Genomic DNA, 288,358 nt, shown 5'->3' on the forward strand with positions numbered 1-288,358 from the left:
ACCTCTGCTTTCAATATGGACAGAATTTCAAAATGCATCTCAAGTGGCTCTAAAGACACTTGAGAACATTTTTCATAGAATCACAGAAATATTAAGGTCAGGAAGGGCCTCTAAGATCATCTAGTCCAACCATCCACCTACCAGAAAAATAGCCCACTAACCATGTCCTAAAGTACCACATCTACCCTTTCCTTAAACACCCTTAGGGACGGTGACTCCACCACCCCCCTGGGGCAGCCCCTTCCAATGCCTCACTGCTCTTTCTGAGAAGAAATCTTTCTTAATATCCAACCTGAACCTCCCTTGGTGCAACTTGAGACCATTCCCTCTTGTCCTATCACTAGTTATCTGTGAGAAGAGGCCGACCCCCAGCTCCCCACACCTTCCTTTCAGGTAGTTGTAGAGAGTAATAAGGTCTCCCCTGAGCCTCCTCTTCTCCAGACTAAACAATCCCACTTCCCTCAGCCGCTCTTCACAGGACTTGTGTTCCACCCCCTTCACCAGCTTCGTAGCCCTTCTCTGGACATGTTCCAGGGCCTTGATGTCCTTCTTGTAGTGGGGGTTCCAAAACTGAACACAGTACTCGAGGTACAGCCTCACCAGAGCAGAGTACAGGGGGACAATCACCTCCCTGGTCCTGCTGGCTACACAATTCCTGATACAAGCCAGGATGCCTTGTAGTGCAGGATAATGCCAAAGTGCAGGAACTGGCACTTGGTCATGTTGTACCTCATCCCATTGGCCTCTTCCCATCAATTCAACCTGTCCAGGTCCCTCTGCAGGGTCTTCCTACCCTCCAGCAAATCAACACTTCCACCCAGCTAGGTGTGACCACTTGCAGACTTACTGAGGGTGTGCTCGATTCCAAATCATCAATAAAGTTATCAAACAAGATGGGCCCCAGCACCAACCCCGTCAGAACAAGGTTTTTACCTCTACAGGTTCCAAACACAATTAGAGAGTAATGTTGTATTTTTCTCTTCTATCCCAAACCAGGTAATAGTTTTGGTAACATGGAAATAGACCTTCTGTTCTAGTAGTGTAGCCCTATAAAACTTTAAGTCTCAGGATGCCAGGGAAGTTAACCAGATTTATACCATTCATATTTTCACTTGGCAGTGGAAATTCTCTCTGTGTTGAGCATGCACCTGAGGTAGGTGACCTCTTTCTGAAAAAGCTCACATTTCTTTGGATAACATTTCCAACTGAAATGCTTAATCTTATCACAACTATCTGTAAGTTCATCAGTTCACTCTGGAAATGGTTAGTGTGCACCAAATTCAAAACCGTCCACATGGTATATCAAGAAATAGCTTCTTCAGTGATGTAGAGCTATTAAGAGAATAATACAAGCTAAACTCAGAACATTCACACTCATAATACTCTTGCCCCTGTATTTTGAATCCACTTCCACCTGCTGAAAGACACTTCTAAGAACGGGTTTGAAAAAATGAAGATGAATCTGCTAGCTGTCAGCTACACAACTGGGTGAAAAAAGTGGGATCTTTAAGATACACTGAATCATTTAACAGCCCAATAGTTCTGGTCTTCAATTTGGGCTTTTTCGTTGAATAACTGGAACTGAGTGAGACCTCAGAACTGGTTGTAAGCATAGTCATGATTTCAGTACCTTGTTTAATACCATAAAAATCTCCTTAAAAATGGTAACCACAAAGATACCTGTATGATTGTGCCTGATCTTTCCTTGCTCCAACAGATAAAACCCACATCCCTGCTGTGTGCGGAGGACAGTTTCCTTTTCCTCTTGTTTTCAAATATTTTTATTGCACTCCATTTGAAAGTCCAGCAATGTTTGAAACCACTCCAATAAAAACTCAGGGTCTACAATCTGTCATTATCCAGTAACGTTTTCCTTGAGCCAACAATTACTGGAATTACACATCTTGCCACCATGGATACGTTCTTTATCTGTTGCTGCTTTAAAAAAAAATAGTTCATGTGACATGAACTAGATTCTGCAACAAGCTCACAGCAAAGATAGCTGCTAGAAGTTCCCTCCACATTTGTTTACTTCTAAGTCATTATTCTGATGCTGTTTTATTCAGCACAGGTCAGAAAAGCTCCTCTTGCAATTAATCTTCAGCAAAGCAGTTGTTCCAGTCAGGATGCATGATTTTGGTATTATCATAATGTTTTTATCAGCAGATGTTACAAAATTACATGCAATGTTTAAGAAAGTTTTGTAACGTATTTAAGCTTTAAGTTACCAATATTTGGCCACAACCCCAGTGGAATTTTAATGTATAGTTTTGTAGTAGTATTGACAATATCAACATCTTATTGCAGTTAGAAAAATTTTTTCCAGTTTATCTTGGAACCACAGTTTTCTTTCCTCACTTGTTCCCACCTTATCTTACTATATCTTTTAGTTACATCATGGAAACAATGTGGTTAAGTTTCAAATCATATTATTCTTCACATGTGAAAAATTAAAGTTGTTTTCTATTTTTAAATTTTTAATTTATTTTTTTTTCAACAACAACAACAAAAGCAACAAAAGAAGCTCTGAAAAAAATGGTTAAAAGACCCTTTCCTGGCTTGGGAATTTGTTTGAGCTTGCTGTGTTAATATCTCACAGTGATTGAGTTATAACAAAACCACTTCATCCCCAAGACAACAGAAATTGTGAGATAAACTCTGGAAACAAATCAAGGATTTTTGTGGGGAAATTCATGTGGCCTGTGGAGCAAAAAGACTTGTACGAAATGTCTTTGAAATCAAAGTTTATGAATCACTAGTGTCTATAAAAATTGCCTGCAGATGTTATAAAGTGCCCCTTCTGTTTTGATTGCCAAGAAGGTAAACTGGAAACACAGTGGATGTAAAATGAAGGCATACATGGATTATCAGTATGTGCTGGAGAAAACCTTTTATTTTATTTTATTTTTATTATCTGTATCTTCTGTTGATGCAACTTCTGCAGCTGATATCAAAATACAGACATAACAAGTTACCTCTTGATTCAGGTTAGTTCTTCTACATATGTGCTCTACCATTTGCTCCTAAATACAATTTAAAAGAGTTCAGATCAGAAGTCAGCATTTCTGATCCTCCCCCAAGCTGTAATCTACTTTTCTAGAGCAGTGTTCAAACCTCTACTCAAATCCTTGCACAGCTTCATGACTTTCCTTGATGCTTTTTTGTTGCTGTTGTTGATTTATTTTTGCCTCCTTATTTTTATTTACTGCCGTATGCTTGGGAAAGGCACAGCCTTTCAACATTCTTTTCCTGGAAACAACAGCCAAATGGTAAAAAATTTCTTTTATGTATTACATAAACCAAGGACTGTGCCTGTTTTCCAGTCATTATCCTACCACTTATACAGAGTTTCATATAGACTGGAAAAGTCCTTATTGAGATGTAGTAATACTTAAAAAAAAAAATGTTAGCTGGTGACACAAGCTTTGCAAGTGCTGAAGCAAGGCAAAGTGTCTGTAACACACACCAGGATTTCCCTCTATGGCTATTTCTTGGCCTAGCTAGCTGTTACTGAGTGCCATGTACACTGATATTGTCCATAACTGTCATGAAATGTCCTCTTCCCATAAAAACTAATTTTGCGGAGCTAGTCTATCATCCCTGCCTGATTACTTTTAGCAAGCCTAAAAATATTTCTTCACTTTACTGTTAGAGATCTTGGCTTTTCTCAGCTTTCTAGGTCACATATTTAGGAGTCAGGAATCATCCTGAGATCTCAACTTCGGTTTCAGTTAAACAAACTTTGTGGGAATATTTTTCAGAGCAAAGGTATTTAAGTTTCACACTTATGAAACTATTTTTTTCCACTGCAGAAAATAGGGTGGGGAAACTACACATTTCCTTTGCTTTCTTTGCCCCTCATATGGATGGTTGGGCACATCTGAAAATAAAATCTGGCTGGGAAATAATTCACTGAGTTTAAGTAAGTGATGAAACAGCATGATGTATAGACTTAAACAAATTGTTCAGGCATGTGTGCATAATGCTTCAGATATGTAACAGGGCATTAAGAAATCTGGATTTTTTACCAAATAAAAAATGCAGTATATATTACTAAACCACTCCCCTGAGCATCTATATCAAAGACGTTGCTTTAGGATTCTCATTTTCACTTATGCCACTGAATGTTGTGCGGTAGAGGGAGGAAGAAGTTAGCTCAGCATTTCCTGTCCTTGGTTATTTTTAGAAAATTGAGGTACTGTATACATCTGTGAAACTGCTGCATTAACGCAAAGCACTTTGTGCCAGGCTGCTCTAATATTGCAACATTCAGAAGGAACAGAAAGAAAGGGTCAAAGCAGGTGATCGTCTCAGAGAGCCCTCCATCTGCTGTTAAGCGTGAGTGAAGAGTGCAAGGGGTGATAGTGGAGATGGCAATGATGCAGAGCCCAGGAGCACAGGCCCTTTTCTTTTTTTTGGCCTCCATTTCCATTGACTGAAGAGACAGCTTAGAACAGCCTGGGAGGTTTTCCAAAACGGTTTTAGTGATTGAAACAATAATAGCTTCAACTTTGCTTGCACTGTCTACTTCAGCTTCCCAATGCTGAACCATCATGCTCAGTTTGAATGTAAGAGAGAGGGTATGGGAAGAAGTACTTGAGAATGAGTCAAACTGGAATGAATCACTTCAGCATTTAAAAAGGTCACCTGCTATCTAAAGTTCATTATTATTTGAGAAAGAAATCAGAGCTGCAAATGATACAAAAACATCTGGAGCAAAGTAGCTTGACATCCAAAGAAAGATGTCTCTTGCAATGAGGGACAGCAGCCCCCCTACAACTGCAGAAATAGAGTGCCATAAAATATACAGGCTGAAGTGCGTATGGGTTTAATTCTCGTCTCACTGAATGTTTTTCCCATGTTCTCAGAGATTGTTATCGAAAACTCCATAGGACCCAAAAGGGCATTTCCATCCCTGTGACTTCAAGACTGAGGTTGGGAGGCCTGTAATTCCTTTCACCTGCACACCACCACCAAGTTATCACAAAGTACCTGAAATGAAGTTATCACCCAGCAGAGCCCAATTGGATCTCATCTATACCCTGAGGCATGAAGCTTTTCCTACTCTCAGATAAAGTCAGCTTTTCCATTTGTCATGGAACGTGATGACTGCTAATCCAGCTAACCTAACAACCCCTACATTAAACACCTACATAAACAACTCCTGTTTTACTCTTCAGTTTACAGGGGTTACCCTTTTCTTTCCAAAAGGGCTGTCAAAATAGTCCAGCAGTCCTACTCATTTTGCATAATTAAGTTTTTCATTTCCTTGTTTCACTCATTATGCTTGATTCTTCTTGTTCAAATCTTGGTATGTTCAAAACATCAGGTTTTTCTGTTCCCTGATTATATAAGTGGTATCTTTATATTTGCATGAGTGTGCATTGAACTTTAGTCTTCTGAAGATATATATTATTCTGCTAATTCTTTTGATTTGTTTGTGTTGTGGCCAGATCCCAAGAACTGATCTCTGCTATCGTTAGGCATGAGCTTCAGCTACAACTTGAATCCAATGAAAGGCTCTATAACACTACAAAATGTAATGCAAAGTGATTTTCCTTCCACAGAGGAAAAAGGTAAGTCATTCCTAAACTCCTACCATTGCTAAATTATCTGATATTGGCAGTGGTTCAGAAACAATCTACAAACAAAATTATAATCACTATGCCTTCAGTTTCCACAGGTCTGGCCAGAAAAGATTTCTCTCCCAGACCATATCCCATTTCATCTTGTTTCCTTTGCCTTCATCCCTTCTCTCTCTTCTTCGTACTTAACTTCTCACACTTGTTTCTGAATCATTTTCTCAGTCTCTGCTTTGGTTTCTCATTCCAATTATCCATCCATCTGTTAATAACAGTAGATGTGAGAAAATTCTAAGTGAATTTGATTTGGCACAAGTTTTTCGATTTTTTTTTTCTCTTCTAAATATGTTGAATTCCCAACTACAAATACTAAAACATGAGTGCATGGATTTGGGCTCCTATAGTCTAGATTTTGATGTCTAAATAAATGTGATCATTGAATGATTTTGAATATCTGCAGCTAATTCTGAAGTGTTAGGTGTTCCGTTTAGACATTTACCTGTGAAATATTTTTAACTGCAGAATTTAAACATTTATGATAGCTACAATTTTTCTGAAGTGACCCCCTATTTCATACCAGTAAAGATTTAAATGCTGCATTCCAGCCTCAGGAAGTCTTTTATTCCACCCATTGAGTGGGTCACAGGAGCAAAAAAGACCAACAGTACATATTCAGTGATTGATATTCTAATCTGATCTTTCTCTCACTTATGCTGATGTAATAAGAAACTTTTAAAATAAATCCATTGATTTTTAGTGAATACCAAAACTAGAGATTAAAATGAGACCATAACTTCAATTAAGAATCAGGTACTGTTTGAACAAACCCCTGTGATGATCTGAGTCAGATTACTGCCAAACTAATCCCTACCCCAGAGCAAGGCTACTGCAGTCTCCTAGGGTGCTGGACCCATGCAGGCCTGGTCGTGGTATGAGAGAGAAGGCAAAGGTCTCCTCGTCTAAGGCCATTACCACCTAAGAAAGAAAGCTGATCCATATCAGGGTGAAGAGAAAGGTGACCAGACTCAAAACATACTTGGGAGTTTGTCTCTTTTCCATACACATTTAGCTCCCTCTTTCTTTTATTGTTTATTTATTTTGTTTAGGAATTCAGGAAGGAGAGAAGAAGACCCAATTCCAGGCATGAACATCTATTAGAGGCCTGAGGCATTTTCACAGATTGACACCACGTGTTGCTAACAGAGAAATATGGATGGAGAACTATTACTGCCTTGTTCTGCTGCAGCACTGATCCTACTCCACATTGATCAACCATACTCTTACCTTTACAACTTCAGCTTGAGAGCATTTGGTCTGCAGTGTCAGTTACATGGCTGTCTCTCTCCCTGTCCCCAGGAAGAGAGGAATTTAACTGGGAAAACTGGAGTTCAAATGGTTTAGTGGAAAGGCTACAATAAATATTCAATTACTTTATGTTTCTTATTTTTCTTAAGGACTTCAGCATAGTTGTACATGTGCAGCCATAGCCTGAATAGTAACTTGAATAATGTCACATTTCTCATAACATGTTTAATTACAGCATTTCTTAGCCAAGTTAATGACATAAAAGTTCAAAAAGGAGCAGCAAGACCCTAATTAATAATAATCCCCTTTCTAAAGAATATACAGAAATTTGGGAAATTAGTATGAAGAGAACTATTGGTCTTTCTAATCCATCTTTTTTCTTTGGACTGCTATTCATTAGCCATGCCCCAAAGTGCTCTCTGCTCACTGCTGTTCAACTCCATGCTATTTGAATCTTCATCTTTTGTTAGACTTTTCAATATCCTAATTATGTTTTTAAGTGAAAAATCTCTCACTAAACCCCAGCATAAACCTCCTTCTCATTTCTAATTTCAAGTCACAGTGGAAACAAGACAATGACCATGACAAAGTCAGACTTCTTTGTATTACATTTGTTACATTTAAGTTGTCCTGTCAGCACCATTTTTCAGACCAAGGACATTCAAACTCTGAAAGACAAGCAATGGCTACAATATAGCCAAAGGCAAAAACAGCAAGGAATTTTCAGTAAGGATCTTTAGGGAAGCTTTTGTATGTGGAGATTTCTTTAGCTTGACATTAATTATTTAATTATTAAAGACTTTATTTTTTTAGACTAAGTAGAGGAATATGGTCAAGAAAAACATGTCTAGTACCAATTGCTATGTGGGTTTTATTGTGCCATTTGTAAATAAAGTTTTGGTTCCTAGATCCAATCTCTCTCTGAAGTAAAGGTCAGATGAGAGTGGGGAAAATGTGGGCAAATTGCTTTTTTTTTCCCCATTAAAAGTAATGAAGAACTTCCTTATCCAATTTAAATGACGTGCCTGTGGTGGTATGTGACAGATTGTCTCCCCACAATGCATTTTTCTTTCTAAACATCTTGTCAGTTTGCTTCAATGAGTTCTGAATTGTCTTATCTATGCCCTTAGGGAAAAAAGTCAGTTGTCTTTATAAACCCATGTTTTAGGATGTTTTGAAAGTCTGGTCTAGTCTATGAGGAAGAGACACTCTGTGGCACGTTCCTTAGTCATGGCCCCAGTGGTGGCTGCATTCAGAGGAGAGCACATGTTGGAAAGTGATAGAGAACCCTTCTGGGCTCAGCAACTGTGAAAAATAGGCCATGGGAAGAAGATTAAAGTCTGCTCACCTCTTCTGAAATGGATTTGCAGCCCAAAACCTTCAGACTATGGAAGTTTACTTTGTGTCCCCTTGGGTGGTCATAATCGAAGCATGGTATTTAAAAGTGTTAATCAGCTGCAAGCAGGAACATTAAACACTTAAAAAAACAACAAACAAACAATCAAACAACAACAGCAAACAAAACAAAACAAAACAAAACCCATCTCTTATGTGTATGACATTAGATGCAAAGTCTACACAAGGTGTTTCACAAGTAGGTGAAAGCTTCCAGAACTTCGCAATGAAGTATGGAGTTTGTAAATTAAATTCCAAAATGCCATGAGATGCCAGTTTAACCAGTTTCCTTAGAACCAACATGAAATGCTAAAACCAATTCAGTTGTTTATCAGTACTATCAGTATTTTGAGAGCTGTAACCCACTTGATTCTCAGGATTTAGTTCTGGGGTCTGGCTGACATGGTCCCTACTCTTAATAAAGTACATGTATTACCACGTGCTGTAAAAACCTCACCATTCTGGATGTTTACATACACCTCTTGTCTATGTAAGTAGTCTGTGTTGGATGTTGTGCATTTACATAGACCCTTGAATAGGATTATGGTTGCTTTGTATTTTTGCTTTTATAGTAACCATGGTTTCTGTAACTGCAGATGTAAGCTGGCAGGCACATTCTCCAGCTGACATATCTCGATGAAGTCCCATCTCACAAGTTCATGTTAGGACCAGCTTTAAAAACTAACAGCACAAAAATCTTAAAACATCACATAAAGATAGATGACAAATGCTTGGCTTTCTTCCACAAGCTGGTAAAGGGAAAGATATAGCTTTCTAAGCAGTCTTTCTCAGATATTTCACCATGCTGGACATTCCGCAGGCATTTGATCCCAGCTAAAAACATTTGTTCTTTGCTTTGTTCTGATCCCTATGACATAAATGTATTGTAAACCTCTTACTAAATCCCAAGAGAGAAACTCCTTCCATTTCCCAAAACCGGGATAGGAACCTCTCTTTAAAGACCAGCCAGAAGAGAACCACATGGGACTTGAGAAGGTTACCTTTTATGTACTTTGGCAAATACAGCCTCACAGCATCCTTTCCTGTACAGGACTAGAAGCTGTTAGGAAAATTAACTATCTTAAATGATATATCTGTGATTTTCTCTGTCTTAACAAGGGTAGACTGATAAAACAGGAGGTTGAGGGAACTAAACACATAGGAAGTTTTAGCAGTTGCCCAAGTAAATGCTGTGCAGGATAAAAATTCCAGCAAGACTAAAGTAATTCAGGCTGACCCAAGATAACTCACTTTGATAAACTGCATCCCTAGTAATTTGCATTCTTTTATCTTGTGGATTGTTATTAAAAAAGAGCAATAAGAAATTAGTCAGTAAGGCAATAAAATAAGATGGAAGATTGGCCATTGCCAAAGGATTATGTGCAATACTGCCCATGACATAATCTACCAGCAAGGAAAATAAAAGAAACAAAATGTAAGGCTAGTCTATAGTTACGTAGCAAGATAGTGCTGCTGACTTACAGCCACTAGATTTACACTTACACAACAGGTGATGCCTACTATACTTTATACAAAATGTATTTAGGAGATGGATGTGACTGTAATATTATTATTAACTTATTTGTTGCTTAATGCTTAAAATATGTTCTTACTTTTTCTTATCTTTGGAGAAAGAAATTGTGAAGGTTCATATGAAACACAGTCCTTTTGAAAAATGCCTAAATGGCTGGGCCCAACATGTCCTCAAGTGTTTGAGCACCACCAGCTCTTTACCTGAAGTATCTCTTTGCCTTCTTGAAAATCGTAAAGAGAAACAAAAAACCTAACCCATTATGTTGAGACACAAACAGCTGAACTCAGCAGTCATTCTCAAAAGTGATCTTGACACCTCTCCTTGGCACCAGAAAATATTTCACATGGGCTCAGTTTGTCACCGGTGAAGATGATGAAACCCTGACATGACCCCCAGCCCAAAGTGACCTGGGAAGGTGACAGGAGGCGGCAGCAGACTGCTGCAATTTTCTCACATGGCACAGGTGCGGTTATTCCCATCGTGCTGGGTCACAAGAAACAGGCACGCTGCCCCAGCTCAGTTGCTGGGCCATGGCCAAAAGGACATACACAGTCCTGGGCTGCAGCCGAGTGCTGCAGCCAGCCTCCTGTGCCTGAAGCCCACACACCAGATGCAGCTGGTGGAAATAAGGGCCAGATATGTGAGCTGGATGCATAAAATGTGTAAGCTGATGTGTCTGCCAGCATCCCACATCCATTCATCCACACTATGTAAATCCCTCAGTAAACCCATCCAAACCTTGGCAGCCTAAACCTGTTTCCATCAGCGCTGATCCCACCTGAGCCTGGCTGCCCTGACCATGTGGACAAGCTTGTGGGCACCAACAGCGCTACACACCTGCATCACCTAACTTGTGTGCAAAGAGGGAAGAACACAGTCCTTCTTCAGCATCAACACACCTCGTGCCATGTCCTCAGACCATTGAGCTACGTCTGTATACAGCCCTGGCTGAATTTGTTCTGTATCTGTGCCTGTAGGTAGCTCAATCCAGTCAAGCAGCAAGATGACCCACACATGGTGCTGGAAAACACAGGTGTTCTGTACATGTCTTGAGGAGAGTGTTGTGTTATGTGTCCTTACACAAAGAACGCGAGCATAACTTCTACCCTTCTACATCTCTTGCTATCCATCTTAAATTAAAACTGTATTCTAACACAGGTTCTGAGTGCTGGCTAAGGAACCAGCAAACTCTGTACTTTAATCCTACTATCTTATTAATTTGCTATGTGACTCTGACACACTCTGCTCATAAAATACAGAAAAAAATAAATCCTAATTAGTAAAATCACAGGGACTATATTTTAAGGTTTATAAATTTATTTGAACATATTAAATACTAGTGATTAAGCACATTTTTGTGCCTCTCTTGGAAGTCAGTTTTGTTGCTAACTCAGATGAAGGACTGGTCACTAACAATTTTTTTTTTCTGTATTTAGATTATCACCAGACATACAGTAGTGTCTACTTGGACTTTGTATATATTTTAATACATTTCTTAATTTAATTATTTTAAAATATTATTGTAAAATTAATTATTTGAAATATATTTTATTTTAATTTAATTACTTTAAAATATTAAAATATCTAGGTAAGAAATGGTCTTACTATTGAAGTCTTCATTATCTCTGCTGCCACTGATCTCTTTTACTATTACATATGTAGCAATAGCTGTACTGCCACATAAAATCACACATATAGAATGAATGATATACATATTTTTCTGTTACTGTATATTATATTCTCTTCATTATAACAAAATGTCTCTTCATCAGATGACTCTCAAGAGAACATGATCTCTGTGTTGAGATCTGAAGGGTTTGCATTATACATTTGCCTGGGGCTTTCATTATTAATAGGCCCTCCTTGAGCACCTCTTAGCTAACTGACATTCATTTGAGACCATTGGATTCCTAAACTTCCCTGACCTTGCAATGTTAATTCAAGATTCATGGTCTCAAGCAGAATGGATAAATCAAATAAAATATTTTTATTATGAGGTCTCAAATGTTGCTAAGCTGACAGCAAAATAGACACAATAAAATTATATTGAAAGATGTTTCTGTAGAACAATATTCTTTTATTCCTCAGTTTATGATATTTTCATATTATTTCAATTAAAGAGAAACAATCATTTATCCACTTCCAGAATGGTGCTAGTATTTTTAAGTAAAAAAATAAAAATAAAAAAATAGTACTAACATAATTATATTGTGTTTGTAGCCAAATTTTCAGTGAAAGATCTTTTAAAAATGATTTTCATGAGTATTTGAACAGTCAAACTAACATCACAGGTTTTTTACGGTAGCATTAGTCTCCACCAGCTATAATATGTCAGTCAGTACAACTGTAATATGAGTCTCTGGTAGGGATAGGTATTGGATTTGTTTTATGTCAAGGCTTCCTTCAGATTTTTCCATAGACTCCCTGATGAATGGTTTTTCTTTTTAACCTGTCTTGAATCTCTCTTGTGTTTTGAGTCACTTACTCTAAGCACTTTGTTCCTTTGTTTCCAGCACTTTTAGAAACAGAGCTTGAGAGAAGAGGAGCCTCACAAAAAAATCCTGGCCCCTATGCAGGCAATGCCAAAAGCCCTTTGTTTTTTGGGGGTCCCAAACATCATGACCTTCAGCAAGGTACAGCAGGCAGCTGGCAGCAATGGTGTAAATCTGCCCTTTGCTATTCTTTCCACCACTGAAGCTGATTTGTTTTACCACAAACCATTCTACTAACCATTTCTTGAACCCTCATAAAATATTTGGGTATTTATAGTGCACAATAAGTACCACAGTCCTCAGGGTTCACTCCTGGTGCAGCTGAATATCCAGGAATCTAAGGGAAGGCTCATCCCCATGGCTTGATTAGGAATTTTTCCCTCACGGAGTTTTTGCTAGTTCAGGAGAGCATGAAGTCCTGCTGAGAGCCCCAGGAGGATTTCACCAGCAAAAGTTCAGTACAGGTGTGGAAAACCAGGACAGATGATTAATAACATAGATGTCTTTGTCATGTAGTTAGGAGGAGATCTGAGGAAATAGGTGGAGAGAATGGAGCCCTTAGACAAAGGTAACTGTCTGCATGGACATGCTGTTTCATAGTAGATCTTTTTAAAATCTATGTTGGCAGGAGACACGTAAACCCTACGCCATGTACCAGTTACATGGCTGATCCTGAAATCCTTGCTGTTGTCACATTGCCCTCTACAGAGTGTGTATGTCTGCCTGAGGAAAAAAATGTGGCATGTTTTCAGAAGTCCATCATTTTAATTTCAATACAACCAGTGGACCCTTTCTAATGGATGGCCAAAGAGCACTCTGCTTATATTTACACCTATCAAGGCACCCTAAAAGATGAGATGATAAACTACGCATAAGGCTGTTTGTGCACATAAGCTTTCTGAATTTTCCTTTGAAAGCAAATCACCCTCCCCAAATGCAAATAAGGGGAAGGTTGCATCTGATATGTCACCTTAGGAATATAAGTAAGGTGATTTGAATATATGCCTGGAAGTATCTTTTTCCACTGGCTACAGAAAAAAATCCAGGCTAATTGTCTGGGATTAATTATTCACTGAAATGAGGTTCCTGAACTTAGTGCAAATGTCTCTTTTGCCTAGCTCTTTTATCTTAGGGTTAGACTTCTAAAGGTGGGCAACCATCAGCTGAGGATGCACAGACATTAGCAACCGCATCTAGCCAGAGTGGGAAAAAAAAAAAAGCCAAAATATTTACAAAAGAACATGTCCTTATTTTTAATAAAAACTCTTTAGTTGTTTTGAAGACTTGCCCTCCTGGGAATACTTCCTTTGTGCTCATAGAGAAGGACATTTCTTCTGGAAGTTTTACCTCTTTTGATTTACTCAAGACAAAATGTTGCTTTCATCCAGAGATTTGAGGCATAGAAGAGCAGTTCTTGTGTCCCACAGTGGAAACCATCCCCTTGGTGAGCCAGGCTGGGCACTTCAAAATATCGCTCCATCCTTTCATATTGTGGTGTCCCCTGGCCACACATGTCTGTGGAGGAACTTGAAAACAATCCAGGTACAACGTGAGTTGTGCTTGGGATTTACCCAATGCAGGACAATGCCTCAGAGAGTTTCATGGGATTTTGAATGTACTGAAAAGGTCACAGCAACTCACAGGGAGTTAGGGCAATACTAAAGCAACACAGAATACTGAGCAAGAACAAGACCAGCTCCTTCTCAGAAGCATCTGTGGTATGGCCAGTAGTGGCCCCTCTCCCCTTGGGGTAAAAATGACATGGTTGGCAGCTGCCAAGGGGGTTGAGGCTAAGGAGTGTGGGTGCAAAGCAAAGGTGAGACAGAAACACCATTCACGATCTTGTGCATAGGAAAGACTGGGAAATATCACAGCTACTGCAAAGTGGTACAGGACAGACCCAAGGATGCTGATGGGCATTCAGCAGTGGAGAATAAAGTGCCAGCCCTGTTTGTCTGACTTTGGAGGGATGCCAAGGATTTTTCTCATGGGGAATAAATTATAAAATATGAGGCATCGAGTAATGTAATTAGCTCAATTTAGATGCACTATTGACATGACACTAGTGCTTATTACTAATGAATATGCTGCAAGTGAATCATTAATGATGTGAGTATCTAGCTACCATGCTTATGAATGCTTTATTGTGGAAAGGTGGAAAGTTCATTTAAACTGCTGGATTTTGTGGGCCAGTTCTTTGTCTCACTGTCAGCCTTTTTGATCTGCTATTCTGTATTAGCTTTGTGAACAGAAGGAAAGAGCATGTGTTGATTTCAGAAGGAAATTGGGTGCCAAGGATAATGTAAATGCCTTGAATGCCTTCACTACATTTTGTTTATATCTGACTTACAGTTAAACGCTGGGGAAAGTAGTTGAAGGGCACAGAAATCTAGAAATATCTAATGGAAGCAAGAATCAAATTAGCAATGGGTAGACCTAGAAAAAAATATGATGGAAGAAGAGCTTTTACATGTTCGGAGGTGAAGGAGACATTTTCAGAAGGGATTTGCAAAGGTACAAAGGCAGCTGCAGAAGTGTGGCAGTGTGAAAAATAATGGTTGCAGGAATCTGCACTGCTGCACGTGCCATGTCCTGAACCTCAGCCCTGATTCAAAAAACTGGTTCTACTCAAGCAGGTGCACTGGTAGGAACAGAGACTTCACCTGTGAGCAGGAACATGCCATCAGTGTGTTGTGAGACCTAAGGTGTAAGGAAGGGAAGGTTTTGGCCAAGCCTTGTGCAAGATTGTTAAACTTCTGCTGTGACTTTTGGCACTAGAGGGTTAATAATAATCCCAAACAGATGGCTTTGGTTCACCTTCCTTTTTTAAGACACAGCTCAGGCATGGTTGGATAGCAAATGGCATTGACTTCCTTGACTTCCTCTTTCTCATTCTTCCCTTCCCCTTTTATTTCCATGTTGAGTGTTTTTCCATTCTGTGCCTCCCACTACTTCAAGAAAATATGAAGTCATGAAGTCCCAGGTCTACTTTAGAAGCTTTGCCATTTATGCCCCTCCTTATTGTTCTCTCTTTCTCTTTCCTTTGCTCTGCCAATCCTTTTCATAACTGATTTTGCTCGGCATGAAACTGCAAAAGCTGCTGCTGCACATTAGGGGCAGCGATGTCATTGAGGCCACCTCTGGAGTGACTCCTGGAGAGGAGGGAGGAAGCCCCGGACCCTTCACATGTGGGACTGGACCCAGCACCCACCACAGCTGCCTTCTCACCATGGCAGTTGGTGCTGAGCGGTCTCCATCCATCACAGACTTCCATTTTGCTGCTCACCAGAGAGCATGTGGACCTACCTACCTACCTCAGGACTTGTTGCTACATTGAAGGATATCTGCTTTTTAATGAGATAAAACAGGATACTCCAGATGCTGCAGGGATATCATGCTTTGTATTAACAACACTAGCTGGAGCCTTGTCAAACCCAAAATATTTTACAACCTGTTTGGAACATAGGCAATAGTATGTGGAGACCTGGGGTCTTGTGTCAAGCTGGGTTAGTTTCAGATGTTGAAGCTGTTCAGCTGATGGGATTCTGTAAGCCCAGAATCAGCCCTTGTTATGTCCTTGTTAACTGACTGATGCTTCTCTATCCACATTTTCCCACGCAAGAAGAGACAACTTTTTGACAAAAAAAAAAAAGTTTGCCTTATGAGAAATAAAGTTTTCAATTAGAAAGAAAAGTATAATTTCACTATGTTTTGAGGTATTCAAAATTATTTATCAGTTCAGAGCCCAGGCTGCTGAACAGGCACCTTCATAGAGAACCTTCTCCCTGTAACCACAGTGTAACTTCCATTAGCTGTTTTGCATTTTCATAGCCATCCCCAAACCCATCCTGAATTTCTCAGTTTCATTCTACTATGTACTGCCATAGTACTCAAGACAAAATTGTGTGTAGGAAGGACACTGTTGGATGTCAGATGAATAGAAATTGTATAAATATTGTCTTAAAAAGAAAGAGTTGTCTCCAACAACTGCTTAATTGATGGAAAATCTCCATTTGACTGTGATGCCCCAGGCACAAACTTAATAGCTTTGAGCAAGATGACTTGTAGAGGGTTTTGTTTTACATAGCCCCACATCTTTTGTTAAACTTCCAGTTGACTAGCAAACAAGTCTGTCATGAAGGCAAAAATTAATCTGATGTTTCAGCTTGTGCATTGTTTTTTTCCTATGAGATTCACTAATTCAAAACCAAACCACAATCGTTTGTGGGTAAACTTTTTATGAGTTTACAGTTCCATTTTGTTCTGAATTCCTAAACAAGTATCTGATCTGTGTGAACATCTCCATGTTCAGATGTTCTCCATGTTCACTCACCAGCCAATGGGACAAACTGGTTTCATGATCTTGATCTCTGAACTCTTTATGAGTCTGAAGGATCAAACCCAAAATAGAAGTAATCAGATTAGTAGCCTTTCTCACTTGGCCTTTCCAGCTCTGAGGAGGGAGGTCTCAACCTACACCCAGCATAGCCTCTTTTGCATGTTTTCCTCCTCTTTCTTAGCTCAGATGAGTCATGTGAACCATAGGAATCCACTAGCCCTCACTGTACCAGATTGCATCAAACTGTTTTGACAAATATCAGGTTTTTCAATACAGTTGACTCAAAAAAGTCACACAGTATTTATGACTGATGAACTGAAACAGTTTCTCCTCTAGAGTTCATATGTCTCCGAGTAAAACAATAACTTGTAGAAAGACCATCTTCTAATAAAAAAATGTAACCATGCATGAACATGTGGTGCACAGTTCTTCATAGATAATGGAGTAGTTTAGCGCAGTATATGGATTTGCAAAGGAAAACAAATAGACTCCATGAACAAATAGACTTAATTGCTTGTAAACTAGATGGTTTCTGTGTGCACCCTCCTGGTTTCTCTTTCCTGAATTACAGTATCTTGGAGGAGACTGTAAGTGATTCCCAGTTCAAAAGACAGCAACAGAAGGTATGATAATTCCCCTGATAGTTTTTCCTGGCGTGCTGTACATCAGGCAGAGTGTTACAATCTGGACAGCAGCTGATAAAAACTCTCAAAAAGGGAGCCTTTCTCTCCATATAAAATATATAACTATTTGCTAGCACTTGTTATGATTTTTTGCAGTAGAATATTTCTGTGTGACCATGTAATAAAAGGCCCCATAACTCTAATCAGATATTTGTGTACGCAGCCTGAAAACCAACAAGGCTCTGCACAAACTGCAACCCTATATCCACAGCAAGATGGCTTAGATTTCAGGATCAACGCTCAAATTATCCCAACCTTGAAGTATGATTAAAAATTTATTTTTATTATTTTTTTTTTTTTTGCTAAATTAAGGAGAAGGAAATGGAAAAGCCATTTCCAGTGTGACATATCTATGCCATAAACACAATCCGTGTTAGTTTCAACAGAGATGTCAACTGTCACTGTCAACCTCAGGAGTGTTTAATCATTCTGGTGGTAATATATCTTTAAGTATGGGAGGTGCTATTAAGGTGTTGTATTGCTTTTTAGAAGCTTTTAACAATCTTTTTGCTTGAAATGACTACCCTGTTGCTAGGTAGCTTCTGGTTGTGAGCAAGCACAGTATTTTCTACCCAGTATTCAGATTTTCAGTGGGTACTTTGTGCCACTTGTGTCACACTTAGTGGTAAAACTTTTGGAAGGGTTTGACACATAAGGAGGACTGTACATCCCTGTTTATCCAAGTTCTGCTCCCCAAATGCCAAATATTTCCACTACATGCACACAGATGAGCTTTACAGCATGTGCACAGTAAATCCAATACTTGTGTCACATTAGACCTACTACACATGTGCATGGACTATATGTATAGTAAATGCGTGGAGGATCTGATACAAATTTAGGACACTATGGTTTTCTACATAGCACTTCACAGTCCATACTTATATATTTCTTGATGTCAAATTCTTAAACATGGTATGCCTACCTCCTTCTCCCATCCTCCTATCCACTGGGGGACCATTTTCAAAAAAGCTGTTTCCATTTTGGATGCCTGGTTGAGGATGGTGTGTTGTGTGCTGAGTTCCTGTTACAGATTAGCTGTAAACAAAATATGGTAGGGCTGTAGGATATTTTGAGGATTTGTAAGAACTTGGTGTCTGAACCTAAATCTGTCCCCAACATCAGATGCTGAAACACTGGAAAACCTGTGTCTCAGTAGGTGTTCTTTCACCTGTTTAGCAACAAATTTAGAGCAAATAATTAAATATCAATACTGGGAAGAAGAAGATTGACTTCAGGCCAGATTTCAGGCCAGCTGAGTGCCTGGCTGCCAGGCCAGCACCTCCCTGCTGGGGGAGGTGACTGTCCCATGCCCCCAGCCCGGCACAGCTGCTGGGGCAGCCCAGGACTGCAGAGCCCCACTGGGGCCGCATTCTCTTGGGCCGACCATGAACAGGTGATGCCGCATAGCTGGAGGTCCTGCAGTGCAACCCACCCCACCTGACGATAAGCCCAATGAGCCTTAAGGCTCATCTTATTAAATTCAGAAGAGAATTCCCTACACCGTGATTTCAGAGTTGCCTTCACCACATTTCTTTTCAGTACAAGCCACATAAATGTTTGGGCTCCTGCATAAAACTCTTTGTTTTTTGTAGTCATGTGCTGAAAGGTGGACCAGGGTACTGACAGCAGAGTTTGGCTGAAGCAGTAAATAGTCCTAAAAAGTTCCATACAGGAGACAGTTTAATACATGCAACACCTGTACAAATCACAGTTGTGTATATTTTTCAGTCATTCCCTGAATATCTCACATACTGCAGAACCAGTGTCTGTATTAAGGATATAGTAAATTATAAATTAGCACTTTGTAATTTAATAAAAGGAGAAACATATCTCCCCTTCCCCACATTTTCCCCACTGGTTATTGTGGTGGTGATTAAATATGATTCTATGGATGCATATGGAAATGTTTATATATTTTGAGAGACAGCTGCAAATATTCAGTAGCTTTCTCATTTAGATTTGCATTGGTGAATATTCTTAATATTAATTTATGTGTGTATGAAAGGTGATTATTAAGGTAAGTCAAGTCTCTCAGAATTTTATATTTGAGATCTTTTATATACTTTATATCTTCAAGAACTGAGAAAGTTTTATGGAACTTCCATCCTTCTGCCACCTCCCAGATTTGTCAGAATCTCATGCTGTTCATTACTCATGGTGACTCACTTCAAGAGAAGAAAGTGGATTTCTGACTAAGAGGAAGCTTACATGATGATTTTCTGATAAAATAACATCCTTCCAGTCTTAGAAACAAAGAAACAAACAAAAAACCACAGGTGAGCTCACACAAACCAGTAAGCACTACATCTATGCTGGCTGTATAATAATGACTGTCTAGATCATTTTTCTTGTGGTAGAGCTTAGCACTGTTGAAAACACAGTTTTCAGTTCACTGAAGCTGACTTACAGCCTAATTTACAGCAAATTTCTGATCAACTGTCTTTACTATCCCTTCTGTTTTTCTTCTCTCTGTCCTTTTATTCACTCCCTGGCAACTGAAGAGTTATAAAAGAGGGATAATTTTTGAGTTTAAGCTGAACTTTCAAACCCATCATGTTCAAGTTGGCTGGAATTTGGGGAAGAAGACTTCACAGGGGCCAGCAAACATGACTGCCCTGCAGAAGTGCCTGAAATTACCCATGATAATTGTTTTCATATTATCTGTACTGTAACTCTACAGTGATATATTTACTGCCTGCTCTGGCAGAGATGCACCAGCGCTATGTGGGCAAGTACATGTCAGACATTCCTGTGTTTGTAATTATGGTTCCTTGCAAATACCAGATGAACTGAAGCATGGCACAAGTGCCTGTGTGTTTCTTCAGCCTAAATCCATACACTTGCTCTAAGCTTTCACCAGTCTGGCAGAGGAATCTCTCGTATTCAGCCTTTTTTCTTCAGCATATAGAATTTTTTATTAAATTACAAGAGTGATGAAATGTTGAGACCATCTTCTGCATATCTGATACAAATCAGAAGGTAAAATTTTTACTCATATGAGCAGTTCAATTAATTTCAATGAGATCATTTTTGTGGGCTTATTATTCATGCCTGTGTGGGTAAATATTAGGAAAAATTGAGACTTTAGGTTTTTGTTACATTTGTTGTGAATGAATGTGACATAGCTGCAAAACTGGGAAGGGAACCTAGGGAAACTGCTATGTACCACAAAGGGTACTGCCAGGGAAATCCTGGTTCCAATGAAGTTAAGGGGAAACCTGATGTATAGGACAAGCTTCAGAAATATGGTGTATAACCACAAGAATTCTCAAGCATCTGATGTTAGTTAAACGGCTTAGAAATTTTACTTCTTACACAAAATCTAATATTAAGAATATTTTTGTTAGTTTAGAACTCAAATCATTTGAAGAGATCTTCATTTCAACATATCACTTTTCACATGTTTTTTATTTTTATTTTATTATTATTATTTGTGGTAGAAGACTAAAATTTGTTTCCACTGTAGAACATAATTGTGTTTTGTGTGAAGTACTGCAGATGAATTGGGAGCATAAATTTTTTTTTTCTAATTAAAGCCAGGACTTTTGCCTAATTAAATCTGAGTAAGGATTTCAAAACTTAGGTCTGACAGTTTTTGTGTGTGTGATAATTTTATTGTGGCAAATAAATTAGATTCAGTCTTATGAAGCTACATTCACTGCAAGATGGAAAAACAGGACCAGGCCAAGAAAACTTCATATCTGCAATTGGTTGAAACCCCTTGTGAAACTGAGTGGTCCCAGGATTATGTTGAAACGAGCTCTGAGTGTCTGTGCCCAGGCTGCGCTGGAGACTGGAATGGTGGGGTCAGGGTTGCTCCCAGATATTCCAGCCATGTCCCTTATCCTCAGCAGGGACTTCTGCAGAAAAGTCCTGGGGGGTGGCATTTACAAAAAAAACAAACAACAAAGCATGCAGTATATATGACATGCTGGAGGCTGTAGAGAAAAAATAAAGGCTGCTATGATTGTTGCATGTCAAAACATTCTGAAAAGTCTTTGAGTCCTCCTTTTAAAAAAACATCCAGATACTATTTACAATTATTTAAGTTCCCTGTAGTGTAAACAAATTTACTCGTTAAAAACAAGTAAGTACTAAAAACAAATGTACCCAAGCATGTAAACCAAATGCAAAAATCTGCCAGTCATTTGTGAAAATGGTTTTGATTTGACTATATCTAAATTGGTGGGGGTATTATTTTCCCTCAGTACTACTGATGTGGTTTTACATAAGGGGTTTAATAAAATAGTGGCATTAGAGAAATGCAAAAAAATGTGTCAGGGATGTTAATGCCTGAAAATACTGAGAGGAAAAAGCAATAAGCACTGTGAATTTCTTTGAGCCAAATGTACCCTGTGTCATCTGTTATGAGAGGGAATCCAAAGCTACAGTGATAAGTGTTCAGTTGTTTATAAAAGTAACATAAATTGTGCTCTCATATTCTGCTTTTTCTATAGCACCCATGCAGCTCTCTCAGTGGTGAGACCAGGGAAGCAAGTCCTATTCAATTCCTATTGTACTCAGTTTGTAAGCATCCTTTTGTGCATTGGTACAGACAGCAGTGCCTGTAGACCCACTTTGTCACATTGCTGAAATGGTACATCTATGGGCCAAAGTCATAACATAAATAAAGAACTTTTTTCTATTTGTAGGTGGGAGCAAAAGCAAAATAGCAAAATGAGGGGATAAAATAGGGGGTCCTAAAATCAGACCCGTGCACAACACAGCTAACCCCACCAAATTCTCTGTTAAGAGATGTCTGAATCTGCATGTACTATGGCCAGGCTGTGAGGGCTTCCAGTGATCTTGATCCTGTAAAGCACACATTATATCAGGCATGGAAAAAACTTCTCCCATAGGAATCTCTCCAGGAGTAAATGCCTTTATATTTCTTGCAGCATTGTTAGTACTTTTATCAGTGTGTAAATTGCAATATGCTTTTCTGATTCACAGCAGAGAGTTTTGTATTTACAACTGGTTCATTAAGTGATATCTCATTATTTGTAACAGGACCAAAAGTAACAATACCTGAAATGTTTAATGATATGAAAAGTGACGGACGGTTTGGGCTGCTGCCTGTTTTGTCCAATAAAAAGTCTTATATTTTTGTAAATACAAACATCATATCTCAAATTTATATCGAACCTCAATATCAATTCAAAAAAACTCAAATGTATTAGAGAGAGTCCAGAGGAGGGCCAAAAGGATGATCAGAGGCTGGCACACCTCTTCTAGAAAGACAGGCTGAGGGAGTTGGGGGTGTTCAGCCTGGAGCAGAGAAGGCTCTGGGGAGACCTTAGAGCGACCTTCCAGTACCTAAAGGGGGCCTATAGGAAAGCTGGGGAGGGACTCTGTGTCATGGGGTGTAGTGATAGGACAAGGGGGAATGGCTTTAAACTAAATGAGGGGAGATTTAGACGAGATGTTAGGAGGAAGTTTTTCACTCAGAGGGTGGTGAGGCACTGGCACAGGTTGCCCAGAGAAGCTGTGGATGGCCCATCCCTGGAGGTGTTCAAGGCCAGACTGGATGGGGCTTTGGGCAACTTGGTCTGGTGGGAGGTGTCCCTGCCCATGGCAGGGGGTTGGAATTACATGATCTTTAAGGTCTCTTCTAACCCAAACCATTTTATGATTCTATGACAAAATGCTGCATTTTTAACCTTCAGTACAAACCAAAACATATTGTCTCCAATTCACAATGAGAGTCAGTATTTCCTAGCCATTTTTTTTTAATCTCCTTAAAATGTATTTTTTGCAGCAAATGTATTGGTAAAAATCTTTGAGCTTAGCACAATTTCCATGAGAAGAAATGATAATATGGTCTTGTTCTATGCATAGTAACTGCATTCCTAAAACTTTGTGGATAGTTTTCATTATACTTTTCCTGCGCAGTATGGTAGTCAAATTAGAGAAATGTTTACTTAAATAGTTAAATACAGTAACATACATACTGGGACAAGCCTGCATAAATTTGGAACAAGACTCACTGACTTCCATGGAGTTTGTAAGGATTTATAGCGTTACTAACAACCTTTGACCCTGCTTCTTTGCTATATCTGAATATATAATGTATAAACCCCAGATTTGGAGTCTCCCAGCCTCTCCTAATATTAACTCCTTTATCTGGTTGCAGAGCAGTGTTTCAGCCTTAGGACCCATTGAGATTTCTGGCACTAAGGGTTCAGGATCTCCCTGGGTTCTACTCACACCTGCACCCTTCAGAGGTCAGGGGCAGTTTTGCAGCAGCAATTCATTGCTGACTGGCCTGAATAACCAGCATAAACTTTCTTTTGCAATGGTTTTAATGTGCCCAAGGCATCTTGCATAACCAGAGCTGTCCTTGGACAAAATCTTCACCTCTCAGCTCCACACCAATGGATTGCAGTGGTTGTGCAAGCAGCCAGCATCCTCCTTGACAGCTCTCCTTCACCTCTGAGACATGCACACAGTAAAGGAGAGGCAGTTGTGTGGATCATAAAGCACTTTGCTGTCCTAATTTGATCATTTGCTAGCCATTTGCAGTGGTAACTTATTAACTGCAGATAAGAGACAGCATTTTTTTTTTTCCCTGCACAGTGCAGTACAGGATGCCCTTGCAAGGAACAGGCTGTGAAAACATAGAAACTTGTAGAAGCAGAGGAGAGTTGCCAGCCAATTAAGAGATTTTTTTCCCTCCCTGGCCAAACACAGGTCCTCTGCATCCAGGGTAGCTTCTTTCCCAGGGACAGAGAAGGAAGAACTCAGGATTTGCCCCAAGTCTACGAACTTGGTCCCAAATAAAATCACAAGCAAGAGATTTGCCTGTGACTGGCCCTTTACAAGCTAAAATGGATTTAGCTGCAATTGTGTTTATTGTGTTTTTGAAGAGATTTACATATGGTTTTCTGCTCTGAAGAACACTGGAAAATGTGTAAAATACCACAGCCCATGAGACGAGCAAACCCTTTCTCCTTCAACGGCATCAGCGACTTCCAGCCAAATTAATTCCTGGCTGCATATGTCTGCAGTAAATCTTCACCTTCTTCAATGCCTCCATGTGATTTGCTGTCTCTAGGCATGCTGACGCCATTTCTCAGTGAGAACTTTACAGCTCAATAGCCATAAAGAGACAGTTGGCCCGCTGGAGTGGTTACTGCTTACTCTCACCTCCTAGTTAGCTGGAATTTAAATATAGAGAAATGTACCTACAATTCTTGCTAGTAACACAATCGACGGGAAGTGCTCCTTTATCTGTTAGCTTATTACTGCATGGATATGTGCCTTAAATCAGCATTGGCTTTAGAAGTCCCTTTTTAATCACACAGCAATTAGCAGTGGGCTCAGTCTGCATGCTACTGATTGCTGAGGGGTCTAATCCTCAACCTGAACCAACAGGTCAGGCCCATTTCCAGCCACAACTGCATCTGTGCGTGCTGTACACAAAAATCAAAGGCATGGATAGGTGTTACTTAGGAAAAAACAAACAAGACAACAACAAAAAAACACGACATGATGATTTAGTAAAAGACAGAAACACCCACTTCTATAGTATCACTTACAATCAAATGTTTAAAATTGAGGGCTACCTTTAATGCCAACAGAATAATTATAACATAAAACCATAACTATGAAATCAGGGACCTGAGCTTGAATCACTTGTGTCAAAAGTAGTTTTGTGTCTGCTTTTATAAATAAGGAAAAACCTCAAGCCTTCTTCTAAAGCATTAAAAGGCTTCTTTTCACCTACCCCATTCCTTCCTTTCTCCATGTTGTGCTGGAGGTATTTTATTTTGGACACGATGTGTTAAACCCCTAGTTTACAAGGCGCTGGGATTCTCTGTGATTTCCCATGCAGGAGCAGCACTGCCTTGTACTTTACAGAGCAGGCAGGGCTGCATGGACAGTGACTGATTACCTTCATTTATCATGCTCCCAGTACCCTTTCAGGTAATCTGATTGAAATCTCCCACTTGCCAGTGGCCCTGGAGCCCTCAATTCACAGGACTTTTTGGTATCAATTACTGTTCTGGTTGCTAAGGCAGTATAACACAGAGAGGATAAATTGCACGTGCCAATTGCTGAGAAAACATAAGCCTTCAATATTACCTTTAGAAATCCTAAATTCAATAATAATTTCAGCTCTGTGGCTCCTGCTGCCTCATCTCAGTCTGATGAGAAAGAATAGATGTTAAGGGAGAACTGTTGTGTTCAGGAGAGAAAGGATAAAGGACCATCAAAAACATCCCTGGGTCTGACTTGGCCAGCCTGTTGCTGTTGAACTGTTCATGTTTAGCTGACAACTAGGTTTAGACACCCTGTGCCTTTCCCGCTGATGGGGATCGGGCACTGGATGCTGCCTCTCCTCCCCTCATGGGGAGGGTGCTTGGCCCCAGGGAAGGTGTTTAGTGGGGCCATAAAACCTGCCCTTCTCTCCTGTGGTGAGGAAGGCACCTGCACAGGAGCAGGCAGCACTGGCATACGTTCCCCACTGCTCCCTCGTACAAGGAAGTCCTTTTGCTGCTGCTACCTCTTGGTTGAACCCTGTCTCGTCCTTTAGGAAAAAAGAGTTGGAGGTGAGGAAACGGGATGGGTCAAAACAGCAGTTGTCTTGTTTCTCTGAAGTCAGAAAACCCACCACATTTCTCAAAGGCTGTAGTGACATCCCAAAATATGATAAGTAGAAGCTGTCTTTGCTTGATTGTTTCTATGACAAAAATTCCTACAGCAGGACCCAACATTATTTTGGGCAGTTTCTTAAAAACTGCCTTTTCTGATGTGTTAATGGTACTTCTTTTTTTAATTTTGTCACTTCAAGATTGGAAAAAAAATATATATATTTTACTTTTTCACTCTGCTGTGTTAAATACTTCTCAATTCATGTGATGTGCCTTAAATTCTGCAATATGAAATCCCCAATTATTTCACCAAAAGTTTAGTCCTTGTGCTCCTCCATTATCCTCTGTAAAAGTCACAATCATCTGCCCTCTTGGACTCCTCATCAATTTTTTTCCCTAACTGAATGAAATGTTACCTTGTAGTTCCATGCACTTCAGAAACATCATCGAGCACTTCATAGGAGACCAGATTCAGAGGAAGACCATGCCTTCCTGTGTTCCAAGATCTTTTGCTACCTTTTTCAAAATTCACCAAAAATAAGAATTAATGTATAGGTAGGGAGAGTTGTATTTTACTGTGCTTATTCTCTGTACTACTAATACAAACTTTTTCCCTGGAAATCCTATAAATCTTATTCATGGAAAGATGTCAGTTTTTAGACATGAAATTGAAACCATAAAAAAAAGGTCAATTTTTTTTTTCAATTGCAGTATTCCACAATAAAATTAATTATTGTTTAGACAGTGGTTTTATTTTCCTATTTGAAACATTCTTGGAATGGAAGATGCTGAATTGATTCACTGGCTTAAGATCCAAAATTTCATTTATTTAATGTTCTAGATCTCTGTTAAATATGTTTTCAGCCAGATCAGTAGCAGCATAAGTCTATGGTTTTGCTAGTCATATGCTGTATGGTATTATGTTACCTCAATAAGATATTTTGAATACCACACACATGCATTACTCTACAATGGCAGGCACTTTGCTTCTGGCTATGCTCTCCTGGATATTTCCTTACACTTATGACTGACATCCACAAATATTTATTCTGTTTGTTAACTATGTATTTATAATTTAATAATGCATTCCAAGAACAATCACTTATGGCTTCAGGTACTTGGAAAGTCTGCAGAGCAAAGCCGACACATACTTGTACACATTTCATGACCATTTGCCAGCACATCCCACATTTTCCTTGACCTATTCCTTACTTTTGCAGCTTATTAAAGTAGAGCTTTCCTGAAATAAATATTTCTTTTTAAGGTTACCTCATCATTTGGACTACAATCACTTTAGCTGCAGATTAATTTCTGTCCTATTCAATATACAATAAGAAAAAGCCCAGTCAAATATCAGAGTTCATGACCATCTCCCAAACACTTTTGGTCTTGTACCTTGCTGATTTTCTATTCATAAAGCAGGTAGGAAGTGTTTGTATCAATGCTGTGCTATATTCCCTAGCAATTATTCTAATGAAGTTCAATTGATATTAAGGCTCTATATTTCCTAAGCTTTTATACAGGAAAGAAAACTTGAAACAAAAATCATACAGCTGACACGCCTAAAAATGGTGACAGGAATACAAGATCAACAAAAGCCATTGAAAAAAGTCCCCTTCCTGGGCAGAGGGAATTAAAAAAAGCTTATGGTAATGTAATTATGTTTACAATTAATTTAGGAAGATATTTTACTATGATCTGACTTTTCTCTTTGATACAGGTAGGACTCCTAAACGAAGATTACCAGTGACAAGAGAAAAAATTGATGTGCAATGTGAGACTGTAGTATCATTTCCAAGCCTGTGGTTTTTTTACTTGACTTAATGATTTTTCTTGAATGTGAGAGTCACTGGACTGTGTCTTCACAAAAATTTGAAGTAAGAAACAGATGACAGAAGGCATTTTGTGTGATTTTATGAACAAACCAAAATTTCACTGGTTTGGGAAAGTCCTTACATCCTGCTCCCTCCCTCTCATTGCAGAATCTGCCCCGTATAAGTGCATGAAGTCCTGTGTGCAGCATTACATCAGAGGTTCAGTGGGGCAAGAGGGCATTTGCCTGTTCTGCTGCTGTGTGGGAGCCTTGGAATGTGTTGCCCAGAGAGGTGGAGGAGTCACCATCCCTGGGGGTGTTTAAGGAAAGGTTGGACGTGGTGCTTAGGGGCACGGTTTAGTGGGTGATATTGGCAGTAAGGGGATGGTTGGACCAGATGATCTTGGAGGTCTTTTCCAACCTTAATGATTCTATGATACTTTCGGCCACCTAATAATTCTTGTACATGAAAACATTTGTTTGAGATTGCTCAGAGCGGTTCCAGCCCTTAGAATGAGTTTTAGGAAAGATGGATTAGTGGCTATAACCCAGGTAATAACTGATCCAAACTTCACTTTAACCGTGAGGTAGGCCTATGACTTATCAAAACCAGCCTATATTTATAACACCTTAAAACAGAATCACTGCTTCTGCAGGTAGACTTTATTTGTAAAGCAAACACATTCATCCTTACTCCAGAGACCTGGCAGACAGTGAGGGAGTGCAAATTCTTGGCCTCCACATAAGCAAGTGCCTGCAGGAGTGATGGCTGGCACACCTACTGCCTGGGTAGCCCAAGGAAGGGAAGAAGAGGTGGGGAGGAAGGTGGGAAGGTGGGAGGCCACACCTGCCCAGACTGTGGCACAGTCTGGGATGCAGCTGATGGCACAGCTCCAGCCAGCAGCAAGGTCAAGGATCCTGGACACAAGGAAAAAAAAAAAAAAGACAGCTACCTGTTAACATTCTTAATTTGTAGGTGAGCTATCCCAAAAGCACTTGTGGGATGAAAATAATCACAACTACCAGAGGGCTGTGTTCTAATTACAGTGTAAAAAATAAGCAAAGAGACTTTGCGACTGACTGCACCATTTTAACATTGCCAAACAGACCCAGAAAATTAAATTGGTTTGACCTGACTCTATGGCTTGTGTTATTTTTCAAACATATCTTTTTCTTGCCAAGGACATTCCTTCAGGAGTTTGTTAATCAAATTGTAATTATTTTAACATCACGAGCCACGAGCTGACACTAGGTTAATCACAGATTTATTGCTGCTATAGGCAAATAAAGAAAACCAACCAAATTTCAGTGGGTGAGGGGCTGTGCCATCACTGAAACCAGCTTGCAGCTGGGGTGCTCCCTTCACTGTGATGGAGTAACACCAGGCACTTGTGGCCTTTTCAAGTCCACAGATCCCCACCGATGCAGTGAGGTGCCATGTCTGATGACAGCAAGCTACTTCTGCAGGAAGGAGACATCCTAGCAGAGTAAACAAAATGAGAGCAATTCCTCAAACAGAAGAATTTTTAGCATTGCTTTAGCTTCTCGTCAATTTTCTTTGAAGGGTCACAGGAAATTTCTTCCTCTCATAGAGGAAGGCCACTGAGGCCTGAGGCAGACGTACATCAGAGCTTGGGCAGGACATCAAGCACATGAGCATTGCCATTGCCTCCAGTGGGACTATTCTTGAGCTGAGGGTTAAATGAACAGTTAAATGCTCTCCTGGCTTTCTGCTTTACCTTGCACAGATTTTTAAGGCATGATTTCAAAGATATGGTTAATTTTCCTTAAGTATTAAACAATACTTCATACTATTGCAGGCTGATATAACACGACAGATTCACTTTTTATGCCAAATTAAAAAATAAATCTGTCCTCAGTTTTCACCTGAACTTGACATGTCCCTTACTCTCTTTGTGTATAGATTGCAAAGTGGTAGCCTAGGGGAAGGCATTTGAAGAACTTGGTGTTTATAAATGGTCTATATTATATTTTATATATGTAGGCAGCAGCTATAGTCTCCACTTTTAGGCCTGAGGGGAAGGCAATGGTTTCCTGCATCATGGACTCACAGCTCCTGTCTGTAAGCAGGTACACAAAGCTCCCTTTAACTTTCTCGAAATGAGCGGTGAGATGAAACATGCCCACTGATGGTTAACAGATCTGTCCCCAAAGACTGCTTTCCTCAGAACATGGCATTTGTTTACACTCAGCTAAAGCTTTTAGCATTTTCGGGCCTATAAGAGGATTTGGCTGGTAGCCCTGCTGTTGATTGTCCTATTCCCTAGCTAGAAATGTCAGTTACCACTTTCCTTTCTTCTTCCGTTCATTAAACTTTTTGTATATTTTCTCTCTCATTCCCAGGAATTAGTGATGACATGTGCCATTTGCATATTACTGTAGTCCTTCCAAGGGATGTGAGCATACACACAGCTTGCAGCTCTCAAGCCACCAGGGATTCAAGGGACGAGGGGCTACATAATGTCACCTGAATAATATTTGTAGCATCATGTGTATAGAGAAACCTATTGAAAAAACAAGAACCGTTCAGCTGGAACTGAATATGCCCAAATATTTCTTTTCTTTCTAACCTACCACTGAGCATTTTCTCTGAGGATGATATGAAGGCATTTCTGGAAATCCATCACAGTATAACTAACTGGAAGGGTCTCGCTGCTGAGACGGTTTAACCCACCCCTTTATTACCGATGGCACTGAGTCACCAGAATGGCCACACCGCTGGTTTCTCAGGTTTCCCGCTGAGGAGCCCTGGCTGGGTTGTTGCTGCACTGTGTCTGCCTGAGAAACCACCACGTGCTTTCTCTGCTCCTCTCCTGTGCTAACGCATAACGTACAGGGGAGAGACACTCTTAGAGAAGAAGACCTTCATAACATAGAGAATACTGGGTAGTGCAGGGCTGGGGCTCAAGCCCCCAAAACAGAAGCTTCAGTTGTGTTTGACTGATGCAGTCCAGCTGCTGCTGACTCATTTTTGGGGGTTTCCACCCCAACTCCAGCAGCTCATTCCAAGACCCTAGCTGGGCAAAACCTCCATTATCCATTAAGGTTTCTCCCCAGGGTTCTTTCACAAACCCAAAGTGCACTGACAACTAATTCAGCCAGCAGAACTGAGGAGGTGATGGCCTGGGGGAGGTGGGTAGGAGCAAGCAGCTGGGCATTGCTGGCTGTTGATTTCATTTGCCTACCATAGCTGTCTTCAGCTAATGGCAACACTGACCTGGAAGGCTTCAACTACACTGGAGTTGTTTCACTTAACATTGATTTAGCCAGAAGTTAGGAGCTTGTCCTAACTCATGAGCTAATATCCCTTTGGTGTCTAGGAAGGAGGCAGGAACCACCAGAAGGAATTTCACATCTTAAGTATGTGTCTTATGTGCTTTCAGAACAACTCATCTGACCCTGTCAGATCACCCTGGATGATGGTAAAAGCACAGGTTAGGGTAACCAGGCTATATGGATTTGCCTTGGACATCCAGGGACCCAATAAATCTTTCAAGACAATATCTTGTCCAGATTTCAGTAACACTGCCAGACCAGTGAATACCCAGCAAGGGATTCATCTAGGATGTGTCTTCCTCATTGATATGGGTCTTAGAAATCCTTATTCATTTCAGACCTGCAGTGGGACAGGAGACTTTCTGTCCCTCCCATGTCACTGAACACACTTTTCATTGCTATTACTACCATTATTTCTGTTTAGAGTAAAGTTGCCCTATCCCAAATGGCCAGAATTGACTATCTTTCTGATCTCAGATGGTTAAAATATAGGGAAATTAGTTGCATTTTAAAAGGTTAAAAATGGTATAGGCATGGCCACACTGGTTATAAACTAGCGTATACTTGTTTTTGCCAACCAGTTAGATCAGAGAACAATAGTAAGTAGCTACAGCAGCAGAGAGCTCAGCCCAGGCTGCCAAATCTGCCCTTACCCAAACTGTATCAAATACCAATGCCAGCACTCCTTCTAAGCAGGGCTGCATCCATGGCTAAATCCAGCAGCTACACAAAAACTAAGGCTGCAATACACAAGTAACCTATGTGGTAATGAAATGTGCATGATCCTCCTCCCTGTCAGCCCCCAAATGAGGCTCCAGATTCTCTTTAACGATTCTGACCTAGAAAGGGTGTCATTTATTAAAAGACCCACAGTAACCCCAGCTCAATTTGTGGCTTGGCACTTGGCTTTTATCTGTGATGAATTAGAAAATGGTGTGGTTCCTCCCCACACTGCAGGTTTCATTTTACTCTTCTTTGTGAGAAATTCTTCCCTTTCAACCTACAGGCCTGGAAAGCATTTCAAAGCCTGTCCTGTTCATGTGATAGTTTGGTAATTCTTCAAAAACTGGTGAATTTAAAAAGTGACACTGTTCCCCACTTTCAATTCTTGAAGCATATCTCAGGGCCATTCAGGTTGTTTCCATCTTGTACCACAGCTGGAATTTCAGAGATAACTTACTTGATTTTAGCTGGTAAAACAATGTAATTTATTTTCTAATAATTCATCTGGACCAGCTGAACATCCATATCAGTATGAATACTGCAAAGGGCAAGTCATCCTGACAAAATTTTTACTGAAATTGCCCAGGAAGTTGCACAAATTGCATATACAGACGTCTACTTTTTTCAAAAATGTTTGTTTGACTTAAAGTTCCTATGTCTAGTCATTGAAGCATAATGGCCTTCCCATTCAGATAAGACATACAGAGATTTCAGTGGACACTTGTGCCTTCTGAAAATGCACCACCATAACTCAGATAGAAACAGGGTATGTATACATTGCACAATGGAGACTTCTGATGTAGCACCAACCTGAGCTAAAGCCAGAGGCATCATGTGAAGGACTGTGCACAGGCTTACTAGTGCTGCTGAACTGACAAATGCCACATGCTTTTGGAGGAAAAATTATGAAGCGGGAAATATTATTCTCTCTGCTTTAAATAAATTGCCATGATATAAGTATATATATTAGTATAAAAAACTCTATAATTGTTTTTCAGTTGTAAACTGCAATTTGCATGTGAGGCTGCACATCCCCCTGTTATCCTCTGGACAGTCCAGTGAAATCTCTGCTATATGCAACACAGCCCAGCTGCTGTCGGATTCAGTTTCATTAGTCACTTCCTGCCTGTTCTGTGCTATTGCTGGGTCTCTCAGTTATCCTCTGTCCCTCTTTTCAGTTCACTCCCCCCTCATTTATTCTCAGTAGAGTCATATACTGTAAGGTACATTAGCTCCGGTGTCTTTTCTGAACAGTTTTCAAAAGAACTGATATTTTTAAAGTATGTGCAGATGAGTGTATCTAGTTTCACAAAAGTGTACATAAATTAATAGGAAAGAAGGAAAATTTAGGCAGCGACTTCAGTGCCAGCAGTAGCAGGGCTGCATTTGAAGCTTGCACATCAGCATGTACTTTACACTGAAAGTGCAATGAAAGCATTGATGGAGAAGGGGAGGGACTGCCACAGTTTTGGAGAATGGATGCCTAACAAGCTCTTAAGGCTGCCTAGGAATTTTCTCCTTTTGCATTACTATTATTTCCCTTAAAGTGTCACCTTTCAAACTGGATTAGACATCTAAAGGACTGTTTTCTTTTGCAATTTTTTTTTAGTTTACAAAACATGTTAGTTTACAAAACATGGTCTAGTCATTTTTAAGTGCACCATTTTAAGTGCAATTTTTATTTTTATAAAAAATATTTTTATTATTATTATTTTTTAGGCTATATGTAACTTCTAAGTACTTATTGGATAGATTTTAATTTGGCACACAAATAGTGCCATGGTCTGAAATGTTCCTGCATTTCAACAGAGTGGTGAAAGTCCATTTTCTTTTGTCCAGATTATCACAGTTAAGTATATGCAGCTTTGTAGAAAGCACAAAGTGATTGTTTTCCTAACTATCTGCCTCTCAATTTTCTCCTGCCTCTGTGCATGCCTGTGTAAGTAACCTGAGATGAATGTTCAGTCTCCGAGGTTACAACTATTCTAGTAAATTAAAAAGTGGCAAGGAATGTTCCCAGGCACTGGGCTTCAATTGCCTGTGCTGATAAATTTTTAAAGGAGGTCCCAGGGATGGCTTTGGCTCATGTCAAACAGCACTCACCCAGACAATACCCAGGCATGGTCTGAAGGCTAGCAAGGGGCAGAAACTCTTCCGAGTGGGCAACCTGAATGCGGAGACCCTGCTTTGGAGGGCAAAAGTGTGAAAGTGTGAGTGCAAGTACCAGTTGCCGGAGAGTGGTTCTAAGGACATTTAATTTAGTCTATGGCTTTGATACATGAAGCACCTATAAAATATCCCTCTCATTTCAAAGGACCTGCTAATGGACTCACAGGAACTTTGATGTACCATGATACTTAACCTAGTAAGTAGTTCTGTGATAGTCAGCAGTGTAACTCATACACTTGAGGTTAGCTCCATCCTTGTGACATCTCTGGGCTGGAACCTAAAGTATGTAATTTTGAGCTGTCTGGCCTCACTGAACTTGCATCTTCCCAGGGCAGTCTTTTGTTACATCATGAAAGGTATCTGAGGAGAAACAAACTCAGCACAAATTCAAAAATGAGGCTTTTTGTAGTGCATCCACTCTCTTTATCTGTTCTGACATACACAGCTTGTGGCCACTGATACTGTTACTCTAGATCTAACTTGCATAGTATAGAAACAGGAAAGGCATCAGTGATACCTCATATCTCTTGTCTCAGCAGACTGATTACAGGACGTGTTGTCATACAAATTTGCATCTTCATAACTGCACAGCTTTGGACAAGGCCCGTACAGATGGAGGCCAACACGGCTGACTCAAAACTGTCAGGTGTCATTCATGTTTTAGATTGTCAAACAGAAAAGTTGGTGCATTTGTCACTTTGGTGGAAAGAGAGAATGCTTCATTTTAACCGTCTGAAAGCTAGATCTCTGATCTAACCTGACTTATGTTTCTTTTGAGGGAGAAACTGCTCCAAAGGGAAATTTTGGTACCTCAAATGGTGGTCTTAAACTGTGTGGCTTCTGAAAGAGGTTGTTGAACACTTGGCACCTTTTACATAGCTAGAAGTGAATCATACTCTAAATCTTTACATGAGTATTTGTATATCTTTTTAAAAATATATTTTGTTTCAAATAGAAATAATGGGCCTGGAGTTGTTCAGTTAAATTGTGTGGGCTGTGTTCATATTAGAGGAATTTCACAGTACCTCTGGGTTTCAAAGCTACTGGTCAACAAAATTTTGCAAAGAGATGGCATGCATTGAATGAAACAAGCAAGATATATAAGTAAGAATAGTATAAACATAGATGGCTTTGCAGTTTTGGGTTAACCAGAATCCAAAGACATATACTTGGCATCAGTCTTGACATGGCATCATTTGATATTGGACAATTTTTGTGCCAAGCAGCCAAAATAAAAACATTGGTTTTAATGTGGGGCTTGTTTGCCCTTGTTGTCTGCAAGAAGTATCAGCAGAAACATTGTCATAACACAAAAGAATTCCTATGGAGATAACTGAGCTTTGGTGATCACTTATTTATATGAAACTCTGGCTATGGTGACAACTCTGGCAGACACAGTGTAGCCAAACACTCAAAGCAGTAACCAAGCTATGCAATCCTGACTAAGAAATAAGAATATTCTGTTAGAATGGATCAGAAGGGCATCTGCTAAAGTTGATGGAGGATTAGAAAACATAAACATTTACTTACCACCTTTACCATCATTTATCAACAATGACAACCCCTTCTCCCCCCAGAAGTGAACTGTAGCCAAGAAGGGAAAGTAGCTAAGAAAAGAAGAGATTAACTATTTATTCAGATCAGAGATAGCCCAGAATGATGTGAGCTAACATGGCATCCTGGTGAGGATGAGCTTGTCTGTAGCTTGTCTGGTGGTGTTCTGCCACGGTGTTTTTGCAAGGGTTCCCATAGCACCAGTTACAAGAGGAACGGAGCGAGCAGGATGCACAGAGGTTTCAGGCAGCGCCTATCAGAGTAACAGGATAATCAGTCCAGCCTGATATAGTAACAAGTAGACATCAAACAGTCTGGGTGCGAAAGAACAACCCTGACAGAGCTGTATATCTTGATTATAAATAGATGGGCACATGGACTTCTAGTACTTATTAAAGACATTTTATCTCTCCTTCTACTGTGGACTAAAATACAGCAACTTTTTAGAAAGAAGTCCAGCAGCTTAGTCAGATAAAATGATTTTCCAGGTCCAGAGTGCACAACAGTCTCATAGTGGGAAACATGAAAGTTAATTGCTGCTTCTCTTCTCCCACCCCTTCCCCTTGACCAATTTGTCGCATCTGATTGAGGCTGGCTGATTTTGTACTGCAGATGACAGGTCTAGGCAGGCAGTGCTGCTTGTACAGTAGAACCAGGAGGGAAGCCCAGGCAAATCTGTGCCAGCTCATGAAGTTAAAACAATTTTGCATATAAAAAGGAAACCATAACTAATTAACACCAGGCAGGTGGTCTAGCTGGAAATCTAAAATCCAAACTAGGTCACAAGGGAATATGGGACTTGGCAGATGAAACTGTAACTGAAATAATCTCCCAAGACCAGTCAAGCGAGAGCAGAGCCAACTACCCTTATGAAAAAATATTTCTGTGCCAGTCATTTCTGGGAAAAACAAGCCAAGGACAAATGACTGCAGCTCTCCGAATGAGCATGATTACATTTAGTCTTCAGAGCTTTGTTTCTAAAAGATTTTTTTTTTGTTAATGCCAATCTTATTTGGTCAGATTCACAGTGAGATCAAAATCAGCTTTCATGGTGCTTTAAGGAAATCAACAAGGAAGAAGACTGGGGGGGGGTGTCAAACATGAAAACAAAGAAGAGGGCGTGAAAATCTATGTTAAATTTAGGTGGGGCTTGCAGGAAGCAAAAGACCCTGCTGAGCTACAAAAGTAAAAGCAGATACCAGCAAAGTACAGAGCTGGCTGTATATCAACCATAGTATCAGGGATTGTGGTTGTTACCAGAAGTGGGGAGGAGTTTTTGTTTGGAGGAAAGAAATGGAGAAAGTGAGATTTGTGAGGTGAAAGGCTCTGCTGTTATGCTGAAAATAAGGACCGATCAAATACAGGAACAGTGTCTTAAAACTTACCATGAGAAGCGTATGCACTCTGGGAAACTGAACACCCAGATCACATTTTCAATTGGTGGCCCTTAGGGATACAGAAATTATTCCCTTCCCTCAAGCTCCTGAAATGCAATCTCATGACATACCAAAATGAAAGAGAAGACGGACTTACCCGCAAGTTAGAGAAAGAGCTGATAGATTTGGACTTTTAAAAGCTTATGAGAGCTTGCAAATATGTAATGTAACAGTATGTAAAAAGCCCCAGCTTTTCCTTCTGTTGAAGGTACATTTTTCCATTCACCTTAATATACCCATGGCAGAGTTCTCCGTGTGAAAAAAATTTAACTGTTCCTATAATGCATACCAAAAATACAGCATGTAAGGTCAATTGACTAGTTTAATGGAGTCCTTTGGCAAGCAATTCAGTGAAGAGCTAATTGCAATCAGTGAGCAGGAAAGTAGCTCTTTAGCTTTAATCAGCCTCATGGTACCATTTATACTTACTAATATAAACATTATTATGGTAATTGTATAACAATTCATGCTTATACTTTACTAAGATTATAATTGTTCTTTGCACTGCAGTGCTCACACGCAGTCACTCATGGCATTATACATTATACACACATCTAAAACACCAAGGGCCAAGCTCTTAGCTGCTCAATACTAGTATAAGCTACAGATACCAGGTGGAGCACATGTACTTTCATGAAGTCCTTCCCTTGCAAATATTACTCATCCCTAGTTAAGCATCTAGGAGGCAAGACATAAAATATTAAGGGATCAGGGTATGTTGGTGAGATCCCACTGGAGTACTCGAAGACCTACTGTCCCCATTTACACACTGCTGTTACTCTGGACCTTCTCCAGCCCTCAGCTCCACATTATGCAGGCTGCTTAGGGTCAACACAGCCAGATAAACTTCAAAACTCATCAAAATGGATTGAGCCAATCCACTAACCCTGTGCTGAAGAAGACTAGGAAACACACACCATTCCTAAAGCAGAGGCTGTGTTGGCATAGCAAACATCTGTCAGAGTGAGTAACATCTTCTGGCACCGCCAGGTTTGCAAGGTAAATGTGTCATGCATATGAGAAATGAGCCCAATGACAACAACTAGCTCTTACCCTAGGGACACAGAAGTGAGAAGTGATTTCTCACAAAAGGCACAGAAAGCTATTTCCTCTAGAAAACAATATGAAGGAGGAGAAAAAAGGCAAACATTAGGAGGACAAGAAAAGGGTAAAGTCACTGCTGGTAGTTGGAGTAGCAGCTTAAGAACACATTTTATAGCACTGAATGTATTAGAAGAACTGTCAAGCTTCTCTACCAAGCTAGGAATGGACCATGCGGGAGTTAGTATCCATTTTGCCAAGGGAGAGTTTAGTCCCCCTTTTCATATCATATTCTCACTAATTGACTGCTCCGGAGACATTGCTCTGCCAACTGCTTTTCTTGTGTGCCCCCAAAAGTCCTCAGTCATAGAAAATAACTTTTTTTTTTTTTTTAATAAGAGCATTCTTACAGTTGTGCAGGGGCTGTATGTTCTTTATTTACATGTTCAACTTTAAGCAAAATACTGTCATTCCTATAGGCCTATAGGCACAAATCCTCTCTGAATGGCAGCTAAACCAGCTGAGTACCATCATTTTACAGCTCCATGCCATCACTGACCTGCTGCAGGAAATTATCTACTCAAATCATTTGGGATTCTGGTGTAGTTTGTGCACAGAGGAATGGAGGACTAATTATGCAGTCATCATAATCTCTACAGAAACACTTTTCATTTTCTTGAGGGAAATATATTTGAACCTTTAAGAACCTTTGCTGCTTATATTAAAATTATTCTCTTGGACAATTATCATACCTGTTGACTTGGGCATTCAGCTGAAACTGAGCTATTATAAATGCCCCCTTTGGTGATCTTTGTAAAACTTTTAATTATTTAGTTAAATAAAACATCAGTTGTCTTTTAATGACTAAAATACATCACTGCACTCAGTCTTTCCCCTGAGTTTACCAGGTGCATCCAAATAAACACTAAGAGACAGCTCTGTTATCATTATTATGTTTATTGTGCCAGATAAGCGCCTGTTTTATTCCAGAGAAAGATAAATAGTAGTCTAAGTATGCTTAGACGTCTTAGCAGTGTAAATGAAAATGACAGGAAAAGAGGTTCTAGGAGAATGAAATAGAAGAAGGTCAGAGTTTGGCTCCCGTGGAACAGAACTGAGAGTGCAAACTAACATTGCATGGCTATAGTGCTTCAAGAAGAATGTTAACTAATGTGTTCAGCACAGGTGACACAGCCAAATACCATTCTCTGACCAATTACATAGAGGTGCCAGACCTGAGATACGACCAAAGCACAGGAAAGCAATGCCCGGTGCTGGACTGTTCCTCTGCCAGGATACAGCTGCTATTTGTATGGCACTGAGCCCAAGCACATTGTGAATCCCATTTTGGCTTTGTTGTGCATGAAGTCTACAGGAAGAGAGTGTCCAAAGTGGCCTGGGAATCATATTATGGAACTTCTTGAGTTTTGCCCGGAGGCCTTAGATGCTCTTATCCCCGTCAGAACACGCACCAGCTGCATTCATGCATGGCCCTGACCCCTGGCAGGGGCAGACGCAGCACTGGAGCTATCCATATTGTGTGAAGCAGGAGTGGTCTTCAGCAGGATGAAAGGCTTCATTGAAGCAATGTCTCTTCTCCGTGTTTAATTAGCAGCAGAGTGACAGGGCTAACATCTTTGCTATCAGTCTTGCTGTTTTGTAACCATTTAAAGTTAAAACAACAGTTACCCTGCAATATATATTTAGGTGATAAAAATGCTACTGCTATTTTCACCCCAAATACCCTTTTGGGTGAAATCAGAATCATTCCATTGGCCTCCCTGGGATTTGGATGATGCCAGTTTGGCTCCCTGACAGTGTATGTAGGCACAGTTCATGCAGATGATAGTGTTACCCTTTTCAACTTGATCAGCCTTGCCAGAAAACTGGAGGCTTGAAGGCTGTTCTCCTTAAGAAGAGAAATTAATGATGGAGTCAGGTAGCTTGTAGGCAGTTCTCCCTGGCTATGAGCCCTGCGTTCTTGAATACAGGTAGTACTGAGGGAGGGATCCCACAAAAGATCTTTTTCCTCATGGTCACTACTGAATCGGGCCATTCTTCAGCTTCCTCTCTACTTTTGAGCTTTTCTGTCACTACATTTGCACAGCCTTTTGTACAAGAAGCACACACAAACGCTCACAGACATATATACACATGTCCAAATACATACTAGTTAATGTACTTAATATAGGGCTGAAAACCCACTGCCCAAATTATTTATTTAAGTTTCTGAGAAGGATCTTACATTCCTTTGAGTGGAACCATTGGTCTGTGCTTTGGGTTGAGAGGCTGTTATTATTTGAGCTATACACTTCTACAATGGTGCTTAATGGTTTTTCCCAGGGTTTTTAAGTGCAGGGGGCAGCTTAGTCCACTTCTCTTGGGGAACTCATGGGCAGCCTATTTCAGACTGCTTGCTTCATTCAGTGTAGCCCTTGCTTGGCCTGCATGATTCCCTCTATACGTTGCTCTTTCATTTGGTATTGGATTTTCTGCACGTTTTGTATATTTTATGCACTATGAAAATCAATAAAACAGATTTAACAATGAAATGTTAATGAATAACAACTGAGATTGCAGCTGTTTCATTTTAAGATGCTTTTAATCTCCACTAGCAAAGCCAACAGCATGCTCTTGAATGACAATGGTTACCAAGACAGACACGCTGCCACCATTGCTAACAATAAATTGCCGAACAATCTACATGGCTACAACATTGCTGTGAGTGATGTGAGTTCATTCAGTGAAGCTCCTGCACCAAAATCAAGGAGTCTCTGTGCAGTATCGATTTCAAACACCCAGATCCATGGAATCAGTCCATGAAGTGACTAAACCAGCACAGCCCAGACTCTTTCCATGTCTGCTTATCTGCCTAGGGACACGTGGGAAAGTTCAGGCAAACCAGTTTGAGGAGGGAAGTCACTGCACATAAATTACAGCATGCTAATCCCTTCCACAGATGCTCTCATTTAGGTGTAAAATGGTTTAAAGTTATTGAAGTTCCATGCCACCCTTGGCAGGATTTATTTACATTTCCTGTGTGAGGCTGTGGTTTGATGTTTCTAAATGGTTACTAGCGATAGCAGCTTAAGAGAAACTTTCTCACTTAAAAACAAAACAGAACAACACAACACAACACAACACTACACTACATAACACCACACAGCAACAAACAGAACAAAACATAAAACAGAACTTTTTTTTTTTTTTTTTGCTAACTGATTTTTTGGCCAGATCAGTCCTCCAATTTTATTCACAGTGAAGCTGCACAAATAATTGGTAACATGCTAGAACCTCTCTCTCTCTCTCTCTTTCCAAATGATGTTTATTCTGAATATACTGAGGTTTTATGCCCATATTTAACTTTAAGTGGTTAAGGGTGGTCATGCGATTAATCAGGTTCAACTCTGCCATACTTACTAGCCTACTAATTGCAAAAATAATTTCTAATGAATGTCCTAATTAGTGCCATATACACATGAATTATTAAGACAAACAAAACAATGTTAATTCACAAGCTTTCTTCCTCAACCTATGCTTCTGCAAACCTTTTAAGTACTTACACAGTTGCAGTGAATCTTAAAGCAAAATCAACGAAAAACTTGAAGCCTGTGCTATCACTCTGGGAAGTGAGGCATAATTCAAGAAGTACAAAGCTCACTTCACTAAGATTGATATATTAGGCCAGTAGGTACCTTGGACTCGAAGCACCTCAGAAAGGCAGGTTGCCTAAACCACACATACCTTTGCTGAAAATGTTGGCTGGGGAAGTCAGGATGGCAGAAAATGGGACTGGAAGCAATAGCAAGTCTGGGGAGGTCATACTGACAGCAATGCACAGGATTGCAAATTTCCGTAATCAGTCTTCTAGCTCAGAGACCGTTGTGGAGATAAGAGAGACTTAGGGGAAGGAAGAGAGGAGTTGGAACTAGAGTGCGAATGATTGTGTATAAAGTGGAAGGAAACTATATGGTGATACCAGTTTGGAGTGGTAGCTCTTGAAACCCTTCCAAGAACCCCAGGAAAGGGGCCAGGACTTGATGACCTCAGGAATTAGACCTGGAAGTGATATATTCCCTGACATGGAGATGGACTGGACATTCTTCCTGTAGCGGGGAAAACCTCATTAACTCTACAACAGCATAGCAGGAACTACTGAGCAGGTACTGCCTAACTAAAGAAGAGGCAAGGACCTTTATTCTGTACTTTGCTGTGGTTGGACACACTGGATAAATACTGGTAGAAATATCACTATGGTACCTGGACCTGAGTATTAAATTCCATTGCTAAAGAATGTGCTCCATTCAGGTGCACTAGAAAATGTTTGAAACTCCTATTTAACAATTCTCTTTCACTAAACCTATTATCTATTCAGGATTATTTCAACATTAGTCAGTAACATTCTTTGAATAATAGACTAGTGTCCAGCTCCCTGGCAAAACTCATCTTGCTCTGTATTATCATTCAGACTCCATCTGAAAACATCATTAATTTAAATAAGCAATAGAGACTGAAATAAAATTCCATTCATGCTTCACTCTCCAGTGTGGTTTTGAAAAACCTTTCTTCTTTAGCCAGTCTTATGTTACATGCTGGATGGTCTTTGCTTTGACCACCTCATAAAAAAAGGCTCATAAATACTTTTCATGTGTTATTTAAACTAGCGGTACTCCCTGAGGCACCATGCTTTTATTTTTAAAAAAATCCTTTGTGTATTCCTAAAACATTTCTAAACCAGTAGCAGAGGTAAATGTATATTTTAACCCAGGAAGGCCATATTCTGTCAATATCAGGCCACAAATTTTCCTACTCCATGCTGATAAGAATAAAACATTTCCAGTAACTTCCACGTGATTTATATCCTTTCCTTCTAAAAATCATCAATTTTTTGAATATGAGAGAAAATAACTGATATGATTTTGCTTGACTCAATGCTTTCCAAGCCCAAAAGTGCATTCCTGATATCCCGCCTCAGGCGCGAGGAGCAGACCAAGAACCTTCCCCCCGCAGCTGCCTGGGAGTGCTCTGGAGGAAGGCGTGAAAGCAACCCCTGGGCTGGCCGATGGCTTGCCTGGAGAGGAGTGGGATGGGTATGGTGCAGTGGGCAGTGACCGTAGAGCAGGTGGGCAGATGGGAATGCAAAATCGCACCTGGCATAAGAGCCGTTTTGTGTCCCTCAGCTGAGAAGCGTAGATATCAGTAGAATTAAGATCTACTGTAAGCAGAAGAGCCTGGACTGATGGTAAGTGTAGGAAACCAAAAATACACAGCAATACTGATAGGACATTACATTTAACCAAATCAAATGTAAAGAGGGACTTAAACCAAAAAGGTTAGAAACCAGATAACCCATGGCAAGTGTTTAGACTAGATGATCTTTGAAGATTCCTTCCAGCCCCAACCATTCTATGATTTTATGAACAGCCATTAGACAACTACATAAACCCAGAAATCTCAGAAAATCTAGAGTGGTTCTTCCACGTTCCAGTTCTGCTCCTCATTTACTTCTCAGCAAGGGAAAAAAAATAAATCACTGTTTTTGGATTACAGCCTAAGAATATTCTTCTTGGCTCATGACACGTGGGCTTCTTTGTATTGTCTTGAATTCGAGCGGAAATTACATCATCCTGGGTGAGACAGGTGCTCTCATCCCAACCTCCTTCAAAGACCCAGCCTGTGGTGCCTACAAAAAGAGCCAACAATAAAACCAAGAGAGACAAGGCAGGATTTCTGAGCTAAATCTTTTCCTTAGACGCTGCTTCTGCAGCGGCATCTCCTTCGACACATGGAGATCAGTTGGCAGAATGGGTAACGTCTTCCTGACTGCTCATGGGTCTTGCAACCTCTGCCAGGACCTGACAGGCCTTTAGAGGTTCACATTTCTTTAATGGATAAATCCCTATGAAACAATTTTGCATCCTTCAGCAGAACCTGCAAAAGCACTAGCTGTCACTGAGATAAATCACTATGATCCACTTACATCTTTCAATGTAGCTGACTTGCTAGATATGGTATTTTAATACAAATTTTGCTGAAAACTGTTTACATATTATCATTAACACTTTCTCAATCAAATGCTCTTATTGTCAAAGCTTCATTTACATTTTCCTCACAGTTTTTTTTCAATAAATACCGAGGGGAAAAAAAAAGCAAATCCCCCACTCCTTCCTTATCTATCCTAATTATTTGGTAGTGAATCACACATGAAAATATGAGGAAGAACAAGAGATTATTGAGGAGTTTAGCATTATATTTGGTAAGGGAGTGACAAAAGTGACCTCAAAGCAGCTTTAATAACACTGGAAATGAAGCAGTCTTTTCTGTATAATGATTTCTTCCTCCCTCTCTCACACCCAGATTGTACCCTTTAGACAAAAGAAAACCTTTCACAACACCATTACCATTCAGCTGGCACAGTAGCTCTAGGATTCAATTCCAGTTCAAATTTCATGACCCATGAAAGGCTGCTGGGCTGTAATTATCTGGCACACACCTTGAGGGTAGCCAACGTGGGAGCCATGTCCAGGGGCAGAGGTGGAGGTACAAGCATTGCTTGTAGAAGCATTTCTCCTCTGAATACCTTACCAAATTTCACAGGAGATGAGGTTCCTACCTGCAGAGCCACCAACCTTGAATTTAGAGGGGTGGGAAATGAGTAGTGCTATCTCAGTATGCTTTTGCTATGCAGTCACAAAGGATGACGGTTTTCTCTACTATGTATCACAACCTGTGCATGACAAGGAGTCAGAGCTGGGACACAAGGAGACCCTCTCAAGGGACAAGGATATTCAGCAGGAGAAGAAGGAGGAGAAGGACTGTCTCCCAAGAAAAATAAAATAAAATAAAACTAAACCAACAGAGCATCTGGCTGACCTAATGGGAAGTGTGGGGAGTAAAGAAAATAAAACAATTTAAATATAAATAACACTGAATTTAAAATGGAAATGCATGTACAATAAAATACTGACACCATTGAAAACATTTGACCTTTTATTATAGGTTCAAGAAGCTCATAGTGCCTCACAACTGCAATCATGCCAATGTCCCAACAGCCATTTTGTGTATGATGTTTTCTTTACTATGAGGTAACAGACTTCAGATAGAGCTGTTAGGTCATTTAGTATGACATGGGATGAGAGGACGCAACCCAGCCTTCTCAGCCATCCTGGATCCCAGAGCTCCAACAGCCACCATTTGCCTTCCAATACACTACTGCTGACTTGCACAAGATATCAGCTCTACCCGGAAATCGTTTTTTTCATGACATGCATTGGCTTGAGGAAGAGCAGGCAATAAGCACAGAGGCTTGTGGCTGCTGGCCATGTTCATGCTTTGCCTCCCTATGGGCCCTAGGACAGCGTCCAGGGCATGTGCATGCTGTTCAAGTCTGCACAGTGTTTAGTATATTTAGCTCTAGCTCTGATGGTGTTCAGGTGTCCCTGCAAGTACAGCAGAAGTGGAGTGAAGATCCTGGTTTCAGGAGAGGGCCATGCATAGCCACGCTGCAGCCTGATAGCTGGTCTGGCCATGGAGAACTGCCTGCTCTCCTTCCAACTCTGGAGACAGATGGGTTAAGCCCCAGCCAAACTGTTACAAGATATTTCAGCTAATATGGACTTTAAAATTAACCACAGGTGCTGGCATGGCAAGCAAGATGCTCTTTAAGCCAAGTCATTTCTCCTAGCCTGGCCTATCCTTTCTCCCAGGCTACTGCCCACCATTTAGTTTCTGGGAGATAAGTAATGATTGCTGTCTTTCCAAAAGTTGTGTTATTCAACCAAAACCATTTATTTATTTTGCTGCTTTTAATCCTTTCCCTTCCTATCCTTTTATTTTATTTTTAAAGGTCCAGAATGGTTATCATCTACCCAGAAACCTCGACAACTCTTAAAAGAAGGAATAGTAGAATATTTGCAGACTGATGCAGTCAGCATCTGGCAAGCTGAAGTGCCGTGGCAAAGTCGCAGAGACCACAAGCTAGGTTTGTGGGCAGAGGCTTTTACCATTATCCTATTTGTTTTTTTTAGGTCTTTGGTCTTTTTCAACAGCTCTGCCAATTAGTGTTACTAAAACATGGTTCCTTAGGATTTACTGTCTGCACTACAGAACTGAGGATTTGGGGAATTCTGGCAGAACAAAATATCTCTGCTGATGGATAAATAAGACGACAGTTGTATGGGTTCAACTTTTGGCTGAGTAATTTCAAATCATAGCAGTGCCTTTCAATTTATATTTGTTTGCCTTCTTCCAAGCAGCAAAGAAAACAACAAACCACTGCAGGTTTACAGGAAAATATAGGGATGTCAGAGTTGGTTATAGTCTGACCGCTAGGACTGCATAGTTTATTTTTCATGGGCTATATCACTAACAGCATGCTTAATATATGTTTTGGAGAACCAATGATTAATTTTATTTATATACTTAATGCAATTGTTTCCTCCTGTCATTGTTTAGACAGGCTTAAATTTTGTACACTGTTGTTAACAAGTGTTATAATGAGTTCGAAACATAGCCTTTCTTCTAGCCATAGATCTAAATACATGATATTTTGTTTATTTTACCTCAGGCCACCTTTGGCATACACTGAGCAGGAAGAAGAAACTGAAAATTCTCCTTCAAGCAAAGATATAAAATGGATGAGACATGAGGACCTGACAAGTGACTGAGTGACTTGACTTGAATTTAATAAACAGGAACCAACCTGCACAGAAGAGTCAGTGTGCCATGACCACAAGACGTAGATTTGTAATTCCACTTTTCACATTCTTGCAGCATTGCTACAGTGAGTGTAAGCGTATGCAATTAGTACTGTGTAATACCAAAAGGTCGGAGCCAACGGAGCTGAGGAATATGTTCTGCAGATATATGAAATAGGGCAGTACATGGAATAGCTTGAACCTAGCTGTGGCAGAGCACTCCCTGCATATAAGGTGTTGAGAGTTTTAATGAGTAACATGGGCATGGTTCTATACACTGCTGCCTTTGCTTCCTGAATCATCATAGCACACAACTGACAAAACAGAAGAAGGTGATTGGTGGCTTCACAATCTTGGTAGGTTCACAACTGAGTTTATCTGAGGATGGGTGGGAAAGACGCATTGTGGCCTCAGGTCCATTTGGGAACTCCTCATGCCCACACTGATGCTACCTGTGCAACTGATGGTGAAAGTGAAATCCAAGTGACCAGGAACAGAAACATTGTTTAGAGACCTAAAGCATGATTGCTAGATATGTTTAAACATGTTTGTATACCAGTTCAGCCATTTTGTCACTTAGTTTTCCCCTTGTAGATTAAAAGCAATGTCATTTGGTTATTTAGGTTGATTAGTAAATCAAAGGGTCAAAATCCAAATCTCAGTTTTCTGCTCAACTGTGGGAATAATTGGACTGATCAGACTGCAGCTGTCCATTTTTGATTCTAAATATGACTGAAGGGGCTCTACTTTCCATTTCCAGTCAGAAGGGAGTGGGTTAAAATATTTTTATCTTTTTTCCATCTATGAGAGCCAAAATCTCCCTACGTTTTATGCCACTGAATTAGAACACAAACCTCTGAATCTCACCTCTGAGTCTAATAAAATCTAATTAACAGGCTGATTTGAAAGCAGCATTCATAGTTCACCTTCAGATTTATGTTACTTAATGAAGCATTTACAATAGTCTATTCTTCTTTTACAAAACAATTAGGTCATTTCAAATAAGATTTTTATTTCTATAAAATTATTGGCAATTATTTTGTCATCTGGATAGTAAAACCATCTGTCCAGAACTATTCCCACCAGGAAGCTGAGGGTTTAGAAATCCCATGTACTTCCATGCTTTAGAACAATACCACAAATATTCAGCAGAAAGCCACTGTCTAAGAATTAAACCGGTGTCTTGTGGAACAGACTCCTTTTGCCAGCATGTTTTCAAAATTACTAGAATGGTTTTAGAAACCTGACCAGAGACAACATAAGTGTTCAAAGTCCTGCCAGAGACCTACACAAGGTTTGAACATCAGTCTATATTTGGTACAGATGAAAGAGTAATTAGAAGCCTGTGGAAAATATTAGTATCTGAGCTGTAACTTCTTCTGCACATTTCAGGTACGGTATTCTCCATCTCATAGCAGAAGGAAATGTATTATACACTATTTTGGAAGTATTAAATAGCTTCTGTCTCAGATGTCAATGTTTAAAACATTGGGGTATCATAGAATATGGAGAAGGACATTGCACCCAGTAGGAAGACGTTCAAATGGCAAGAACAGTATCAGAGAAGTCAGTTCTTCAAACCAAAAAAGTGTAGGAGAAAAGATGGTCAAAAAAAAAAAAAAAAAGCAGCCTGAAGTCAGTATCTTCTCTCATCACCCAGTGGCCCAGCTCAGGACTTGGACTGCTCAGCAGGAAGGAGGAAATAATATAAAACCACGTTGTCAAGCAAAATAAGGTTCAAGAACCAAGTAAAAGTCTTCAGAAAAGCTCTGATTCAGGGATGCTATAGCAATGGTCAGGCTTATATAGATTTTACTTGTAGTGGAAAAACAAAAAGGCAATTATTTAGGAAAATGTCAATCAAATGACAACGTACTGTTACAGATCTGCACAAATGTCCGTAACTTTAGCAGACACTAATGAGTGTCCTGGTGTCTAGTATTTGTCATAGTCAGTTTAAGTTTAAGTTTTGATGGAAATTTAGTCTTTGGATTCAGTGGAAGTAAATTTTAGGCACCATAAATGAATTCCAGTTCTGTTTACCTGTAAGAAAAAAGTAATACCAAAAATAGTTCAAGAACTATCAAGACCATCAAAACTTCTCAGCTGTCATTTTGCAAGCAACTACATTAGCCTGTTTCCTATGTTAAGCAAGAACAGACTACGGCAATGAGCACCTTTGCTCCTAAGAAGATACCGACATTGGCTCCGTCAACTGTCCTGGGCATCCACCTCCTGACTTGGGTCTACTGCAAAGAAATATCCAAAGATCCTCAGCAGTATCCTCAGACCCGCTACTTCACACAGCAACTGGTGTAATGGGGAGAGAAATCAGGCTGCAGAGGACGAAATATCTTAGATATATCAGATAAAAAAGAAAGAAATCGGATAAAGAGCTAGACCAAGGAGTTATAGAAGGTTGGATTTCAGCTGGATCATAAGAGCACAAAAAAAGCATTGCAGACATTCAGAAGATCTTATCTCTTTCCCATACAATTGATATTTAAAAGAAATATTGCAACCTTAAGTACTTGTTTCCATTTTAATTTGCAAATTCATTTATATTTGCTTTATTCTTCATGTTATTTTTCCTTGTCTTCTAGAGAATTAAGCATATAAGAGGACTTTTTTTCAATTTCTTTTCACATTCTTCTCTATTATTGGGGGTGAATCTGGGCCTTTTTAGTAGAATTTTAAATTCCTGTTTCATAAGAAGATAGCAGAAGCAGTCCTAGAAGATTTACCTGCCATGTAGCAGAGATACGACTGGACTAACCTCTTGTGACCCTGAAGTAATGACAAGTACAAAGTGGTATGTAAGTATATTTCTGAAACTGTGACACAGATGCTCTACTGACTGATTAGTGAGTAACATATAGATAATGACTGCATAGTTAGATTTAAGAGCTTGAACATGAATTTAGTGCAAGGTTAATAATCCCCTCTGTAATTACAACATTTATTGAGGTAAAAGGGAATGACATGATTTTTTTTTTTTTTTCAATTCAGTTGCTCATCTTTGTACAGAAATTTGCATTTATGTACTCTGGAGAGGAGGGAAAATATGTATTGTTACTGCTGCATCTGTTTCAGTTTGTTCAGCGGATTTTTCTGAGGAAAGCAATGGGCACAATTATAATTCAGTGGCGTGAGCACATATTGCAGAGGCAGAAGCCCTGAGTCAAGTACCAGCTGCCATTCTGTATTGGGCTTACATGGCAAGGTTTTGGTAGCAGGCGGGCTGCAGGGGTGGCCTCTGTGAGCAGAGCCCAGCAGCTGACCCATGTCAGATCAGAGCCAGCTCCAGCCGGCTCCAAAGGGACCTACCGCTGGCCAAAGCCGAGCCAGAGAGTGAGGCTGGTTGGGCCTCTGGGAGAGCAGATTTAGGGAAGGGGCAAACAAACAAACAAACAAACAAACAACAACAACAACAAAAGCATCTGCTATGCAACAGCAGCTGAGAGAGGGGGGAGAGAAGCAGCCCTGCAGCCCCCAGGTCAGTGCAGCAGGAGGGCAGGAGGTGCTCCAGGCACACAGCAGCAGTTCCCCTGCGGCCTGTGGAGAGGCCCCTGGTGGAGCAGGCTGTCCCCCTGCAGCCCATGGGTCCCACATGGAGCAGATCTCCACGCTGCAGCCCCTGGAGGAGCCCCCGGTGGAGCAGGTGGATGTGGCCTGGAGGAGGCTGCGGCCCATGGAGAGCCCCCGCAGGAGCAGGCCCCGGGCCGGAGCTGCAGCCCGTGGAGAGGAGCCCACGCAGGAGCAGGGGGTCTGGGGGGAGCTGCCGCCCACCCGTGGGGGACCCGTGCTGGAGCAGTTTGCTCCTGGGGGATGGACCCCGCGGTACAGAGCCATGTGGGAGCAGTTGTTGAAGAGCTGCTGCCAGTGGGCAGCCCCCGCAGGCTCAGTTCGGGAAGGACGGCATCCCGTGGGAGGGACCCCACGTGAAGCAGGGGCAGAGAATGGGGATAAAGTGTTATTGACTGACCTCAACACCCATTACCCATTGCCCTGCGCTGCTCTGTGGGAGGAGGTAGAAGAGGGTGTGTGGGAGGAAGGTTTTTTATTCCTAGTTCTCACTGTTCCATTCTGTTAATAATAGGCAACAAAAACAAAGTACGTTAATCTGAGTCTGTTTTGCCTGTGATAGTGTATGGTGAGCAACCTCCATGTCCTTGTCAGAGCCCTCGAGCTTTTTTTTTTTTTTTTTTTTTTTTTTTTTGCATCGTATTTTCTCCCCCTGTTCTGTTGAGGAGGGGGAGAAAGAGAGTGGTGTGGTGGTACTCATTGGTATTAAACCACTTCCACAAAAATTCTCTGATTCTCTAATATTGACAGTCTCCCAAGAGCTGGATAGAAAGGGTAGAAAGTCAGAAAACAAGTGGGCAGCTGCCTTTGGGAAAGGGCTGTCAGGACATTGAGACGAGATACCTGGACTATAATATGTGGTACCTGGGAAGGAGCCCGGTGGTTCTTCACTGAGGCTTCCAGATCTCTCCATGGAGAATACACCTGCCCAGGTGAAACTGGGGGTGCCCCTTGGGTGGCCACCCACAGCGACACTTAGCTTTGCTGAGCATGAGGCATTTTCTGGTCCAGAGCCCTAATGATGTGCCTGGGTTGTTCTGTGGTAGAGCCAGGAAATGAAACTTGCTTTCCTTAACCAAAAACTAATTCACTCCATGTTGGACAACTCTTCATTCTTCCTGTTCCTTGCTTTGGATTGTTTTTCCCCAGATTTATTATTTCACATTTTTAAATCAAATTACATGTTCTCTTTCTAACTGCTCTCCACCTCCTCTGCATTTTATCTCCTGTCTCTGCAGTCTCAGCCACTCAGCTCAGTGCGATTTCTAGCTCTCATTTCACTTCCATGTCAGATTTGACTTGAGTTGGTAATGAAAAAATGAAGCAGTTGGGGGCTTCCTTTGCATATGCTTCAATCCCCACTTCGGAAAATTAATGCTGCATCTATGCATAAGACTGGAAAAAGCAGAGTGTCAAAAGTCAGTCCTCCAGGGAGTAGTTGTCAGGATCCCATGCAGAAGATTTCAAAGCGTGGGTGAGAAACAATGACCAAGCCACAAATACCTCTTCCTAGCATAGTAGCTGCCAGCAGTGGTGAAGCAAATGAAAAGACAGGTCACAAATAAAATATTCACTCATGCACCGGGCTGACTTCTGCAAGGTGTTAGCTGGCAACATCAGGTGGCTTCCATGGGAGCTGACAGACAAATACTTTCCCTTTGGATAAATCCAGTACTTTTATGTTCCTTCTGTTGTTATTCTACCACCATTAACAAGAACTAATAGCCACTTAAAAACTAGAGATGGCAATGTAGAATATGAGTATAAAATGAAAAATATATTTTTCCCTAGTGTATCAGAATGTGAAAGTTTATTTGCAGTAACACAGAATGAAATGATGATAAACAGTTGTAAAGATGGACGAGTTGGCTAGGCAAATATAAGAGTTTTATTTATATCCCATAGCTCTGCTGGAGAATGAGAGTAAAGGGCTTTTTATTTTGCAAACCATTTACTGTAACGTTGGTGGGACAGCAGGCTCAGTGACACACCATTCTAGTTCCACTGGCATAACCAAACTTGGCAACATCTAAATATGTTATGGAGAGGTTCATACAATTTATATATATTTCACAATGGTTCACACAGTTTACTTATATATATTAAGGAAAGGTTCACACAGCTGATAGGCTGTGGAGGGGCTCCAGGACACATACCCCCCAGATTTCCATATCCCGCTGGGGCCCTCCTGGCGAGGCTGTGCAGTAGCTGTGCAGCAGTGATGGGGACAGTGCAAGAGGTTCAGGAGAAGCCAGGAGAGGAACTGCAACCAGCCTGCCCTTGATTTACACACCTTGATTTGAGGACCATTTGAGTGACAGCACGGTCCCTGTTCTCCTTGCTGTGGCCAAGCTGGCCATATGCAAAGCGACACAGCTGCGACAGGGTAGCAGGGAGGCTGTGGAGCCTCTCACTGCTCCCTGGTCCCTGAGCAGAGCAGTGGGCAGCTCCTGGGAGGCCACTTGGGACTTCTGGGTGCTTTGCTCAGTAATCCTCCCTGTTTCCCTGCAGACCCTCTTTGGAGCTCTGCAACCTTCACATCTCTCCCCTCTTTTCAGCCTGGAAGCTGAGTGCTTCCCTCTGCACGTTCTCTGTTCTTTCTAGCCCATTGCCTGCATGAGGGAGCTGGAAGGTCTTAGCCAGTCCCTGGCTAAAAGGAGAAGACCGTAAGTGGCAGTTGTGCAGCCTTGTCATTGACAAAAAACAGGGGAAGGTTGGGGCAGGACTGGGCCTCTCGTGTGACACAAAGCAACATGTCTCTTGACACTTGTCCTCTGCTCACATTGCAGGGCAGAATTCAAGAACCACGTAATGGAGAGAAGCAGGAATTTGAAGGAAAATGCTAAGGAGAATTTCTAACAATTTATTGGCTTGCATTTTTGGGGCAAAGGTACTGATTGCTAAGCGTGATTTTCAGACATGAGAGACACACAATAATTGCTATTACTAATTTCACTTTCTTGGCGCTACCTCGAAGTTACAAAGCTCTAATGATTTTGATGCATTCCGTTCTTAGAGCTAAAGCTATTGCAGCTGAACATTGCTGTCAGTGAAGAACTAAGAAATGGAAAATTCAAGCAGTACTGGCATGTTCTGGAAAGCAGATGAGCTTATATGTTAACTACATAACATGATGCCCTTCCACTCTACATAAATCCCTTTATTATTATTATTATTTTTAAAGATTTAAATAGTGTCTTCATGTGATATTCCTTAAAAAATAATTAATTTTGGGACTGCTGACTAGCTCAGAAAAGAAAGCCACCAACTCCAGAGGGGATTTAGCTGCCTTTTTGGGTAGACTAATTCCAAGAACCATTGATGCTGCATTGAAAAGTTGTAGACAGAATTTAAGCATCCAGCTTCCATGGTGGTGCGAAATATATAGAAGCAGTTCCTCAGTTGGTCTTGGCTTTGGTTTTGCTTTCATTTTTTGGGCTGTCAGTTTTAAAGGAAAAGGATGGAAATATAAACAAAAAGTTCAATTTCATCTTCAAAGTTTTGTAAGCAAAGGTTTGTAAAGCTGTAATTGTGACTTGCCACTGTAAACTTAATGTTTTAATGGATTACAGCAGAATAATATATTGCATCTGGCTTCTTTTGCTTCAAAAACATCGAGTCCTGCACATGTAATCATTTTAAGATGCAAAAGTTTCAAATAAATGAGAGACCCGAGGCAACATTTTTTAATATGAGTATGTTTATTCATGTATCAAAGGAGCTGATTCACAATGTAGAATATTTAGGCTACGCAGGCTCCATCAGTATTGTCAAATAGTGTTCAGCTACAGGCCTGACAGTTTTGGAAGCAAATGGTTGGAGCTAAGCAACACTTGGAATTTTATGTTCTTGGTTTAAGATTAATCTGAGATCAGAAGTAATGATGAAAGAGGACGTCTTTAAAACATTGCGATCATCCACCAGCCTAAGCACCAAACACAACACAACCTCAACAGAACAGGCAGTGCATTTTCACGATCAGTGTAGAAGCATGCCTGAGCAGTGGATTTGGTCCATTGTAGAGAGGAGATTGTTTTAGAGGTGACTTCCTAAAGCATGGCTAACTGGCAAGGAGATTTCAGTCTCCAAAATGCCTCTAACCCGGTAATCACATGAGATGGTAAATACCAGAAGGTCTGCAAAAGTGAGTTGCAAAAACTCGTGAAATTACGGCCAGTATTCTTGTTCCAGAATGTGCCAAATCCTACTGTTCAGAAGAATTGATTCAACTTCTATGTAACAGAGAAAACTCCTTCTTGAGCCTTCTAAGGGTAAGCAGCTTCCTACGTATAAAATTCTGGCACCTGGTGGCATAGTGGAACTAACTGAATCCTTCACACATAGTGGAACTGTAGATATTGCAATAAGCAAAAGAACAAGCTACACTGCAGCAAAACACGAGTAAACATTTGTTGTAGGAAAGGAAAAAGTGTGGAAGATACAAGAAAGTAAAGGTGTTTGGAACATGGAGACTGATAACACCACAGCATAGTTTGTTGCCCATAACCCCCTTTTTTTTTTTTTTTTTTTTTTTTTTTCCCAGGCTGTTTTTCTCTTCTGTGGGACCAAGGGAGCTGCTAAAGGCCAGATACAGAAAGAATTCAAGTTACCTAACGTGGGACTTAGACACTGCAATGCAGCTGTCATCCTGTTCCTTACCCAAAATTATCAGATACTACAGTTTTCAGAGTTGAAGTTCCCTGTATTTAGCTGTCTGATCTCTTTAGATATATCCAGTCTCGGTTCCCAGCTTATTCACAGGGCCAGAAGGGAGCCGGAAAGTAGACATTTCTTCTCATAAATCTTCTAATGCCCTCACTTGGCAGGCAATTCCAGCACCTCAGACACCAGTAGGATCAAGTGTCCCAGATAACCTGTCAGACATCAGTTAATTCTACAACATGCTGGGAATGGCTGCAATGCACTCCTTTTGGTCACTGCTGTTTTAATCAGGCAATTAGTTCAAAAAGGAAGTTTTGCAGACTTAATTCCCTTTTACCCTGAGAAGACACAAACTCACTTTTAACTAAGCCTCACACTTCCCACCTTGTAGCACTGTCCCTCTCTCCTTTGAAGCCATGCCATAATACAGCAACAAAACTCGGATCTCACTAGTCCAGAAAGCTTCTTTTCAAGGCTTGTGGTTGGAGGAGCAGAGAGGGTACTACATCAGCCATTGCAAAAAATCATACATGGTTGACAGCACAGTATCTCCTCCAGCTGATCCTGCTTTTCCATTCAATGCAGCCATACTCACCTTCTGGCTCGCTTACTTTTCTGCAGTCTTCAGCTTGACTAATCTCTGTGCAGGTGGCATGGCAGTACCAGGAGGAATACCGTATTTCTTGGGCAGATTAGTCTAAAAGCCATTAATTCACATGAACTTGTGGAAGGCTAGATGTGAGTATGGGCATACCCCTCGCCATCACTAAGAGAGAGAATCAAACCCACTCTTGAGTCAACGCTTCATTGGTCTATGGTAAACCAACATGGGTCTGCTTTAAAAAGGTGGCATTGCCACTTCTTCCCTGATTTAAAGGGTGACCCTGCTCCATGCTTGTAAAAGACAAATGCAAATCTTTAACTCCCAGAGATGCTTGGGCCTGTAGATCCTCAGAGGTTTGGAGACTTGCCGTAGCCCAGAGTGAGATGTCTGAACGATGGGGTTAATCCATTCAGGGCATGTTTGCACTGGGGTAACCAGCAGAGGCACCACAGTACCTAACATTTAGGCACTTTTTATAAGTCACTTAGACACAGGTTTCTGGGACACTGTGCACCAACTCCTATTTGTAGGGCCATTTCTGCACTGATCTTCTCTAGCTCCCCCTGATAAGCAAAACAACCCATCTAACTGAGACTTTTGTAAACTAGGCACAAATATTGTTATCCTATTTAACACCTCAGCAGGGCATAACCAGGTAAACAACTTTTGCCTTGGGACAGAAAAGAGAGATGTCTCCCCATTCCAAACCTAGAGGGCAAAAATATCATAGACTTGCATACCAGAGGATTGTTTAATATGTTCACAAATCAATTTTATTAATTTAAAACAAAATTAATGAAGAAAAATTCTGTACACAATTGTGGACACAACACACTTTTTGTACAATAAGGCCCAGATAAACTTTTATTTTTCAGTCCGCAAGTGACTAAAAATTGAAAAGAGACCAAAAAAAAAAATACAACCAACTTCCCATCACTGTCTAATTTGCTTGAAGAAAAAAAAAATAGGCTAATTATAGTCTCAATTCTAAAAACTACCCACAACGTGCTTTATGTATGTATGTGAGTACTGTGTGAATTCTAGTACTCATACCGGGTAAAGTAAAGCACATGTGCAAGTCTTGGTAGGATAAAAACCTCTTTGTTGGTAATAAAGCAATCCACAAACATTGAATTCTAGCAGCAATATGATTCCTCCAATAGAGAAGGGTGTTACTTTGCAGCTACATTGATGCTTTGTAGCTTTGCAGGTAGCTGTTTCAAGGCTGGTGTTTTTAGCAAAAGAAAACAAGAAGAAAAGCTGGAGAATGAACCAACAAAGCTGATGCTTTTTTTTTTTTTTTTTTTTTTTTTTTAGATGAAGAGATTCAGATCAGGCAAAGGGAATTGGTACAATTCAAGCCAAAAAGTCAGACTGACAGTTTATCTGACCAAGTAGCTCATCGCCTTCAAGATTAGAAAAGTCACAAGTCACAGACAGACACAGTTTAGGTTTGTCCTATAAGTGGATATAGAGAAAAGCAAATTTTAACTCCTTGGCAATAAGTATTTCAGTATTTCCATTGCCGGCAATGGATGTTATATCTTAGGAAAATCTGACTCCTGGTGGAAGAGGATTAAAAAACTTAAATGTATATGAGTATCCTTGTTCAATTTCTCCAAAATATTCCCATTTCTAATTTCTAAAAATAATGATGATGATAATTTCCTTTATTTTTGGACAAGACAAAAACTATTTGGTACCTAGATGCCAGTTTAAGTCATGTCTTAAAATATATTTGTGTTCTCTCTATATTTCTTTATGGAATGAATCTGTTAATTCATTTTTCAATACTCTAAAAAAGGGTTAATATGTTGACATTAAAAGAGGAAACAGAAGACAGCAATGCATTCCTCTTTGGTTGTGTATTATGTATATTTCCTTAGTGGGGGAAACGAAATTGATCTTTTCATAATCAGAGTAGGTGAGCGAGGAAAAAGGTAGAGAAGTAGCTGAAAAGAACAAAACCCACTTCCTATTGACACTTGACATCCATGCTTTTGGTCTTGACAAATTTATCTAAAAAAATCCATTATCTACATATTTATAACCAACGCATTGATAAGGCACTGCACAACAGTTTGTGTACATGTGGCCTCATTCTTTACCAACAAGGCATTACTATCTTTCAATAGCATTTACCTTAACAATATGTAAAAGAATCATTCATTATTACAAATTTACACAAAAAATTCTTCCTGTACATGATTGTCTCAGTGATGTACCTATTTGTTTAAATTAGACATATTTTAAACTACTCTGTAATGTGCTAAAATCAAAAGTAGTTGCTGTACCATACGGCAAAGGCTTATAATAGCCTTTATTCCTATTATACATATCCTCAGTTATATGATGTCAAAATATAGTCTGTTCATAAATAAGTAAAGATGTACAGAGTACCCTGGGTATGAGAAACCAAAAAGTAAACCTTCTTTACAAGAAAATTACTCCACTGGTATTTTGAAAAATCTCAGTCTTCATTGTGCAATCAAGTTCGCTGTGTTGAAGAAACGGTGTGTGTCACATTGAAGAGTCTAAAAACAACAAAGCACTTGCAGGTCCTTTTTTTCTTCACAGGTACGAACCTTTTATTTCCTTTTTTTTTCTTTTTTTTTTTCCTTTTCCATTTCTTTTTGGTAGCAAATATGGTAAAGATGAGTTGTTAAAACATTCGCATGGCTTATTTTCGTTGGACTTGCAGTACCAGAGTCAACAGCTGTTCTGAAGAAAGAGACATGCTCCTCCATTTACTGAAAGGGCAAGGGTTAAGACCAATTGCAGCTGTACGTCAACATGTTGAAATCACAAAGTTCTGTAGTCCAATGCTGACACAAGACACAGGCATACTGTCCATGGGCAGAAGGAGGCTCTGGGGTTTCAAAGTGCTGCTGAGCTGCTACAAGTACTCCAGTTCCAAGGCATGGTGAAGGGCCATAAGGTCAGAGTGGCTCGAGATCCTCCAAAATGGCATAGCATGCTGTGAACAGCACAGACAACATGTAAAAATAACCCAAAGCATTCTGGTATTTAGACCCACCCATTGTCTTTTGCAAGAATAAGGTAACGCAGCAAAGAAAAAGCAAGAGTCAGAGTTCTTAAACCCCCAAGCCTTTCACATTTATCTCTGGTTTCTCTGATCCCCCAGCATAAATTATCAATAATAGGACATCTATTTGCCAACACGAATAACAATGTCATGAGATCTTAAGGAAGGGAGGGATTTCTCATTTCTTTTTAAGAAAATCAAATTATGATATATTGCAGAAGAAAATGCTGTTTCTAGGAAAAAAAAATAGGCAAACTATTCTATACATGAAGCAGGTGGGTAATTCGAGGAAGGGAACAGGACTTCATCAAAAAAAAAAAAAAAGAAAGAAAGGAAGTGATAGTAATATTTACTATCAAAACATATTTATTTTTTGGGAAACTATCCCTGGCAGGTGAGTTATGAACCTAGCAGAGATGATTCAGGATAGTTCATATGTTGCTCACATCACTTTGAAGGGAATTTTATCCTGGTGGTTTGTACAACATCAGTCTTTGTTAGCACTGATCTTAAAACATATTTTCCATATGGGACAATTTAAAAATAAATACATATTTTTTTCCTATTAACTGTAATAAGATCTCAGTCTGGAGCACAACTATGTTCACAAAGAACCTGAAGAAAGCAAAAACAAATGCCAGAAAAAAGCACACATTACCTCATCCATGAAGGGTAAAAATCTGATTAAGAATACTTATTATCTTTAAACTGTAAAACAAGGATTATACTGTCAGCAAGAACTTTTGCATAAATAAATAATAATAATAAAAATAAAAGATAACCATCAGCTTTCTTCAGGAAAATTTCTATCAATCCCACAGGAAAATAGTTTCAATGCAACAATATTCTTAAGGTTGCACATGGCCATATTCACCATTTCATTGGGTCAGCTTGTGTCCAGCATCTTTAGGAGGCAAACCACAAGCAATTTACTATCACAATAGCTTCTGAGATCCCCAGGCACTTTATTGACAGTTTCTCAGAAAAGTTTTCTTCATCCTCCCTCAGCAGTTCCTGAGGAAATTCCAAATTCTATTTAAATCAGCAGCAAAACTCCATCTCTTCTGATCATCACTTCTATGCTGACCTCCCCCTTTAATTCAGGTCTTCATCCTCAAATTTTGAATAGAGAACAACTTTGAAAACAACATAAAAGCACGATGTAAAACCCTCTGTTTCCAGAGGGTTTTTGCATGTTTTTGCGTGTTTAATGTGAACCCTGCACATTTGCTCTAAACCTGCCCCATCAATCAAACACCTTAGCACACAGCTTATGATAAATTTGTCTTCAGAGCTCAGGTAAACATCTGTCACTATATAAACAAGAATTATTTTTAGGAGGATAATGCTTCAATCCAGATATCAATGTGATGATGAATTGGGTTCAACTTATGGAATAAAGCAGAGATTCTTAAAAGAAACCTAATTAAGTGAGTATTGGCAAGTCTCTCTGAAATCAAATGGCAACTGCTAGGGAGTAATCATCGGTTGCTTTTGTGAAAGACAGAGGAGATAATGCTGGATTAATTAATATTAATCAGCAAGACTTTGCTAAAGAATGGTGCATGACCAGCAAAGGAGCACTCTAAGGAATCTGGAAAGCATGCACCAAATTAAGGACAAGTATTAGCAAGTAGAATTGCACAATAAGAGGGACTGCAGAGTGATGGATGTGGGGCTGAGCACCCAGTGTCCATGTTTCAAGGTTTTTATTTCAGAATAACTCTAGTTTTCTACCATGGAAAAAATGCCCACTAACAGCTGGAGAGCATTTGGTGAGCACCTCTTGTTTAGTTCTGCCCAAAAGAAACCAATTTTTTTTCCCCAAAAAAACCTCCAGACTTAAGAAAGAACTGACTAAGTCTTAGCCTGAAGATAAATAAGTGAGCCACAGCTGTTTGGGGGGGGGGGGGGGGGGCGGGGGGATAATAATTCAGAGACAAGTGAGATGTTGGAACAAATGTTTAGATTATTTTCAAAATACTTCTACACATTACTCCTCTCCTTAAGAAGGAAGCATTAAACATGACATCTACTATTTCAGCATCTTCAATCTAGACTTCTATTGAGTCGGTTCTATGCTCCACCAGTGACAGAAACTAGATGCAATTAGCTCATTGAGTTACAGCTCCCAGTGTCTTTCCTGTTAGACCACACAGACAGTCTGTCCTCTTCACTGTCAGGTCAGGCACCACTGCTTTCCAACTCAAATCTTTCCTAAAGATTCATTTATTGCATCATGCTCAGGAAATGAATGAACAATAGCAAAGAGAAATAAAAATTCCTCATCATGCTGTTCTCCAGGATCTCCAAAAGCTTCTGTCTATCTATCACTTACTGAGGCTGCAAGAACCTCCTGGCAGAACTTGTAACATCTGATAGGGGCATTACATCAAGGACAAACAGGTACAGGTTTGTGTTTGCAGATGATGAGTCGTGTTTGCTGACTGAGGGCACTCAGCAGTGCTGCCTCCCTTTCTTGCATGGCTGCAGTTTCCCTCTCCTCTCACGAGCTGCGAGGCAGCATGTACCTGGTCTCCCAGCTCTCGCTGTCGGCTTGGCACCAGTTCTGCCTCAGCCACTGGGTCAGAGGAGTGCAAATTGCATACCAAAGCTGTCGTGTGGTGAGGGGTTTGGTGGACATCTGCCTTTGAACACTGTCTATGCAGAAGCCAAGAGTCAATGACATGGAAGCCCTCCAAGGTCATACAGCAAACTAATGAATAGGGAGAATTGTAGTAATAAATTCTTGGCTTCCAGCTCCCACCTCATGCAGCTCCAGCATTATACTGCTTCCCTAGTAACAACCTCAGCATCACAGAGTGTACACACACCAGGCTTCTAGGGCAGTTAAAGATCCTGATTGTTTTAACAGAAGGTTTAGTTTCTGCTAAATCAAATCACAGTGATTCTTGCTATGATGCCCATATGCAATATTGAGTTTTCGATTACCCTCAGCTGTTTATGGTCAGATTTTAAACCAAAACTTTAAGTGGTCATTATTTTGGCTATATCGTTGCAAATTTGAAATTCACTTTAGCGTCCTCTGCTTTATTTATGTCTGTCTGTGAAAGGAGTATACCTCCATTTATACCATTCAGTTATAAGAGTGAGGTGTGGAATGAGAGCCTGGAGAGTCCCGTGAAAACAAAGAGGTTGTGTAAATCTCAGGATTACAATTATTTTCAGTTCTCCTGCATATAGGTCAAAGGACCGGCAGTACACTCCCAAGAAATGAAACATGCTAGGAACGCAGCGGCTGCATGGGGACTGGAATCTGCATGGGCGCTCCGTGCATGGGTCGAATGTGGCTGATTCAGATCTCTATCAGTTTGACCCTACAGCACAGACTTCTAAGACTTCTAGCTAAGAGGAGGGGAAACAAACCTGATACAGATCTATATATAGCCATATGCATGTGCCTGTGTGTGTATACGCAGTCTCGTACACATATGTGTCCATATGTATGCATGAGTGTTTACTACGTATATACAATAATTTTCACCTTATCTAAGAAAACAAATGACTGTACAAAAGAAAAATGCTTGAAGTAACAGAATGGTCATACAAAACCTTGCACATTATTCCTGTATTACCATGCCCCACATATCCACAACTATTGTCAACAGTGGCAACACAGCCATGAGGCAGAGGCCCATTTTTTCTTACTAAATGAGCAAACAAGAGTTTCTTTGGATATATATTTACTACATATTGCCTTCAGAAAGCCCTCTCTGCCAACACTTACCACACATGTCATGCACAACACGTGTCTTCTATTCTGGGCACATGAAAAAATGCTAATATCTCATTTACTACTGTGCGAGAATGGATGACAAATGCTAACCACTAATAAACAAGCAGTGTAACTGGATGCTAATGAAACTATGAGAAAGCTTTTCTTATTGCTTATTGGAGGAACATATGACTAGACTGGTAGTAAAGCAAGGATTTTGTTTGCTATTTCAGTATCTTCCAAGTAAATATGAAGCTTTTTTCTACTAAAAGGCATGGATCATTTTGAAGATAATTAATAATATATGATACTTGATAATAAATTTATTTATGACTGTTTTAATGATATTTTGAAATGAAATGTGGTGGTGAAAGTTTGACTTTGTGTTAATTTGGTAAAGGCATGAAAAATTAAATTATTAATTTAGTAAATCTAATATTTATAAAATTATTCAATAACCTAAACATATTAAGGTAATTCATTTCTGAAATAGAAACAGTATTATTTTTCAGCATATATTTACTAAAAGAACCAATCTTCAACTATTTTATTAAACCAAATAAATGAAAGTGTTTCTATTCAACACATGCACAAAACAAAGACATTTTTTGATGGCAATACTGAAAAGTGCAGACTATCCTCCTTCCCTGAAATGAATACATATTTCTAAAAAAACCTTACTCCTGAGATTTATGACACATTTGAATAGAAAACTCATAAGTTTCTGTCATCTTTAACAGTATTTTTATTGTGTTTCTGCCAGATTTTGCTAAGCAGTCGTCTTTGCTTCCTACCCCAAACCTGAGCAGCACAGTGTGACTGCAAGCTTTAAAGCAGTGGCAGATTGGATACCCATTTATATTCTATTTATTGCTCCATGAAGATTTATGATTTTTCCTCTCAATTTCCCTCCAAAGCAGTGCAACCATTTCAGAGACAAAGGGAGAAACTGATTTGCCTAGGCTCTCCCAAATCACCTGATTTAAAATCCAGCTCCTCCATGGAGAGATCCTCCTCCTTTGTCTCATCTGGCAAATGAGAAACCCTTTGGAGGATTCTCCTAAGTAGGAAAATGCAGGACTTTTTTTCTGCCTTATGGATACTTCCCAACTGTGTCTCTAAATGCAAATGCAAAAGAAGAGCTCAAGAAAAAGGGAAAAGGAAACAAACAAACAAACAAACAAACAAGACATCAGAGTCTCTGGCAGAGAAACCTAGAAACTTATGTCACTGCAGTGGCATGCAGATGTACACAGGGCAAGAAGGCAGCCCCACGCCTGGGCTTGCTGCAGGCACATGTCCCCACACTGTACCCATCCCCGTGCACCCCTTGCCTCTCCCCCCTCTTCTCTCTTCCCTCCTCTCCCTCTTCTCCTGGGGAAGCAGATCCAAAGGTAGCAACCTCCACGTGAACCCTGGAGTTACAGCTGCCCTGGCTGCTTGCTGAACTGACCCAGAAGGGTACGATTTCTCCTGAGCCTGTAATGCAAACGTCCTGAGGATTTTAATTGTCTTATAAAATATTTTGCAGGAAGTGACAGCTCAGCCAAGGTGTTGATACCATGGCTTGTCCCATGCTGCATGAAATGTAAGAGTATGCGGTTTCCTCAGTGTGTTGTATTTATTTTCATCGATCAAAGGAGGCAATTTACTGAAAATGTCTGTCCCAAATTTTTTTTTCAAAACAGCAATGACCTTTTCACCTGTATTAAAAAGTATGTATTATTGAATTTTTACAATAAAAGCTAAAAAATAGAAAAAAGATTTTTTTTTCTTTCTTTTATTGTATTGACTCAAGATTTAGATTAAATAAAGGACTAAACTGAAAAACCTTGTTTCATGATTAAGCAATTGACTAAATTATTGGTAAATTATTTTTAATAAAAAACCTTATCTTTATCACCTCCTAAGCTTGAAGTTCAGCTCTTTTCACTAAAGAATCAGAATAAAAATCTTTCATATGAAATAGATTTGAATTTATATGCTCACTTAAAAATACTCACTAGAGTAATCAGTGAAGGACTATTCAAACATTAAAGAAGGACGTACTGTCTGTGTCCTACGTAAAGAAATGCACATACACTAAGGGCTTCCTCACAGGCCAAAGCCCTTCAGCAAAGCACAGTACAAAGGAATAACATAAAATCTGTCCCTGCCTTGAGAATATCTCAAAATCCAATATGCTGATGGAAAGGAAGCAGCTACAGTGTGAGGGGGATAAGAAAGGTAATGGAGACAGTCACGTCAGTTTGGGTTGATAGGCTTCACACTTTCTGTAGGGGTAGTTCCTGGTTTCTTTCCACACTCACTGGAGAAGATCTAGGCTTTTACAATTTTCTAATACAGCAATACCATTTATTCATTAGGCAGGGCATATGTCTTAACCTTAAGCATACTCTAGGGTGCATTCCCATGCCTACTCCTCCTTATAATGCTAAAAAAAATCTGAGGAGCAGATAATCAATAAGGCATCATCTGAGTTGAGAGCAGCTTCCAGTACAGCAAGGCACTGTGTGGCTCTTTCTTTTGAAGCATCTGAGGGCAAACCCTGCTGTCACAACTTGCAATGGTGAATTGTTTTTAGGTGGAGCAGGACAAAAATCAAAGAAGCATTTCCCTTAATCAAATTAATAGTTTCTGCAGAAAGGCTGGGCTGCTGGTACATTTATTGACTTCCCTGGCATTGCTGTAGGAGATAATTTAATCCAGAGCATCTAACATACTTTAAATCTGAAAATTCCTTCCACCAAGAAAGAATATACAGAAGCAAAGGCACAAAGGAACTTTCTATGCTGCTACACCTCTTAGCAACTGGAAAGGCTTTTTCTTATGCTTTTCTGAATCATGTTTCCTGTTGAAAAAAGCAGTGAATTAGATAATGTTACCAAAAGGACTACTCCTGCCATTATCATATACAACACTATTTCACCGAGCAACAGAAAAGGAACAAAGAAGATTTTTTTTTCTACTGATCTTAAATGCAGCTTTTAAAATGTAATCATTTACAGCGGGAAAACATTTCTCTGCAAAGATGAAAGGCATTTCTGAAGGAGAAAGGAGCAAACTGTTCCCGTCCGTCCGCCAAAGGGATATATGAAACTGATGCTCTGCAAAGTGCCGGGACAAGCCGGGAACCTGCCTGAAATGCTCCAGGGGCACAAAAACCAGATTTCATGAAGCAAAACCAGTCATTGGTACATCTGGTAAAATGCCATCTAGGCTAATTTGTTTTACTCTGCCAATTTAGAAAGTTACAGTGGAAACAGATATAAAAGTATCACAGAGATTTTTTGTGGTAAAAGAGAAGTTGTGTAAAACCAATTTACCTGTAAAAGGAAGCAATAATCAAAATGCCCATTTTCACATTCTTTCTCCTATTGTTCCAATAGTCAAAATTATGCCTCATTCCTTCAAGCGAAGACTCCGTATCTGCTTCTCTTTGATAAAAGAGTGAGACTAGGAATACTGCTGATTATTTGCCAGCAGGAAGTATTGCTCTTTAAGAAGCTTACTCCACACTGGGGAAAAAAAATATGATTTTTTCCCTTTCTCCCAGAGGAAAGGAAAAAATAATAAATACACATGCAAATAGTATCCTCTGCTCAGTTAACTGAGGTTATGAATGCAGGACAAGCCACGAGTATTTACCTGAATACTGAGTTGAAATTATGGACCCACAAGAAAACTGAAATTTACGTGTAAGTACTCCAGCCCTACATACCTATTCAAGGTGTGACATATATGTATTTCATACGGTCAAATAGCACACTGCTTTTGATCAGTAAGAATTTTTTGCTTATATTCATAACATCTGATGTAGTATTTTGGGATGCCAATGAAAACAGAACTATTAGTTCTTGGCACAGAAGCCAGGACCCATTTTCTGGCTCCTTTTTGAAGTACACCAAACATACACAGCTAGCATAATGTGTCTTTTGGAGAACAGCAGGACACATCATTATCTACAGTTTTATGCAGCTATCTACTAGATATGATCAAAACGTTGTAATTCATAAAGCAAAGATACAAAAATCAAATGCCAGTACACACTGTTCCATATCTAACAAAAGGATGATTTTACTTTCAGACCCCTGAAATCTTGAAAAAGAGCCATTACCTTCTTTGCGCCTTGTTCTTCTTCAACACCATCCCCTATAACCACATACACTACTTTCCTTCCAAATCTCTGAATTATTCGCTCAAAACAACTTTCCTTTCCTGGAAGAAAAAAAAAAACAAAACAAAACCAAAAAACAAAACAGACTATTCAGGATAGGTGGTCATGGGATATCATGAAATCACCTGCTACTACTTTAGCTTGGACCCCCCAAAACTTTGACTACATAATTACAACTACTGCGAGAGAAGAGAGAAGAGCCTCTCCTGCAGGATGGCACCTCTCCTGGTGCTCCAAAGCCCACTGAAGCTTTGCTTCTGCCAGAGCAGCTGACAGGCAGCATTCAAATCTGCCCTGAAAGGTCCTTAAATGCACACGACATGGTAGATGTAGCATACCAGAGGTCTGCAATATCACCTTTCTTGTCTCCTGCACTAATCTGAGACAGGTTTCAGAGGGGATTTCCCCACCAGGAGAACTCTCTTACCAGCTGTGTACAGCCAGATCCCTCAACAGAGTAAATTGATTGAATCTGAGTAGAAATTCTAGCTTTTTCTCTGCAACCTGTGACAAGATTAATCACAGCTCCTGGAACAGTAGTATCCTGATGTAGGAGGTCGCCAAAAAGATTTGGATTTAAATGCCTGTAATCCAATACATGGGTAAGGTCCTTGATCCTACAGCGGGATCCATTAACTTGGCTCAGTAGTTCACTGCATAGACCTAGGGAAATGATCCCAATTCTGTACATACAAGGTACTGATACTGGGAAGCCAGAACGTAAGTGAATGCTTACAGTCAAGTTTTCTTAAATGCTCCCATTCTGAAAGATCCCTTCAGTCTGGTCATAATGCATGCTTACCTGTGTGTCTACTGGGTGTCTAGAGCAACTGACAGGAAGAATTGTAAATTTCAAAATAGTTATTTCAGCTACAGGACAATAGAAACCAAACCACTCACTGACACCCTTTAACAGTAGCACTAGGCATAAAAAACCTGCAACACTAACTAATTAAAACATTCTTGAAAATTATGAGTTGTGTCATGTTACAAAAATCTCATGATTTTCTGTGACAGTCAGTGACTGGATGCAGTATTCCAAAAGTACCCGCCATCCTGTGTACTTAAAGTTATAAGTGAATATTTACTACTAAGTTGCAATTAAAATGTGTATTTAAAGTATTATAATTCAATGTTCTAATTCACCTTAAAGATTCTACAGACAGGTACAGTTACAATTCTATCCAGTAATTGGTTTTAAATCTTTTACGGCACTGCTACCTAATTTCTATACAGAATTCTCAACCAAGTTTCTTAAAAAAACAAAACCAAACAAAAATAACCCACCATTTTTTTCTTGGCCATTTGAGCTTCCTGTATTATAGATACTTAAGAACACATTAAAAATGTTTTCATGTAGCCCACAATTTTGAGGGAATCTGAGACAGAACAGATACGTCATAATCATGTTAAAAACTACAAGCACCATTGCCATCTGGTACCATGTACCTCTACATGCTCATAATAACATCTTTTATATTGAACCAGAAAACAGAAATAAACATTTGCCCGGCTGAAGCTTATTACAGTCAGTATGAATGAACTTAAATAATTACATTCTGCAACAAAACATTCTTGCTTCTGGTAAATTGTTTACCAAAATTTGCTCCAGAGCACATGAAAATCAATGCAGCCAAGGCTTACCTTCACAGAATTTATTCTGTTAATCTGAGATGACTGCAGTGGTCTCTACCGACAACCTACCAATAAGCCATCTAAGCAGCAATATGCATTCACAATTTTGAGAAAACACATAACAAATATCATTATATTTCCTCCTAACAGAGGCTGCATCACTGTTTATAGAGATTAATGAAGTTTTCTGTGCTGGATCATGACATACATAAATAAGCACTTTTAAGGTGCCTTAGCATGAAACGTATTTCATGAGATCAGTTATTAATCTGTATACTTCTAAATACGTATTAAGAAAAAATACATAGAGACTCCAGTAACTTTTTATTTAGAATTACAGCTACACATATAGCACAACATTATAAAAATAGCTCACCTATTTTAGTTGCGCTGTAAATATTCTCTATGGGAAATACGACCCCTAATCCATACAACAAGACTTTTGCCAGAGCTGGAATTAGTTGAGTAGTTGTTACAAGAATATTCACACAATTTGTCCTGTGGAACAGACAACACAAGCATTTTTTTTTTAACAAAATGAAACAAAAAATCAAATCAAATCAAAACAACGAAAACCTTATCCCTCCCATCAGAACCCTTTATCATTACTATTGTCACTTACTTTGTGAAGAAACTTATTTTTCTCCACCTTATGGGAGATCAAAGTATAGAACATCAGGGTCAGACCAGAACGAAGAATGAGAAGAAGGTCCCCCAGGCCAGTGTTTTGTCCACCAGACCAGGCAGCCTCTTCTAAATCACCAGCAGACATCCTAATGTTTTGTAACTACTCCATGCTCTTCATACTCACCTTGAATGAATAAGGGTGAGTGCTTTCAGTGCAAGTGTTAACCAAGAATCTGTCAAAGCTTCAATTTCTGCTCTTAGTTGTAACCATGCCTCTCTTTTTGCTGGACCAAGAAGACCTGCGGAGTAGATAAGGGCATGTCTGCACCGAAATTAAGTGACATTCTGTCATTTTCCTTTGCTTTCATTAGTTCAGATACAAGTTTCCACAAAGTGCCAACTAAACAGCTTGTTAAATATTACGATGTTAAAAAAGCAACAGAAAACAAAAATCCTTCCTTTTTGCTGCTTCTCATTCATATTTGATGCTTCATAGTCACTTGCCTCCAACATTGTTTTTGTAGGTATTGTATATTTCTTTTACTCGTCTGTAGCGGAAAGCCAATTTTCTCATCCAGTCGACTCCTCCACGCACCCCCGTTGCGAGGCACAAATTAGCACTGGTGGCGGCTGCGGGAAAGCCATCCGTTCCAAAGTTATAGGTGCTATTTAGAGATAAGAAAACCCCAAAATTAACTGAATGCAATAGGCTACATTCAACTACCAGCTACTCACTGCTGGGTTGCAAATGCTAAAACAGCTAAAAAGACAATGGGCTACTGTAAGCGTTACAGCAGTTTATCACTTTCCCAGGGAGGAACTTGCAAAGCAACATTTTATCTCTGTCAGTTCTCTTGTACCTTAAATCTTGACCGTTGTCATCTGAAGACACGTCATCAATGTGAACCTGGTCGCATTCCTAAGGTGAAAGAAAGACTTTAGGATTTTCTTGATCTTGCAAATCTTAAAAATAAAGCTATAAAAAACACGAGCAATCTACTCATCAGGGATATTTTTAATTGTGGAAATCAGTAGATGGCAGTCTTGTTAAAACAACTATTTTACCTATTCCTTGTGCTCATTTCTTAGAATAAACACACACCATGATTAGCTACTACTGTTAAATGGCTTTCCAAAAACACATTTTTGTGTTTAGAAAGGAAAGTGGTTAAAAACAATTAGCATATGTGTTCCATAAACGTTCTTGTAGCCTTTCAGGTACCTTAAAACATCATGCTGCTCAAAGCTGATTCAGTCAGTGCATAAGTGTAACTGAAACCAGACATTTTGGTAAATGTAACATATTAGAAAAATTAAACCTGATGCTAACCGCCAATGAAATTATGACCTCTGATTGCTGTTGAGCCACACACCAACACAGCCTGAGGCCAACGTTTCAGAGGACTGCAGACGAAAAATCTGTTCCTAGTTTGCCATTCATTTGAGAGTTGTGAGTTTCCTTCTCTCTCTTTGGTCTTAGTGCATGAAAGCAGCATGCAACGATGAAGAAAATCTGAACAGAAATAGCCAGATGAAACCATCTTTCTTCAGCAACTTGCATGCAAACTAACACGGCATATTTATAATTAGCTTTGTCCATCGCTAAATTTAAAATCATAATGTATACTGTTTATCCACTAAAAACTTTAAAACATTACTATTAAAGATTTAACATTTGGCAGGAAAACAAATAGACCTCTGGCACTGTAGATCAATCCCAATTCAGTGCCTGAAACATAATGGATTTGAGTTATTTTAATAATTTCCTCTTTTCTCACTTAATGTGAAATCCTATAACAAACATGATCTATTTTAAATATGAAAATATTGCAGTCCTTTATTTTTGTGTTACTGCTTTCCTCTGAACAAATTTTTCTCTCTCCATGGATTTGTGAGGAAGGGAGGGAAGATAGAAGTGGAAAGAAACTCAAACCAGCTGTTCCCTAACAGAATTAAAATCATGACCCTCAACCCTTTTTCTAAAACATCTATTTTCCAGCCAACCCTCTCCCAGCAAGCAGCAAGCTCCAAGGAGGAAAAGACTTTGACCCTGTAACCTTCTCCTCCTCTCCTGAGGTCAACAACCTCAGATAAGAAAAGAGCTGAAGAAATCTATTTGGCCTCACATGATGGCTGTGAATTTTAGATTTTTAAAAACATGGGTCTATGAAAAATACCTCAGAAACTTTTCAAATGATTTAGAAGAGTAATTTGTGGTCTTTTGCACTTCTACAACATGAACTTCTTCTAATACACACTCTTGTATATTTTATATACAATAGTAATAGTAATAGAGGCAAAATGACAACCAGCACAGGAAAGACGACAGTGCATTTGATCATATTTAACCACTACACAGTAAATTTCCTCCAAAGGCAGACCAAATGTATTAGATGTACAGACACAGCTGAAACTACAAGTGTGAACATGTGTTGCAAAGCTTTGAAAAGCAACTTGGCTAAAAAAATCCAGAAGCTTCTTCAGCAAGTTATTGAATTCAAATAAAATAAGTTGTGGTGTTGTTTTTTTAAAACCAAAAAGTAACTTTCCATCCAAATGCCTGTGAAGTTAACAATTGAATGTGCACTGATTATAAGCTGTTGAAAGGACACCCTCCAAAGTTACCCATTTTAGTTTTTCTTCCATTGCGCTCAGTGTGTTCTATCTGGGTCTCCATGGATAGAAAACTTAAGCTTGAATTGCCAATGTAGTAGTGAAAATTATCAAGTCAATAGCCTCCTCTGCCAGCTTGGAAATGATGAATGACAACTGGAAAAAGTTGCTGGAGAAAAAGATTCAAAACAAAAATTTTGGAGAAAGAGACTTTTTTTTTTTTTTTGTAGCAAGCATAAAACTAAAAGAAGGAGTACAAGATCATCTTAAAGGAGAGGCTGAAAAAATGAATAACTTTACAAACTTCTTAATTTCACTCTCTCAGGTGAAAAACAGAACCATGACGGATGAGACCATTACACCTTAGATCCCACAGTTAGAGAGGACCTGAGGACTTGGAACTTTATATTACAGTGCAAGGTCTTAGGACCATCACAAGCCCTGGGATATGTCAGATCTTCTTCTCTTTCTTCTAACTATCTGTTTGGTAGGTAGAAAGTGAGAACTGAAATTAAGCAAATGATATAAATCACAGTTTTGAAAGAGAGATTTTGGAGAGAATACAAAATAAAACAAAACAAACAACAACAAGAAAAAATAAAGACCAAAACTGGTGAAGTAAAGGCTGAGAAACTGTGTCAAGAAAGCAAGCAAAGTGAAGAAAAGGTCATAAACCTCACAAATTTCATGTGAAATACTGTACATAATGGAGAGCGTCCTCTTTTGTGAGAAGAAAAAAGTCAAGTCCGCAAAATTTAAAGCACAAGTGATACATGTTATAATTTGGAAAGGACTGAAGACAAATGTGATTGACACTACGTTACAACTAAAGGAAGGTCACAAACAGTGCACGACTGTTTTGTTCCTCTTGAGTGGCAGGGCACTGCTTTCAGGCTAAATGTGAGATCTGAGTGCCAGGTATTTTTTCACGCTGTCTAGCTGACTTGACTTTGTGTTAATGACTGATGGGGTGCATTTTTCAACCCCTGAACATAGGAAGGAAAAACACTCATTTAGCAATTGCTCTTTTAGCAGTGAAGTTATTTAGCAATAACTCTTGAAATAAGCCAATTACTTGCCCACTGTTAATTGATCTGGTCCAACTTTCTTTTTGAACACCTGGTGTTTGTTTTCATCTGATTTCTTTTTGTGGAGCATTTTGCTCTTGAGCAAAGACAATCACCTGAGACACTGTCCAGTTCCTTGACTAGGTATAAGCAAGTACCCACATGTTCAATACTTTAAAATAGCAGTTCACTCAATATTCATCATAACCAGGGGTATAATAAAATGAAGTTTTACATTGATCAACAGATAAAGTATGCATTTCCAATTAGTACTTTTTTGAAAAGATATAACATTTTACATATAAGATAATGAAAATATAAAGACTCATAAATTCCTCAATTACTTCCCAAAATAGCTTTTGTGATGGGAACCAGCTTAGGGCTAAGCAACAATTCAGAAAACAAAACAAAACAAAACAAAAATGGATTGTTTGTAGGCTTATCATTTTAAAACTTTTCAGAATATATTTAAAACTTTTGTAAGACTTTTGTAGGAAATACAGTACTAGTGTTGTCCCTCTAATTTCTCTGGCAAAGTGATATTTGAAATTAATATTGAAAGTCCCTGTAGAAACACTGCAAATACATGTTATTATGCAGATGTATTTTATTATGATAGAATCAGTTTAGTAGTCAGCTCCAAAGCAGAACATTAAAATTGTTGGATTCTCTTAAAATAGCCTGAATTGGCAAGTGAGGAGCAAAGTATCCCGTGGCTTATGTACAAAGATTATGCAGCAAGCTGTGTTTTGCTCCTAAAGGTGTTGACCTTGCAACTTCCGTGTATCCAGTTTGAAATCTTCATGAGGGACTACAAGTGATGACATGTTTGCACTGAAGGTTTAGATTTCAGGCAGGCAGGCTGAGATGCAGCTCTGTGCTTTGGGAGCTCTCTCTGGAAAGCTAAATGCACTTGGTATAGTTCAGGGATAATATGTTCAGAAGTGCAAAGCATCTTAAGACACCTAAATCCTGTTCTTGCATAGGTCCACCTAAATTGCACTGATTTTAATAAAGCCATTGCCAAAGCACTTAACTTACCTTTGAAAATGGGATTTGGGTGAATAAAACATACAGAAATCATAAAAGACACTATGCATGGTGCCATATGCAACTTCACTGCGTGAGGAGCAGGTACAGGACAGGACAGGTATTCCCAAAAAGCAATTTAGGCTAGGTAAGTGACTCTGCTCTGACTCTCCCCCAGTCAGGGGAGACAGAATTATTCAGAGTGACTCAGACAGCTCAAGTGGGAACCCTGATCTCAAGTCTCCCACCCACAGGAGTTTACTCCCCTGCAGCTATGGTAGTACAAGCCAAAGGAACCAGCAACATTTGCTGAAAATGTGGCATTAGTTAATAACTTCCTAGACAGTCAAGAAGGCTGTTGCCATAACATTTGCTCAGTGTTGAAAACACACTCCACAAGGAGGAGGTATGCTGCCCTTTAGAGAGATAAGCATGAGATGGTGCGCAGGGAGCAGAGCCAAGCTGCACAGGCTGGGAACAGCAAGCTGCTGTCCTGCAGATGCATTTCCCCCTTCCCTACAGCCAAGGCCAGCAATCAGAGGGTAGACACCCAGGTTGGTGCTTTTCCTTGGTCAGTTTTCTGAGAGGTCAGCACACTGACTTGATGGCTGCTGCAGGGACGGGCAGGAGTGTGGCAGGATGGCAGGAGCAGGACTGGTGCTCGGGATAGCAGCCAGACTGCGCTCAGCACAGCAGCCCGGAGCTGCCTCGAGGAAGCACTGCCTGGGAGCTGGGGAGATTTGTTCAAAAGGCCTCATGGAAGAATTGTATTTTATTGCATTTGCATTTAATTCATCTTCTGCAAAGAGAGAGAGCAGGGCTTTTTGTTACAGAAATGGCACCATGAAAGAGAGCAAGCTGTGAAATGCAGGACGATTTAAAAGCCTTTAAGAGGGAGAACCCCAAATAAGCAATTGTGGAGAGAAAGGAGGTATTTTCCACATACTTTTAAAGTACAAATGTGGGTGAGGGAGGACTCTATTAACATGCTTAAAGCATGCTGAAAGCATGCACATAGATACATCATTGGTGATGGTACTAGGATTTATCATATAGCCTAGGGGAAAACAAGCCTTGTATCCCTCAGACCTTCCAATGCCACAACTGGTAGCTTAGCTTGAAACACGTCTCCTGCAGCAGCTAAGTTAAACCAACAGATGTTGCACAGAATAATCAAGGCTTGTTCCTGCATTCCCTTCCATCAGCTCTGATTTGGGGCTGGGACCAACGGCAGATATATGCTTGCAGGAGCTCCTTAAAATTGCTGCAGTTGTTTGCTAAGTCAAAAAATGTCTCCAGTGAAATGCACTAAGCCAAAGAAAAACAATTGAAAATGAATGACTAGATGAGTCTACCCTAAGCCTTGTACATGGAAAGCTTCTGTCTTCTCCCTCCTCCATTCCCAGAGCATTTGCTAACTCCTTCCTGCTAACTTTTCTTCCTTCTCTTTTCTGTTTTTGTATGATGAGCCAAAAACTCCCAGAGATGCTCCAGTCATCATTCACAGCTCTTAAAATGCCTGAACCTATGTAGCCTTCTGGAATTGTTCCTTTAAACTAACTTCGGATTTTTATAAAGATTCATATGCAAAGCATTAAGTTATGGCAGAAATGTTCTGCAAATATTTATATTACTTTGTTCCTTCACTACCACCCGTCAAGTTGTGCACTTCTGCCACAATTATGTAAAATATGCCTTACTACTCAATTTACTGTAGGAAAATTAATAATAATAATAATAAAAAAAAGAGATTAAGGCTGCTACAGGAGTTCCTCTTATCTGTGCCAATACCGCATGCCAAGTGGAGTGATGTAATGGCTAGCATGTTGATCTTCTACATTTCTGTGTTACAAAACTAACAAAATAAATCTAATAAGTTTTCTGCCTTTGAATAAACATTGAGTGTAAGATAACTGGACAACTTTGCACACTATGAAAAGGAATAATGTGAATAATGTTATGAACGTAGCCTCAGAGGATGCCACAGTATTACCATCCCAAATCTGCTGACTATAGCTAAAATACATTTCCACATTTGCTTAATCTTCCTAATTTACCGTGAGAAAACTAACACCATGCTGTCAACTAACTGTTTCAATACCTTAGTCTGCAAAGTAAAATGACAGGAAAAGAAAAAAAAAAAAAAGGGAAAAAAAATATCCCAAAACTTCAGAACAAGCTATTTTCATTTTGCCTTTACATCAGCGTGTCCATTGAGACAACCTGGAAGCTGGCCAACTCACAGGAAATGATTGCTGGGATTCTCTGTTCCTCTCATATCTGTCATTAGGCAATTATATCCACTGCTTCATTTTCCCTACTGAACGGTAGAGAAATGTGGTCATGTACATGTGAGAACAGATCTGGCATAACAAGTTAAAGCTGCAATCCTTTATAAATGTGGTGTATCTGAAAACCCTTAATTAAAAAAAAAAAATCCTCATGTAGGCTGCTATGTGTTATGTACTTTTTTACAACAGGAATATCTCTGTGTATGTCTCGTCTAGAAATCAGAAATATCCCCTTTTAGGTTAGTATCTGCTCCACAAATATTTGGAACTTCTATAAACCATCACAATGTGTGTCTTTGGGAAACAAAGGTGCATACAAATTCCAAAGCTAGTTTGCTAGGTTGTGACTGACTTTTTTTTTTTTAATTATTATTACATACCAATTGTTTTCTCCATCTTTTTACTTATAGCTGATTACTCCAACTAATCTCTATTCTAATTTTAGAAAAATAGCATGCAAGGATCCCAATGTTATTTAATTACAGTAATTAAACTCAACAAGTAAATCTCCATTTTTTTTCTTGACTGGAAGGACAGCAAAATCTCTAGTATTTGTGCAGTTTAGAAAATCAACATAAAGTGAAACAACACCACACCTGTAACCTGTATATATGCACAGCCTGTGGCAAATGAGCCTCTACTGTACTTGCTAAACATACAAAAGAACTCCACACTTCCTTTCAAGCCGAGGCAATAAAGGCTTAAGTGCTGAACTTCCTAACCCATCATCCTGGAATGCCTGCTAACATACAACATAAATCCATGTGAAAAAGCAGAGACTACGGTTCGCAGGTTCTCAATACTGGCACTCAATTGGCAGGACCTGTCATCTCTGTCTAGCCTGCACTTTGTGACCCTAACATTTTCTCTTCTTTCCCACCGCAATTATTCGTCGCTGAAGAAAAAAGGTGCAGATTACCTGTGGGTCAGGCACAGGATATGAAGAACAAAGAAAGTTCTTGAAATCCACTTCATTCTGTCTGACAATTTGTGGATGAACAGTCAAGGAATTAAATCAGGCAGTGAAGACTAAAAACACTCCCATATTAAACTTAAGACTAAAAAGAGAAACTTATAGTGTAAAAAAACAAACAAGCAAAAAGAAAAAAGAAAACAAAAACAAACAAAAGCAAAACAAAACAAAAAACATGTTTCATGGTTAAAATGTCAAATCAAAACAAAGAAAGAAAATTAAGGTTATTAGCTATAAAAAGATGGAAAACTAATATTATAAGCATGGAGGACTAAGAACTGAAATTATTTAACAAACTCATTGTTGGAGCTGATGACTCAGAAGTTCTCTAATGCACTGGACATTTAACTGCTGTAAAATATACAACAGAGCCCGTTATTTTCTAATAGAAAAACTGATTTAAATCTTATTCTGCTTGCTCGCATGAACAAGTGCATTTGGATTAAATACAGTACTCCCAAAGTAAACAGTATTTGTTCCAAAATAAATACAGATCTCATTCTGCAATTTGTGTTTATTGCAGTAGCTACGCTAAAATCAAGGTTTACATTTTCTTTTCAGCTGCACCTTGTAACTGGGAGAATCCAACTTAAAATAAACTATGATCTAAGAAATATCTATATAGCAACTATTATGTGCCAACTATGTTCCCACAGCAAAAGAAAGCACTATTTTCCTAGTTTGCTTTACCTTACAAGTGTAATGAAGCATGTATTTCAAGAACTGACAGCAATACATTAGGATCTTTCCATTTTCTGTTGAAAAGGTAGATCAAAATGTAAAATCATACTTGGTCAAAGGGTCAGCAGAGCTCAGGACAATCACAGTAAGTGTAGTCCTCTAAACTCCAGAGCTTTCTCACTTCCACTAGGGTGCAGAGTGCCAGGCCAACAACAAACTCTTGCTAGAACTCCAATAGAAAAATTTGCCATTCTATTTCCACACATTTTGCAGGTAAGACAAAGCAAGAGGACGGTATCAGAGAAAAAAAATTACCAATTGACAGAAAAGGCTAAATACTACTCAAGTTTATCTTTTTAAAGAGCCTGTGTAACTCCTGGAAAGGGCAATGCTAAGTTCAAAATGTCAAATCCACTTTAAAAGTTCAGCACTTCACATTGTAAATACCTTCTTTACGACATGATTCATGTTATCTACAGATATATACTTTTGAAAACAAAACAAAACAAAACCTATGACTAAAACCACCTATGACTAATGAAAGCTAGTGAAAAAAAAATAAAAATGTGTTTAAAGAACTAACAAAAGTCATGAACCTGGTCAGCATGTCCTGAATTATTCCCAAATGTATTAACTTGAAAGTATACTTTATACTTTACACTTTACATACATTTTATTGAAACTATATACTAAGGTTTTTCAAAAACATTTAAATTTCAAACAATTTCAAAATTAAACTTATGAAATGACTGAACTTTCCACAGAAGCCTTAAAACAATGTCTCGTATCTCAGGAAATGAGAGTGCTCTTGCAGTTTACGTGGAAACTTTTCACAAGAAGATGTGACCTCTCTCATTTCTGTGTGACCAATTCATTTAAAAAAGCTAGTGGGACAAAGACTGGGATTAAAATTCTCTCCAATATTTTCTTTTTTCAGTACAGGCAGCTAGAAGTTTTGCTCTATAGGCAGCCTAAAGAGCTTTGCACAAAACTTTGCATTTTTCTCCCTTCCTTTCTTCTCCCTCCCCAGATGTTGTTGGGCAGATGTTCTGTGACAGAAGCAGGCAGTCAGCTGAGGCAACACTGCCTTGTCCATCTGGAGCAGAGGATGACTATCTGCTTTGCCAAAGCTCTGGAAATGTTAGTTGGCAGGGCAGGATCTTTAGTGTCACCTTACAGCCTTACATTTATAAAAAGGGGGAAGGAATAGGAATGTAAATTAAGTAATAAAGTGATGTTATGAGCTTGGTAGGCTTGCTAATTCAGCTGAGTTGTATGCATGTAAAGACCACTCCATCTGATTTTCTTGAGAAAGGAAATCATACAAGGCTTATCTTCAGTGGCACCTAGTTTGAAGGTACTCATCACTGGTCACATGAAATAATTTATGTGATTAATAATTGCATAAGCCTATAGGTATGATTTTCTCAAGTGAACTATGGAGGTATTTGTTATTCTTTGTAACTCATACTCATGAATCACAGCAACACATTCCACAACAGCCAGGCATCATACATTTCAGATGGGTCAAAACTTTTAGCTGGGTTTTGCACATACCAGCAAAGCCACAGTTCTGCCTACAAATAAATTCTTTGTTTTGTTTTTCTGTTCATTTACCTACAGCTACATACACAGTCTAATTTAGTTCCACATTCATGAAGAGGAACTTCATGAGCTTTCTGCAAGTCACCCATGGTTGTAATATCACGTAGATGACAAACTGTTTCCAGTCACTCCTTCATACACCTATCAGGGAAAACTCCTTACCCTGATTTGTATCTCCTTTCTTTTCTTTCCTTCCTTCCTGCAGTGAAACTGAGCTGTTCTTGGATTGCTACTGTGAAAAAACAAATGCAAATAGATGGGCATTCTGCTAAGATAACTCTACTGCAGTGCCTGCTGGAATAGAGTTCACAATCATTGGTTCATTAGAAAGTGAAATCTCCTGACCTTTGTAGGATTTAAAGTACCTTAAAAATTAGGTTTACATCTAAAAATAAACATAGTGCTGTAAAACAAACAAACAAAAACACCTTTACTGAAGTTTTTGAAATAATCACATTCTGTTTTCTTAGAATTCTCTATTACTGAATGCACAACCATCAAAAGTTAAATCATGGGATCCTCATGAAACATACCTAGCCACAGCCTGGTCAGGAAGTTGGAAGTTCCCATTACAGACAGTACAGACATCAGGAGGAGGTGCACTCTTATTTCAGCCCAAGTTTCAGCCCCTTTCTGAACAGATGTTCCTTTGGAGGCCCTGAGTGACTCAGACTACTCTGGATGACCAGAGAAGTTCAGCTGCCGTCCTTACAGTATTTGGGGATTGGAAGGAGATAATTCAGCCAGTTCGATCTGAAGTTATCCTCTCTCTGCAACCTTCCATTACATTTCACTGGCAAAAAAAGCTTTTTCATCAACCTGTCCTGTATTTGTCTATTTCTGAGTTTGATGGCCCAGAAATCTAGTTTAACCATGCCCTACATACCTTCCTACCTGTTTTTGTAATACCTGACTAAAGCTGTTTCTTATTCATCATCCAAGTAACCACTTAAGAAGTAAAAGGCCCAATGTCCACCAACACTTGCTAGGTCCATCTTCCAATACCAGCCAAATCAGGCTAACTTTGCCAAAATCAGACAGATGCCTCATAGCTGTAGAACCAGACCTAGTAGCCTGAATATGAACTTCTGTCCTTTTCTTCATCGCTAAATGAAGCTCATTCAGCAAAACCCATCACCTTCTTACATGCTGGACTATTATATTCTCAACTTTTGTATTCTTAGCAATCAATATTCACATGATCAACATGAATGATTACATTCAATAATCATAAAGAGCCGATTCTGTTTTTAGCTGCATCTCAGGCTCTATGAAATCTACTTTCATACAAAATATATTTCTTTTATAGACTGGTATCTAAATATTTTTAAGGAAGACATTCCTTAAATAGCACATGCTATTTTTTCTAGTGGGAGAGAGTATGAGAACATATAATGTCCTTAAGAAATACATTTACTTTGGCATCATCTTTGTCAATATTTACTTTTGGGTCAGTCTCCTGTTTACCTCAAGAGGAGATAATGTCTAGTCATCAACAGCACTGTTCCTCTGTACTGAATAAATATATATTTTTTTCTGACATCAACACAGCTAGGTTGATTTTCTTTGCTGGTACATCGTTGGTGATCTCAGCACAACAAAGAAAATTCATACCATAATGCTACACTGAGTTCTTGTAATGTTCAGAGACTAGTTTGCAAATGAAATGTTTTAAATAGAACTGGGGTAATTGTGCATAAGAGAAACAAAGAGCAGGAAGCACTCCAAGTCGTGTTTACCCCTTAAGCAGCTGCTACCCGTTGCTGAAAAAAAAACATCCTAACCAAAATAGTAACATCCCCTGCTATCTTTCAACAGCTTTCTTTATGAATGATTGAACGATTAAAACTCATAGAGTTGCTACATGGTTTTGAGAGAATCATTAGTTCTATACAACTTTACAACTCATCTCGAATGAATGATAATACCAGTTCTAATAGAGGTGCTGCAGACCAAATCAATGGTTTAATCTTTGGAGCATTCTGAAAGCTTATCAAAAACAGTACCTAAATGAATTAATTGTTAATGCCAACTAAGTTCATTAATATATTAATGCATCATCCATTACACTTTCCTCCTAAAAATATTATTTCAAAAAACAAGTTAAAGTGATACTGAGAAATAATAATAATAATAATATATTTATAAATATTATAACTAAGAATTATAAAATAATATTAAACATCTAATCAAAGGAAAATATCTCATTTCTCCTAATTATTTTAAATCATACATACAAATATTGTATGTTATCTCAAAGACAGTGGTATAAATTTGCAGTAATTTTACTGATTTTGGAAGAATTATTTTATACCCCTGCAACTGAAAAGCTAGAAGTCTCACTTGCTTTATGGACAAGAGAAATAGGAGCTATTAAACAATACACACATACTATCACAAGTAACTTGCTTTGGAACAGAAGTACTTAGAGGAGCAAAGCTCTGATTTACTGTTGTTCTAATTTCTTCTTTTTTAATGGGTTACCCCACCATTTTATAAACATAATTTGTCACCAGCACCAGCCAGAGTTCTCTGTAACTACTTTTTGCCTTTCTTTCAGATCTGTTATCCCTGCTGAGAGAATCTACTAAAGAAGAATTTTTCATACTGACACCAACTGTAGTCTTGCTGTGAATAACCACATTCCCATAAAAATCATTCCATTTATTGCAAAGTTGTTGGCAGACCATAGGAATAATAGTCAACTCAGGAAACCTTTTATCCTGAAATCACATAGCTTAACCCTTCACATGACTATATGAAGTTTATATATAAAAACTATATTAGCACACTACTGATTTAATGCTTTAGGCCAGGCATTTTTGCTGTTGGCAAGTTTTTAAAATAACGCTTTCATGGTACTTCTTTTTTTAATTAAAAAAAGACAACAACAACAACAAAAGACTAATTTGGAATCAACCAAGCAGTATTCAGGACTTTTCTCTTAATTTACTAAGTTGTATTTAAAATTATAGATTCTTTCTCAGTACCTGAAATAATACATTAGCATAGACGCTTGGGTGCATTTCTGATGATAATCTAAAGATTTATGTTCATACAAACCTTTTTCTATTTTTCTATTTTTCTACCTTCATGTGGTAAGAGAACAGATGCATTTATTTACAATATAATGGAACAATTAAAATAAAATGACTTTTTGTGTGTGTGTGTGTGTGTGATTTCTCTGTTAGGCATTATATTTGCTTTGTTAAAAGCAAATCTATACCAAACTAGTCTAGATTAGACTCAGGAAAGAGACATTACTTTTGTTATTCCTCTTGATACTTTGGGAGTCAGAGGTTGTTTCTATTCAAATTTATGTCTGAATTTATTAAAGTGAAGGAGCAAAAAAGTTGGTGTACATTTTCATTGCCTTTCTTGTTCTGTTTGTCAACCCTCATTTGTAGCTAATTAGGGCTTAATTTATGCTTTATTCATTTGAAGAAGTCCATAATGGGAGTTTTGGATTTATATACATACTTCTAAGAAATATATACACTTTTTTTTTTTTTTCCCCCAAATAAGCGAGTATCAGAATATTTGACTGGTATTGTTAAACTTCAGTCAGAAAAAAATTCTTAGAAAATCTCTTGAGTTATAATTGCTGTTACAATTGGCTCTCTTCCATTCCTATCAGTGTTAGGGAGCAAGTTATTCCCTTGTGTATCCATACTTCACATTCACAATGTGGATATATAAAATATGTAGAAGAAAAAGAGGAGAGCCTTCAACTGATTGCAATGTTTTTCTACGGTTCAGAAAGGATCATTTGCTTAGATACATCTGATCTTTCTTTTGGCAATAATATATCAGCTGAGCTTAGTATTCATGCCATCAGTCTGTATTCTGCTGTCACTGAACATTTAGGAACTATAATCTCATAGCTGCATAGGACTTCACGTTTTTCAGAAAGGGCGCAGTGTCTCTGCCTGGACTGCCCTGGTCTGACTGAACAAGGATCTTGGAAAAAATAAAGCAAATACTTTGTTACTTCAACAACTCATTGTTTCCTTTATAAGCTTCCCACTTACATTTTTAAAATCCTCTTTAAATACTCACACTTTAACAACACACATTAAGATTGCGTTAGTTCACTAGTTAGAATCACCCAGCTTCCTGATCACATTCAAAGACAAACTTTTGAAATGCAATTAACAACAGTCAAATTTTTCTTTAAAACACAGAAAAATAAAAGTAATACTGCAATGAGTAACGGGAATAATCCCCTCCCCCCTTTCTTTAAAGTTTCATTAGACCATTGAACTGGATGAAATTCAGATAGAGGCCTTATTGTAACCACACTGAAACAGTAGAAATCTCCTGAGACCATGAAATTCAAACATTTTGGGAACCAACTTCAAGCACTCCTTTTGCGTTTTTAACTTTTAAACATTAACTTCTTTTTAAAGAGAATGAATGAAAGACATTTCTTAATTTTTATTCCTGTAGCAATATTTTAATATGACCCTCCTCCCCCTAGCCCCCCCCCCCAGAAAAAGCACAAACAAATCTACTTAAAATACAAGTGTGTGCATATTTTCTTACAATTTAAACTACAGTCCTAGCAGTCAGAAAACTGCCACACCAACACAAACTGCATGATAGCTCTTGAGATACTAGAAAACTGCACTGGTTACATTGCAAATTCATGCTAGAACTACACTGTGGTTGATTGAAACTACCTACCATGCACACTGCTGAGATGCTTATTTTGTGGTTTCAAATATTTGTACTTATATGAGGATTGGCTAATATGCTCTCAGCCTGCAAAATGGTATGTAAGGATAGCTTTCCTAAAATAAAAGGTACGAAATTGTCAGAGACTAAGAAACTTAAAGCACCAACCTGAATAATGCAAACTTGAGGTTTGCTCTTGCAAATGGTCTCAAACAAGCAGAGAATTTTTTGAAAGGAGCTATTATGTTCTTTCTTCAATTTATCTTCTTGCATCAGAAAAGTCCAATTACTGGGGGGTCGGGGGGGAAGGTTTGTTTGCAAGTGGTGGAATAAACCCAAATTAACTGTGTTACATGAACAGAAGGGGGGGGGAGCTGGCAAAGACATCTGAGTGTAAATTAATGTTGATATTAGCTGGAATAACTTGCACTCTTCAGTATTTGCAGCTTCACGAGGGAGAAGACTGGCTGTATGAGATTTTACAAATCTGTCAGCTAGATCAGAAACCCGAACACAAGATCTATTGGTCATGAATGTTACTTGAACTTGTGAAACATTTTTAGATTTTTAGATTATAAATCAATAATGCAGTACTTCAGAAACTTATGAATGCGTTATATGGAATTAGTCATAACTAGTGCATTTACATCTATAGTAGCAGACAGGCTTTTGTTCTAATGATACTCATAATATTTGGGGAAATGTAGAAAACATTTTGTTTGAATCAGGTCCCTGAAATATTAAAAGCCAAAGAGAAGCCTCTCTATGCAACAATAAATGAAAAGCAAATTAATTAATATCAATATTAACTGCTTTCATCATTAGTAACAACTATTTATTCATTCATTTGGCATCACCGTTCTATTACTTCAGACTTCTGGGATGAGTTAAACAATAAAAAGAGCCTGTTCAAATCTGAAATGCCAATTCTGGCACTAAGAGGCCTTCTAGATGAATCCCTGAAGGATTATTACCTGGTTTTGGAACTAACGTGCTGAATCATCAAGCAGCATTTGCTCCTATCACATTTGTACTTATGCCATGATCTGCACTAGCCGAAGAGCTCTGTGGCATGTTATATGGGATGCTGCAATCCCTCAAGTGTAAGAATTCATTATGGGCAGAAGTTTATATAGATCAACAATTTAGCAAGTCAGTGTTTTGAAATCTGCTAACGGATTGACAACAAAAGCATGGAAATTTCCACCAAGCCTTAAATAAGTTTTTTTTTAGAACAATTACTTTGTTTCATTATTCATTACAGGAGAATTTTTAAAGCATTGTCTGGCATCATTCATACATACAAATTTTAATTTGTGTATAGAAAAGGGAAACTTTTCTAATGTTTCTCTTGCAATGAAAGCTGTCAAACCTGGGGTAGGTCTGTGATTCCAGTAACAGATGCTGCCTATATGCTGTTTTGATGCTGATATTACAGTGACTTCCAGGTACCTTACATACAGGCATCCCAAACAGAAGCTGCACTACCAGACAATAGACTGCATGGACTTCATACTGGTTACCAGCTCACAAACACAGACACCTAAAACACTGCAGCGATTAGTGATGACAGATGGCCTTCTGCTCTGAATGTTTTTTTGTTTTTGTTTTTCCCTGTTGTTTTTAGAAATGTATACTTTACTTGAAAAGTTTAAACAACTCAGACATGAACAACTACAACTAACCAAAAATCACCAAAAATAATTAAAAAAACAATAGAAAACAGATAAACAAATATAACGGAAAACTGGAAAGTTGTCTTGGATGCCTATTTGCAATGCTTTTTGTCTTTTTTGTTTTGTTTTGTTTTAAGTAGTTTGAATACATGCATTTTCCAACTGTGTCAGCAGAGAGAGAATTTTTGCTAGGGTGTTCCTGAGGAGTAAGACATTAAAGAGACCAAGTTGAAGCATTGTTAGAGAGCCTACAACTGTATACAGTAACAACCACTAACAACCACTACATCCACCAGTCTGATGCCCCCTTTTCCTGTCTCCTTTCCCTCTTGAGTACTTTCTGATGGAATTATCATCCTTTTATCTGTAGATACCATCCTCCACATCATCATCCTTATCTACAGATAAGGGGATTAAGGCATGAAGGAGAAAACACTGATGAGGCATTACAAAGTAGTGGCGACCACAAAAAGGGACCTCATATTGCTACATTCCACTCACATATGTGTGCAAAATACGTGCACCAGACAACTGCTTAGTAAATAATGTCAGCAGAGGCTTACCCTGTAAATGTGCAGAGTCTGGAGCATAGCCTCAGACACAAAATAGTCTTGAATTGTTTTTTTTTCTATGCAGGGAAACTGAGAAAGCTTTTCCCTCTGGTGATCATGTTTTCACACTCCTCCACTTCCTCAGCCTGCCTGGCTACGTCTGTGCAGCTCTGCCAATTCCCATTACTGACTGTGCACCTCTGCCCAACTTAGTTATGCTTAAATCTAGGCATCATCAGACCTGACACACCTGCCTGAAGCTGGCTCTATGACATTGCCACAAGGTGTGAGAGAAAAAATGACGGACTTCCAAACTGCTAATAGCGGGCAACCTGATTTCCCAGCTTGCTCTGGAGCTTGCTCAAAGTCTGCACTTAAGGGCTGGCTTGCATCCAAGCAGTTCAATTGTTAGATTACTCGATTCTAGGACCAGATGTGCTAAAATGCCTTAAGAAAAAAACAGGGTTTTACCCTACAGTGGTCATGGTTCTTTAAGATGTGCAGTAACCTGCACACAATAAGTCTGCTGAATGTTATTATTCAATAATGTGTATTATCATAATGCCTACAATCCCAAATCATGCTTCAGAGTGCTACTGTGCTAAGTTACCAGCCTGAGTCTGTGGTATATTAAAGTATCAGGTCTGAGAGGAAGTAGTTTCCCTTTCTCCTTCAGATTAAAGAACCAGAACATATGGCATTATTGCTTCAAAGGCATTCCTGCAGGGCACTCCATGGTACACGGGGGACATATCTGTGTGTATGGTCACTGAAGGACCTGGGAGGAAAGTCACTTAGTCTCCTGTGGTGTTACTGAGAGACCTACAAAGGAGAAAATTCTCAGACTGAAGAAAAGAAGAATATATGTCCCTGTCACTAAAAAAGGTCTCCTTGATGCCTAGAAGTGATTTATATGGTGCATATGCTTTCAACAGCAGGGAGTCAGCCTAGTTTCACCTGTAAGAATTGAAGGCAAAGGACAAAGAGGGACTAATTTTGTAGAAGTTTTGCTCTGGGATCAGACTTCATGGTTGCCGTGCTCAGTTTTAGCTGCTCTCTTTCTTAAGCCTGAGCTCTGTCTACACATCTCCCTAGAGCATCTCTTCTTGGGGCAATCCTTCAGTGCCCGGTGTCACCACAAATGGTATCACCTCCTGCTTCAGTGCCCCAAGACTCTGCTTTTGAGTCCAGCTACTGCAATGTGGGCCTTAGAGGTCCTTTACATTTCCTAAGTGAACAGAAGGGCTCGGAGTACTGCTGGGTGTCAGATATCCTTTTTTTTTTTTTTTTTTTTTTTTCCAAGCAGTAAAAAACTGACCTCCTAACTGCCTTCAGCTTGTAAAGGAATAAGAGGGAGTGGTAGTGCTGATAATAATGATAGCCCGGTGACGGGGAGCTACAAACAAAGACAGCAGACACAACCACATAGTAAATTATGCAGGAAACAACCCACAAAGTGCAGTTTTCATAAAAAATACCTGACGATTATTTTCTCCCTATCAATTTCTAGATCTGAGTAAATCCGAGCTAGCAGTTAGAGAGATGCAGGAGTTCTGGAAGGATTTATTGCCACATGAGTGGAGAGAGGAGATTTAAGACCAAACACTGACTGTGAGAGTGCAAGGATGCAAACAATGTTTATTCTTTGCTTCAAACTGTGAAACGTAGCATTGATGTAAGTCAGCGTCTCAGTGCTTCATGAGATAAGGGTACATTATCATGCATATAAAGTGTAGGATTTGTAAAACGTTCCCATATGAATCAAACTTTATTAAGCCTCCCAGGGACTGAAGAGACAGAAGAACCTCTTCAGGGTGGGGGGGGGAGTGCTCTCTGAGGAGGAGAGGCTGCAGCAGAGGAGAGGCTGGTGGGCAGCACAGAGGAGCAAAGCAGCCGGGAGTGGGAAGCCAGCACTTTGGCCCCTGCCTGCCCCGTCTGAGGATCCAGCCTGCCTTGGCTCCACATGCAGCAGAGGGATGCACATCATGGGAACTGCATGTAAAACTAAGGTAGGCAACTTTCTGGAGGAGTCACCACACAGTAATATGCTCATGTAATGCCTTAAAGGTTCAGTAATCTGAAGTAGTGAAAAACTTAACCATAAAGAAGTTTATGTAGCTCTTTTCATCACACATAAAGGACTATGATCTAAACATCCATCAGGAAGACAACAAAGAGCATCCAGATGAATTTTAAGTAAGAACTTTAAAAGAAATTAACATAGATCCCTGTTGTAACGCCTGCCCCTTGGTCCTTATTCCTTCTTTCTTTTTATTGTTAAAGTGGCAAATGTAAAATGAAAGAAAAGAAAAAAGCCAACAGCAGTAACCCCAACTGTTAGAACTTTAACATTAATTTTTTTTCTTTTATTTTCCTGAAGAACTAAAATCATTGTATTACAGTATTGCCTGCTAGCGTTTTTTTTTTGCCATTAAGAGAAATACCTCAAGTAGCTTGAATCTCATACCATACTGCCATTCATCACAAATGACTCCCATACACATATAACCATTTTGCATATAGAGCCTTCACAAATAAAAGTGAATTCTGAAGCCGTGAGCATGCATTACGTGTCCTTCACTGATGGAAGAAAACGAGTGCCAATCATCATTACTGTGCCCTTATGAAGGGTTTCATTTCTTAGAGGTGGTGAAATTAATTTTTAATAGTTTTGTAATACATAAAATCTTACTTTGAGCCCTTCCACAAAACCTGAAATGAAAAAAACAGAAATAAAAATCCTAAAAGAGAAAAACAAATAAGCCTGACAAAAACCTACAGACTAATTGGAGTTTAATTACTTTAATAAAATTAAACCCTTAAAAAATATATCTCATTCATAAGAAGTGTTAGGTAAGGTTAAAAAAAAAAAAAGGCTTCGTGTGCCTGGAGAATGAATAAATTGACATTTCCAGCTGCAGTAAATAAAATTATAAGTCTCTAAAGGTACAGATCTAGTAAGATGGTATCATCTTGGAATGAAGTTTGCAAAGCACTGAACTCACTTTTTAAAATAAGGTGTTCATAATCAGTCACAAGCAGCAATTCTTCCTTCAGCATACCTAGTTATAATGGGCACCTGGTATGCCAAAGAAATGAAAAAGCTAATCTTTTAAGAGGATCAGTATACATACATAAATATATACAATCTTTAAAGATGCAATAGGTAGATGTCACATTTAAGTCCTATCATTGGCTTGCTAATTTCCCTAAAACACTTGAGCATACATTCTAAAATACCTAATATGCGTAATTGCTCCATACATGCCATTAAAATATTATACCCTATTATCCCTATCACAACATAATCAGCATGTAAAACTCAGACATTCTTCCCTGATGAGATAATTCTGGTTCTCTCGAGAGCTCTACATCAATGTATTTATTCACTCCTGTGCACAATTAAAATTCTACTACAGAACAGAGTATGACATTTAAATAATGATTTTCAATACAGAAAACCTAAACTTCTTATCTTGCAGCCCAAAAGCACACTTCAGAATCTAATTTTTGGAAATACAGCACTTATTTTCTAATGCTTGGCCTAGTGTAGTGTTATAATTCCATTGTGAAATTACTATTAACTTAATAAATCATTGCTTATGATGGCACTTAAATCATACTGTATGCTAGTAAACAATATTTTCTTTTCAGTATGTTAAAATACTTGTCATATATCTTTAACACTCTGTATAAGAATTTATAATTGCTCCTTCAAGATTTCAAATTGTCTAATATTATATCAATTTGGAATCAATTATACAAATAAATTTGTGCAAAGTGAAGCAAATAGGTCATCTCTTTTACTTTTTTTTTTTCAATCTATGAACAACTACAACATGGTAAATCTAAGTGCAACTCACATAAGCAGAATACTGACTTAGAGCTAGACAGTGAAATCAGACTGAACTTTTTCAATGAGTTTTAAAAATGCCAGTAACATCATCATTATTATTGCTGTTATTACATAAAGAACAACATATAGGAAATTAGCTGATTCATTTACTTGTCTGTATCTTGTATTAAGTTAGGATGGGTAAACTGAAGTTCTAAATGCTACTGGTATGTGTTGGCATTTGTTCACTTTATACAAACTAAAAAAATGACTGCTGAAGTTTAGAGTTTAACCTAAAAAAAATAAGTATGTCTCTAGGTTGAGATCTGAAAACCCAATTAGGTAATACACAAAGCAAGTGATCCTTTGGAGATCACAACTGTAACTTTGTCCTTTGTATTCAAAATGTAAATCAAGCCTTCAGCAGTTTATAAGAAGACAAAATACTTTCCCTCTAACTTGGATGACAAGAGAACTGTTCTGATTAGAGCTTTCTGGAAAGCATTGGATAAAAAGAAGATTAAAAAACATTAACTTGTGGTATCTGGAAAAATGTGTGTCATAGGCCAAAGTTATGATAGATGATTGCCTGCCTGTAAACCCAGCCTCTCTATATGTCAGGAAGGGTTCCCTCTGAGCCTGGGTGAGGAGAGCATCAGCTTTCAGGTTCCCGCTTTCGATTATGCCTAAACCCAAAGACATGTCTCTACACACAGGTCAGATGTGTTCCAGATCCATATTTGCCTGTCTTCATACTATTTCTGGGCAAGAATGTCCAAGCTCTGCAGCTCACTGGAACAGTTGCCTACTAACCTCTCGATCCATAACAGCCTGATCCAGACTGTCATGTACATGACACTCCTTAGGCCCGACCAGGGTCACCAGGAGATCTTCCAGACTCAGTACTTTGTCAGCAAGAGCAGATGTTTTGAGCCTGAGGCATAGCCAAGCCAAATTACCCACAGTTTTGGTGGAAGCCTGTCAAGATGCTGGGCAGCCTGAACTTCGAAACCACCAAACCAGAACTTTGAGTTTCTGGGATGGATGGGCGGAACCTGCTCTGAAGCCACAGACCTTGGGAGCCAGGCAGGCCCTGCTAATAATCGTGATGCCCAAAAGAATGACAAACTGCAGATCCAGGAGGCCATGTTCTTTCAAAAACAAAGTGTCTGTGGCATATTAAAAATAAAAATAAATAAATAAATAAAGTTCTGCTGAACTGAAAGCCTTAATTTTTGGCCAGGTCTAGTCCTTACATGAAATGCAGGCTCTCTTCTTTCCCCTCCCTGCATATTTCTCTGAAGAGTTATGGTGATCCACAATCACAGAGCCACTGCTCACAGAACATGCCCTCTCCTCCCTTGGACAGGACACAATCTTTCAGTTTAGAGCTCCTTAGAAATAAGGACAGGAACTATGTTCTCTGTGTCTTAGCAGCACTGAAACATTGCTGGAGTTGTGTGGCAAACCAGGAAGAAACACCAGCATTTCCTTTCTCAGCTTTCCCCTACTCAGTGCTCATGATCTGTTGTCTAGTTATACTGTGTGGAAATCCCACTTCAGATCTGAACACTCCTGTGGTAAAGGCTGTAAGAGTAGGAGGAGCAGGGGAAGCCTGTTGCTACAATGCCCTGCAGACCAGCACAGGAAGGATCCTTTTCTGGGGCCCCTCTGCAGCACACCCAGCGCAGTCTCCAGCACTTTGCCTTGATGTACCACCCATTATAAGCACAACTGCTCTCTCATGTATGAAGATAGACTACCGTATAGATATGGACACTTATACTTGTGTTGGGAGACATGAGATAAAGTGGCTTGCTATGGGGCAAAGAACCAAGTTTATCCTCTGAGCTTCTTGCTTCTATGAACTACTTGCATCAGTAGTTTTTTCCATACTTCAAAGTTCTGCAGTGAATAACCTGCTAAGGTTACTCACTTACTGCTAAGACCGTAACATATCAATAATCTACCATCCCCAAGCTGTGGTTGATTAACTTCCATTAAAGTCACTGACATTAACATTCACGTGTCAAGAAGTAGCTATCAGTCTACTATGCATCTGGTCATGCACATCAAATGAAAATACATTGAACTTTATTAAATATGCTGGTAAGGTATATTAGTACTTTCTCTTTCTGTGCTGGATAAAATGAAATATAACCAGAAATCAGAAACAGATTTGGAAAATAACTAGCATTGTTATATTCTTCAACAGATCTGAAAAATCAGTCCTTTATATGTAACTCACTAATGGCATTTCTTATATCCAAAAAGTATCGTTACATATAGCTACCTTAATGAAAAATTAAAAAAAATACTACTATAAAATTTAAAGAAATCATCTATTTTACTGTAAGTATATATATAAAAAATACTCCGCTAAGGAATGGAATAAAAAATAAAGCACATTTAAATAATTTCATTACAGTGAAAGATGCCAAATCATCTGTGAGTGGTTTCTTTTTAGATGAAAAGAAATCAAAATATAGGACAGATGTTGGACAAACCACATTTGAGGTCTATCACACACTGGCATTTTTCAAATGATTTTGGCTCATCTATTAAATAAGGTGTATTTTGCTTGATTTTGAAAAGGGAAACATCAGGAAATATTTAAAGGCCAATTGCTGCCAATTAACTTTGATCAGCAAAAGTTGCATTTGAATCTTTTAGATTCTTTTGCCTGTCTGGAATAACACACTATTCTAAAATCTAGCAAAACAACAACTTGATGATTAATGTGTGTTGGCAGCCCCACCACAAGCTTGCTTAACAGCTGGATTTTAAATAAACAGCTGTCTTCATTATGATGGGAAAGAAATCTGTTTTCATGTTTTCTTGTTATTAAAATATGATCAGAAATTGCTTTTTCCCTTTTAAGATGAAACAGCCAGGCATTATGGTGACAGTCTCTTTCAGCAGTTCGGATAGTTTTAGAACAATCTCACAAGAACCGCCAAACCATAGTCTATGTAGGCTGAAAAAGCCCTTGGCATGCCGACACCGACTCCTCACAGCATGCCGCAAGCGAGAGGCATGAGCAGCAGAGAAACCTTACTACATAACAAATTGTACCTGCCACTGGGGAAGGCAGAAGACCCAGGGTAATAGGCCACGGAGAAGGACAGTATATACGACGTTAATGATTTCCCTTGGGTTTAAGGTAATACTTCCCCACAGTGGGATGTAAGTGAGAAATCTGTACCCAGACATTGGCTGTTTATAGAAGCCAAAGTTTAATATTTAATGGTCTGTGCAGACTATTGCATTCCAGTATTTATAGAAGCTTTTGGTGTATCCACTTCTAACACTTGTCTACTGTGGTCATAAACACAAAGACCCGTGAGAAAAAAAAACACTACCGCTTCAACTATTGTAACCTTTGAATGCCAACACATTTAGCGTAGGTGTTATTGTATATTTAAATGACTAAATTATACAGATATTTTCTAAACATTTTCATATTAAAACTGTGAAACCAAAAATAATTGTCAAACCATCTAATAATACATAAAAAGAAACAAATGTTAATTAAACTCTATTTTGAAATAACGAACACTTACTTCTAAATCATTAAAGAATAGATGAGTGTCTGCCAAATTGAAAATCATCTCTTCCATTCGGAGTCCAAGAGACACTGAGGTTGGTGGATCCTTAAGAAATTAAGAAAGTATACCATCAATACTGTATGTAAACATACATACTAGAATACAAATGACAGGAACTGTTTTTCAAGAGAAATTATCTGATGTATGAAAAGTAACATCCACATGTTCATTACCATTTCAGCTACTCTTTAGTCTTGTAATCATGTTAAGATTAACCTAAAAAATATGACCAACTCAACTGGTACCATGATTCCACAGAGGAACCTCTGTGGTCACACTTGTGTTGACACAACCTTGTGTGGTCACGCTTGTGAGTTCATGTAAAGGATCACTGCCCTCTGTACAGAAAGGGAAGGATTCTACTAGAAGCAAATTCATTTCACCCAAAACGTATCCATATTTTTCAACTGTTTACAAGTTTTATGATAACTGGGTGCATGATAATGCATCAGTACTGAAAATAAACTCTCACTGGCCACAAGTGATTTGTCCCTGTGAACACCTAGGGACTTTAAAGAAAATCACCATTAATATTTTATTTGCAAATAGCAATTATATTTAAAACCACTCCTTGATTCTACACAAAACCATACTTCAATTATGCTTTCAGTTGGGCCCACCCATGCAGAGTGAACAAATCTATTGTTATTAATACATAACACACTTTAACTTCTCTACAAAAATTACCATAACAACTTATTCCTTACTGAGCTAATAAACTCAAAAAGCATGTTCAGCATTGTGGTTACCAAATGCATTGCAGATGTTTGTCTTGTTTTGATATTTTTTGTATGTGTTTTATGTATTTTCAATCTGAAAAAAAAATTGAAAAGAAAACCTAATATATACATTTGATATACAGTTTCTCATTTATAATGCCAAGTATATCCAACCACACAGAAGCATGAGTTTGAAAGAACATGCTGTATTATCTCATGACACCCTCTATTACCAATATTAGTTTGTTAGGAGTTATATTTTAAATACAACTGCAGAAGTGACAACCCATACTTTACTTAAAATAAGTTAATATTCTAAAACTGATGACAACTCAGAGTTAAAACCAAAAGACGTGGTCCGAACTTTCCTTTTCCACCTCTCAATCAAATTAATAGGTGTTTCAACATGATCTCTGAACTTTCAAACATTTTTCTATAACTGCTGGTCAAAAGGTAAAATGTGTCAGTAGCAAACAGCTGGAAAAGAATGGTGATCTGGCAGCCTGTTTACCTTCTAGAAATGCCAAAATCCAAGTAAAACTAACCAGAGAAAAGAATTTTGGAAAGAAGCATTTAGCAACAAACCTATATGGAACAGACAAAACAACTATGTTTGCACTCACACACACTAAGAGCAAGTAAGTTTTCTAGTATCAAAAAAATAGCCCTCATAAATGCGACAGAAAAAATGCATCATGTCCTTTTGTTCACTATAATGACACAGCTCCTAAAAATAAGACTTCTATTTAAGTTCTCCCACCCCCCCCAAAAAAAAAAAAAGAAAAAAGATTATTTGGCTTCCTAATTCAAATAGAAATACTTTAAAATATGAGCAAAATTATTCTGCCCCTCTATTTTCATATCCCCCTGTTTGTCTTCCTTTATGTTACTTTTGTAGGCATGTAAGGTGGAAACCAGGTGATGTTTTCTCCCTGGACAGGCCTGAGGTTACTTCCCTGTCACATTCCTGCCTATCTTTGAGCCTGGCTACAACCCTGCCATTCTTCATAGCTCTTTAGGCATTTTTTTTTAAACCAAACAAGGATTTCTATTTTCCCTAAGCACTAATGGAATTCACACCACAGAATGCTCTGCTCTAGGTAACAAGAGTTAGATCCAGGACTAAGTGTCTAACATGCAAATGACGATCTTGATCTACATCTTGATCATCAAGTGATAACACAACATTGTACAATGAAACCCATTTTTAGCTTACATTCGTAAATAGGAACATCATTTTGAAAAGCAGGATAAATCAGCAGACACAGCAGGACATTGGCTATGAATCCATACAGTTAATTTTAAATGAGTAGCTGTGAATATATATGCTAATTTCAACTTATGCCTGACTTACAGTAAAAAGTTCTGTTAAGCTTTTTATCACATATTTGAGTCTGAAAAAGATTTATTTATTTTTTGTAAAAAATTCTGTAGACCATGTCACTCAAAGGTGTTTTTAAATGGTTGACAAAAAAGAATGTGGATTTCTCTAAAGTAATATTAAAAGAATGTCATTTACTAGGCTAATTTAATTAGGAGAAAAACAAATAAGAAAATCATTGGCACCTACTGAAAATGTCAGATTAAATACCATAAAAATGAAGAGAAGAAACAAAACAGGTTTCTCTTCAAAGAAGTCCTAATTCTTTGATTAAACTCAATCTTGTTCTATAGAAAGTTCCAATTAGCATAAAAACTGAGTTCAGCTGCAGCTCTGGATACCCACACATTTAACAGATGCAAAAGCTTTATCTGTGTTAGTGTTTTAGTTATCTGTGTAGTTACAGTCTTGCAACTGCTCTTGTAAAAAGCACAGGAGCCTTGGTTTATGGCACTGCAGTAGATTATACTCTGCTGCCAGTCATTACAGTGATGGCTGAAAACTAATAAAGACAAGGCTAGAATAAAGTTTTTTTTTTTTTTTTTTTTTAAATCCTATACCAAGCCTTCTTTTGCAATTTTAAGCCACTAATTGCTAACTAATTATTGTGAGGTGTCACACAATGAGGAGGAAAGCCATCAATCTGTTCTTGTTTATCGGGATTTGCAGGTTCAATCTGAGTGTCTTTTCAGGTATGGTCAAAATCAGGTACAAATCTCTGGGGGAGGTACAGTTTAGCCAAAGAAAAGAAATACCAATGTCAAACTGCTTAAGCAGGCCTCTTGTTTTGAATACTGGTATTGGAGCCAAAACATTGTCTATATGTCATTTCTAAATTCTACCCACTCGATTTCTTTGTTTTGCAGAGAAACAAGAAGCTGAAAAACAGGAAAGTTCACTTTGGGTACAAGGCTTATTTTCCACTTAAGCCTACAGGTCACAAATGAAGGGTTAAGTGAAACCAGGCTTTGTGTTTCTCAATCTCTAAAATATAATAAACCACATTAACATAGCTTAAAAATTAAAGAAGAATTCCTTTAAAGCATCTGAATATATATGCTTTCACAGAGAACGGAAATGTGAAGACCACAGCATTCTAGTGCCAATGCATAGCAGTATTTCCACCTGCTTCAAGATGCTAAAGAAGGGTTCCAACTTTTTCCCAAATTCCAAAACTTCTTAAGTTGACATCTGGCTCAAAACTAAGTTTGTAGGTGTTAAAAGCCCTAATGTCAAGTAAAGTAACGATAACATGACATTCGATCAACAGATCTCTCTATACATACAGAAATGTCCAAAAGCAAACTGATTTTTTTTCGTCTCTTCTGGACTTCCAAATCATTTTCCTCTGCTAGCTTCATACATATCTGTGAAATCCACAAAATTCTAAACAACTTTAAATAAAAACGTAGCAGTTTATACTGCTGCGCAACACCAAAAAAGAAGCGCGTTATTTTGTTCCAATGCTGAAGGACAAAGGCAGGGAGAAAGCAGAGCACAATAGCAGCAGAAGGAGAGCAGGTAATAAATAGGAAAGAAAAAGGAAGAATATAGAGAAAAGGGTGGCATAACCAAGACGTTATGAGGAATGAGGAAGAGAATAAGGAAAAGAAAACCTATCCCTTCAGCAACAGGGCTGCTCATCATTCATAGTCATTCACCATGAAACTCACTCAGGCATTATGAGAAGAGCTGAGTGCCAAGCTGCCAAATCCCCTATTTAATTAGGATATTTTTGTTTGTTTGAACTTTCAGCTTTTGTATTTTAATGATTATGTGAGCAGCTTAGATTTAATTTTTAAAAGAGCATTTCTAGCCCTCACCACAGTGTAGAAACACATAAGGGGTGAGGTTAAATTGCTAAAAAAGCAGGTGAAAACTTTAATTTTTTCCCTAGAGTTCTGATTTTAAAGGCCAGAAATCAATAGGAAACACTCTAAAAATGTGCACCTTACGCTGCTGCAAATAAACTTGAACTCTTATATGACAGCCAGTAAGCCAAAAGAAGCCACAATATGAGTGAAACTTTAAGAAAATAAAGCAACAATGGCATGCTTGCACAACTATCTCTAGAAGCCAAGGACATGCACATTGCTGCCCTTCACCAAAAAGTTATATTTATCTACAGTGCATAATGCATTAATTCTTAGCATAAACACTAATGCCATAATCCTTCTTAACATCAAACTTTCTGTTGTTAGCAGAGATGATATCCTGTAGTTCTTTGTTATGTGTATATATGTGCTGTAGTATAGCAACAAGTACAGCAAAAAGACAGTTGTCTTTTAGCGATGTGTAACTATTATTCTGCCATATGCCATGCAATAAGAGGTGGCCACGTAAAGGCTACATCTCAAGAAAACAGTGTCAACAGCAACACTACTGCCATCAGAAGGCACCCCTCTCTTGCAGCATGCGTATCTATGTGTCTTTGCAGCTGAATACCAGACACTTTCCTCAGCCTCAAGCATCCAGCAAAAAAGGTGTTTATATTCAGGACCCAATTAATGAACCAAATGGGAAAAATATGCTCACACAAGTACTTCTCAGCCAAGGAGTAATTAGCCTTTTTCAGCATTTATTTATTTATTTATTTTGAGAACACTGGGATTTGTTCTCCTCTTTTTGAACTGTCACAGATTTGGTGATTTTGCAGTGCCACACAAAAGCTGGTTTTCGAAGGAGTTTGACATATACTCATAGAAAGGCTGAGAAATGGAAAACAACTTTTTGTAAATGTTTATTAGTCTATAATACTTCTGTTTATATGTATTGACAGAATAATTTTCAAAAGATCTAAAGTTCTAGTGTCTTTTTAACTATGTAAATATAATCTAATAAAACCTAAGAAACCAAGACTGCTTTTAATGCATATAATGAAAAAAAACACTAATTATTTTCCTCAAGCAGGCAGGCTGCTATTACAGAAAACACTTCTGAAAATACACCACACCACCTGAACAAGCAAGAAGGGTTACAAAGAAATACTGCTTTAGATTTTCATAATGCAAAAAGCTATTAGAAGGAATTAAGAACCTAAACCAGACAGAGACTGGACTGAATCAGAAGTAGCTTTGCCCTTCACTCAGCTCTCTATAGAGTAAAACCTTTTACGACAAATACAAGTTTTACAAGAAGACAATGTGATTACACAAAGCCAGACAGAACTACCCAGTTATTCTTCATATGATAATTTTTGAAGATTAACAAAAAAAACAAACAAACAAAAAACCCCACCACATTCTTGTTATACCTCACTTGAGGTGAGCATGAAAGGGCATAAAACAGATTTTAGCACAAGCTGAGACATTAGCTTTCAATACAATCCTGGAAAAACAAAGTCTGATCTCACTGGGGCATTCCAATCATAAATTGTTCTTATTCACCTAAGACCATGTTTCTCTTCTGAGAATTACCTAGGAAACCCACAGTCTGCGGGCATATTCATAAGTTCAGTTACGATTTATAGACTGTGCATAATAGAAAGATTTGACTCATAAGCAGACTTTCAAAAACATCAGTCAATGCATAGATTAAAATTAAAAAAAAAAAAAGCTGAGGTAAAATATTTTAGACTAATCCATCTGTATCCAGAAGTATTCTTCCTCTTGCCTTCTCAGTACAGAGTATAGTCCAGTACTGATTTCTCAGGACTAAAACGTTATTTTAGTGCTCACTTGTGGAAGTTCTTCACTACCTCAGAGGAGTTAACTCTGCAGATTTGGAAGATATCAACAGGTTTCTCACACTCCATACCTACAAACAAAACCTAAAGTGGTCAAGTGTTACTCCCAAAGCTGTTTAATTATTTAATGAAGATAGGACCTGAGTAAATGCAAAGAATGGGCACACGAAACAGCTTTACTCCTTGAATTTTTACGTCTTCAAACACCACTAGTGGTTTGTCCCTGAAAAGTAAACAAATGTTCTTGTCTTTTCTGCGTACCACCCATAAAACAGTAAATATTACTGAAAATTTCCATTAGTTTCTTGACACTTACCCTTCCATATCTGTTAGCATAGGACCCTGTAAGCAAGGAATGGAAAATGATGATTGTCTCATCCAAATCCCAAATGAATACTCTCTGTAAAAAGAGAATCAAATCAACGTGTTCCTCTGTGAAGCTGATACTTGAAATGGAAAGTTAAAATTTGAATCAGTAAGTGCACAAATGAGAAAATTGTATTGAAATGGTTATATATTAAAACCATAGTTTCCTTGCCATTTATTTTCAGAACTAACATCTTTTTTCCAGAAAAGGGTAATACAATCTGTTAGCTTTTTACTACAATTGCTATTATATCAAATTATTCCATTAGAATAAAATTATAGTCATTGTCAAATACACACAGAAAATGAGATTGTACAATATATTGTTTTAAAGCCAGATGTGAGATAGAAACCGAAATAAGTGAAGAGAAGCCTCTGAAAATTAAATCTTTTGCATTTGAATTCTATATTTCTGTAAGTCTTAAAAAGCAAAGTTCATATAACTACTCTTGAAAATGATGTCTAACATGAAAATAAACCAGTAAATTGTTGCTAAGCAGTTACATCCCCTTAATCTACTTTCATTTTTAATGGAATTTATGCACCTGAAGAATAAAAATTGTGAATTCAGATGTTGCATGCGTAAGAATTTATGGCATCAGTAAATAATTATTTTGCTTACAGCCAGTGGAAAATATGTGCTTTAAATTTGTCCTCTGACCACACACAAAATGATGTTTTAATGAAGAATAAAGTGTTCAAATACAAGTATTTAAACTCTTGGTAAGATTGTATTTCCCATGATGACAAATGGGCTAAGCTTTTGGAAAGGATAAGTAATGCAGTGTGGACACTCATAGCTGTGGTGTGTCATTGGAGATGTGTTCTCAACATAAAGCATGGCCACTGAAGGGAATGTGAACTTAGCATGAAAGAATAAAAACCGCTATTGTGCTAGAAGTGTCTCCTGTCCAAAGAGAAACACTGACATGGGAGAAGCTTTTTTTTTTTTTTTTTTTTATCAAAAGGAAAAAGAAAAGCCCAAATGTTTTTCAGAGAAAGTAGATGCTCTTCATGAAGAAATTTCTTTAGAATAAAAACTCCAAAAGTCTTCCAAAAAAAAAAAAAAGGAAAGAAAATAAGGGCTCCAATGCCACTTTATTTTTCATTTGTAAATGGTATTTCTCTCTGCAAACTCTGCAAAATAAAGATAAAAAAGAGAGTCTATAACAGGTCAAAGACATCTAATACAATATACCTCTAGGTCAGAATCTGGTGGTGGTGAAGGATTATTGTTTCTTCTGCCACGTCCACGTGATTTTCCATCTGAACTACGACGCAATCTATCTGAATCCGAATCTTTAATAGGTGTTGATGGACTATGGATTGTACTGTATTCTGCTGTATTAAAGAAACAAAATGTTTACTTTTTCGTTTAAACTTCAAAATGTTCAACTTGCTTTTTAGATGTGACACTAAAAACAGGATGTTCACAAAAGAGTTCTAACTAAAATAATTACAATGGCAAATGGCACTACTACATAAATTAATTTAATCAGGTACAGGTTATATATAATAATAAAGAGAGAATAATTTATTTCAGTAAACAAATAAAGAATGAGTAAGTCCAAAAAATTTTCATTCCTTCAAATCATAAAAGAAGATCATATGACTTCATAAAGAAGATCATGCTCTAAAATAATAATAATTTTAAGGGATACTAGCTTCATATTAATTCAATTCTAAGTTTTCAAACATGCTTTAAGATGATCATCATGATGACTGGTAGAAAAAAGAAAAGTCCATGTCTAAAAGAATTAACATGTAAAAAGTGAAATGTAAATGTTTAAAAATATTTTAAATTGCTTGCCACTTTAGCTTTAGATGACTATATTTGAGCCTTTTGAATAGAATTATTTCTAAATATAGCATGCAATTTTATTATTTTCTTAGGGCAAGTTCAATGAAAACATGCATAAACTGTGGAGATAAAATTTAAAGTAGTCTTCAAAGGCTTATCAATACTGTACTTTTTCAATGAGTATATTCAAGAACTGTATTGTACACTAATTTCCATGCTTCAGAAAATATTTACTGTCATTTAACAGGTAAGAAAATAATGATGATTTGCTTATGCAAGAAGAAAAATATTTTCCTGAAAACATGCCAATTGTAAGATGTTTTGCTATTCGTAACATCCACACACTCAGTAACAGTGAAGTGCTTGAACGTTAAGAAAGCAGACAACCTAAATTATCCTTCCTTTCTCATATAATGCCTCTCAGAAAAGCAACAACACATTTTAAAATCTCTTTTCAAGACTTTGTTTTGCATCCTTAAATTCAGAAAGTAAAGACTATTTTATTTTGATGGCTTTTTTTTTTTTTCCAAAAATAAAAATATATTTCTGTGAAGGTAGTTAGAATTTTCAACATATGATATATTTAACAATTTCATTTCTCAGTTAGCATTAACTACTATTCAGAGTTCAGTAGATGTGTATATTTGTTTGTCAATATTAATTTACTTTTCAATCAACCTAGCCCATGGCATTCTACTTTGAACAGACAGGTATAATTCTCACACAAGTGATCCTTTTTCCTAAAAAAACATCCTGTTGAGGTCAAAGGTTAGATTAAGGAGGAGACTCTGGACATCTGTGTAAAACCACATACTCACAATTACTCAAAATAATAATGTTTGCTTGTGCTCAATTACAGAAAGAGGTCTCAAAGTTCTCATGTTCAGCCTTCAAAACTACACTTAACTAAAATTCATATATATTATCTATTTTGTATTGTACTTTCAGTTAAGTCTCTCAGGCTATGTTAAACAAAGTTGAGTAACAACTTAGTATTCAACACAAGGTAAAAGTCTTCAAAAGACACTCGACCTGTACTGAAAAGAGTGATTCTATGTATGTGCTTAACAACAAAAAAGTTGACACAGCTGTGTCAGTCTACATAACTAAAGGCAGAAACTGAATCTTAGAATATCATGTACATTCCAATAATTATTTTTTTCATGAAAATGAACACTTCAAAATTATTCAGATTAATATATTGAGTGCTGATTGCTCTCACCTACTGTACTAAAACTTAAATAAGAAAACAAAATAATTCAACTAGAAGAAAATTTCCCAACATTTTAAACTTAAATGAGTTTCTTGTCTGCTTTACATTATTTTACTGGGTTATAACTTATTTCAAAGCTTTTTTGCATTGTTTATTTTGCTTTTCTTTTTTCTTAAGGCTTTTGATAATTTAAAAACAAACAGACAAAAAGATCAGAATTTGTTCAGGAGGTATATTGTCCAATAATACTTTAAATATGTGGTCTAAAATTCAGATGTAATGAGAAATTGCATTTCCTATTGACTAATTAAAATTAGGGATGCTCTTGGCCTCTGACAATATTTTTAGGAGTGAAACTTTAGATCCCAGTTTATTAAATTCTTCTCACATACATGATGTGCCTAAAACTTAATTATTAAACTTGGGGTAGTGATAATAACAACAGATAAAAAAAAAAGAATGGGTAGCATGGAAAAATTATAAGCAAAACTTCACAACAAATAAAAACTAGTGAAAAAATGAGTGTGCAGAGCAGAGCGTGGTGAGTGCAGGGGAGGTAGTCTATCCATAGGAGCATTACAGCTTTCCACTTTCACAGAAACACATTCATGTATGTATACTGCATTCAAGATTTCAAACACTTGGATGCAATTTTTGGTGAAGATTCATTTCCATGCTCCCTTTACAGATGCGAGGCATTTGTCTGAAAGGGCCAGATCCTAACCTGACAGAAAGGCTCCCAACCCCACCTGGGGATCCTAAGGTTGGTAGGGCACACAGTAGCCTGCCTTTTTTGGACCTACCGTACCTGCACTGTTCCCAACAGAGATGTGCTTCTCTTGTTCTTACAGATCTCTCTGGGCAATCTGCTCTGCTGCTTTGATAGCTATGCCATGACAAATAATACAACTTTAGCATTCCTTTACAGCAATTGAACCTCCGGGAAAACAGAGAAAAACTCTTCCTTTTATTGAATCTGTGTGTATTTGAACGTTTTTCCCATATCCCCTTTCTTGTAAGGGTAATCCTTCCCTGATGGTCCTCTTTTCTAGGCTCTGATTATTGTTCTATTATCTCTCCAGAGTGGACACAGCAATCCAAAGCAAAGTAGAGCAAAGCTGTGCTTCTGTGTCTCACAGGCTACTCTTCCCTGGACTCCACTTAACAGGGGACAATTTACATTTGCTGTGATATTTTTAATAAATGTTAATTTCACCATCCCCAGATCAACTTCTGAGGAAAAAGCAACACTTAACTGGTTGTTTCTCAAGGATTTGGCCAAATACTACACATGAACTGAACACACAACACTGCTAATAATCAGAGCTTCTGCACCTACTTAGGAGATAGCCGCTGAGACCATTCTGCTACAGCAGTGCGACAGATGGCAGTAACCAATGGGTGAAAACGTGACATAGCGTGTGAGAAACTTGCCCATGTATGTAAAGGGAAACCATAGCATGTATTCTTTGGATTAAGGCTGCTCGACTGTGCAGCCTCAGTGTGCGCGGCTGGGTTACCAGCTCACCGACCAATGGTCACTCGCAGGTCCTCATAAGGAAAGCCAATTAAAGAATTCAGTATCCAGCTGAGCTCTGAGCCTTGACGAGCCCAAGCCCTGACAAATTCTGGAGCAAGAAAAACAACAGCGGCTGAGGGTACTCGGTGTGCCACTAGTATTTGGAGTACTGAGAGTGGTCTGTGGGGAAAGGTAGGGCCTGGAAGGAGCTGCCAACATTCCCCATCCCACATTTGTGCAGTTCATCATTCCTGCCTAAATGTATACCTCACACCTGCTCCTATTCAGATCACATCTCCATTTTTTGAGTTCTCCTCCTGTCTCCAAAGAACTCACAGCCCCTCTCAGCATGGTGTCATCTACATATTTAATAGGCAAACACATTCTGTTCCGTCATCTAAATGATTAATGAAAATGCGGTCTGGTACTGGGCCCAAGACAGACACTGAGGAATGCTGCTGTAGCCATCCTTCTATTTTAATAGCGAGCTCTTACTGGCTTCTCTCTTGACATGGTTTCCTAAACAGCTTTATATCATTCTGCTGTAGTTTTGGCTAGACTGCTTTGTCCTAGTTTGCTTTTAAGATTGTTAAGTGAAAAGGTCTAGTTGTTAGGGCAGTGAAAGCCTTGCTGAAATCAAGCTGTATAGCCACAGTACATATTACTGTTATGCCTATTATTCTACATTCCCTGATATGAGTATTTAATTTGTTCAGCCTCAGCTGACTACATAGTAACATATTGTAATATTAGCTAAGGGAAATTACTATGTTTTTAAAGCACTTGATTTAATTTTATCCTGTTCTTGGGCACCACAAACACAGGGAGGTGCAGGACAAAACCCAGAGCCCTACAGAACCGTGAGTGGAAGAGTGGGAGAGGATCAGCTCTTCACTGCCTGCCCCAAAACTCAAAGTACAAGGTCACCAAAGGGAGCTTGTAGAAGTCAGGTTAAACAAAAGAAGGAGGAGTTCAGACCACAGCTAGGAGATTTGTGGCACCTTTTCCCAGAAAATGCCTTGCTCTCAAAAGATTACAAGGGTTCAGGAGGAGCCTGGAGATATCCTTGGAAGAGACACATTGAGGGGTGCTACAGCCATGCCTGCATTAGCGGGTAGTACAGTTGGGTCTGTGGGACCAAATGGGTGGTGACAGCAAACCCGAGGCCACACAGCCTGTTTCTGGGACATCATTCCAGGCTAGGCCCAGCCTGGTGCCCTGACCACCCTCGTTAGGGGCTGGAGAAATTAAGTGATGCAGGACACCTTTCAGGTCAGTTTTGTCTGGTGGGGCGCAAGGACTGCTCTACTGAGCCAAAGCTCTTCTCTTCAAAAAAGACTCCTGCTCCAAATTAAAATGCTAATGTAGTCACATCCTAAACATACAAACAATGGCAGCTTTGAAATCCCCTGAGATGAAAAATATCTAGAAGCTAGAAAAACGCTCAGGGCGAAACCTATACAAACTTTGCCTGTCCTCATGGCTCTCAGGCTGTCTGCTTACAGGCACTGTGGCAGGTAGGGTACAAGGACGGTTGATTCGTCTCAACGACTACATTCATTTCTGTGTGCTACATACACCTTCAAAACATTATTTTAATGTTGTAGTAACAGTTTTTCTGCATCCATTAATTGATACATATAATTTTAGATCTCTCTGCACTCTGTTCTAGGCTTTCTGTACCGAAGTGTTACAGCTTGTTCCTGCTTCACACACTGAATTTTCTCTCCAAACTTTGACTTGGACCAAGTGTAAAAGACTCAATCTTGATTTCTCTATACAGTAAAAAACAACCAAATAAACAAACAAAACACAACAAAATGAAAACAACTAACATCTTAAACCCAGATTCTATAAGTGTCTATCTCCTTTCCCAAGCCAGACAAAAACGACGCATAACTCTGAAAAATAAAATATATTTTCATTCTGCTCTACCTGAAATACATGAATCATACTACAGTAGACTTTAAACTATGTCACAAGGAACCGTATAATTGCAACTTGACATGCAGTGTCACAAGCATATACGTCCATGCCACACAGCACTGTATGCAGTTTTGATGGTTTTATGTCACACAGGAATATTTCCCATCACCTCATAAATTAGAATACTTCCATTACTTATGAATAGACAATAGAGTCACAGAGAACATTTGCAATACAGTATTTTGTGCTTCCTTTCATTTGTTACAGAAATTCCCCATAAGTAATTGCTGTATTTTCTTACTATTGATTTCACTAAACAGGAATAATATCAAATGACAAATCTGGGGAAAACTATCCATCCCCAAAATCTCAAAATCTCAAAATTACTCTAAAGTACATATTTAGGTATTTCTCACTGGTGAGTCTGTAGGTAGATTTATTGACAAAAACATTGCAAATTTCATCAGACTTTCCCTACTACACTGCAAGAGTATGCAAAAATGAGTAAATCCACATTATCAAAGTAATCCTATCTCATGTCACAATGTAAATTATACAAACAAGATGGGTCTAGGATAGCTAGTATAGCCAAATGTTTCTGCAAGTAGGTACATGTAAATATTTTCCATTTATATTACATCCAGATTTCCCTCAAATTTTATATTTCATTTTGAATAAATATCTTAAATTCTCAGGCAAGCATTATTTCAGCTCCTGCATACTAAAATAAAAATATAAGATACAGATAGTTTCAGTGTCAGTCTCATGCTATGATTTTCTGACTTTTGTATAAAGCTAAAAAAGATTTCATAAGCACTATATCAAGTTCTTCCTTTATGCTCGTACATAAAACTGGACCAAAACTGAACAATGCATTTGCTTTTTTTTTTTTTTTACTTTCTGTATAAATATGACTACTACATTAGTTGTAAGTAAAAGTACTAAGAAAGTATTGCAAGAAATACAACAATGTCTGCTAATGAGATTATAGAAAGAATCTCTAATGTTATTTTGACCAAAAGCCAAAATCTTCTCCATGTGAAAAATGCATCTAAAGTTTGTCTATTGAAGACTATTAGCATACTATTATAAGTTTGACAGAAATCCTAAATAGTCTGTTGATAAAAAAAGCTATTAGATCTATAGGCGAAAAGGACTATTTATTTTGAGGCTCGGGTGACCTTTTCATTATTCAAAATAATGTATTTAGTATAAATAGCAGTAGACATTATGTATGACTATGTGCAACAACAACTCTCTTAACAGCGCCTGCAGTAGTCTGAAGCTTTCTCTCCAATTTACAGTGCTGAAGGAAAGAAAAGATGAAGCACTCCTATAATGGACAGGTAGTACCTCCCTCAATTTCTTCCTTACTCATTATTTATGGTTTTAAATGATTTGAAATAATTATTACTTTTAATCCTACAAAAAAAAAATCCTATTTATCTATTAGAAATATATACTGAAAGGTGCATTAAGTTTTTATCTTGTGATGATGAGTCAGGCTATATACTGTTGAATGCAATGCAAGAGTTAAAAGTTATACATTGTCAATGTAAAAAACAGAAGAACAACCAATATCAGAAAAGTAAAACCAGTGTTGTATTTTACCATTCATTACTGTATCCAATCTCATTTCAGTTTTTACAGAAGTTTCATTGTTTCCTTCCTATATAAATATATACTCCAGATTTACTCTGCACTTTTATTTATGAAAAAGAGCAAATAATAGAACACCAGTAATATACTGTGAATACGCACTATATATTTCTGCACAGGTAGTAGTGAAAAGTTGCCTGTCAAGTATCTTTGCTCTGTTTCATTTTCTTATCTTTAATTTATTGTTATGAAACTTAGTAAGGAGAAACTGTAAAGGTACTTCCCTTTCACAATACTATATACACTATATCCTTTTGGGATATAGTGTTCAAGGAAAAAGAAGTTTAGCCCTTAACAGCAAAATCGTGACCCATGGCTGAGAACAATGTTTGTTGATTAGCAAAGAAATTGTGGGGTTTTCAATCTGCATTGGGAAGTACATGAATAATTTGGATCCCTCTCCCCCCCCTCCCCCCCCAAAAAAGAAAAAACACACACCAAAAAAACAAAACAAAACAAAAAAACAGCACAAAACCCTCCACCTACCAGTAATATTTTAAACAGACTTATTGCAGATATTGCAGAAACCAAGAAAACTGAGATCAGATCTAAAGAACAGTGCAGCCCTCTCTTAGTGAGAAATAAGAAATATTATGTAATAAATCATAAATACAGCTTCTTATGAAATAAAAGGATAAATTCAGATTTGTTGTCTGCATTTCTAAACCAAAATTTGCACAAATCAAGAAATTTCTGTTACCAGCTATGATGATGGAGTTGAAATACTGCAAGAGAAAATTATTAGAGCTTTAGAAAAAGTAGTCATTTTCTATATTAACTCTTACAAATACATGTTCTGGCCATTCCTCTTTGAGAGGAAACAAATTTGAGAACATTGGGTCGGGCATCATGGATTGATGCAAAATGCCTGCTAGTCCAGGATAAATTTCAATATCAAGTAGCCAATTAAGAGAATGCAAAAAGGCCAGACACATGCCTTCATCCACTGTCTCCATGCATTTTTTCTGTCAAGAATTTCTTGAAACAAAGTTGGTATCTGTGTCTAATCTTTGAGTTTTTCTAAGATTGACAATGCTTGAAGCAGCATAAATTTTCACATCAAGAACATCCTGCAGGAAGGCGCTGCACAGCTTACCTATATGCAAGACAAAGAAATACCTCCTTTTGTTTGCTCTGAACCTGCTTTAATGAATTTGAGTACTGGAAGGAATAGTGGATTATTGCTCACGTGTACGTTTATTATTTTTATAACTTTAGTTATTATTACTTCTCTTATGTACTAGAGCTCAAATGAAAAATCAGCAATTTGCTGTTCATACCTGGGATAATTTATTCACGAAGGGATTTAAAGCTTCTCCCAGAACGAACCTAATATTCTACTGTTACTCTGATGAAAAGCATTTTCTACTGTAAAGTGAAAGTTAGAATTTTACAAGTGAAAAGCCACAAACCTTTAAAGATTCTTACTTTTGAATTAAAACAAAATTTCCAATGAAATCTGAAGTAAAGCATATGTTAAAAATGTTAAATGGCATACTAAGCTTTATTATTTTGTTTAATAATTTTCTGATTATTTCACTAGCAAAATTACAGCCTTCCCAGGTTCCCAAGAAAATAGCATTAATTCATATGTCTTATTTACGGAGACAGGAACTATCAACCTTTGTGTAATCAAGAGGTTTAGTGACCAATGTACAAGAAATTTTTCAGATCCACAAAGGGAAGAGAAAGAAGAAATATCGAGCATGACAAATTTCTTATTCTTTTGCAAGCATCCCTGGATGTCCTGGATCGAATGAGAAAAACGTGCATATTTAACTAAGGACTATGGGAAACCATAAAAGGATTATTTTATATTTGAACAAAGAATTAAATACATTTTAAGTGAAAATATCTGTGCTTTCTGAGTTTGCAAAACTCTCTTAAAAATGTCTAGAGCTCATAATTTCTCTCTTTTCACATTGTTTGTTACCAAACTACCGTGTTTCACTTACTGGCAGAAATTCATGGGAACCCCCTATGTCTGTCAAATGATTCTGGTGCCTCTGTGAAGTCTGAAGGCTGTTCTGTGCTTGTCCTGGCATATTTCAGAACTGCACAGATTACATATATATTTTTTTAATACACAAGATGTCTAGGGCTGTCAACATCCACAAAGAACAGCTGCAATTCAGCAGCTGCTGCCCACCCTAATAAGGGGTATAGCAGCCTAACACGATGGCTCTGCACTGCTCCCCACTATCCCTTACATACGGTACTCCAATCACAGCAGAGACAGCAGTCCAACTTGACCAGATGTAAAATATTCTACAGAAAACTGACTAATTGTAATATATTTGCCCATTTTATTTTTATTTTTAATTTGGTTAGTTTGCTCATTTGTTCTGTGGATTTTTTTTCTCTCTAATATGCCTTTCACTCATACCACTCAACCAGAATTCCCTTCTCCCATGCTGTTCCCTCTTCACTTCCACTCGCTTGCTTTATCTCCCAGACATACTGTGTAGGAGCTCAGCAGAGGCTGTGTGATAAGCCTAAGCAAGAAGAAAGTAAAAATTAGTATTATCCAAGGGAAGATGTCAGACACAGCACTGGATTCACTGATTGGTCGCTGCTTCTACCAGGGTTCAGGGTTTGTGAGGCAAAGAAATGATCCTACTTAACTTTAATATAGGAACCCAGCATGGTAGTCAGCCACCTTAAACTGCTCTCATACCAGTGGAGAGACTTTGGTGCCTCTGGATGAAGATTATAGTTAAACTAATCTCTAAATATTTCTCTAGAGGTGCTGATCTTTCTCCCCGGACTAACTTAAATGCCTCAGCAAAATGCATAAAGAGAAATGGAGAAATCAGTTACTTTAAGACTTGTTACTTGCAAACCATTTGAAAGAACTTTGTTTTGGGAATTATTGCATCAGTAACATAAAAGGAAAGAGAAGGCATTCCCAGCAATGTCAGAGTAGATGCGCACATGACTAAGGAATGGCTATGTCTAAGCAGAGCAGTGACAGGATACCCCATGAATGTATGTGGAAGCATAAACTTGATACATCCACAGTAAAGCCCATCACCTTCTTCCAAATTTTTAGACAAAACCTCCTCAAAAAGAATGTAGCAGATCTGAGCCAGAAAAGAAAGCCTTTTGAAAATGAAAGTGATAGAAAAGTCCTGTCTAGGACTATGGAGCACAGAAAACTAATCGAAAGACTTTGACTAAACCACTAAATTTGAGCTTTGGAATAATACACCTCCTCTCTCCATGCATGTCTTTACTGTTGCTTTTAGGAAATATCAAATAGTTTTTTGTTTGTTTGTTTTTTGTTTGTTTTTTAAAGGTGAAGATCTTGCAAGAACCCCAACCCAGATGATGCAATGATTCAATGTAAGTATCTTGATACAAGCTAAAACTTAATCATGTTTGTTTTTCAGGGTAAGAAAAATTTATTGCTTCCAAGTTAAAAAGAAAAAAATAAATCCAAAAACTTAAAAACAAAGTGAAAACCAGAATCATTATGCAGACTCCACTATACATCCGTATATTTGAAAGCTGCAGACACCAAAATGCATTCATATATTTAAAAAGATTCCCTTCTCAAATACGTTGATGCACTCACATGGGATCTTGTGTATATAAACACACGCCCCAACTGCATTTTCTTCCCTACTTATTTTCAGAAAATGTGAGAAAAAGCACAATGCTGCATACATTTTCTTCACATACACGCTTATACAGAAAAACAACAGTGCACAAGCAAATTATATCAAAGCTGACATTGCACATGGAAGATTGGTCTCATAAAGTAGCTGAAGAAAACTGAAAACAATATTCCCCACAAAACCTCCAAAATAAAGCCTCTTGGTAGCATTGCCAAATCATAGCTGCTTTTCCACAGCTGAGAAACACACCACATTACTGAGAAATACATCTGCAAACTTGGACCTTCTCTCTGACAGATTTCAAACTTCTGCCATCTACTAACTACTGACATGCTTGAACTGTTAATTTTTTTTTATTTTTTTTTTTACTTTTAATAATGGGAAAAGTATTTTTCACCCCTCATTTCCAAAAACAGCTGGAGCAGTTTGGCATACATGTTCAAAAAATACCTCAACTAGTAAAGGACTGCCAAATTCCGACAAGAAAGGTAAAATGACTGGGAAAAAGGACAAGCCACTGAAAATCTTTACTTAAAATGGAAACACTTGTGCAATTTCAACTACCTATTACAAGCATTATTATGTCCTCTGAAAGTGAAAAATACAAAAGCTCTCTTTCAAGTGGACACTCAGGCTGTGGTCTGAAGGCCTCTCAATTTCAGTCTTACTTAGGGAAAATCAAAGGATTTTATCTTAATGAAGACAGAGCTCAAAAGCAGCAGGTTCTGGTTTAGTGTAAAGACTTTCCTATATCCTGCAATTTTTTAACACAAACATTTTACAAATAGATATAAAAACTTGTGTTTTGTAAAAGCCTTAAACTTTTACTGATCCCCGTTTCTCTTTAGTCTCTGTTCTGTTAGAATCTGTGCAAGACGTGTCACAGGCTGAGGATTAAGAAATAATAACAACAACAAAAAAAAAGCCGACGACGACTACACAGAAAAAAAAATCCAATTCAACCCCCTTTCAACTTACAAAAATGTGCCTCATAGGGACCATAAAATCCATGTAATTACCTGCTGCAGGATCTGTAACCGCTTGACTGGTGATGCCAGATGGTGGTTCTTGAAGCTGGTATGTTGCATTTGTGGAGGGTGTCGTCGGGCTGGTGTTGCTGTTTGTCATGTAATGCGAGGGATACGGTGAGCTATTATAATACTGTGCATATTGGCCCTGGCCAAAACTGGGATAAGAGGGATATTCCTGCAAGACAAAAATATGCAACTGAATAGTCTATCAAAGTTTTGCTACTTTTTAGTATAAATTCCAAAATATAAGTACAAACATATGTCAGGCTTTCAGCATGTATGCTTCCTGGACTGGATGCTATAGGACCTAAAACTGCAAAGCAGTAAAACTAAATCTATATTACAAATAATTTAGTATGTCTTCTCATACAAATAGCTTATTAGACAAACTACTGAAGATGTGTGAATAAGAACGTCAAACCCAGATAATTAGTTCTATTACTGTAAGTTGACAATTTGAAGAAAAACATTTATAAACATTAATTTAACTCGAGAAAATAGCTTTCCAGAAAGCTATTTAAGAGCTACATTTTTTCAGTGGATGAGAATTCTAAGTTTGTCAAAGTTTCCTCCAGTCATATATACAAATTTACCTGCTGTGAACTATTAAATCCAGTAGAATTTGTGAGTGAATTATTTCCTGCATATATTCCTGATGATGTTGTAAAACTGCTGCCTGAAATGAAATGAAAAATTATGTGAATTACTAAAACACAGTATCGGAAAATAACTTCCATCATGCGATTATATCATAAGGATATGGCATATTTGTAATATTTCCCATATGCTGACCGATCTGGTTGTCATCAGCTCTGTAACATGTTAATACAGGGAAAGTGATAATTCATTGTTCCTATACCCTGTGTTTCATTATTGAATTAAAACAAACAAACAAACAACAAAAAAAAAACACACCACCACCCTGCTTTGACAGAAACTTGAAGTTTAGACAGGAGTCTGCAGACACCTAGGATCAGATAGCAATCAGGGTTTCTTCCCTTTCATTTTTTGTCAAACAATAACTTTGAGCCTTGTCCTGAGAGATGCTGTCTCCCCTCACTGAGCCCATGGACTCCATTTCTCCTGCTGCCTTCAAGCATTGTGTCTCCTCTTATCCCTGAACCTCAGTGCCTCGACGAAACAATAAAAAAAAAAAAAAAAGCCATAACACCCTTTTCAAAAATGCTTACCCTGCCTGTGAAGCCATTAGGATTCACTAATCGATCATAGACAGCCTTGGGCCGTAAAACTACTTTTTTGATAGAGTCTATCAGGCATGACACAAGGGAAAAAAGTACCTCTCTTAGAAGAGAGACTGAAGATTGAATTTAGCCCAGAGACTGAATTACTGCCTTCACCTCCCTCTCCTCTCACATCCCCCTCACGAGCCACCAAAAATAGACAGATGGGTCTCTTGTTTAATATCTAACCTGAGAAGCCGTTCCACTAAAAGGGCAGCAACCCCCTTTCAGCTGTTTTGCCCTTGCTGGTTATAACCCAGGATTGACACAGCCACCAGCTGAGACATATGGATGCACAGGGTGAAGCTCTGTAAGCCACCAGAAAGTCTGTAATGAGGCAACCTATTGAACTCGTACAGCAGGAGAGCACCAGTGAGCAAGGAACTCACACCAAAGCACACGAGTTGTTTGCAGCCTCTCTCGCCACTGAAACCTGCTTAGCATAGAGGTACACTGAGATCTTGGAAGGAAAAGATGCAGATGAGCAAAAGAGGCAAGGAGGGATGAAAGCCAACAGGGGGCCAGGTGTTAACGATACACCAATATTCTGGTGTGCCCAACACAACTCAACAACCACATCTTACACAATTCATTGGGAAAAGTGACAGTTCTTGCAAATTCAAACAGCAAGGAATGCAGGCAGGGCTGCATGCTTAGCACAGCCCCTATAGGGCATTTGTGAGCTATATATGTTTTTTAAACAAACCAAAAAAAAAAAAGTTTCTTAGCTATGACAAGTCAGAAGGAAAAATATTTAAATGCTTCAATTGCAAAAGTTACTAAAAAAGCACACCACTTAAGCCTCAGAGTAAGAGATGTGAAGTATGTCCGACAGCAGTGGGAGTAAAAAAATGAAGTTTAAACTTAACGTGTGATAATGACTGTAAACATTTTTCTTGTATTTGCTATTAGCACTAAAGCTCTGTGGTTGTTGATAGACGCTACTAATCCTGTGAACTAAAATCAGATTACTTCAGCAGAAGAGTTGACATCCAAGTTTAGCAGATAGTACAGATAAACAGTACTAATGAGAAAAACATGTTGTTTTAAATTTAATTTAAAATTGGAAAACAGATGTTATTTTTTTATTATAACAAACCCCAGAGCCAAAATACAGCTGAAAAATGTTTTAAATTGCAAAACTTTGAAATGCTATTTTATTTCTAAGAGTGCTTTGGCTGGAAGAATGTAAGTTACTGTGTCTCTTTTATTTCTGCAGTTATTTCGGAGTGATGCAGTAATACATTCAAACACCAGTTTTATAGGTGCGTGGTTTGAACCATTCTGAAAAGATATGAATTGCCTCTCACAGTCATAAGGAAAAAAAAAAAACACACACAACTACAACCCACAAACCTTTTCTTGAATGAATACATTTTCTTTCCACAGAACGTTTGGCAAATAATTTGAAAGAGCAAATGAGAAAAGTAATTACATGGCAGTCAGCATCTCTGCCCTCAGACAAAGACACACACATACTAACACACAGATCTCTCCCTTTCATCTTATGGTCAGCACTGGCTCCTATGGAGGAGGGGTGGGGGTCTCCTAGACCGTAACAAACACGAAGCAGGTTTTGCAGAAACAGCTCTGTGGGCCACCCAGAACTACTGGCCTAAAGTTGCCTTTAAAATACTTCGATTTTGCCATTTGTTTTTTTGAATAACCAGATGCAGCGTGGCATAGAGCTGCTGTCTCTGCATTAGCTGAACAAACACAAAAATAAGAACCTCCACGAAATGCGCAAGATTTACTGCGGCAAGTTGGCCAACTACGCAGCTTTAAAACGTGATAAAAGCTGTCAACTGCAGGTCAAAGGTCTATTTGGCAAAGAGCAAGAGCCCACATGAAAGCTGGAAAGCCCAGCCAGCATCGGAAGGCCGCCGGGCCCTGCTGGGCCCAGCGCAGCAGCTCCCGGCACAGGCTTCGCCCCCGCACTGCTGCCATGGGCAGGATGCAGTCCTCCCCTGTGTATTTTCCACAGAAGACCATTTGCTTTCCTAGCTCAGTCTCCTTGCCATGGGCTACGTCTATCATCAGGGCACAATATATGTGGCAGAAGTTTAGCGCAGCTCTCTTGGGAAAGCCGAGGACGGCCAGATGGGCCATTTAAGCTCAAGGTTTCTTCCGTTTGCTTACAGTGTTTAAAAATCTTTGGCAAACTCCCCCGTGTTGTCCTAGTAACTGCTTGGCCATCTAGCACGATATTTTTATACTGTATAATAAGAACCGAATACCTTAACATTTACTTTTTAAGGATGAATTCCCAAGCCAATTGGTTAGTATATTCTGAAACATCACAGTCATTGTAACTAAAACAATGTTGGTGTTCACCACAGGTTTAGCACCCTTCCAGCAGCAGGCTACCCTAGTGCACAGTAAAAGCTATGTTTTTATCACAGCAAAGGGGATACTCAAGAAGACAGTTGCAAATGGAGCCCTCTCCTTGGCCTTTCCCCCAGCCCTTCCCCGCTTCATTTATCCTCACTGAGCAATCCTTGTAACCATGCCAATATAGGAACAACGGCCCATTCCCACAGTCATTAGTCATGTAAGTGGTCTTTCAACATCTATGAAGCAACTTATATGAAAAACAGCTTAAGGAACAAACTCATTAAAGCAAGGGCAGGAGCAGAGACAGGCAAGCAAAATTGTGTAGGTGCTCTTCCTCTCCTCTCCTCTCCTCTCCTCTCCTCTCCTCTCCTCTCCTCTCCTCTCCTCACTCCCCATTACAGGGATAATAAATTCTCAACAAACAAAAATCCAATTACCAGAATAACTTCAGCAAGGAGTTGCACACAGTGATTTTCCTCATCATTTTCAAAAGTTGGCAGCCTCTCCCCCTGCTATTGTTCAATGACTAATCATGCTGTAATTTTAGCAGGGTCAGGAAAAGCACTGGGTTTAATTGACTGCACACGTACCGCGATGCCATGTTGTGGTGTTTCAGGGAGACATTCACCTCAGGGAGAAGAACCAGAATACCTCCAAAGCTTTTCAGCACAAGGTAACCCCAATCAGGGAGCATAAACAGAGCAACTGCTAGGCCGCTAGGAAATCCCATTTACTGCAGGCAAGGATGCCAGCAGGGCCCCAAGTGCACTGTCATGTAACGCTTGTTTATGAAGGAGGTTGTGGGATCCATTATCTTCATTTAGCAGCTCAGCAGCCACACGCAGGAGATGAAGAACGGCTATGGCAGACTATGACAAGGCTGAGGCTGCTGCCTGCCCATACACTGCTTGAGGGAAAGGGAGAATAAACTCATTTCCCTCTCTGGAGGTTTCTGTACAAACAACCAAACAGCAGTAGCACTACCCCAGTCTTCTGTCAAGAGAATCAATCCTATCCCTAAATAATAGTCAAAACTATGAATGGTTTCTCATTCCAAAATTAAACCAGGAAAGGGAAACAAAAGTTCCTGTTTACTTTTAACATCTGGTCAATCAAAAGGAAGAATTAAGTCAATTTAAAGTCATTTGAAATACAAAAGTCAGACTAATGAAACCATTAAAAATATGAAACCATTCAAAGCATATATTCAAATATATAGTATAAATATTATACTGTCAACATTTAGCAGCAAGAAAAACCTGGTTAGCAATGAGATTGTTTTCTTCCTTAGCTTCTAATAACTCTACAAATATTTCATTTGAAACATTCTCCTTATTTCCATTCTTACACTCTGCAAGGTTTCTGCAGGAGACTAGTTTTTTCCTGTCCATACACTGTGGTTACCATTCATGAGCATGACAGAACTGATACATGCACCACAAGGACTCCCAGGCTCTCCCACTGCTACCTGTGTCTCTTCTGCCCAAATCAAACAGCTGGCTATCTGTTGCCTCCTAAGTACGTGCAGTTCTCAGCCCAAGAACAGCCTAGCTGGAGAAGGACCCAGACTCAGACCACCTCCTCCCTCAGCCCTGGGAACAATACTATCATGAAATCAATGCCTGTGTCCCTCCTTCCTTTACAGCTTCAAAAACAGGTCATCTTTAATACATTTCTTTTGCAGAATATTTTTAGATCCTGGCGTTTCAATGTGTATAGCTGAAATGCTTTTCAAGATCTTACTGTTCAACCTCTTGACAACTGCCACCCTTTCATGGCCTTGACAGTTATGTTCTTAAACACATTTTGCATGCTGCATAAAGCAAAGCAACACCTATGACAGATCTCTTATGTAGTCAATTGACTAAATCCTAGCTTTGCTTTACTAATGCCAGAGTTCACTGCTTACTCTTAAGATTTTCCAACAAGCACTCCCTCACATTATTCTATGCTGCTCCCCCTTTCCTTCCTCCAGCAAATGAGCTTCCCGTAGACATCTGCAAGACCACTTCATTATCCTCCCTAAAATCCCTTTTTATTGACATCCCTCTGCTCTGTATTTTACAAAATAAACATTTAGAGTTGTTAGATAACCAATATGTAGTGACGAATATTTATTTTGCCTAAGCAATGTCAGCTTTATTGTTACATTATGCCCTGCTAGCCTGTGTGTTTTACATTAGCCTCTGACTTATATGGGGACTATTTTTTCATTTTTCTATATAAGGTTAGCATAACAGGATCCCAATACATAACTGTGGCAGGGAGGCATTACTGCAACAAAAATTATAGGGAACACAGACATGATTATTCAATATCTGTATTGCCATGAATTATCAGTTCCTTAAAAGCTTGAATGTCTATCCAGGAGCTCCTCATAGCTGCTGTCAAGTACCTTGAGATCTCTTACAGACCGGTGTTTTGTTTTGTTTTAAAATGCTGTGGCTATCTGCAGGAAGCAAAACTAGTGACCTGGTTATGGATATATTTACTCAAATGAGTAGAAGTTCACCCCTAACTGGTGTGTAGAGAAAAGTTAGCATGCTAATCTTACACCATCTTCCTTTTCCTTGCCAGAGCACACTACAAGTAAGAGATACTTCAGATGTCAGATGGTCACTGCTGCCCCACTGAGCTACTCAACACACAGTTCAAAAGAGGACTTAAAACCAAAACCAAAACAAAACAAAACAAAACAAAACCCTCTCTTGTGTCCAAGCGAAGGACTAGATCAGTATACGCTTAAAACCATGGTACAAAAGCAAAACCTCATTCACTTTGTCTTTGAATGCACTTCTATGTCATTTCAGAGAGTGCTAATGTGACAGCAAGCAGTTTGAATGGTGCACAACAATAAAGAGAGTTGCTGAACTTAAAAAATGTGCTCCAACTCTGTGAGTGCTCTACAAATTGCTTATTTTGGCAATGCTAAAATCTGCAATGCAGCTAATTTCAACCATCAAATTTAGGGGAGAAAAGTCCTGACACAAACCTCCAAAAATAGCTACTAGTATTTAAAAAAAGATTTCTCAAATATCTCTCAGCATGGTGAAAATCCAGAACCAGGCACACCCAGGGGCTTCCCAGTACAGAAGGGGGAAAATGAATCAGGGGAACAGGTTGGAGAGATATTAAGTAGACTAAACAGGCAAGTAGAGCTACAAAATATAATTGATAATAATAGCTCACACATACAAAGACTTACAGCTTTTAAATAGACTTCAAAGAAACAGACTTCAATCATTACTTAGCTACCTCCACAGCTGCAGTAGGTATTTTTATCTTCTTTTCCCTCCCCGAATACACTCAGGTGTCAAATTATATTTGGCACTTCCTAAATTCATAATCCTGACACGTTTTCCAGGACTCACTTCGTCACATTCACTATTTCTTCAACTATTGCTATTCAGAGATAACATTTTTACTGTAGTAACACTACAACACTTCACTATGTAAGAATTAATGAAGTCACTAAGTGAGGGATCTTCCAAACTGCTGAGAGCTGGCCCATCGCTGCTCTCAGCAAAGGCAATCATCATTTCAGCTCCAACTGAAATAACATCAGAGGTAAGTGCTCAAGCAAACTTTCATTTTTATCCCAGGAATGCAAAGAAACAAGAGAAAAAAAAAAGAAAAAACAAAACAAAACAAAACACAGCATTAACTGCATCTAATTAATGGTAACATCTGTATATACAGACCTTGCATCTGGTAGCTATAGGGAGCCTGTCCAGGTTGAGGTGTGCTAAAGCTGGCACCGTAGCTTAGAAATCCTGTCTGTCCAGGTGACTGTGACTGTGCCAATCCACCTTCTGTCTTGATGCCTGCCCACAATGCACCTAAATCAGTTAGTGACAGCAAATCTATTTGTTCATATTCAAACAGGGATGGAAAATAAAATCGCTTAATTAATAGCACTTTTAACACATACCTACTATTGCATGCATGAGAAAAAGAATACCGAGAGTATGCACAAATGAATGGGATAAGGGCAGTCTAAAAGAACACATAAAACTGAAGTTCACCAGGGAGAGGTTAAATTCAAAACTGTTTCCAATAACTGCAAAAGAAATTTATACATGAACAGGAAGTCGCATTATTCCTTTTTTCCTTTCCTGCCAGAGGCTAACTTTTCCATATATTCATGACATTTCACAGAGGTAGATTAGCAACTTTATATGATTTTAATGAAGCGTAGCATAGCCAAGCTCTCCTGCCATCCGCCCTTTAATGACATAACTGAGATTTGCATTGTATAATATTCTTACAAGAAAACTACATGGCTCCAAGTGCGATGGCATTCTAAGGAATTAAGCACCTCTTTAAAAGTGGATAGAGAGCTAGCAGCATAAAGTACAACGTGGATTTTCAAAGCTAATTAAGCACTACAGAATGCATTTAGTCTTTTAACAAATAAACACCTAATAGACGGGAAATATTGCTGAAGCAATCGCCCAAACCAGGAAAAACACAGCAGAGAGTCATTAATCTGTACTGACAGGGAAATCCATTACACATCACCTTCTCATTTCCAAATTTAGTAATAGAAGAATGAAAAGTCCAATTAAATGAATGACTTGCCTCCCTACTTTAGTGATTCTTACACCAATTTGTAAGGCAATAAGCAAGGAAATATCAGCAAATGAAATACTTAGGAAATGCACACAATTCAGCTTCTGTCTCTTAGTTTTAATTATAAGGTTGTCCTGACATGAACTACCATTTAAAAATAATTATAGCCAAAGCAATGGAAAAGTAATACAACACTCTTACATTTCACTATGGCATTCAGTGATACCTCATTGTTCAATAGCCACAGTTATTTGAACTGAATTAACTAAGTGTGAATTAGTAACATTCTTTTGAAAACGTCTGTTAATCTAAGCCCATTGCCTGGTTAGAACTTCTTTTTTTCTTTTAAATAATATTCAGTGATGTTTGAAGGTGGGAGAGGGCTGAGAAGCTACTGTGTTTGCAAAACTTCAGTATCTCCCTACATACAAATGGTGGCATATTTTCTCAATTTTTATTTTCTTTAATTTGTCATTTAAATCATTATTTTTTAGCTGGTGTCATTAATTATCCCTAATTCCATCTGCCACACTCGCTAGCTGCCAGTCTAACCCTGTTTGCTTGTTTTCCCCTGACGCTTGCTTCTTCTGTTTCACGTTACAAATAAACAATCACAATGATGAATCTGACACCTCGTTTCAAGGGGAAATTCCTGCTATGGATACTTTGGCATCAACAATCTGTGTGCTTAAGGACTTCTGGAATGCTGATTAAATATTGTGTAGAGAAAGTTTAACTAAATCAAGCATTATATTTGTATACTTCCTGCTCTAGCAGCCCGATTCAACTCCCAATCTCAGATGAAGCAGGATCAAAGGCAGTGGCTGGAGGATGCCACTTGAGCGAAGACAAGTTGGCACTGACGTGTCCTTTTGCAAACCTCCACACCGTGAAGAGCCTTTCATCTTCTGGGACCTACTCTTCCCACCTGCTCTCATCCATAAGGCTTTCACTCACCAAACCTGGTGCTCCCTTCTCCTCCCAAGTCTGATATATGCAAGGGAGTGTGAAGGGACAGTGAGGAAACAGAAGGGAACTTAGGGTAAGTGAATCGTTTGCTAGATGCTGGTACCAGGGCAGGCAGAAGGAGGGAGCTTCAGGAAATTCTCCAGCCTCCTCAGTGGCTTTGCAGATGAACCAGAGCCAGGAGCGGCAGGAGGCAGCTGACGCTGGCATTCCCCTCCACCCCCCTTCCTGCTGTCAGGGCTGCACCACGGTGGAGGTGTGGGAGTGCAAAAATGCCCAGATAAAGGTGCATTCAAGGCAGCACTTTCACAAATTCTGCACTAAAGAGAAAAGTTAAGGGGGATTGATATGTGTATTTATGCACACTTTTTTTAAATTTTTTTCCCCAGTAACAAAAACAAAGAATTCCCCGCACTGCAACCCCCATTTTTTGCATATGTCATAAGTCTCCTCTCTTTATACCTGTTGCAAGCTCTCTGCCTGAAAGAGAGAAAGGCAAAGTATATGATACATGAGATCTTATGCTGCAGAGCCAAGAGAATTTGGGTTCTAAACAAGGTTTCAGTTGCAAATCAGCCTGTTGCAAATCAGCATCCCAGGGGTCCCCATGTAATTTATTTTGGGAACTAGGATTATATGATGAGCCTTAAATATGCAAAGCTATGGTCTTAGCTCCCAAAACCTTGTGCAAGTTATTTGCTTTCAAATATTACTGCTAGATGATAAAGTACATCAGCAAAAAGCAGCTTCACCCCAATCAGGGGGCGCTGGCTGAAAAGAACAACGTAAAACGTTGAGAACAAAACACTTTTCCTGCAACGTAAAACGTTAAGAAAAAAAAATATCTGATGTCCTAGGTGCAGGGGATGGAGTGGGAAAACAAAACAGAAGAGCAGGCAGGCACGTTAACCCCTAGCAAGCAGCTGCCAAGAAAAGCAACTCTCAATTATAGCTCCGACAACAGCGAGACAGCTCAGCTCAAGTCGTGAAATCAGGGTCTTGCTGAAGTTGGTGAGAGTTTTATAGCTGACTTTAGTGGGGTCAGGATTTCATCCAGAGGAATGATGCAAAAACAAAAAAGTCAGTGTTTGGGCTGCCCACACCACCACAGACAGACAAGTAACATGAAGTGTGGCAGGAGAAATGGAAAAATGTGTCAACGAAAGCACAGTGGGAAAAGGGGTCATCTGTTATCATACCACCTGATCCAGCTGGAAATAGCAGGCAAGCTCGCATCAGGAATACAAGCTTTTATTTTATTTTTTTTTCTTTGTGAGGGGAAGATTCCCCACCTCCTTAGACTTGAAAACTTTTATATATATATATATATTTTATTTGTGTAAGTTTAAAATATGTGTAACTGAAAACAAACATCCAGCTCATGTTTATAAACATTTTTGGCAGTAAGTAATCAAGATTGTAGCCACAGGAAGAATATTTCCTTGGATCATAATCATTAATGACATATTAATGAAACCTTTTTTTTTTTTTTTTAAGGGAAATAATAATATATTTACTCCTATTGTCTACAGCAATCTTCTGGAGGATTTACTTGAGATCCAATGGATTTCAGCTTGCAGATTTCATGATGAAAGATTCACCAGCATTGCACTTAAAAGTTTTAATAATTTTAAGGGACACTACTTATACTATGAGTTCTCTTTTCTTGGTATGAAAACCTGTATTACTTGAATATATTGTTACAGAACATACTAAAAACATGCTAAAAGCATGTAGAACATACATTTTCAATATATTCCCCTAGAGGAATATAAAACCTATTTTCTAATAATGTATCTTTGCTGCTGAACTGCTGTGTGCACTGCTAGCAGGCAGCCTGGCAGCAAAATCGTCTCACCCACAACAGATTGTTTTTAAATTATTTTTTTTTTTGGGGGGGGGGGGGGTAATATTTGCTACTTAGTACTATCTTCTTCATCAGGCAGACAGAGCTGTAGTGGCAATTCACCTCAATTTTGACCTATGTGGAGTTCTGAAACACCGAAAGAGAGATTTGCAGTGGGGGTCTTTTTGAATTGATCCTTTACCTGATGGAAATCACTGCAGCTTCACTGACACACTCAGGTTCCAGTAATGTGTATCAGCCTTTATTTGCCGACTTCCCCTATTGCGTTGCTAGAAAGCACAACTCCTCGGCGAGTTACCAGGAGCTGTGCCTGTTTAATGGAAGTCCCTAAATCTCTTTCCCTGTTTCAGTGCTCTTTTTTTAAATCACCACTAAAAGCCTAATGAATCTTTCTCCTTGATCCCAGAACAAAGACATCCTCTTGAATAGCTTCTTAGCTCTTTAATTCATAAATTAAACTGCACTCACTCCAACAGGGAAATTACCACTTTTTCACAAGAAATGCTCAAGAGCATGGCAGTCCCACTAAGCACTGATACAAGGTCATGTAATCTTGTTCAAAAAAAAATCATTTGCCTTGTTCAAAAAAATATCATTTGCCACATAGGGATGTGGTTTCTTACCATACGAAGGGATTCCATAGGGCTGTCCGGGCTGTGGGTAGGTGGCGTAAGCTGTAGCTTGTTGCATCCCTGTTGTAAACTGTGTCTGCCCATATGCAGCCATCGTTTGTGAAGAGGGGGTAGGAAGAATATGTGGGTATGGTCTGCTATTGATTACAAATGACAGAAAATAGGACAGACACTGCATTAGACAGACAAGTGTGTATTTATTTTTAGCCTTATTATAAGCGTACTACTTCATTAACAAATAATCATAGATGTGCTAGACAACAGAAATTGTAAGATAGAGACAAAACAACCATAATAAATCAATAATAAAAGAATAAGTAAAATAACAACTTTTCAAATATTTTTCAAATACATTCTTAGCATTAAAAAAGAATTTTTTTTTTTTCCTAGAAACTGCTGTGGTTTAAATTATGACTTAACAGATGGACCCAATTATTATTTTAAATGAGGTTAAAATCTGCCTATTTCAGTTATTATTATTACTACTACTAGTATTATTTTTAAAAGATATCATACTTCGAAGGGTAAATCTGTGGTGGGGAGAACTGGTGTGTTTGTCTTGGGCTGAAACCACTGCTTCCAATTGCTGCACCAAGGAGAAAAGAAAGCAGACAGAAGTGTAAATATACACACCTAAGATAAATATTATTTTTCCTAATAGAATTTCAGAGTATTAACAAGATTTTAATTAAATTCAAATATCATTGGTATTTCAGGTAGAAAATAATATTTTATTAGCAACTATACATGAATGCTTAACATTAAAATCTTGATTACAGCTTTCAAGTACTAAATTGCCCTTTTGTACAACTCCTGAGCAATAGTTTATTCTTTGCTTGCACACAGACAACTTTTTTAATGCAAACAATCTATTTCCTATTGGAAACATTTTCCTTCATATTTTTAAAGGATTATTGCTATCTCAAGTGCAACATTTTATTAACTTTTAGAATTTTTAAGACCTACGTTTTATGAAGGAGCTTTATACACGCCTGTATTGAAAACACATGGTCAGCTTCAGAACACGTGCCTTTTAAAAATAATTTCATAATGCATAAGGATGTGTTACCATATTACACCTCCTTCTCTTTTTCCCTGTGTTACCTCCTTTTAAAATGCTCTCACACCTTTAAAACACTCAGTATTCCATAAAGATGTCATGATCAATGTGCAAATTTTCTTAGGGAAACACTTAAACCTAACTGAGCTTCTCCTCCCGCAGCTTAAGGGTTCCCCAGACCAGTCACTGCTAATACAGACATTTTTGCAAACATGAATTTCTTTCAGTATTTTTGGGTGCTGCCGAGGTCATCTTGGATGCACCCATGCGCTCTGCTCTCAGCATTCTTTGCAAGAGCGCCGTACAGATAGTGCTTCCCTCTCTGGTTACCATTTGGGTGCCATTTCTTCTCTACGTCCCAAGGTCGATTTTGAAGCCTTTGCCAGGAAGAGGTCAGCTGCAGGTTATGAGACTACTGTAAAATCAGACAGCCAGAGAAACAACAGGCCCTATTGCTAAGTACTTGGAAATAAACAAGGCATGGATAATTACCCTTTGCCAGCTACCCCTTTCCTGGCCAACTACAGGGAAAATCCATCATCTTTACACTCTCAGAGCGCTCGTGAAGTGTGGAGCAGATAATCTCTTTCTGTTCCTTCCACACCTTGTATTTTCCTTTTCTGTGGCCAGGGAGACTGCAGATACGTCAAATATTACAGTTCCACCTTTAGTCAGATCACCACAGATGCATGTAGCTATGATTAAACACACTACCTTTCCTATCTTCAGAGAGTTAACTTATTCTAGAAAACTTTTCTTTTGCCTTTAAAGTTTGATACTTTCATACTCTGCAGCATGCACAGAAAATTGAGGCTGTCACGAGATCAGAAAAGGGTTGGCTACTTAGAGACTAACTGGTGGCGAGATTTCAGATTTTCCTACTCTGACAATGAAACCCCATGATATATTATACTTTTTCATTTGATTTGTACCATAAAAATGATGTGCTAGAAATACCACAGTTAATCCACAGCTATGCAAAACCGTGCAAACATTTTAGGATTTTCTCACAGTATTTGTCTCCTGTGTGTTAACAGCTAAGATGTGTTTGACTTCCAGAAAGACAAAAAGACTGACAAAAGAATACCTCACTAATAATAAATTTCAAAACATGAGGAAGACCTACTCCTCAGTTACAACACAAGGCACAGAGGCAGGTAATATTTACACAGAGAAAACTAGAAAGAGTAAATCCTTTGGGCCAGAATGCTCCCCAGCTCCCTAGTGAAGACACCAGTGGACATCAATAAGCCAGATGCTCTAATGCCTGTTACTCAGGGAATGCTCCTATTGTCTTACACTGTCTGAGTAAGATGAACAGAAATAGGCATAAGCTGCAAAATGCACAAAACTTTTCAGCAGCTGTGCACAGGTTTAGACCGCATGGGAAAAGAAAATAGTAAATGGAAAATTGCTGAGCTTAAAACCTTTGTTTAGTCCTTACCTGATCCTGAGAAATTGTCTAAAGACCCGTCTGTGGTAGTAGTAGTAGCAATCTCACTGCTGCTCATTGGTTCTGTTTTAACTATAGAAATATAAATAAAATATATTCTATATGCACCTAATATTCTTGCACACGCATGCACACACACTCACTACAGTCACAAATTCAATAAAATAAAAATCTGCCAAAAATATTTTAAATCATGGTTATCAATATTTTGCATTTTGTGAATTTGTGTATACAAACAATGCAAAGTACTGGTAGCTATGATTTGCACATACATATAAAATGATCACAAGGGTTATTTCTGTCCCCAAGGAATAAGAGCCACTAAGTCCCCATGCAACTCTCTGCACCTGTCCTGACTACTCTTAATCCTGCAGACCCAACAATAAGGGTCCACATTTAGATCAGGTCACATAGTCATTTTATAGGCTTGAAAGACAGCAATTTGAATAAGACAAAAAAGGAGATATAATTTTTAAATGGGGTTCTCTGAGAAATGCTCTTTTTTTTTTTTCTTTTTTTTCTTTTTTTTTCTTTTTTTTTTCCCCCATCCAAGTAATTTTTCAGAGGAAAAATGAAAATTTCTAATAAAGTAAAACACTTTCCTCAGGGTGGATTTTTCCTCTCACAATGAAAATTAACATAACAATCAGCAACCCTGAATACGCAGAGGGCACACAGTCCTCAACCAGGTACTTAAAAGAATGCTTTTACATTTTATTTCCTTTGCACCTGTGAACCTACACATCTGTCAGAGAATAAGAAAAAATGAGAAGAGAGATTCTCTCCTGGCTCGTGCTACTTCATAATTAATTATAGATTAACATCTTTCAACAAAGCCTCAGGTAAATAAGCAATTTTCACTCTGTGCTGCTTCAGTGCCATCTCAGTAACAACAGCATTCCGATCCACGGACCAAAGACAGGGCTGACCTGGCGCGGACGTAGACAGGCACCATCCCCACTCCCAGGAAGCTATCAGATCAGCACCACAATCTCTCAAATCCATTTTTACATATCTAGCCTTTGGAGTTACAGCACACCAAAAGCAACTGAGGATGGTGTTTCACGAAACAACAGAGCTGATCTTACTATCAACATCTCACTGCTTTTGCTCCCGTTGACGCACAGTCACTGCTTCCCACGCACCAGAGCTGGTGTGTATCTGACCTTTCAGGGAGGCAGTTCAATAACACTGCAGAAAATGAATCCAAGAAAAGTGAGGTAAACTGTGCCCTGTTTGGCACATAAAGCCCTGTCTGTGTGCACATCTCTCTCTCTCTCAGAATCGCAGCCATCATTAGCAGATGCCCTTTTGGTGCCAGGTTTGCAAAGGCTGAGGGAAGTGGAACTCTCCCCTCTGACAAGGGACCTTTCCTTTCCTTGCCAATACAAATTCTTATTTCCGCATGCCTGTTTCATCCACCTGATCTCAGCCAAGGGCTTTACATGCAATGATCAATATGAGCTCCACACAAAACCCTGCTGTATCTACATTAGTAAGCAATGAAGCCCAGTGAGAAAAGTTTCATGGACTAAAACAGTTGGAGCAGAGGGGCCAGTATCCATAAGTTAGGTGTTTTAGGGGGGGCATTGCTTTATGCTAGGTCTAGGCTTTGTTCTAGGTGTAGATATATACAGCAGGTTCTGTATGTTTTGTTATTTAGATATCAAGAATTGCATCTACATTATCTCCTGCTTTTTCGTATAAATTTATCACAACTACATTATACAGTCTGACTAATACTTTGCTCATATATTACTCCAGCTTTCCCAAAACCTTGCAAGTGTTCCTAGTCTAATTTCTATAATGCAATTATGCATTTGGAAATAATAAAAGATGCTTTTCTCTATTGCTGATAGCTGTGGTGGAGGAAAAGAAAGGATGATGAGACAGATCAACCTAACTTGGGTTACAGGATGGAAGACTTCAGTATCTCCTTTCTCCAAACTCTCTCCCTCTTCTCTACTGGAGAAACAATTCTTCTATTCCTTATAAAATAAAATATAATTATTTAGAGTAAGTTTGGCTCACTGCGAACTACCACCCCAAGAACTATGCTGAACCACATATTTAGCACCATTTGTTCTAGATGATTTTTTTTTTTAGGATAATTTCTAAGTGGATGTAAATGCCTCTCTTGCCATTGGTTTATAAACCAACTTCATGTGCACTGTTGGCCACTTTTCTGGATCTCAGAAATACCATTTTTGGAAAAAAATAATCAAAATGGGATCCCTGTCTCTGACTCATGAGAGATACTTCAGTGTGGCAAAGATTGAAACTGAACACCATTTATAAAACATATTACTTTTGAAGATACAGGAAAAAATATGAAATTCTCTGCAGTGCCTTCTTCACGGTGGCCTATTCTGTCTTCTGACTGAGGTGTTATCAATTTTTACATAACTGTTCCACGTGTCTCTTCTCTTGAATGTATGAAAAAGGAGATAAGAAAGGCTGTTCACACTGCTCCTGATCTGGATACCCATTTGTAGGGTCACAGTAAATAAGCTCTATCATGCCTTTTTAAGAACAACCATGACCTTAACAGACCTTTGTGCTAGTTGGAGCTAGTTGGGAATTTAATAAAGATGGATAGCAACTTGAAAAACCCTCCATTCTACAAGCATTTTAATCAAAATGCCAGTAAATATCTGTGTATTTCTTTCTGTCTGAACAAAAAACCTTTTCAAGAGATTGAACGCTTTTCTATACAAAGAAATACATGGAGAAAAAAAACAGCCATGGTTTTACCAGTAAGAAATTTTTACTGCATGGATTCTCACTGCAAAGGAAGGTTGCTCATTCGCTGAAGACAAAATTTGACATGCAATAGAACACAGTTTCCCCAAAATCATAGGCAAAGAGAGATGCAAAAGGATTTTACAAGTCTGCCACTCTGTCCTGGCAGCACTTCAGTGACCCATGTCTGTCAGGAGGGATGAATGGAGCTGTCCAAGGAAGCACGGCTCTGGAAAGGCACAGGTTTGGACTTCAGCTGTCCCATGTTTTCCATGACCATAACATTTCTACAATATGTCCTATGCTTTTGAAGGATGACACTGGGGGCGGGGGGGGGGGGGGAATCAGCGAGAATATTGCCTCATTTACCTGGAACACTTAGCAAGTTTTCCAGGAGTTTCCAACAACATGCTCAATCATGGCAGAGACTGTTGAGAAAGAAACAGAAGAGTTCCCTTCTCTGCTGCTCCATTATCAAAACAGAACTTTTCAGTGGTGCAGAATAATCAGGCTTGCATTATAGAGACAGATTTTCATTTAGAAATATGTCACTAAGTTTTAATGCCAGTAGAATCACTCATCTAACAGATTATCAACAAGAAGTTCAAGGATAAATCTAATATATTCCTAATCTGCTTTAAAAAAAGAATCAATGGTTATTTAGAATCACTGATATAGACTTGGTTTTATACCAAGGAGCTTAAGAATCTATGTCAATGGAGAGACATTTTTCCTCCTTATTTTCCTTTTCTAGTCATTTATGAGGTTCTAAAACCAAGATTTAAGAAGAAACCATTTAAGAAAACAACACATCAAAATAATAGGAAAAAAAAAAGACTAGCAGATAATGAATAACACACATGCTAGCCCTGAGAAAAAAGCATAAAAATATGAGATATGCTATCTGAGATAGCATAACTGCTGATCCAACATTGTATTGATTGTCAAGATATTTTATCCTAAGTCATTCACACATTGCAAGTGCAAATGTGTCCTGTTTTGTCAGCACTATTACAAAAGGTGGTTGGTGATGACTTACATAGCAGTTTCTGAACTGCACTGAGAAAGAGAACTTCAGACCATCACCCTCAAGTTCACCCAGCTCATTTTTGAAGTAACAACTTTCTGAGCCAACAAGTTGTCATGCAGTCACTGGCATATACAGCAGTAAAGACTGCTGCCAGGAATGAGATGCTGGCTGTTTCAAATATGGATTTAGAGACCTAAAATTTGGCCATTTCTAACACAAAATTCATATGAATATATCATAAAGATTGCACCTTCAAGCATGCAAAAAGTAAGATTTTAAAATATTTCTTAAAAATATGTTGATTATCTAAAATACATACAGTCATGGCTTTACACATAAATCATGCTTTACTAAATTAGGCTTAGTTTGTTAACTGCTATGCTATATACATTATACCCGAATAAAAATACAGTAAACATGGCTGAATTATTAAATCAGTGTTAATGTTGTAGTCTTAGGACTGCATTAATACTATAATGTTATATTCTTTGTATTATATGAATAAGTGGGCAAAATGAAATCATTCCTGGCTGACAGCTCTCAATGCTCATGAGGTACAAGTCTTATCAAAGTGAGTCTGTCAGTTTACTTACAGACATATATATAAATGCAATATCTGGCTCTATTTGGTTTTCTCTCAAGGTGGGATCTTCAAATAATGTTAGTAGCTAAACACTATGTTGATATGCGTTTTCACTACAGATACTGCCCTGCTATATCTTAAGTATTTCATTTAGCCATTAGTATTCATATATTATTTTGTTTGGTGCCATCCTCTTTCTGTACCCAATACACGCATAAAGCTCAAAGATAATTATTAGTCACTAACAACAGTACAAAAATTCTACCTTGAATATCTAAGCTGATAATATTTTCCATTACTTTATTCAAAGTCTAAACTGTGTATACTTAAGAATATTGTGATTATAAAGAGGTTACTAAAGACTACGGGTTACTTATAAAAGAGTCCACTAAATTATACTAATTCCTATCTGGGACATTATTCTCTGTCACAGAGTATCAAGTCATCAGCTTTTGACCATGAAGACTAATAAACCTACTTTGCTGCTGCTTCTCGAACTAGAAGACTCTTCCTGAAACTCATTTGTCTGGAAATTACCAGAAGATAATTACTACAAGGTAATTTCCAGCTTAAATTTATGTTCAGTTTTCAAAGAAAGTCCCTGCTCAAAGAAGCACATTCTGTTTCAAGCCCCGACTGTTTCCTGCTCTACCCTCTTCTGATGTCAGAAGTCTTAAAAACTTGTGTGGTATTCTGGCTACGGCTAACACCCAGCTTTCACTGCATGAATGGCTCCCCATGAGCCTTGTCCCCCTCTCTTTTGGTTGTGATTTGCAACCAAAATAAATTGAGTTTCATTGTACCTGCTCATCTAGCAGTAAAAATGCTGGATTTGTAAAGAAATGGCAGCACAATCATAATACTAGAAAGAAAACTCAAAATCAAAACCATCTGGGTGGAAACAGGTCTTCGTCATAGAAGGACAGAATATGGTGAGTCAGAAGGTACCCACAAGGATCATGAAGTCCAACTCCTGGCTCCACACAGGTCCACCCAAAAAACAGACCATATGTCTGAGAGCATTGTCGAAAGGCTTCCTGAACTCCAGCAGGGTCAATGCCATGACCACTGCCCTGGGGAGCTTGTTCCAGTGCCTGATCACCCTGTTGGTGAAGAACCTCTTCCTGACACCCAGCCTGACCCTCCCCTGTCCCAGCTCCATGCCGTTCCCTCGGGTCCTGTCGCTGTCCCCAGAGAGCAGAGCTCAGTGCCTGCCCCTCCACCCCCCTTGTGAGGAAGCTCCCCTCAGCCTCCTCTGCTCTGGGCTGAGCAAACCCAGGGACCTCAGCAGCTCCTCATATGTCTTGCCCTCTAGACCCTTCACCATCTTCGTAGCCCTCCTTTGGATGTTTTCTAACAGTTTTATGTCCTTGTTATACTGTGGCACCCAAAACAGCACACAGTGCTTGAGGTGAGGCTGCACCAGTGCAGAGCAGAGCAGGACAATCCCTTCCCTCAACCGGCTAGCAATGACGTGCTTGATGCACCCCAGGGAATGGTTGGCCCTTTTGGCTGCCTGGGCACACTGCTGGCTCATACCCAACTTGCCATTAACCAAACCCCATAGATCCCTTTCCATGAGGCTGCTCTCCAACCTCTTATTACCCAGTCTATATGTGTATGCAGGATTACCTCATTCCAGGTGCAAAATCCAGCACTTGCTCTTGTTAACTTTCATACAGTGACAGTATTTGTAGCTGCTAATCAAGATTTAACCTCAATATTCATCTGAGGAGCACACCCACGGGTTAACATGGTTCCATTCATTACAGTTAGGAGATGAGACTATCTAGATCTAATATTCATACCCCTTGACACTCACATGTCAGTTTATACCAAACGATTGTATCACCTGTCCTTTCCAAACAGAGGTGGCATATACCCAGAAACAACCCTTTTAGAGTTACGGACTGTTTTTTTTTTTTTAATTTTATTTTTATTTTTCTCCTTCCTAAATTCCTGGCCATTGAAACTCCCCTACACGTGTAATAATGTGTGCTGTGTGCGTAAAATATCTGGACTCTTTAACCAAAGACAGATGTAATGACCACACAACATTATAGTTACAGTCATTAATGGCAAAGAAGGCTGTCTTCAGCTACCTTCTGAAAACATAGAGGGCCTCCAGAGAAGACAGAACATCAAGAGAAGTCAAGGCTGCTCCGTCATTTAGGTGTACAAGACATATGAGTGAGACACAAAGGCAGAAGCCGAATGACAAATTACATAGGGCCTTTCATAAGTAGGAAATAATATCCATTACATTTGGCCAGGGTCTGAACTCCAGGACCGCCAGACTTAAAGCCAAATTCATCCAGACAAAGAAGGATAACACCAGACTGTGTTCCCCTCTACTCAGCAGTAGCAGGAAACTCCCTAGCTTGTCTAATCAAACCAGGTGGCACAGGAACCTCTCTCCAAGTTTCTGCACTCACTGGCCAGGGGCCAGATGATGGCTAACGCTGAAGTGTGACCAAGTTTCATGCTTATTTTTCCCCTATGATAAGCAAAACCCCTCAGAAGACTACAAGATACAAATGTAAGTGCTAGATCATCTTAAGTGTCACAAGTCCCTGAAGTTGCTAAGGCCTTTCAGATATCACCCTATTAAGGTGTGATCTTAGTCTAGACTTAAATGCCTTAGTCCTGTTCCCTGGAATGCACACCAAAAGAATGGGCTGGATTTCCTTTTCTTCTGCATTACTGCCCATATGTATGATATTTCTATCTTACACTGTGCAATTGTGGATGTGTTACAGTTTTTAGTGAAGCAGCAAACATCTTGATGGGTTCTTATCATCCTGCAGCTCCTGATATCCTGTGGCCTGAGCAAAGTCACTGTGCCAGTAGGGCTCTGGGATCCCCAGGCACACTCAAAGGGTGTTCTCACACAATCATGCTCCATCCACAGTCAGGAATGGCAGGTGTTGCAGATGTCTTTATGAGCAGCTTGCATAAATAAATGGTGTTAAAGATTCTTTTTTTTTTTTTTTTTTTTTGGGGGGGGGGGGGAGGGGGGCAGGACCGAGGGGAGTGGGGGTATTTTTCCCCTTAAATGGATCTGGGAACCAGTCTTGTGACTGACTTTTCATTTAAAAGAAGTTCTTTCTTTCAGGGAAATGTTATGGGGGAAAATGGTGAAACCTCCAAAACCAGATGCACATACATGATGAAAAAACAATAAATGCATGAATATTTATTTATGCTAGTCTCCTCCTCACTCAAGACCTTGCAATGGGAATTGCTGGCCTGAGCCAACAAGTGAGTAGAAAAGTTGTTTCCCTGGCCAGAAAACTAGGAAAGAGGAATAATAGAGCATTATTCTACAAGTGCTCAGAAGAGACAGGAGGACTCTTGGCGAAGCTGGAGAACAAAAGCACAGATAAGACAAAGAGTCTGGAAGGAAGCCAATGTAATACAGCAGGAAAAAAAAAAAAAGTAAAGAGCAGGGAAGAAAAAGGTAGTCCAAGTTATCCTATTGCCTTCATATAAACAGTCAGAGTGATGTGTATCTTGTTTTTATGCTCCGTAAGTGGCAGCAGGTTGAAGAATAATTACCAGTCCCTACGGACATCCAGATTACTTTTACCAGTCTGGTTGGCCTGGGACTACTGCAGTGTTTCCTCCAGACATACAACTGTCTTCTTGTGCTCTTCCAGTGAGAAGTAAAGAAGTTAGCATCCATTGTTCATGATACTAACACTCTAAAGAAATGCGAGTATTAGATTCACCCTTATAGGTCTATATTATTCTATGGTGTCCAAATGTGGAGGTACCACTGCATCAATTACAATTTTTATACCATCAAGATCTTTATCACAAACACATGTATAGAAATGTCAGCATATATGATTGGCAGAAACTCCAGAAATGAGCAACTAAAAGATATCAGAAGCCAAGCACCTCCTAAAGGAGGAACATTTTGTCTGATTGTCATCACCTACTAAAACTTTGCACCCTACAGCATAAAATAAATAACTATTACTTACTAAAAAATAAAAATAAGAAAATCACTGCCAATGCGAAAGCTTGACTGCAATACTGAAAGGCTATTTTGAGTGCTACAAAGTATCATTAAAATTACATTGAATATTCAACATATTGTTTACTTTCAGAAAGCTACGTCAGTGTGTTCCATAACAACTACCAGGACATACCCACTCTTGATTTTAATCTTTTGATTTTACGATTTTAATCTTTTACTACACCATAACTTCAGAAAATGGTGAAATAATTTTTCTGAATTCTATAATATACCAACTAGCCAGCAAACATACAATCCAGTGCTTCTGAAACCCTGAAGATGGATTTCTATTCATTAGACTTAAGACAACCTTTCTAATGGCCAGCCCTCTTCACATAGTGGGGAACTTTGAATGCCTTTGTGTGGGATCCGATTCTCATGTTGCAGCAGGTACTTAAGAGCAAGAGCCCTTTTTTTTCCAAAAGAATTTTGATGTCCAACTCTCTTTGAAGCCTTCCTTCCTATGTATCTTTGAAAATCTGATCTTCAATTTGTTATCCATTTTCCCTTCCTACTTGATCTGAAAATGCCTTCTCTTCATCCTTCTGAACACTAAGAAACAAGGGTAGATGCAGCTCTATACTCTTAATGTAAATGACTGGTAGTTGCTTGGAATCATGTCTCCTTCTCCCAATCTTCATTTATTCTTTTCCATTCCAGTTGAACAAAACATCTTCATGATATTTCTTCCTATACGTAATCCATCAGAACTGATTTACGTTCTTAAGATAAAAGTAAAGATCACTGTAGGTACAAAGTGAATATGGCTGTCCACTGTAGAAAACAGCTTTTCAGCTGAAAACAGCTTTTTTTTTTTTTTTTTTTTTTTTTTTTTTTTTACATTACTCTCAGCCTTTCTCCTCTTAGTACATTTCTACCCAAATGGGCACCATTGTTGGAGTAGCCACTAGCCGTCTGATAAAAAAAAAATAAATTAAAAATGTCAATTTTTAGCTTCTGTTGTTATTGTTTCTTGGAGTCCTTTAGTATCAACCCACCAGAGCAATTTACTGACAAAGGAAGTTTAGAGGTAAGACACGACTGTGAATGTTTTAAGCCTTACTTTAATTCTCTACTCTGTTACAGATTTTCTTAGACAAGTCATACAGGGCCAAATTTTTAATAGCGTTGAGCATCTGCTGTTGCCTACAACAGAGGGTATTCTGTGGAACAACACTTAAAGAGATCGTGGAAAACTCAAACAGTACATTACTTATATCATCAACCTCCATGGTGGCATGCCAGGACTGCTTTTGCTGAGTGTCTTTAGTCAAACATTTTAGTGTTACTCTCCTGCATTTGTTCCTGAGAAATTTCTGACTGATCAAGATCTGTAATTTCCCTGTTACTTCCCCATTACTGGTTTGAAGACCATGCTGCCTGAACTGGCCCAGAGAAAAGGAGTTAACCACCCAAGCACCAGCAATGTAATTACTTATTATTGGTTATGACTTTTCTACTCAAGATATTAAGGAGATTTATTTTCCCCTCACCATGCATGTATCCAGAGCTATGAAGACCATCTCATGGTTTGCAACAAACTTAAATGAATGGTGTTTGATTTACAGAAATCACTATGTTCTAAAAGAAACCTGATGAGAAATTGCTACCTGAAAAGCAAAGTTGCAAATCCACCTTGTTTAAAAATCTATAGAGAGAAGGAACTACATAACAGTTACCTAAAAAAAAAAATAAAAAAAATCTTCAGCTGTGTTCCTTGGCCAACACTACCTGGTCAGTTCTACACCACAGCAATTTTGTTCTACCAAGAGGAAATTAAGCACACAAAGAGTTATTCTATCAAAGCTGCACACAGAGATTAAACTCAGACTCAATCACATACGTAGATCCCCATTCAGTGCTTTGAAAATTTACCACTAAGTGTGAAGCTAAAAATATTAGCTAATGATAGTGAGCTATCTTCCAACCACATCCTCTTGTAGAACAACATCAATAAGAGACAAGTCTGAAAATGTGCCTTAGAGGAATTAATGTACATTTGTTTGAAACAGGGCCATTTCACTCTTTGGGACAGTTTTTTTTTTTTTTCCCCTCCTTTTTTTCTTTTTCCTAATCTAGTGAACATATCCTGTACTTTGGGGTATGGAAACCTGCCTAAATCACACCCATAGTCAAATCAAATTTAACATATCTTTACAACACATTTATAACATGCAAATAGCTGGAGGCCCTGTTTCACACTCACACGGAGGTCCTTTATGCCAGAAAAGGAGGGCTCTTTCATGCTAGTGAGCATGAGTGTGTAGTAGATCAGAAATTGGTTTCACGTATTATATTTAACATGTGAATGTTCAGCAACCCGCATCTCCACTCCACGTGCAACAAACAAGCAAACCAAGGCGCAGCGGTGTAAGAAAAGTGCTTGGCAAGCCATACGGCTGCATCCTTTCAGTCTGTCATTTGTGTTTCAGCAGGGTTCTGCTTAAAGAATCTCAAAAATAAAAATAAAAATTGCATCCTTCATTAAAAAAAAAAAAAGAGTAGAAACTCTTGCTGCCGACACTTGATTTTTTCTTAAGCCTGTGTAGCAGCTCAAGGAACCCAAAAGAAACATTTTGTCAACATCAAACAGATTAACAGCCAAATTCCACCTTTAGATTCTTAGGCTCACAAATTTTGTTTCTTGGAACACATCTAATTCAGAAATAAATGATTCAATTATGTTTTTTTCAAAACTTTTCATTATGTGCCATGTAAGAACAATCAGAGACAGGAATTTGAAATTTTGAATGTTTTGACTGGAATCACCGAGCACAAACTATTTCTCGGGACACTTTCTGGACAACATCTTACAACGCATGCTGACTGCACACTTCTGGTGTGTCCACCACAGCTCCACAAACCTGCAGCGGTCTGTGTGCTAGCACTTAGTAACCAGTCTGCAGTGCTGAGGAGAGTCATGTCACCTGAGGGAAAATTGCAAACAAAAGAAAACCATTTGGCTTCATCTCAGAAGTTAAACATGTATTTCACACTTTATCTTTCTTGGTAGAATTCATCCAAAATCAATAAGCCTGCACTTTAAAATTCTAACAACAGGAAAAATAAGTTACTCTGTTTTAATTTACTTTTTTTTTTTTTTTTAAATAAACTCCAATACATACTGAGAAGTTGGGATATAATTTCCAGAATTATTTGCTACATGAGGTTAGTGCATGAATAGATACAGTATCTAACTAATTTCCTGACAAAGTAATATTAAGCACCCAATTTTTCAGAATGTAAGCCTACACACAACAGCTATTAAGAAGTCTGTCCAGATGGTGGGTGTCTTTCTGTGTTTCAAGAAACACGTCATATTTTTGTGCTAGAGAACATTCAAGCTACATATAAGGTACAAAAGCTAGTGAGGTTTACTGCAAAGGCTTTAGCAAGTAAGAGAGATTTTAATTCAAAAATGTTGACCAATTTTATCCTGTATCAAAACTGGTATATACCTGATAATATGATACAAAAATATAATTGGCATTAAAAACAAAGATGACTCATCTGTGGACATGAAATATTTTTCTTCTTAAACTACATTAACACATTTAGTACTTTATTTATTCTTTAAAAAAATACTTTTTTTTTTAATGGCTTAAATTTTGATTACAGCAATAGTTTTACAGCAATAACAAAAAGTAAATTATACACAACTCTGGCACAAAAGCCTGTTAATCTGATAACCCATAAACCCTCCCCACTACAGAGGACTCCAATTAGAATGAATAACAGAGATGTTTGGGGAATTGAGGGGGGATGACATCTGTTTGATTGACATGTGCCTTTCCTGGAAGAATGCAATGCATGTCCACAATCCTCAACAGTCTGACAGCACTAACATGACACAGTTTTTAAAGGGGAAAAAAAGGCATTTCTTTGCTACAACAATATTTTAACTCTAAATTTATATTGAAAAGTTTTATTTAAAAATGCATGCCTAATTTCAAGTAATGCATTAAAAACACTGTCCACAAAGCTAGCCAAACATCATGTATGATCACTCCTACTATAGCCATAGAAATGTCACAGGAAAGAGTATTTTCACTGCTTATTATATAAATCCTTCTGTATTTCATTATATGTCATTACTGACAAAGCAGTTCAGTTGTTCTGCTGTTAGTATTCTACTGAGAACAAACATAACTTATCAACTGGCTGACTGCTGCTTGAAAAATAGGTATCAGTTTACCCCATTGAATTACTACACCTGTTTGAATTTTGGCTACTCCATCAGAGCAGCAAGCTAGCCCTAGGAAATTTCAACACTCAGTTTTATTAGCCTATTTGACAAAACTTTCATAGCCTTAGGAGCTTGCTAAAAGTGTGAACATGAAAAAAATACTGAAATAGGGAAAAAGACTGAAAGATTGCATTTTGCAGTACGACAACTGTAAACACTTCCTTTCTCCTCATCACTAAACTAGCCTTTCAGGTTTTATGGATTTTTTTTAAGCTCTGCACATATTACCTGCTCAGTCCATTCAAACTAGGTGAAAGGAATATATAACAGGAATGAAAGCTATTGCTGAAACTTGATAATAGTAACTGCTGATAAACACTGAACATCAGATTTATACACTGCATTACATAAACACATACTACCTTAAATAGTAAAACATTTTTCTCTACATAGTTTACTGACTGCAAGAGCAGTGATGCAGCAAGGAGAAAGCACAAACTACAAAACACTAAAAAAATAGTAGCTCACCTTCTGCGCCATTGGGTGTCATGGAATTATTATTTATATGAGAGTTATCAAGTTTTGGACCACTGGGGGATTCACTACTACCACTTAGTCGGCTATGTGGGCTGGCTAGATCCTGCATTTCCATAGACCTGAAAACAAGATGTGTCTAGTTTTAGTGACATGTTCAATCTGGATTACAGAGGAATTACCAGTATGACATGCAGCCCTCTCTTAATTGACATCCTCAACACATTTAGTAAAAAATGAACAGCTTCTCCCAATGTGATTTTTTCTAATGTTAAACTCATTTTGTCGTGCCACACACAACTGACCATCTAGGGCAATTACTACTGCAGCTTCTAACAGAATAAAACGTAGATACAAAGTACCGTACTTTAAACATTCATGTCGCCTTCTATTTTTAAGATATGCACTAAGATGGAATCACCACTATATGAATCCATATATTCTCTTAACAACAAATTAACACTGTGCTTTCAAGATTTACCATTCAGTGGCAATATAATGGGCCTCCAAACCAAATAAAACACTTGAAGCAATTGTTGAAACCTATCATCTACTGACAGGGAATGAGATATTCCTGATGTATGTGTTTACTCTGGCAAACTACTTAATTGTTCCTCTGTTTCCGTTGAAACAAATGCAGCATTAAAACATTATTATGTCTGCTCACTTGTTTGCTTTGTGGATTACATAAACCGTGCCCAATTGAAAAGGGATATGACCAACATACAGCGAATCCATATAGGCGTTAGTATGCCTTAGCACTCTGCAGTATCTCAGCAGCTGTCGTTTAGTCAAAATAATAGGAGAGCAATTCAGATTCAATGCAAAAATTAAACATTTACACAGCACACAAGCAGCTGAGTATGTCCGATTTGTGTTGTTAATAGCCTTGTATAAAAAGAATGATAGACCTCACCACCATGACATATCCCCTCATTTATGTTGGGGAAACTTATAAATGAAGTGCCCCATATTCATTTGTTTATAGCTAAAACTTTTCATAATGTTTTTGATGTACTTATTTTAATTGCTCCAAGTAGAAATTTCACAGGTTACAGTGCCTCCAAGGCATATGAATCCACACATTTTCTGTTTAAAAGAAATGCTTAGGCTCTTTTAGAGACTTATTAAAATTATATATAAAAAAAATCCTTCCACCATAGTGGTATAAATATCCTTAAACGTAAGTGTAATTTCGCCTATGAAGTTTTCATATTTTGACTGAGATTTTATTGCAAGTTCTAAACACAAACCCTTCATTTTGTATTCTGTTGCTTAAACTAATGTGCAGATTAAAAAACAAAAACAAAAAAAAAGATGGTTCCACAATGAGTTAAAAAAGACAGTACCTAGTACAAAGTAAAACAATTTAGTGAAAAACAGTACGTGCTCACAGCTGACAGACTTTGTTGCACACATAAAAGAGAAGCTACTGCGCTTATTTGTTCTGCTCCATTTGGAAAACAAGAATAAACATTTACTTATCACCTGAAGGTAAAGAAAAAAAAAAAGTTGCAGAAAAATAGCAATTTTCAATCATATCCTTACCTGCAACTGGAGGAAACAGCAACATCTGAACCAGTTTGGGACTTCTGCACCTGTAAACCAGGGAGACAAACAGAAGCCTCTATTACTCCGCTCTCATACGAGGCCTTAATTTAAACAAAGACCATCACCGCGGATGACAATTCTGTCCTTTAAACCAAAAAGGAGAGGAGGAGGGCACGGCGCCGGTGAAAGGCATATTGTCTTTAAATTGAAGGCTCGCCTGTTGTTTCCTCGGCAGGTCCCTCTCCCTCCTCCCCGCGCTGGGGACGGCGGCCAAGTGCCGGGACAGTGATTCATCAGGGGCCGTGACAGCTGCAGAGGGGCTCACTCCTCCCCCAGCACCGCCGCTGCGCACCCCAGCGAGGGCAAGCCCCCCAAGGGCGGCGGGAGGGAGCCGCTCTGCGCCAAGCCCCCCAGCATCCTCCGCAGCTCTAAAGCTCCCCTTTTGTTCCCGCTGCCCGAATTCTCTCTCGCTCCCATCCCCTTAGCTCTTGACAGCTTCTTGCCCTCATCACCTTGGCCGTCCTCTTCCTCCGCTCTTCGCCATTGAGCCCTCCTTCCTCTGGGGACCCCACAAGTCACCACACTCCAGAAATGAGGGGCAAAGCAAGGCTGATGCTATTTTTTTTTATTTTTTTATTTTTTTGAGGGGGCAAGGGGGAGTAAGAGGGAGGTCTGTCTACTGTAAAGATCTCCAATATACGAGCTACATTGTTACACAACCATCTCCAAAATGAGCCCATCACCAAGCGCAGAGAATTAAAGTAAAGCACATGTTATTGCACAAGGTCTTACTCGTAAAAATTCCAGTCACTAATGAGATTTCTGATAAAATGACTTAAAAGAACACTTCTGGCTAAATAAATGTTAGGAAACTGCAGCATTTACCTCTTGAGCTCACTCATCGAAAAAGGAATCTGGTTCCACTGGGAAGCCCAGCAATAATTTTCCAGTTTAATAAAATGACTCCTTTTATAACTCAGGTGAGTAATAGATTTTCATATCCTATTAGGAAAACGTTGCTGCTCTGCTAACAGACTCTTCTCTGCAGCCAGTAAGGATTGTCAGCAGGTGATAAAGTTCAGGTGAAGATATGCTGCTAGATACTGGTAGCCTAAAAGCACACAAAAGCTTATCCGGGAAAGGTATGTATCATCCTAATGTCTGCACTGCGAATCTTTCATGTGTGTTTCCATTCAACCTGAACTGACATCTCTTAAGTGATCACAGAGCAAAAGCAAGAGAGATGAGGCATTTTAAGTGCCATAAAAATCATCCAAGCAAATCCTACTTATGTGTCTGTAGTTTTTTTGTTATTTTTAATCACAGACAGAATTACTACTAGCAAGAGTAAACAACTGCTAGGGGCAGCCAGGCAATGCATAACGTTACAAATGATGTCAAGAAGCATGTAATAATGCACACTAAAAAACATCAATCTTTTTATAACCGGGTACTTAAAGTACTGCATAACGTGCTTTTCAATACATCAGAGCATGCCAAATCAAACGAGATGAGCAGCTACATTCAAAACTGTGCATTTTGTTTTAATGTTTTTTTCAATCCTTTACCCTCAAAACTGCAGCAGATTGCCTTAGGATATGTTTCTGCTGTTACTTCTAAACACCTGGAAAAAATTATAGGTGAGAACTAAGTTTGCTTACAGAGCTATCTTCACTCCCTCTTGCACAGGATACTTTAAAATGTATCTTTTATGGTAGAAAAAAACTTCCCTTTAAAAATAGATGTTTCAATTAACTGATATTTTCAGACGTGCCCTACAGTATTATTCATACTTCACTGAACTCTAATATACATTTAATCCTCACTATTTTATTTACCCAAATTAAAAAAATATATTAACTTCCGTACACTTACAAATATATACATCAATGTGCACGTGTGTTTACAGTGAGACATTTCATTTAAGGTTTCATGGGAGAAGTTAGAAAAAACCCAACTCATTCACAGAGAATTAAATATATACCTTATATGTCCTCTTACACTCTATGATTTGTGAAAGTTCATATCCACAATCTTCATTTTCATTAGACATACTTTAGATATATTCCTTTGTGTCTCAAGGATTATTTAAACCATGTGTTGCACGTTACCATATTTAAAAATGACTCTTTAATCAAAATAACTTTAAAACAACTAATCCTCACTTAGGCTGGTCAGCTGAATCCACATAGTGGTCCAGGAAAAATAAATCTACTCTCAAGAATGCGAATGCAGACAACAATTAGACACAGATGTCAGTGAAATTAGTTACAGTTTACAAAATGCTACACTTCACATGCTTTCAGTTTTTTATGTGTAGTACAAAATTACAATGTAGTAAGGAACCACACTTATGATGACTAGTTCATAGAATAAAAACATTTCTGGGTGGCGTGTGCTTGCTCTTGTACATTCTCCCATTTTGCCAACAGATTTCGGGATAATTTAAGTTCTGCAACATAACTCACATATCAAACAAAAACTGGAAAAAAAAATGCAATGGCCTTACCCGTCCAAAGGGGCACATTAAAAAAAATCAGAAAGAGAAAAAGGAGCTGTCACTCACCCTTTATGCTCTGCACTCTGCTTAAACTAAAAATGCCGTATATGATAAATGACATGCACATTCTCCTTAATACATGAAAAATATTACCGCGTATAATTTGATTGTGGTGAGTAACATTCATATCTTTCTGTTTAGCATGGATTGCACTACATGGGCACATGATGTGAAAAAAAAAAAGGACAATGATAGCAAGGCTACTTAAAATTCATCCATTTAAGAATCTTAAATCAGTAACATCAAATTCTGATTAGTTAATGAGGTCTTTTAAGTTTGCCTTTTTTCTAATTAAATTTATAATTCTTCACAGATGTAGGTTTTGTTGATGTTCAATTTGTCTCTCTCATTTTGTTAAACCTCACATAGTACTCCACCAATCCATTGAATAGCCACATTAAATCTGTTAATACCATGCTCTTCAACCCCAGAAATTATTTCCAGAAGGCAAACTTGCTTTGAGAGATCATCAAACAAGACTCAAGGTACACATTTTATCACATTTTCCCTACCACAGAGCTCAGGATGCGGAGGAAAATTCATGACTTTTGCACTGTTTATTATACTTTGCTAAATTACAAATCAAAAGCATCTGACAGAAGATCATGTATGAAGCCAAAAAGTTAATAATGTTCTGTGAAAAGTAAACTGTAAATGGGAAGGGATTCTAAATTTCAGCAGCACAGAGCAAATAAAATGTAGGTACTTGTCTAAATTACAGGTTTTCCACAGTATTTTTGCTTGCTAGAAGCAATTTTTTTAAATAGCCATAATTTAAAACATTTTTCCAGCTGAAAAGAAATTTTCTAAGTGAAAATAAGAAGTTAGCCCAGAAAACTATAGCCAGCACATGAGCTTTCTCTTAAAATGCATTTCTACTTAAAGAAACAAATTTCATAGACAATAGCAATTTTCAAATCAGTATTCCTCCTTAGGGGAAAAAAAATCTGTCATTTTTAACAGGGGGTGAAGGGAGAGAGACTTTTTCCTCAAGCAGCCTTCCTTTCTTCCTTACAAGTGCTACACAATCAGTATCTACAGACATAATGGTTTCAGCAGCCCAAACGTTCCAAAACCAAAATAGAAATTGGCTACAAAAACGCACCTTGCTGACAACACATGCAACTTCATCATACTTTCACTCTTTAAATAATCGTATTGCTAGACTATAAGTGAGGAGGCAAAACTCTTTTGCTAGATACTTCAAAGACAAATTGCACTTCTTAAAACAGAAGCAGATAATTACAGCTATTTAATTTTTAATTACTAGTTTAAATTCTTCTGAGAGTGCTATCCTGCATACTGAGTTCACACACTTATGAATGAAACGTTTGGAAACACAAGCAACGTCTCCCTTTTAAGAAAGAAGTGCTCAGTGTGACAATGCTCCCATTATGACCAGACATTTAAGAATGCCTCTCTGCTTCTCCAAGATTTTTTTGGCTACCAAGAAATATTTCATACTTATTGAAATTCAAACAAAATGATTACTCATTCTTTTTTTTTCTTTCTTTTTTTTTTTTTCTGCTCACTCCAAAGGCGAACCGTGACTCAAGCAGCCTGTCATTGCGCTGGGCTCCTCCGAGGGGATGGCTGCTCATTTACCAGGCCTTGGGAAAACTCCTGCAGCTTGGAGGTGCTTGGCTGAACACCGCGCTGCATGCGCTTGTGAGCAACGTTTAAAATGGGGCGTGCATATGTGTATTTATGTTATGTGTATTTAAAAAGTATATGTGTTATATCCACACATTACACACAACACACACACACATATGCAGACATATAGGCATTATTTATTTTACATGTCAAACCAGTAGCCTGCGTCCTGGCAGATGCTTTGCAAACTGTCTCAGTGTGGGATGGAAAATAAGATTCCTTATCTGTGGTATCTAATGTTCAAAACTTCCAGGGATGCACTGAACGTTTCCATTTCCATTTCTTTCCCCAATTTTCGCTTGTGATCAGTTTAAATTTAAACAAACTACAAGAAATGTGCTATTTTTTTATTTTTTTTTTACTCTGAAAGATATTAACTCTTCTGCTTGCACATTATTCTTAAATGCTTGCTTAAAAATAAACAAATAAAAATAACACCAAAAAAAACCCTCCAGCCTTCTGAGAAACACTTGAAAATGCACTAACACCTTTACTTTTCCAGAATAAACATTTCACTGCAAAAGGAAGTCATCCCTCTTATTGGTGTTTGTCCAAAACACCTACAGAAAGGCAGACTCAGGGATGTTTTGGGGCTCTCGATCTCTCAAGAGCGAGAAGTAAGTTTCGTGAAACTTCAAAAGCCACATAACTTCCTCGTTCTGAGCCCGTAGTTCTAAATAAGCCACCTAAAATGTCAATAAACGTCAAATATTCCACTTGTGTAGATGTTTATTCTGTCATCTTGAAAAGTTCTCCTGTGGGGATCTGTGTGTTTTCCTTGGTGTTTGGAAAATTTAAACACATTAAGCAAAAGGATTTCCTGCTTCAGAAAGCGCTGTCAAAATCTCTGTCATGCATTCTTCCTTCCAATTTTTTTATTATTTTTCTCACGCTCTCGTGTCTCTTTTAGAAAGATCTGCAGATTCCCTCCCTGTGTTACTTGCCTTCACCGGCATGTAACGTCTCGCCATCACGGGCTTTACATTTAACGAACCATTAGCACTCGAGGAAATCAAACAGGAGAATCCCCAAACCTGGCTGAACACAATAAATAGACCCATGTTAACATCTGCTTTGTGGCAAGCCTGCAAACCCCAGCCTGAAACACGGCCAAAATTAAGTGCCATACCTAGTGATTTATAAGCGAGGATTGCTCTCACCGGCAGCTAGAAAGCAACCCTGCACCTTCACGCCAGGTTAATCCCGTTGAAGGACTGGGGGCTGTTTTGCAATTAGGCTATTTTCTTTATTTTTTTTTCATTTTTATTTTTTTTCCTTTTTTCCACCTTTTTTTTTTTAATTTCTCCCCTTTTTTCTCTTTTTTTTTTTTCTTCTTTTTTCCCTTTTTTTCTTCCTCTTTTTTTTTTTTCCTTTTTTTTTTTTTTTTTCCTGTCTTTTCCTCCCCCTCCTGCCGTTTCCGCGCCTCCCGCCTGGTACTCACGGTGCTGCCGGGGGGGGCGCGCAGTCTCAGCGGCGGGGCGCGCTGCTTCCGCGCCGGCGGGCTCAGAGCGCGGCTCCCGCCATGGCGCAGCGGGGCGCGCAAAGCAGCGCAAAAAGCAGCGCAAAGCAGCCAGACAAAGCCTCGGCGGCCCGCCGCCTGTTTGCTCAGCCGCGTAGGTCTGCCCAGGCAGTGCCTGGGGGCACGCTGCCGCTCCCGCTAAGCCTCCTCACTCCCCTTTTTCTTCTCTCTCTTTTTTTTTTTTTTTTTCCCCTCTTTGGGTTTTGTTTTTGTTTTTGTAATGCAAACCGCAGCTATTCTCTTGTCCCGGCCTTATCGGTTTAAAAAGCGGCGAGGCTTACGCGGCCCTGAAGGTGAAGGCAGCCTTCCCGGCCCGGGAGAGGTGCAGCGGAGGCTGCCGCTCCGCGGAGGCTGCGCGCCCCTGGCCGCCACCCGCACCTCGCCCCGAGCAAGTAATGGGACCCCCCCCCAACCCCCCCCCGCTCCCTCCTCATTTAAATAGCTTAATTGTGTGTCGCTGCGTCCCCTCTAGTAAGCCGGCTTTAAACAAAAGCCGTCCTAATAGAATAACTGGAATTAAACCAACATTATATCAATGAGAGAAGCTAAATAAGGATACTCACAGAGGCTCTTAAGCACACAAGCAGCATGCACGTCCGGACATGCCGTTTTGATTGGATATGTAACAGATTTGTTCTCAAATATCTGAGATTCTTGCAACCTTGTAAAGAAAGGGTCTGCTAAAACTATTTAAGCCAGACTTCTCCAATTTGAAGGTATTTATTAAATAAAGTGTCTGGAACTTTTTAAACAGTTTAAGCCACGCAGATACGTGAAATATCTGTACTTCTAAAGATGATCGTAAATACAGTCAAATTTGTATTTTAAATTATTACTACTCACCTACTAAAGTTTTAATATTTAGAACTGTGCAAAGGCCCTTTCCGTAGACCTTAGACATATTTCCATAGAAGAGAGAGATGGTTGCATAGAGTTAAATTTGAGCATTAAGTAACAGTAACTCTTTAAAGCTTAGCTTTTACCAATCAATAAGTAATTAAATAACTTAATTAGTAAGCCATTAAACTGGAATGGGTTTATGATACATTTCTATTACAGCACTTTTAGTTGCTCCTAATTCAAAAGGAACTGTTTTAAAAATACATACGTTATGTTAAAAAACATTATAACGTACACAATAACTACATTTGTCCAGGGCTCTCTGGAGCATTTCCACTTTGTAGAGAGTATCTTGCAATTCATGTAACTTATTTTTCTACAGTTTTTCAGTACACATAGTCCAAATATGATGAGGAAAACAGCCTAATGATTTGCAGTACCAAAAAAAAAAAAAAGAAGTCTTCATGCTATGCCAGGTCTAAAGTACTAAATAAAATGAAATAAAAAAAATAAAGAAAAAAACAAACCAACAATGTTATTTTGTATAAATAGATTCAAACAACTTTTTTCTTTAAAAAAAAAAAAAATCTGTGGTTATTCACTGCTAGTATATCCTTACCTTCAATTAACTAATCTGTGAACGAAAGCAATACTTCTAGAGGAGAAATGTCTTCTGGCTACTACATCCAAGTAAGCGATACATTATTTTGTAGAAAGTACATTGGGAATACTTCAGGAAAGAAGATCGTTTTGCAAAGCTACAAGTCAACCTCTAGCTGAAAACGCACCTAAGATTTCATTTTGTTTAGTGCAGAAAAGGGATCTCGGGATAGTCCCATACCATATATGGGAACTCATGTCAAAATAAGCAGATTTCTATTGGGCCCATCCGGGTAGCCAGCACAAACAGAATCCGTTTACTTCTTTATATTCACAAAACAGATCTCATGCCAAGAAAACTATCCATGATGTTCTATATTAAACTGTGAAAGAACTACAAATTACTCGTTATGGAGACAGGCAGTTTTGTCAGGTAAAATTCACTGAAATAATCAAATTCAAGGAAATGCAGTCATTCTGAACTATCGTTTTGAATCCTCTGGAAAATACTTGCTGCTGAAGCGTTTACAAGTCTAAATAAGACCATTTAAAATAAAAATCTACCCCATCCTGTATAGAGTTAAAGACATATGTCTTGCTTCCCTGCTTCTAACCACTTAAATGAAGGTCAGGGACATGTTGTCAGGAAGCAGAAGCTTAGGTTTTTCTGAAAAAATCTCAAAAAATATGGTATTGTTGCTGCGAGGTACTATCTGACACTGGAAAATGTAACCCAAAACCCTCTCTCCAAAATAGCGATATTTAAATGATGCCATGGAAATCCAGAAATTATTAAAAATAAATAAATGAATGCAACTTCTGCTGTTGCATGAGAACGTTTGCATAAATATACCTTAACAACAACAAACAAATATCACAAATATATGAATAAATTTTACTATTGTGAAAGTAAAGCTTACTGAAAAAGGTTTACTGATGGAAACTGCAGTCCCTAATGGGAATTTTGTCTAAGTAATAACTTTAGGAGTGTGCCCAGCTTCTGTATTTAATTAAACTAGGAGACATCCCCCCCACACACATACAGAGCTTGATGATGTGATGATAAACTTGGGATAAATTACACAGGGGCTAAGATGATCCGAAAAAGGGTGTTGACAATGCATTGCAAGCAAAGAATCGACTTTGAATTTTTTAATCTCTTCTGTAGTATCGCACATAGATGGTATGGGAACTGAAGCCATATAAATGAGACTTACAGAGAAGGGATATAAGATAAAGTGAGGTCCTCTGTGTTTATACAACCATCAAACAGTACCTTAAAGGTCTTTATCTGATGTCTGAAGATCAGACTTCAGATTGGTGTATATCATTACCCCATGGCATGGTCTAACCTATGAACTTACCATACAGCTGATACTATGGAACAGATCCTCATTTGTTTTAAGTCAGTGTTTATTATTGCTTATTATTATTATTATCATTATCATTATTATTTCAACTTCACCTATTTGAAACCAGGTTATATGCTTGTCACATATAAAGCAAACGTTTGTTTACCTGGCTTTTTTTTTTTTTGCTTTGTTCTTCCAACTAACTGCATACCAAATCAGTACAGACTGGGTTGTTGATCACTGGCACCCAACATAAATTTTAAATCACAATTACACTAACACTGGGTTTGGAATAGAGATTTCAGTGGGATTTGTATCTGTTTACATCAAGCATGAATTTGCCCTGATTCTGCATTCCTGTTGACTCAGCTGGCATCTCAAGAGTAATAAGAAGGACTGGGCCTATTACATAATATCAAGTGTACAATGAGCTGTTGGGTATATTTTTACAACTATTACTCACACAATATGGTTTTAACTCCATACGCATTGTCACACACTCACTTTAGCACAAGTAAAATGGGTACATTCTGAGCGCAATATTGACTGCTGCTTAGATGCCAGAATTACAGATGTACTAATAATTAAGAAAAAATAGATATAAGATGGATATGGAACAGTGTTTGAAGGTTTGTCTCTAAGTAGGAGATGCTGCTGAAATATTTAACATTATAAATACATACAGAAAGGTCATTGTAAAGCAAAAGGTGCATCCTGTCGCTCCTGGAAGGCTCCGTGCAGCTCTTCCCGTAACAACTGCAATGCAATGTCAGAAGCCTCTGACACAGGCAATATCTGTCCTATGTCTGCATAGAAGTTTTATCTTACACATAGCAGCTGTTGCCTAGAGACGTCCCTGGCTGGAGCAGAAGTTTGCAGCATTTGACAGGAGCCCTTATTGTCTCACGCTACTCATGTGGTCAAAAAGTAAGAAGACCTTGGTAATTACAAACAAAACAAACAAAAAAAAAGTGACAGAATTGAACCATTTTAGCTGTTCTGTCCAAAAACCAACAGTGTGATTGAGAAGGACAATTTAATTAGATTCTTTCTAGATACACAAAATAAAATTAATAATGAATTAAGGTCTAAGAGTAATTCATTGCTGATAACAACTGTTCTTACTCGAAGTGTGCATGAGCGGCTAGCCCAAATGACACCTTTGCTAGTTTGCATGGAATTAGACTTATTTTAAGTCAGCAAAGTCAGTATGAATGGCAAGATCATTTTGTATAATTTAAAATAGGAAACAGTAGTCTTTATTAATGTGAAGTAGATATTGCTTTAGCTTTTTTTTAATGAATTCATGACTTAATATGATTCTGAAATTATTCTTGACAACTATGATATAAAAAAAAGTGGAGATTTTCCTCACAAGTGGTCAAACTCAAGGTTGAGAGCAAATACACTAATCTTCCTCAATTTTTCACTTTCCAAAATCTTAGTATGGATGTATTTTGTTGTTGGTGGTGGTGGTTTTGATTTTTGCTTTTTGTTTTTTCTAATTGTTTGCATCTTAAAACCATTATGTAACAGGGAAAAATGTATAGCACATATATGTTTATAGACAAAACCAGTGTAAACTATAAATATACACAATAAAAAAATACTGAAAAATAAATAAGTATTTTAGCAGGGGGAGGGGAAGGTTTTCTATGTGAAGGTAAGATTTAAATGTTTCCAATACATACGTCTCCCACACCACTTTTTCTTTTAGAAATCTCGTCAACGTAATTATACGTATGGGTACCACACAAAGATACTGATCACTTTTGGTCCCCAGATCATCTGAAGTAGACACTCTACCCAAAAGTGATGGCATTGCTTTTCCCCAAAGATGAGGGAAACCAGAGTCCACAACACTCGGGGGGCAGAGTTTTGAGATCTGCTCCTGATTTAAAAGTAATGTTGTAGCTCTAACTACAACAGTCTTAATTTAGGCAGTGTCTTATCTATTAAATTGAACTACTGAAAATTAGTTTCTGTTTTCCAATAAAGTTCAATAGCTTTACAGGCAGATTTTTAACACTGAGGTACCTAAGAGTCGGTGAGAATGTCACTTCTTTGCACAAAAACCTCAGCTTGAAAGATACATAAATCTGTTAGTAACTCTTTATGAAAGTAGTCCTGCTGAAGGCTATGTAATTGTTTTTATATGGCGAATAAGCTGTTTTGCAAGAGAGTGTATGAAATGAAAGGAGTAAATTGCAACCTGTGAGCACCCTAGGGAGCGAGCTAATTTTTCTCATTTACATAAGCATTTTACGCCAGCTCAGCATGGAAACAGAATTGCCTAAAAATTGAAAATAATCATTCTTCATTGTGATGTGTGAATAATAATTTGCTTACAAAAATGAACAAGCAAAATCAAATGCACCGGTGATGATGCAAAGCAGCTTGCTATCACTCTAAATGGCAATAAAAGCCATACTCTGTAGTTCCTCAGAAGACTATTGTATGAAGAATGCAGTACAAATGAGAGATTACCAGTGAGCTGACAAAATAATCAAGCACCGTTGTTCTGTAAAGACTATAAAACATATCATTTCACACACATGCAATTTTTCCATAGTTCAAACTCCCACAACTATTTAAGCCTTCCTCATCTTTCATTTAGTGCTTCTAGAAAAAAGTTAGAATTCACAAATCATTGCAAGTTTTTTTTTTTTTTACAGCAATAACTTATATTTTGCCAGTGATATAAATACAGCTCACTGTATAACATGAGTCAGCTCAGTAATGCTAGACTGTCTTTTCTCCAACTATTTTCCATTAACATGAACAAAACCAGTTTTGTCAGCACCTCCTGTAAGGTGAAAAGGGAAATGGAAAGTTCCTCTGTTTTTCAGATCTGATTTAAAGTAGTATTCAGAATTCTTAATTCTGCAAGAAAAATATGTTTGTTCACTAACCATGGAAACAATAGGTTTATTTGTTGCAAATTTTATTTTGTTATTATTTCCTAAATGCATTCCGTATTTTTTTCCTGAAGCATTATGCATGTCACTGTTCAACAGTAGATGGAGCAGTAGATCGTTACTGTATTTTACTTATCTGTGTCAATTATTGCGTAATTTTTCAGCTGCTGACATATAAGACTGGACAAGCAAATACAAAAAGAGATAAAGAAATATAATTGTTAATTAAAGAATTTAGAACTATGAAGAAAACAGAACAAGAATCCAAGCTCACTCTGGCAAATGGCTAAGAAAAGCCTGCATTTATGGCTTAATAGACAAGATTCATAAACACACATTCATAAAATTACAAACCTTGTGTTAGCTGAATACAGTAAATATGAACGTCCTTAACCTTGAAACACTCAGTCACAAATATTTTTCTTATGATGATCGGGAATGATGAAGTCTCTTCTAAAAGTGAAGTTCATAAATATTCCACATTTTAGGCCTTGTAATGAAAAGGAAAAAGTGGAAGTCTAAGTTAAAATAATCATTACAAGGGCAATTTATTTTACACTCTCATCAATTGCTTTTCCATTAAACTGTTTATATGAAATTTACCATAATAAATTGTTTTGAACTTGACAGTAATTATGCCATGACCCTCATTTGTTCAGCAGGGGTTAGATTCCTCTTGCCTGACTGTAACCACATGAAATGAAGCATTTAACTTAAGATAGTCATCCCAACCCTTATCTTTGGTGGAGACAGACAGACAGTTCCAGTTGATGTGTTTAGGGAGGCTCCCAATTTTGAGGTTTCTTCTCTCCATAGACATAGATGATCACCTGAAGCTAGATTTCAGGTTTAGATGGCTATGGCTCCCCTAAGAATCCAGACTTTGTATAGTTTCCCTTAAAATCAAATGGATCTCAATAGTGATTGTATTAACAGAAATTTCAATAGCTGCATACTCTATTTTGAAACTTCATATAATTACTTAGCATCAGACTGCCAGTATTTGTTGTTACAAATCAAGGCCAGGGGAAAACTTCTCGGATGGCTTCAAAGTTCCAGTTCTCATTGACAAGCCCACTGCCCTCCCCCGCTTCCTTCCAGCAGCATTAACTTTTTCTCTGCAATCTCACAAATCGGAAAAAGAGTAACCTCTAAAGCTGTTTTAGACTGAAGGTCAGAATTCAAAGGATTGGTAACTTTATCCACAGAGCCCTGCAATGACATTGCTATTGGAAACACACCCAGAAGCACCAGCACTCGAGATGTTTTTATTAAGCAATGTCAATAGGTACGAAATTTGAAGGTGCTTTTTTTTTTTTTTTTTTTTCCCCATACTGTAAGGTTTATCAAGATTTGTATTTGCAAGAGATCAAATTGCTTTCTGCCACTGAATTTTAGTTTAATGTTCTCTGAGGTAAGGAAACTGGGCTCTGTGTTACATGCTAATGAAAACAGCAGCTTTGGTTTGTTTACCTAAATACTTAAAGAGAGGCACCTCCTGCAGCCAAAATGTAAACAAAGCTTAAACTCCTTTTACTGCATGGTTACTTCCAGGCTGCTAATGCAGTTTTTTTTCTTTTTTTTTTTTTTTTAAGTAAATGCATTATACAGATTTTCTACATATATTTCCTACTTGACAATCTACCTTTCCAAAGAAATATTTGATTCCTAAACCAATTATTCATAATTAAATCTGTTTTAAGTCCATGAACATGAGATGACAGATCCCTTTCAGAATTAGGCTTAGAAAAAAAGAACATAAAGGGCAGTCAGTACGTTTGTCTCTGCAGACCCAACATTAATTTAGAGGAAATAGGTTAAAATAAGGATTTCAAGATGGTTTCACAAGAATTAAGAACAAGAGGCAGTTTGATTTCAGTATCTTTAAAAAAAAAATAAAATCATGTACCTTGCACCTCTGTCTTGTACGACAATTGCACGCACAAAAGGCTAAAGCAGTCTTATCTGCCTTGGAGATTCACCTGGTGAAGTTCTGAGAACCTGTCTTCAAGGATGTCTTGCTTTTTATAGTACAGGAATTTCTGTACACAAGGCACTCCACTAGATAGTATTGCTAAACTGCTATTTCAGACAGACACAGACAAATGAAAAAACACCTTACTCCGGATGCCAATTTATATGTTGAAAGACACAATGCAGAACACTTTTCCAACAGTAATGCCAGAATAATGCAATAACAAAATCAAGAAGACACAATGATACTCACAACAGAACAAAACTGTATGAACTTGAAGCGAAGTTGGATAAGCAGAGATAAATAATTTTTACCTGTCACAACTTGATTTTAAAACATATTAATTAGCATTTAGCAGTATATGGAATGTGTTGAGTACAACTGAAAAATGCTTATTTATCTTAGTGCATCTGATAGCGTTTTCTTCATATTTGTAAGCAGGGTACCTTTGTATATATGGGTTGATTTTTAATAGCTCTTCTGGAAAGCAGCAAAACCTAAAGTTAGATACACCCAGGAAAATTTAGTAGATTTAACAGCCTAAAATTCAGGAGCTTGAAGTGTTCTCCACCAATGTATTCCACTTCAGATGACTACTTCCTGAAATAATGTCACAATTATCCTGCTAGAGACTGAATGGTTCAAGTGATGCTTCCTGGTGCCTGGGACACAAACAATGGCTCCATTGCCCCGGGTGAGGACACCGCTGGTGCTGCTCTTGTGTCAGCCCCAGATGCCTGCTCCACCAAGCCCCAGCGGGCTGCAGCCATGTGGGAGAGCATCACCATCCCCAGCAGCCACTGATGAATTGCTTCCCTGCCCCACACTAAGAAGAAAAACAAGTGTACAGAAAGAAAGCTCCCCCTCCAGAACTTTAATCCACATCAGAAAGCGTTTTGAATTCAGTAAGTGTCTCAGGAACCACGTGGTGACTACAGTTTGGAAGGGGGAAATCAAAGGGACCCAGCCCTGCAGCTGGGTACAGCTCAGGCACCATAAGGCTCTTGTCCCTCTTTAAGACCTGAAAGAGCTGCTGCAAACCAGCACTGATACCCTTACAATGCATTTATTTTCCTGCAAGTTTCTTCCCTCTCATAAAATTCTCATTATTATTTATAGTTGTAAACTTTCATTAAATAAGAAACACCATCAATATTTTCACCTCCATAATACTATAAAATATCATGTATGCATCTTAAAGCCTGAATTAAAATAGGATTGATGTTATGCTGAGTCTTTTTATGGGATTGGCCTCAAGCATATGTGGTATACCAAGCACAGCAGGAGCTTTATACAAATCTTTCTCTATTAGATGATGAGTTCCAGGACTTGGCTTTTGTTTTTCTCTGGTCAGTAAGTAAATAAAAAACTAGTTATACAGTATGCATCATAAAGTAACAACTGGCAGATCAAATATTTTTTACTGTAATCTAAGATGGGGATGCCTAAAATTCTTTTTAACATCTGCTGAATGTTCAGGATGAAACACATTTCAGCAGGCCCTACATTGGGAAGTTCCTGTCAGCCAGTGCTGGGGTCTTTAACAGTCCTTCAGCTTAGACCACCCCTAGTCAGATCCAAAATGTTGACTCTGGTACCCATTAATATCCTTTTGATTTCAAAAGGGTTGTGTACTGGTGTCAGAGCCTACCCTCACAGCTCAGGTTGCAGGATTCATGTCCAGTTATCTCTTCCTGTCCACCAAACACTGGTTTCTCAAAATTTGAATGGGTACCATAAAATGCCTTGACATGAACTTCAATGAAAAAATAGCTGGAAGTTAATATGCAATAAAAATATCTCCCATTAATTTAGTAAGAGAACTGGACTTCAGAGACACTGAATAAGAGGTTTGAAGACTGCTGTTTACTTTTGGTTTAGAAATTCATGACTATGTATAAAAAAGGCATAAATCACAGTGATTTAGGAGATTGGTTTAAGACACTGATTTGCTAAATCTTTATGCTCACCTAAGCTTGCTTTTAACTTTGTAAGACATAAGTGTCTTTGTTTTAATAAAACTTTATTGTATGGTTTAAAGATACATGCCAAATTTCAAACTTTAGCTCTGTTTAAGCACACACATGGCTTTTCTCTTGCTAGAAAGATCCATGTATAATACCAATAACCTTCCATCAAATACCAGAGAACTAAATGTATGAGAGCTATTAACAATTAGAAAGCAGTGATATCATTTAACTGTCAACAAACATGAAAGTACATGTGCAGACATCAATGGGAACATGATAACCTAATAAATAATAAAAATGGCAACATGTAGACTTTGCAAGATTTCTACACATCAACATGACGTAAGCACATAGGTGTCATTTGCTCAAGGAAATTCATTTAATATCTCTTCTAGCATATGAAAAAATGTTTCTTTCTTCCCAGCCCAGAATAAGCCAAAGCATCCTTCCATAACACCAAATGTGACAATGTCCAAATTAACATCTCCGTAGGGTGTAGTGTACTAAAAACAGAAGTAAACCCCAAAATTTTGTTCTCTTGAATGGATTGTGGATTAGCTCCATGATTTGAAAAACCCAAGGAACGGATTTACCTCTTACTCTGCTTGCTTTCTGAGATGTGCAAATGGATTTACAAAATTCAAAACAACAAAAACAACACAACCTAAGAAATTTTAAACCATCCTTTTCTAAAGGCTTGATAGAAAAAAAAAAAAAGTATGCTTTGAACTGTTCAAATTGAAGTTCAGCCTTTAAAACTGAACATGAACTAAAACATTTATCATACCTGAATACCAAGTGAAGGTTTACATCTTATTAATGAAGGTTTACATCTTATTAATGTTTGTTGATTAACAATTGCAATAAATAAATTATGATATGCTATTAAAATTTTGAGTGATTATACTGGATAGTTACAAATTGAGTCAATACAGTTAAAGGAATATTTTTTTCTTGTCTTCCAGGAAAAAATAAATGCCTCCAAACTGCTCTCGACTCCATAAATTGGCCAAGGTTTCAATCTAATTTACAACACAACCCAAATAATGGTATTGGACATAACCTAAGAAAAATGAAAGAATTAATGATATCAGATAGGAACTCCTTCTGGTGCTTATCTTGTACTATTGTATATACTGAGTGCCTTTTCTCCCCTTGCGGAGGTATGCACTGTACTTAGGCTACCATTTGCTGCTTTATGAGGCCTAATGAGATTCAGAAGACATCACGGCATCCAGATCTTCAAAGAATACCATCTGCTAGGACAAGGACTGGTGGAGAAGACTCTGCAATGGAATGTGGGGCAGAGTGTTGGTTAGTGGTCCCTCCTGTGTCTCAGGACCTACCTGCAGGTAGCTGAGCAGCCCTCAAACCCCAGCTCTTGCTACCTAGCTCATGTCTCTCACTTAGAATCATAGAATCGTATAATGGTTTGGGGTGGAAGGGACATTAAAGACCATCTAGTCCCAACTCCCTGCCATGGGCAAGAACATCTCCCACTAGATCAGGTTGCCCAAAGCCCCACCTAACCTTTCACTTCCTAACTGTGAGGGTGACAGAGCAATGGGACAGGTTGTCCAGAGAGGTCGTGGAGTCTCCTTCTCTGGAGATACTCAGAACCCACCTGAATGCATCCTGCGCAATGAGCTCTAGGTGATCCTGATTGGCGGGGGGGTTGGAGTAGGTGATCTTCAGAGGTCCCTTCCAACCACAGCCATTCTGTGATTCTGTGACTTCCAGGCATGGGGCATCCACAGCTTCTCTGGGCAACCTGTACTAGTGCCTCACCGCTCTCTGAGTGAAGATTTTCTTCCTGATATCTAATATAAATCTACCTTTTTTTTTTTTAAGCTTAAAGCCATTCCCCCTTGTCCTATCACTATACTCCCTGACAAAGAGTCCCTCCCCAGCTTTCCTATAGCCCCCTTGGAAGGCCACTAAAAGGTCTCCCTGGAGCCTTCTCTTCTCCAGGCTAAACAATCCCAACTCCTTCAGCCTGCCTTCATAGGAGAGCCCCTTGATCATCTTTGTGGCCCTCCTCTGGACTCATTCTAATAGGTCCATATCCTTGTTCTGGGGACCCCAGAGCTGAACGCAGTACTCTAGGCGAGGTCACACAAGAGCAGAGTGGAGGGGAAGAATCACCTCCCTTGGTCTGCTGGCCACACTTCTTTTGATGCAGCCCAGGATACGGTTGGCTTTCTGGGCTGCAAGCACACAGTGCTGGCTCACGTTGAGCTTCTCGTCAACCAACACACCCAGGTTCTTCTTCTCAAGGCTGCTCTCAATCCATTCCCCACACAGCCTGTACTTGTGCTTTGGATTGTCCCAGCCCAGATGCAGGACCTTACACTTGGCCTAGTTGAACCTCATGAAGTTTGCACAGGCCCATCTCTCAAGGCCGTCCAGAGCCCTCTGAATGGCAAACCTTCCCTCCAGCATGTCTACTGCACCACACAGCTTGGTGTCACCGGAAAACTTGCTGAGGGTGCACTTGATCCCACTGTCCACGTCACCAAAAAAGATGTTAAACAGTGCCGGTCCCAATACTGGCCCCTGAGGAACACCATTCGTTACTGATCTGTACCTGGACATTGAGCCATCAACCGCAACTCTTTGAGAGTGACCATCCTGCCAATTCCCTACCCACTGAGTGGTCCATTCATCAAATTTATGTCTCCAACTTGGAGACAAGGATATCATGTGAGACAGTGTCAAAAGCTTTGCACAAGTCCAGGTAGATGAAGTCAATTGCTCTTCCCCTGTCCACCAATGTTGTAAGCCCATCACAGAAGGCCACCAGATTTGTCAGGCACAGTCTGCCCTTACTAAAGCCAAGTTGGCTGTCACATATCACCTCCTTATTTCCCATGCACCTCACTTCCTAGATGACACTCTCACTTCCTAGATGACACTTTAATGATTCAGTTGTAAGAGAAGCAGCAGCAGCAGCATGCAGGCACCTGCAGGAAGGGTTTGGGTTCAAATCTGAAGCTCACTTCATGGAGAGGTGCAACTGCAGCTCTCAGATTCGCAGATGGCAGCAGAAACCTGCAACTGCACATTATCTCCTTAGTGCTGGTGCACTTCTGGGATTGGGTGGGCGAGAGGAGGAGTGCAGAATCAGTCCCAGGTAGAGTTTCTGCATTTTCCCTTTGACTGGTAGAACCTGCCTTTAGTCTAGCTTTTAATAAACTTGGCTAATCTATTGCTACAGAGGAAGCATTTTATGAAATAAAAACACGATTCTGATCAAATCAATGTTTTTCTCACCTGCCATTTTCACAAATGTGTCTATAAGACTTTATCAATAGGAATGTTAGCAGTGTGTTTACTAGAATGTTTTGCATGTTTGTCAGAATGTTTATCAGTCATTGGGTGAGATGATGGTGAAAGTAAGAAAGTATCTTTTTAGTTAAAAACACACACACACAAACAAAAGAGCTATTCATGAAAGTTTATTTTCAGTTTTTCCTGTAATATTTTTAAAACCATTTGGACTGAAATATATGAAACACTGTCTTCATTAAAGTCTAGAAAAAATAGAAAACATAAATATTGATTTACTGTTTAAATTTCTTCATTTTCCTCACCTGCCTACAGTCACAGCTCTGACCTCATTACTGAAGCCTGCTAAAAGCATCCCCACCATCTTCTCATAATTGCAACCTGAAAGAGTTCTTAATCTCTTCAGTCTTGATCACCTTCTCTGATTACTTCTCTGTTTACATAATTCCTTGTTAGCTCCAGAAATTACTTTTCAGTAAGTGTTGATCAGAAAGGTCAATGCGTCATTCAATATGAAGGTGCCTAGCCCCTAACCAAATTATAAATAGTTTCTGAGGTGTCAGTCCTTCCACGCAGGGGTGACTGTCTTACTGTGTGTTGGAAGCTTATTTCCCTCCTCTTAACTTTGAAGATGAGAGAAGGGAGTGGAAAAGACCATTAGATCTCTTTTGTGATTATGCTCTCAGCTGTCTTGGTCTGGATCACCAAAGTACGAATTGCAGATATGCTGAATTATATTCACAGTGGACACAATCCTTTGACAGTAGTTGATCAAGGATGTTTTTCCATACCAACTTCTATTATCCAGCTGTTTATGAGCCACTGTGAACGGCTAATGACACCCATATTTATCTGGCATGATTTTTCAGCCTTCCTTCAATTTATCCTTTGATTAATTAATTTTCACAATTTGTCTTTCTTTATATAAACTGGTTAATCTCTCCTCCATTGAAGAACCAAGCATATTTCCCAAGGCAATGTATTCTCTTAGATTTTCCACAGAATAAAGAGGGAGCTAACATTTTGCTTGTGATACATAAGGAATCACTCTCTATCGTTTTTATGTTTAGTACTGCTATACTTATTATATATAGTACTGCTATACTAAATATGATGTTTATTATATATAGAAAATATAAATATAACAATATATTATATATGGAGAATATATATTATTATATTTATTATATGTTTCTCCTCTGCCTTTTAATCACTCCTACGCTAAGTCTCACTAGGGTTTGAGCAGCTTGGTCCTATTGGAGATGTGACTGTTTCCTTTTTCAGTTTGAGGTCTTTGGGAGGAATTTCACTGCTTCACAACTTCAGGGGAGGAGGATGTTTGGGTTAAGGCTGTGTTTTCCAGAGAGAAAGCATAACATTTCTTTTCTCTTGATCTTTGTTTGGTACCTAGTATTCAGTCCATACTGCAGAGAAGTTAAGATAAAGTGACAAAGTCTATGACAGACTAATTGGTGATGGAATTATTTTGCAGAAAAGTGCTACTTGGTTTGACAGAACTTCTAAATGTAGAAACCATTTGGAAATGGAAGCACAGAGAAAGCTGCAGAATATCTATTTTCCTTACAGTTTTTTTAAAGATTATATTGATTTAGAAATATTCTCATTTTGCAGGCATTACTATTCTTTTACCCAGCTACACCCATCCTGGGAAAGCAGCAGTACAATCAGGATAACAGCTGAAATTTGTTCTGGGGGTTTTGAGTTTTGTCTGGAGCGCAGACAGCACACTATATATATACATCTATATTATTATTATTTTTTTTTTTCAAACATAACTGCTTCATCTTTTGTTCTTTCCCTGAATTGACCTGGTAATCAGGAACCAGGCACCTTGGTAGTTACCTTCCTTTGGATTTATGATGCTGAATGAAAGCATAATCAAATTAACACCATTCATGACTCAAATAAATATCACCCCCCTATTTATTTTAGTAAGCCAGTAGCAGCTGTTCAGAGAACACTGTAAATGTGCAGGTTCTTAAACAAGTGCGTACCCCTTTCCTTTCACCTCTTGCACCTTTCTAATATAGGCCTTCAGTGCAGGTACAGTCTTCTGAATACAAAGAACTAGTTTAACACAACCTTGACATCAGTACACTACCAAAAGGCTGTTTGATATCTGGTGATCGAACTGACATCATCACCTCCATCATCTGTCTTTTTTTTTTTTTTTTTAAACTTACTTAAGTTAAAATACTTACTTAACTTAAAAATACATTTGCTAAAAGTGCAAGCAGGTTCAGTGACTTGTTTATAAACTAAACCAGAGAAGTATTTCCTTTTTTCAATAACTGTTTTTTTTTATTATTATTATTGTGTGTGTGTTTAAGTACTTTGTCACATGCATTTTTTATTACTGGACAAAAGTGGAGTTTATGTCAATAATTAAAAACATGTAAATTATGTGATCACTTAGTATTTACACTGGCATTTGCTTCATAGTCTGCATTTTATTTCTGATTGCATAAATATTCATAGAGAAACACCTAGGGAAATTTTCAAAGTGGTGAGGAGAGACTGAACTATGCAGTTCCTATTAATTTTAATAACAGTCACATGGTTATGTTCTCACACTCTGATTTGAAAATTTCTCCCCTGCTTTCCACTATCTAAAATAATGGGATAATTCTAAGTATGCACTATCTGTATCTCCCCATCTACTATCTATAAATACACAAGGGACATGCAGTCTTTTCATATAGATTCTTCAGGATGCCCTGGTGCTGTTTTATACCCAGAGGAAAAGTCCCAAGCCTAATCAGAGTTACAAAACTCCTGCTGCTCCTAATCCTCATCTCTACAGACATTTCCATTAATTTCTTTGCTGAAATGCTTATTTAGATACATTGAAAATTAATATCCTGGGAACCTCTGACATAATTAAAAGTACAAATGCCAAAAAAGTATGATCAAAAGCATCGCTAAAACCAGAATAAGACATAATCAACCTGGTAACCCATCATACAGTCCCAGAAACCATGCTTTAACATTCCTCCCTAAAAAGCTAATGACAGAGAGTTATAAATGAAAGATTTTTGTCATTTGACTATATTTGATCTTTCCTCACAATGTGCCAGGAAGGTCAGCCAGGGTATTTTAGAGCAAGGCTGTGAGTAGACAGAATTACAGCCTTAGAGTTACTGACAGTGTCTTGCCAGAGATTACCATATTTTTACAGTTTGTAGGCTTCAGTTTTCACAGCTATTGCTTCTAAGCAACTTTTATACATCTCCTGGAAACCAAGAGTAGGTGAAAGGAGGACGTCTTTTTTCCCTGCACAGAGAATCTTGAGAGGTTTGGCAGCAAGGGAGACAGTGGTGGTCACTACAGGCAGCCAGCAGGAGCCCAGAGAGCTCAAAAGAGAACCTTAAAACAGGCTGAAGGGAGGTGGTAAAGCAGCTGCAATAGGTTTGAAGGGTCCATAGTGGGAAACTTGGAGAGAAGATCATGGACGGAATGAGGGGAATCAGGAGAGAGAGAAGATGAGGAGGTTTGTTGATGAGGATGCTGTAACCCCTAAGAGGAAAGGGTTAGTATTCTGGGATGCAAGTTGCTTAGAAGTGCAATATCTGGGCTGAAAAGCACTGAGGGCATATGGGTTAGGGTTGACAGAGATGAATTCTGCCACACATCTCTTAACAAAACCCCAGCTAACCTCAACTGAAGACCCGTATGCCTCCAACCTTTCTGTGGTCAGTATGGGGTTGCCTTTTCCTATGGATTTACAGATGGCTACTGAAAGATACATTTGTCTTTAGCCTACCACCAGCCAAGGACATCTATTCACATCCTCCACAACCCATCTGCCTGTTTTTAAAAAACTTGAAGGAGTGTGGTATTTTTGAGACTGCTAGATCTCCATCAGACTGGGTTGAGATTTCCCAATGAATCAAGACGTTATCATTAGAGGATGTACAGCTAGGCAGACACATACAAAGAATGTGGTTGCAAAAGCCTTTTTTTCCTTAGGAAACCAAGTTGTAACAAGAAACTGCCTGACCTCCATTTACAGTTCTGTTCAGTTATTTTAATGAACTTTTTCAGTTTGCTGACAGAGCAACTTTGTTTTACATAGAAAGACAGTTCCCCAGAGGGTAAGATCTGTCAGTTGTCACAGGAAATCCTTTCAGACCCTACCCATATAAGCAGAGTGTTACCTCAAGAAATCAGGTTCATTCTGTAGACCTGCTGAAGGAAGGAAAACAAAATCCTTCCTCAATTTGGTTGGGTTCTTGCAGTTATGGCTGCAATCAAGAAGTCACTTCTTCACATTATGCTATCATTTGAGCTTTCTTTTTCAGTCAGCATCTCAGCCTTGAAGCTGTACACAGCTGGAGTGTCCTGCCTTATATGTTGGCCAGCCTGACCTTCTCTTCCTCACCACCTAGCAGCCAGTCATGAGTAAGAGTGACATCAGTTAAGTTCTTCCCTTTTTACTCATTGTTTCAGCCTACTTTGATGAATACTAGAAAATAAAACAAAAGGCAGCATAGGGGTAATAGTGAGGGATGAGATCACTGGAAAAGAAGTAAAAGCCACAAGAACTGACACCATGTATGAGCTCATTATGAATCTGATTTTATATCAAATAGGTCTTGAAAGGGCTTCATTACACAACCTGCTGGGAAGTCGTACGCTATCAGATTGTTTCAAGGAAAACGGAAAGATTGTTGTCAACCTGAGAGCCTAAAAAGGGGGAAAAGAAGCTCAGCATCAGGGATAGTGGGAGGAAGAGTCTTTCTTTCTGTCTTAATAACCTGATGTCTTCATGATTTTGCATTATGGTTATTTGTACTGGGAAAATTATCTATGTTCTGCTGAAAAGGAATCTTTAACTGAAACAAATGAATTCCAAATTTCCAAAGTTTTTCCACCCAAGCTAAACAAAGGCTCTCTTGTCTAAAAATATCTTAAATGCTCTAACATTTAAAATAATAAAAATAATAATAATAATAATAAAAAAGCTGTAGGCTCTTTTCATTTAAACTGTCCTACAATTTTTATTTTTATTTTGCATTCTGTAATTTTCTGAAAATCTGTGTTCCCCTCCACTTTACTTTTTTTCTTTTTTAACATAATTTCCATGGTACAGTACTATTTTTACTGATGTCTTAACTCCTCTGCAGAAACCAATTTCTAGTTAAACAGCTACAGAAGGAGAAAGTGATCAACAAGCAACAAATATGGAAACTCCATGTCTCCAAGTAATATTATCATTAAACTTTATATCCAAATTAATAGTTAGCTTTGTTTATCTTCACAAAATACAGTGCTTTAATTTAAGTGTTAACAATACAAATACTCATGCCATATAAATGCTGCCTACACAAGCTACAGAAGAAAGCCACCAGCCATTACTGGCCTCTACTACCACTTGCACTTTCTTGCTATGCTCTAGGCTCTTTAGCAAACTAGATTTTTATTCTACTCTATCCTTAGCTTATAAATATTTTAAATGATGTCTGCGGCAATGATTCCCTTCAACCACTCTTTTTCTCTTATTCCAATCAGTCTTTCATTCTCAGACTGGCTTACTATTAACTTCCTGAAAAATATATTAACATACTGCTTTGAAGCTGAGAAGATGTCAAATGTAACTCATCTTTTCACCATCCAGGTGCTTGCAGTTGGTAATCTCATTGCAGTGTAATGTTGCAAAGGTTTTGCTCTAGTTCCTCTTTTTTTTAGTTTCACGCAGAGGTTTGGTTCTGTGGAGAAATAGTCAGAGACCAAAATTGCTAGTTATGGCACCACCACTCACTACATGCATGATCTTGGGACTTTGACAGAAGAAAGATACTTGTGTAAGAGTACTTACCAATCTGTTTGTACGTGCAAAATCTGGTCTTACAAATGAGCATATCAATTCAAATGCAAGGTGGGGTATATTCTGGCAAGTCGGAGCTAGATCCTCAGCAGGCACAAGCAACACACCAAAAAGTAAACTTCAGTTCTGAGTATCATCTGGAGACCTATCCTGATGAATGTAATCTCTCTCGCAGGAGTAAAACTATTCTACCAAGCACGCTGGGGTACACTGAAATTTAATTAACAGTCTTGACTCTCAGGCAGAAAGTGCCAAATAATAAGAAATAGTGATGCTGATAAATTCACAATTACAAGAAATGACTGTTTTGCCAAATACAGGCACTACACATTTTTATTTTTTATTTTTATTTTTATTAACAGACACGTTGTGTCTCATTCCTTCAAGATGAGGACTGAAATGCTCTGTAGGAATTTGTCTGAACTTTGGGGTACATTTACTTAAATCCTCTGAAATATGCTGTCTATTTGGCCAGCAAATTTCAAAGTTAATGAAGCAAACATCCTCTTACATACATAAGTGAGGAAAAAAAGGACATAAATCTTTCAGTTTGACCCTTTTTCACATCTGAACATGGAACATGAGCACTCTCAAAGCAAGGTAGAATTTTGTAATATATTAAAAGCATCTGTTAAAGCCTGCTGCTCCTAAAAAAACCTCCTGCCCCTAACTTTATCACTTCACTGCGTATCTCACCTAGCAGGTGTCTGTGAGCTTTTATACATGCGCTATTTCAAAATGTGAAGAAAAAAAAGGGAAAGGAAAAAAGGTAGAAACAATCTTATGATGACTTTGCAGTTTGCGAGAGAAAGGTCTTTGAAATCCTGCCTTGAGCCACACAGAACTGCAGCTGAATAATTAATTACATATTGACAAGGTCTTATAAAAGAAAAGCTCAGAGCTATATTGGCATTTACATCTTCTTAACATTCATCAGAAAATGTCATTCTGCTTAAAACAATTACTGGTAGCTTTAATGTTTTTGAATTCATATCCAAATTCTTAGCAAGAACATATGAAACTGATGATGTTTTATGGCTACGTACGGTTGAAATATTCATAAATTTTAATCTTTATTAAAATTACTAATGTACATTAAAAAAATATTAGAATCTTCTATAACTTCATAAGAACTTCTTGTATGTACAAGCTACGTAGCTTGTACGTAGCTACAAGCTACGTTGTGCTACAAATATTTCTTTGAACTATTCTAATTAGGCATTACATCCAAATTTTTGTGTAATTGGAAGCTATTAACACAAAAAATACAAAAAAAATGTGAATTAAAAAAAAAAGTCCATAAACTTTATAAGGTAGGATGTAAAATGCAAGTTGCACCAAATAATTGCAAAATGTGCAATTCTGCCAGTGTACTGTATTTCAAAGGAGATAGAATAAATGTTCATATCTCTGTTTTCTTATCATATTTGTAATTAATTGAAGTAGGATGGCATATATATTTCTACTAGATCTCCTCTGTTACAGTACTTCAGATGCACTTAATAAATTGCACCTTCCATGAAAAGAAAAGGTGATGGATTGAAAAATGTTTAGCACAACCATGCATAATTGATAGGTTCCCTAGTGCAAATAAGTGTCTAATAAATAATTAAATTTAATCTCATTATAAGAGTTTTCATAATGGGATAATTTAATTAAATGAAAGCCAAAGGGTTTCTAGGGGTTGAAAGATGCTGCTGTTGCTATATTTGGCTAATGGTCTAGGGATAGTAGAGTAAAGAAGGGTAATTCACATGGGTGCATGCATTATTTAATGAATCCCTCTGAGATGGAGGAAAGGACAGATCAATGATAACTTGTCATTTTATCATTGCTTACAATGCACATTTAAACAACCTGGGAAATGTTAAAAACACAGGCAGAATTTTGCAACTCTTTGAAACTTTCTGCCATCAAGCACCTCTCTGGCAGACAAATAGCGATCGTTTTCTTTTGTACTACACATTTTCACTTTCATCTAACATTGTTAATTTTTTCCTTCCTTCATATCAAAAATAACAGCAAACCTTACCAGCTACTATACAGTTAGGGCAAGTCTGCCCCTAAGTGAAAGTTATAATGGATACAGCATGTATATCTGATACTAAAAAATTGATAGCTGTGTCATGTGGGACCCATTAACAAGCTTTTTGAGTGGGCTGAGTTTTGAGCTTTAAGTCTCCAGAAGCACTTAGCTAGGCTAGGATACTAAAACCATACAAGTCTAAGTAGTTAGCTCATTTGCAGGTGATCAGTTATGAATTAATATGAATGGTGAAGGTTATATCTTTTCAGATAAGACAAGTGTCATCTTGCACACAGTAAAAGTGCAAGACCCAAAAGCTAAATGGAGTGGGTTTGCAATCTGAACTTCCGTTTACTAATGACCTGCACATGCACAAGCATTTTCTCATTTAGAAACTTTTATCTTAGTGAACTCTGAACACACACAATGCCTGCAGTCTTGTGGTCTGTCCATTCTAGAGGGTCTCACTCATCTGACAGTACTGGCCACTTTTACCAGAGAGATGAAAATCACTCTTCTGGAAGAACAACAGGGATACAACTGCTCATAGTTTTGTCATCTGCAACATGAGAGTTAAGTAACATCAACAAAAAATCATATTTTGTTCATATGATCAGTATTATTTTGTCAATATCCTTTTAAATCCTTCTGAATTTTTCTTCTATGGGAAACACAGGCTTATTATTTGAAAGAACACAATTGCTAGTATCAATGCAACCATTTTAATTTTTGACTGATGCCGTGCTCTGAGTAGGAGTGACAATAAGCTACAAAAAAAGATGCCTGAATCCCTCTAGGAGCTCTGACTGCTGTAGCTCACACGATTCACCCAAATAGTTTACATTATATTTGCCAGTTATATCAGGTCCCATAGGAGTTCTTCAGTCTTTCCTAATCTTCTTCACTTAACTAATCCTGTCTTAAATTTTCCTCCTCTTTTCTCAATTTATTTTTAGCTGATTAATATACATATTTATCAAAGTATTTATAGTATAGATGCTGAGGGGTCTGCATGATGAATATCAATCTCCTGTTTCTATTTGTCCTCTATTCTCTCTACCACTTTTCAGTCCACACAGAAGTTTATCATTAATGTGCTTCTTGAATTACTTCCTGTGAGAATGTAAAGCCTTTTCGCAAATCCAAATATACTATATCTGTTTTTTGTTCACCTTCTCAGTGACACACATGAAGAATGCAGAAGTCATATTGTATCTCTTATATGTTCTTCAAGAGATTTACACTCCTATAGTCTCTGTTTACCTCAAACAAAAGCATAGCTCAGTGCTTTCCAGTATTGTTGCTCATTTTTTAACCAACCCCTTCTTAAGCTGAACAAATACAAGTTGTACAAGTAATATAGTTTTTTGTTTTGTTAGTTTGTTTGTTAGTTTAGCACCTCCTTTACCATTGTAAATGCAGCGGTTCCTCAACTTTGTAGAAAAAATAGGTGTTCAATTTTACACAAACAAAAATGAATCATTCTTGAATCACTATAGAGGTATAATGCCTCTTTCCTTCTCAACTACTAATTTAGTCTCTTCCAGTTTAATAGCCTCACTGAATAATATTTCGGCTTTTATGAAATGAGTAGTTGGATTTTTTGTTTTATTTTATTTTAGTGGGAATTAGCAAAAGGTTCATAAGAAAAATTATCAAATTATTTTTTGTTATTTATAAGATAACCTCATCCATCTATTTCTCTACATGTAAAAAAAAAAAATTACATGTGTCTTGGGAAAATATTAGGGGACTACTTTTGCTGACTTGGGTGCCCAGAATTCAGTAGCTTGATTTGTATAAGTTCAGTATTCTCAGTAACTATGAAATGAGTTTCAGAGGCAGTGGATTGAAATTAAGATGTTCTTTTATATAATACAACTTCCTCAGGCACAGTCTACGTAAAGCTCTGGGAGGATTTGTGTACATTTACAGCTTATTTAATTCAAAGAGCTGGGAGTAAAATCTCAGCTGATTATTCAATAATCTGTCTCATCCTCCAAGAATTAATGAACTTTTCCATCTACTTCTCTGCTTTTCTAAGATGACCTCCAGTAAGCCAAGCTGAAAATACATGAAGCATTATAAAATGAATATGTTTTCCTTGCTTTATATAAAATACAATACCAATAAAAAAGATGCTTATTTCTTCCTTTTATAGGTTGCAATCCACAATTACCTCTTGGAGTATAACCTTAATTCTGAATCGCTCTGAATGATATTCAAACTTTAAAGGGTTAGGGCTGCAGGGATTTTGTTTGTTTGTTTAAGAGTGGCACCTTCTTTTTATTTTTGCCATTAAGTAAAAAATTCTTTGCCCCCTTCCCTCACCCCACCCCTCCCAGGTACTAGTATTCTTATACTGAAACCTAAGCAGACAGCTATGTCCAATGTTTCAACAGCTATCATAAAATAGATTCAAATTATAATCTGTGATTTTTACTCCACTACAATGCTTCCCAGACAGTACGACAAAATTCCAGTGAGTCATAAAAGGGAAAATGAGAAATAAGAAAATAATATGGAGAAATTTTAGTGGGAAATCAAACTCTATCTACTCAGTATAATTCCCTTTTTCATGGTTTCTGCTCCTTATTAAAATTCCCATCAGCCACATTAAACTCCAAACTTTGGCGGTCAGAGGTTTCATGCAACACTCCTATATATTCGAGATTTAACATTGTTATGTGGCTGAATAGCGGCTCCATCTATTCTAAAACAGTAAAATAACCACAGCACAGTATGGAAATATCGTAACTTCAGCTTGCAAATCCACTTTGTTCTAACTAGTGACTCTATACGTCACTGTCTTCTAGTAAAGAGTTGGTGTCTGGCACTAATGAATATGCCAATAAATGCTTTCATAAAGCTCTGCTTTTTACATACATGCACTACTGAAGCTCAACACACAGGCGCTAGGAGGAAACAGAAGAAACACATGCAATATTCTTCCTGTTAAATGTATTCCAAAACAATCTGAAAACTGCATTTGCATCTAAGTTATTGTGCATTTGGGACATATTTGGTTTATCTAATTTTTCTTTTCATTTCTTTTAAAAGCTACCTCTGTAAACATAATTATTGCACTACTATCACTTAAAGCAGGATTGAGTCTATTTTATGATGACATTGGGATATACTTTGGGTGACCTAGTCAAAATATAAAAATTAAACTTGAGAATGACTTCCCAGATGAGCAGATATTTTATTATTTCCAAAAATTACATGAATCAGTATCCCAGACTGGCTTTTATATAAAACAACAAGCAACAGCACAGGAATTTACACATCTAATTGCTAAAGCTTGAAATACAGGAAGGACCCCAAAATAATTTTCTTTTTCTCAGTGTACCAATTCATATCTTGTAAGTATTCTCACCTAAACATAACTTTAATAGATCTCAATAACCAATGAAAGAAACACAGTTTTACTGTCCATTTCTGGACTCCTTCCTGCTGATGTGAAATCCTTCCCCAGCCGATTTCCATGACCTCAGTTCTCTATGAGACATACTAGCTGGCATAATGAACAACAGAACTTCAGTTACACTGGAGACAAAGTCTACTTAAAATAGAAAGAAACCAAAACACTAATATTTTTCCTTCTTACAGCCTGGGAGGGATGTTCTGAATAGAATTGGTCAAAAACCTATAGAACTTGGAGTGGGTGCATCCCGCTAACTAAAACCTTCCCAATGCACTACTAGGGTGCTGTCAAACAGAAGTCAGCAAATATGCTCAGAGCTAACTCTCCATCCATGTTTATGTGGATACTGTTTATCAGTATCTATCACTAAATCTAAATGTTTCTGATTTCTGCTATTCGGAAGGACCTGATGATCTGCTTGCTCTCCTACCTTCCCATGTTTTTCTATTGGTCCACCTAGTACAATTCTCTGAAGACTCACAAAGCACTGAATGTCCTGTGAGTTTTCTGAGGGTGAGTATGAAACACTAAACTGCCACACATTCCCATAAATGCAGAAAGCAAAGAGAAAAGCTTTCTACCTCTACTTTTATCCCAAGTAAATTATGTCTTTACAGGAGGAATAATACATATTGTGGTGAAAACAAAAAAAAAATAAAAAAAATCTCTAAATACCACAAATGAAACTGTCAGAGAATCTCAAGGAATTCATGTTTCTTGCCAACAGCTTATACTATAAATGAGCTGTTGGATATACTTCACTAGGGCTTTATGAAAGCTTCAGTTTCATGAAACCCAGCTACAAGTCCACAGTTCCCCTGCATGGATAAAAACACTGACATGGAAGGATAAAGTCATGATAAATGAGCAAGGGTCTGAAAATATCTATAAATCTGGTCTTTCTAACATTTTGCACACATTCATTTTTGGTGTGCTGTAACTGCTTTATGCAAGCTCATTAACAATGCTGAGCAAATTGGTTCAGTGTTTTTGAACTGCTGGCCAGTAAATAGCAGATCTTCACTTTTACCTCTAAGCATGCTCAGGAACTCTTCTTTCAGATGGAAAATTTAAAAAATAATATTGATACAATGTTTATTTTTGGTCAGTTTTAACATTGTACTTTGAAACAAATTGTAAGACACCCTTGAGTAGGTATACTCCATGCACTCTCCCCAGTCCAGTCTCAATCCAGACAGGGGAACAAAACAATTTTGGATGAAAAATAATGAAGACAACTAATAGCAACTTTGAAACACACTTTCAGGAAGCTGAGACGCATTTGTTCCTCCCTACTCCCCCCCACTCAAAAAAAAAATAATCATAACAACAGATGAATCACTTTTCATAGTATGAACATTTTCAGACACCTCATTGTAAAAATTAAATGGCAGAGCAAACCAGGTAAGAATATAAGAGAAGAAGAGCAGAACTAAGTGTTCCATAAAAACTACTTACTAAGCAAATGGTAAAATCTGGTGAAGATGAACTAAAGAGAAGTTCTCTGAAGATGAACTTTATTCCCAGTACCTTTGTGGATCTTTGTGGATTCAGCTTTTCACCCTCAATCTCTAAACTTAAAGCCTATTTGAGAGTTTAAAATCACCACAAAAGGGCAGAAAGCAAAAAGGATGTAAAGAAGAGAGGATGTCCTCCTGAACAGATTAAGTGGAAACAACACAAGAAAGGAGCAATCCACTGACCTTTGGAGGAACCTTGCGTGACTAATGTAAATAGCAGATTACTCCTATTATGTGAAGAGGCACTTGAAACCAAAACCCTTCTGGCAGCAAACAGAGAACACTGAGTGTCCACAACCTAAAAAAAAAAAAAAAAAAAAAAGGAGAGAGAGAGAGAGAGAGAGAAAACCCTACCATTTTAGTTCACTACACATTGAACGTCTGGGCACAATGCTCACAACCTCTCACTGATTTCAAATCAACACTCAAACAGTGCAGAGGCACTGCATTAACAAGCAATGAGGGCAAAAAGTCTGAAGGACCTAAACATGTGCTAAAAGTGAACTGCTGGGAGCTATTTAAAGGGAAGAAAATGGTCTTTAATCCTCAAAACAACATGAGGCTTGGCCAGTCCATTAAATCAGGTAAACTCTACCAAGTTTAGGTAGAAGTTAGCAGGCTTCAGGTGCACTAAAAGCAGCTTTCCAATACTTATAAGGACATCATCAAGAAGACAAGAGCCAGGCTCTTTACAGTGAAGCATGGTGGGGTGATGAGGGACAACAGGTATAAGCTGAAACTGAAGAGTCTCAGAGTGGGTAACAGGAAACCCTTTTTCACCCAGAAGTGAAAACCTTGGAGATTTTCAAGACCTGACTAGATACAGCCCTGAGCAACCTGGTCTGATTCTGCTCTGAGCAGGAGGTCAGAGTAGAGACCTCCTGGGGTGCCTTCTAAACTGAATTTTCCTATAAACTTAACATCCTAAGTTATTAACAATCTGAACAGATAATGGTTCAATAATTGAATATTAGTTAGAGAATTCATACACAAGCAAGAACTTGTACTATATTGCTTAGTATTAGGCACTGCATGCTAGTCTTTCAGATCTGGTACTTCACTTATAACAAACAAGAGCCTTCATCAGCCCTAACACAGCATATATTAAAAGCTCAGAAGAAAACCAGCACAAATTTTTAGTTGATAATCCATAAATTAAATTGTCTTTATGTAGATCTTGACATGATACATTACATACTCTTTCAGTGGGCCTTGATACGGCACGTTATAATGATTCATATGACATTAGCGTTTCATGAAATAAAATGATATATGTAATCCAAAATTTATGTTTAGACATAGTGGAGAGGGATGGCTACAAGAAGTTGGCTTTTACTCCAAATTCTTGACCTCCAGCTAAAAAAAACAGGAGCTCACTTTTACTCCCAACAGTACACATAGTCCATCAAATGATAAAATATAGAAAAGTTAGCTCTACCATGTCTCTACCTTAAGTTCCACTTCTTCTAATCAGAATGATATAGGAAAACTATTTGTATTCTTTACAAGGCAGTACAGGGATTCTCACTATCTATCAAGGTTTTAGCAGGCCGTACACTATGTACTGCAGAACTGCCTGAAGAGCTGGAGAAATCAGTGCTAAAGCAAAATGTTACAGCTCTCCAGAATAATTTCTGAACATTTTTGATTGAACCTTTTCCCTAAGTTCTGAATATACAATTCACTGTTGTTACACTCCAACAATGTGTGTGAAGTTATACTTGCAGTAGGACTGCAAGGGTAACTGGATCATCTAGTACCTGACTTAGCTGCTGTAGGTCTTCTACAAGCCATAATGTTTTTAAGGTCTATATTTTATATCCAATGCTATGTATCTCTGTATGTCTGGGTATGTATTCATACAGATACACATATGCATATAAATACCACAACTAATTCTTCTAGGAATTTTTAGTTTCCTGTCAGTGGTTGTTTTGCCAGACCTAGGTAGCCCATTACAACTTGGAGAATGGATAGCTAAAAAAGGTATTTACGATCTATTAAATCAAAAGTATGCTGAAAATCAAATTCTATTTACAGTATCACTTTATTTGCAGTATTCCTTCTGGTGCAGTGAAAAGTAAGGAAATAACTTTTTTTTTTTTCTTTTGTAGTTCTTCAGTAGTTATTTTGCAGAAGTATTTTCCATTTACCAAGCAAATTGTGTTGCAGAGCTTTCTTAAATAAAGAACTGTACTATTCAAACAATAAAATTATGGTGCCATAGGTTATTTGTATCACTGATATTAAACATGCCATAAAGGTTCAGAAAGGTACAAAAACATACCTGCACAGTATTATCTATTAAACATACAGAAAATACTCATTGTTTTGGGGAAGAACTATCCTTGTTCTCTTGTCCTTGATGAAGGTACAGTTTCTTCAATCTGAACAGAAGACTTACTACTGAATTTAACACAGAACATCTGTTTTTCATTTGAGGTGCATTCAAGTGTTCATTAAAGTGTCCTTACCGGTCATTTTCAGCGTTTTTTTTTCCCTGCTTCACAATGGTTTGTCTCCTAACATTGTGGCAATTTCAGCATGTTACTAAAAATGGTCATTGTCATTGTACCATTTCCTTTGAAAACAGCAAGAGAAACATGAAACAGAACCAAATGTGGACCTCATGTCATTTCTGCATAAAGTGTAAGAGCAGCTTCTATAGTTCACCTTTTCATACTTCCTAGGGGTGTTTATTTTCTGCAATTATTCATCTGGGCTTCACTGAACTTGAATACTAATAAATTTTAAGAAGTGAAACAAGAAGCCTTCATATTGTCTTCAGGGAGGCCTTGAAAACTCTGAGTTAGGTTGTGAGTTATCTACTTTTTTACTTCCCACAGCAAGCCAGATCAGGTAAAAAATACCTGGAAAAAAAAAAGAATAAAAAACTTTACATTTTTTTTTTCTGAATACATGTTTATCTCTGAATACATGCCCAATTTAAAACAGAGGGTTTCATTAAAAATTGTAAATATTTTCTTCAGATTTGTGTTGTGGCACTCTACAAAATTATTAGATGTATTTCATAGAAACATGTAATTTAAAAATATATATAATTAAATATTAACTTTTTTAGCAGTTTATAACTAAATTTTGGGAAAATAGTCATTTAATTATACAAATGTTAGTACATTATATTCACAGTTCTAATTTAAGAAGACAGCTGTGCTTTAAATTTCCATCTCAATGCTTTACTAGTTTAGGTAAAAAAAAAAAAAAAAAAAAAAGTCAGCAGTGTGCAGTAACTGCAACCTAAGTAAATTACTGTTGGTCTGGATAACAAAACTATAATCATCCATAACACTTGACTGGCAAGTAAAAACACAAGATTACCTTTAAGAACTCATGCATCTGGAGTTAGACTGAAACCACTCTCAAATGTTCAAGAAAAAAGAGCAAAAATTAATAGGGTGATAAAGGGGGTCTTAAACACAGATAGGATGCACATCCTCATAATTGTTTTTTTTTTTTTTCTGTTTGTTTCCTTGCTTGCTTTTTGTTGTTTTTGTTGTTTTTTTGTTTGTTTGTTGTTTTCCTGAAACTAAGAGAAGTATTTTTTGAAACTAAAAGAAGGACCCACAGGAATGGTGTCAAGCTGAGGCAGGGAAGGTTTAGGCTAGACATCAGGAAGAGGTTCTTCACTGAGAGGGTGGTCGCACACTGGAACAGGCTCCCCAGGGAATTAGTCACTGCACCAAGCCTGTCTGAATTTAAGAAGTGTTTGGACTGTGCACTTAGTCACATGGTCTAAAATTTTGGGTAGACTTATGTGGTGTCAGGAGTTGGACTAGATGATCCTTACGGGTCCCTTCCAACTCGGTATATTCTATGATTTTAATAATTGCGTAGGTTATACAGAGGTGGTTCTGATATCCAGTAAGTGTAACCCAAGCACTATCTGACTGCCCTGGACTATAAAAATACAAGCCCTGAAGCCTGCCAGCAGAAGGGTAACAAGGTAGCTGAAGAAGAAATGGCTTTTCAACTTACTTTTTAGCTTGGCTGGCAGAGGCCTATAAAACTTAAATGTGTATGCATGTGCTTTAACTACTAGGGAAGCAAGTTCTATAGTAAATACCAAATAAAGAGCTGAAAAAATAAAGCTATAATGAATGAACCACACGCTATTACCTACTGCAGAAGAAATGTATACTATCACATGCTGTTTTGTACAAGTTTTATTATATTTTTTTTAATTTTTTATTAGTAAGTAAACAAAATTAGCTTCCAGGTGGATATAACAGCATTCCTATCAACCCTACCCATTTATGAGTAGTTATGGAGAAGATTGTCCTGGGTGTTATTGAAAGGCACTTAAAGAACAAAGCTATTAGTAGGCATAGTTAGCATGAGCTCATCAAGGGAAAGTACTGCCTTAGTAATTTAATCTTCTATGGAAAGGTCGGTCACCTGCTTGGTGGATGAAGGGAACGCAGTGGACATAATCCTTGTGGATTTCAGTAAGGCCTTTGATACTGTCCTTCATGGCATCCTGCTGGACATGTCCAACTGTGAGATACAGGTTCACACTGCATTGGGTGTTGAACTGGCTTGATGTTAGAGCTCAAAGTGTTGTAGCAAATGGAGACACATTTGGCTAGTGGATGGTCACCAGTGGTGTTCCTCAGGACTCAGTTCTAGGGTTGGTCCCTTTCAACATTTTTATCATTGATCTGGATGCAGGACTGGAGTGCATCCTCAGCAAGTTTGCTGATGATACTAAACTGGGAGGTGCTGTTGACTCCCTGGAAGGATAAGAGGCCTTGCACAGGGATGGAAATAGAATGGAGCACTGGGCAATCAGCAATGGCATGAAGTTCAACAAGGGATGGATTCTGAACCAGGACTGGAGCAATGCTGGACACAAGTACAGACTGGGAAATGAGTTCCTGGAGAGCAGCTCAGCATAAAGGGACCTGTGGATGCTGGTTGATAGCAGGCTCAACACAAGCCAGCAGCGTGCCCTGGAAACCAAGAGATTGAACTGCATTTTGGGGTGCATTAAACACAGCATGGTCAGCTTGTCACAAGAGGACAGTGCTGAGACCACTGGTGTACAAAATACTGGGGATGCCAAGGGGAACACCTTGGGAGATGACCATGGCTGTCCCCAACAACAGATGCAAGCAAATGACAGATATGCATTCACATTCAAGTGTTCTGGCCAGCCCAGTGACACAGCTATATACACTAAGGCTGGGCAGGGAGCAACTCTTTGATAAGCTGCTACTAAAGCAGATAAACAGTCAAGGAAGCAAAACAAACACATAGGATAGGATAGGAAATGATACAGGCATGCTTCTGAAGAGAAGATTAATGATCAGAAGCCTTATTTACAGATTCTGCATGTGGTTACTAAAGTCAAGATAACTGAGATACTTATTTAAGGTAGGACTATTTCTTGAAGATAAAAGGCTTCTGTATCAACATAAGAAAATGTTATCAATAATTTTTCTAAGTATAGAAGGTGGCTTATTCTAAGCATACTTGTTCATAAGAGTTTACATTCACACCGCCTACAGTCTTTTTTTCTTCAGTCTTCCTTTCTTTTCCTGCTGTTTACTTGAACTGACATATCCTTAATATCCAAAAAGTATTACTAAAGAGGGACAATCCAGAAATCTCCATTCTTCTCAAGTCTTTGACTTGAGAATGACTACTACTACTTTGTTGTAGCCCCTTGCCTACAACAATATCCCTATGTTTGTTGAATGCACCACTTAAGATCTCCTTACATAGCAAAAAATAGCATATATTAATTTAGTATTTTTCACTGCGATTACCTTAACTAAGTCGAGTAACCAAGAAAATGTCATTGTCAAAGAAGACCCTGAACAGGCTGAGTTTTCTATTCCCATAACAAAAGCCATGGCATCTGTGGACACTAAGCACATCACAGAACCAAGCTCGTGATTAAACAAATATCCACAAATCCCAGCACTCACTTTTCCATGGTATTTTTAAAATAAACCAAACTTAAATACGTACTTTAAATGAGCTTTTAGTTCTTACAAATTCTACACAATCCAAATATTTCTTTTCTATCCTACATGTGAACCATGTAATATGCCACATTGCTGTCTGACTAAACACTCCCATTTACTACAAACAGAAGAATAATTTGTTTAGCTATATAATCAGCAGAGAGGCAGCACACAATAAAAGAAAGCATTCTAGCTTTAAAATGAATAAAAATTGATTGTGTCCCTATAAAAACTAAATTGGCAGAGTGTTAATTGCATTTCACATAAACATCTGTAGCAGTCGGTGACTCGTTACTGTGCTGTAATGCAATACAGGACACTTAGGAATAAATGCATCCTCTAGATGAGTTCATAGAGATTTTCTAAAAGCGCCTGATGAGATTGTAAAAATCTGATTAGTCAGAACTGCTAATGACACTTAAAACAAAGGCAAATCTTTAAATAAAATTATTTTGCTTTCCTTTTCTCTTGATAAATTATATGCAAATTACTGTTGATTGAAAAATGCCTGCCTTGAAGGGAAATTCATACTAATGAGGGAAAGGTCATCAGACAACAAAAGTATTTGCTAAAGAAGTCTGCAGGCACTTGAAAATTTGGAAGAACCTAGTTTTCTCTGTGTACAGCAGTATGCTGGAATAAGCAAATATACCTATTCTACTTATTATTTATTATTATAGTGCACGAGACACTCTCCAGGGAGGAAAGCAGACTGAGTTGCTTCCCTGAAGGCCTAAAAATAAAGACTTAATACTCAAAAGATATAAACACGTTTAAATGTATGTGCTGCAATCAGTTACCTTGACTTTAACCATAATAGTTACCTGCAAATGTATGTCTGCAAGAACGTGGTCTAGGAAAGCAGTGCTATGGGACATCACCAAAGCCAGCAGTTCATGTCTGAGCATCTGACATAAAAATACTAATTAAAATACAGAATTTATTAGTAAAAATTAATGTCTTTCCAAGACTTCCACTAAAAATACAATAAAAAAGAATTGATAATATTTTAGTTACAGGACTCTGGCATCAAAAAAGATATGTAGGTGTTTTAACCATTTAAAATGTAGACTGACCACTCTAGTTGAGGTATTGCTCTAAATTTAATGTGTACTGACAGGTATGATAAATCCCTACCAGTTTCTAAAAGTCTATCACAAAGAGGGCAGAGAATTGCCATGTGCAATGGGAATGGAGAAAACTCCAGCATCACAGGTTTCAAAGATGATTTCAAAGATGATGTTAGATGAGCATCCACTGGTACAAAGGTAATTAAGGTATTCAGTCCTTCTTCAGAGATGGTGATAGCCGAAACGATCCACTGAAGTGAGTTCTTTCACATTTGTGTTTCTATTAACATTGTTCAATTTACAGTCAGCATATTTAAAATATTATGTCAATATTCAATGTAGTAAAAACATCATTAGGAAAGAAAAAGTCCATTAAAAGTTTTAAAAGGCTGATTTCATTCCCATTCATATATCATTGAAAATTATTCTCAAGTGGGTCTCTACATTTATTTAAAAAATGTCCTTTTTAGATAAATGGTAAAACAACTATTGATAACAAGATTAGGAATTGTCTTGTATCATTATTAGTATTACCACTTAGACTACAGTATCAGCTGAAAATAGACTTTATCTTCCTCGTATTTCTACAAAAAGGGGTCCCACTCCTGACAAAAGTCTCTGAAAAACACTCTATAGCTCTAAAAATAGCAACTCCCAGCTTCAAGCACTAGTTTTAATAGCATAAACTCTCAGAAATTTAGGGAAAGAATTAAACAGCAGTCCTTGAAGGGAGGATGTAAGAGTTTCAAATAAATGTTTTCACTTCAGCGTTACATGGAGCATATCATTCTAAAAGAACAAAGCTTTGTGTCTTACTTCGCTGCATACTGTATATTCTTACCTCTGACAGATTATAATAATATCTTGTAAAGCAGCTTGGTCTGAACTGTGGCTAGTGCAGCACCTCCCAATAAATGAAAGAAGGGTGGACATATGGAACCACTAGAATCCGTTCTATTCGTCTGTTAATGGAGGGCCCTAAATCATGAACGGTAAGTTTAGCATGTTGGTAGCTGCACTGATTATAATGAGACCATTTACTCCTGAGGTTAATGCTTAAACTGATTCAGATTCTTTAAGCAATCAGATAAGGCTGGCAAAAATCTGGTGTTAGACAGAACTGGGTATTCAGAGTAGTTCAAAGGGATTTCCCTATTGTGAAGCTAAATAGAAAGGCCAGCTGCAAGGTTTTAATCGGGCTGCCAGGTAATCTGTATTGCTAGCAAGGTTCAGCTTGCACAAGCTGACATTTCTCAACTGCTTTGTGACTCTTGTTTGGAAATCGCAGTCCTTCTAGCCTTGATTTTTCTAAGTATGCCATGAACATCATGCAGCTTTTTATTTGGAAGGATTTTCGGATGGGGCTCCTACAATGGAAAGATTTGTCCACCTCTGGTCTAAAATCTGCAGTCCTGCAGAATGAAATGCACCAGTAAAGTTCTTCCCCTGAGATCTCAGCACAAGACCTTTGCTTTTATTTAGATCACTGAATAGAAAGCACAACAGAAAATATAATGGAATCCTATCAATTAATATTACTTTTTCTTTTTTTTTTTTCTGTAGTTATTTTGTATTTATTATTTTTTTTTGGTAGCAAAAATTTTATCATTACACAATGACATCTGGCATGCATCTTGATGAGGCAGTTCACTCTTTCTTCAGAATGCACAAGTGAACAATACCTTGAACTGGTAAGTTCTAGGTGCAAGAATGAAATGATAATGCTTTTAGCCTATGAGTATAGGAGAATGTCTGTATGTTTATACTTCTACATCTACCAGAGGAAAACCTGATATTTTCACAACAGTTACAACAGGAAGATCACTAGAAGACGGCTCTTGTCAAGTCATCTTTTTGAAAAACAAATATAAGAAAATGAAATAACTGTTTTTCAGCACACTAAGTACAATACTTTGATCTGATATATAGCAAAGTATTTTTCAAATTCAGTTATTTAAAAAATGGAAAAGGTACCCTGCTGAAAGACCAAAAATATTTCTAGATTTACTGATAACAAATAACTTCTGTTCTTTAAAATCTTTAAAATACATACAACCTATAAAATACCCTTCTAAGATTGTGTGTTGTAGCAGTCTGGTATGAATACTTACTGAAATATTTCCAGTTCATCATAAAATTAAATTGTTTTCCAACCATTGGCTCCTAATTTAGATAACAGAGCAAGATCTGGATTCAAATTGTCTGTTGGTCTACAAGGCCCCCCTTATAAAGGATTGCATATTCAGCTATTAAGCATTTAATTTTAGGTGGCCTGTATTTATGTCATATACTTGAAGTGAAAACAGGAAGAACATATTGAGAGAAAAATGATCAATGAGGTGCTTATGTGAGCATTTATGGGGAAAACATTTAGACCTGATGTTCACACAGACTGTAAACAATTTGTAATAGCATCCACATCTTCACTATGAATAGCTCATACTTTCTTCCTTTTATAGATGAGCATTCAGATAAGAGGAACCGAGTTGGTTCTGGGTTAAACATCATTGCAAATAAGCATCAGTTTTAAACTGAAAGATGTAGTTAATTGCTTCTCTCTAGCATGTAACTGAATCATCATCTTCTCCTCTGTAAGGAATAACTGAATGTATCTCTTCCATGGCAGCAATTTTCCATTTTGTCAAACCCTTCACTCCTCACTGTTACACTTTAAATAAGTTCAGTGAGTGAAGAGCCTACCACAGAGAGTTCATTTTTACAGAGTGTTAGTTCAGCTGCAACTTCTCCTGAATGATTTAATACATATAACTATTATGTAACTCAGATTGTCTCCCAATGTTTTAATTTATTCAGTCATTTCCTTTTTAAAACATGTGCTATAGGGTACAACATACTTCCTGGTTGTGATTTTGAAAGCTCTCAATCCATTCGTGACATTTCTGACACTAAAATATTTAGATTTATAAATGTAAAGAGTTAGAAAATTTGGAAACCATTGTTTTCACATTTTACCCCTGTCTTGCATTAAGGGCTTTTGTCCCAAGTTGAATGTGGTAATGAAGTAGATGGGATTTGGATAAGCCCTAGATAAGGTATTTTGTTCCAGAAACACACAGTAAGAATTTTATTGGGAGAAAAAGTTATAAGAATCAGAGCAACCCACCAAGGATTAAAGGAAGGAAACTTGGAGCTACCTCTCTTCTGGTGTTCAAGTATGAGGTAGTCCAACTCATTAGTTATCTTATTCAACCTTGACATTCATTTATATGGAGGACAAGGCTACAAATGACTTTAGCAGGCATGCAGTGTCTCTTCCTGAAAGGAATGTAGTTAGGAAGAAAACACAGTAGTCATTTTACTGTAACTTTCAGGAGGAATGTGGTCAATGTTAGGAGTTTATCTCAAGACATGAATTATTTGTTTCCCCTAATAAACATCTTATTACACTGGCTACTATGTTTAGGCTCAGGATTGACAAGGAGGCCTTGCATAGCAAAGATTTAGCTACCGTCTCATGGTGCTGCAGACCAGATGCTGAAAAAACTTGTCTCACACAGAGTTGTTTTAATATTTGTGTAGCAGCCAGGCAGGCGAGTTTCCTGTATAAAAAGAACATTTGAACTTTAGGCATCAACACTAGAAGAATTCTTGTTCTTTAATTAGGTCACTGATCCCTCTAAATTTCCATGTCTTGACTAGTGCAACTACTTTTTCTGGTCCTCAAGACAGTCAGCCTGTCCCCTCTGATTCATTTGAAATAGGATGGTTATAACTATCTTTCTGGAAGACTCGTCCAAACGTTCTGCACTTTGCATTGTCATTTACATATGCATCAACTGTTTCTAAAGGAACAGAAATAAAATCAGTCATGTTGTATACTCCTTTACAGAGATGTATGTATTGAAACATGGAAACCTGCAAACAAGAATATGGCCCACAAATCTCTGGATGTGGTGTGATCACTTTTGATTTTCTGAGAGTTATAGATAGTTGAAGATGACTTTTAAAAGTCTGTTGGTCTATTAATGTTTTTTAATATAAAAAATAGAGATAAATATTAAAAGACATATCCAAAGTTTTATGGACCTGTATCATTTTTGTGTTGGCTAGGAACTGTTATTTTTGTTTTGCTTTGTTTTTTGTTTTTTAATTATGAATCATCCTGCTCTTAGTCTCTGTTCAGTCATTAAACACCAAGAAATTTCATCTACTATTAAGACTAGATATTACATAATTAATTCAATTCAGAGGGATGACATGGTACCCATAAGACAACTACTTGTGTTCTTACTAATCCATATAGGACACAGAAGTCAAACAGTTGAGGTTACACTTCCTTGTTAAGCTCCTCCACACTTCCCATCTCACTTCTTCCAGCATCTTAAATAACTACCTTTTGCTTCCTTGAAACATGTTATCTAGGTTATCAATTTTATAACCAAACTCTGTGAAAGATCTGAACTCTTATTTTAGCATGTGATCTGAATTTTAAAAGGATCCTATGGACTGCTACATGACATCTAATTTCTTTCACTAAAAAGTATATTTCAGCACAGGATGAAGCTGAAGGATTTACCTTGCACAATGACTTAGCTGTTAGTTATATTTTCTATATACATTTGATAATGGTGAAGATATGTTTAAATCTGATTTTTTTTTATTATTTTTTAATTACATGGTAAACGAAAATCCAATCTCACATGAAAAGAAAAATACCAAGCATTTCACTTTTGCACAGGCCATGCATCTCATTCTTTGCTTGGTAACACCTCAACCTTGCAAACAGAGTGCTGCTTCTATGGTGGCAAGGGAAAGAGGACCCGAACTAGAAGACTGGTTCTGATTAGCTCTTCCCCACAGAGGGAAAGGCTACCTCATAACCTCAGTCAGATTTTAGATACCAGAAAATTCTCACAGGAGACAGCTACTGAAAACTGAGCATAAATTTCACCATTCAAAGGTCTACTTTTGATCTGATGTAATTCAAAATAATAGTCTTTGAAATGCACAATAGACTAATAAACTAATCCACTCTAGACTAATGGTAGAAACTGGCATGCCCTACAGTGACACTCTGACAGTTTTTTTAAAAAAAAAAAAAAAAGTATTTGGGTCGTGGAATTATTTCAACTAAGAAAAAATGATGATTGCAAAAAATTTTGGAGCTTGGTCCCTCTGAATTCACTGGTGATCCTCTTTCTGACTTCAATGTAGTCACAATTTCTCTCATGATCTTTGTATTAGGTTCAATCATTAAAAATAACTACATATTTCATCATTCACCTAGGAATACATTGTCTGTGATGAGGCTTCTAGACATTACAGTGGACGGTTTATATATTGCTAGTGTTACAACAAACTAATAATAGTTCATAAATACAGAAACATAAGGTTTGCAAAAGCACTATTAGGTGGTAAGACTAATTATAGTACCACTGAGATGTTCCACTTACACTCGCTTTATACTGAAGATCTTCCCTGTAAACTTTAAAGTTCATGATGACAAATCATCCAACTATGGAAAACAGTATGATGAATGACCTGCCTAATCATCACCTTGTCCATGTTTCAAACATGTCAATCACCTTAAAAAGGAGTCTTGGCACTCGCAGAGTTTTCTCAGTAATTTTCTTTCAATTAGATACATAGAAAAGTTAAGTATAAATTCCCTCTTACAAGTATCCTTCTGGGATATGTGATCCACCAAATCAAGACTTTTGAGATTTTTAGTGATTGTAATACTTTGCTCCTGCAAAGATAAATACAGCAGGAACAAAAACAAGGGATTCGGTATAAATATTTCTAAAATTTAATTAGCATTTAGAATAAAATTTACTTTAATAGTTCTATTTTCATGTATGTAAATTTGAGATCCATTCACAACAGATGATAGTTATAGTTTCAGTACAACTGAAATGTGTTCTACACATCCTCCCAATTCACTTAACCCATATGTAACATATTTATATGTGTATTTACAAAATACCCATGTTTTTACTCAGGTATGTTGTACAGAAAAAGAAAATTTGCTAGCATGAAAAGTTTAAAATCAATCACATCATCCCAGATGCTACTCACAGCTCAAAACTGCACTAATATTCAACTATGCCTCACTTTCCCCTTTTTGAATACTTGTATAAATCTTATTAATAAAAAATTCATAGCTGTATGGGATGTAGAAATGCTTTTAGCATAGAAATATTTATTTCAAAAAGCAGCCTCAGTAACATCCCCCTGTGGCTTCAAAACCTGCCCTTTTATTAAGGTCTTTGAGTTGCTCAACAGAGTTTCAACTACTGTGACTATTCCACAGACTGGGAAAGTCTACCTCCTACTGCTAAAGGATCAAGAAGAGATGAAACTTCAGGTCCTTTTCGTATTTTTTTTCTACCTTTGTGCACATTTTAGAAAATAAGGAAAAGTTATTTTGATATTTAACATCTTGACTTCTAGGTTCAACAAATATAGGACTTTAGGAGAAGCAACTGTGATGGTCTTAGTTTAGTTCCTAGATGCAAGCTACATTATAAAACTAAGTTTTCATAATTTAGTACAAATAACATTTTGTGTTAAGGATATCCCCAGGCTTAAGGGCAGCAGGGCAGCAGTTTACTTGCTGGAAACCTGACAGCAAATAGGGCGGGACTACAGAATTTAAACTAGATTTTGGTAATTGTTCTTGAAGTTTCCTTAGCAATTTCTAAATTAAGCATGTTGCCTCTAGCATTCAGTAACATAGACTGGCTAAGGTGCAAGAGACAAAGCAACTGCTAACATTTTAGCATACATATTTATATAACTCAATTTCTTCAACAATTCAGCCTCTTCCCATCAGAATTCAGCACTGTATTCCTGATCATACCTTATCTCACAATGTGCGCACAAAAAGGTCTACTGACAGTAACTGAAGAGTTACTACTTTCTGTCAACTTATCAGCAAATTTACTCATTTATTATTGTCTTTCTCTGAAGACAATAAAAGGAGCAGTTATAAAAATCTTCAAAATAAGAGGCACAGAGCTGTAAACACCCCAGGAAGAACAGATTTATTTTTTTATTTTTTTTTAATGTTGTGGCTATTGAATTTGTTTTCTGCATTGCATAATGGAAAAATATTTGGGCCCTGGAGTTTAGCTGCATTAAATAGCTTTTGTGGTTATCAAATTTTGTAACCTAGCTTCAGCTTTTAAAGGTTTCCACAGGAGTGGTTTACTCTTTTGTACACTGTATGAGCATAAATACTAACAAGTAGATGAAATGATGTAGAAATTACTGGTCATTCAAAAGCAAGGACTTCCCCCAGGAATTGATAAAATTCTATCAGGCTCTCAGAAGTTGAGGGCTCTGTTTATGCCATAAACATCACACAGAAACAATAGTATTCAAAATATAATAATTACTTTGCATTCTTCTGTAAAGGGTAAACAAAAACAAAAACAACCCACACAAAACAATTTCCTCTTTCAAGCTATTAAGCCATGGTTTACATCTGCAATCTGCACTCACGTTTTACTATTTTATTTCTTTTTTCATTTAAACAGGCATTCCGCCAGCTTTAAGTTTTGCCAATTTCTAGGCAAATGCTCACTTATTTAAAGCAATTTCCTTTGAAGCTTTTGGATAAAAATGGACATGAAAAAATTCTTCCTTCAACTTGAGATAAAAGAGTTTGTCTCAAAGCCATTAGCATGGCAGGGATAAAGCTGTCATAGGGAGCATCCTTCCAGTTCAAATGCAGCATGGCCTTGGATGAGTTATTAATGGGTACGACACGGTTATGGAAGATACAGCAAAGCCACAGCACTTCTCCTGTGACTGTTCAGGTGTTCTGCATCTCACTGCTCTGCCATTGGCTCCTCAGGGTCCCCCAAACCCTCCAAATCACAGTGCCACCCACCTGCTCCAGTCATACATCCCTGGCAGATCAGTGCATTCTGCTCTCTGGAGTGGCTCCAGTTTGCTATATCACTTCAAAGAGCACCTGAATGACTATTTTCTAATAAAATCTTCCTGGTGCCAGTAAATCTACATTTATCCTAACACTGAGAAGGTTTGATCACTTATTACAAATACAGCCTGTAGACTGCCTTTTTTTTTTCCTCAGCTAGGAACAAAAGACCTCAGCAAGGACATCAGTCCACTGAATGAAAAGCTGCTTATCTAGCTGCACATTTACAAGTGCTATCAGAATCAAGCCTTATGCATGCCCTAAACCTGCAGATTAAAAAGTGAATATGGACTTTTTTTTTTTTGTACTTCGTAATATTATAGTCAAACATAAATAGTGCTTGTAAATATTTTTTTCCTTTTTTCCTTTTTGATATATTAATTCAACAGCAATAATTAAAACACAAACTCAGTGTTTTTAGTTTTCTTGTCATCAGGTTTCTTCTGTGATATGTTTTTCTAGTCAGTTTACACTAAATAAACTGATTTTCCCGAAAAACTGAGAGAAACAAATCAATTACTTTCTAAGGTTTAAAATATCTCCTGACTCAAGCAATAAATTAAAAACTATGTGAGGTCCTGTTTCTTTGTAAGACTTAGAGTTTTCCATCCTATCTTAAGTCTGTGAAAAAGAGGTGCATGCATTTGGATTCAGCATCACATTTAATGAGCAAAAATTGCCCATGTATTGTTCCAGAAACACTGATAGAACAAGCGTAATAATATCTAGCTGCTCTTCTGGTTTGATTTTCAGTGGGCTTTGTAATGTCTGCAGTTTATTGGTATACTAGAAATATTAACTGATGGTGGCTGGTATGCCATCAATGTGTAAGGAAATTAACATAGTGATAGAAAAATAGGTATTATTATATAACATGCAATTACCTCTTAGCTGTACAGAGTTTAGTAACAACCCTATACATTCACACATTTACAGTGCATTATAAAATCACCTTTCTTCTGAGGAAAAAGGGGAAACACTTTTGGCAGATCTTTCATTCCTACCTTTCTTAGATATGAGGATTCCTTGATCTAAACAATATTTTGATATTATTTCCAAAACATAACAAATCCTATATGCTCTTTGTAGCAACCATCTTCTCCATTTTTGGATTGTCTGAATCACAGCTTGAAAATTAAACTTGCTAATGCCATCAGCTAGTGCCATCAGCAGCTCCAATGTCACCAGTAGTAGTCCTCAATGGAAGTTGCATACCTCCATTTCTTCCTCTCCACATTCCCTCACAGTGATGCCAGCTTGAAAACCAGACCTATCATTTTCCCCTTCTCATCTGACCTAAGCCATGGAGGTAACACCACAGAGCCAACCCTACATTACGTCCTACAGATTGTGGCTCAGACCCAGTCTCCCATATATTTGATATTATTATTCAGAGGAGTAGATGTTAACTTATCCAGGGACATGCTTGGCAGGACACCATGGGGCCCAGAAAAGCTCGTTGACCCTCAGTCATAACCCTACCATTGTCCTTTCCAATGAGCATGAAGCTGAGCGGGCAGGACAGAAGGCCTGAATGGCTGAACAGGACACTCCTGATTGATCTCAAACACAAAAATTAAGTACATGACAGATGGAGGCAGTGGCAGGCTATTCGTAACGAGTATAGAGACATGGCCTGAGAGCAAAGAGGTGGAGTTAGAAAAGCAACACCACTGATCATCTTTGAGAGGTCATAATGATCAGAGGAGATTCCTAAAGACTGGACAAGGGCAAATGTCACACCATCTTCAAGAATAAGAGACGTCAGGAAAGTAAAGTCCAGTCAGCCTAACTTCAGTCTCCAGGAAGATTATGGAACAAATTATCCCAGAAAACAATTCCAGGCACATAATGGACACAAAGATAATTGGGAATAGCCAGCATGGATTTACCAAAGGTGACCTGTGCTTAACCAGCCTGACTGCCTTCACAATGAAATGACTGGTTCTGGGGACAAGAATCTAAAAGTCTCACATAGTATATTTTCAGGTAAATAAGCAGAGGATAAGATGGGTGGAAAATTGGCTGAACCTTAGGATGTTTTGATCAGCAATATAAAGGGCAGCTGGCAGCTAGCTGTCAGTGGCATCTCCTGGATATTCATAATATGTCCAGTACTGTTTAGTGTCTACTAATAACCAAGAAGACAGGACAGAGTACACTATCAACAAGTTCGCAGATTGTCAAGTTCTCAGGTTTGCAACCCTGCGCTCCCAGATCGGTAGGGAAGAATTGCTATTCACCATGGGGACCTTGATAGGCTGGAGAAATAGGCCTCGAGGAACCTCGTGGAGTTCAACACAAGGAAAAGCCAAGTTTCATGTGACAATCAAAGCCAGGGGCCAACTGGGTAGAAAGTAGATTTACAGAAAAGGATGGGAGAACCTGATAGAGAACTAGAATATGAGCCAGCAGTAGCAAAGAAGGCCAAAAGTATATGTGGCTGCATTAACAAAAGTGCAGGCAACAGATCAGAGGACATGATCCCCTCTATTTTTCCCCTCTATTTTGACCGGACAGGCTGTATGAACTCCATCCTCAGAGATATTCCAACTTCAAGCAGAAAAGGCCTTGAGCAACTTGGTGTAGCTGGACTCACTCTGGGCAGACCAGATTAGCTCCAGGGGTCCCTTCCAGCCTAAATTATCCTATGATTCAGCAGTTGACTGGTGGAAGTGTCCATGCAACAGTGAGTGTTCTTGTCCCTGCTTTGAGAGGTAACAACATAAATCCACTTGCTTTCACTCTTCCCCCACATGAGAGACTGCTTCAGTTCAGTCACTCTCAGAGGATGTCCACATTTTCCTCCTTGTTTATAAAGAGCCAGTGCAGCACCAATTTTCAGTACACTAATTCTATCACAGAATGAAGAAAGCAACTCCATAAAATCTGTTGTTTAAGCTGTTCATGCCAGTAGTAACCTGCAGTTAGTTGAAAGCACTGAAAATTTTGAAAAAGGCTGAAAAACATCAAAAATCAGAGCATCAGTATAAGATATTTCTATGGACTGACACTGATCTTTCAACAAACTGAATACAATTTGTCAGTGATACAGATTAATGTCAATACCAATTTCTTTATGGCAAATTGGCAATTCTTTATTGTTTCACATTAGAATTCACTGTGTCTAAATAGCAACTGGTCTCAGGAGTACCTACAATACATCTAGCAAGACTGGCATAGCAAATGTTGGTCTCATCCTATAAATGTTTTCATGTGCATGAAGATCACTGTCCCAACAAAATGTCTCTTTCTTCTCAGCTTAATTACAGAACATAAATCATATAGTAAAAGAAATAACTTTCAATGGGAACATCAAAATATGACAACTGGCTATGCAGCCAGACATGTTTCTATTTAACACATCTGATGTAAGGAAGCTATTAATTTTCTAAATGCATGGCCAAACTTCTTTGTAACACCTGACACAGCATTTTGCTAGGGTAATAAAAGAAAGCCTGACAGCTGCAATTTTCTAGAAATATGGATTAAGCTTTGCACTATGCTCTTGGGAAAGTTTTCCCTTCCATAAGCTTCTATAATTTGTTTTCAGATGGCTTGCTTCTGATCATTCAGACCCAGAGTCCTCCTACATCTGCTCAAGCTACAACTTATTTTTTTTTAACATGCATAAAGACTACACATATCAAAGCATTAGAAAAACAAACATATATTATTCTAAATATCCTCTCTGACATGGCTTTAAAATTTTTTTTTTTTGTTTAAAATATTTCTTTCAGGTACTCATAACTACCAAGATTGCAGTAAAAATCATGCTGATAGTCTTGACTAATACTTCCTCTAAAAAAAAATTTAAAAATATATATTATATGAAGGGGATCATTGCAGTGAAAGTAGCTGGCATCCCCCTCTGAGAATGAGACGCACTGGTGCCTAGTGCTGTCTGGTGACAGGAACTAAATATATTATCTGCATTCTCCATGACATTCCACTTTGAATTTAACATGCCAGTAGTTATAGTACAACTGAATAGACAGCTGCCACGAGGAAGGCATTTAATGTTTGAAACATAGATTAATAGAGGAACAACAGCCATATGTAAGACAAAGACAAGATAAATACAAGAAATACGTGGCAAACAGTTTTATATTTATCACTTTAAAAGTATTTGTTCTAAAATTTGCATTGTTTAAAAAGCCATCGAGTTACAAGATAATAGATTCTTGTCACTATTAAAATTGTATCGCGTAGACTTTTGGTCATGTAGCATTATTGCACATAGAAGCAACAACAGATGACTAAAGTAAAACAAAGTAAACTGCGTCTTATTTTAGAAAGAGCTAAAGAACAAGTTTAAATTTTGCTTTATTTATCCTGACATTTCCTTCATTCATCTCTCAGCACCACTTTGTATTAATTAAGCAAAATACTCAATAGACTAAAAAACTACTAAACACATTCTACAATGTTGGGTTATCAGAAAATATTCCCATATAATATTCTGACCAGATAGGAACAAAGACGTGTAAGAATTGAACAGTGTGTATTAAATATGTGCTCAGTTTTTAAAATTGTCAAAGTCTGCTAGAGAAAATAATTGTTCTAAAAATCAAATAGTTCACAAGTATACAAGTCTGGAGACTATAAAGCAGTCTTAAGGGAAAACGTGTATGTACTTACAAAGTGGAAGAAATAATACATAAGAATATGTTTTAAGGGAAAATTAGTGAGTTTCCAGAGTATAGGAGAAAAATCTGGATCAAATTCACAGCTTTAACTGTGTACACATAACTCCCACTCCCCCCACAGGGACAGATTATACAGTGTCCAAATCTAGACTTCAGATATTTATCACTGCAAAGCATAAGGTCACTCCTTGTGTATTTTGGATTTGTGCACTGCAATATAGCTGCTATGAGCATCTACACAGAGATGTCCACAAGAATAATATTTTGAGTTTCTTCATCTTTATTATTGAAAGCAAAAGCATAGAGTAGTTCGGCACTGGTGTCTGGCACTCCCTCACTCAGCTTTCAAAAGGGAACACAATTTCAATACTTAGGATTGGAAGACAGTGCTTAGCACAACTTGTATACATAACAACATCACTACAACTAACTTAAATGAGTTAGACTAATCTGACAGGAGAGAAAGCATCACTACCCCATTTTTCAGACAAAGAATAGGCAGAGACAGGTAGCATGGTGTCACTATTGGAAGGAGTTTGCAGGACAGACATGGATTCATGTATCCCAAATCTCCCAAATAAGTTAGTGTCTTAACCACTAAACCCTCCTTGTACCTAAACATTACATTCAGTTAGACAAGGATATCTCAAAGCAGAAAAAGTTAATTTCTTCCTCACTGAAGTCTCAAATCTTTAAAAAGCATCAGCAGAATAATCATGATATCTCTAGTGAAAGCTTGGGCACAGTAGGATAACACAAAGATTTTGTATGAAACACATCGGATGTAACAGCCAGTTAACCCAGTCCTTCAGTTTTGACAGATTCAGGGCTGTTAAAAATAATAAAGTTTTAAAACTCCTTTGTGAACATTAAACTGAATGTCTGTGCTGAAAGAAGATAATCCCTGGTTCAGAAGCCCAGCGCCTGCACTCCGCATGGTTAGCTTGTTTGTGATCCTGACAGTTCTTGTTCTGCATGCCCCTAAGAGCATCACACACTTCATCACAGACATGTTTATTTTTGTTGGCAGACCCACACATGTCCTGTGCAACACTTCTTAGCACTTAGTTCTCTTACTTTTATACCAACAAATGGCTTACAGAAAACAAATGTTAAATTATAAAATACAGCAGGTTTGTCAGTGCCACTTGTTTCTGATGATTCTCTTTGCCTTACAAAGGTAACTCACAATTCCTCACTGGGGCACAAGGCTTGCAGACAAAATAATAAAACCTGCTAAGCAAGTTATCTCTCTAGGATTTGTGCCTAAAGGTATTTAAGTATGGAACATTTGCCAAATAACCCCATATTAAGAACTAATTAGAAATAATACTAAGAAAAGAACTCTGCAACAGTACATCCCGTCTGTAATAGAGACCACGGCAAGAGTTTGTCATCTTTTCTAGGTAACAGCAGTAACAACTACATAAAGTCTTGCACTTAGGAGTCAGTTTGACACAATCAACAACTGCTCAGCAAAACCAAGGACACAAGTTCTATTTCTAGCAGTTGCCTCTAATGCCATGTGCCCCCTGCAGAGTTTGGAGCAAATAATGTTTATCTACTTAGCCACTGACAAAGAGAAACTAGAGTGGCAGAAAATATCAGTGGCTGAAGATGATGAACGCTGGAAAAAAAAATATCTCAAGAAGAGCATTGGCCTTTTTTCAAAACCAGCTGAAATCCACAGATTATTATTAGCATGGTGAATGGGAGGAAAGCCAAATGTGTACCAGCACTGAAGGAAAGGACTCAGGATGACCTAAAAACCATCAGTGTAAATCTGACATTAGTATGAAGTAAGCAAACAGTCAAAAAGCTTATCGGCAGAAGATAGGTATATAATGAATACCTCTCAAATTTATTCTGGGAAAATGTTTAACAAGTATTTTTCATTTTATGACAAGTCATATAAGACCTGAGAGCTCAGAGGCACAAATCATTTTTCAGGCATGACTTCTTATGTTCCTTGGTCATGTGTTAACGTCAACTAATAAAATGACTGCACTGTGCTGTGAAATGTGAAAACAAAGAAGAGAAGGCAAAGGCTAGGAAGGGGAGGTGGATGGAGGAACACTTTCATCTGGAAGTAAAAGGAGGGATCAAATGACTTGTCCTTTTATTCCAAACTTACTTGCCTTCCTTACATTTTCCACAGCATTTCACTACCTACTCATGTACACAGGCTGGTTCCCACCTTTACCGTGCTCAGCACAGCCTCCCCCTGCACAAGACATTGGACATGCAGACAACAGCTGTAAAACACAGAAGAATGGGTGTGCTCCGTATAGGAGGTTTCTTGAAATCACATCATTTATTAAAAATGATGGTGGACAAAGAGGACCAGGGAGTCAAATGCATTAGCCTGATCCTTCTCAATTACACAGTGACAAGCAGTCAATACAGCTTGGCACTGTAAGTACAGACAAACCATCATACCACCATGGAAACGATCCCCATGCAGACTGTCTTTAACTGTTAATAAAATAAAAATAAATTAAAATTTAAATTTAAATTTAAAAAAAAGAAGAAGAGTTAATGTTTTCAAAATATTAAGGTATTACATACTGTCTTCCTTGTGATAACGCTTCTTATTTTCTTTCTACTTACATGATGAACTATTTATCGGGGAAGGTCCTGAGTGGGACAAAACCTTTATGTGGTGTCATTGTCATCCAGATGTCACTGGATTAACTCTTCCTCAGATGACGACTAAGGAAGAGGTAGAAATAAAAAGAGGATTTGGAGCTGCTGCATAGCTGGTGTCCAATCTTCCATTCTTGAAGACAAAACAAAGCAAATACAGAAGGGGAGGGAAGCACAATTAAGATAAAAACATAACTCCTGTGTCTCCTGCATACTTTTAATTCTGGTTTGTTGACCGAGGGGTGTTGAGCTCATAACCTTACCAGCTGTTCTCAGACTGACCAAACTGTGCTGGTAACAGGCAATGAAAGGATTGTTTTTTAGCAGCTTTGCCACTCAAGAACTTACAACTGATTTGCTAAAGAAATCATGTTGGTTACTTAGGCCAGATTCTTCTTGAAAAGAAGGTAAGAGAGAGGGAAGATAAGGAATAAAGGCAAGGAAGGAAAAGCAGTTGCTAGGTTAAGAGTAGGACCCCACACCTTGAACTCCAAGAGACTTGCTTGGGATTTGGCCACAGCGAATAGGGGTGGTGATGCAGGTTCTATTTTCTGCCCCAGAAAGACTGTCCCGAGCTCTAAGATTTAGCCAGTGACATTGCAGCAGGCACCATCTCCAAAGACACACAGTGCACTGATGCCAAGGTGGCTGAACTACTTGAGGCCTGAGGGTCAATAGATGTCACTGACTAGTGATGCTCAACAACTGGAACAAAGCCCTGTATTAGAGCCAATCTTCAATTAGTGTATCGGTTCAGTGAAAAGAAAAGCAAAAATAGTCACTGACTTACTTCTTAATATTGATTATATTTATTTTTCATAAAAACAGTAACAGAATATTTTTTCAAAAGATTAAGTAATTCAGCTCTCAGTAGCTTCTTCTTGAATAGATGGGCTCACGTTGGTAATATTTACTCTTTCATCATATCTTTGACAAAAAGATGGTATCACAGAAGAAAGGAGGGACAGGTGGTTAGAGATGGTGTTTCTTACCACCCTGGCTATTCTATAATCCAAAGAATGCAAAACAGAGCCTAAACCCTACTTCTGCCTGACTAGAGCTGGAATTTAAACTTGTACCCCAGAGAAACATTTTCCCTCTTGTTTTTCTGGAACGGGCTGCTCTCAGAACTCTCCCTTGGAATATATCCATACAGATGGGTAGGACACTCTTTAGCAAGCATGAGGTTCATCTCCTTGCTCTGACCCAAGCCATCAGTCATGACCATGCATCCCACTGCACCATTGCCAGGGAACAGAGTGAAAAGCCAGGGGAATGACATCTTCACAACTTGCTACTGATGCCAGCACCCCAGGATCCTGGCTTTTAGTTAAAACTGCTAATGCCATTGCAACACAAATTCAGAAAGCTTCCATTTCAAAGTTATTTTTTAAACTGAATACATTCAGTGAGAAAGGTTGTGAATGTGTTTGCACCTAAAATCAAATTTATTTTTCCTCCCTCTTATTCCATCATTTTAGAAAATTACATGACTTTTTCCTGCAAATCTTGACTCTTTTACCTCTTTAGTTCATCACAGCTATAACAACACTTACATTATCCACTATAATGAGCTGTACTGTTCAGTTCATGTATCAAATATGTTTTGTACCATTTGAAAAAAAAAAAAAAGTCACCTCAGTTGTCAGCTGCAGAAGAGACCTCTTTTGGTGACAGCTTAATGGTGATTCAGGTTAAATGTTTGGTGATGTAGCTTATATGTTCAAACGCTTTCTAACAACAACAAAAAGATTTACACAGATCTGACACTACTGCTGTACCATCACATCTGCAAGGATTATAAAACCTCCCACTGTAGAAGTTGCTGTGGGATAGTAAGTTCTGTTCTAAGTCATTGGCACATAATACAAAAGCTTTACACATCGTCACAGGGCACTCTTGTCTCATGCAGAACACTTCTGAGAAACAACAACAAAAAAATCTGGAAATTCTCACACAGATACAGGAGGTTCATAAAGAGAACCAGTCGCCTCAAATAATAACAAAAAGTATACTTTGCTTGCTTTGCAGCTTCATTTCAATGGTTACTTATGCTGTAAGGAAATGGTCTCAAAAATGCTGTCTACTTATGAAAGTTTTGTGATCTAATTCTCCCTGATGTAGTTTGGAGAGTCAGCCTTCAAAAAAAAAAAAAAAGAAAAAAAAGGCAGGAGGATGAAATTCAAAAACTATTCACGCTGGGATTTTAAAAATGCTTCAGGGATGTCAAAATATCTTGTTGTTTTTCTTGTTGTTTTAGCTTTGAGAGAAAGAGAAGTGCCATTGCCTGCATGACCCAATTTTCTGTTGTTAGTTTAGAAAAGCTTGCTGACCCTGAGAACACCTTGGCAAAGTGCAAGAAACTGCCACCCCCTTCTACCTCAGACATGGGCAAGACTATGGCTGCCCACCTATAGGAAGCAAATTACTAAAATCTTTCAAAGAGTGTATTAGACCAACTAAAGAGACTCGTAGATTTCTAGTTAAAAGTTTGGCTAGACTGTAGGGGAGATGGCTTTCTGAAACACATAATTAAACAACAAACAAAGAATCAGACCAATAGTTCCAATAGCAGGGCTTTGAATACCAGGACTCCCATAGCGTATAAACCAGCAAAAGCTAATAACCAAGCATTATATTTCATTGCCTGGAATATTTTTTCATCTCCTAAGAAATAAGAAGAGACTCCAAAGGTGTAAGCATGCATTTGGCTGTGCTATGAGACATACTCAAAGTACTGGCAATTGACATGGTAGGAACACTTTAGATATATAATTTCAGGAGAGTGGCCTGTAAGTCACAACTGTATATCCTGGAAGTCAAGATGCAATTAATCCACCCATTTTCTGGTTTTGCATTTTTATACAAAGTGCATGTGATCCATAGATTTGCTACCCCAAGGATTTATTTATACAAAATAGTGAACAACATTTGTAAGAGGTGAATGATCAGCATTACAACAGTACATTCTCTCTATACTCTCCAAAGATAACAAGACTACAAGAAGACTGAATAGTGGGATAAAAGACTAATAAAATAAAAATACACTGGAAACAATTCTGATGCCCAAACAAGGCTTCTAGTGCTATTTTAGACAACCTAAACACCTGCACAGGGTTGGCTGACCCACACAGACACTTAGGCTTTCCTGGAGAAGATTCTGAGGGTTATATAGGCTGAGTGCTATACATTTCAGCTAAATATCTGAAACTGGAAAAGGACTGAAACTTTGTAGATTTAAATGAAAAGCCAGGACAAAACAGGTCAAAGCAAACAACAACAAAACCATCACTGAATAACCACTCACTATGGGCACAGATAAATGTAAAAAAAATAATAAAAAATGTGTTAAAAACCAACATTTGCATGTAGTAATAAAGAAATTTTCAGTCAAGACACAGTCACTGCAGGAAAGCTAAATGAATTATTTGCATGGTACTCACTATGTAAGAAGAGAAGACCTTAACAGCTCTAAACCAAGGTATTAGCAGAAGAAGCTTCGAGGCAGATTGATAAAATGAAGAGGCACAAAACACCCAGACCTAAGAGTTCACCCAAGAGGTCTAAAACAATGGAAGCATGATCAAATCAGCTGGTATAATAAACAAGAGAATTGGTTGGCACATGGGAACATGATGTAATAGGGAAGAGAAAACATTGCTTTGTAAAGGGAAGTCATAGCTTCAAGATTACTAACATTTCTGTAAGGAGTTAATGATTATTTGGATAAGGATGATTTGGTTAATGTAGTATATTTAGATTTCTGAAAAGCTCCCACAAGCCAAAAGTTCTTAAACAATTTGTCAAAAGGTAAAATAAAAGGTCTGTCTTGAATTACTATTTAAAAGATGTGATAGAATAAGTGGGTAGTTTTCACAAAGTTACCAGTGGAATTCCAAAATGACCTGCTCTGTTAAACATATCCATAAATGCCCTGGAAAAATGGCAAACAGAAAGGTTATAATACATATATTTATGGAAGCAAGGAAACAGAGTAAAACAGAAAACATCATAAGGTCAGAGTGCTGACATACAAAGCTCATCACCAGCCTCAGGAAAATCCTAGGCTCTTCAGCCTGGGAGAGACAGCTCAGCATTGCTGGTACAACAGAAGTCTATAGAATAAGGACTGGTTCTGTAGGAAGTGAGCGGAAGTTGAAAATTCAATATTTCTCATCTCATAGGCACTTAACACCCCCATATCTTTTCTGCAGTTATTAGGCAGCAAGCTTTAAACAACAAAAATACTTTCTTAGAAAATGTGTAACTAACTTGTGGAACCCATTGCTACAGAAGCTTGAAGTATAAGCATGTTCAGATAAAAACAATTTCATGAAGGACTGCATTAGATGCAATGGTTTGGATGTAACTCCCATCCACCAACTCCCCTAAATGCCTATTCCCAGGAAGCATGTGATATCAAAAGCAGGATTTCTTTTATTTCTCTTACTCTCATTAAACTTCTGCTGATGGTTCCTGTTAGATACAGAAGAGCAAACTGATTTATCTTGTCTAACTCAACATAGCGGCACTTACATACCTCTTGGTCTTCTCTGCCAGTCCAAAACTGAGTGTTCTTCAAGCTACAAGGCTCCTCTTTTCTTGTCCAGCCCCAGAAGAGTTTGCTTCTGAGTAGCTACTTAACTGTCTATAGTTAGACCAAAATACTGTCAAATTAATCAGATGCAATCAGTTTATTCATAATTGCAGATCGAGAAGAGATTGAGAAGATGGAGAGCCCAGCTATCAAAACTGCAAGACACTCGTTATTCCTCATGATCAAAAATGGATGCAATACTGGCAGATAGAAGATAGCCTTTGAGCAACAATAAACAAGACAAGGTAAGAACAGAATGAGCTCGTGTCCAGTGCTGCAAAGATTTGGCAGTGTGCTTGTCTTCTGTTTATAGAAAGCATAATGGCAGTACACAGCCATTCCAGGGACTGCGCAGAGGATTTATGCAGTGTCTGCACTAAATAAACCAGCCTGATGTGCCACTTAGCTTTTACAATGCCTTGCTAAAAACAGAGAAAAATAAAACATAAATCTTACACTTTCTCCTTTTCCAAAATATTGTTGCAAATCACACAAATCTGACACACCTATCAGCCTGCCACTAAATATTCCTTGTTCAAATAAAAATTATGCTTCAGACTAGAGCAGAAAAATAGAAGTGAGACAGGCCTTAAATTTAGATTCTTTTTCCATGTACAAATAACGGAAGGTGAAAGCAAGGCATATAAGCATTTAACTAGTTGATTCTGAATACAGAGATACTTTTAGATCTTTTAAATTATTTACGGGCCTAAAAGGGTGGTCAAACATGAAAAATACATCCAATTATTAAGAATAAAAATAAAATAAAATATAGATCATGCTTACTTTCCTAAAAATATCTAAAGTACTAAACTCACTTTCAGCAAAAGCAAATGCCTGAATCTACAAGTACGAAAGTAGTGCTTATCTGAAAGTTCTCTCTTTTTTCATCCCCATTCATTTTGCCCAAATATAACAGATTATATTTAAAAATAATTCTGCAGCATGAAGGTAGCATGAAAGCATGCCTGAAATTACTTACTTTCCTACTAACTCCTTTTAAAACAGATTGAGAAAAAATAAGCAATTTTTATCGTCAAACAATTTCATTCATTGACTCATGACTATTAACGACATTTATAGCTCTGTAAATTATAATCACGATAATCAAATCCTGTGCTTCAGGGTATGAGCTGATCATCACAGAACCTGGAAAGAAATCTTTTCCCATCTGCTGTGCTGCATGGTTGTATAGGTGCATTGTTGGTACGATGGAAAGTTCACCCTGTGTGAATGCTGGTGGCAAAATATAAGGCTTTGAATACCAAAATGTCACAGTGACAAATTCTACGTGATTAATGAGAAATCCCTGAGAAGCCTCCCTGCTCGCTGCCAGACTCTGCTGTTGTGCCATGCGCACAGACCGCAAAACCGGTGAGCCTAAAACTTCCAGGACAGTCTAGACAACGCAGTTAAAGCAAAGCGGAAAGAAATAGAGAAGCATCTCTTTCCTACAACCTCTGTATTTTTAATTTCTCCTGTTGTAAACAGGTCCTTGACTGAATAATCTTACCCCCAGCAAATATAATTTGATTTTACTTTAGCCACATATGTAAACATAATATGAGAAAATCTTGGCATTAACATTATTAACTACTAACAAAATTATATTCCTCAAGTAAAAGCTGGAACATAACCTAATTTAATCTAATACATTCCATGCACACAGACACACATATATACACTCACACCAAATAACATTAATTTAAACATCATGTTTCTGAAATCCACTAATCTGAGGACAGTATATATAAGATGGAAAACTACATTTAAACAGGATTTCTCTGTCATTCTGCCACATTTGTCTGTTACCCTAGCACAACACTAAGCACAAACATTTTAGAGAAATCTGGAATCGGGGGACTTATATCTGAATACACCATGTAAAATAACTCATAAACTAAAACTAGTAGCTTGTTGTGCATGTAGGAGAGATACCAGCTATATTTCAACCAAGCACCATAGAGTCCCAACTGTAAACTGCCAGATTAAAATTGCTACCTGTAAAGTTATCAGGACATACACAAGTGCCCCACAGTGATGTTTTGCAGACCCCTAAGGCTGCAGTATCAGTGTGATTACATAGGGAATGGTGTTCAGCATCTGCCTTACCCATGAGTGTTATGTTCTGTACGGCTCCCAAGAGCCACAAAAGATATCTGAAGGAAAAGGGTGAACTGGTGACCAGTATTCTTGTCAAAATACTGTTTTAAGGAAACATATTTCTATTAAGCATGAGTAGAGAAACCTCACTAATGGCTTAATGACTCCTTTGTATAGACAACACTCTTTCCACCAGGAAGCCCTGTCTTATCTATGAATCAATGTCATGGGGACAAAGCTCAAAGCTGTAGCTGGTCTGAGTCATTAGTGTTGTTAAATACAGAATTGGATCTATCACTTAAATCTCCATGGCAAATTTAATAACAAATTTCTAGGAGTGTGCCTCTAAAGAAGCTGCTGAAATCTGTGAAGTTGCTGAAATTGCCCCACGCCTTCTTCAACATATACATTTAAACAGACGGACATGAAGTACCTGATCTGTAATGTTTTAATTTTGTTTTTTAATATTCATATTATCTTTCTCACCCTAGAAGTGTCCATAAAGAATTGTGTTTTTACATACACATCAAAATGCTTCCCCTTTCTGTCTGTGAGACTACTTCAGACTAGGAATCTTACTTAAAAATTAACATAATTTCTGTGCTTATTTGAATGGCACCAGGAGAGGGTGTATGAGAAAACAGGTATGACACAGAAGTCTTTGCAGCTGAGTGAAGATTCCAGCCTTGTAAGAAGCAACAACATGCCCTTCTGATTAAAAGTGATCGTTTCAAGAAAAACATTACATAGGCATAGGTAGTTCGTTCATTACTACAGACATACTCCTTACAAATTTTTATTATAAAAATGAAATTCAAAAATTAGTTTACCTATGTGTATGTGTAAACAAAGCCATGTGTGTGTGCATGTGCTTTAATGTGTAAATACTATACAGCCAGACACAAGCCCTTGATGCACCGAGTAAACTTCATCCAGATACCTCAGTACTCCATTCTGAGTCTGGTTACCTTCCGGATTGCTAAGTCTTTCTAAATTAGAACAAGCAATTTCTCTTTGTTTTACCTAATATTTGAAAATGGCAAAAAAGTCCCATGGGTCACTGAAAATTATCCCTTCATTCCTGCCGCCTGTTTCAAGTCAGTCAAAACATTCCAGACTTCAAAAGGGGGCTTTGCCTGCTTAGGCCATTTTGGTGTCCTTCTATGGTTGGCCTATGAGGGATTGGTTATTTGGATAAATTAGTTTGTGGAGCCTGCTGGCCTTCTAGAAGACCTCAGTGTCTGACTGCAAATTAGTTCTACTGAACATGTAGAAATCCCTGGGCAGACGAGAAGAAATAAATGGTGATAAAATCTAATACTACAATGTTTGTAATGCGATTTTATTCTGCTCTGTAGCTTGTAAGCAAAGCTAATGTTGAATTAAAAATTTTAAAATATAAAAATGTCCATGAAAGCACAAAATCAGATCAGTATCCGAGTCACAGCAGAGAAGGCTGAATGCCAACTTTAAAGTTAAGCTTCCAGCAGGAATCTTTTACAAGAACAAACACAAAACGTCCTGGTTTTCCACAAAATCAAGCAGGTATTTACATTACAGATGCACCCCCGCTCAAGCCAGGAAGTCACACAGTTGAATTCTGCTGGAGCTTAGGCTGTGAATAAACTGCTATGCAGTCTTTTAATGCATAGTTGTACAACTGCCTAAGGAGAGTTTACCCTTAAGGAAGAAAAGTCAGAGAGCCAAAACTAACAAACATGGCTCCTCGAGCGGAACAATGGTCCAGAAAACTTAGTAAAAAAGAAAATAAACTTCACTGGCAGTTTGCTTGTTACTGGTAAGGGCTAAGCTACAGCTTCATCAAGATTTTCAAGGGGAGACTTCACACAGAACAGTATGTATATAGTGCATACATAGCAGCTGGAAAGAATCAGATGAGCTGTATACTTTTAATTATATATACCATTATATACCTATACATATATATATATATCCACTTTTAATAAGGCAATCTAAAAAATGCCTCACACCATAAAAAAGACAAAGATCCACCTCTCTGAGTCGGTACATCTAAAACCAGCAGTGATATGTGTTTACTGACCCCAACCAAACCCCTGCAAGGCCTCTGTCTCGCTCCTAAAGCTGTGACTGTAAAGTCAGCACTGATGTGCATGCACTAAGAATTAACTAGAATTATTATTAAGAATTATTATTGGCAGAAAATCACAAGAATAAGAGGTATGATGAATGCCATAAGAGGTATGATGAATGCCGTGTTTCTGCTCTGCTCCCGCAATGACTTATGAGTATGAATGACACTACGACCTGTAAGTAGAACTACACTTTTCAGTGATACAAGCATTTCTGCTTACAGCACTGCAGGATTTGTGCCACAGATTAGGGAAAGCATGCCTTAAGTAACAAGAATTCCTCCGTGGTATTATCCCAAACCCCAGAATAGTTTGCAGTGAATAAGGTATATTCCTCTGTCTACAAACTGTCCACAAAGAATTACAATTTTCATAAGCATTTTCACTAAAATATTTCTGAAGAAAAAACTCTTCTGATTGTTCCTGATTGAACAGCTACCACAGGCTGCCTAACAGCTGCTCGTTTCAATTTCTAAAAATTCTATACATCAGCTAGTTCTGGCTGTTCTTTATTTTTGACACTTACTGAGTGTTAGAAGTTGGTTTTGTGGCTTATGTCTTCAATATCCAACCAATTTCAGATAGCGAGGGGAAGGGGAGTAGGAAGGGTGCAGGCAGTTACATTTTTATAGTCTCAGTTACAGATTGCACTTGTACGGTGCTTGTTGGTTACTGCCTTGAAGAGCTTTCCAAAAAGGAAGTGTGTTATATTTCTTCAGAATAGCAAGGAAAGGCAGAAGAGAACACAGTGTTGTGTCATACCTGGGGATAAACCCAGGTAGGATGAACATACACAATCTTTGCTGGAGACAATGCTATAAGTTTTCAACTGAAGTTAAAATACTTGTATTTTCACCTGTTTTCCTAGTAGACATTGTCCCCCAAGGTGACAACCAGGTAACAGGAGTGTGTGTGCTGTCAAAGGAATTGTTCAAAGCTGGGCCGTGTCTGGCTGTCACCCACCACTGTGACAGCGGCCTCTGCAACCGCTCCTGGCCTAGAGAGCCTCCCTTCCCAACCTCAGCTCACCTCCAAACAAAATGAACTTTCTAGCCCTCTTAGTAGCGAAGATAACCTTGAAAATGTGAAGGGAGTGTAATCTGATGCCTCTGAAAGACTGCAAAGAGCTTGAAACAAAGACGGAGAGATGTGAACTGCCCCAGCCATCTCTCTCTGGGCCCCATAGACTCAGCATTTCTGTGGTCGTGGAGTCTGGCGTTGTTCCAAGATTCCACAGAATCTCGCATGTTTGCTGCAAAATTCATTATTTTGCTGCAGCCAGGTGCTGGATGTTGGTTTTGTTTTGTTTTTCTCTTCTCCTTTTTCTTGCTGAAACCAGTTACTTGCTCTGCATCTTTCCATTAGCAAAGCAATGAAGTGAATTTGCCATGCAAGCGCCATTCCTCGATACATGGCACCACTGTGCAGCCTAGGGCAACCAGGAGAGCAGTGTCCAGGAGGAGCCAGAAGTTGGAAGTATGCAGTCAGGCTGCCCAGAGTGACGACTGAAAGCTGAGGTTTGGGGGCTGCAGGGGGAATTGGAGAAGACTAAATGCTGAAGCAGACCACGAGCACCTCCTTTCTTGGCTCATTGGGTGCACGCTGTTTGGATCTAACCTGACTGCTGAGGGCCTCAGAGTCTTCGCTCTGTTTTACAGATGGGCAAAATTCTTCATCAAAAATGCTCAACACTGAAAATACTTCTTGAAGTATGATTTTGCAATGAGTATATTCAACTCTGAGCCTGGACAGGGTAGGTAGGAATGAAAGGTATTCTATGCCACATATAATAACCTAGCATTGCTACCAAAGACACACTGACAGGGAAGGAGTAACCTCTAAAATATCCCCACAGGGTCTAGCAATTTCTGAAAACATGCTAATATTTACGTGTGAAAGCTTCCTTGTGTTGAATCTTACAAATGAGTGAAAAATAAGCATTAAAAAATTATAAATAAAAAATCATTAGACAAATCAAATGAATTAAAATGCCTCCTTACTTCCACAATGCCCTTTTGCAAGTTTTTAAAAGGCTGTTAACAGGGTACCTCTAATACAGGTATATGTCTATCTCAAGCATATCAATACAGAATCTTAGGATTGTCAGTGTTTGTCACATGTCTGAGGCTTCTAGGGTTTCTAGGGCAAAGTATTCATGTCAATGCCAAATTTGGGATTGGTAGAGATTTAGTCTACCACAAATGTAAGCCACAACAAATTTTAAATCAATTTTTTGAAATCAATTTAGTATGCAATGACCCATTCTCAGTTTCCTTACAATCGGAATTTGTCTAACATCAAAACTAACATTTTCATCACAAAAACATTTAAACAGGATGTGTTTTTTTTTCTTCTCAGATATGTATGAGCAACGGGTCTTAATGCAAGTAACTGGCAGGATTAGGGATGAGCCACCGTGAAGAACAAAGTTTACAAACTCAGAGACTGAAGCACTAGCACAGCAAATCTGTCATGGGATACAACCCTATGCATGGAACTTCAAGGTTTAACCATGTTGGCTATGTATAATACTTGCAGATTTCAGTAGCAAGCCAAATTATATTATTTTGTTCATGCTTGCTGCAGATTCAATCAACTGGAGAGATGGATCCACAGGAAGATCAGCAACGTGAACAGCAAAGCATTTTGAATTTTTTTGAGATCAAACAGCCCAGTCATTGGAGCAGCCCCACTGTAGTAACTTTTAAGACATTAGTTATCACTGAGATCTCTGCTTCACTGACAAAATGGGTTGAAATTAATGACCAGTTTATTAATGTAAGAGATGCAAATAAAAAATAACCCATAGAAAACTTAAAAGATTCAAGAGTTCTTGAATAAAGATTCGAGAGTTCTTGCTTGATAAAACATGAATGGAACATCCTTAATAGATGCATATATCATCAGCAAACAACCTTCCCTCCATTAACAAAGCCCTCAGAGAACCTCCCCTTCATATATCAGAGACAGGCAACAAGACCATCTAGCCAAAAAATAAACCTGATCCCGCTTGCAAGTTCCAGTAGCAGTGTTTCTCCAGAGGAGCTCTCAGGAAGAACAGGTACAGCTAAAGCATGAGCTGTAGAGCTTCTACATTCATATCCAATTCCAGTCAATAAGATGTAGACTTAAGACTATCCTCTTTGTGTACCTCTTTTATTACTAATCAATCATTTGGGTATAAACTACTTATATTGACAGAAATGTTTCAGAACTTCTTGTTTTGCTGTTACCTTTTGCCTTACACAGTAACAGCATGGACCAAGGGCAAAAACATGAAGAGAGCACTCTTTCCTTCCATGAGAGTAACTAAAGGTTTTGTTTCAAAGCCTTTTCTTTCTTGGAAAGAAAGCAACTGAACATCGGTGACCTTTTCAGGCAGGATAATACACTGATATCCTCTGTCTAGGCAACATCAAATCTGCATTGTGTTTCCTTCTCAGGCACCTAGTAAGAGAAAGGCAGGAGCAGATGCAGCACTCAAGTTTACAAGCACATTATGAAGCACTAGCCAGGCACTTCCTACAGAACATGAACCAAATGCATTACAGTACCATTAGGACCACTTCTCCAGGTGATGAGAGTGTTGCTTAGATACTAAAATCCCCTCTCAGCTGTATGAATATAACAGGGAGCAGAATCTAGCCTACTGGGCTTACTGCGGTATCCTCTTGTGCGCATTAATACTAACAGGCTGCATTCCCAGGTGAAACACCATTCTGTCTTGCACCTAACAGAGAGATCTTGGTCAAAGAAAGTGGCATAGTATCTACTCATCTATTCTTTCACAGTGTTGTCAGATAAACTTTTTTCCTTTTCCTTTTCTTTTTCTGTCTTCTGCTACTTCCCCCATTGTCCATCTAGCTCTGGTTTCCTAAAACATTACATATTTTCAGTTCTCAATTGCTGAATAAAGCTCCTCCCTTACCTATGTGTACTTGAAATTGCTTCCACGGCGAAATTTGCATTGGAAGTTTACATTTGCAAGTTCCATAATCAAAGTATCTTTCAACTGGCACTTGCAGAAAAGTTTTCCTCTTTTCCTGTAGACTACCAAGAAGCTTTAGGAGTGGCTATATGTGTTAGGGATCTAAAGCCACAAACAGCTTTTGGTTTGTGTGTTGTAACTGCAGTGTTTATCTCTCCCCCTCCCTTTCTCGTATACACACACAAAGAGCAGAATAAACAAAAACAGTGTTCACACCATTATCTTCATTTTCACAGAGACTGTTCTAACTTCTGACGACCTATTTTAAGAAATCTCCACATTTACCTACTGACTGTTGCAAAAGTAGCAACCTGTCCAACTAGGAATGAATTAAAGAGAGACCTAATTGCAGGATTTGATCCACCAGTGTACTACCACAATTTTAAGCCTATCTAATGACTTGGCAGTCAGAAAAGTCACAGTGGCCCATAGGTAAAATACCACAGTGGTAATCCTGCCTTGGGTCGTATACCTTGGGGCTGTCCAGTTCTCGCAGTTACAGAAGCCTAAGTGCTTTTCAATGCAGCAAGTCTATCCAGCAGTTATTGTTTTAGATTTTGATAATCCTGATAGCATTCATGACTACCACCCACTTGGGTAATGCAAGGGGAAATTCTGAGCAGATGAAGTGTTTTACAGTCTCTCTGGACTAAGTGGTGAAAAGAAGGAATGGAATGAATAACCCCAACAGGAGTGCTGGTAGTGCCAAACCATGAACAAATATTTCCCTTAATACTCCCGTTATGTTAAGTGACAGAGTGACAGTTACATTTGTCATTACATATGGCTCCAGCCGACAATTACTAGACCCAAGCCCACTGCAGCACCAGAAGCACAGGCTCTGCTGGCCATCCAGAGGGACAGAACTGCAGTGGGAGCCGCAGTAAACCCTGTTGGCTTCGGGAAAAGGCTTCTCATGCACAGAGAAAACCCTGATCTGGGATACAACAAGGACTGGGCTTGGGTGGTGCTGAAAGCTCCATGCCTGCAACTGCAACAAGGACCATCCCTGTTTAGCACTACTCAGTAACCATGGCCACTCCTTTCTCTAGGGCTGAATTGGTCCCTTTCACACATTGCTGTAGCAGCGATGGATAAATACCCAAATGTACACATAGAGACAGACTGTGGAATAAATGAACATTGGAAAATAATCAAAACCATATTGCTTCAGACAGTAAAAATGACACTAGACGAGAAGTGCAACAAAAACACAACACAGCAGGCTTGTTATTAGGTGGCTGATTTCTTTCTACTCTGTTGCTATGTGAAAAACTAACACAAGCGTCGGGGAAACTGGTTATACAAGGGAAACAGTGAGAGATGATAGAGAGTACTGTCAAATGCAGAAAATAAGCCAGAAAAAAATGCAAGAAATAAGTCTAATCAAATTTACCAAATACTAGTTGTTGGAATTATTTTACAACTCATAAAAATAGGGCAGTTTTAATGTGTACTGTTTCTGTTAAAACATTCCAGAATAAAACCATCTATATGGCATTATAGTGTTCACTGAGTGCCAAGAATGATATCACAAACTAAACAAATCCATAACATACACTAATCATTTGACCGTGCATGAAGTATTATTTTAAAATGGTATTAACCATGTCTGATAGTTTTCAAAAATTATTACCATTGTGACTTTCTAAACAGGCATTGACATGAAACAAGAAAGATGCTAAAATTTTTTTTTTTAAGAAAAAAAAATTGCCATGGTACACAAGACTGCAGCTAGGAGTTCACATAGGCAAAATGAAATAACTTCAGACAGTGGAATGAAAACTCTAACTGATCAAAATGTTAACAATAATATAAATGCAGCAACCTGAATATTTCTTAGAGAAAGCAACAATCATCACCTTGCAATGTGAACTATTGAAGAAAAATGTTTTTAAATCTATACATATTTTCTAAAGCAATGTAGCTTTCACATAGGCCTTCACCACTGAAATAATTTCATCATCCACTGCTTCCAATCATTAAAAGTGCATGCGGCTTTCTAAAGCTTTCCAGCGACTTGGTTGCAACAAAAATAATTACTACTTTAAAAGCAATCACTTTTTTCTTAGGACTGACATGCTGTTTACTTACAGACTTCCCATTTATTCCCTGGGGGTCTTCCATTGAAGATTTCTTCTTCCAAATTACATACGGACTATTAGTTACAGTGAGGTTCAAACAGTCCTAGTACACACACACACCTGTGGAAAAGACAGTACCACGTAGATGAATTAATTAATTGGCATGAAATTAAAAGCTGATCTTTCCATCTGAAAGTTTCCATTAACTAACACATATTCGTAAGTTAGGAGCAAATTTCTTCAACAAATTGGATTAATCTATAGAATAAATATATATGCTTGAGCTGTTTATTACAGATCTACAGGAGCCAAAGGCAGTCAGCAAGAGCCCTGTTGCGCTTGCTGTCAGCAGACAAATAAAAGTCAGCCAGAAACTCCTCCACGGCCGTTATTTCTGTGCCAACAATACATGAAGGCTTTTTTTTTTTTCCTCTTTTTGTGAAGTTCAGCTTCTCCCTGTTATCTATCAATGTCAATTGTACTATAATGCTAAGAGGAAATAATAACAAAGAAATATGATTGTAGATTGAGCCAGGATAAAAGAAAAAATCCATGAAGTTTTCAAAACGTTACCCTCAAGCAAAGGATATTATTATACTAAATCTCTTCAAGTTTACATTAGGTTATAGTCCTAACCCCATAAATTATAAATACGGGATGCTTTGTGTTCTCTCACCTTTGGAAACCATGTTCTTTGACGCTAAAAATAACAGTGAAGCACTGAGGTAAATTAACAAATGCTTATCCCCCTCAACAGATATCAGCTCAGAATATGGTTTCCTTACAGAGATAATTTTCTTTAGAATAATACAGGGTGACCTTCCTAAAATTTAGAACTAATCATTCAAATAAATCAAACAAAGCTAACAAAAATATTAGACAAAATGTCACTTTTTTAATAGACAGGGGTAAATGCAGTCTGCTAAAGGATAATAAAAATATAAAACTGTTTTTTTTTTTTTAAAGTACTCAGAGATGTGACTATAGCAGTTTGCTCATCTATGACAAGGGACGATCTGATAGCCTGCAGATATTCAATTTGTCCTTATATATCAAAGATACATGTATGTTTCAGGATCAGGATACATAATGTTATTCTGCATCTTTCTACCTGAATGGGATTTTTGCAAGAAAGAAAAAAGCCCTTCAAGATGAGTTGTTCTGTGCACTATAAATTTATACCAGACACTATTCATTGCACAAATTCAGCTACTTTTATAAAATTTAAACATTAAGAAAGTGTTAACAGGTCCAATCCACACCCTAAGGAAGATACTAATATGAAACATGTTTCTGTAACACGTCCACTCCCTTGTTTCTGGTTTACAATTGAGAGACTAATCCAGTCCTGCTCCTGCTGAGAACAATGGCTAATCTGAAATATTTCTGTGAGATCAGGGTTTGGTGCTCATATTTGTTCTGACAACAGATTATAGGTTAGAAAATGATTCAGGGCTTTGAAAAGTGACAATTAAAATTATGGGGGGAGAAGAGAAGAATTTCTTTTGACTTAAAAAATAAATAAATAGCAAAGAGCAGAAGAAAACAGATCTCTAACAATGCCTCACTCCTAAGCAATGACTGACATCTGTTTCAAAAACTCTTTTATTGCAAAATTCAATAAATGGAAAAACCGCACTAGCTGAAAGTCTGCCACTTCAGCGAGGGAATAAAATGGAGCCTTTTCTAATGGAAAAATATTCAAAAGTCAATTGATGTAATGCTGGTATGTGGATGACCTGACAGATTTTCAGATCAGCAATGCTCTCTTTACTAATGGAAAGAAAACTTTACCAAGACTGGTGATCGTCTGCATTTAAAATGCATTTTCTATTAAAGCCCATAAGGAAAAAGCATATATTCTTTAGTGTATACTGTAGTTCAATTGTAATTAGACAAAGTAACTTGCAGAAGCTGCTGAGGGAACAGTATCTCTCTCTGGGAGAGGTTCCTATAACACATCAGCATCAAAAGAGCCCACTATTGCTCTGGCATATTTTGCCCCTCCAAGCCATTACAAAGGAGATTTAAGAAATGGTCCTATATATACCCTCCCCTTTTTAGGGGCAAAGACTTGTCTTCCTCGGCAGATACTAGAGACCTCTGGCAGCAGAATCAAGCTAGCAGTAACATGAGGGCTTAGACGTTAATGCAGAACAGCTGATTTACAAGGTAATTAAGTAATTTTGATTTTTAAAAAAATCAACTTTTAAACCTAAACAAGAGCAACTTTGTTATCCCTATTATAATTGTCATTTTAGGTTATTTTTAACTTTTAGTAAAGCTTTATGAAAACTAATTAAATTCCCTTGAGTTTTTAATGTATCAAAAATTACATCTAAATTACATAGAGTATCTATTACAGAGAAGTTGTTATATGTAAAATATGCCATCGAATATGAGGGGAAATACCTCAAATTATTGAGACAGACAAGATCTAAATTGAAGGGAAGTCATGAGCATACATATCCCTTTTTATTTTTCTCTACTACTTTTGAAATCATTTGCTTGGTTAAATATTATTATTAAATACACGATGGTAGCAGTTGGAGTCCAACCAGATAAAGGAGCACTCATGCACCAGGCTTGATAACCAGCATCCCCCTTTTCCAAGCAGCTATTACCATTTTAAAGGGAATAAAAACACAAAGAGCAAAGAAGCACACAAAGTGGCTCACTGTGGGTTTTATTCCCTTCTTTCCAAAATGCTATCCAACACCGCACGATTGTCTCTGCACGCACAGATCGTAATGCCTGCCTTTGCAGCCAGACACGGTAAGGTTGCCCAAGGCTCCCTGGCCAGGCTGCCGAGGTGGGCCAGCAGCTTCACCGAGCTCTTTGTCCCATAAGGGCTGTCCCTGTCCCCCTCCTCTGCTGTGTGCTGAGCACCTACCTGGAAATCTGACCAAACCAAGCAGCCAGTTACAGGGGAGGCAGACGTTAAGCACATTAGGGACACACTGAAATAATCTCTGAGGACTGGGCGATGATGGTGGAGATGATGTCTTGCACAGATGTCACTGATCGTAAGGGTTTTACCAAAAAGTGTCTGGCCACGGCTGACTCCCAGCACTTACCAATGCTGACGTTTAAGGACACTTAACGCGATTTCTTACACTTGCCGAGCTGTTCTCCATAAAAGCTTTGCATTTCCCATGCAAGCCCTACTCTCCCACTAACATATGCATCTCAGAGCTGTCCCAGGGCTGCCGTAACACACATTCAGCTGCAGTGAGCCTCTACGGAAACTAACTGCAATCAGAAACAGCAGGAACACAATGATACTTTGGGCCACCTTCCGATTCTCATCTCCGAGGATGCCTGAAGGAGATGGGATTAAACATTCTTCCCTTTTCCTGTGACAGCGGTAGAGCTGCCCTGATGCAGAACCTCCTGGCTAGTCATGCCATTTCAAAACTCTCCAAGATGAGGTCACTTTTAGTATTAGCTGTGCTCTTTTTTTCTTTTTGCTTCCTTTTTTTTTTTTTTTATAAATTGCCAGACTGATCATGCTTTCTCATGAACTGACTAGATAAAGATTGTATGTTCCCAAACCCCATACCCATTTGCTAAAATAGAATAATAGATAAAAGCCACATGTGCTTTATCATTGGGTATAGAAAGAAAGAAGGAAGTTATGAGGCTGGGTGAAATGTGAACTTTTTTTTTTTTTTTTTTTTTTTTTTTTTACTGCTTAGGTGATAGCCTGTGATATTTTATGGTTAATGTTGGGAACTTGATGGTTTTGATTTTAGGTACTATATTTGGGAAGTTTCCTTTTTAGCACTTGGAAAAGGATCACTACATTTACTACATTCCCAGGTAGGTCTCTTGCCCCCTCTTCCTTTTAAGGTGTTAAATTTGGCAGATATACTGTGTAGTATTTAGAAAACAATTATTTCCAAATGGTAGGAAAGAAACTTGCCAAGTGTAACAGCTAAAAACCAAACAGAAAAAAAAAAGAAAAGAAAGGAAATAAAGAGGAAGAGGGAAAGATATTAAAAAAAAAAAAAGTAGAGACCTTTCAGCAGCTTTATAAACAATTAAATCCAGTGCTTGGACTGAAGACCACCTTTGATTCAGCCTGGAACTCCTGCAGATGCAATACAGCATCCTCCCTTCCAGTGAGCCTCAGGGACTGCAGTAAAACAGAGAGGTGCCCAGATGCGCAGGACCTAACACGCACATCTGCTGGAAGACATCCCGCAGCATCTACAATGCTGATGTTGACCTAAGCGCAGACTCTGGGCCAGTTTCAAAGCTCTATGTGGACATGCAGCCTGCAGGTAGCACCCTACAACAGCACATTAGGTAGGTCACTGCTTTTGCATGCCCATAAACATCCACGTCCATCTCAATTCACCTTTGTTCCAGTAACCCTGACCAGAAATGCGTGAAGTGTCAGGATTCATGGCTGGTGTAAACTTCCACAGAAGAGTGCTGAAAAATTTGAATGTTATTGGTTTATTGGTAAGCTTTCCTTTCTAAACAAAGAATAAGCACTCCCAGTGTCCCGGCCAGGCATGTGTAAATCCCATGGCACTAACATTCACTATGATATCTAGGTCAGTACCAAAATAATCTCATTCTTTGTGAGTCAGTGCTATAAATTAGACATCTAGATATTTTGTCTATCTGGGTGAATCCCTTTTAACTTTAAAATAAAGAGATTTTTTTTTTCAATTAAAATCAAAAATTATGGTGTTTCCTTAATGTTTTTAATCTCAACAAAAACAAACATTTCTTCTGAAGACACATGAGGTTTCATCAACCTATACAAAAAGCTTGTGTTACTGGATCAAAATAACAGATGGAGGACCAGGAAGAAAGAAAATGGGAAAGGAGCGCTATGAAAACAAGGAATGCAGCCCAGGCAAACTATATCAGTGACAGACTGGGAAATATAACTGTACTACATTACAAATCCAGATTATATTTATAAAATTGTTACGATACAGTAGCCTTGAAGACATTTGACAATAGACTTAGTGTTACATTTCTCCCATATGCAATTATGCCTAACAAGCTTGCTTTGAGAACACAAGGACCATGATACTGGTTCAGACCAACAATCTTTCTGGTCCCCTCTCTGGCAATGGCCATAAATGAGCACAGAAGAGCAAGAACAGAACAAGCATATGTCATTTCCTCTATATTTTCCCAGCTTCTTGCTATTTCAGCTCAGAGAACTTACTGAGCCTGATGTAGTTATCTGTCCTGACACCCTTGACAGAGCTCTCTCATCTGTCTTCCTCTTGAACCCATGTAAACTTTTTGGATTCCTAACAAATCTGAACATTCATTCTTGGGGAACAGGACCATTTCTGAACACCAATCTTATTTTCTTGTAACTATCTTTGGTGCTTAGATCTCATTTCTGAATGGTGAGGGTCAACTCAGTACTCATCACTTTTCATGTACAGCTGCCACTGTTGGCCCAAGGTCTAGCAGCTTACATTTCTCTACACATAATTTCATTTGTCTTTGTATTTTCTAGTGACTTGTCTCATAAGGTCCTTGCATAGTTCTTCACAGTCTGCTCTCACTGCTATTCACTTCAGTTGTTTAGGAATAATTTGCTAATTTAAATTGATAACCTGAAATATCTTCCATTCAAGTGGAAAACACCCAGAAAAAATGATTGTGCCTGATTAGCACAATTATTCAAACTAAGCTATTTGAAGAAAGTGGAATTAGAATAGCGTAAAATTTCTAGAAGAAATTTCTTCTATTCCAGAAGAAATAAGCAGACGAGATGCTGGCATGTTTATCAAAGAATGTGATTCTGACTGCTAATTTCAGCAAGCTCATGAAAGCTCTCTGGTCTCCTAAAGCTGGAAAAGACATGGTCAAACACAAAGAAACTGCTCCTGATGAAGAGAAAGAAACCCCCCAAAATAGTGACAAAAACTTCCAGAACATCAGAGAGGGACAAAATGTGGGGCAAAATTCCAGATGTGAGGTTATTATTTTACCACTCTTTACAAGTTCTACAACTGAAATACAACTGGCATCAAATGTCTTGATAAAGTTTTAGTGCTGATTGCTTCATCTACAATGGCCAGGAATGGTTTAAATATCCAAGAGGAATGAAGCCCTGGTGAATATGTGCATCAGGTATCAAAACGTGTGCCGACGATGGCAGGACTGCCTCATGCATCTCCCTGGAAGAGGCACCAAACAGGCAGTCTGTGTTAGGAAGCTCCACAAAGAGCCAAAGTGGGAGAGACACATACATATATAATTTTAAAGCAAAAATGTTATTCTAAAAGTAGAGCTCTCCAAACATAGCAAAAGATCATATTTTTCATTGAATACTGAATACACATGAAAGTCTAACTGTAAAACAATGTTAAAATTATACTGGCAACTTGCTTGCCAGATTTCTTTTTAATGACTTACAAAATTAATATGATGTTTAAACTACCCAGTCGGATCGACTTTATTCGTATCTGAAATGTAGTTTGAAACTGTTCAGCAAAGAAAAACACTAATAGTTTAGAGCGAGAAATAAAGAATATTCTTTTTAGGTGAAAACATAAGGGACACCTATGCTTTTAAAAATTGTTAAAATCACCATTTACAACCCAAATTCTGACTAGGATTAAATAACTTTGCTCTAAGCATCCATGGGATCTTACCAAGAATGACAGGAGCCCCTGCTTGATTTTTCAATGGATTTTTCAATGTATTACTACTAAAGAGAACAAAAAGAGAATGCAACAGCCAATTCCTTAGCTTGTGAGTTTTTTGAGCAGTTGAACCTTTTTCTGCATTTTATGTGTCAAATACACTAAAAAAAAAGCCAGTAGATCCACAGATTATCACTAACTATTAGACTAAGTATCATGGTTAATTAAGAATATGAAATACACACATGCTAAATGTTGAGCTACGAACCACAATATGCCACTGGAATACTTGCTTAACTAAGGAAAGAAGTGCAAGATGCTTCACATACAAAGCTTACTTTCAACTTGTGTGGTTCTGTGCAGTGTTTCTAATGAGCAATAATTATATATGTACTTTAGGAAGCCTTTCTACACCTATTACAAATTTAGATTAAAGGTAGGGCATTACTTATTTTACACATGCTTTTAAAGTAGTTTGTAAAATATATGCAAGTCTGTAAAAGTTTGTGTCCTAACAACAAACAACTGTACCACTACTGCACATCACAGTACAAACAAGTAAGGGTTTGCTAATTATAATTAACACAAGTCACATGTAAAAGTTGTAAGGCTTACACAGAGCAATTAAATGTAATTTTCCTCTAGTTGAAATTATGTTTTGTTTTGTTTTGTTTTTTTTAACTTCTATTCATTTTTTTAAATAAATCAGATGAATTTGGGTTTGAAATCACAATAACCTACATTAAAGCCCAAGCTTCCACCATTCTAGTAAAAGCATTTAAGCAAGAAAACACTATCAGCATTATTTTCAGCAGTGAAAGCCACAGCAGAAAAAATATACCCAGAAAGCAGAAAAATATACCCAAATAGGATGGGTTAGAGAAAGCATGCCTTAGTGAGTCATGCTGGTTATGGAAAGCCAACACTCAACGAGAAAACTCACAGGCGAGGTAGCCGTGCCCCAGTCACTGCATGTCTCTGCACAGGGGACCCAAGCACTGGGCTGGAGCCAGATGGCTTCAGGGCTCACTCTGGCCTTGGGAGCAGCATAGATGCATGCGCGTGGCACGGAGCCTGGGCTACCCAGCCCGCCCAAACCCCAGCTGCCTCCCCATGGGACCAACAGCAGTGTCTCCCCATGCATGCCACTTCCAGCATCCACCCTGGACCAACCAACAACTGAGATTCAGGTGAACGTAAGCATCAGTGGCCTTCCTTACGCCTTCATGAGTAAGGCTGAAGATACTGCTGGTTTTTTACCTTCCTACATGCTCTGTATGATGAGAAATGTTCGCTGTCTCTCAAGGTCAAGACAAATGTTAATGGCTAAGTCACAACTTTCACGTACCGCAACAGATCAAATGCTAGAATTTGTTTTCCAACTACAAATATTTCTACTTTATATCATGCAGTAAAGTTCTAGCTTTATTTGCAGTGGGTGTGATTTTCACTAGTAGGTGGAAGAAGCCTATTTTCTCCATTTGGACTCACCTATGAAAATGGAAAATGGGAGACATTTTTCTATTTAATTTTTTTCTCTTTCAATCTCTGTGAAAGTCCAATTGAAAGTGAATGAACAGCCCTAAGCCTGTGAAAACCAGAAGGCTGTATCACTGAACTATCAAAGTTGTCAACATGAGGTCCAGTAGGATATTTAAAGGCACCTTGGGAGGTTAAACATCCATAGCCATTTATCCCTATTTATTTATTTGCACTGCAAGCACCCTTATGAATGACATTAAGCACCCAGCTGTGCCTTTACTTACCTAAACACCTTTGGAAGCCTGACCCAAGGTGACCAGAAATACCAACAATCCACTAACTAAAAAGTTATCTTTAAAACATTGGTGATGTTATATTTACCTAACAGGGATGCAAGCTGTCCTTCAGATTCTTCTGCTACGCCTTTCGCGCCTCTCAGCAGGCAATCCCAGGGCCCTGCTCCATCCCCATCACATCTCTGCAGTCCCATCTGGGCTGCCCAGGCAGTGGCAGTGCCCGTTGTCCCTTGTCCAGAGCCATGAAGGAGCTGCCTGTGGGTCTGCCCTGCTCTGAGTGGGTACAGGGTGGAGGCACCGTCTGGGAGCTCTCTTCCCTGGCCAGCAGTCACTTCTTATGAAACTAAAACCTCACAAATAAATCTTTGCCAAATTTGGACAATTGGTGTGAATATTAGAGGGGAGGAGAAGGAAGTGATTGTGAGAGCATTTGTAGGACTCCCAGTTCCTTGGGAAACAATGCTTAAAAATATTTATAAATGATGGTTTGTACAACTTAGTCATATTTCTTGCTTGACAGATGACGTTCTGTTCCTCTGATTTCTGCCAAACTCTGTTTTCATGCAAATGAATTCAATAGATCATCGTTTTTAACATAACAAAAACTGAAAACTTAAGGGTTAGGAACCTTGATAAATAGGTTCTGCTTACATAACTACACAACGATGCATTATGTGTTCTTGGTTATCACAAAATATACCAGGTTAGTCAAACGTCAGTATTTAGTTCCCACTCTCCACATTTCAAAACTGTTTTGGCCAACAAGAATTACTTTTATGTACACACGTGAAAAAATAAGAAAGTGAGAAACACAACTGAAGTTCTTCAAGACATTAAAATCAACCTGTCCTCTAGGAACAGCCACACTTATAACAAGTTTGCTTATCCTAATACTCTTGTAATCTTTTCTACCATCATAGTTCATGATAAAACTGCAGTTATTGTTATATATCACTGGCTAAAGTAACACACTAAAAATGAAAAACATAGCAGGCGATAGATAGTTTTAATCCATATGACATTAGATGTACAATTTGTTATAAAATATGAATTAGTTTTATTTATCAAATAATGTTACAAATAAATTATTATAAATAGTATCTTGTAATAAAGGAGAAAGTAAAGAATGTATTGCATTAAAATCCTGAGCATAATGTTTCTCTTTCCTTTGAGAACTATAACCTAGAAGCTAAAAATAATAAATTTATCAACACGATACCATGCAATCCTCCTTAATATTTAGATGATAAAGAACTCAAGCCTGAGTAATTGCAAGTCAGAAACTTCAGGAATTAGGCCAACTGCCCTAAGTGTCAGTAGGTGTGACTTGCTATGGAAACAACATAGGAAGGACAGAGAAACAACTTAGAGTTGGAAAAGCTTTAAAAAGCATATGAAGTACCCTGCTGTGGCTTGCTTGATTTTAAGGACTTTACACACAATTTCCATTCATGAGAATAAAAAGAATTTTCTCACAGCTCACTTCATTATAAGGGTAGCTGCAAAAATGCAGACCCACCTCCCAGGCTGGGAGCTCACCCCAGTGATTCTTCTGGAATGACCGGCACGGCGGGGCCCCACTGCCCATAGACCCCCTGGGCTCCGACAGGAATCGTCCCACATGCCACAGGACAGCTCAAGAGCTTGCTGTCACACCTCCAAATCTGGTCAAACATTGGTCTAAAGCCTTCTTCTTTATGAGATGGTACTATCTTGGCTTGATTCATAGAAATTAATGGTAAACTCATTGCTACTGTTTCCATGGTTGTGTGGTATGATTAGCACTTGGAGACAGAGTGAGAAGGGATGCTGTGTCACAAAGAGGTTAAAAAATGTAAAACGGCATTAAAAGCGTCTGGACATTTGAGAAATCATTATCAAGTGATGTTTGATATATTAGATTAAACATTGAAAGATAAAAAGAGTAGAGATGAAAGGAAGGAAAAACTCTAGCCTCTTACTCCAATTTAATCCCTTAATTTTATATCACTTTCCCTCCCTCTAAATCTAGAAGGAAAGGTTATTTTGAGCAATAATATTTATGGATTCTGTAATTAAGTAATTGAATGAAAGAAACAGAGAAAATAGCCTCAAATTCTCTAAATGCACAGGATGCAGGAGGCCCCAATTTCCGTCTGACTTGAAGAACTTTTCAAATGACCTTCAAAGATTTAAAAATTCTCCTGCCAGAGGAGCCCACCCCTCACCCAGCACCAAGCAACAGGAGTTGCAGCACAAGCAGGGTAGACCCATCAACAAGAAAGAGTGGCCTGCTTCCTCCTTTTTCTTTCTACTTTTTTATGACACAGTTTACATGCAGATGCTGAAGGAAATTAGAAATGAAATGTCAGGCCTGGAAGAAATAACAGAGCTGTCAGGAACCAGTGACTTAGTTTTTGCTTAGAGGGCTTGTAAACATTTTTAGTGATTCTATTACAAATTCTGCAAAAGGGTACTGCCTGAGAGCTGAAGATGCTGAACCATTCATTAAGACTAATCTATACGTTTTGAAAGTTTGCTCAAGGGCACAGATACCCACAGTTTACCTTACACTGAAATCCATAGCAGAATGTTTCCAGGCTAGCACAAAGGTCTGGGGGTGTCCGGACTAGCCTTAAATAGGCCAGCTCCCTCTATGAGCTGTAGTCCTCAGTTAGGGACATTTCCTTCTGTCTCCTATTTTCTGGTGCAGACAACCTGCTCCATGGCTGCTCTGTGATCCTACAACTGCACTCATTGTGGTTCATGCTTACACAGCTCTTGGCAGAGAATGAACAGCTCTAATCTGGAAATTGTTTTGTAGGGACTTTCCACACACCACATTCTCTGTTTAAAAAAAAGAGGGGAATCATAGTTCTCGCAGCACTGAATGACCAATTTCTCTCCTTATAGCCTTTTTTATTTATTTAAAAACACTATGGAAAGTGTGAGTATTCAAAGGTAGAGACTGCAATGCTACCATTTGTAATGTCAGTGCTAGGTTAAAGGTTGGACCAGATGATCTTGGAGGTCTTTTCCAACCTGAATGATTCTATGGTTAAGTGATTCTAATGCATTTTATTAGAGCATGTGAGGCCATGAAAGTGTTTTGCTGCTAGAAGCCAATGTGTACTACTCTTCCCTTTGCAATTTAAATGCAACACTATGTTCCTCAGAGCCTTAATAAATAAATAAATAAATAAAAATAAAACCCACCAAACTAATGTTAACCAAAACAATGTTATATTTTAATAATTGAAGAAAACGCTGGTACTTGACTTGGTGATAGAAGCACAGCCTTTTCAATTCTAAAGTATTTCCAGCAAAAGTAATCCTCGACTCCTGAAACTAAAAACAGCCAAAAATCACCTCGCAGCCAGCCGCATCCAAGCACCCTTCCGCAGGGGAGCAGAGGAGGGGGATGCCCGCGGTGCAGCCCCCGTCCCTGCAGCCTCTGCTCCTGAACGAGCCGCTGGGCGATGCGGGGAGGGCAGCGAACTGAGGGAGCCCCCTCGCCCCTCCTCGCCCCCTTCCTCCCCCGGCCCACCTGGGCGCGGGCAGCGGCCGCCTAAGACCCCCGGGGACCCTGCCGAGCGCTCGGCCGTCGTGGCCCGGCACCGGCCGCCTCTCCCGGTCTGCCGGAGGAGGAGGAGGAGGAAGAGGAGGAGGAGGAGCCGTGGACACCTCCCCTGGCACTCGCCGCGCTCCGAGCCGGCAGGCCGGGGGACAGCGCGCAAGGCGGCCGTGCGAACCGCACCGAAGCCCCCGCAGATTTCTTTGCCCGCAAACCCGCCTTCAGAGCAGCTGAGCCCCCCGGACCCCCAGGACCCTCCAACCCGTCCTCCCCTTCCCACCGGGGCTCCCGCAGCTGCGCCCCTCCCCGCCTGCAGCCCTGCAGCGCTGCGAACCCGCGGAGTCCCCCGCGGCCCCCAGCACGGCTCGGCACGGCCCGGCACGGCCCGGCACGGCTTGGCACGGCTCAGCACAGCTCGGCACGGCTCGGCACGCACTTACTCCGCGGGGCCTCCCGGGTGGAGGCTCGGGCCCGGCGGCTCCCCAGGCGCGGTAAGTGGCGAGGAGCCGCGCTGGGCGGGGAGGGGTTTCGCCGAGAAAACTTCCCCGGAGCCGAGCGGAGCGGTGCAGCTCGACTGCCCGCCTCCTCTTCTTCCTCCTCCTTCTCTTCCTCCTCCTCCTCCTCCTCCTCCTCCTCCTCCTCCCGCCGCTGCCGCCTCGCCCGGCGGCAGCACCGCGCCTGCCCGGCCGCGCCGCGCTGCCGCCGCTTTCCGTTCCCGGGGCTGCAAAAAACCAGCCGCTTTTTTTTTTTATTGTTATGAGTAGTGTTTTGAAAGGGAAGGTAGAGCGGAGGAAGGGAAGGAGGGGCGCCGGAGGATCCCGGCTTCCTGCAGTGCCGTGGGTGCAGCCCCGCCGCGGTACCCGCAGCATCCCCGGCCGGTGGGGATGCACCGCTCTTGGGAAAGCCATCCCTGCCCCTGAAGGAGAAGGCGAAGAGTGAGTCCGGAGAGCAAGGACAGCATGGGAAGAGTGGAGGAAGCCGTGCTGTGATGAAAGTGGCACCTGACCCCTCGGACCTCGGGTTATCCCCAAATTCAGAGCTGGTGCGCAGCACCCCCTCCTCAGTACCTGCGAAGAGAGAAAGTATGGGGCTGATCCTCCTGGTCTTGTACTTCAGGTACGACGTCAGTGCAAAGCAGTGGTGAAACATTATTTTTGCTTGTCCGTGCAGGGGGTATGAACTTAAACTCAGCATGAAGCACTGGCATCCAAGTCTAAAGTTAATGAGTGCCCTCTTCCATTCGGCAGGTTGGTCCCTGAGGAAGGAGCTCAGCTGGTGATTTTTTAAAGTGTACTATTAAAGACCAGCACTGCAGTCCAGGCCTCATTCTCCCTTTCTTCTTTCTTGAACTGGAAGGTGTGCTTCCCTAAACAAACAAAATAACAATAACAATAACAATAACAATAACAATAAAGTTGCCATTGCTTCAAGCTCTTCCAAATATTTCAAACATTTCCTTGTCTTCAGTACATACTCCTCAGCTATTTTCTTTTTCCAGATCTTCACAATCCATTTCTATGACAATTTCAGAAAGTACAAAACATCTCTCTGACTTTAGAGAAAGTGAGATCTCGTCCCCACAAGCATTTATAATCTTCCTTAACCATTGGTACACAAGCAATATCATTCAAATCAATAGAGTATCTAGCTGTTTGTCTTAAAGGATCCCAATCAATTGGAATCTATTCTTCCTTCTTAATGATTTGATGGGATTTCCCCCACTTGTTTCTTCTCCAGTATAGCCATCCTGTAAACTAAAGGCTAAGGGTGAATTAAAATGACAAGTATGGGGCCATATACAAACACACTGACAAGCTGAGACAAAGTGCAGTTATTTTTTAAAAAAATAAATGAATACATTAGGCCATACTTTTGACTTATTAGATACTGGATATTTTTATGTGTATATATATTTATTTTTCATTAAACGATATCCAGGTCAACACAATTTTAAGATATTAAACTGAGCTTACTGTAATTCACGTTAAATTCGGTAGTTGCTCTCACATTGATCCATGACAATGGGATCACACTAAGAAATAACAGATCACACTACCTTTGGTGAGCATTTTTATACTGCAGGGAAGCAGATCAAATTGTCTTAACATACCTGAGGGGAGAATGTGATCTACAGGTTGTAAAAATGGTGGTCTGTAGACACACTTAAGAGGTGATGTCATATGTCCACCTCCTCCCTTCTAGTGGAACATGAAATGGAAAAGAGCACATATACATCCATAAAAATCTCTGGAAGCAAGAAGGACAACAGGACATCTGTAACATCCTGTCTCCTGGACTCATGGAATAGATGTCTGCAGCCTAAATTCTACATTGTATGGAGAAATTTCTTCAGAAATTCACAACCTTTGACTAAGCAGATGGTTGAATATCCACTCAGTGATATAGCCTTTCCTCACAGTCAGGTGTAGGGCATCTATCCAAATTCTCTCCTTTTTCACCTAGAAGTCTTAGCTGCTATAAACTCAGAGATTCAGATTTCTTTTACTAATTTTGATGAAGTAGTAGAGTATGCAACAACCCTACACGTGTCCAAAATACATAAGAAAGTCTTTGCCAGAGCACATCTAAGACCCCAAGGGATGCACTTACTTTAGTGTGGGAAACCTAAGAATAAAAAATGAACATGAGCTCCAGAGTGAGTATAAGTGTTACATAGACCTGTGAGGATGCTGGAAACACAGCCCCAGAGAGGACTATGCTCTCATGAGAGGTGTGAGCCTACTTATCAAAGTGAAAGTGTCGACCTCCTTCCTGTTGCCCTGGACAATATGGTGGCGAGTGTTTTGGATCTCCTTAGATTTGACTTCACAGTATTTCTGTTGGCCTTCCCTTTCTGCAGGTTTGTCAGTTGTTCATGCTGTAAGAAGAATCAAGTGAAACCTATATAATTTTTAAGCACTGAGTGAAAAATCAGCATAAATATCATTCACACTGGGTGATTGATAAACATGTCTTATAGATCAAAATATTTAAATTCTGTTTAAAATAGCACTCATATTGCCCTCCTACTTCCTAGAGTCCAGTCTCAGGAGTTGTCAAGCATCTGCTGTGCCCACTGGAATAAGAACAAGTTATGCTCCCTCCCTTCCCAGGAGCTGTCATGTCATCTGCTGCAATTGGCCCCCTTATCTGTAGTAGAAACCTTTGAAATGTTAAGTGGCTCCTACAACCTATAGTTTATCTAAAAACAATTTGGGGCTTTCTTGTACAGCTAAAGAATTTAAGTAGGAATAGTGAGAAAATTTATTCAGACTGACAACTCAGAGTCTTGCAATTCTGAATACCAGTGCCTTTGAGAGCTGACGGGAGCTCCAAGGTAAACGGTTCTTTTTCTGTTATTCTTTCACTCCTCAAAACAAGCACCTCTCCAGATCTGAGAGCTCCTGGCAGGTATGATGAACGGCAAATCCTAATGAAGGATCTGGTTTGGCTAGAAGTGTTAGGACTTAGCACACTGTACAAATTCTCATCTGAAATAAGAGTATCAGGAGCCAATTTCTTGAACATAATTTATTCCAGACACCAGCTGGAATAAACAGCATTCTGTAACCTCCTCAGATACTTTGCCAGTAGGGAGCTGTCTTTACACTTCTTTCAACTAAGTTAGTGATCCAAATACAAAATTCATCACTCAAGAACACAATGTGGTTTTACAGACTTGAGGATTTGAGTTCATTACCATAGACATGATTGTGCCCTATCTGTATGTTTTTCCTTCTGTGTCAGATCTACTGTAGCACGCTGCTCGCCTTGCCCTGAACAGTAAAAACAACAACACTCAGCCCATCATGCGGTTTAACTTTCTAGAAGCAACTTGAGTGTACGCTCAGTTTCTAAAATATTCATTGTTTTACTTAAGTGAACTTTCATGCTGGAAAGGGAGTATAAAAATGGAACCTCCTTAGTAAGTGTTTTATTGTCTGCCTCAGAGTCCTTTTGGTTTCTTTCAGAAATAGAAAGGAAATTTTAATTCTTTTGCCCCTCGGCCCCTGCACAATGTATGGGAATGAGCTAGATGTTGTCCCAGCATGGGCATTATGAACAGAACTATTGCCATGAATGTAAACCTGATGACCAATGCAAGCAAGGACTAGTAAAACTGAGCCTTTCATTTCCAGAGTCAGATGTCATCTTCAGCTACACCTAGATGCAACTAAAAGCAAAGTCCAACACATGGAATTTTTATTAATAGAAGAAATACAGGATTCAAAGAGAGAGTTTCTAATGAAACATGGGAACCTTTCTGAGGCAGATGCTACTTTCTCTGAGTTCTGGTGAATTTCGAGCACTTTTTTTCAGTGTCTGTAAATTCATCTGCTTTTTAAGACCCAACAGTGTAACACTCGTGTTTGTAATTTTATTGAAACCGCTTACGGACCTAGTTCTGAGTAAATAGATTTACAGAAGTTCCTTCCATGAAATAACTGTCTAAAACCATATTATAGAGTAGATTATCAATGAAATCCTATTCTATTGCCTTTTATATTTTAAACTTTCTGCTGATTTTTATTGTGTCTTTGCTCTTCCCGATGTTCATTACGATTTTCAAGCTGACTACTGCATGTGAAATGGAATAATACCCTTAGCTTTCCTCCCTTTAAGAATGCGATCACAAAGTTCTTCAGCAGTAAAGGCCTGAAATTAGAAGCCTGTGTACAAAACAAAGATACTGATGGGAGGCTGAACCGTTCAGAGTGACAAGCCACTTGTTTAAGGTCATATTCTGCAAACCTGGACTTGTGCATCAGTTTTGTGTGAGACTACTCGTGGAAGCAGTCTAGCACAGTGACTAAGGCAAATTTGGAACAGCAGTTTACCAAACACAGGAGTTCAATCAAAGGTGCCTTATCTGGAATCTTGGAAAACTTCTTTGTGCTTAATGTGCCTCATTTTCCTCAGAACGTTATGGCTCCATTTAACTCCTCACAGTCCGAGAGGCTGGGCTGTGTAATTTAATCATCTTGTTTACGATTTAAATCTTGCTTATCTGTCATTACTGTATCCTCAGAAAGATTATATATACCCTCAGGAAGAAAATTGCGTGGTATATTCGAGAAAATTGTGTTTATAAAAGTATGTTCAAATGGTTTTATCATTTTGCCTGCGAAACTCCTTGAAAAGCTTAATTTACAGTTGAAGTATTTCTAGTAATGACCAGAAAATAAAAGAATAGTGTTATTTTAATGAATGAAAGGATATGAAGGCATTGCAGCACATTTCTGACAGATTAATAGAAAAAAAAAAAAGGAAAACAACACAGTTCTTCAGGTGTCTGGGGGAAAACGTTTGAATTTAAGATTACCTTTTCAGAATTTGTTCAGGCCTCTTCTGGGCGCACTTCTGGAGTTATTCCAGAAAGCGAATTAATAGTGAAGAAATTTAACGAAACGGTGAATTTTTAAAAGTTAATATTATCCCATGATCCAACTGGAACCTGCAAGTGCACTAGGAACAAACCAGGGAAGAGAGAAAAAAAAATCTGTGCTGGGCAAAAGAGCTCCCGGCAGAGTTCTTTTGTGTTTTTCGTTTTTTTGTTTGTTTGGGGGTGGAGGTAGGGGGTGTTTTTCTTTTCTTTTCTTTCCTTTTTTTTTTTTTTTTTTTTTTTTCTTTTTTTTTGGCACTCCGGACACGGGGTCGGGGCGGGACCCGGAGGGATGCGCTGGGGACGGCCGCCACCTCCCTGCCTCTTGCCCCAGGGCTCCTACGCCTCAACCCGGCCGCGGAGCCGGGCTGGGGGGCAGAGCTGGGGGTGACAACCAGGCACTCCGGGAAATTATCCCTTTTCACACAACGCGGGCCGATCCCGTGGTCTGGCAGAGGTGATGTCCGGTAACACCTTGGGGGGGCTGCTCCTGGAGCACTACAATCAGTGGCTTCTTACGCCACAGAGAAAACTAGGATATCAAATAGGGTAAATAAACAAACAAACAAACAAACAAAAACAACTAAAAAAACTAAAACAAAAAAAAAACTCTTCGACTGGAAACTGAGTCACTTCTTCTCAGTAATGTCGCAGACACGAATATCTAATGTGCCCCTGATCCCTTTCGCTGTTTGCAGTGCGTGAGCGCAGCGATTGCCAATGGGCGCATTCGGGCTTTGAAGTTACGGAAATTGTCTTCGCTAGCATTAGTCGGTATTTTGATAGCTCTCATTCTGGCTCGCTTGCTGCAGGATTTACAAAAGCCAAAAATTCAGCGCTCTTCCGGGGCATCTAAAACGTTAGGTCCGTCCTCGGAGAGGCAATTCAACGTAAGGCCAGGCGCGGAGAGACGAAATGAGTGCATATGTTCAAAATTACATTTTCGGCAGAAATTGAGATGCACCGGTCCGCGTTTAAATGCGAAGTGGGACAGCGGCGGGGGAGGGGGGGCTCGGTGTGCAGGAAACATCACTGGGAAACCTGGAATGTAACAGCGAGGATCAAAAGTTAATGGCCTATTTGATGTGAAAAGTGAGCCGGGGATGGCGGAGAGCGGGAGCGAAAAGAGCCGCTGGGACGCACGCAGGGCGCCCGCAACCGCCGGACGATCCGCGCCCCGCGCAAGTAGCTAAACCAAAAATACAGCGCAGGTAGGAGCGCATCTGGGGCGGGTTAGCCTTTCTTCTGGTGAATTGAGCCCTCCCGGAGGGGCGGCAGGGCGGACAGCCGGCTCCGCGCATCTCCGCGCATCTCTTCGCGCCTTGTTCGGCCGCCCCCCGGCGTACCGCAGGGCGCTGCGCGGGCGCTGCGCGGGGAGGCGCAGCCAGCGCAAGGCGCGCAAGAGGCTGCGCGGCCCCGGGCGGGCAGCGGGTGCTGGAAGCATCCCCCCTGCATGCGCACCGCCTGTGCCAGCCCCTGCCAGCGCCTGCTGAAAACCCAGGGCTGTGTTTACGCGTAATTTAAGACAAGCGGGGAAACGCCGAGGAGGAGACCGTTTGCTGCGCCGCATCGCCAGGCCACGGCCGCAACTCGCCAAAACTGGGGGCACTGGATCGAGCCGTCTGCTTGCTGATTAAGCTAGGAAATTTATATATATATATATATATATATATATATATTCGTCGCTGATACAATCAACGTATTTCGGCCACGCCAGTGTGCTTAATCGCATTTTTCTAAAAATAACGCTCTCCCTTGTACCGTTTAATTTCTCCTGCGTTAGCATACGCTTTGAATTAAAACCGTTGACAAGATTGTAACGAAAATACTGATTGATGTAAACATGGCCTGAAACAAATCCACACCTGATTCTGTTTCTCTGACGATGATGATTAAAGCCAACCCCCGCCTTCCCCCGAGCCCGGCCAAGGTCTCCAGCTTCCAGAAAAACTCTTTGCCGAGGCGCAACGGTGGCAGGGAGCGAGCGCCCGGGGAGATGTGCAGAAGTGCAGCATTTGATGCGCCTGGGGGTCCCCGGGTAGATTTGGAGAGACATTAAGTACAGTGAGGGCAGTCGTTTTCTCCCTCGTTGGTCTCATCCCATTCGGCTCCTGAGAGAAGTCTGCAGGCAGCCCATTGCCAGCGCTAGAATGAAAAGGCGAAGGAAAGCCAAAAATGCCTGTGGTCTCCCTAAACTACATTAAATCGCGCGGGTTTTATATTTAGGTGGATAATGAAGCGCGTAAAACGGTAGATAAAAATCAGTTGCAATGGACCGTCTAGGATTTCGTATGTTTTTATTAATTTTCATAGGAGATTTGAAGGTTTACGGGATTTCGGCGCTACAAGCGGGCGCTGTGGCTGAGCTCACCCGCGGAGGGAGCAGCGGGGCCGGCGGGGAGCGCTCGGGACGACCTTTTTGCAGCCTCCCCGCCACCAGCACGGTTCGGCCCGGGCCCTGGAGCACAGCTCCCTCCGGCTGCCCCCAAGCCCCAGCCCCTGCCGAGCGCGCAGCCACCGCGGGGCGCGGAGGTCGTGGGGAACATCCGCGGTGCGGAGCCCAGCGGCCCTTTCCCTCCTCGGAGGGGAGTCTGGCAACATGGGGCTTCCCCCTGGGGGTTGTGTTCTGTCTTTTTGTTAACGACACTGTGCGGTTTTTAAACTTGTTTTCTGAAAAAAAATCTCTATCATTGGAAATACACTAATTTTGGGGGGCTGAAATGCCGCGTTCACAAGGGCTGGCTTTGCAGCTGAACACATTCTCGCAAGGGCGTCCGCCTAAGTCCCGAAGCAAAACCTAAAATCCCCGAGCGACCTCATCACAGGGGTATGGCGGGCCCCCCTGCCCTGTGTAGGGCTCCTCCCAGCACTGTGCGGGCACAGACAGTGCGTGGCTGCACCCGGGGGCTTCTCTGCAAGCGGCGCTCCGGGCTGCGCGGGGTTGCACGGGGTTGCGCGGGACTGGCTCGCCCGAGGGGGCACGCAGGGGGCCGGCGGGGCGAGCAGGTGTTCCCGGCTCGCAGGAGCTACCGTGCCGGTGTGGCTGCGCGGGCTTCACCGGCCGTGTTTTTTTTTTTTTTTTTAATATATATATTTTTTTCCGGGCATTTAGGGATGATTTAACTGATTTCCATGCGCCACAGAGAGTGGTTCAGCGCCTTACACTTTGCCCCGCGCGTTGCCTTCAGCTGCTCACCGCTCGCAGCCTGAATTCCTCTGCGCTGCTCTCCGGGCTGGTTCCCTCTCGTATCCCATTTTCCACGGGGAATTTATACACCCAGCCGCACACGCTTCTTTCCAGGTGGCCAATGGACGGGGTTTCGAAGCGGGTAGCCTCCTTTGTTTAACGAAGCGGCATCATTAGCTCCCCATTAGCTGGGGCAGCGTCACGGCTCACGTCATCAGCCCAAATCACTGCGTTCTCACTCTCGCTGCGCTGCTCCCCTAAGGATGCTGCCGGCTTTCTTAGCCCGCCAGCGAGAGAATCCAAGCCGCACCGGAGTGTTTAATCCGGTGTAGATATTTAATGTCACACCGCAGGCTGGCTGCGGAGAGACCTGCCGGATGAGCAAAGAGGGGTTTGGATCCAAAGCCGCCCTAAGGTGGCGGTTCGCAAGCAGCCCGGGTGGCTCCTAGGCTGCTATTCAGCTTTATCGCTTTATAGTAAATAATAGGAAGAATTTTAAGAGCAGACCCCATTCTACCGCGCGTACGTTGTTTTCTATTGCATTCTGCTTCGTACAAAGGAAGAATAGAAAAGGCAGTTACTGTGTTAGGGTGTTAGAATGGTCTCAAGTTATCATTTGCGGCAAGGACAATGTAGAAGTTCAGGGAAGGGGGTTTTGCTTGCCAGACACTCAGAAGCGCGCAAAGAAAAACAAACCCAGCAACAATCAAAGCAACAACAAAAAACCCTAACCAAACAAGCCCCAAACCCCAACAAACCAAACCAAACCAAAAACAAAGCAAAAAAGCAACAGCAACAATAAACCGCAGATACCAATAAACCTTAAAAAAAATAAGTAGTTTAAGATCTATCTTAGAACACAGAAGCACTGTTACTGTACATAGGAAGTTGAACTATCCTCGTCTTTCAGGCACCAACAAACGGTCTGAATAAAATACGAGAGCCGGGAGAGAGAAGTGTGCTGAGACTGTGCTCGTCTGATATGCTTGTTCGCTTCTGTGGCTAACTCTTCACGTGCGGGGTAACAAATATCCATCTCAAAATTGCCAAACAACACTCTCTCAGCTATGCAAGTAAAAGTACAGAACATATTACTGCTGTAGTTTATGCCTAGTTTAGTATCAAGGATCAGGGGGTGTTTTCTGACGGCCAGAATATGCAAAGCGGTGGATTTCTCCTTTCCCGACTCTGGTGACACCCACGTGTGACTTGAGTGTGTGCATGCCTGTGCACCATAGAATATGACGATGTGGAAAATGCATTATTTCCTGAAAGAGTAAACAATCATCTTGTTCAAATAATCAGGCTTTTGCTGTGTTTTGTGGGTGGAGGAGCGCTTACCTCAGGTCTACTCAGGTTTCCCAAGCATAACAAGTCTGTAAACATTGCAAATCATCTTCGAAAAGTATTGGGTTGAATTCTGCAAATCTAGAAATAGACACGTACTTGTTTTTTTTTTTTTTTTAAATAAAAAAAAGATTAGAAGAACACGCCGTTAAAAAAAATACAGTGAAGGGGAAAGTAAAGGAAGAGAAATTGAAATGGTGTTGGAAAAGTCTTGGCTCTGGTAGGCAAGGAAACACTCTATCTTCTTCCAGCATCACTTGATGAGACCATAAAGAGACCGATATTGTGCATTTTCTCAGAGTTTTCCAATATGCCATACACATATAACACTAGCAAGTTTCGACAGCTATTGCCAGTACTCGAGTTGGTTTCCCTCAAGTGAAGAAATGCATCTTTAAGTGGGAAATCTGCCATCGGCTAACCACAGTCAGAGATGTCTGCTGGGATAAACAATATTGTTAATTCATTCAAGCTCCATCTGTGGAAATGATAAAGTACAGCCATTATGGAAGACTGCAAGGTTAAATTAATTAGGTTCCTCCATTATGCTGCAGTCTTCTGAAGATGATTGCTATTTCCCTCTTAAATGCCATTATTCCTAGGTCTATCTAGCAGCTGATGCAATTAAAGTGAACATAATGTAAATTTAACAACACAAATAACACTTTCCTCCACGTATGCTTGAATGGCTCACGCAAGGGCTATATCGCAAGCTTCAGCTTCACTCAGTAAACATCTGATGTAACCTTAAAAAAAAAATCAAACAAACCAGTGTGTATTTGGGTACTTTTCTTCTGCGAATTCTTGGATCAATACTTTTGTTTCATGTTTTCATGTTCTCAGTAATGTTAAGGGATCCAGTTACAAACTCTTGCCAGTAAGAAAGAAAATATGCCCCGCTGTGCACCCTCCTAAACACTTCTAAGAAATAGTGTTTTCTTTTCATTTGGAATGACAATTTTGTTTGCCCGATCTGCCCCGGCGAGGGAGACTATAGATTATGAGCAGACACATTTAATTCCGCACCGCATCGCCGGCGGCTGCGCCCAGGCGTGCCCGGGGCTGACACGCGTCCTGCCGGCGCAGTGATGTGCGGGGCGGTGCGCAGTGGTGCGGGGCGGCCAGGGGGCAGCCGAGGGCATCCAGCGGGGTCGGGGCCGTGGGGCTGCTTCCCCCGCTCCTTCTCTCCCTCCTCCGGGGATCCCCGGCAACCTCGTCCTCGTGCTGTGCTCCCACTTTATTATTATTATTATTATTATTATTATTATTATTATTTACTATTATTTTAAGAAAGAAGCGTGTTTTTCTCTAAATCTTTGCAACCCTTCACGGGTCATTATGGCTTAATGCAATTAACGTCACCTTTTGTAACCCAATAGCAAGTACTTCCAGGACAAATCTTTAAACAGATCGCTAATCGTAAAACAGGTTATGGTGTCTGGGACTCAAAAGGGAGCTATTTGCTAGTTGCGCGGATACTTTCAAGCTTCTCCTCCTCCCTTCCCCTCCCCCTTTTCTCTAGCTCTTGCATCTCGGGCTTATGGGGTTTGCTGAAGCGCTGCCTCATGTTACTCTTACACCCCCCAACCTCCACTTTTTTTTTTTTTTTATTATTATTATTATTTTTTCCAGTTGCTAGAAAAAAACAGCGATAGGGGTTTATACTTTTCATGATGCAGGCCGACGGGACCACGTTCAAAAGTACGGGAGGAAAAAAAAAAAAGGCGGCGAGGATGCTGGAGGTGGTGAGGGTGAGTACCCCGGGCGGGCACCGCGGGCGCGGAGGATGCGGCCGCGGCCCCCCAGCTCTGGGGCCCGAGGTGTGGCCGGGGCAGGGGCTGGGGGCGACCTCCAGGGGCCATCCATCAGCAGCAGCAGCGACTCCCGCCCCCTCGCTAATTGCTTTGGCTTTTCTCCCAGTTAGTGCCCGCGCACTTCCCCGCGCCCCCTGCGCGCACCCGGGGTGAAAACGGGGCGGGGAAGCCCTGTGCTGCGAGGGGTAAAAGGGTAACAGTACAACGGGTCCCCACATCTACAGACTTTTTTTTTTTTTTTTTCCCTTCCCCCTTGCAAAGCTTTCTGCACAGTGAAGCAGGTTTGGCTGAGAAGTTTAAGTTTTATTGAACGCCGAAAGCCGTTTTCTGGCCTGCTGTTTGGTTCCTGCTGTGCAGTTTGGGAGGAAATCCAGGTGGGATATTTAAATCTGGTTCAAGTGTCACACAGATAATTTATAGGTTGGTCAAGGTAGAAGCAGATCCTTTCCCCCAAATTTAGGCTTATGCATATATTTCTGTAGGTCATCTCCACGCAACTGACACCAAAAGAGGCCCGGCTCAATGCTGTGGTACACAATACGCAAAAAACGGAATGAAAAATTTGGAAATAAATCATACAGGAATTCGTCGTTCAGGGTAATGACATACCAGTACTTAAATTATTAGATTATGTTTGAATAGAATATTTAATCTACCCCATACCATCTCTGTACTTTAATTTTCCTGATTCTGTGAATAAAATTTTGAATAAAATGTAAAATTTCAGTTTTACAGCTGAGTTTCAGTTTATGTTCTCAGTTAGTCCTGAGGAATGACTGTCCCTTCATGAACCTGAGAATGAAGGTAAATAAGTTGCACTGTCACCACGTGGTTGTGCATTTTTGTTGTGCACGTGGTTGTGCATTTTTGGAAGAAACCCTTAAAATCTGTCATCTCTTACTGTTTTGTGTTGGTCTTTTGTAGGTCGGGAACAAGAGGAAGCTGTAGGTAATTGTTATAAAGATGTATTTTCCAAAGAGGTTGTAACAAAGATCATATTTAAAAGGTCCTAATTCTATGGTATTGAGGGAAAAATAAAAGAATCACTGTACCTCATCTGTCTTTGGAGACATTCAAAGCAATCCTGCAGAATGCACAATGCATTCACCTTGTCTGGTTTAATAGAGGCAGAAAATGATTAGAGTGTGTTTTAATACTTGCTGTACAAGTGACGTAAGAAGCTAAGCCTCAGAACAGTTTAAATGTTGATATACCCAGTTTGAAAAAGCTTGTCAAATAAATCAAACCATTCTGGGGGCAAACCCATGTTGTTTTTAAACCACAGAGTGGGGCAGTGGGCGTGGTTACTCACATGGTTGAATGGTGAATGTATAGATTTAAAATATATTTTGCCACACTGTTTTCCAGAGGATTGTTTTGGCCTCGTATTCCAAGACCATGAGCCAAAACTCTGGTCAATGTTTTGACAACAGAGCCAGGAAAAACAAAAAAGGCTTAGCCTGTGAAAAAGAAATGAAGATGTAGTGAAGGAAAACAGTAGTCTCTCTGCCACTGCCTTACTCAATCCATATGTGGACTTAAACACAGGAAATACCCACCATTCACCGCAATCAAGCCAGAGGCTTGTGCATCAGAAAGTGCCTTGTGGAACTAATTGGACTCTATTAAGATTGTCATTGACATAGGAAAGCATTTTGAAATTTTAAATCAGAACATTTAAAGAATATAGGAAAACGATAACCGCTGTAAGAGTGTTAATTTTTAAAAAATATGTTCACCACAGCACTAAAATTTTATGATGTGCTTCTAGTGTGACTTTTTGCATAGATTAATTATCATTTTGTGATGTTTGTGTTCTTAAGCTCTTTATGCTTGCTTTTCATCTAAAATCTTTCTGTCACAGACAAAAATCATTGAGTGTGTTCCACCATCACAGCAGAGTGGAAGAAAATCCAGACTTCACCAATTTAAAATGATAATCAACAAAGTGATGATGTCTTACATACCGACAAAATTTGCGGAGGAAACAGAGCTACAAATAATAGGTCCTGGAATGATTTTTATTTTTTTTCATTTTATAGACTTGAGTGAAAACAACATTTGTCCTTGCCAACAAGTATTTGGTGAAGTGTTTCTTTTAGCACATTCCTGCCAGATATCTCCTTGGGAGGTTTTGGTGATGTTTTTCTTGGCTGCAGTTTTTTATTATTATTATTATTTATTTTGTTTGTTTGTTTAGTTGTTGTTGGTGGTGTTTTTTATTACTATTTATTTATTATTATTATTATTTTTTACTATACCATTGCATTTAGATTTTTTAGCATGGTGAGGCACAATTAAACATGAAAAAACTATGTTGTGTTTGCCAATTAAATTCAATCTCTAGCTAATTTCCACTGAATTCACAATCCTGTGAACTCTTACTCTCTTTGCCTGTTTGATTTTTTCTTCCTCTTGCTTTGCGACAAATTAGTGGGACCACTTTTGCTTAAAATGGCACAGGATCTTTAGTATGCTGCTGAATAGTGAGTCAAATCTCTTAGCCTTCTTGATAGATGGAGAAGTGTTTGAGGAGGTGATGTGTTTTCCCCAATTTTTAAGTCACCAAACAGCACTGTTGTAGAGCTGTGTAAAAAAAATATCAGTTCCTCCACATCAGCAACACAGGGTACTGTGGCAGGACTAGGGATGCAGATGTCAAGTGTCTTGTCTGCTCTCTGTACCTCAGGTAATCTATTTATTTATTTATTTTCATTATTTTCATTCAGTTTACCTTTTTGATCTTTTTTTTTTTTAATTATCCAAATGGTACTTTATCCAGATTTCATGAAAAATTTCTGTTCCTAAACTTTTACCTTTGAAAGACTTGCAAGAGCAAACATGTTCACATAGAACAGGAGCTGCAGTTGTAATTTCCACATGTTGAAACTCAGCTGACTGATATTTGGAATACAGGTAGCAGAACCTCTTCTCCCGATGCTGCATGTTCAAGCCTTATGTTCGTTGGCAGAGATTTTAACACTTTGTCTATGTAAAATACAACAACAGTGGAAACTTTGTCTATTTTGGCATTTCTAGCAAATGAAAAACCCAATTTTCATAGCCTGGTCGACAGCCTGGGATGAGACTTGGGGCTCCTGAGGGTCACCACCTGATTTTCTCTGTTGTCTGCTACCAGTATGATAAGGCCATGGCAGAGCACCCCAGCTCTTCCTCCAGAGCCAGTCCCCGGATGACCACCTCCTAATGCCGATGATCAGTTCTTCTAGCTCAGGCAGCAGCCTTGTCCTGATGTTTTGTAACTTTTGCAGATTTGACTTCAGGACTTGTGACACCATTCCTTGCATTTTATATGGTCTGTTAAGGGAAAGAGCCGGGAGAAAGTCTGTGTGTAAATACATAAAATGTGATGACTTTACAGGCATGACTTAAGTCTGATTGTAATGTAAACAAAGCTGATTATTGTGTTGGTAGATGTCTACAAAGTGTATTTGGAGTACAATAGCACATATGATATATTCAGAAAGCAATTGAATATATAATAAATTAAGAACAGACAAAACAGTTATTTCACTATGAAGTTGTTCATTCTCTACACATATGATTCTTAAATTTTTTTGAATGTGAAACCGTATATGTAAAAAGCTGATCGGAACAAAACACTCAGCCCTATCCGTGTATCCACCCACATTCCTGTGGGAAAAAAAAAAAGAAGAAAAAAGAAAATTTTGGCATCTTGCGATCTGGACTATCGACAGATGCACTGTCATTAATTTTTAAAAATAAGAACAAGGGACTATAGGCACTAAGATCATATATGGAGATTTTGTATTGCTGGCTTTGGAGTGACGGAAAATAAAATTCACCCCAAAGGTCAATATAATTCGACTTCTAAGTTATTCATATTTTCTCTGATGAAGTGAACATTAGGCTGATGTGCGTTGGAGGCAGAGAAATTTGAGTTTTGGCTTTTTCAGTGACTTTGTAGATTACTTTTCTTGGCCATTACCCATTACAGTACTCTGCAAAGGCAATGTTTACACCAACTCATTTTCTTTCGCTTTCTTTCTCCATAGACGCCTAAACATATAAAATGGTGCCATTCTTTAAGGAAACAAGAAGAGAACAGAACAGAAGAGATACAGAACAGAAGGAACAGAAGAGATATACCAAAGAAAGAAAGAAAAGAAAAAAGGTGGGGGGGAGAAGAGGAAAAGCAGAGATAAATGTCTGTGTATAAACATACTTCCTTTGAGTGACACTTGATGAAAACTATACATTGCAACATAAATAACAGTAAAGCCTTTGCGAGGTGCATCTGCATCTCAGCCACTACTGATCTGGTGTCTTGCACCCTCAGTAGCATTTGATCGGATTCCATGGAGATAGGCATGTAAATCATTTGTAATTGAGATTTGTAATTAAGATGCAGTCATCCAAATTGAAACCGGTATGAAAATATGAACTTGAAAATAATAACTGGTATTTATCCATGACATCAGGTTACCAAAAGCAGTAAGCAGTTCAGGGGCTGTCCTGGACCTACTGTATCTTGATTTTGGCATTGGCACGTAGGACTCAAATTTCTTTCCACTCCCTGAGTACTGTCAGTTATGCCTGTGGACCAGTCTTCTGAGTCCAGTTACTTCAAAGAAAGTTTTTTAACTCCTCAAAATTATAAACATCTTTACCAATGAACAGTGTGAAGACAACGGCACAGACTATTCAAAACATTCCCTTTAGTTTGCTAACACATAGTATCAGTAATAGTTGTTGGACCTAGAGTATAAATTAGATAAGACTACTGAAGACAGTAGGATTTCTCTTATGGGCCATTGCAGAGTTCTCAAAATAACCATGTAATCAAGAATTAAGTCCAAATCAGTTAAGCTGTCTTGGGAAACATACTACTGCTGATAAGTGATAGATCCTCAGCTGATGTAAACAGATGTAATTCTATTGATCCACACAGCTGTGGATTTATCTCCATATTAATCTACACGGTGGAAAGTTTTCTTACCCCCCACTGGCCAAATGACCCCCTAGTGTGTTGTCTGTCCTTCTGGGAGATCAAAAATGCAGAGCTGAAAGTGTGTGTATTCTGAATTGAAGAAAATGCAGCTGTCAGCATATATGAAAGCATATTACTGGATCAAAATAAAAAATAAACAATTTATGTCTGCTACTCTGTGTCTTTACTGAACAACAACAATGACAAAATGGTATTATTTTACACATTGCATTTTCTAATATTCTAGGATGAGAGGTCTGGAAAAATCCAAATGGTATTTTTAGCCCTGTTTTCTCTCTCACTCCCTCTTTCCTCCAGTTCTCCCTCCCCATAAAAAAAAAAAAAAAAAAAAAAAAAAAGCCAATTTCAACCACATTTGAGAGAGGAGGACATTTCCCAAACATTGTTAAGTTCCAAAAACTGCCATGAAAATCTGTGGTTGGATGGAGGAGAAGAAACATATTTGTTCCTCCAGGTAACCTGGCCCTTGTTCAGCCAGCTTTGCTTCTGCTTGGCAGTGGCCAGATGCACGATGAATGGTCCTTGACACATGTTGTCCAGCTAATCAGTAAGCCCATAGCTTTGGGCTGGCCTCAGGCTATGTTCCCTCTTGCCAAAAGGGATTATAATGTAGGAATGTGAGAGATGGATAGGGTTAATGCAGCAGTAATGTATAGAGGTTATGAGACAAACATGCATGGGGATCGGGCTCTGTTAGCTACTCACAGAACAGCTTGTTTTTTTGTTTTTTTTTTTTATTATTTTTTTATTTTTATTTTAAATATGTGTAAGACAGTTATTACATTTTTTTACATGTTGAGTCTATAATCCTTGGATAATTTATCATTTTCAATAAATAGTAGTAGTTGATCTTCATGCTATGGTTCTTTCAATGAAGGCATTTAATTGAAACAGAATCTGTGGTATTTCCACACCAATGCATATATCAGCTTCTTTTTAAGGGCAAAACATTAAACTTATGTTTAAAAATATCTTTTACTGCAGAGTGCATGTGTTAGTTTTACAACTCTTTCTACTATTTTGCATGTGTTAGTATTCATTGTTTAAATTAATAACCTCTCGATATACACACCTTTTTAATTAGAATGAAAAGTTTTTAGAAAATAACCCATTAAAAAAAAAAAAGAGTAAAAAGAGAAAAAAAAAAGAAAAAGAATCCCAGTAGACATACAGGGTTAAGCTTTTAACGTCTTTACCTGTAGCTTTTGCTTTCAGCATAAGAAATCTAGAACTGTTTTGGGAGACGTGGTGGTGGAGCACTGCCCTATTGGGAGGTTGGACTCCTTAGGTCCCCTCTGTAAACCAGGGAGAGAAAAAGTGTCTTCCAGAGGGAAGCCAGGGAAAGGATTTGTGCTTGCAGCCCTGAACTGTCTAGAGCAATCTGTCTTGTTTTGCTGACTGTGGGAAACTGGAGAGACCGAAGCCCTACTCAGACACTACATTCAAATGCCTTCAGATGGATGGTGTAAATAGCTTAAGTGATGAAGGAGCTTGTTCAGAGCATCCTTAGCACTAGATCAACAGCCACAACAATGTAAGAAGAGGTTTCTTTTCCCCACAGGGAGGGCCAAAATAATTTTAATTTTTCTCTTAAGGAACATGGTTAGGACCCTCAGCTGCACAACAGCTGAGCACCATGGCATCGCTTCTCCATGGAGCCCATGCCAGAGGGGCAGAGGTGGAATGACCACTTGCAGAGCAGACAGAGTGATTCCATCAAGGTCTCTGTCATTTTCTGTCTCTTTGCTGCCTGATTCAGGGACTACCCTTTGACTGGTCTTTCCCTGCACCAGTTTACTGCAGTGCTTTCATGGAGACAATCACCACTTTCTCCAAGAGGATTTCTCTTGCTGCTTCTCCATCAACTCTCTTCTGTGTTCACTTGCTTTTTTTGGACAACTGAATTAGTTCCACCTCTGACCTCTTAATGCTTCTGGAGCTGCCCTATACTTTCTTTCCTACATTCTCTGCTCCTTTTATTACCTCTCCTCTCTCTGCCTTTCAGAGCTTTCATAGTCTTCTTAAGGCTTTCTTCTTTCATTGTTCTCTTTCTGCTTTTCCATCTCATCCCTTGGCAAACTAGCTCCTTCTTGTGGTCTTTTTTTTTTTTTTTTTTACCATCTCTGTGAGGATGGCTACCAAGTTTAAGTTTCTGTTCCTGACAACGTCCTTCTTTTTTTGCCTCTGGGATTCTCAGATTTCAACCCTCAAGTTAACCCAGTGTGAAGTTGCCAACATTTTCTGGCTAGGTCTCTTTACAGTTTTCTCACTATTCAAATGAAAGAAGAAGAAGAAAAAAAGGCATACCTTGGTTCTCTTTTCTCAAGAATATGAGGGGGATGTTTCTATTTCTGGTGGCATACCAGGTAATAAAGATAAACCTTGCTTTATCCTGAAGTGCAGACTAGACTGAATATATTTATATGTAGCTGCTATGGTGATATTTACAACAAATCATTATCATGCACATGGAACAATCTGTCAAATATGCAGGGATTTAAATATTTTACCACTAAAAATTGCCTGTGCTTTTCTTAGTTTTATGTTGAAATTTCCACATAGTTCTTAAAACAACACTTTCTCTTCCAATATATATTTTCCAAAGCTGTATTATTGTAAATTGCTATAAATGATCATCATTTGTGTGGGAGAGAAGGATGGCAACAGGAATGCTCATTCCACCCAGACAGTCTTTGCTTGAACTGGCAGAAGACAATCAAGATCCTTCTGCCTTCAGTATTGCACAGGATAGAATAGAGAGGTAAAAAACAAAACAAAACAAAACAAAAACAAACAAAACTAAAACCAAACAAATAAAAAACCCCAACAACTTACCAGTGGTAACCTGGCTCTAAGTGAAGAGATTTGCAAGACTGAAATCAGGAAGGTGACTCCTCTCCAGAGAATAACTGAGAATAATTCCATCCAGTTTCATAGATAGTGATGAGCCATGGACAGGATGGATAGGTCAGTGTCAGGAAAAAGGAGAGACACTTGGAGGGTACAAGCAGATATCATGGATCAAACAGTTGTCTTTGCTGATGATGATGGGAACTGTCTACTGGATCCAAAATGAAACAGCTACATTTATTTCTATGGTATGCTGGACACCGAACTAGATAATGGAAGCTGTCCTTCTAATGTGAAAGAGTATGAGTTTCTACACAAAGATCATACTAATTTATAGGTCTGCTGACCTTTTGCTACAGTATCAATTCCTGGATGTGTATAGCCAAATGAGAGAGTGATGGGATGCCACACACCAGGCCTGCTTGTGGTGCAGGGAAGAAGACCAAAGAAACAAAAGATGACAAATCCAGCCACATATGAAGAGGAGGAAGAGGACAAAATTAGAGTACCCACTTTACTGTCATTAAGGTACAGACAGAAGTATATTACTTTTTATGTTGTATTAATTCTTTGGACTAATACCAGAAACAACACTTCTTTTGTCTGAATTGAAAGCTCTTATTTTCAACTGCCAAAAATCCAAGATTTTCTATTAAAAATCCCAGAGAATTAAAAACAACAAATGTTCTGTTGCCTCAGACCCACTGGTGGGGAGCTGACATGCAAAAGTCTTCCTTTCTTTTCAGTAAGGATTTCTGCAATGTTTGTCTCCCATTAGGGAGGTCAGTAAAACTGAAAACATAAGACATGCTTCATACTTTTGTTTCAAAGATGAATATTAGGCATATTTATTGTCTTCTGGAAAATCTTGAAATATGTGATGGGCTAAATTCTGGCTTAGGAATTCTGCACCTAACGCAACAACGTAGAATTTGATTTTGTGGTTGTTTCATATAGCCCAAAGTCTACCTTTCTGCACATCCTACATGAAGCAGACCCAAGGGCAACAGGAACAGAGGATGGACAGAGGACCGTGGTTTTGCAATATGTACACACTGCCACTACATTTAGCCAGGGTCGCTGAACACAATGACTTCATGCATGCTGGCGTGCCTGAAGCGTGACCTCAGCTCACTTTGGCTTCAGTTCGTGTTGAAGGTTCTTAGCAGGTGCTGGCAGCTCCATGGATGTGACACAACATATATAGCTCACTTTTCATCCAAGATCTAGGATCAGTTTCATGCTGACCCTGCAAATTACATTTGCACTATGCAGAGTTTGTCCTGTTGTTGTAGCTTGGATGATCTAAGTTTAAAACCAAGTCAAGGCTTGTAAGGAGAGGTGGTGTCTTTCACTAGACATAACTGGAGCAACAAAACATAAAAGCAACCCAGGAGCTTCCAGGAACAAAGGTCTGCTTAGTGCCTCCCTGATTGAAAACCAGAAATGTTGAAAGTCCTGTGTCACTCTCCAGAGATGTACCATTGCTTGCTACTTTGTCATTATACATATCTTTTCTTTATTTTATTATTTTTTTTCCATTCATTCTTTCCATGCATTTTTAATAGGTATTTCCCCCTGAAGGACATTCACAAGAAAATGACACCTTTTATTTTTATTTTTTTTCTTCAACTGAAACTTTACCTCTCAACAAACCATCCACTCAACATGCAATGCTTCTTCATGAGCCAGGAAACTTTCACCTGATCTGAAATCTGCCACTGTGTTTCTACTCACATAACCTTCTTCCTGTATGGCAAAACCAGCACTGGTCTCAGAACCTGTGCACACAGTAACAGCTAGTATGGTCTATTACCTGCAGCAGATTGGTGGAGCAAATCTCTTGGTGCTGTCTGGGTCTGGAAACTGCTAGCTACCTGTTAGCTGTTGGAGTGCATTGAGTACAGTCCTGGAGCACATCTGGTTTAATTTCCTCCAGAAAAAACAACAACAAAAAATTGCTGTAAGGTCACTCTGTGCTGTGAACCAAAGGATAGAGAATGGGAACAAGCAGGAGCTTTGTTCAAAAATGCAGTCTTGGTCTCATCTTAAATGCTGTTGTAGGTTCATCTGGAACATACCACACTATAGCCTGGCTCACTAGAAAGACCTCATCCTTCATGGTGCATCAGTACTTCTTCAGTTTGGCATTGTATTTTGTTTTCTCAAAGAGGCACATATTCCTCCAGGAGATTTGGGATGGGGACAGACATTTTGGCTTATGGCATGAAAATAATAGTAAAAGCAGTTATTTGTAATAAGTACTGTAATAAAAGAAGTTACTTGTAAAGCCAGCTTGCAGTGAAAATTTTCTAAGATCTCCAGGCAAATGTTATCCCTGGGACTGGGTTACAATGCCATAGATCATCTGTGAGTATGTATATGGAAACTTGACTAACCAGGAAGGTACTTTTTAGGGAGAAGTCCTACCCAGACTTGATACCTTAGTATCTATTCAAAATGAAATATCCTATTGTTAAGGTCTGGTGATGGAATCGTAAGTTTCTAAAAACAAACAAACAAAAAAATTAGTGTAAAAAAAAATCTAAAAATCCTATCCCTTCCTTCAATCTCTCTTTCTCCCTCCAACCTGCCCCCTCACCCCCCCCAAAAAAAAAAAAAATCAAGGACACTTTTAGAAGCCTATGGTAATATTTTCAAGATAATGGAGTTAGAAACACAGGTATGAACCAAGAAATAGATTAAGAAATTACTTTTTGTCTTGACTGCTATGGCTAATAGTAAAGCTGTCACTCTTGCTTTGCTAAGGTCTTCCCTCTGAAAGTAGTCCCACTGATTGTTGCCAGAAGATACTGTTATTTTCCAGCATACAGACACTTGTGTGAAACTGGTATCAAACCTGACAAGAGGAAACTACATTATAAAGCATTATTATTACTTTATCATTATTTTGGGTCATATTTGATTCTGTCTGGTGCTTCTACATTAGGGATGTTGTGGACACTGTTCTGGAGCTCCTGCGAGTGTGAAGAAACTTTGAAAAGATTGTAATGAATTTGCACTAATTCCAACAAAATTCTGAAGGCTTTCTCTACACTTCTCAGTTTCAGCTGTACGCTGACTACTCCGAATTGCAAGACTTGGCTTTAAGCACAGTTTGAACTATAGGAAGGTTTGGAGCAGACAGCAAAAAGTACAATGTGTGCCTGAACACATTGTAAAATAAGTAATGTAAACTATGAATATGGAAGAAGAAAACAGAAAGTAGATTTCCAATGTCTTCATAAACCATAAAATACGTCCTACAAGTAAAATAAAATCCTTTGTCTATGCCAAGTATTACTCCACGGTAATTTTTCATTACACTGTATCCATTTGCATGAGCCACTAACTCTCATTTGTAGCCGTCCACTGGTCTAGACAGACAAATCTTTGGAGATCTATTCGTTTTGATGGATTTATCAGATTTCCAGCCCTGTTCCCCCCTTCTTTTTAATTTTGATTCCTACCTTGCTTTTGTGCTGGCTGCAGCAAAATACCTAGGTAGGGCCACATAACTAATTCTGTGGCACCAGGGCTAGCAGCTGCTTTTTTTTTTTTTTTTTGGCTTCCCTTTCTTTCAGCCTCGTTTGATGTGACCCCCCACCTCTTACATATCGCAGTGTGGAAACTGGCTGCCTCTGCAGAAAACGTAAAGCCTATATGGTACAGACAATATGTTACTGCGTATGACTGCAGAAAAATAACCAAGTCAAACTCCTGTGCTTTGAGCGCCCCAGCTCTGTTAACACAATGCATCTTCTTGCTGTGCACACTTTTGTACAGCATGCGCACTGTGTATCTAGCAAGCTTAATACTGCACTCTGCAAATTTTGTTGGTACAAGATTGCTAAAAAGGGCTTTAATAAAACTGTTTTCTAACATGGTAGTTTTTGTTTATTTTCAGAGTTCAAGAACACAGTGCTTTGGTAGTTCTGCAGTCCCGGATGTGTAAGGTATTTAAAAATCAATTCCAGAAACCAAAGAAGTTCTATCCAAGGTACATCAAGGGCTAGATTCCAGCCACACATTCAGTATAAATAATGTAAAGCCATCAGTCACATTTTATAGTAAGCAAAGTAAAATTGAAGAAGTAAAGACAAGCTAATAAAATAATTAATAATAGTGGAAAATAATTGGTATACAGTAACAAATACATTTCTGTAGACATAACACTTAACTCTAAGAAAATATATACATACATATATGATGGCTACAAATGAGCTTGTGATTTTCTTCCAAAAGTATTTGAGCAGGAAGTAAAACATTTTCCCAGTGGATGAAATAACATTCATTTTTGCCAATCTAAGCAAGGCAGATTTAAATTTTATGTGTGTCCAACTGCTTGTTCCCCCTCAGCTAATAACCTGCCTGCTGGAAATGTTTCAAATGAAAAGGAGTTCACAGTTCCTAAGCCCAGCTTTGAATATATCTGCCATGCATGTAAACAAGTAAACCATTATGTTTCTTGTTGAGATAAAGAATACCATGATAAGTGGAGACTTTCACAAAACAAAGGGCTTCCTATTGCGAGTGTGGATAATCTTCCAGAAAACCCTGTGTTTTGGCAAATCACACCAGATTAATCTATTAGGCATCTCCTTTCATCATCAAATTTCCGCTGCCTATCACAGTGGCTGCCTTATCAAGCCCCCTGTTTTCAATAGCAGGCCCATTCCTAGGATTTCAGGTGCTGGCCTTCCATGCTCGGAAAACAGGTGTCCCCACTGTTTTCGGGCAGGAAAGGTCCCTGCACAGAAGCCTGGGAAAGGGCAGGGGTATCAGCCGCTGTTCTACCTGAAGGAACAGGTAACAGGAAACTGTTGATTCAAGGGGCAAACTTAATTGGCATGCATTAGTCAGCAGCCAGCAGTTTTTGTGAATTACGAATCCTAAAACTTTTGTCAGGAGGAATACTTATAAGAAGGGGACAGATCCATGTCCAGAGGCACCCTCCTAGGAATAACCAGCTCTTGTAACTATTTTGAATGTGTATTCCAGAAAACATGGTCTAGGGATGAAGGGCGGCATGTCAAGCTTTGCATCATGTAGTGCCTGAACTGTTAGGCAAATTGCCTATATTCAGGAGGAAATGGATTTCAAATCTCAACTAAAGGCTAATATTCCAAACCAATTAGTATGAAGGATCAGGTTTTCGAGCTCTCAGTGTCTCCCCTGGCTGTTTTTTTTTTTTTTTTTTTTTCTTGTTAGTGAAACCAGGCGTATTGTTTCTGACCAGACTATTCATCTATGAACCAGGGCCATCCACTTGGTCACCCAGAAATACTGCAGTATGGAATGAAGACAAGGACAGGGATATGAAGAATGTCATTGTAACATTGACAGAGAAATTTGTTTTACAGAAGCCAGCAAATCCATGTTCCTCTCCTTTAACTCCCAGTGCTTATCTCTTCTTGTCAAGGCAGCATCCAGAGGTTTCTCCTGGCAGGTGCCTCGGTGCCTGGCTGCAGTCCCCAGCAGGAAGACCTTCATCCTCTGCTCTGAGCTCAACTCCCGAGAGCTTGTGGAGGCTTTACTGTATTAAAACAAAGATGCTCAGGAAGGCCACCGTAGCGACAGCAGGAAGAGCCAGTCTGCTTTCAGCTCTCTGCTTTGACAGCAGGACCGCTCTGAAACACGGAGATGAGCCCCGTGCCCTGCTCTGTGGGTAGGGTTTGATAAGCACATACCTCAGCATCCGGTGCTCCACAGCGCAGCCTTTGTTTCATACGCAGATGATTAAATGGTCTATGGGGCAATTACGAACTGAAGGAAGGAATAGCCAGCTCTCTCCAGGTTTCCTCAATCAGCACGATTGAATTTCTCAAAGGCAGGCAGCAGTAGCAGCAGCGGCCCCAGCGACTTTTCCTGAAAAATGTTCTCCAGTTTAGGATCGAGCCTTCGTTTAACTGCTTGCTGTTTCATTTTATTAAGTGCAAATTGTGACTTAATAGATTTACAGTTGCCATAAACTTCGGCATCATGAAAGCTGTCAGAGTGGCCAGTTGCACAGCATAATAGTAGCATGATGTCAGAAAGGGTGAGCTGGACAAGCCAGGCATCAAGAAACTCTGCAGAGCATTTTAACAGGTCGGTGCACAGTCCCGAGAGGCAGATGCGACCCCGTGGAATTGAAATACAAGCAGTGGCTCTCACTAGATTCCTTTTGTTCTTCTTTTTTTTTCTAGGAATTAGAGGTGGAAGGTTTCAGAAGATGATCCGCAAATGAAAAATAGCATATTTTGCTTTTTCAGACAAACTTTGTAAATTAACTCTTCTACACAGTAGTTACCAAAGTCCAAAGATTTATTTATTTATTTTGCATACCCATTACACTGTAGCTCTGTTCTGCACTCATTACACTATGTTTAGCTCCTGATACATACCAGCAAAAAATGTAGACATACTGGAGGGAGTTCAGAGAGAAGCATCAAGGATGATTAAAAGGGAGGAGGGACAGACTCCTCTGAGAAGACTAAAAAATGAAATACAAATGGTTTGGTTAAGCAGTGATGTGGTAATGGGCCACCTACAGACACTTTCCTACAGAATGAAGCAGAACAAAGACTGCAGGCTGTGCAATTTTGAGCAATGCACCTCCAGGTAGCCTCCATTCCCAGCCAAGTGACCATGTTACCCAGTTCACATAGTTAGTATGGGGAAAGCTGGTTACTTTCCTCAAAAGAAACCACAAGAGAAGGCTAAGGAGAAGAAAAGATATGGTTTAATTTTGTGTGTGTGTTTGTTTGTTTGTTTGTTTTCTTCTTTCTTTCCTTGTTAATAAACTCTGATTTGGGAGGCTATTAATTTCAGAAGTCAGCAGCTTTTCCCACCAACCATAGTTTTTGACAAAGGCCTGGAGCCTACGTGTGTTGCCAAAGGGCTGGCTAGGTTACCCAAGCAGGCTCATAGCATACATAGGGGCCTGGGTCCTCCCTCACCCAGGTATGTACAAAGAGATCTTGGGGATCTTCAGGAAAATTTGATACTAGAAAAAAACAAGGCTGCTGCAGCTCTGTCTCATCACCCAAGCAAAGAGCTCTCCCATGTAAGACTGTCATGGGGGGAAAAATAAAGATCTGGTGTCCTGTGAAGGACAAATATTTTCCCTTTGCATACACACAAGGAATTTCACATCTTTGCCTTACATTAGTATATGTCTCCATATGCACCCCAAATATGAAATAGTAGAAAAGGAAGCCACAAGTCAAAGGGGGAACACATTTTTTCTGTCACAGCATTTGAAAATAATTTGTTTTTATAGTCAACTCTTCCGAGAAGCACTGAGATGCATGCATGAACTTTGCTAAGTGACAACAACTGTATCAGAGGACAATATAGCTGAGGACCTGATAATTAACTGAATGTTTGTTAGTGTGATGGTCCTTCATGAAACAAGACAAATTATTTGAAAACAAACTTCACAGACAAATAATTGCACAATGACTATGAGAGTTAAATTGCCTACAAAGTGTGTATTCATAGTCAGTAATGACTTGTAGGCAGGCACGGACCTACCAACAGAGAGCGAGGAGACTTTTGCTGTTCCATGAGGCCAGCAGAACTGAGAGCCCACAGCCTCAAAACTGTGGCACCTTACAGCCTGCTCACCCTCCTTCCCTGCCAACAGCTCTGCCCCAGCCCGTGGTGTAGGGTGTAGATCACAGCTGGCACAGAATTACAGTGTCCTGGGATATGTTCAGAGGTGTGCAGATCATTACCAATAAAACACCAACAACCTCCCAGAAATAAATAAAGGTTTATTTTCTAGACCTGCTTGTGGTCTAGCTATTAAACTATACCTTAAGGGAACCAAGTAATGTTTCTAAGGCAATGTGACAGTACTGCAAAATTAACTACAGTCCTTGAAATGCATCCTATTCATTCTAAAGAAAGCTAAACCGTGTGCTTTCCATGTCTTTCAGCTAGAAAAGACAGCTTAACAGATACTTGTTAATAAATCAACAACATTTTTTTTCCACAGTGACTTCATGTAAATTAAATTTATTTGTATCTGCAAACCAGATTTTAAATTATTTTTATATACTTCATGAATAGATGATAACGGTTTTAGGGCTCTCAGTCTTCCTAGCTAGCTGTAGCATAAGACACTTTACATGTTTGTTGCAAAAGACAATTTTGAAAAAAGCTCAAGGATCTCAGAAAATTACCTAAGTCTTCTACACTTCATTAGCAAAATTCATGTGTACAGATTACCGGTGTGTTTAATGGTGACCGTGATAATAGACAGCTGCCAGCACGCTGTGGTAAGCAAGGCCATTTGTAATTCTCATCAACAGTTCCACCATTTTCAGTTGTATGAAAAGTGATAACACACTGATCTAGTAGTCATTAAGAACTTTTTCTTACTCCTTTAGGATTAATTTGCACTGACCCAGAATTCTGTATTTGCTTAACACAAGCAGTGGGCCACTTTGATGTTATCTGCTTCTATAAACAATAATGTACAGTTCTCTCCTGGGCTAAAACAGCTCTTATTCTACTGAGAATTAGCTGTATTAATCATTCTGAAGTCCAAGAGTGCATGATCATAAATTGTGTGCCGGGACCTCACTTAGCAACTCCCAAGACTCTCATTTATCAACATTTTTTTTCCCTTCCTGGATATTTAGTATGTAGGGAGTAATTTATTTCTGAGCCGGTGCTTTGTGATGTCTTTAATGTTAAAGTAAAGTTGGAAAACTTTCTGCAACAAATATAATTTTTCTTACTCCCTTAATGCAGAAGCAAAAATTATGGACCACAGCTACAGACTGATTCCCTCAAGTGGCCAGAACAGAGAACACAGGCCAAGCTTCAAATTGTATGAACTAGGTGGTGGTAACTGAAAATTAGGGGAACTGCACACTCAATATGCCTTTTATTAATTATTCAATTCATTTTAAAAATGTGAGGCATCTTTGAGCTGATATCTACCTAACTTTTCTCACCTTTCTCAAACTAAGCAGCTAAAATATAGTTAAGCTATAATTGAGGCAAGATAAAATCTTTAGAGAACACTAGTTTAGTTTATATCTTCCAGAAAAGATCTGGCTTGATAAATGATTTTTTTTTCTTTACCATTTTTCAGTAATTTTCTCAGCTTCAAAACACAATAGAAATTTGTCAGAAGTGTAAGGGGAAAAAATGTTGTTCTTTATCAGCTCAGAGTTGATCTGATACCATTTATTTCATATTTTGTATGCAGCCAGGAAGATATGTTATTTAAAGTCTCCTCTCACATACAAAAAGTATAGAAAGTCAAAGCATCCAGAAATCAAGGATAGCGGCAGTGAAAACATTTTGAGTGAATGGATTAAAACTTCCAGTCTCAGATGGCTTTGATCCATATGGCCCAATTTCTTCAGCTTTTCGCATTTTTCATTGCATAAAGCAGAAGTGGAAACAGAGGCCCTGATTCTGCTTTTCTTGAGATGAGCACACATGAAGTAACTCCATTGACTTACTGGGGAAAGTCCAGATTTAAGTCATTTTTGATGAGAGAAGAATTTTGGCTCAACTTGAGCAGAATCAAACTCCTGAACACAGAAACATTTCTATTTTTTTCCCCCGAGTTTCATCCTGAGCTTAACTTCAATTTCAAAGCTCTCACTGTTTTATTGTAAACATGTGGTTTTTAAAATACTGCACTGCTCCAAAGTTATCTGCATGTGAGTTTATTTTATATTAAGTACTTCAAAAAATGTCTGAACATAAAATGCCAACAGAAACAACAAAAATATAAATAAATCACTACATTCAGCAGAAATACTTTAATTCAGAATGTAATAAAGACAGTCAAGGTTTAAAAAGTTTATGCCAGAGTTTAAACTGTAGGAATTAGTAACTTTTTTCCCCTGCAGACAGTTTTGCTGCCACAGCCAAAAGATTCTCAAAGGTAGTTAAAAAGAAAAAAAAAGAAAAAAGAAAAAAAAAAAGGAAAAAAAAAAGACAGTTGAAAAATGTTTATTTCCCTTCAAGAACTTCTGGCTTCTGTGATTTGGCATCGTTCTCAGCCATTTAGAACATTTGTGCTAGTGGAGGCCAAGCACTGCTGTTATATTTGCAGATTCTCCCTCTCTTCCCATAAATAAGTTTTCAAGAGCTGTGATCTTTCCTCACCTAGGGCTGCGCAGTCTCTCTGATGTCCGTAAAAGTTTGAGGGCAGCTGCTGTGAAAGCTCCTCATTCTTCAGAGACTGCTCTAATTCTTCCTGGATTTCTAATTACAGAAGATCTGGCTTCTAGATTTAGGGGCAAAATTCTTTCAGCAGTGATGCGCAGGCACCCTGGCTCATTTTGACCCAGTAAAACTATCAGTGACTACTTGGGGGAGAACTTTCCTTCAGGACAACAGACACATGCTGCACACGCAGAGCAGCTAAAGCCTGTGTAGTGTGATGCCTAAGCCAGACCTACCTCAGTGATGTGAAATTCTGGGCATCCAGATTCACTGGACTGGTGATGTGTCTTTTTGTTGAAGTTATAACTTTTTTTCCCTGTCCTTTTCTTTCCCTCTGCTCCTCACTCCACTGAGCACTGCGCACATGCTTACAGTGCAGTTAATCTTCTGCACATCAGCTCATCTTCATTTAAAATGCTGTGGATGGAGGCTTGATGCAATCCTACAGTTATTTCTGCATCACCCATGCACTGAGAACTGTACCCCTGTCTGAAACAAAGGTAAATAGGGGCTTTCAAGCACCGTCTCTTCAATGCATGGTCAGCATGCTTTTCATTGGTTATTCTCTGCTCCTTTGTATACTGCTGCTGCAGTGAGATTTGATCTGGGCTTATGCCTTGAGCATTATCTACTGGATCCTGTGTCTGTAGCCTGAGAGAATGAGACTATCTATGTGTTTAATTTAAGATCCATTTTAAGAAGTTATAGCACTTCCACTGTCCTTGTCACTCATGCTTGCATTAGCATATCTGTGAAGAATTGCACAATTTGAGTACCGCTATTAATTCATTGAAGCCTTGCTATTGTTATTAACTTCCCTGAGACTTAATTCCCTATATTAATTTTGCACTTTCCATTATCTGCTACAATATATTCACTTGTTTTTATAGGAAATCTATCTTTTGTTCTAAAAGCATGTTCCCAAAATTTACAATGTTGAAATATATACTCACTTATGAAAGCCCAAGGCTCACATTAAAGTGTCATCTAACTATAAAACTATAAACATAAAATTATATTCACTGGTGACTTTATAAATAACAAACAGTAAGTTTTATAGTTCATTCTTGTTCTTTCCTTTTCTGGCTGTATTTGGTTGCTCACCTGAGAGGACACAGATTCAAGGTTCAACCATTGAAAACTCCCTCACTTCTAGTCCCTAGATATCTCTATAAAGACAAAAAACAAGGTATTTAACAGCAAAAACACATATTGAGATAATGCCATGCCTATAGAAGTCTTTTTTCAGATACATTATCCTACTGGCAAAACCTATTATATCTCCACGCGAGAGAGCAGAAGATTATCTCACTTGGGGAAGACCATCTTCTAAAGAAAAGCCAGCTATCTATTTAGACTCTAAAGACAGGCAGTGAAATCATATTTTCCTGTAATATCATACCTACATTCTCTGCTGTGATTTAAGAATGTGTCATACAGTATCTGGCCTTTGAAGGCAAAGGCAGGCCTTCCAGTTGGCCTTCCCTCATCCCTACTGAAGGCACTGATATCTCTCTGAACAAGATTTCCTTCAAAAGCTAAAGAAGGGGCAGAAAGGAAAGCAGCTGCATTCAATTACCGAAAGCATGTATCTACTACTCAGAAAGAAAGGGTGGCTGCTCCTGCTCAGACAGAACAGCTCCCTGTTCTTTAGAAGCGAACTCTGGCAGATCAAAAATACGTAGTAGTTGATTTTGGTGAGAACACTTCTTTGAATAAGCAAAGCAGAAACTGGAGGGGCCTCTGAAGAACTTCTATTTTGTGGTGGTCCCTCTAAAATAAACAAGCAAAATTCCTTAAAAAAATCAGTTTCTCCTTATAAATTGCTTCTGTTGTAGTTTGGGGGGGTGGGGGGTGGGGAGGGTCTCTTTGATCAAGGTTTGTCTTGAACCTATAAAAATGAATAGATGAAACTTGATGGTCTGTGTGGATAATTTGCTCCCCAAACATCCTCCCCTAATGGTTCCCTTCTGGTCCTTTGGTCCCTGGAAGTTTGGTTTCTTTCAAAGTGAAATATCAAAGTGATAAATGAGGACTTGAGGAAGACATCACTTGATGGGAGGATGCAGCCAGATTTTAGAGGCAATGACAAGAGCTTCATTTACAATCCAGTTGTATGTTGAACAGCAGGAAATGAGGAATCTGCTCCCTGTCAGCAGGTACTCTACATACCAAAAGTGATAACTCAGATGAAACCATTTAGACAGATACTCTATTCCTCAAACATTGGCTCTGCTTTTGACATGGTGTATCAGATTCTTCAGGAGGGTGGAAGAGAGAAGATGAATGTGGGAGGGCTTCAAGAGAAGTCCAGAAATACGGTGCTTGTGACAGGAAACAAATAGGCATCTCTCTGCTTCACGTTGTTTTTTTCTAAAATGTTGCTGACTACTTGAAAAATTGAATTGTATAAGACCACCGAAATACACTGAATTTAATAGAGCTCTGAAAGGGAACTGGAAAAAATGCACATATTATGTGCTCTTTAGTTGGAAAGCAGCCAACATTGTTCTCAGGATTTAGGTGATCTTGGATATTAGTGTATTTAATATTTGATTTGTATGCAGTCTCCAGTTCATTTACAGTGGTATTAAAAAAAAATAAAATCTAGAATGCAGAATTTAAGGATTTTAAAAGTAGAGGAAGGAGAAGATCATAAAATGTTTTACAATTTCCTTACTGCTAATTAGTTATGGGAAGATATACAGTTGTTCCAGCTTCTGAACTGTGAAGGGCAAACAGGAATACAGGTTCTGTTGCCTGAAAGCAAAATCTGGTAATTCTATCCTCAGAACATTCTTTGTGAAGCACTTTCTGTCTAGGAATTCAATAAACACCTCACTTCCAGAAGGTGTGATGGTTTTGAAAGTGCTCAGTAGTAAAAAGAGGCACAAAAAATTTCCTCTGAGCCTATTGACATGTAGTAGTCATTTAAGCTTTGGAAATTTTGTATCATTATTCACAGATAATACACCAGTCATGGGTACAAGCCTTTCTGATGGGCTGAATGGGACTGACCGAAGGCCTAGGTGGGTGGTGTTACAGAGAGGGTTAAGAAGACAAGTCGGGAACAGAACAGCTAACAACATCAGCAGTGACAGCTGAAGCAGTCCAACTGCATAGGCAGATGGCTTATTTAACACACAAAGGAAGAAACAGCTTGGGTCAGGCTCCAAGGGTTTGTGTTGACGATATCCAAAGTCTGAGACAACACAAAGAAATGGCTTCTGACATAAAAGGAGAAATAATTCTTATAACCAGAAGCTTATAATGAAGAAACTTCTCTCACTGTTCCCTTGCTGTGAGGAAAGAGAAAATTGCTGTTACCACTTTGGTGGAGAAGGAAGGGACAGACAAGGGAGAAGGTGAAGACAGTACTACTTTGGCCAAGAAAAGCCTATGAATGAGATGCTTGTGACAGAAGGTGAATAATCATCTTATTACCCATGGGCCTTCTGTCTGCACTCAGTTTTCCTTCGATGCCAGTCTGGCTTCCCTTACTCTAGCATGAGTAGTTCATTCTCTTTTATTGCATGAAGAAGTTGCACCCATGCTGTTGTGCAGTCATTTAGACCAGGACTATGTCACAGAATCACAGAATCGTCTAGGTTGGAAGAGACCTCCAAGATCATCTAGTCCAACCTCTGTCCTAACACTAAAAAAACCTCCACTAAACCATATCACTAAGGACTACATCTAAACGTCTTTTAAAGACCTCCAGGGATGGCGACTCAACCACTTCCCTGGGCAGCCCATTCCAATGCCTAACAACCCTTTCAGTAAAGAAGTTCTTCCTAATATCCAACCTAAACCTCCCCTGGCGCAACTTGAGCCCATTCCCCCTCGTCCTGTCACCAGGCACGTGGGAGAATAGACCAACCCCCACCTCGCTACAGCCTCCTTTAAGGTACCTATAGAGAGCAATGAGGTCTCCCCTGAGTCTCCTCTTCTCCAGGCTAAACAACCCCAGCTCCCTCAGCTGCTCCTCGTAAGACTTGTTCTCCAGACCCCACACCAGCTTTGTCGCCCTTCTCTGGACTCTCTCGAGCACCTCCATGTCCTTCTTGTAGCGAGGGGCCCAAAACTGAACACAGTACTCGAGGTGCGGCCTCACCAGAGCTGAGTACAGGGGGACAATCACCTCCCTAGACCTGCTGGCCACACTGCTTCTTACGCAAGCCAGGATGCTGTTGGCCTTCTTGGCCACCTGAGCACACTGCTGGCTCATATTCAGCTGCCTATCAACCAGTACTCCCAGGTCCTTCTCGGCCAGGCAGCTTTCCAACCACTCATCTCCCAGCCTGTAGCGCTGCTTGCGGTTGTTGCGCCCCAGGTGCAGGACCCGGCACTTGGCCTTGTTGAACTTCATACAGTTGACCTCAGCCCATCGCTCCAGCCTATCCAGATCCTCCTGCAGAGCCTTCCTTCCCTCGGGCAGATCGACACACGCACCTAACTTGGTGTCATCTGCAAACTTACTGAGGGTGCACTTGATCCCATCGTCCAGGTCATCGATAAAGATATTAAAGAGGACCGGCCCCAGCACTGAGCCCTGGGGGGCTCCACTAGTAACCGGCCTCCAACTGGATTTGACTCCATTCACCACAACTCTTTGGGCCCGGCCATCCAGCCAGTTTTTAACCCAACGAAGCGTACGCCAGTCCAAGCCGCGAGCAGCCAGTTTCTTGAGGAGAATGTTGTGGGAAACAGTGTCAAAAGCCTTACTGAAGTCAAGGTAGATCACATCCACAGCCTTCCCCTCATCCACCAGGCGCGTCACTTGGTCATAGAAGGAGATCAGGTTTGTCAAGCAGGACCTACCTTTCATAAACCCATGTTGACTGGGCCTGATCGCCTGGTTGCCCTTCAAGTGCCTCATGACGACATTCAAGACAATCTGCTCCATGAGTTTCCCTGGCACTGAGGTCAAACTAACAGGCCTATAGTTCCCCGGGTCTACCCTCCGGCCCTTCTTGTAGATGGGCATCACATTTGCTAGCCGCCAGTCGACTGGGACAACTCTTGAAATTCTATATCTATTCTATGAATGTCTAACTCTTGAAATTCTATATCAGTAACTATTATAAGTTTTAAAAAGTGAGTAATCAATTATAATTAGTTCAACACATTTATTATTATTATTATTATTATTATTATTATTATTATTATTAATCAGCTACTTGGAGCATGCCCCCTCTGCTTCACATCTGTTTCAAGATACACATTTAGCTCCTGTTTCTGTGTTATACCATCTGCAGTTTCACAGCTGCATGTGTCCTACACGCTGCTCTTTTGTTCAGCAACAACATTTAGATTAAGTTATTATTTCTTCCTATAGTCACCATTCTGATATATGTACATGTCTTTTCAAACCCACCTAGGGACTGAAATTATATCTACCTCAGTATAATCTGCTACCATTAAGTACAGGCAAACCATATTTTTCATTTGAATTAGTCACTCATTAAACAGAAAGCTTCAAGTATTGTAATTTTTAAGTTAACGTTCCTTGAAGATGACAATGATATTTTATTTTTTATACACCAGTGGCCTAAGTACTAGTAAAAAAGCTTTCAGTTTTTCAAGATCCAGCATTAGTTTCAGGGACTGAACAGGGAGACTATGTTTGAAGTAATGGAGTGCTGAAGTTTCTTGAAGTACAGATGTTTTGACCATTTTAACAGACATGGCAATATCTCAGCCACTATCGTTCTGTTGTATCAGAGCACTTACTGAAAGCATATGATAGGTTCCCAGAACTGAAAAAAACAATGCTGGTTATCAGATCTGGTCTGTGAGAGACATTTACTCACCTATATAAACTAATGGAAAATTAAGAAATTTTCATATTATCAAACCTCAGGGCACTGTTGGCATTTGAAGTGCCGATTTAACTTTAAGCCCCATCTTTGATATGCTTACTTGATGACAGTACATGATGGTCATAAATCCAACTTGGCAATGATTCTGGAAGGTCACCTGTGGATATTGTTTTTCATGGTGTTAAATAGGTTGTAATGGTGTCATTATTTCTCCAGAAGGACAAGTGAAAGTCCCATTGGTCTTCTTGCTGTCTCATAAATAATTAACAGGCTGTTTTAACTGGGTCTAACCTTTGTGCAGATTGGCTGAACTTTACTGCATAGCAGAGGTAAAAGAGATTCAGAAAAATATCATCCATCATTGATGGTACTAAAAAATTCAGGTAATCTCAGGATAAAAATAAAAGACTGATAATCAATTGATAATCAAAAGTCTATACACATCTGAACATTTTAGCATCCTCCAGTATCCATATTCTTCTTATTCTTTTTACATATTTGTACATGACTATCAGCTTACTTCTAATGTGGGAAATTTAAGTAACTGTGGAACAAGTACAGGTGAGGAAAAGTTCAGAATTTTTATTTTTTTTTGTCTGCCGTAGATAAAATTTCCAATGTTCAATAAGAGAATTAAAAGAATGACCATATTCTTTTTATTGCCAACATAAAACTCAAATCTTTCAAGTAGAAATGGCTGAAATCAAGCCTTGATTATGAACACTGTAAATATTTCCTGTTTAGTTAATAGTCCTCTTCAGACTTCCATTCTGATAATCTTCAACAAAATATCTTTATCTGGGTCTAACATGTGTACTAGATCCACTGTCCAAAACACATTGCTGAAATCTGCCACTTCTCACCTGGAAAACCCTCAGATTTCTTGGTAACAACAGCTTGTGTTAGCAAGAAAGAGACAGGTCTGAAATCAAGTAAGATGTTATGTCATGACAAAATGAGAAGGGGAAAAAGTGTGCTTGCTATAGAAAATATCAAAGATTGTCTGCAAAAGAAATGTTAAATTCCATCCATGTAGTTGCAAAGAAATAAAATGAAATAAAGAGAATTAGACAGAATCAGAGAGAGATTTGAGAGAGAGGAAAAGAGAGGCAGAAGAATCTCAGTCTCTCAAACAATTCTGTTTTGCAGAAAGTCAGACACAGGTACTCACAATTCTGTTCATCTTTTTAATGACTAAATTCTTCAAATGTAAACATCTCTACTTGCTGTTTGGAAACAAATAAACCAAACCCTCCAGTAAATTTCAGAGCAATGCAATACTCTGGCTTTGGTGATAAGATTGAGAAATGACTGTTTCCTACGTAACTGTTTCCTTTCTGGTCTGTTTTTAAGCCAAAATTTAAGAAAATGAACTGCATGTTTCCACTACAACCATTCCTTTTGTCTTCTTTGTTCTACATTTTAGGAAATGAAAATATCTTGCATACAAGTCATGGCAAGTTCATGCAGAAAAAGAAATGGTTAAACAATTTTGCTTTTGAAGTTCATTTCTGTGTAATTGTATTCTCTCTTTGGGCCCTATAGTCTTGGACTGATGAATACATGATAGCTAGAAGAAAGGGAAAGCTCTGAGCACCCATCACAGGAGGAGATGCTGTGCCTTCTTCCTCGATGCTTTTGGCAGCTCCATGAAGCACAGAGAGGAGGAAATATACGACGAGTAGCAGGAGACTCAAACAGCATCTCTCAGACCCTTACAGGAATGTTAGCTCCTTTTCCAAGCCATTATCTGCTGGTGGCAGCATGTCTCCAAGGAAGGATGCCAGCAGTCAGAGGAGTCTAGAGTCAAGCAGTTCTTCACATGGAGGCTGGGGACTTTTTGAGCTGCTTTGCCCTATTGATCCTTCAGCTTCATGGGTGTTAGAGGATTTGCTCTCCTGCCCTTCCTGCCAAGAAAACAAACCTTTCCCTTCTAAAGAGACACTCATAAAATTTCCAGCTTAAAGACATTAAAAATGAAGTCCCAACAGGGGAAGCTTCCCATGTATCTTTCTGGAAACTCTTGTAATGGCTGGGGAACCCTTTACAATCTTAAAGTCAGGCTTTTGAAATTACTTTCCCACTCTATTTTTAGCTGTTTTCCAACTTTTTTTCAACTACTTTATAGGGGAAAAAAAAAGTAGAAACAAAAAGGGAATGTACAGGCATTTGCATTAAACAGCTGTAATGTGTAGTGGTCAGTTGCTGTTGCATGCCACAGAAACTCAGTGGTACTATCCAAGATGTCTCTGAGATGAAGGGGGACTGCTTGGAGAGCAGCTTAACCTCAAGTTAAAAAGGATAGATAAATACACTGAAGTCTTCTCCTAACAGACCTCAATTCTTTACAAATAGTCAGAAATGAGTTGAACAATTTACAATTTTTTATCCCAAGTTTCATTACTGTTTATATTACTTGTCTTAAAGCTAAGCTGAGGAATAACATTCAGATGGAAGTGCAGAGCTCCCTCTCACTTAAGGAAAAAAAAAATTAAAAAAAATGCAAAAATGCAAATGAAGGCCAAGAACATCTTCCCACTGCATGTGCACACATGCATGCACACATAAGCTCTCCTGGTCATGACAATGCCTGCACTTGTGAACCTTTGTGTTATGCCCTCCTGTTCAGCAGCTCATGTGCACTCAATGGGCAGATTCAAAGCTTCATTAAAAAAAAAGTTCCCTTACTGGCTTCAGGAGGTCAAGCCTCATACAAAAGCAATTTGAGGGAAAAGAAACAAAAACCTATTAGTACTTGTTGACATTTTTTTTTTTTCTGACCTGAAAAAATTTTGAAACTGCCTTTAATTCCATTTTAAAGCAGGATTACAGAAACCTAAAGGTGACAACTTGACTTTCATCATCAGCCCAATGGTGAACATCAGCGCTTACTGATCATGCCTTGGCGTTAACTAATGTGGTTTCAGCGCAACCTGAGGGCATAACTACAGGCTGTTTGCAATATCCCAAATTTCCCCCATGGTCTCTAATGTTTACTTAAACTCTAGAAACTAAGATGTGGATTTTCATTCATTTCAGCTTAGAAAATACTGTGCTCTTACTGACTGTTACCATTGTCTACTGAATGCAGTCATGGGATAGAAAGCAAACAAACCCTGAAGATGCAGGTGTGTGATGTGTTGAAATCTGATACCCCTCACTGCCTGTAAGTAAAATAAACAGAATTGACTTAAATTAACTTAAGTGTTGACTATAACCTCAAAGTCATTTTTTCCTTTTATCTCTTGAATATATATATTTTGGTGACATTTTAAAACCCTAGGTCTTAATTAATTTTCAGGGGGAGTTCTTCCTAAACACACAGGACAGATTCTGATCTCTGGTGTTTGGTGAGGTGTAATGACAGAGGAAGTTCATCCTGTTTCATCACTGGCTTCAAGGGATTTTACAAAATTTCCCTGTGTTATAGCAATCATATAAAATGAGACCTGGATCTGTCTTCTTATTGCCAGATCGCAATCATCACAAAAACTTTAAAACAAAGAGCCAGAAGCTACCTGTTCCTGTGCGCAGTTACTGCAAACTGCCAAGACTGGAACACAGCCAGCCTTCAGGTCAGGTTTATATTATCACCAGCAAAGAAGAAAAATCAGGTCCCAAGAAAGGTACTGTAGTTAATAAGAAATTGAAAAAATCTGATTAGCACATCTGTGATTAATCAAAGCAGTCACAAATGATTCAATGAAATGTAACTCTGTTGAAATCTATTTTGATTCAGTTTACAACAGCCTTCACGATTGTGCTGCCCTTCAGAAAAACAAACAAACAATTTCCCTGGCAAAAAAAGCAATATTATTTTAACCCTATGCTCAATCACTGCTTTTCTGTATACATATTACTACAAGTCACAGAACACAGAACATTGGAAGACTGGACATGTTTCTGTACCTCCTACCCATTAGACGTATATATTTCTTAAGGGTCTGTACCCTTGGTATGGCCAACTGGGAGCCTGGGAGACACAATGGAATAAAGTGGTTTTGCTTTGGTAAGCACCTGGAGGAGAGGCTGCCAAGGAAAGTTTGGGGCCTGTTAGAAATGTTGTCCACAGCACAGCATACTTTCTCCAGACTCTGCGTTTGATCAAAGCTCACGTGTGGTTTCAAGAGAAGCTGTGTCCATAAGGAAAACCCTTTTTCATTTCTTTTTTTTTTTTATTTTATTTGAATGTAAAACTGAAGCTCTGACAGTTCTTTTTAAACCTTAAAGATCCCTTGCAGCCTTTCATGAGAAACTATAACATCAATAATGTTGCTTTGGCTTCCTGAGTTTCCCTTGCAACTTTCTCGGATTCATTATTTTCCCTCTCCAGGAGAAGCAGCTGGGTTGTTGGGGGGGAGCAAGCTATCCCCAAGGACACAGGCAGCCTGTGATCCTATGCAGTGTCAAACAGCTTGAGGAGGAAGGGGAAACTGGTAGCCACAGAGATTTGATAACAGCACTCTGATCCTCATCTGTCTAGCTTCAGCAGGAGCTAGAGCAGCAGGAGGTCTCCAGCTCCTGCTACAAAAGGCGTATCTTAACACAACCAAAATGGTTACATGCAACACAGCTTTGTTTCCCACATCTTTCATTGTTGTTATCCCAGCCTCCATTTAAAACCACTTTACCTCCCTACAACCACACCAGGTCTGAAATGTGATTGTGTGTCTCTATGACAGAAATGATACTTTCAATACATACATGTTGATGTGTGCCAGCACCTTCTCCAGAACTCTCAGTACACAACTGTAACTCCTTTAGATAGCGTGCATAGCTTCACCTTGGTTCTACACATGCTTTTTCTTCTTTTTATTTTTAATACTTTGTCATAATTTAAGATTTAGTCTTGAAAACTGCCGAAAACCAGTGTACATCAAGGGCACAGTCTGTAGAATCATGCCTGAGAAGTGCAAGATCTTGTGGGAAAGGGCTGTGCTTCTCACACCTAGAAAGTATCTTAACCACTGATGTCTTTGAGCAAAGATAGGAAGGCCAATAATAAATAGGGCAGTGAAGATGTAGTGGATGTATTTTCTATCTCCAATTTCACAGAATCCAATAGAATACTCATACACTGCCTTTAGTGTATCATAATAGCACATTTATCTCATCATAGCCAAAGTGTAAACAAACAAGACAAAATATAACAAAATTCTCACGATGTTAGCTTGGTATGATGTAGTGCAATAAAATTGGATACAGTGTTGTTACCCTTCTCTACAACCACATCTTTGGATGTTGTACAAGTCTTGGAAATAGCACTTCTCCATGGATAATAAAAAATGTGAACAATGAATATCTGATCCAAACTTTGGTGGATAATAATTATTAGAGAAGTGAATATTCCCAGGAAGGAGGTCTTTATTATTGCTCATGGATATGTTCTGTAACTCTGTTTTTTTATATATATATTGCTGTCAAAATGCCTAGTGTGGAAAATCATAGGCAATTCACATCAAGTAAAATGTGCAGGCCAGGAGTTTTGCATTAACGTATCCGCTAGGCTGCAGTGAATTTATAACCCCTTAAAACAGTACAAAGGGTTTTAGTATTGGATATAAATTATGTATAAAACACTCAGCATGAACTGTTGTCCCTGTATTAAGGTAGGTACACCGGGCATAAAAAATAAATGACAAAATCTACATTAATGTTAAGAGGTTAACTTTAAACTGACAAAATCAAGGAAATGCAGAATTACTGCTGAATCCTTGTGTCACTCATTTTACCCCCTACTCAATTCACACTGGATCATCCCATTTCTTTCTGTGCCCCAGTAAAACTCTGCTAACACAGAGGGATCAAGAAAGAGTCACTGGCTTGAATACACATGGGACAGGTGATGACTGGGGATTGCTGGTACCGATCTGCTTGTCCTTCTCAAGAAAGCAACCATCCACTTATGTGACATGCCCCTTTCTTCTCACCTTACCAGCACGTTATGCCCACTCGATATTTAGTCCATCGGCCCTCTTTAGAAAGATTTCTATTTTGGCAAAATAGAACCCCAACATGTTTGGGCTCTAAGCTGTAAGTGATAGTATTTCTAACCATTCTGAGATATTGACGTTCTGGGAAAAATGTCTCTTTCTGCAAAGAAAGCAAAACAAGACAGAGGAACTATGCAACTATTACCAAAAAAAAACCAACATGATACTGAATATCAAACCAAAACTAGGTACATCAGATTAATTTCCTATAAGTTAAACAATAAAAGCATTGTTAGTGGCAAGAAGAGAAGGGTGAATGTGAAGCAAGGTTAGTGAAGAGAAGTTAGATCATCACAGTTACACCACCACTAATCACTAGTATATCAACATTCACATTTTGGAACTAATACTACATTATAAAAACATTAGAACTAAAGAGTGACATTACTTTCTCTAATGCAGTATCTCACGCCCCCTAAACTAGGGTATGTAAACACATACATATAAACAGACATATACAGTGAATATAAAATGTATTTTTAAAGAATCTGGTGGTAAAATTGGTTTCGGATAAGTCAGTGGGAATATGGGTTGCATCCATACATTTCAGGTTCAGAAGGGACTAATGTGTTGAGCAGTCTAGTTGGCAGCTCCTTCCAGATGACAGGATTTCATTCTTTTCTGGTAAAGAATTGCTCTCCCTTGTGTCACCCTTATTGACAGTGATTAGATCAGCACTCAAATAAATGAACATTATCAAACTCAGTAACTTGTGACTGAAGAAGAAAGATGTTCAGCTGAAAGGCTTCATGTGACAAAGACCATATTCCTTATTTGGCTTCAGGGAGCAATTACACACTTAAAAAGTAATTTCAGTCCCACCTGTAGCCATTTGATTACATTATGTTCTAGTTTTGGAGACCAAAGAGGTCCCTATTGCCACGTGTAAGTAATTACAGATTGTGATCTAGTTGTTTTTGTGAACCTAATAATCCATAACAACCTAGCTGCCAGTTACACATGGAAGGTTTCAGTCATCTCCTCCCGTATCTAAGTCAATAATTGTCAAACCACAACCTTGACTTATTGCTGGGACACAGTGTGTACTCGCTTAGGATTTCTAAAAGGTTTACATTTTTTTTCTGCTACAAAATAGTTTGTGAGGACAAAGAAATTTCAGGTTTTACTTTCAAATTTTTACAGACAGAATAATGCTGATACTTAGAGGGTTAATTGATGCTGAACCTTCTGTGAGACCCTGGGCACATAATTTTAGACATGGCTATCTACAGATGCTGTGTCCAGCTGCTGTTCTATAAATATTCTTTCAGGTTAGTTAAATACAAATGTTTCTTCTTTCTGTTATATTTCTATGGGGACAAATATATGTCTGGCATGTATACCACCTTTCAGGAAGATCAATATGCATAACATGAAGCTTACATCAGTAAATGCCAGATAGCCAGAAACTTTCATGTTCCATTTTCAGTAGAATTGCAGCACGAAAATAACAAAGTTTGTGTTATTGTGTATTATGTTATATTTACACTTCTGGTTTTCAGCAGTTTTGCCTTTCTCATAGTGCTGATTGAAAGGTGGGTCCTCCTTGTACCCCAGAGGACAGGATCAGGGTGACCTGTAGATAGCCAGATGGAAGCTGAACACAACTGTTCCAGCACATCTTTTCCACAGTTACTACAAGTTTGGCACCTTTTACAATACAATATAAAAATGAAGGATGCATTTTCTACTTGTAAAGTCATCAGGTTATAAGGGATGCTGAACAAAAATCTAACCATAATCTCATGTATCCAGTACAATTTCAACTGCTTTGCAGGTGAAACTCCTGGACAACAACATCTGCCCTATTGTACTCTTGAGACAGTGTTACTGGAAGTATGTTGTTGAATTTGGAAAGAGACAGGACAGGGTAACATAACTTACAGTAATGAATATCTACCCTGTTTATTATTATTATTATTATTATTATTATTATTATTACTATTATTATTATTATTTGAAAACAGCAGACGAAAAAGTTTATTTTCAGACAGTCTGTATGATATAAATTATTAGCAGAAATTTTGGTGTTTACAGAGAACACTTGTGTCTTTCCAGGATTCCCAAGAGGAATAGAAACTTGAGTTGAAGAGGATCTTCAAAATAATTAATAAATAGACCAATGATTTGAACCTGTGTGGTCCAGTGAATTATGAGGGGTCATGAGCTGAATGTACCCAAAATACATTTAGGATGAGAAACGAGGCTGTGATTTCTATTTGAAAGAACAGGCAAGGCATAACATGTTGTCAAAAATTCCTTGAAAAAGTAGCTAATTAACCCTTCCTCCCAAACCTAGAGGTCATGAATGAATTAGAAAGAGGTAACGATCCCCAAGCATTAGATGTATAGCAAAGATGGAAAGCTTTGTGGTAGAAGAGGAATGATATGGATACTGCGTTTGCTGACAGTAGGAGATACAAATAGCCAATATGGAAACATTCAAAATTCATTACTTTTTAAGTCCTAAGTGAGCACAAAAATTCATCTATGCTTTTGACTTTTTTATTTGAAGTGTAATAACACTTTAAATGCTGAAATTTAAAATCTGTTCTGCAAATGTCTATTTTGTTACAGTCTTTCATGAAGGCATTATGGCTTTCAGGTGCAATAAACTACCCCTTTTTGTAACAACACCCCTTTATAAACACAAAGCAAATCATTATGTGGAAAGGGGAGAAGTTAAAAGCCCTAAATCTTCCATTCCCAAGGATAGTGTTACCTTCAGTTAGAATGTATTTTTTATGTATGTATTTACTGCTTAAGTGTAGTATAATTCCATTGGGTTTAACTGACAAGATTTTAGGGAGTTCTTTATTACTGATTTATATATATACATATAGACACATATATGTTCAACTACCCTCTACACTTTTTTGCTTCTGTTTCCTAACATAAAATTATTACCTTCCCTGGAACAATGAAAATGCAACTGCTTTCTAGACCAGTGACTATTCCTTCTTTGAAGAGGCTCATAATAGGATGCATGAAACATCTGGAAGAATTAAATCAAAGGGTGATAGAATTCCCACTGGAGAACACATGTCAAACAAGAAAAAGAGTCTTGTGGAACAAATGAGATTTTGCCCTGGGAATTAGCAAGTACAACAGCTAGGCTTAGTTTTGGATTGAGACAAAAACTCCTAAGAGGCCTATTGATACAATTTTTAAACGTCCACTGTGCCTAAGAGAGAGAAAAAGAGAGAGAGAAAAAAGAAAATGTGTAACAGTCTGTTTTCCCCATCCACGATACAGAGCCTTTCCTAAGATCCACAATGATGTACGTGTCGGAAAGACAGTCTGGGAGACGGACTGCATCTAATAAACACACAATTCAGTTAGGTCTTGACTATATCCCTACAGCTGCAGTGGGAAGGGGCTACCAAATTCAGTAGACATGTAAGGACCCACAAGGAAAGCAATAGAAATTCATGCTGTAAGTGAGGATGGATTAAGACTTGTTATCCCGTTCTAATTATGTTGTCCACTCACCTATTGTGGCATGGAAAGCCACTTGGAGAACAGCTAGAATGGAATTAAGACCCACAGCTCAAGTTGCTCATTTTGGCACTGGTGTAACTCCAGTTGGCATGCCAAAGCTGAATTTCATTCTGTATTTCTCTCAGAGATTGTTTTATTTGAGAGAAGATTAAAAGCAATTTCAGAAAAAGATTGTCTCACATATGTGCATGTTTGCTATGCACAATCATACTCATATCTCACTATCAAACTAACAAAAATTTAAATATTTCTGTACATCAATACCAACTGCCAAAAAAAAAAAAAAGTGTGATGTAATGAACTGAAGCAATTTGAAGAGTAATTTAATTTTACTGAGGAATGAAAATGCTCCTTTATCCACACCCCAATAGCTTTCTTCAGCCAATTTTGTTCTATTCCTATCACTGCATCCTTATAAACTGTCTTACAAAAGCAAGCTACAAAGAATGGGGAAGGTTATGACTAATTATACGTAACTTTGAATGAAACGAGAGGTTTTCAACCCCCCCTATTTCTCACTGGTCCAAAGGCAGCTCAAGAGAGCAATGATGTCTTTTTTTCTTTGTTTCTGAAGTTGTCTTCACCCTCACTTAGTAGAGAATGCTTTGCTCATAGAAGAGGGAACAAGGAGAGCTGTGACTGAAAAAACCTGAGTGATCTTGGACTGGGAATGCGTTTGGTGGTTGGATTACTTGATGGGGTTGTATTAAAATATTTTAGATTTTTGGATCTATAAAAAACATCCAAAAATTTGTTGCTTTTTGGAATACAAAAAGTTTTCTCTTTCCCCTACAACTGGACTAAGAAGGTGGTCTCGTACTGAAGAAGGTGGTGGGAGAGCAGATGTTCTACTCTGGATAACAGAATGTATTTGCAGTACAGCAAAATGTGAAACTCCTCATTTCATCCTGCTGTATCTTGTGCAGTGGTACCCTTGCCTTTCCAAAAAGACCATAAGATTTATAATTATAAATGCTTTGATGCTTTTCCATCACTTGATCACGTCAGGAGGGGATAACCAACTGTTGCATTCATGGAAGCCTTGGTCTGTTGGGACTTCATTGAAACTCTGGACCACTGATATCAGAGAAAAAAGACAGTAGGAAATATTTTAAGGATAAAACTGACTTTCGGAATCTCTGCAGAAAATGAGCTTCCTATACAGACATAACAAAAAAAAAAGTTATTTTCACCACATTTAAACACTGAAACAATATGAACAGTATTCTGAACAGTATAACCTTTAATGTGAATAGTACTGTTTAGAAATTTCATCCCACAGTAAAATTTCCATTAACCACATATAGGTTAGTATATAGGACCCTTAATTCTTTTTAACACACCAGTTTCCTAGACTATCATTTCTAAGATGGCTTTATTTTTCTCCTTAAGAAAAAAAAATAATAATCCTTTGTCGACTGCTATTCTTCATGCAAATTTAAGAACCATTTCCTCCTTGTAGGTCTTCAGAAGTACATTACATTTGCAAAAATAAGTTTCCAGACGTGCTGGTTCTCTGCCTTCCTGTTTGCAAGTCCAAATTGTGCCAGAAAGGCATGCTGCTTTTCTGTGATCACAAAATTAATTGGATTTGTCAGCAGTAGTCTGATTTATGTCTCCAGTTCAAATCACAAACATGTAATCAGTGCTAAAAGTGGTGGTTGATAGGTCAGTGTGATGAAATCTTTCACTAATGCTTCATTTTCAGAGAAGCTTCATATATTCAGATTGTCACTAATTTCCTTCTGACTGCTACCTACTTCTCTAATCATCTTTTTCCATGAACCGATGATTTGTTCTACTACCACTATCCTAAAAGTCAGCACATTGCAAATTGCTTTTTTTTTTTTTCGTCAGAAACACACAGAACAAGAGTGTGTATGTTGTTAAATCTGAGTGATTTTTACTACCTATTTCACAAATAACTTGGATAATTTGGAACATAGCAATCAAATTGTGCTTCCCCCCCCTCTCCCCCTCCCCCACTGAGGACTCTATACACTGTTAAAAATGAAAAATAATATAGTTCATAATTAAAGAATATTTGTCTTTAGTATTAGTAGCTATTGTGTTAAAATTGCACACTAAAGGAATGCAGTAGAAACTCACAGGCACAAATGTGAAGCTCGTGCTTATAGACCCAGTGTCTTCAATACCAGAGAGTAATGGAAAGTATACTATAAATAAAACTTAGTGAAAGAGCTAAGAACATTGCAACAGTGCAGCAAGTAAGACTAATTCTGCAATTTATAAAGGAAAATTACATTTTCTTCTGTGTAAAAACTAGTAATATTCATAATGTCAGTTGTTAATAAATGAAAGATTTTTATGTATTCCAGTAAAGTTTCTTTCAACACAATTTCTGCTTCCCACTTTTTCTGTGCAAGAAAGCATCTGAGCTGCTCCAGCACAGATTTTTAAAGCCTACTGAATGGCATTTAAAACTCACACACAACATACACACCGAGCTCTACTTCTCCTTCCCCCCATGCTGTAAAGGTGCAGAACGACTCCTGGTGATTAAAGTAAAACCTGAAATCTTGACCATTGTGGTTGCTAAAGACCCGTGTACTTTTCAGAAGAGGAGGGGCACTAACCACAGCTTCCTCAACAAATTCCTCACCAGGTAATTGCCCTCAGCTCGCCTAGAAATCTCCCATCCAGCTTCAACTGACTGAGCTATTTTCACTCCCCCCTTTACCGAAACTGTTCAAGGGTGTTCCAAGTGCAGGATGACAGCTGTGTTCTGTCTTAGTGCTCTTTGCTTTGCTGAATATGAAAACAGTGCTACCATAACACAATAAAATGAACCAAGTGACAGAAATATATTTGCCATAAACTTTAGGAACAGCAAGCAATCTAATAAAAGCATTTGTAAACCAGGCCATTAATCTCTAAAAAAGATAGCCCTGTGTAGTAGGTTATCCACTGCACCAGATAACACAGAGGTGAGGTGAAAAGTTGATGATCCCCAGTTCACACATTTGACTGTGCACATGTCATCTGGATTAACTGAGGCCAGAAGAACAGCCTGGACTAATTTCAAATGTCACCTATGCAAGTAAGAAAAAAAATGAACAAGGAAAACTCTGCCATTCACCCACCCATATTTTCAAGCATGCTGAAGAAAGGGTTTTCTGGTTTCTATCTTCTTGTGACTTGATGGAAGCCTACAGGAGACTGAGATGTTCAGACAGAAATTCAATGATAGTGCTGAGAGTAAAGTGACACAGCTTCCCAGATACACTCCAGAGATATTTAATAGGTTCTGTCATAATCCATATGTTCTCTTCAAAAAATAAGAATAAAAACCAGCTGCCTTACAATAAATTCTAACTGCAGTATGAGTTAATTTTAAACTGATGTAACATTCAGTCAGTTTTCATTTAAAATGACAGTGGATATCTTTGCCAGAGTAAGTGCACATTTGTAAAAACAGATGAGGAACGGTAAAATGTTTTTCCTTCAAGACAAATATTTCTTTTTAACATGGAGCTTTTCAATAATAGTGTAAGTGTTCAAGCGAAGAAAGCCTTAACATCCATTGCCATGCCAATCTATTTCCAAAGTAGTGTGCTCTTGGAGACTATTATACGGCCCTCAGGGACATGGCTGAGCAGAAATGGGGAATGGCGTCTGATGCCAACCCTGCTGGCGCTGGCCCTGGGACAACTTCCCAGCTCTGGTGGAGGTGGGGTAGTCAGCGTGGCCAGCCCTTGGTGTGCTGCCTGCTGACTCCAACCCCAGACATCAGGGAAGCAAGGAAAGTGGCAGGCCAGATTCTGTTTATTTGTTTATCCTTACTTGTTCAGACTGAAAGAGTTGCCTCTGTGAGGTTCCAAGTAATTTGGGCATTTTCAAGTATCACCCCATTTGAACAGCAAAAAATAACAAAAATACAGATCGAAGTAACCAAGATCCACATTACAAACAAAGAGCAGGCAACCCACTAATAGTTCTCATTCCTCTCATTCTAACTGCTTGCAGCTTCTTAGAAAACCACAAATGCCCAAGAAAGAAAGTAGGCTTGTTGCATGCCCCAAAGATCAACAAAAAGAGCTTGGCTACCCAAAGCTAAGGTCTTTACAGGAAAAAGTCCCAACAGTACAGCATGTAAGAGAACAGTAACTATGACAGACTTATAATTTAGACACATTCTGATATCTCAAAATATCTTTAAAATGATGTTTTGTCCTAGATCCGTGAAATAGCAGGTCAGACAGGTAACTGTCATATATGCCTTCTGGTGTAGACAAAAGATTTTTCCTTTCTTCCCTCCCTGAGTTGTGGCCCCAGTTCCTACAGGGATACAGCTGCAAACCTTAATCATAGTCTAACACCTGGGAACAAGGCTGAATAATCAACATTGCAAAGGCTGTCCATATTCAAATAGACAACCTGAATGGTACATACAAAAGTACTAAACTAGCTTTGACTAGTCAAGAGAAAAGTCTGGGAGTCACTATTTGACAGATGAATAAAACAACTTAGTGTTCAGGACTGGTATTAATGCCATACAATGCTACTAATTGTTGAGAAAGAATTAGAAGCAGAGAACCCAACTATGCCAAATCCTCTATGCTCCCATCTTTTGAATACTCTCTGCATCCTGGCATCCCATCAAAAATGAAGAATGATAGTTTTCTATAATACCAATGCACTCAATACAATTATTAGGCATGAAGTTTGCAACAAATCAAAGGAGGAATGTTTTGATCTAGAATGCAGTTAAATTATGGAGCTCATTGGTACAGCATGTTCAGAAAGCCAAAGGCCCAAACTGGCTCATAAAGGGACCAGACAAGTTCCTAGAAGATAAGTCCATAAATATAATAGTTTATATTGAAACATGGAATCAGAAAACTCTAAATTTTTAATTCCTGTAAACTATGAAAATATACTAATGGGTGGATTGTTTCCAGTGACTATACTCTATATACACTTCTTCAAGTATTTGAAACTGACACTGTTAAAGACACTGTGCTGAGTTAACAGACCTTTGGTACAAACAATATGGAAACTCCTATGTTTTTGAGTGGGTGGTGGGAGTGTAAGAATGAGCAGAAGAAACTACTTTTCATAAGCAGAAAATGCAAAGCCAACTTCAATTTTTTAAGAAAAGTTTTTGGGAATAAGTCAAAATGGTTCATGGAGAACCTTGCTATCCCAAAAATGACATGCAAATTTGGCTTCCCCCTGTGACAGGTTAACTAAACCTTGAATGGATGACCTATCTTAACTCTAAAATAATTGTTTTTACTGTGTAAGCTCCTGACTATGCAAACATTATACACATGCTTACCTTCAAGCATGTGAGTGCTCCCTTGAGAGCCATGTATCTTTTTTTTTTCTGCTGTTGATATGATGTCCACTGGGTTCAGAGTTCAGTAAAGTGGACATGTCACACATAGATGGTCATTATATAACACTCTTTTGATGGTTAAGGAATCTACCACAAATCTTTCCGACCAAAATTTAAAAAAAAAAAAAAAAAAAAGCAATAGCAATGTAGCGATGCCAGGACAGTGAATACAGGAGCAACAACACTGTATCAACACCAGACTAGGGTTAACCCAAATTGTGTAATTTACTTGATTGGTAAAACAAATCCTCTTGTTTTGAGGAGATGTAAAGGCAAGTATTGTTTAGCTGTTAGGCTGGTTGGCAATGCAAAAAGATTTTCTTTTATTTTCCATTTCTCCTTGCCTGTCTCTTCTATCTCTTTCTTTGACTTTTTTAACCACATGTACCATAACAAATCCATGCAGCTTAAGATCTCTGGATCACACAGGAGCCTGAGAGGAAACAAGACTCCTGATGATTCTTGCCACCCTTGGTAGCAAACTGCAGAAAAATGTGGCTGTTCAAGACATTTCCTTGCTTGCATCTATTCAGCCACTTTGGCGTACAATACAGAATACCAGTATATCTCATAGAACCTCTTCTGTAGTTAATTCTTACAAGAATGGAAACTTCTGGGCAAAGGACAGCTCAATTTACACTGAAAACTGACACTGACACCTTAGCAAATACTCTGACACTACTCTGTAAAGTATTTCTCAGACCTTTTTAATGGCCTGCTGGCTAGATATGATGCACATTGTCAAAATATAAAGGGCAGTGAATTAGTGTTATTAGGTTAAAGAAAAAAAAAGTTAAATCTAAACACTTACTTGAATAGGAAGAATACCCTTTACTTGGACTAGATATTTTATGTTCCAGTTATATGCAAGTGTCTAGAAAGTGTCATCATTTAAATCAAATGTTTCAGATTTCTTTTAACTGGAAGCCTGTTGAATGACGTTACTTTATTCTGAAAGGCACACTGTCTGAAAATGAATGCCCTGCGCCTGCCTGGCACCTTCTTTCTGAAGTCTAAAATGCACTTTGCAAGGCTGCAAGAGCCTTGTGGTACAGAGAAGCTTTGCAGGGACTTGTGGCAGAAAGAGAAACAAAGGCTGTGAAGGATGTGTAGGAAGTTCTTAGCAGCTGGGAGTGGAATAGAGCTCAGGACTGCTGGCTCCTACAGTCATGCTTCAGCCAGAGGACTCTTGCTCCTCCTCATCTACTGTAGGCATTACATTTTGTTATTTATTGACTGCTAACTGTGCAAACAGAGATTCAGTTACTGCCATCTACTACAGTTAATTAGTACGGGGAAGGGCTGTAGCACATGTTGCAAAGGAAGTCAGATGATTCCACCACAGTGCTTCCTTTTGACCTTAAAATCTATAATTCTATGAGAACTATAAAGAAAGCCCTACAGACATCATTAGGAACCTTACCTAGTTCAGGGAACTCTGCACAATACTGCTCAGGTCAGAGCTGCCTTGAACTTTGAACACTGTGGTTTCCAGGGCATGATGGCCATCGCACAAGAAGAAATTTAGTAAGTGACCTTGTGATGCCCATGTCACTGTTTTCCAGACTGCATTTGTCTATCTTACCTCTGGGTAGCGATACTTATCTGTCCCCTCTCCGGATGGCACAGCACGTACTCTTCGCATTTATGTAGAGCACGTAATAACTAGAGTCCGAGTACATGTGTAAATGTGTTGACAGAGATCTAGGTTGTCTGGGCTTTCCATGATGGTCTACATTAGTGTTGATGATAACTCCTGACCTGATAAAAAGAAGCTTTCAATTGTGTATGTGAAGCTTGGCCCATGCCTGTTACAAGAATGGACTTCTGTCCTGGAAAATCCAAACGAAAATGTTTATAAGGAAGTCGGTAAGGTAGAATAAATCCCTCTAATTGAGTAACCTAATCTTTCAAACAATCTTTCTCAATGCAATGCTATTTACTTTGGATTTGGAGTAAAAAGGGAGTTAAAGGACTGATGGGGCTTTAGGTTTCCCAATAAACTAGTGGCATTGTAGAAAAGGGGCAGAGTATGAGGTGATATTTATAGAATATAAAACATCTGTTAAAAAGCATGAAAAGAGAGCTATGCAGCAATGTTCATTATTTCACTGTGGGAACTCCTGTGGAAACACAATTCAGATATAAAGACACTCAGTGGATGCTGTAGAATGATAGAGAAGAAGCAGCAGTTGGTTTGCAGCTGCCCCTACAGAAGAATGCTCTGCAGAGCTCCAGGGGACAGACTTGTGAACGTACCTCTCTGCACCTATGAGCTATATGCACTAAAATCCATTACTTTTAACTTCCTGCACTTCCATATATTCTTTGGGTGTCCAGAGTCTGGAAAGTCCAGTATACAACCCCAGGACATGGCCCTACTGTTCCCCAGTCTCTCATGTAACCCTGTGCCTCGTGCTCTTCCTCCCACAACACATGCTGCATGGGGATTAGACAGAGAGGAAGAACACACTTCCCCAAATACAAAGAGTGCAATTCTTCTTCCTGTACATCTGCTTTGGCTCCTGTTCTCCTACTCTGCCACACCAGAGGTGATCACCTCTGCCTAGTTCTCCATTTTTCATTCCACTTTACTTTGCTTAATAATGTTATTCTCACTGCCTACACCCCTCTGGAGGTCACAGAGGAGGGGACAATGTCAGCATATTACCCAGCTGTGAGAGAAGACTTGACAGTCTAAACTTTAATTTTTTATCTGAAGAGGCATAATTTGGGAATGCCTTATTGTAGGGAGAAGGCAAATAGATTCTTCATTCACTTATGATAAGACCAGGACAACATTCGGCTTCCATTTCTACTTGCGTAAACCTGAGCCATGCACTTAAACCAGCTGGAGCTATTCCAAATTTACACCAGTGCAAGGGGGAGTACCTTGACTTTACATGTTTGTTAGTGATTTTTAGCCAGTTAAGTTAAAGCCAGTTTAACAGTTTAATTTTAAATGCATTAATACCACCAAGCCTTTTGTTTGACCACCCACTGTTCATGGCAGAATTGAAGTAGTGGTATATTTCCCAGTCCAAAAATTGACACAGATGCTTATGTAGATAAGTACTACATATACCCTTCAGTCTGTGTTCCAGTGCTACTTGGGTATTAAAAACATTAATATCAAATAAGGTATAAACAATGTGAACTAGAGTGATCCCTAGTTTACAATAAATATCTGACATGCAGTTATAAGGATTAACTGACAATCTAGTGTTTGTTTAAATTGCCTGCCAACAATGTTTTGTTCTTCTTTGAAGGATCCAATGTGTGTATAGTACCTTCTGTTAAGTCTGGATCATTCTCTTAAATGGAAAATACACCCTACTGACCTCATTCGAAATAGCTGTTTGGACTAATATAAATTTACTGCAGAACTATTTACATTTCTTAGCTCTTCTTTCTACACTATGTTTACTGAATGTGACAACTTTAAGTAGATCTAAAGTGGATAATATTTTTCATCATGTTGTTGCTTTGTTACTTTTCAGACTGCTCCTTAATTTCCAAAATGAGTAGGAATGCAATGTAAAAAATAACTTACTGACATGAAGTACTGTCAGGCAGCAGTCTTCTGCCTAAGCAATAAGAAACTACTCATTCACAGCATACATATTCAGTATTTGTATCCACAGATTTCCTGTAAATTTGAGAGGCCCAAAAGAACCGTGACAGATATTCTTGTTCACAACAACAGATGCAACTGTGAGAAGGAGGCCTCATCGGTCTGCTTTGCCTTTGTGAGCACCATTCACAGTTGCTTTCTTAAGCTTGTTGCACTGCGAGTCCCTAGAGGACATATGAAGCAGGTAATATATTAGCTCTGAGCAAAGAAGAATTCATTTTTAGGGAGCAACACTCTTTCCTTGAATTTGGAGTGGTAGGTTTGGTGGTATTCAGTGTTGCTCTTGGGATGATAGCTTACAGACATACCTAGCCTGTGGCTTTTACTACAACTCTATTGAAATAAATCAGAGCTCACAGGTTGGATTTTATTTTTCTTAATTCACTCCTCAAATCAAATAGTGGAGAATCGCTGCTTCCAGTCATTCTCATGTGTGGGGTCAGTGAGGAACTGCAAGCCCTGTAGGATGAGGGAGCTGCCTTCAGAGAGATGTGGGACTTTAGCACCACCTTCATTTGCAATGTCCCACATGGGATAAGACCTTAGAGAGGTAGGTCTCAGCAACCTTATAAGGTGAAAAAGGTTGAAGAGTAACTGGTCTGAGAAGAGAGACTGTACTGCTAACCTCCTGAAAGCTCTCCTATACTTTGTCTCAGAAGTTCCCACTGACATTGTGTTACTTCAACATCACTGTTTTTTTTTTGTCGCCTTTTTTTTTTTTTTTCTTTTCCCAGCAGGTTATATGAACCTTAAGAACCTTTCAGAAACACCTGATTTTAAGAATATTGAGGAAAAAAAAAGCTTAGGCTTTTTGTTCTAATGTAAAATTAAAAGCTCCAGTGATGAGAAAAGAACCTTAAATTGCATCTACATTGTAAGAAAAGATGTAAAGTCAAATTCATATTTCTATACTATATAATAATTTAGTATTTCAATGTAGAACATGTTCAAATTTCTCTGTAAAATTTATTATGGAAATGTCCACACTAGCAATGGAGAGTCAGTTTTAGAGATCTAAGGTCAACATACAAAACTGGTGCGGCTCCATATTTAGCACATTTGTTCTTCAGGGTAGATTTTTTAATCTTCTAAACCTTTAAACACTTCCATATGAGTTTTTATAAAATGTTTGAGGCATCATATATGACATTCATTGTATCTTTGTGAAAAAAAAAAATCTTTATTTCCATTTCAAAAAAATCTGTTTTCCTTTAATATGCAAAATGACTGATCATTGAGCCCTTTATGAATGTTTCAAACATTTAAGATAAAAATTTGCAAAAGAGAATGATTTTCCAAACTCTGTCAAACGACCCAAGTATAAAGCTATCCTATCAATATATCTGACTTTCTAAAACCCAGCAGATCAAATGGTTTTGTTGTGTGACCAGAAAGGCAAGAGATTCATGATGTGGTGAGTAATGTCAAATTCCACAACTGGAAAAGCCTTACTGAAAGCTCCTTGTCTTTAACTTGTTAGTTAAATTAGACAGCTGTAACTCTTTACTGCTGTTGCAGCTGTTACTATGAATAAGTATTTGTGTTATCAAAACAGTTAGAAGCAATCACTGACCATGACTGCACTTACATGAAGAGTCCTCACCTTCTTCCCTGCTCCTGAAATGCAGTTTGTGTCCCAAAGATCTCATAGTTCAATGGCAAGACAACATTAAATGAGTGAAATCCAGCCACACAGCTCACTCCTGGAGCTTCCCAAGCAAAGGATGGCTTTGAAGAAACACTGAGATACTTTTATGGGGAGCAGGAGGAAAAAGCTTTTCTGTTCCTCTGAGAAATCACAGAATTACTTCTTTCAGAATGTCACTATCAGATGATAATGTAAGTGCATACGTCTCAATGACTGAACTTAGTGGTGAACAAGAATTATAGGTAGGCTGGAAGTAGATTATGGTGGCTTTGAAAGTAAAGGCCATTATTATTATTATTATTTTTTTTCAGATATATAAAATGGAAGTGAGGGGTGTCATAGAGGATCTGATGAACTCGAAGGTATAAAATAAGCAGATTATCACAACAAAGTATATCCAAAAGTTATAGTATTAAGGGCTATTAGTCCAGGCTAGAGAAGGGAAAATTGAAGCAAAGAGAAAGCTTGAAGGATTTTTAGCTGTCCAGCTAAATTAGAAAGGCCATTAGACCTTAAAGCAAGCAAGCAAACAAAAAGCAATATCAGCTATGAGCTTGAAAGAAAGTCTCCAGTAGAAATGGCAACATCTTAAGTTAAGGAGCAGTAGCCTCTACAGCAATCAAGGGGTAGTGAACTATTTCCCTTAACTTTATTGAACCTGACTGACTGATAAAGTGAAGCATGTGGTTCCTTTTAAGACTCCAGAAAAAGAAATAGAAAACAAAACCAAAACAGCTTGCTAAGATACATGCAGGTGATGTAAATCAGCAAAAATGCATTCTGATACCTGGGAGCAGAGGTTTGAAACATTTTCAGCCTACACAGGAGCACTGAGGTAAGAACAAATCTACAAGGTGGGAGGTGGACTTTCTGAGCAGGATAGGTATATTACACTGCTCACTTAGAAGAGGTCCAACATTTTCTTTAGACACTACTAGCTGGGTACTATTGGCCTGTTATTTGACATTTAGTATTTGAATCATTTTGGTAGGCATGGAACTTCTCCGCATAACTGGCCTAGAGGTAGACATGTATATGCTAGCAGACAGTAAAAGAGTCCACAGCTTCAATTTAGACTAAAGATGTAAGTAGGATATGCATCGAGATGAGTGGTGAGTTTATGGATTAGGCTTCCTAAGGGAGAAGACTCTTGTGTCTCTGCTAAACTCTTCTAATAGATGGAAGAGAGATAAGAAGAGTGTATACCTACTTAATGAAAAGATCAAAACTAACACTATATTTAATAAAGATTGAAAGCAGATATGAAGAGAAGAGAGTTCAGCTAAACATGATGAAAAGACAGCTGGGGCTATGAATGTGGATTTCAATTTGTTTTGGTCACTGGGAAATCTGCTCATGCTGCAAGATATCTGTGAAACAAATGGGAGAACTAAATAGATGGGTCAAGCTTAACTTCTTCATGGAAGAAATGAATCAGTTATTGATGAAGAAAAGTCACAAGTGAAAATATTCTTCAGGTATATTAGTAGAAGATAAGAAAGGACAAGGAGAAGAAAGATGGGGAAGCAGTGGAGAAATAAAATGAAGAGATTGAAAGCCATTAGGTCAAAGACGATGTGTTATAAGGAGGTAACTGGTGCTTTTATTCAAGACCAAATAGTTTTGGAGTGGAATTTGAATATGTCATTAGACCTCAGTTACCATGGTAAGACACAACTTCTCAAATTCCCTGTCCTGGCTGGATCTGAACTAACAATTTGGACATAAGCAGCTGCTGTGTTAAAGAGCCCTCTCCAGGCAGATTTCCTGTTCTGCTGTATGTCCAGGCACAGCATGCTTTGACTCCAAACTGAGATCACCTCCGTGATGTGGTTCCTCTACGCTTAGCAAAGGAAGAAAGAGAGATCCTGTATTTAGTCCAAAGCAAAATCATCAAAACTACTACTTTTAGGAATATTTATACAGCTTTAAAGCCAAGTTAGAGTGTTCTGGTAAGTTTTCAAGGAAATAATACTTAAATTTTGTCCATTTGACTTTAAGTCATCACAACAGTTTTTTCAAGTGAAGAACTAAGAAAAAAGGTAACTTTTGACCAATAGCTAAAAAAAGCTTAATTAAAACAATACAAGATTCAATGTCATCCTTTAAAATCATTTATGGATTATTCACTACTCACTTATTGACAACTTGCAAGTGTGTATTTTTGGGAAATGGGCCAATTTTTCTTCGGCAGATAACTGTTATATTAGGGTATTTGAATTAGTGATACATTCTTGTTGTGATCTGGCAGTAAGGACTCTTAAATTCAGTCTGCATTTGAATTTGAAGCTGATGGTGTAGAAAAAATGTGTTTGTATTTATCTTGTATCTGGGAAGACCAAATGTGAGCAAGTCAGGCATTATCATACTGTTTGATAATTAAAAAAAAAATAAATATATATATATTTGGCATATGGTATTTGCATGCCCAAGGTAAACATTTGAAGGATGATGGGTCCTCATCTCTCTGAACCTCTAGAATTAATCGGCTTCCAAGACTGTGTAGTCCGTCAGATTATTCCCAAGCCATGGTTCTGCACAGAAATATCATTACTTTAAAAGGAATTGTTTGCAGTATGCCAAACAACAACAGCAACAAAACAACAACAACAAAAATAAACAACAACCTGTAAGAGGACTTTTTGCATATTTATGTGGATTACTTAGAAACAACTTCATCAAGAGTAAGAAGTTCATTAACTGGTGCATAGCTGGGAAAAATAGGTGGATATTGTGGATATGTGGATACAATATGTGTGGACGTATTCATGATTTGAATGGGAGGGAACAGGTTACGTGTACACCTACACCTTTACACACACCACAAAAGCGACAGAGAACTAGTACAATATATAATAGCACTCTGCTACACCTACAATAATTCCCTTCTAAAGTCACTAACTTGCATCAGTTCTGGTCTCGCTCAAGAGGGTATAAACCTGAAATAAACCCAAACCCAGTCATACACAGTTCTGTGGGGTTAAGAACAAGGCTACTTTTCCTCAGACGGACATGCACCTTGACATTAATGTCCTTGCAGTTTAGAACTGTTTTCCAGAAATGAACTATCACGCATTTTTCCTGTTTCCATCCAGTTTTGCCAATAGAAAACCATCCTCAGATATGCATTGCATAAAGGCATTGGAATTGTAGAAGGTTACATTGTATTTCACACCATTATGAATTACATTTTTGTAAGAACTGAGACAAAGAGAAATCTCCTGAATATAAAGACATTATATTATGATGTCTCTGCTGTTAAAAAAATTATCTGTGGGGAAAAATATACCCCAAATTTTGCTACTAGAATGTGATTTATATTAATTTCCTGCTCCAAAGTATAAACAAACATTATATTGAGGAAACTGTAAGCTAGAAATTTTAAATTACTCGATAAAAAGAACAAAAACATCTCTCTTGAATAGATCTATTGCTCTTTAAAATGAGAGGGAAATAACAACTATCATAACTATTTGTTACTGTCTATGAAAGTAAAATACCTTTCCATTGTAGAGGATATCATTGCAAAGATTTCACTTAAAAATATTTTAACTGACAAAATTAGACATTTTTCCTACCCCTTGAAAAGAATCAAAAAGAAAAAAAAAGAGAATTATATAGGAGCTTAATTTCGTTATGTGAAAATACTTATCTTTAGAGAACTCTCATTTCTCAAGCTGTTGATACTCTGTTTTATATACTTTAAAAAGTATGTCTGAATAGGCATGCTAATTTTCTTATGCATTATCTGGGGACAGATGTTAGGCACGCGTTTGATTTCTATAACTTAAAACAGAGCTCTCACTGGTGTCAAAGATGAGTTTGTCATAATTTCAGCTGTATAGCTAGGACTCTCCTTACTACCTTGGAGCTGGATTGTAGGAGTTTACACAGAAGTGGGTGAACCAAGGCAGGGAGGAACAAGGACAGTCCTCTTTGTGTGGCCTGCACAATTGCACTTACTTAGTTTAAGGAAGGAAGTGAGGTCCGTGACCCTGCCTTGCTGCACACTGTGGAGGGTACACCATCCTAAGGCAAACATTAATTGGAAGCCTGTTTTAGTGAGAAAAGGAAAGACACAGAAATTGGGAATATATGAAGGAAGCAGAAGGAAAAGCGAAGGGGAAAGCCAGTGGATGTAGGCAGATTGCCAGGAACCTTTGAGTGTAATGTCTTTGCTATTCAGGGCTCTGGTGAGGGCAGACTTTGAACATGATGTGCTGGGACAACACAACAATATTTAGCAAACCTTCTGAAGGGCTGACAATGTAAAACATGTGGATGCAGACTAATTCATTTGTTCAGGATAGGTAGATTTGAAGAGGGAAGAAGGAGGGAGAGGATGGGCTTATACTCATCAGGGTTCAGGGAGCACAAGTTTCAACCCTTTGTTGCTTTTTTAAGTAACATACCTTTGAAACAGATATTCCATAGACCTTCCCTGCTGCCTTTCCACTGCCTGCTGGCTGGTAACCTGGCCCCTGCAATGGGTACTCACCAGCTGGTCCTTTGCACTGGAATCACTCACTATTATGTGCCCTTCTCTTGCCTTTGCCAGAAACAGCTATTACAACCCCCCCAAGTGTCAGTCTTTTCTTATCTTTCTCACTAGTTCTGGTTTTGCTATTGCTAGTGATCTGTTCCCTCTGGAAAGTGTTTTCATATCCAAGTGCCCTTCAAAAAATAGGATTTCTGAACTAAAATATTGTCTGAAGAAGACAGATGGTTTATTGCCCTTACCTAATATACTTGTCTCCAAGTACTAGGACATATCTTTTTTTTTTTTTTTTTTTTTTTTTCAAACGGTCTGAATTTTGAGATATTCTGTAGGTGACAAGGAGTTCCCATACTACAGCAGCAGAATGAGGTGTGAACAGTTTAATTGCCAGCAGGGGAGAAAAATTATTATAACCTGCATGGTTTATAAAGCTTTATATTTGGAAATCATGTACTTGAACCAATCTTTCCAGGTAATTAATTGGTAGTATGGAGCCAGTAGAGAAAGTGGATGGCTTTTGGTACTCATGCACTTTAGGTATTTTACTTCCCATGCATATTTACATCATAACCAAAAGCATCTGAACATAAAAGATTCTGCAGCATCTTCAGAAACATCAGCAAGCCTCAGTAAAATAGCTGAACCTTGACTCAACCCCTTAGGAGCTGTTATAAAACCACTTTGTGAAGCAAAGAAGAAGGATGGGTGGGAAAAAGAAAAACAGATTTTGTCACTCCCGAAATATGCTTGGATTCAACCTTCACTAACCCCATTGTGTAAAACATACTTAAAATTATTAAGAGAAAGCTTGCAAGTGTAAATATACTTATTCTCAATGAAATCAACACCATCAAACTGATTTGTAACTATTCCCTTAATACTGCTATAAACTTTACTGCAGTGAAAACACTGCCTATACAGATTGCTTTCCTCTTCCTCAGGATGTGTTTCACCTTTGTGGCATTGCCACTATAAATCTCATGGTCCAACAACCCCTTGTCTGCAAGTGATTTCAAGCACTATCATAAAAACGAAACAGACAGACTTAATTTGAGTTCCAGACTTAAGGAAACTCAACTAAAATATTAGCATAATTTCACTGAAGACGGAGGAAATTGTTAAAATATGTGTATTAGAGAGTGTCTGCAATTCAATACATCTCTTAGCTGGCTCTTGGGTGCCACCCAGTGATTGATTTAACAGCAGGTTTGTAATGGTGTCTGTGGTGCACCACAGGCCATGTTAATAAGCAGTGCTGATCACAGGAGATCAGAAACAAGAATGTTAGGAAGTATAAGGAGATTCATGACACGTTAAATCTGAACCTGTGAATAATAAGCTCTAAGTCTGATGGATTTAGTGCCTGGATAATTTCGATGTGGAACAACACTCCTATTTATTTCACACAGGAACTGACTGATTAAATAAGCGCTGCACTTCTTTCTTCCTGAAAGAAATTATGGAAATTTGTTGTCCTTTGTTTTGTTGTATTTTTTTTCCTTCAAAAAAATACGTAGTTACTGTTTTAAGATCATAGTAATGTTCTGCTCTCCACCAAAATATCAAAGCATTTTTCATGCAGAAAGTATACTTGTTTATCTGCAGATCATTCTTTAAATAATGTAAGATTATTGAAAAAGAGAAGGTAAAATGCTAAAAGGGGTGTGGTGGCAATCTGGTGAACTAGCTGTTGCTGATGCTGAAATGTCCTTTCCAATGACACTGTGTGACTGTCTGCCATTGTCCCCAGAATGATGGCATGCAGACTGCAATGCCAGTTGACAGACATTTACAGACAGTAACTTGACAACAACTTGCAAATATTGTCATGAAGAAGATTTATCCTGCAGATAGCTATTTAATCAATGATTTCTAATTGTTGAGTTAGGAAGATAGGAAATAGTTTTCAAAGTGGAGGAATCGTAACCACCTCTCCTAAAGCATCAATACTGGAGTTTAAATCAAGGAATAAGATATCTTTCACAAAGCGAAGCTACTGATGAAACTAGAATAATGGTCTTGGTGCAGAAATAATTATGTTAAAGAAGTAGAATTAAATTACCAAAATGAGCCTTTTTGTCTGAAAATGTATTGCTCTTTTGGGTTAAAAAAAAAAAAAAAAAAAAGATTAAGAAGAGACAGAGTAAAAGAGTTTTACCTTGTGCGTCAGCAAAGTTTCTGGCTGCTGTACATATCAGCATCTCTACTACTCTGTTTCCACAAACAGCTTGCAGAAGCTTAAAATTTTACATGCTGCTTCTGGTGGTTCATTTGAAAAGCTGGTATTCTCTCCAACCTTAGAGTAAAAATCTTTTCTTCTTGCTCTTTTTCACACGTTAGCTGGGGTAGATAGAATCTACCAAATTAATGAATTAGTTAAACATACATTAACACCAGGAAATTAAAGATTATGGCCCTAATTTCATATACCATACAACACAATGCTAGAGTGCCTAGCAGAGATTATTGCATAAGAACACAACTTTGTCTGGAGTTTTAACATTAGATATCATGTTTTGTATGGTATTTTTCATCACAGAAGTCAGTTTGGAAGAGGAAAATAGAACTGTCTTTCGGGTAAGTTGGTAAGTGACCAGTGAGTCCGATGTTAGCACCTTCCTCCTCTAAGTGAAGAAGGACATTTTGAACTGAATACCTCTAGGCTGCAAGGAAAGAACAGGATTTTGTCAGCCTAATCTCATTATACTTGTAGCCATTACAGTCAAAATGAGTTTCCTCTGCCTTAGTTTGGGTTGGAGTCAAAACCAGTTCTCAGAGGAAAAGGGTCATTACATTAAGGTAGTAAGTTACTAAATTGAGCTTCCTATTATACTGGGGTATGTACATTCATGTTTTCTTTAACCATAGAGAGATGAGATGAATAATCCAGGTATTGTTCAGTGATTAGAGTCATACATTTTATTCTGTTGAATGAAATAAGAATAGACAAACAAATGAAATATATAAAATGTTAATTGAGCTAGAAATGGACTGGAATCAAGATCTTGTTGAGAACACCCCCACACTTTCAGAAGACGCAGCATTAGGCCAGCACTTTGTGGCTCAGCCTCATCTTAAATGAAGTGAAATGAATAAATATATGTCATAGTAATCAATATTCTTTTGGCCATGATCCTACAAACATATGTGAATAATTTTGTGCATGTGAGTTCAATTAGATTATTCATATGCACAGTGTTAACTCAGATATGCAAGTGTTTGCATTATTGGAATCCCAGTTTATGGATTTTCATGAAGAGCCAAAATCTACAAGGAAAAGCTCAAATACCACAAATGTTCACACAAATGAGTATTTACACAGAGATATATAGCCCTGTTGTACTCACATGCATGAAGTTACTCACATGCTTCTACACACCACTTTGCAAACCAAGAAAGGAGGAGATCTCACATGTTGCAGTACTTTACATACTAAAATATTTAATTTGATCAAGCATAGTTTAATGTTTATTAATTCTACAGTCAACACAGAAGCGTTTTATTAAAACTGTAATGGATTTGATATGACAGTCCTAAGTTTGGGGCAATTCACATGGGTTCAGAATGTCTTTTTCACTTTTTCCCTTTGCATCAGACTGTAAGAAATTTTGAGCTGTGCCAGTCTCGACTCAGTATACAGAATTTCAAGTTAATGAATTTCTAATTTAGATGAATACCATATTACCAGCAGTCTGACTACTGCAGTACTCCTTTCCATACTTCCTCACAAATGTGTAAACAACTGAAATATCATGACTAAAGCACATTTTTATATTGATGAAAATGAGATGGAATTAATTATATGAAAGTAGCTCATTAAAGTACCTATTTATTTAAGTTTTCATAACATCATCCATAGGCTTAAAATAGAAATCCTCTAGAGAACAGCTAGGGGGTAAGGGTACAGCACAAACATAAAGCTTGCAGGCAGCGCTAAATGGTGCATTGTGGCTACGCAGCACTGCACAGAAGCATCAGGCAGCCCTGGGACTGGGTCAGCCACATGTTGCCCTGTGTCTTGCCACTGTGTTTGGCTTGTTCTTGGTGCAGGGAAGGATGCGGTCCTCATTCAGCAGAGGGGCCGTAGACAGCATGATGTAAAGTGGGATGTGCAGGAATTGGGGCACCAGCCCAGGAGACCTGACTCCAGCTCCAGAAAGAGCTTCCAAGAGACTGGGGCAGAAAATAGCTTTCTTTGCTGCCTTTTTCTTTCCTCCTGTCAGAAAGTCCAGCCAGGGTTCCAAGTCAATAGTTTCACTGAATTCTGAGTAAAACACAGAGAGGATATAGGGTATGACTATAAATTTGCTGGCATTTTTGTGTGTGGCAGAGAGAAACTTGTAACTATAAAGAAACTATCCCAGGACATGTATCTAGACCAAGCCCTGTAAGTGACTCACTGAGAAATTTGAAGCATGATTTTTTTAGTTAGGTGCTGATTGGTCTTTGACTCTTGTATAAAAAGATAAATGATTTTGTATACTCTTTGGAACTGAACAGAAATCATTAGATCCTTCTATCACATTCTTCCCTCCATGTGAAAAAAAAATGCATATCTGGAGTAGCCACTTCAGAGGAAGGCATTTTGTTAGATTAAAGACTATGTAAGGGCTCAAATGTTCTGCTGATATCTAGCTGGGTGACCATCTCAGGCTCAAGACAAGATTACCAGCTATGCTCCTTATTCTTTCATCCACTTGGTCACCACTGACAGCTTCAAGTTTTTCTCTCCATAGAAAAGCTGTAGATAACTTTGAATACAGGATTATGGTGGGCTTCCTCCTGTTCAGATATTCACAAGTACTTCTTGGCCTCAGAGTGCCTCACCTCAGCCATATGTAACTTAAATAGGTATGTTAAAGATACTGTAAATTCTTCTGCAAAATATGCTTTAGATCAAGTTTTTAATAAATCATTGTTTATCCTTGAGAAACACTCTGTTAGCAAGAAACTTTCCCCCCTATCTCTCCAACATCTGCTAACTGAAAATGCTGAACTCTTTTTTTCCTTTCCCAGTCTTTCAAACTAATATTGATTTTGCTTCAGCTAAAAATATCTCAGTGGGAAAATGTCATTCAGAGGTGCCAGCTGACTAAAGAAGAAAAAGGATAACATCTCATAAAACACAGACTAGAGCTGAAAATTAAATTTTGATATTATTCTGCTACACTCAGTGGATTGTGAAATTTTATGCACAAAGAAGTATGTATGATGAAAAGTTTCTATGATTCCTTTTAATTCTACAGCAGAGCAAAATTTTGTTGAAAAGACTGCTTTTAAAACTGTGATAATACATAGCAGATTGATTTTAGTTTTGTCTACCAAGATCCATATATTTCATTATAACTTTGCAATGAAGCATACTGACGAGGCACCGAAGTCTAACCCTCATGCTAACAGTTTTTGTTTTATTCCTACGTATCTTTAAAGCCATACCCATTTTAGTAGAACACTGCACTGCATCTGCTCCTATCGCTAGGATTCTCACTATTACACAAGATCATGATCCTTATACTATTAAATGCTGTCTGTGCTGTCTTTTGAAACCTTCTCCCAGAATAAATAATTGAGAACAATGCTTCCTCACCCCAGTTGCTGTACTCTGGGTAATAACTTTCTTGGACAGCACACCTTGCTCAAACCATTTTTTTTCTACTTGGAACACAACCATGATCATAACAAATTTCACTCTGTTCAGGTCATTACAGCAGCAAGTAAATTGGTTCCCAGCAGTGTGCTGTGTCTCTTGACCGACATCTGTTATATTTGCTTTGCTTTTTCAGCTTTATCCTAGGAAGAGAACTGTAAGCACAGTGTTTTTTTTTTTTGTATGGTTTTATTTATTTCAATATGCACAAGACTGTGTCTGTCTGATGTTAGTGGTGGCAAGGTAGAAAGAACTTCCAATGGAGGTAAGGGGGTACAATGAGTACAGGACCTTATTTTGTAGTCTTGGAAGGAAATCTTTCCTTGTAGATGAGTTTTACAGTTATGAAAGAAGTTATATAGTTATGAGGTACAGCTGTACTGAGAAGTGGGGAAATAAGCCCACTCAAAACCTTAAAGATGTGTTGCTGGGCATTTAAAGTCATAAGAATCTGCATTTTCCTGGATGCTCTCTGGGAACTTAATGTCTGTATTGGGTCAGACCAAAGATATGATAAATTTACTAGTGGCTATAGCTACTGGGTCCTCTAGCTTCCTGGAGAATGTCCACTGATGAATGCTTAGGAATGGTATGGGTATAGAGTGTTATTTCACATCATATTGCTCTCTCTTCTATGGCTTCTGGCAATTTACTGCTTGGGATGTTGAGCTGGAAGCTGGATCTATATTATGGTCAGCAGCTGTTGGCAGACTTTTGTTACAAATATTTGTTCCATTTACTTACTGAACAATTCATACTTTTGATACTATATCCTGAGGTAATTGAATTAAAAAAAAAAAACAAAACTTTTTTTTGAGGTTTTAAAACTTCTGATTGGTCATTTTTCTTGATGTGCCCT

General features: G+C 38.6%; 2 protein-coding genes across 11 annotated transcripts; one reads left to right on the plus strand and one right to left on the minus strand.

Annotated features, from left to right (window-relative positions):
• Positions 1-56,326: 56,326 nt before the first annotated feature.
• EYA1 (EYA transcriptional coactivator and phosphatase 1) lies at positions 56,327-222,193 on the minus strand. Of its 10 annotated transcripts, XM_035563145.2 has the most exons (21): positions 222,079-222,193; positions 209,686-209,795; positions 179,343-179,426; positions 141,027-141,076; positions 139,473-139,600; positions 137,623-137,685; positions 126,371-126,451; positions 124,383-124,452; positions 123,858-124,003; positions 119,531-119,668; positions 112,848-112,930; positions 112,243-112,429; positions 100,684-100,826; positions 99,436-99,519; positions 93,290-93,379; positions 69,589-69,647; positions 69,233-69,393; positions 68,913-69,027; positions 68,478-68,599; positions 66,407-66,507; positions 56,327-58,484 (listed from the first exon to the last, which is right to left on the minus strand). In XM_035563145.2, the coding sequence occupies exons 2-21, from the start codon at positions 209,716-209,718 to the stop codon at positions 58,404-58,406; spliced, it is 2,019 nt and encodes a 672-aa protein (XP_035419038.1). In that variant the 5' UTR covers positions 209,719-209,795; positions 222,079-222,193; the 3' UTR covers positions 56,327-58,403. The 10 variants fall into 10 exon arrangements, with proteins under 10 accessions (XP_035419038.1, XP_035419032.1, XP_035419030.1 ...); XM_035563139.2 differs by lacking the exon at positions 137,623-137,685 and having other exon boundaries at positions 119,531-119,653; positions 123,858-124,000; XM_035563137.2 differs by lacking the exon at positions 137,623-137,685 and having other exon boundaries at positions 123,858-124,000.
• Positions 215,431-238,446, plus strand: LOC118256294 (uncharacterized). Its single transcript, XM_050708779.1, has 7 exons — positions 215,431-215,632; positions 221,659-222,129; positions 233,235-233,306; positions 233,852-233,966; positions 234,294-234,317; positions 235,234-235,375; positions 237,407-238,446. The coding sequence occupies exons 1-6, from the start codon at positions 215,431-215,433 to the stop codon at positions 235,304-235,306; spliced, it is 957 nt and encodes a 318-aa protein (XP_050564736.1). The 3' UTR covers positions 235,307-235,375; positions 237,407-238,446.
• The last annotated feature ends 49,912 nt before the right edge of the window (positions 238,447-288,358 follow it).

The sequence above is a fragment of the Cygnus atratus genome, chromosome 2 (assembly GCF_013377495.2).
Source record: "Cygnus atratus isolate AKBS03 ecotype Queensland, Australia chromosome 2, CAtr_DNAZoo_HiC_assembly, whole genome shotgun sequence".
Classification (NCBI taxonomy): Eukaryota; Metazoa; Chordata; class Aves; order Anseriformes; family Anatidae; genus Cygnus; species Cygnus atratus.

Excerpts from the sequence above, each read along its gene's own strand:
- EYA1 (XM_035563145.2), bottom strand. The coding sequence starts at position 209,718 with ATGGAAGACCCCCAGGGAATAAATGGGAAGTCT. Across the intron at positions 141,077-179,342 it reads TTGCAGACATACATTTGCAG|GTGCAGAAGTCCCAAACTGG; the intron begins GTAACTATTATG and ends CCTGGTTTACAG. Across the intron at positions 58,485-66,406 it reads AAGAACAAGGCGCAAAGAAG|CATGCTATGCCATTTTGGAG; the intron begins GTAATGGCTCTT and ends TGCTGTTCACAG.
- LOC118256294 (XM_050708779.1), top strand. The coding sequence starts at position 215,431 with ATGCTGGCATGTTTATCAAAGAATGTGATTCTGACTGCTAATTTCAGC. Across the intron at positions 215,633-221,658 it reads TGTGGGGCAAAATTCCAGAT|CGCTCGGCCGTCGTGGCCCG; the intron begins GTGAGGTTATTA and ends GACCCTGCCGAG. Across the intron at positions 222,130-233,234 it reads CCGGCGGCTCCCCAGGCGCG|GCCGACGGGACCACGTTCAA; the intron begins GTAAGTGGCGAG and ends TTCATGATGCAG.